This window comes from Gallinula chloropus, assembly GCF_964237585.1.
Source record: "Gallinula chloropus genome assembly, chromosome: 13".
Lineage (NCBI taxonomy): Eukaryota > Metazoa > Chordata > Aves > Gruiformes > Rallidae > Gallinula > Gallinula chloropus.
Window position 1 is genome coordinate 8,647,454 of NC_140098.1, and position 253,072 is coordinate 8,900,525.

Here is a 253,072-nt window from a genome sequence, read left to right on the forward strand (position 1 = left end):
AGCTGTAGTTTACCAAGACCCAGAGAAACTCTTGAGTGTAGAGTCCTAATGGGGTCTACTGCAGATCTTGCTGCATGGCCAGGTGATAGGAGTGGTCCTAAAGGTGTGTGGGGTCAGGTTGAAAGTGTAAGGGCCAGATTAAGCAAATGAAAAAGAACTGCTTTTCTACTGAGAGGTTCTGGAATGACAACCTGGCAAAGTGAATGCAGTGTACTAGAGATGACCAAATAGAGAAAGCAGCAGAACCCTTCTCCCCCCTTCTCCCTCCTCTTCCTCCCACATTTGTACTCCACATGGGTTTACACCTCAGTAGCAATAACCTTGTTGGCAACTTTGTCATACAGCTGGATAATTTAATTACATGGCATTTTGTTACCTTTTCTAGAATCATTCCCCTGTCTGCTCAGCATGTTGTGCATCAGTCAGCCACTTTTTTTTATATCATAATAATATATGATTATTTACATCAGCAAAAGTTGTTTCTGCATCTGTGTGGTGAGTGGCTTGCATAATGTGAAGTATTCTAAAGGGCTTCTTTGCAGTGTTATCACTGTGTGTGAAATTTCAGGAATAAGAAGGCCACTTTTTAATAAAAATTGCTATTACAAAATTTATTTGGACCACCAAAGCTACCATCCGAAAGCAGATTTTTATGGGGATGATCTGTTTTTAATTCTCACCTTAGCAAAGTCTCAGGTGAACTACCAGTATAAGAAACTAGCTGCTTAGAAGATGTTTTGCTCCAGACATTTTGTGTTACAGGGAGATGAATGCAAGACTGCATCAAAGAGCTGCTTTTTTTTTCCGTGGTTCAGTGTTCAGGTGGAATATGAGTGCAACCAAAGCAAATGCTGTCAGCCTTACATTTATTTCAGGAACCTTTCCTACCTTTCCTTGAGAATAAGTGAGCTAAGAAAAAGGAATCTATAGATTTGCATCTAAAATTCCCCTAATTATATCAAGTGATATTTTTGGGGAGGAATTTAAAAGTGTAAGGTTAAAATGACACAGGGTTTTTGTTGTTGTTGTTCTCTTTATGTTGCCTATATATGACTCTGCCTGTCCTGCCAGCAGGACAATATGAACCTGTCATGTTGCAGTGACAAATTATTTCCACTTTAAGCTACAATAACACTTTCAATGGTCAATTTATTTCAAAGTTTGAATTACATTATGATACTGGAGATAATGGGTTTTAAATTTTTTTTTAATTGGGCAAATCAATTAGAAATGTGCACTAAGATCTCTTAGCAGGGTGGTTGATCACTGACCTGGTGAAAGCCTGCCCAGCTTTCTGCATGGACATTGCTATGTCTGATTTTACTGATAGGAAATTGCATGAGTTTAAGTTCGTCTAGTGCTCTCTGTAGTAATAACTTAACTTATTATTGTGTCAACATCGGTGAATAGAGAGATGGTTAACCCCCTCAAAAAACTACCCTGACTTCATCCTGGTAAGTACATAATCAGGTTATAACTGCACAGCTGTAGACAGTACAGGTGCTAATTGGAGAGATTTTGCAGGTGATTGGCATATGAAAGTGGCATATATTTTTGAGGCACTTCCGAAAAAGAAAATGTATAAAGATGGTGTTCTCCGTTAGTTGTTGCTCTTAAATCCTATCTTCCTGGAGATACATCACTAAATATTCTGCAGTGTGTTGTTGATCTAAAAAAATCTACCGACATTCATGTAAATTTAGAATGCTCATAAACTATTTTTCCAAAGCAGCCTGCTTAGGGAAAATTGTGATCCTATGGAAGGTTGTCTTGCAGGATGATCTCTTGTAACTGCTGGTTCCTGCTTTAACATTAGACACCCAGAAAATTTTCCAGTAAAAGAAGCTGTCTCTGGAATTTGATGTCCTTTGGGCTATATGGTAGCTAAGGAAGAGATTTTGTGATCAGAGTTTTGGTCATAGGATTTCATTTTTATTGTCTGTCCCAAATCAGACACACACTCTTTGCTGTTAGTTTCTTTGTTTAAATCTGGTCTTGTTTTATTAATTCTATCATCTGTTCTTAATCTTAAGTTCTTGAATAGTTCTGCCTGGAAAGACATGGTAGGATTGGGTTGATGGTCATTTTGGTTTGGGCAAATACAAACTTCTGTAGTTGAATGGTCTTTCTTGTCTATGATGTTTTCCCAATGACCCTTGAAGAGAAAATTGTACCTAGAATATCATTAATCACATTCACTTGGGTGTCAAAGGACTAGAAGGCTAAATCACAGTTCAAAGATTACAAGTCAAAATAATTTTTCTTTCTTGATAACTACATTCCCACTGTCATTTAGTTGTTATGAGATCAAGAATTGGAGAATTGGGATGCTTTTATGTATGGAGAGTTTCTGTTTTACAGCACGACTCGTAGTACATTAATATGCCCCTTTAGAAAGCTAGTTGCTCAATCAGAAAGGTCCATCAGTCCAAGCCATTTTATGTGGGAATTACATTTATAATTTCTTGTATTGATATATTTTTTTTTAAATAATTCTCCCTTATTGATGTCCTCAAATAAAGAACCCATTTAAAATGAGTTGTTGCCAGCCTAGGGTCTGGCCTTTATCCTCATTCCTTAACATTAGCCTGAAGGTTTAATTCAAGTTGTATTTAGTGGAATACTTTTGTAGTCCTTCATTTACATGTATGCCAACAAGCTTAAATGCACTGCAACCTTGGAAGACTTTCAAAGGAAGTAATAATTCCTCTGAAATAGGTCTTTTGAAAGCTTTATCTTGTTCTTTCTCTTTTTGTTAATCTTGGAGCCCCTTAGCATGTCAAAGCAATTTTTCTAATGTCAAATCTTCTAGACATTAGCATGAAAGAGCTTTAAAAGATGATTTGAGAAAGAATAAATGTTGAATGAGCATTTATTATAGAGCCGTTTATGCTACATTTGCATTTTGACTATATTTTTGACGTGAAATGTTTGAAAAGCAGGCTAATTTGAAAGTCAATAGTCTCTAAACAATGTATACTACAAGTCTGTTTACACTGAACTGTTTCCTTTGTGCATTAATTTACAAAAATAAGATTTCATTAGGCTTAAGCTGATTTGTTTATAGGGATGAGATTAAACTAGTCTCATTAGTCTTAACATTGAAATGGTATTCCCTTTAGAAATTTGGTAGTGATCAAATGTTCTTCTTTAAGTTACATTCAAGAGAATAGGGACAAACTCATCAGTCAGTTGATACTGATCGTTTTTTGAGTTAGATTACATTCAATTCAACTATTATGGAAATGAATTACTGAAGAATACCCAAGTCTGGAATATTTATTTATTTATTACAGGACTACAAAGAGATTGAAGCAATTTTAAAAAAATCGGGAAGAATGGCAGACTAAAGTTGTGTGTGTATGTAGTAGCTGACAGGCTGAAGTTGTGCAGAATTTGAATGGTTTTGTGCACAGAGACTGGCCAGGTAGCATTTGGGACATTGATAGCAGTAGTTGTGTGCTCCCAAGGTAACACATTATGTATCATCCATGCGGGTACGTCATCCAAGATAGTCTGGAGAAAGTACTTAAAAGAACTTTTCTCATGCATCACAGTATTCTGTATTTTAAATGTCTGTGCTGGTGTGAGGGTTCTGGAAATGCTGCTTTGCTGACAAGTTGCTGATTACACGAAATGTAAAGGAAAAATAAGGAAGAGTTTCCTTCAGTTTCTATGTTTCCAGGGAAATCTCAGCTTTAGTAAAAGAATCAAAATATTAACAAAGGGGAAAAGAATAGGCAAGATTGGTATGTGTAGTGGTTTAGGAAAAAAAAAAGGTAAAAGTGCTCATGGTGTGAGCACCCAGCAGGCAGCAAAAGAAAGCTAGATGAGCTATACCTTCAGATAGCCACCCTGCATAGTAAACAGGACTCATGTCATAGTCCTCCAGGCCTGTGATAGGATAGGAACTTTGAGAGCTGCTGATGTTTAACTCCAGGAAAGAAATTGTCTCCTCTCTATAGAGGTCTAGTAGTCACAATACTTGTCACAGATACTGTCTTTTAAAAACTATTATGCATAGTCATACATTACTTTGGAGAATTAATCATTTGTAAGGGTGGTTTTGTTGTTTGTTTTTGTTTTGTTTTGTTTTCAAATATAGCAGGTTTTACCATAATGATGGGATTACTATTATTTCATGGATGACATTTGTGTTGTAATTTCTGACATGTTCCTATCAGAGCCCTCAATAGGGGAAAGACTCAGAGTCTGTATTAGTGCAATAACAGCAGGTGTAGCATAGAGAAAGGAGGGAGCAACCATTTAACCATTTCATAAATCCCATAAGGAGCACTCTTGGATTTAAGGAATGTAGTAGTGAACTCACTTTTTCCTCATCTTCCCTATAGATTCAACTGTTGTTGCCATCCAGAGAGGAATTGCAATTTTTCCAGTCTAGAAACCTTAAAATACTGCTAATAACCCATCATTCTGATGTCAAAAAAAGCCATAATCATTCTAAGTATGGCTAATGTGCAATTACACAGAAGCTGCCCTCCTTAAACAATCCTTTTTAAGTTCTCTCAACATATAGAGGGCAAATCTTGTGGCGCCAAGTTGTAGAGATCAAAGCACCCTGGTAGTAGCAAGGATTTTAAAGTGCCAATAATATCAGAAAGAGGGGAATCCACAAAAATGAGCAACTTCTCCATGGGTGTTCTTGGAAGGTATATTTTTAATTCCTCTTGAGATATCTGGGTTACTTTAAAAAAAAAAAAATCTTTGTTGAATTACATGGTCTCAGAGCAGCAGCTTGCTGAAAGAGATTCAGGATACAAGTAAATGAAATACGGCCTAGTGTAGGCATGTGTACATCTTCAGGTATGGATGAGATGTCTGGACCATTTCATTAAGTGGTTGTACGTATTTATGTGGAGAGATACATGCACACACAAGTGTGTGTGTTTTGTATCGTGTTTAAACTTAGATACATAGCTGCCAGTGTGATCCGAGTATCTTATAACAATTATTCTAATACTTGAAGTGACAATCTAATTGAGAAGGGGACGTTGGGGAAGGGTTTATGTCTGGGAACATAAGAGAACATAAAAAGATACTTCCCTCCCCCCAACTCTTTAGATAGTATTTGCTGTAAGGGAGTACGTAAAGAACAGGTAAAAGATTTACACTCTTGCTGTCATTCTCACATGCATATATACAGGGAAAGAAAAAGAAACTCTGTATATTTGAACTTTCTGAATAAGACAAGAGTGTTCTCATAAGAGTCAGATTTTTAAAAGAGAATTGTTGAAAATGGCCTAAGAATAAAACTTTTGAACACTGTCTCCTTTTTTTTCCTTGGTATGAATAAAAGCTCTAAAAGCTGTAGCCTTTAACCTTTTTAGGTCTTTCTATTCATTTTCTGAGGAGATTTACATGAGATGTTCTTTTTTTGTTTGAGTTGTTTGATATAGGTGATGATCAGGTAAATGCAAGGGCCTATCTTAGGATCTTAGACCTCAGCACTGAGCTGAAAGCTTGCTCTCAGCAGCTGATAGCAGATGAAAATACCTGTCTTCCTTCAAATCTCATTTCTCATTTCAGGGCTAGTGCTTTGCTACTTGGGTGCCTCCAAACAAAACTGTAAGAGGTTCTGTAGTAACTTGGGCAATCTTCAGAGGACATTTACTAGTATGAAATAGTTGCCTGGGGGCTGAACTTCATTGGTCATGGTATCTGTAGTAGTCTGTGTCCCTTCTCTCTCTATATATGCAAGTAGGTTTGCCCTTGCATTTAGAGATGAGAACAGACACATTCTTTAAATGAGAGATTTCTTGGGAAAGCCAAATTCTGAAGTGAACAGTCCTATTGTCTGAGTAAATTCTTGCCCTGTGCATGCCTTTTAGAAACTTCCTCAATACTACAGCTTAGCAATTCTAGAAACAGAATGCTTGTAGTTGGAATTTAACATGAAGTCACAATTACTTCCATATATTACAGTCTTTCTGGGTTTTTAATGTGAATAAATAATAATAGACTTGCCAAATGCTGGCCTTCATGAAATATATTTATAAGCAAATAAATAAATAAATCCCATTCCATTTATTAGGTCTAGGATTTAATTTATTGACCCTAATGGATTTTTTCAAATTCCAGCTAAATTAGTTTTTCTGCTTGCAACATACTTATCTTGCAGTTTGTCCATCTCTATCTTTGTTGACATCAAGACTTGCTTTCCAAAATTTATTCCGTGTTATTTCCTCTTCAGCAGGAGGAATTATTGAACTGTTAGAAGGAGCATTTGAGCAATTCTACCATGTTTCACAGTGTGTTGCATAATGACTGCCTTATGCTATATGCTCCACTTCTCCCCCACCCAACTGACTTACATCAGTGAATGTCAGTTTGCAATTGCTCTCCTATCTGGGGTGGTGGCAGCGACTGCTGATCTGACAGCAGCTACTACTGTACTTTTGTCAAGTTGCTTTGAATACTGTAATAAGAACAAGTATAGGTTTGGTGGGTTTTTTTCCCTTTCAGTTATGGTCATCTGCTCTAATAAAAACCTTTCCTAAATAAATCCAGCTCCACTAGGAATGTGGAGACAGAGGCACTAGAAAGCCCACGGAACACAACTTTCAGAAAGACAGCAATGGAGGCTGCAGCAGCCACCACCCCTGACAACTGCCTTGTGCTCCTTTTTGAGCAAACCTTGGCCACGCAAACAGGGTGTAGCAGAACCTTGGATTGTGTTTCCATATTTAGATATGAGCCCCTATAGCCTGGTTTTTAAGATAGTGTCTGCAATTTCTGCATGTTTGGGTCACTTCCACCCTTCTTAAATTAACTCTTCTTACTTTCTTCTGAACGAGCCTTGGTGTTGCAGATGATTGAATCCAGTTCGTCTTCCTAATAGTTTTACTCTTTGGTGATGTCCTCTTTTGGTCTTTCTTGACCTACTCCGCATTTTTTTCTGATGTAATCCTGCTTTCCTGATTTTAACTTCATAAATTCATTCACTTCAGAAATATACATGTATATGTTCAATAGTCCAATTCTATACATAATTTAGTGTCTATCATGCTACTGGTTAGATGTGTTGTGGTGGTGGTGTATGACTTCTGATATATTTATGCAAAGCATAATACATACAATATGATTAAACAGCAATAAATGCTATATCTTAATTTCTTTTTTATGAGTGTAAAAATAAAATAAAACAGAAATTCTATTTTTCTGACATAGATACTTAATAGATCCTTGGAAAAATATGATAATGACCATGGTCAGGTGAAAATATTAATTCTACATTTTATATGCGATAATTTTAAAATGTTCACACTTACAGCTTTCTCACTGAAAAGAAATTCAGCTTTTGACTAATAAAACAACTAGGACAGGTATTTTGTATTAGAGTGCCCCCTTCTACTTAAATTTAGAAGAGTCAGAACAGTAGAAATAATCTGAAAGTGTATCAAGGTGATTATTTTAGAAGTTATCCCAGGTTGTCTGAGCTTTATCACTGTGCAAATTTCTAAGAGTTACCACTGCTGGTTAATTCTGCTGTGGGCGAAAGTTTATAGTCAAAGCTCTTGACTAGCTGTGGCTTTGGAGGGTGAATTAAACATAAAGTAGCAAAAGCTGACCCATGATAACTTTGTTCTTATCTAAACCACAAAAAGTCACCAAGGGTTGCTTGGTCCACTTCCCTGAAAATGGAAAAGAAGGAATGAAAGGGAGAAGTGTCCAAGAGATTTTGGACAGATTATTGATTACCTTTGGAGGTACAGACTAGGAGCTCAAGTAGGGCAGAAGTCAGACTTTGGAATCAGTGAATCCCCTCGCATGTTAAACAGTTCACTGGTTTCTTATTGCTTCTGACTCTCTGTAGGAGCCCAGTAACGATAGAACCAGAGCTGATCTACTTATGTTGGTCCTGTCTGCGTCCTTGAACATGTCAAGCTATTCAGAAGGAGAGCAATGTTCTGAGGTTTAGCTGCTGATCAGCAACTGCACAGAATATTTAACTTGAACAGGTGTAAATTAAAATGTTAATTTACAGCACAGTTTTAGAGCGATATTAAATGGGACGTGCTATGCAAAAATATATTCTAGTAATTCTCCCTGCTGATTGCAGATTTATAGTAACATCTTATCTTTTTTCATGACTTGGGGTCCTGGTTAGTTAACTGTGCTGGTATAAACATAACTTTCATGTTGAACGACAGTTTGTGTGCTTCTGTGGAGAGAATATACACAATGCTGAAGTATATCCAATCCCCATGGCTCCTGCATAGTCTCATAAATAGGCATTAAGCCCTATTTATGCTTATTGCCCCCCCATTCATTGACAGTAGAATATAAGAATGAGCCCATCCTGCTATTTTTCCGTGTTATAATTTCACTGAACAACACCATGAACTTGTACATGAAGTGGGGTTCTCAGGACGCTGTTTTGCTGACAATGTGACATTGGTATTTGGAGCACTGAGGTGGGATACAGATGGGTTTCTGTGGGACAAGGCTGGTTTACCCTAGGTTTACCCTATCTACCTGCTGTTTTTCTTTGGGTCCAGTTCAGCATTCACTGATCGAGTGAAACTCCAACAGACTTCAATTTAGAGGTTAGTCTGAGTGCACACTAGTGTAGTAAGGTGTTACCATCACAAGTTTTGTAGGCATGTGACGGTAAAAGCTATTTTCGTATAGGACACCGGAACTAACCTACGAACTGTTCCCAGGCTACTCAGGTCAAAGGTCCCCTATAGCTCCCTGCCACCCAAGATGAGTATTGTTTGGGTTGTGGAGAAGGAGAATTCTGCAAGTACCAATAACCAGGACTTGTCTGTCCAATTAATTATCAGGGGAAAATGCAAATATAAAAGGGAACTGGTTGTGATCCTACTGCTAAAGCATGAAATATTTTGTAGCAGAAGAGCACTAAGTCAGACTTCACTAAAGCATTTGAAATTAGGACCTCTTTAAAAAAAATACATCAGTTGGAAGGAAAAAAAAAAGCTTCAAAGCTGCTTTTTCTCCCCCTTGGAAACCTGCTGGTGTTAGGATAAAATGAATAGAGAAAAGAGAAAGGTTTGCCTTCTAATAAAGCATCTGTTGCCCACTTTGAACATTTCTTACTTCTTTGTGAGTGTGTCTCTTCAGTTATGGCGACTACTGACAATGAAGAACAGAGGCATAGAAAAAGACAATACCTGTTATATAGCCAATATTTCTGATTTCATGTCACTTTGAACAGAATCTTCATTTGACCACATGCTGTGTCCAAAAGGAATTTCTTTGTTGGCTGATCCAAAGATGCCGTAAGATGCTCAAAAAAGTAAACTGCAGGAATCTGTTCAATAAGAAAGATAAAAACAAATCTTACAATTCATTCAGTGCACTGCTATCACTTTTAACTTCAGCCTATTTTGGCATGCTGCATAAAAACTGAATTCAAATTACTTGTGCTTTTTTTCCTCTTTCTTTTAATGTTGTTAATTCTGGTCATGGAGTAGAGATTTCCTTCATCTTGAAATAAAAGGTAATAAAACAAACAACTTCACATTCAAAATGCGAGAAGGAACGAGAGGTGCACATACATCCCTGGATTGTTTATAAACCTGTGGACAGTTGTTATTGGCACTGAATTTTAGCAGGTTTTGTGAGGGTTACCTCCACAAAACACTTGCAGCCTTTCACAGCAAGAGGTTCTCAGATTTGTCTCTGGTACTCACCTGAGTGATTCAGCAAAATTTTGGCCAGACCTCAGACATATTATTCCTCTGTCTTCTGTGAATGCTTACAATTCAAAGCCAAAATAGTGTAGTACTATAGTGAGACCCTTTGGCACATGGATGTAATTATTACAGTTGATTGTTGTCACTTGCATTGTCTAGTACTACTAGTCATGTGAACCATCATACTGGGTTCATAAATGTTCAGACTAGTTTTGATTTCTCACTTGCAATGTCTTCATCATAAATGTAGCATGCTTTTTGGAAGGAGTTAAGGCATGGTGTTTGTGGGAAGCCTTGGGGTGATTAAAAACTGTACACACATGTATCTTGCAAATGCCTACAAACTATCACTGCCACAGACCAAAATGGAGGTCAATATCAACAGCCATGTGGTTCATACCAATGTACAATACAAACATCGACAACAGGCCCTCCATCAAATTTAGTGTCAGAGACAGCACAGGATTTGTGCCTTGATCCTACTCCTAGAACTCAAAGGGAAAGCTCATGGATGCTTTTGGAGCAGAGCTGAGTCCTTGCAGATTAACCCTTTCCTGTGCAGAAAGGTGTCACTAACCCTTTCTTCAGTAGTAGTCGGCCTATAAACAGGCTGGTGAGGACTTGGATCGCTTCTAATAGTAACATAACCTACTTATTATATAGTTATGTTCTTGTAAATATCTAATTCCTTTTTCAATTTCATTTATATCTTAAACCCAAATTTATAATTATACAGTGCCTTCCATTGGTTGAATAACTCTTAAAAATATTTCCTTTCATTGGTTTTATCTTTATGCTTTTAATTTTTAATTCACTTTACATTTTTGTGTATTTGAAAAGAGAAGAAACAAGAAATTTAAATGTGCTATACATATATCTTTTTACTGTCAAATGCCTTTTTTAGGTCACCTCTCATTTCCTCCACGCTAGAGGAAGATTTCCCTGGTTTCTTAACTAAGTTTACCTGGGAAAGAAAATATCAGCTTGCAAAAATTTAGGACAGATCAAAAGAATAGTCTGAAAATGGAGTTTCTTTAATATTTTTTGATCATTCTCTAATATTCTTAAATCCATTATTTTGTTTCTCTTTGAAAAGTTAAAATACAAATTATGGAAGCCCTGGAGTCATGAAGGAGCAATGCAACCGATGTAGGTCTTTGAGAAAAGCCTAGAAGATCCTGGCCTTTTGAGAAAAGATGACACAAGCTTTGGAAACAGAAGTTTGTTCGTGGTGTACAAGATTGTCAAATGAACTCTGCCCTTGTTTAAGGTTCCCTGGCCCCATAGTTCCTTGGTCTGGTAGGGAAGAAACATACAGGTTCCACTGTGAAGCAGATACTGCCATTTAATCATTAGCAACTTACGTCTAGGTTGACCACCCTCTATCACATTTGAATTCCTTGGTCCACAGCCACTGCCAGCTTTCCCAAAGGGTTTACTCTGAATTATGCATTCCTTCTCTCAAGCCATCAGTGATGTTACTCAGAGCAGATGTATGTTCTGTAATTGATTAGTTATCTCTTCATGGCAAATAGTAGTTTTTGATCGAGTAAGCAGGTTCATAGATTCTCTTGATCAAAGCATCAGAATCTGATTATGCCTCCTATAAAGAACACCCTTTGAAGTGGATCAGCACTCAGGTAATTCAATTATCGTCTTTCTGGAGAACTCATCTTGAAAGGAGGTCATTTGCTCAGGTACAAAGAGGTGGAAGATACTGTTTCCATTATGACCCATCTGGTGACTTTGTCAGCCTCAGAAAAAAAGGAGTATAGGAAGATTATTTACTGTATTTGAGAGGGAATGATGTGACTTTTTATATATATATCCTGTAGATTAAACAGCCATTATATTTATCTGCATCTGATCCTGACTACACTTCTAGAAAAGATGAACAGTTCCCAAGCTTAAACTGCCATAGGCCTCTTCAGAATGATATTCAAACTAAAATTTTTACCTTCAATTGCTTATCAGCCAATTTATTACCTCATAACCCCCTTCATAACTCCCACTCATAACTCTGGATGGAAGTCCATTTTTCAAACCAGGCATCACTCTTCTATTTTCTCTCTTTTTACACAAGGCTGAAATTTTCCAAGAGAGCTCCAGTGATCCAGGAATTATTTTTCCACACTTTTTCTGTCCTAAGAGTGTGTCAACATTTCTGATTTAATTATTAAAACAGATCTATAGCGCTCATTGGGTACCAAAGAACTTTAATACAAAGAAATAAAAGGTAATGCCAAATGCTACTTTAACACTGAGAACTCCCAAGAAGGGTAATGGAAAACGTGAAAGGCAATTTTAATTCATCCACTTTTAAAGATTAGAATTCTGTTATTCATTTCCTTCTTGAACATGGACTTCTTGGTGTCATTTATACTGTAGATATATATGAAGTTTGCAGCACAGTTCCCCAGTGCAATTGGAAAGGCGCTTCAGACAAGACCTGTACAAGATACTGTATTGAGTCTTTCTTCTGTTCTTGTTTAAGGAGATAGGAGATCAAAGTGGTGCATATTTGCTCTGTAGCATGATAGATTTAATCCTGACATCATCAGGAAGACTTCATATGGATGGAAGAAATTTTTCCTTAAATATGTCGTAGTATAAAAATGTGTATAAACAAAACAATTCATTTGGTTTTTTGTCTTCTACTTCACAGTATCCCCCTATAATCTTTCCTTTCTTCTCAGTGGGTAGATCAGATACCAGAAGGACTTTTTTTTTCTCACATGGGTCTGATGGCTGCAGAATCAGACAAACGTTTCAGGGTTAAAAGCTAACATGAAGGCTGAATGGGTGGAAAGAAGTCAGATTAAGAAAATGGATAAGTCAGTCTTTTCAAAGAACTATAAAAGTAACAGCCCCTTTCTGTGGCATGTGGGATATTTGAATAGAAGGGGAAAAAACCTAAAATATTTTATTCTTTCTTTTTTCTTTATGAGTTTGCTTGGATGAATTCCATGGCTGGAATGATGTCCCAGTTCCTACTATCTCCATCCCAAGCAAAGGGCTGCCCAAGCTGACAGGATCCAGAAGGGAGCTTCCAGTTAGGAGTCTCTACCTCAATGTTTTCTTTCCCATCTTTATTTTTTCTTTTTTTTTTTTTTCCCCTGTTTAGTATCCTGTCCCACTACAGCAGAAAATGAAAAGATGGGAATGTGTCATAACACTTATAAATAAGCTCTCTTCACATAGGTTCTCTAGTGGTTATCTCCAAACATCAGGGAATGTGTGACAACAATACTTCCTGATATACAAAGATATGTGGTATATCTTTGTAGTCAGCTTAAATTCTGTAAGATTTCACTTTAGGTCTCATATCATGCTATGCTAGTGGATATTCCATGGCCCTTGGTCAATCTGTCCATAGTAGAGCACAAGGTGGTCCGCAGATTCAAAGTCTGTAAAAACTGACAAATCCTGCCACATACATGTTTCTAGCCAGAAGGCAGAATGAGAAAAATAAAAATAGCTGAAGGTAAATGAAAAATAGCCAGTCTTTGAGAGTTTTAAAGGGAGCAGTCTCCTTAGGACCATGTAGAATTTCTGAAAGAATTCTTTAAACCTCTTGCTGTGAAAAAATGCCTTTTATGTGAAAAGCAAGGCAGGTCCACAAAAGTATATTGAGAATTCACTGTCTCTTCTTTCTTCTCTCTTCAGTGATGTCACTTTGTGTCTCCTCCTTGCTCTTTAGGCTCCTCCATGTTTGTCTACCTGTGGCCCCTTTGAGATACTTTCTGAAATGTTTCTCTGTACACTTCTGATGGGAATTTTCAAATAGAGACAAAGGCTTTAGGCTCCTTGCTCTGGCTGGTTTGTTGTATATTGGTTTTATCTCTTTTGGGTGACCTATGAAACTGCCCCAAGCTAATTAAGACTTCCCCAACCTCCCATAATTTCATAATCTTCCATGCACATATATATACACACACTTGTGGTGTTAAAAATGTTACTGAAATTGCAGAAGTCAGGAAATTAATGTGGAAACATATTTTGATTCTTCTGTACATTCCCTGACTGCTCTGTACCCATCTCAACCTGTTCTGTAGTTCTGATCCCTTGGGGTCATATTTCTAAGTGTCTCTATGTATGTATGTATGTGAACCATTTTATCTGCGTGGTGTGAGGATTCATTTTCCTAGAGGAGCCTGGTTACAGCACTGTTTCCATAGAATAAGGTTAATTTAGGTATATTTTCAGGACAGAAGGAAAAGCTTCCATAGTCTGTCTATATTTAAAAACTCATAATAGTATCTAAGATACAATTGCTCTTGATTCTGTTTTGCATATCCTTTTTTCTTGGCCACAACTGTTTACATAACAATTCAACTGTAATGCTTTGCACAGTACTCTGTTAAAGAAGTGCAGTGTCTTTCCTTGTTCTGACTCTTACAGACCAAAGCTGTGCTTTGTATGAAGCACAAGGAGTGGTCTGAAAGCAGATGTTTTACCAGATACAAATAGTCATAGTGGTCAGAAACATACTTTGGCCCAACAGAAATGTTCATGCATCCTTTATCAAAAGAAACACAACTTGAATCCACTTGTCCCTTTCCTACTGCAGGGAGTGCTGAAAGCTGTCTTTGCTCATAGCAAAGGGAGTACCTTTTGTGTTTAACTACTATAAAATCTGGGAGCAAGCAATTCATGCCATCATTAAAATCCTTGAAGTGACTTCTTCAGCTTGAGGTCTGAAGTTATGTTTATTTCCTAGAGTGGGTACAAGTATTCACAGGAAAGCTTTTGGTCCTGTTCCATTGTGGTGGTCCCTTTGCCTGCCTCAGCTGTGTGCTTCAACTGTCTGAGGGAACCTGGGCAAGAAGATCTAATTTAGTTTGCCTATGTCTGTCTAGTCTGTAAACTAAGTACGACAAGACAGGGCTGCATGTTCCAAGATGTCTCTAAAGCACCAGCTACAATAGGATCCTAATCTTGGTTAACTCTCCTAGATTATGCTAACATATACCATTATTAATTGGAATAATGAATAGAAGACATTAATTAGTGGTCTGCCTTTTACAAATGTAGTTGAATAGAGAACTATTCTCTAGGAAGTAGATAGTTTGGCACCAGCAGAACGAGTCTTCATTTCTTCAGGTCTATACAATGCAGGCTATATGTAGGTCAAGCTCTGTTAGGCCTGTTGAGTCAACACCCTGTCCTCCATTAAAAACAGCCCCTATGAAGTAATAATATATTGCTTTGGCACAGTTGACCTGATTTAATTATGACTATTCTACTCAACTGAATCTTGTGGTAGTAATTTTCTCAACATGCTCATACTGTGAGAGCTCCATACTTGCCGCTAAAGCAAAGCTATGCCTAACTTGGTGTTATTTTTAAGTTCGTGGCTATATGCCATATGAACCCATGTACAGTAAGTAACTTGAAGTGGAAAAGTATAATCAAAAAGAAAAGAAAAAAGAAATCAGCTAACTGCTTCTTTGCTGCTTCTGCTGCTGAAGGACTGAAGTCCATTTAGAATAATGAAGGTGGAAGTTGCATTACAATATGTGTGACCATGGAAGTATTTCATGGAAAGCCTGATAAACACTGACAACATGTAGACATGTGAGTGCTGGCACAGTAGCCAAGCAGTGAGGAAGTTATGCGGATGAGCCTGGTGGAATGAAAATGGAAATCATTAAATGGAGGTGTCAGGATTTTGACATGTGACTGTGACTTTAGGCAGTTTTGCAACTGATACTGAAAAGAAGAAAAAAAGAAGCACCCTATTAAAAGCAAAAAGTTTTCAAACTTTGCAGACCAAAAATATAAGCCATTCAAACAAATCACTGAAAACACTCCTACAGCTTCCATGTGTGGTACTTTTTGAATAGATGTGGTTTGTAGTTGCTTATCAGTGGAGTGGAAATGGAGCATCTGGACTGACGGACTGGGATACCTGGAGTCCAGCTGGAGTAATGCTGCTCCCTGTCATGTCAGCAGGGCTCATGCCTATGGGCTCAGGAGCCCTGAATAATGGGCAAGTGAAATGGATGGTTAATTCCCTCCTCTTCTATTGTCTCTCTCTCTGTCTCCTTCTGTGTATGCCTCTCTCTGTATCTTACACAAACTTTGAGTCATTAGTGGACTGCCTGCTGTAGAGATCTCTGGGCTTTACGCAATCTGGCAGTCTCTCTGTCACTGGAAAGGAGATCTAAATCAAATCACATCAGAGAAGAAGAAAAACTTCTTTTATGAGAGCTGTCACCTTGCTTTTAAAGATGGCTAGGATTTGAAGGAGAAAAAAGTATTCAGAAAGAATGTATTTCCATAATCCAGCAAACTTTTTCTAGCTTGAAATATTTTATCACTGTATAGGGAGTTTTCTTTTGTATCCTTGTTCTCTGTGACCTCATGTGTGACTTTGCACACAGTGATGTGAGGGACCACAGTAATTTTAATTCATCCCATCCATAGGAAAAAACAGCCCTTGACTGTGATAATTCTTATGAACAACTTCTAGAATTAAATAATCTTATGTTGATATCAATTATAAATATTATAAATGTACATTGGCTTCCAGTTAAATATGGAGTTTTGGGTTTTTCAGAATCAATGGAGCTGTGGATCTGACGGGAACAGAGCTGTGGTCTGTTTCTGTTCTGTATTCTGTTTTAAAATAATTGTAATAAAGAACTCCTAATTATCTTCAACTCATCACTGCAGCTGGACTACAGTAACGATCTGAGTTATCTTGCTCCTGTGGTGAAATGTGTTTAGTTCTGTGTAAGAAATGTTGCCAATATCATCTCTACACCTGTTCATTGTGAATGTACAAGTCTTCCTGTGACATTGTTTCATCACACTGAAATTGCTGTTAATTTCTTTTTCCTTTGTCTCTCTTCATGTGAAGAAAGAATAAAAAAAAAAAAAGGAGGACAAACCCTCCAGGCTCTGGTTCCAGGTTGTACTGTGAGAAGCCCCTCTGGCACCAGACAGGGTGAGCTCCTAACTCTAACTCAGTTTCTTGCACTTTTGGCAAATCAGATCAGTATTGTGTGCAGTATATTTTTCTTGATATGAAAAAGCTTTTAGCAGCTTGGTTAGGACTGTCTCTCAGTGCTGTGTTCACATCACTGTCAAGTGACATCTGAAATAAGTTCATGATCTTTTATTCCTTTCATGGATATTCTTTCTGTAATATGTGCTTCAACTTTTACAAACTTCAGTTGCTTTCTAGGATTACAAGCTACAGGACATTTCCATTTCAGAATTGAGTTGTCCACTAATTGAAAAAGGATCCCTTTTGTCCTTCTGAAAAAAGTTGGGCTCTAAAAGATGGAGGAAATGAAAGCTCCAGTATGACAGCTATTCCACCCAAGCTGAATGATTAACGTGCTGGGATGGATTCTCAGCTGTGCTGAGTTTGGCCTTCGTGAAGCTGAGCAGAGCCAGAGCGAGCAGTGGCACTGAGCCACCTTTCCAGTCCTTTGATCCTGGGCCAGCCAGGGACAGAACTGGCTGTCTGATACTTTAAAGCAACCTAAGAGGTGTTTTAAACTGTGCTGTTATAATGATGAGGTAGGGGCTGCTAACCCAGATTGCTACCCCAGCCCGCTTCAGTGCTGTCCTGGGCATTGCTCTCCTCTGCTCCCCAGCCTAGCCTGTGACCCTATCACTTGTCACCAGTAATCCTAACTGCATCTTTTGAAGTTACTGCTTCTACAAGTTAAAGAGCAGCCAAAGTTGGAGGCAAAAATATTGCTTGTTGCATGTATGTATAGAAGGAAATACTTCTTTTACCAGTACATTAATCCTATTTTGGAACAATCCCAATTTTAATTATTCATCTCAATTTCGATGTCAAAACCATTTAATTAAGTGCTACTACTAATCTTGAGTAAATACTTAATTTAAAAAAAAAAAAACTCTATTTGCCATTAAGTGTTTATCATTACAGGTCTGAGGAAATTATATTTGCATTTTTTGAAATCATTTGTATATTGGAAAAATATGTTTGCTGGATTAGGGTGAAACATATTTTGGAGTGAAAATACATCACTTGTTTCTTAAATCTATAAAATATTATTTCTTCTCCAGGATTTTATTTTGTGGTCATTTTGCAGTGATTTTAATTCTGAGAAAATATTCTTTCTTCATAACTGTGTTCATAGATTCCATACAGGAACCGTTTGAGATGAATATGTTTATGACAAAAATATCCCTTAGATCCTTGTACTGTTGTAAGGCAATTTTCTAGATTTGAAATTTTCAAACTACTCTATTAACATTTTTCTTTTCAAAGGTAAGAGCTGTTTAAAATTGAAGGTTTGCTACTTGCTGCTCCTGGACTGCTCTTTGAACTAGGTTGTCTAGATTTTTCCCTTTGGATGAGACCTTTAAAGAAGGAGGGACAGATGATCCTGTGTATCTGCCCAGTGTGTGGTTTCTGAAACATCTGGTGCTGGCTCTGTTGGAGTCAGAGGAATTGGGGGACAGGGAAAGGTTGAAAGCAGCATTCTGGAAAAACTTCTTTTTCTCTTTTGTTTATTTGAAAGTCTTATTCTGAATGTCTTCAGGTTGTTCCAGTTCTGAAATTTCTGGCTGTCTCTCCAGTTGATATTAGTGAGTTCTGCTCTCATAATGTGAGCATAAAAACAACACAGAGAACGAGAGCTCTGTGGTGTGCTGCTCCTGAAATAGTACCGTTCAGTGGTCTAGCTAGCAAACTCTGCATCTTAGTACCAATCTGTACTTAACTTGCACAGTTGTAAACTGTGGCTGCATTACCTTGCAGCTTTAATGTTCCGTTATCCTATTTATTTTTTTGACTTCACCGAAGGAAAAAAATAATAATCTAAGCTTTGAAATCAGAAATAATTTAGTGGGGTTTTAATATGGGCATTCGAGTAAAATTTTATCCTAAACATTTGTTCATTCTTATTCTGCTGATATTTCCAAGGTTTTTTGTTTTGTAAAATGCCTTTATTTCACTGGATGCCATCAAGTCCTCTTTAAAAGGCTGTGTAAAGTGCTGCTATCTATCTCTGCTGCAAGACCATTTCCACCCATCCACACTTGACGGAGCGTGAAGGCCTGTCTGTCGGTCTGCTCTGTCTGTGCGCGAGCGAGCGTACTGCACCGTGCGCTGCCGCCCCAAACAGCGGAGGAAGTACCACTGCACCACGTCATGCTTTAGATGGCATGATGGCACAGCCTTTCTCTGTCTTGTTTTACACCACTGGGAGACAGTGATCGTAATTCAGGTGTTTGAAACCTCTGTGTCTTTCTTCATCTGGAAAAAGTAATGGATTTCCCCAATTCTTTTTCAATCTCTAGGTCTGAATGGAAAAAAAATCCATGGAAAATAGGTTAGAAAAAGCACCTCCAAAAATATAAGCTCTTTGATGGAGAAGTGCTAGTGCTTTGTTCCTTTGGAGCAAGGACATCAAATTTGGCGGGAACAAAGATGCCTTCAGATAAACCTTTTTCTATTCCTATGAAAAACTTCAAGTTATTAAGTAAAAAAATGTTTGTAAATTAAATTCTCATCTGTTTTTTCCTAAATGGTCCCTTTTTAGGAAATGGAGTTTTGAAACCAGATTTGAAGGTTTGGAAAGGAAAGGCAGCACAGCTGTAGGGATGCATGGTTGAAAGCAGGAAGCTGACTGGGACGCAGAACTTCATAGCAGACTGGGAGCCAGAGAGAGCAGCGTTTTAGAGGAGATGGAGTTCAAAGGGAGGACATAGGCTGGAGACAGACAAGAAAGACTTTTAACTCAGCTTTAATTCTGCTAACCAGTGTTGCAGAAGCTTAGCATTGGCTGGTCCTCACCCAGGTTTAGCTTGAGCCCTGTCCTAGTCCCTCTCCCTTAGAGAAAATAGCTTTTGTTCATTGTCAACACAAATCATCACAGTGTGTTCAGAAGGGAGCAGCATCCATTGCCTGAGTGGAAGCCCTTTTATGCCTTTTCTCCACTTTCATTGCTATTCTAGGAATATCTTCTCCTTCATGACTCTACAATTCCTATTGCTGGCATTCAACCAAAATTTTTCCTCTGATTTTTTTTTTTTAAATTTAAATCAGCTGCCTGTGGGATTCTACTATCAGGGCTTGAGGATACTTGTACTTGAAAGAATAAAGACCTGAGAAAAATTACTTCTTGTAGTAGTGGTAAATCTGACCAATATTTCCAAAAGAAAGTCTTTTCTGTGTGATATTAAAAAGATCTGTTAAACTCATGTGTCACACTTTGAAAGCGTGAGAGTTTAGAAGTGGAAAGCTCTCTAAATTCACAAGAAAGATGAAAAAAGGTAAGAAACAGAGGAACAAGAGGGGAATGGCAGCATAAAGCAGTTTTTTCTAACCTTCTCGGACCAAGGTAGGCTCAGAACGTCACAGCCTGTCAGATTCACAGAAACAGTTGACAGTTGCTTTACTCAAGTGAGTAAGATTTTAAAAATAGGAAAAATAATGAAGAGCTGTACATCAAAGTTTTCAAAGCTTTCCAAGAGCTCCTCTTCTACCAGTTACCTATAAAATGGCCTATAGTCTCTTGCAAGATGTCTCTAACACATCTTTCTAGAAATCTTTAATTCCAAAGTGTAAATCTGTAAGTATCTCGACAATGTAAAATTGATTAATGAATAAATAGCTGTGTATTATGTGTAGCTTTTCATGTGTTATATAAAAGTAATTAATTTATTTTTGAGCATGTGAATTTTAGGCAGCAGAATGAATGTTGCTTGTGTAGTGCACCAGGTATCTTGGTTGGGTATTTATTTGTTATTGTTATGTATGTAATCTTCTGGGTGAGTGCTTTCCAGAATGGGAACAGTACGCATCCTGCAGTGGGAAATAGCTGTGTGGGGACTGTAAAGAAATATAAACTTTTCAAGTCGTACTTGCTTGTGTGTGACAGGGCACTGCTCTTTCCTGCTCCATCGTGGCACACTTTGGGCACAGTAGGCCAGCACACAGCCCTGTGGAGCAGGAGAGTGGCAGCAAAGACATGCTGTCATGGGCCATGTGCTTGTCAGCAGCGTCCGTGGTCCAAGCATCTTCCATCACCCAGGAAGTGCTCCTCCCATGACCAAACACCCCACTGCCTGTCCAGCGTGTGAGTCCATGCAGCAGGGCCGCAGAGATGAGAGGATCAGCCACACAGCATTGTCATCCCTAAGTACTGAAAATTAATGATATTTTAAATAAATAAAATAACTTTCTTCTGGTTTGTGGGCTTGTAGGATATATTTGAGCAACTTTTCTCAGAAACCACAAAGGCTAGATAGCTTCCTTCTTGTGTGATTCTTATGTTATCAACTGCCTCCAGATGTTGTAACTGGAAGAAAATATGTACTGGGAGAGTTGTAACTGTATTATTCATGTAGCAACATTGGGAAGAGCAATCTGGCCTGGTGCTTCCTTCTCCAAGAGGCATCACTGAAGGCAATTAGGTGTAGCTGAGAGAAGTAAAATGTGTCCGTTGAGGATAATGAATGACAGTTTGGGGTTTCAGTGAGACCACTAACCTGCAGAAGGGTAATCGGATTAAACAGGAGCAAAGGGGAAGTAGGTATCTCACTTATTTTCTGCTTCAACACCATGTGCAGAGGTGCTTTAAGAGACAATTTACAGAATGCATCTGAGAGGCTGAAGTGAAAGGGAGAAAATGGTCATAAGAATAATTTGCATGTACATAAAATAGATTAATACTTTGCATACTCTTTATGTGAGACCTGAGGTTTTACTCTATGAAACAGCATATTGGTAGTCATGTACTGATGAATATGGGCTCTAGTAATGCATGTGAATAGATGTGCTTGTAGTCAAATGTTTAAAGCATTAGACTTTAAAAAAGATGTCATTAGAGTGATGGATTCCACCAAAAAACATTCCCTTTAGGAAAATGTGTCATAGTATATATTCTTCTCTGTAAATTGTACTGGTTTGTGGTTTAGACTGCAGGGAAATTGGATATTAGAATTAGGTTTACTTCCTTGACTGAGAAATCCTGTCTTAGTAGCAAAATTCAAGACAGTATGTAAAAAGTGTGAGGAAATCAACGTATCCTGTCTCAGCAGACGCACTGTACTTATGCATTTAAATGCTTCCTTTTGGACTATCTTATAAATATAGCTGGGTTTTATCTGATTACCACACCAGTGTTGGAGAACATGCACAGACCGACATATATCAAACTCTTCTTTTGTTAAAGCCTTTTGAAAAATAGCAGGGTATCAATTAATTACATGCAAACTGCTGAAGTAAATTGCACTCCAAATGCAAAGCCCTCCCAGTGCTGAGGACAAGAGCTGCATTCTCTAACATGCATTTGTAAGTGTGCTTGAAGGCGTTATGATACAGGACCCTACAGAGCTGTAGTGAATTAAAGCAGTGGTGCCAGAGTGGGGTGGGGCCTATATTAATTTTTAATTTTTATTTGTGAGGAGAGCAAATTTATTCTCAGGCAGTTTAAAAATTGCCCCAAGAAGCCTGGCTCAGATTCCCAAGTGCTGTAATCTTTGCACGCAAAGAGCCTAGAAAGGGTGAGGCAGCACCGCAGGAGATGTGTGGGAAGTGCTGGGCAAGTGGCTGCGTGGAACAGCCGCAGAAGTACCTGTGCTCTCGTTGCCAGACCCTGCTTGTCATGCGTGCTGCCAGCTACACTGTGAGTTATATGCTGTTTATACGCTATGAAAATCAACTTCCAGTTCAGACTGTGCTTACACCACCTAACTCGTACTCCTGGAATCTGGGGCACATTATGCACAGGTCTCTGAGATGAAAGGCCAGCCAAGAACTAGCCATTCTGCCATCAAAACCTTTCAGTCAGTCAATCTCTAATGAGAAACACTAAGAAACATGTTTCCAGCTCTTCTCTCTGTTTGGGCAACTTCTAAAACAAGGCTAATTGTCTACATGTGTGTTTTTCGGTTGAAACTCTGTCAAGAAAACAGTCTGGCTGGGTTTAAAAGTTAGCCCTGATCCCACCAAGGATAAATTCCATTGATATGGTGCATGTATATTCTACTACAGCGTGCAAAGGACAATAGCAATCTTTCATTCAGTCTGAGACTTGCAAATATGTGGGCAGAATTGACAATTAATAGTTCTGTAGATATCTGTGTCTTTGTATGATTATAAAAAAGCTTTAATATGTTTATTAATACATTTGAAAGAGAAAATCTGTTACGTTAACAGCAATTTTTTTCCCATACCATTAGGAAAAAGGCTTATTTTTGATATGCATTATGTCATATTAAAAGTCAATTTTCTTTTAGCAACAAGAAGGAAGTTCTTAAAATTAATACAGGTTCACCATATTCATCATCACAAATTAAAATTAGTACTTGTTCTGCCTACATTAGCATCTGATTGTTAATGTATTTCTAACAATAAGCTTTAAATTAAAAATAAATTTTGGGAGCTTTTTACTTTTGATCATTTCTTTTACATTGTCCAAAGTGGATTTGCAATTTAAATTGGATGATAGCCAATCTGGTTTTGTTTGATAGCTTAAGTAACGTACTTTGTGCTTTCTTATAGCCTATATTTTTCACATGTGCTAAAGCTGGTTTTTGCCTATTGGGACCAAAGTTTTGGAGAAGAATGAAGCAGTCTTTTCCTTGCTATTTACTTTAAAGAAAGGCTACATGGAGGCTCTGATATTTTTGGTAGGCACATGTGGAACAAACATGTGTAATTGCATGTCTGATCCAGCAGCTTGTTTAGCTACAGCGAATGGTGGTACAGCATTTCAGGGAACAATCTGAAGTATGAAACAAACTCAAGTATGTGTGAAAGTCCTGTGAAGCAGAAGAAGCTTTACTGTTGAAAATGCCCTACTAACATACCCTTGTGTGATTATGCAGACTATTGCATGCATCTCTATAATGCACACATTTTACTTTGAATCTAGTCCAGTCTGCTATATCCATGAGAACATGCAGACAAGAAATATACTGGTCATTTGCCAGATGTCTTAAGATGATGAAGTGGCTAATATAGTATCCAAGTAAATGGAACTTCACAACTGGGCTGCACAGGGCTGAACCAATGTGATGTATTGTGTGTCTAGTGACCTTCAATTATTCTTGCGTTCACTATAAGCTGGAAATTCTTAGGATAAATTAAATACCCAATAGGTGTTTGGCATACAGTATTTATTTTAACTTTTTAATGTTTTGGTAAAAGATAAAAACTTCTTCAAACAGTCCCACACGGTAAAACTACTTGTTGAAGATGCTACTAGAAGGTTGTGTAACCAGTTCTGTTTGTTTATTTTTCAGATGGTGCATCAGAACTTAAAGCATCTTCTTCATGCCTCAAACCTCAGTGCACCTTAAAGCAGCCTTTATGCATGGTGACACACAGCTTCCTGGGGCACCTGGATACAGAATCATTACAAAGCTGCAGCCACCCTCTGTTATGTTTCTAACGTCAGTGAACTGCAACAGGAAAAGGTAAGAAGAAACTAAAGTGGGACAGAGAGCTTAAGCAGCAAGTTCCTTTACTTGTTTCTGTGCTGTGTATATAGACAGAAAGTGCAGTGGATGCACTCCATGTCTGCTGTGATACATTAGCATAAATATAAAGGAGGCATTAATGCTATGAAGTAATGCTGGTGAGTTAACCCTTAATGTGTTGTATCATTCAAATTATTATGTTTGCTATGGAGTGTAGACAGATATTATTGATCTATATAGATGGATATGTAGAACAATGTCTGCTTTCTGTAGAGTAGATACTGTAGCAACTTTTTTATTTGCATAATCCATGTGATGTGAGCCGCTGGTTACATACAAGTTCTCTGTTGACTCTCCTTTCTCCTGAAACATTCTGTAATAGTTCTGTGTGATACTGTGATGTCCATTAATACTAGAAAGTCTGTGGTCATCAACACTGGGAAAGACTTACTTCTGTCCTACAAAGGAGGCAACTGAAGCACAGGCCAAATCTTGTCTGAAGTCATTTAGTGGCAGTGCTAGAAAGAGGAATGATGAGTCTTGACTGTGTTCCTTTCAACAGACTTCACAAGTTGCTACTGTGTGTCCCTTTTCTTATATACTTGGCTGCAACATAGAGGTTGTGTAAAGACTTAACTAATCTATGGAGATTTAAGAGAAAAATTTGAGACTCCAATTAGTGAGTCAAGGAAATTAAATAACAATAGCTTCTTACAGTGATTTAAAGAGACAGAATACAGCAAAAAGTGGTTGCTCAGATTTTGAGGACTACCTATATAGTTCTCAATGTTATCTAATATAGAAGAGGACAAAGAAGAAGATCTATGTATTTATAGAATGTAATATATATAAATTTGCTATTCCTTTTATTTGTATGTTAACAGTTGCAACCCTCTCCCCCCAAAAATTCTGGAAAATAAAAATACCCAAACCCATTCAAGAAACTACTGCTTATTTGTTTAAGCCTTGAGAGCCTAGTTCTGGAATGTCCAGCCCTTCTCAAAAGTACCAAGGACTTATCTTTTCTATCTCTTAAGGAAGATGAATTTGCTCAGCAGCACTCCTGAATTGGAATTCAGGCCACCAAAAGTCATCTAATAGATTACAGGATCCAAAAAATTGAAATGAAAGAGCACATCTTAGATAAACTATGTGGATTGTTTGGGGAAATTCTGTTATAGTTTTTAATCTGATGATATGTTCAGTTTGGCTGTTGTTCCATTCTGACCATGTTGTAATGAAATGTTTGAGCTAGCATGGCAATTTTACTCCCTGGATAATGATTTAAATAAGTGTTCTGATTTGGCAGAAAAAAAAAAAAAAGCAGAAACACTTTAACACATTGTTTCAAGTGTTTGTGGATTGATAGAAATTTTGAAGGTAGGTCTTATCTGAAATACTGAGAATGTCTACAAATGTCCTAATTGTTTGTTCCTTCCATTGTGAGGGCCCAGGGGTGTGAAATAGTTAAGTGATAAGTATTTGAGTACTTATACATTGCTTTAAGAACAAAAAGATGGGTCAGATTCAATGTAAAGTGGTCCTTTTTGAGGTAAAAGCCTGCTTTTTTGTGGAAAAGGCTAATTTTCAAGAAATAACAGTTGAACTAAACTAAAATCATCTCCTAAAGGAATGCAGGAAATATTTGCACTTAAGTGTCCATTTACAAAATGTTGTGAACTCTTCCCTTTAAAAATGATTTCTCAAGTTCAAAGGAAGAGGTTTTTGACCATTTTGGGGGTGAGTGCATACTGCTGTCATTGGTATTGCTCTTAATCAGGAAGAATGGGAAGAACCATGAATACAAGTTTATTTGCATTATTAAATGTAAAGCATTCTGCTTTTTGCTGTTATTTGAGAGACGTGCAACTAGAGCAAATAGAGACACCACCATCACTGCCCTAACAAATGTCCATGATTTCCAGAGGGTATTGATTTCTTTTTAACACTTCAAAGAACCCAGACAGTCTTCTCCGTCCAACTTTAGGCTCGAGACTTCTGAGCTTTTCTTTTAAGGCCAAGTTATGAACTGCTGAAACGTAAGGGTTTATCATAGAACCCCCAGTGCAAGCTGAGCTCTGGCCATAGTACAATTTAAATTATTTATGCACAGCGCTGTGTTCAGACCATGTGCACATTTGTCCTTGTCAGTCAACAAGTGTTCTATTAATCAAACAGGAACCCTGGTGTGTTCATTACAAAAGTAAGAACATTGAATTTGGGATGGTATTTTTAGTGCTTTTGACAGACAGGGATTATTAAGCTGTCACTCCCTCTTTTCTGCCAACTCCCCTATCTTCCTCCCCTTCTTCTGCAATTCATTGTCATTTTATTATTAAGAGCACACTAATAGTTAAACGACAGGAACCCTAAACCCCTGACTAGTTCACTGACATGACAGGTTATTTTTTCCCTCTATTCCCTGTCCAAGAACCCCTGCTGATCTTCCCAGCATGCAGTGCTGTGTGACCCTTAACATCTGGCAGTGATTAATTGTCTTAGTGTCATAGCGATCGCCTTCCTCCCTCTGATCCTCACTTACTTTGTTCTCCCTTTTAAAGCCAGTGTGCTGGAACCTTTTCTTCCCACTTTTAAATCTGTCCAGTATCCAGGATACTGTGTGTGTCTACTGCGATACAACTTGAAAGAAACCGAAACAGTCAGTTATCTGGCCCTGAAAGTCTGGTCATGGATTCAGAGGGCTTTCTGTTCACTGAAGGGGTGCGCTTGAAAAACAGCACTAGCTAGAATGACACAGATCTTGTTGAACTTGATCCGGATCTCAGGTCCCTTCTAAGCAAACAATGCAATTATGGGAAGCACCATTTTTAGCAGACACATGTGGTATTGTGTAGAAGGCTGTTGGCTGAAGCTTACACAACGTTACATAGATTAAGGGCCTGACATCTCCTGACGGCAGTTGCCCCTTTGTGCTCAGCTCACCCTGCTGTACCATGCTGCAAAAAGGTCTGAGCCCTGTCTGGGCCTGAGCTCTTGTTGCTCAACTCCCACTGAGTTAGGCAGGGTTCTTCCACGTGTTCTGAGGACTGGGAGACAGGCTTCAGCACTGTGATCGTCTTGGGTGAGAGCGGAAACAGAGGTGATGTTTGCAAGTGAATTGTATCGGCTGAGAGATAGCAGAGGAATACTCATACCTGCTTTAGGTGCTTGGATAAGAAGAATTCTGGTGGAAGAGGAGAAGACTGTAGTACTAAGATAAATGTGAGATGTCCTCGTTCTGCTTTCAAACCTCAGTGGGCTTCCCAAGTGGTTTTTGAGAATCATTTTAATCCCTGCCTCAGTTTCTTACGTTGGAAAATAAAGTCAGTAACTGCTTTGAGGTATGAGAGACTTAAGAGTTTCCAGAGACCTTTATTTTTCCTGTGAGAATATGAAATATTGCCAGGCAATTATGTATATCTGCATATTAAAGACCAGCTGCCAGGCATGGGAGAAGCTGCATAAGAGGGAGGAAGGAGGCCATGTTGTGCAGAAGATTTTTAGATTGCTTGGATTCAAGATGTCTGTGATGTGTTCACAGTTTGGCAACTTGCATGGGTAAATTACCAAGTACTTTAAACTTCCATTTCCTTGCATGCAAACAGAGGACAAGCTAACAGTCAGCTTTGCAAAAAACCTAACCCTCTTAACATTTGAAGATGAAAGGTAAAAATAAACAATTGTTTTAAATCCTGGTTGAATAGCAGAATACATGCACTGAACTTAAAGTACCATTCCATTTACATTTTAAGGCAAAATATCTGAAAGGCAGTTTCTCCTTCACTTACCTATTGAATGTTGAGTTCAGAGTCTCTGTCTTTCCCATGACACACACGCCTCACAAATAGATTTCTCCAGAGCAGTGTTATATTCTAGCTCTCCATGTCTTTTAAATAACTATAAGGCCATTTATTTTCTATTTCAAACTAAAATAGTAAAATGGAGTTCATGGCCTCTTCTCGTTGCTAAGCAACACTTTGTAACGTGCATCCTGCATTTTGCTGTGCCATTTGGCAATTCACACAAGATCTTGTTTGTTCATTTCCAGTCTAGTAACATTGGTTGCTATATTTCAAGTGCCAGCGTAGATCAAAGTATTTCCTAGAAGGATAAACATGTTAACTGGCAGAGAGTGAATGATTAACATCAAGCACAAGCCTTTTAGTATAAAGGACTTGGCATGTCATCCATTGGCAAAGCTATTCAAATGAATGCCATCTATACCTAACAGATGTGCCACTAAGGAGTTATCCTCTTCTTTCCAAAGTACTGCTTGCTGTGCTGGTGTGACTGAATAAGGATGATAGCCACTGCTGAGCTTTGTAAGCAACCGAGCCAAATGCTGCTGTCAGCCATGGTAGTGTATCTGGAGATCTCTGCTTTGCTTGAGCTACTTCAAGTTTGCATCCGTATAACTAATGGTAACATTACAGTAAACTGCTATTTTCTCTTTTTCTGCCCTTTATGAACACTTATAAACAAATTAGAGACTAATGTTTGAGTATTTAATATTACTTGTCTATGATAAACTCCAAGTGTATGCCAAATGAAAGCTGGCTTTAAGTGGAGAACACTCATCCCTTGTAACAAGGCAGGACGTAGCTGGCTTTTGCTATGCTCTCTGCATTTCCAAGCTTCTGATTAAAAACTGCAGGTGATCTGAATTCCCTTTGTTATCATGAATTTTGGAGGGGAGGGTTGAAAGAGGGTTGTTTGGGCAATGGTTTTAAAAATCTGTAAGACAGTTTTTAAAAGGTGCACATCACGTGTATTTTTCCCCTTGTTTTGTCATTGTTTTCTCCTTGTGCATTTGTGTGTCATCTTTCATGTCCAGCACATGCTAGAGTCTCAGTGGTACTGTACACACTGGGCCAAATGTCAGATACTGACAAAAATATTAATTCAAATTATTGCTAAGTGAGGAATGCTGTGGTGCAGTGTTAAATTTGACATGTTGGGCAGCAGTTTGGACTTAGTTATAATATTCCAAATCCTATGGAAAAGCTGCAGGAAATAGTTCTATAGTTGTAGAATGTGGAGGGTAGTTCCAAGAAGTGAAGATTTCCCATTACAGCCACTAAAATTAGCAGACTATCTGAATAATTCTTGTAAAACTTCATTGGTTTAGGCAGTTGTGTGTCATTGTGAGCACATTTTATAAAGTTTCTCTAGATGAAAATTTCCCTGCCAGCAGTACTGGTGGAATTGTAAGTGCCAGGAGTCATTTATTAATTGAAGAAGCAGGCATGGGACAGTCCTGCTCATGCAGTCATATTATTAGCTGGATCTGATGGTAAGGCCAAGGTTGGCCAGGGAATAAATCCGTTTATACCTTCTTTTCCTTGTTCATATACCCTGTTTTAGACACGGTTGTGAAGAGGAGGATGGAGAGAGAGGTAGGCCAGATTAGCCTTGTGTGATCAGAGAGCAAAGGCAAGAGGCAGATTCTTTATGCTGCCAGGAGTGTGTACAGCAGGGGAGAATCAGTCCTCTCCTTTCATGGCAAATAATCAGTTTCCCGTTTTTTGTGGCAGCCATTAACATACACCAGCCTTACCTCTAGGCCTGTAGGTAAAGCTAGTGGCTGTGTCCCCAGAGAGACGAGAATTCTCCAGCAAGTCAATGGTAAGCAGGGTGATGTGCTGTCCCACCAGTGATACAGCAGCCAGTGCAGATTCAGGCTCATTATTCCGTAGGTGTATCGGTAGCTACTTCTAACTGATGGGGAAACACATTAAAGCAGCTCTTTCTTGCACATTCACAGCAGGAATGAACATAAGTCAAAAGATGGTATTTTAAAATCGACACATACCATCTCTAAATCATAGTCCCTGGTGTTCATTTTGGTTTTTCCTAATATTGGGATCATTATACTGATTTTACTGAACTGACTAGGTCCTTCAGCCAAGCCATGATGCTGAAGTAGTATGAAATGAGAACAGCCCCTCAATAATACCCCACATGCCATGTTTTTAAATAAGTTTTAATTTCTAAAATGCTTGCATTTTGAATCTGGAGGTCATAATTTGCTTCTCTGAGTGAAGTATAGTTTTTGTGGAGTATGGCTACAGTAAGTGTGGTTAAAAATGCAATTAAATGGAATGGCAACAATATTCTTAAAAGGATTAAAGTGGTTTTTATGATGCGAGGAAAACTAGTTTGTGTGCTGTTGGCCCAGACTTATACATCTATCTAATATTGATTATAAGCTTAAATGCTTTTCAGTCCAGCATTTGTTTTTGAGTGAATCTATCACTCCAGTATAAACACTGGTTGAACAGAATGGGGAACAGGGAGTCATGCTGCTCCTTTGTTATGTTACGCTGCTTCGGACCTCAAGTTTGTGCTCTGAATTGTCTTTCTGTGTATACCCCTATCTTCTCTAAGTCACGAGTTTATGCTCCTAATGTTTGCCACTATGACGTGCAACCTAGGCTATATGCCTAATCCAGCTTTAAGCAGATGATGTGACAACATCTTTTTAGTTTCAAATGATGGTTTCCCATGGCAGACACTCTCCCGTGAAGAAGCAGCAAGTTGTAGATAGGAGCGGTCACAGTAGCCCCTGCACTGCTAGTCTCAGGGGATGCGACCGGAGGGCTGGCAGGGTCCTTGCAGAACAGGTCCCCCACCACGATGTGTGTACACACAGTGCCCAGGAGCGGCCCCAAGGCAGTCAGCAGATGGAATTGGAGCAGCTCAGCATTTTCTGTGCATTGTGTGTGTGCGCCCCCGCAAAAGGCTTACGGAGGCAGCTGCTGCCCCGATGGCACCTGAGCAAAGCAAATCGGGGAGATTTTCCTACAGAGACCAAGGCCAAAAGAAAAAAAGTCAGAGACATGTATCTCTGCCTCACATATATCCCAGGCACTTGGCGGGCATGTTTGCCCTGTCGCCGGAGCGGTGCTGCCTGCTGTGGCCCAGCCATGTCTGTCCTGCCCTGCGTGGGTGTCACTTTGGCAGGCAGGAGGTAACATGCTTGGAGCAGCAGCTGCCCATGTCTGCAGCCGTGGGTGTGACTGCAAAGGCACTTGGGCATAGTTGGTCTTGGAGGGCAGGGCTCAGGACAGCATCAGCCGTAGGCCTGCAGGCAATAATACTAAGCTCTGGTTGTGGTTTTAACTGAGTATTATGTAAATCAAATAGAGTAGCTGTAAAATTAAAGCGTAAGAGGGTAATGCCTTCAGGTAATGCCTGCTGCGGCCAAGGCACTGGGTTTTAAAGAAATGTGGAATTTGTTATTCCCTTATTTCTTTCCACGGGAGATGGAAGTACAGGCTCAGAAAAACGCCTAGTCATTGACTTCCCCAGGGAAGCACACAGACAGCTCCCTACACACAGAATGTAAGCATCACGTCAGTGTGGCCACAGAGCTGAACAGCTTATTGCACAGATCCTGTCTGAGGAAAAACTAGATCCATTTTTACATCCCATATGAAATAGATGACCTTTACAACAGGCCTTGCAATAAGAAGAATTAATCAGAATGAAAAATTTAAAAAATCTTCTGCCTTCAGAAATGTCCATGTGAAATAACTGGGATATTCCATCAAATACCAATTCTGATAGTTCATAGTAAAGTCACATCCAGAATAAAGGATGTAAATTTAAAAATACTTCATCTTATTGATTTAGTGTCTATATTAAGCTTTGAACATTACTTAAGAAAATCTAATTAAAACACTTTGCTAAGGTTAATCTATTTGTTGCTTACTGTTAACTATTACAATTTAAAAAGTTTTTGAGGCATAAAATAATGAAAGCTCCAAATAATGACTACATCTTAATGATATTTTCAATTAAAATGTTTTAAATTAAGATGCAGGTTTAGGCTTGTAAAAAATTAAAAAAAAATTCTCACTTAAAAAGAAATCTTAATGTTTTCTTTTAAAAAGAAAATCTACCACTCTGCTAAAATGCTTCAACTATTGTTCAAGTACTGAGAAAAACTTCCGGCATGGGCTACTGTTGGTGCTGTAACGCAAGGTGACATGGATATTCTGAACAGTTAGATCAGCAGTATTGCTGAGCACACTGTGATCACCCTAACTCATGAGAATTTTTAAGATTTAATATTTTTCCTGAAGGTAGGATGAAAAGCCAAACTAAATATTATTCAAATGTAAAATCTCCTAGAAATTTGGACTGAGTCTATTGAGACTTTCCAGTTTTATTTGAAAACTTTCAATGTTATAAATTCAGTTTAATCTACTTTTTAAAAAAATCTGAAGGAAAAAGGGACCTGTCTCATTTCAAGGTATGTTCTTTTAATTTCAATAACCCTCTTCCATTTTCACCCAAGAAGGGAACAGATTTTTCTTTTTTTTAGCTTTTGGATTTTTAATGAATTGGCATTTTAAAATGAAAATGCATTGTGAGAATACTCCTGGCTCTGTCTGTTTGAACTCTGTGTGTAATTTAGAATGCAGTTACAAGTATCTTGGGTGCACTTGCAATTAGTTCTCAAACTCATGTAGAAATCAAACCAGATTTTATAAACAGCCTTTTGTCTGTCCCATTTTATCATAAATAGTTTACAATTCTTTTTAATAAAAGTATCAGACTGCAAAGATAAAAACACAGTGGAGGAAAAATAATTGAGACAAAGATCTGTGTCTTTCCTACAGATTTTTACCATTGGCTGCTTTATGTTGCCTTGCTATGTGTTTGCATTAATGCCTGGAAAGTAGCATATGACCAGGTAATTCACAGAGTAGACAGTCACTGACTGAAATAATTGCCCTTCTAGGAGATTTGATGCTTACTGAAAACTGTATTTAGTGTTTTACTTAGCTGCATTGCAAATTGTGAAGTAACTTCTTAAAGTGAGATTCTGATCACATTTACCCAGAAATAAATAGAATGTTTATAACTGCATTTGCTCCAGAGGAGCTACTCCGGATACATGTTGCTTAATTAATAACAGAATCTAATACTTTCTCATCTTCATTTTTGTATACCTGGTATATACTGACAGGAGAGCAACCAGTGGGGTCTGAGCTGAATTTGCATCAAGCTTTTCTAGTGCTTTGCATCTGATAAATACCTCTCCTACTTAACCAGGTGTGGGGGTTCTCTTGGGTGCTGGCAGCAGATTACCCACAGGATATACCATCCACTGCCACAGGGAAGCTGGGCCAAAACAGCACCTACAGATTAAATTAGTAGCGTGGACTTGGCAAATGATGTTAAAGTACAGCATATCCCTTAACTTCTTTTAGCTGCCTGGGCCATCTCAGCTCCCTGTGCCACACTGCCTAGGAAGCTGAACTGCACCCATGCAGTGGCTGGTATTTCAGCCTGTACCCAGCACATGAGCATCTACAGAGGTGAGCATGGTAAGGTTATGTGATCGTGGTAGCCTTACTGAGAAAAGCTGTGGTGGGGGGCCCCTTGATATTCTTAGGAATCATGATGATTCATGTACAAACACACAGTTTATATTCCCTCCATAACCTTACCAGCAAGGGAAGGAAAACTTCTATCCCTTGGCAAGAGTCCCCAGTGTACTCAGAGCTGTTGGCTGCATTTGTGTGTTTATGAATTCTAACAACTCCATCATGAATGTTGTCACCAGATACCTGGGCTCTAGCCACAATAACTACATTTCCAAATGTTTAAGCATGGTTTGCTCTTAGGAACGTTCTTTCAGCTGTATTATGTAGTTACTATAAACAGTAAGATACCATGTGATTTAAAAAAAATTTTTTTTATTTACTGCCTAACCTTTCTAGTCCTTTCTAGGATGAAATATGCATGGCATTACTTCCAGACTTCTTGTGTTTTCTGTGTTTCTGTGCTATAGAGCATTCTTTTCTTTCTTTTTTTTTCCCTCTTCCCTAAGATCTTATATCCTGAGATACTGAGAAGAGAGACACAGTTGAGAGACCACCACCACTGGAGTTAGTACAGAATGTGCATCTGGCATTTCAAAAACGTTGTTTGGCCTCCTAGAGAGAACCAGTATAATTTTTCATCTGGAAAGTATTCAAAGGGTATTTGCTGGGAAGGAAAGTTGTAGCTGTGTGATACAATTGTGCAGACAGAGGCTGCAGAGACACCAGCTGAACAAAGTGGGGTTACAATATTTGGAGGGAAAGCAGGGTGAGAAAAAATATTACCTGTTTTGTTGCAAAGGGAACAAAATGTTTCTTCATATTGTTTTGAATCAATAGCATCCTAAAAGATGTAACCCTGAGTGGAAAAACAACCATCTCCATAGAGAAAGGAAGAAATATACTATATTTTCATGTGCCTGGGAGGATCACGAAGTGCCCATCAGTAGAAGTCAATGAAAACTCTCCTTTTGACTTCCATGGATGTTGGCTTAACCCAAATCTGTATAAAGGCTTCTGAGATGGTGAAAGGGATGAATGCTGTCTTCTCCCCATCAAAGAAAAGTGGCAGAGTAGTAAGAGCTGTACATCCCAAAGTGACAACAGGGGAAAATGTGCTTTCACTAGATTACATGGAAGTTTCCAGTACAATGGAGTTAATTAGGATTTTTGGGATGAGACTGATTTTAGCCTAAGGGATTCTGCTAGAAGTATATCTAGGAAAACAAAAGCAATTTAGATTTCAAGTAGATGTAAAAAAAAAAAAAAGTTTTTAATAAGTGCTATGAAGCAGAAAAGAGCAAAAGAGCAGATGTTTAGGGTATTTTATGGTATTTTTCAAAACTCAGAGAACTATTTCACAAGTTGTGTCTTCTGTAAGTATGGAAGAAGCTCTGATTATTCACAAATCTCTGGGAGATAACATGTAGAAAGGAAGAGTCACCAAGAGCCAGCCTAAACTCACCCAGGGAACCAACCCATTGCAGAGTAATTATTCAGTCTGCTGAGTGATAGACTGTCCTGGCAACCACTAGACCTGAAACTTTCCCTATTCTGCAAACAGACCTAAGCTCTGTATCTCTGTGTTAGTTTTGCCTGTCCACTTTCAGGTAACTCACCTCTTTTGCATATTGCAGGGTGTTCCTTCCTTTTCCATAAAGAATCACTTCTAAGTTTGCTAAATGCAGGAAAGGGACCTCAATTCCCTACGCATAAGATCAGTTTTTGGCAGCCATACAGCTTTCAGGAGGAAAACGGGAGAAAAAAAGGAAAAGCTCATTAGGAATAAGAAGATGTCAGACTGTTTGAAGTGCAGGAGTTGTTCCAACAGCAGGTCCTTGTTAGATGTGTGTAATTTTTGGACATGTCCCTAGCCTAGACTAAGTGCAACACAGTAGCATTTCCAGAAATGACTAGTAGGAGAGGAGTTTTATCATTAAATTGTAAAACCTAAGCCAGAATTTGGTGGGATTGTTTTTTCCAACCCTCCAAATCTTTGAGTGCATAAAAGGCATTATTTCTGTGTGATTATTTTCTTCTTCTTCATTATAAACTTAAAAAAAACCCCAGCAGATTTTTATTCTGCCATTTTGGAGGGAAAGAATTGCTTCTAGTGTGAGATCTAGCATGCCAAGTCTCTGGCCAGAGCAAATTTTTAAAGCTGTATCATAAACCTCTGAAAATAGGAGTTCCTAATAGAAGTGTAGACACACAGTTAATTATATCGTCATGAACGGCGCCACCATAATTAGCTAACTTCTATATGATGCCAAGTTTTAAAGTATTTTACTTTTATGGTACTGGATGTCAAAAGCTATTTATGTTAGTTTCTTTCATTTTTTCTTTTATTGTCTTACTGACCTGGCTCACCAGGTTAGGAAAATGGCTTGCAGATTTTTCTTCGGCTGTGAAGAACCCTCGCAGCCTCGATGGGTAGCAGATTCCCAGGACCTGGGGTGTCAAAGGGAGCAGATTCCCTCCACAGGCAGGCAGGAGGATATCAGCAGATGCAGACTTCTCTGAATAACCTCGGACTTGTAGTTCCCATTGAAGGGCTTATTCCGAGATCACTGATGATCTCAGCTGGACAGAAATCTGCTAATATTTGGGTATTATATATACTTTTAAAGTGACAGTTTTAAAGAAAGATAAAATACAAGGAAGAAAAGGAACATAATCTTTTTTATAAATACAGTATTTCCTGCAGGTTCAAAACCAGAGAAAGGTGCTAACAACAGAGCCAAGGAGATTATGGGATGAGAAAAGCTCCTTCCTTAAGTTTCTGTTTCCAAGTAACTAGCACTTTTTGCTGCTCATTGCTTTTTTAGATGTTTTACAGTGCACACAGGGATCAGTGTTTCACCCATTGCTGAAATTCAGTTTCCTTTGGAGCTGAATACAAATACCATTAAAAAAAATGTTACCAGGCCTATCATTTAGGTTGCAAAGTAAAAATGAAGGTATCGTTTAGCTAAAGAACCATAAGATTCTACTAATTAGCCACATATGTTCAAGTATTATTTGATTGATAATGATAGCTTAAAAATCTTAAATGTAGAATACAGGCATTCTAATTTCAGTGTCCAGAAAAGGTCTCTGCCTGTTTTTTTAAGATAAATTGAATTTTCAGATGTTTTTCAAAGTGAGTTTAATTTTTTCTTTTATCAAAGAATATTAACGTGCATTTATTAGTATCCTTAAGCTACTCATTGTCAATTTTTAACATATGGATATTTATGTGTATATGAAAATATTATTAATAACCATGTTTGATATCAGTTTTGCAATTATAACTGATAAGGATCTGAAGGTGAAGCTTTAGTTCAAATGCATTGCACCCTGTAGACTGTTCTTCTTTTTGGTATGACACTATGTGAACTCGTACTGCTCTAGGAGTGTAGGGCAAATGGACATTAATAGTCTTTTACTGTCTGATTGTTCTGAGTTTTTAGTACAATCAACTGTTTTCTGCTGATCTGCTCCTCTTCCCATCTGTCATCTCATTCCATCTCTTCCAATAAAACTTCCAATGGTGATTTTGAAATATTTTGTTACATGGTGTCAACAACACAGTAGGAGTTAACATGGACTGTGCTGTACCTTTTGAGTGATCTCCTCCTTCTCCTGGCTGTGCTTGTCACCTTCCCATGATAGCTCCTCCTCATGACGATGTTGGTTATGTGCTATTTACTGGCTGCAGGGAATGCCACACGTGCTGTTACCTGGTACTGCGTGCAAGCTAAGATCATGAACTCAGTTATCATATGTTCCCTTATTTCACGCTGGCTTAGCAAAACATACTCAGGTGGATCCTTCTGGCTCCAGTGTGTATGATGAATCCTGCTGCTGCAGCAGAACTGCCCAAGTGAGTAAGGAATGAGGGACTGACCACTGAGTGAAGAACAGTCATTTCTGCTCAGACGGGGCATGTCAAATCAGTGGCCACCAGCCAGTGTGGTGGAATTAATGAGGGGAAACAGTAGCCAGCACTGACAAGTTGGGATAAACTCAGGGAGTTGCAGTGCCACATCCAATTACTATATTTCTTTGTTGTTCCCTGGAGACCGGGACCCTCTGACAACCTCCATGAAGGCTGAACTGGAAATCCTGGGAAGAGAAAAAACAACTGAGAATCTCATGCTGATCTCCTTAAAAAAAAAAAAAAAAAAAAAAAAGAAAAAAAGCCACAACACCCTAGACCTGAAAAAGCATTGCCTTTCTTTTCTGTCCCTCACTTTGCTACGAAGTCTGCACTTCGCTGCCTGGCAGGAAGTGTTAAAATAAATTGCTTTCAAATGAAAAGAGAAGTAAAAGTTAGGAAAACGGGGTGGGTATTTTGTCTGGGCTTAATTTTGTTGTTCTGTTGGAAGTGATGCTTTTATGTTTTGACACAAAGCATATTTTGATCTCAACTTCTTGAATAAACCAAATTGGACTATCAAGATTCAGGGGACCGCTTAAAAAAATAAAACCTAAGGCATCTTTTTCCATTCCAAACAAGGGCATTTACTAGGAAAGGAACCAGAGAATTAGTCCAAAGAGTGAAAAAACATGTTGATGCCAATGATATTTTACTCCACAGAGTACTTCATTCAACCATAGATTCCAACACATATGAGCAAAGTAACAGCCTGGAGGAATGATTCATGTGGAATTATTTAATTCTGCTCAGCAGAGTGCTACTTTTAGCTGGGAAAAATGTTCTCGTAGACTGGTAGGCAACAGAATATCCAGTACAAAGCCAAATGACATCACTGGCTTCTCTGTGTAACAAAAGGCCAATGGCATCCCCCCTTGCTGAGTGAAAATTAGCAGCAGGTCTTTGCACCGTGCACATACTTCGAGAGGAGGGAATTGTGTCATTGTTATTTGCTATTTCCGCAAGCTGACACTTATCTTGTAAGCACATCAACTGTTTGCTTTAGCTCCACAAGTCATTTCCTATACATTATATCAGTTAGTCATGCTGTTCTGCATTGTGTGCAGAAGAGCTTAAATTCCACATGTAGAGAAATCAGCGATGAACAAGAGCTATCTAAATAATTGTTTTAGAATGGGAACAACTATTCATTTCTTTTCAAAGTGACTGTCTGGGTAAACTGTTTCAGATTTTCTTCTACTACATTTGAAGCCAGATCAGCATATCAAACTCTCAAACTCACTGAAGTCAATTAGATCGACTCAAATTCTGCCAAATGACTCAATTAGAATCATAACTTTTTCTTATTTTTACATCCCCTGAAGCACACAGAGTTATCAGGAGGAAAACCAGAGTTGACTACAGTTGCAGAGAGAGGAAGATCCAAGGTTTTTAAAATTTATTTTTCCATATGTTAAAACATACATTTTTGTAATCATTGCATTTTTGCAGACATCGCCTACTTTTATTAGTAAATGTTTGTCTACTCTCTGGTTGTTGGGGAATTGTATCCTTGTAAGGGAATTGTATGTGATCTAGCAGGGTTTTTTCCAGCTCTAATATCAGCTTTGGATTTGGTTCTTTCTTTTTGCAGTAATGTTTGCTTACCATTTGTTTTTCTTTAATTAGAACTATACTGTCATGCGGTGCTGCACTGTACATCTGAGAATATACCAAATAGAACTGTGAGTCCTCAAGCACAAGGGGGGGAAGTAAGAGGAGAAAGAGAGGCAGGGACTATAGGAGAATACAGCATTCTTTGGCAAATAATAATGAATATTTCATTCAGCTTGGTTTGAAACATAGCATTGTAAGATTCTGTTAGGGAGTTAAAATATAGGCTTCTTTCAGGCTCTTGGCTGTGTAAGATCCTGAAAAATGAATTTCTTTAATCCATGGTTGAATACAAGCTGACCAGTCAAGATTTTCACAGTCTGTAGGTTCCTGCACTGGAGTTCACGTACTCAAGTGATACAGAGTTCACTTTTTTCTTATTCTCTCTATCTCATTTCTGTGTAACTGTATTAACATCACTGCTTTCTATCTCCTCTTTATTTTTAAATATCCCAGGACAATACTTTAAAATCCTTGTAGAGAGAAATGTAAAAAGTTATGGCTTTGATTCACCAAACACTTAAGCAAGTGCTTAATTTAAAGCATGTGGATAATCCAAATTTGCTTCAGTCATTGGCTTCTGGACCACAGCCAACACATTTGGAATGCATCCTGCATATTCATTCTGCTGTATACATGATTCTATCACACGTGTGCAAAGTTGTTTGTGATTAGATTTGTCAATTACAGTAACTGGATTGAAATTAAACCTGAGAAAAATTTAGTGAGCGATACTCTGGCAGTAAGGGTAACAACTGAAGACAGGGACATCTTTCATTTTGCATCTATCCTAGCATTTGAGGCAAAATATCTATGTACATTTTTTTCTCCTTTCTTGAAAAGTTGTTAAAAGATAAAAATTGGTTTGATTTTTAAAATAAGGAAAAATTATCAGCTCTGTCAAATATTATATTCTCCAGGTATTTCTTCTGATGCTCAAGTGTACTAGAAATATCTGGAGAAACTGCACTCAGTTTTCTTATCAGATTTCTCAATAACTTTCTCTTTGAGTCTTCAAATATTGCCCAGAATAAAATCTGTGGGAAAAACTTCTATTTTAGATATTAATTTGAAAAATATTTCTTCTTTTGAGATTTGATATTGATTGTTTGCAGTTTTAAAGTGCTGATGTTCCAGAGTCTGTCCTTTGCACCTGTTCTCCCTAGTGGATGTTCTCTGAAAAATTGAAGGGAAAGTCTGGTAGCTAAATGTCACCTAGAACACATATACATATATTCAGGCTCTGCATGTGTTTTTGTAAGCCTGTGTGTACATACATATATTTTCATTCCTACATATATATTACACACACACACACATATGCACACATATATGTGACCAGGAGAGAAAGATTATTCTTATTCCATTGGTAACAACTGGTTGGCAGTAAAGAGTAAGTAAAATGCTTTAAAAAGAAAGATATTGGTGTATCTAAGTGATCTGGCTGGACCTTCTATATTATGTACTTTTATTCTTAGGGAAGTTGTGATCTCTATTAGTTGCTGTTCTGCCACGTCACTGTATACTTTACTATATTATTGTATTTGTTCTGTATGACATTCTTTTGCAGAAAAGTTACATAGACCTAAGTGATAAAGTCCATCCTTTGCCATCAAGAGGAAGGACGGATGTATTTGTATTAGTATTCATATTATCCCTTTCAGAAATGTTGTTGAAGGTGAAGAGCTTCCAGGATGGCTAGAGTAACCCTACAAGATGTTTGATGTGATGCTCCAGGAAGCAGAAATTTCCTTTGGTTTCTTCGGATGGAAACTTAGCCTCTTTGTTCCTCAGTTCTCTGATTCCTGGACTACTCTCTTCAAAAGAGATTTCAGCTTTTTGTGTTATTTTTAAAGCAGGAAGAAACAGCTTTTCTTTGTTTTTAAGTTTATCACTGAAGGCAAAACTTGAAAGAACTTTTTAACATAAATATAAAAACACGAGCATCTGTTTTCCTATCAGTGGTGAATGGTTAAACGTCTCAAAGGAAGCTCCATTCCAGCATGACTTGCTTCCATCCACACCTAAGCTCCCAGCATGTGTTGTAGCCATCAGTGGCACTGGGGGAGTTGATATTGCTCGGGCACGCTAATGAGTGGAAACCTTCCTTGTGAAAACTTCTTCATGGAAATGGTGTGCAAATCTAGCTATTTATAAAGTGCTTTTAAATGAGATACTCAGATAAAAATCTTTGGTATTTGTACAAGGTCACAGATTATTAGAATCTTCCAGTTTACAAGGGCCAGATTCATGTCAACCAGAGATGTTTCCCTATGGTGCTCTGATCTTAATTTTATTTGCATGGGATCTGGCCCAAATTTGAAAATGAAGCTGAATGTTATGTCCTCACTATGGTTCCTCTGGGCATTTAATTCCTGAAAGTGAGACCCTGAGGCCTACTTGAAGAGGTTGTGCTTTGTTTTTGTTTTTTAAAGTTCAATATGCTGAACATTGTTGAAAATTAGGCTTGAATGCATGATCTATGTCACTACTGGAGGTCACAGGTCTTTATTGAGACTCCAGTCACTTTCCATCCACTAAATGAATTCCTAAATAGTAACATTAGTATTCTGCATTGACAACAAGCAACAAAAATATCAGACATGGTCTCAGGACCTTGGTGTCTGTTAGGGGTAGATGGCATATGTGTCAGAATTCAAAAGAAGCAAATAACAGACAGAAGTCTTAGCATGTTCAACATTATGCTTCCCTATAGCAATGTCACTATTTGGGATGACTTTAACATGATGTTCTATGTTTTTGACCAATGCTTTCTTCTATTCTCATTCAGAAGATCTCTAATGGATACAGTTTAGCTCTGCTTTCATCTTCAGGGGCATCTGGTTTCTTGAATCCAGATGTTTGTAGGTTTTTTTTTTTATTCAAGATGGTCATGCAATCATAGAATTGTTTAGGTTGGAAGAGACCTTTAAGATCCTCAAGTCCATTCACCTAACACTACCAAGTCCACCCCTAAACCATGTCTCTAACACCATATCTGTATGTCTTTTAAATACCTTCAGGGTTAGTGAGTTCCCTGGGCAGCCTGCTACAATGCCTGACAACCCTGTCAGTGAAGAAATTTTTCCTAATATCCAATCTAAACTTCCCCGGTGCCATTTCCTCTCATCCGATCGCTTGTTGTTTGGAAGAAGAAACCAATGCCTACCTGACTACAACCTCCTTTCAGTAGTTGTAGAGAGTGATAACATCTCCCTCCAGCATCCTTTTCTTCAGGCAAAACAACCCCAGTTCCCTCACCTGCTCCTCAGTAGACTGGCTCTCTAGACCTTTCACCAGCTCTTCTTTGGATGTGCTCCAGCACCTCAATGTCTGTCTTGTAGGGAGGGGCCCAAAACTGAACACAGTATTCAAGGTATGAATCTATTAATGGAAGAATCAAGGTTCCTGAACAGCTTACTGCTATTCTGTTTATTTTTAATTATCCAGCTTTCCTTTTCCTTTCTCCTGTCAATGTGAGTATTTCTGCAAAAGTTTTAAGGCCCATAGATGATCTCTTTATTTACTCACTAATCACTGAGTAAGAGTTAACTCAGATCCTGCTCAGTAAGTCAAAATCTGAAATCTCAGCACTAATTACGACTTTTCATTTGATGATTATGAACGCTTAACCTTGTCAGCTCAGATTTGAGTGCTTCATTCTGAAGTCTGCAAGTCAAGACTCCTGTATTCAAGGTCTTTTTTAAAGGAAGGACTGCTAATTTTCCCAACATAGTGACAGATAATCATTACATGGTGTTCCAACTGAACAATATCCTTTCTTGCATATCTGTGCAGCCAATGTAAAGTATAGAATGGAAGGATGTGAGATATAAGTCTTTTGTTAACTCAGAACTTACCTTTTTTATTCTTGTTAGACCCAAAAGTAGTGATGACTTCCAATTAGCATGAACCAGTATAATGTTGAATGAATGACTGGATAGCAGAGGAAGGGGGTAGTGAAACTAGCAACTAAAACCTTGAATGAAGATTTGGGTTTGTGAAATTTCACCTAACCAAGCTCATTTTTTATCTGTCTCACATTCCACTTATGTATTACAGCAGCCTTTGTTTCCTTAGCCTAATTTGCTATCTGGAAGTAAACACTAAATTACCACTGGTGTAAACTTTATACTCCTCCTGTTGCAAACTGCAGTGCTCCTGACTTCAGAGGTGCCATAAAGTATCCTCACTTGAAAGGATAGTATGCGGCTAATTTATTGACATGCATTCCTGATCTAACTGCTGAAGAATGATGATTCTCTAGGCATACAGTTTTGTGGGTGACTTTCAAATGGCTTTAGAACTGAGTTAAAGCATGCCTTTGGCTAGGAGAACATAGGGTGCTCTGAAGTAAACATGGTGGGTATAACGGCCACAAACTATTATTGTGTAACACCAGAGAATTTCCTTCTAAAGTGTGTCAGCAGAGGTGTGGGCAGAGGAAACTACCAACTTCGTGCTGACATACGAGACAACTCACAGAAACCCAGATGTTGACAGGCCGCAGCTGAAGGCGTAGAGGAGATCGGACAGGCAAAGCAAGTGGTTTATGAGGAGTGTTTCACACACAGAAATGTAAGACTCAACCTTTGTTCTTTTAGGAGACATTGTTTTACTAGAGATAAGATACTGAATTTCAAAGACTTCAAGTCCTTACAAACCAATGGTGTAACTAGTTTGGCTACTCACATGTGGTGGGAAAGCCTGACTGTGGTGGGGAATGCATGTTTTATTGGTCTGAGATTTGATATGAGTCTGCTAGTTGTGTCACTCTGAAACTTTAATGACTTGTCATTCAAATTCCTTTAAAACGTTTAAGAAATTACCTTCCTGCATGACCTATGAGTTATGTTTTGTAGAAGAAAATATATTACTTTTTTTTTTAATAGATTTTGAGAAGATTCTTCTCCCCTAGCTGTTTTCTCAGAGGTAAAAGTCTAACCCTCCAGGCCTAGAAAATAGAAAACACTACTGCTTGAAGTCACACTAAAATCACTTTACCTACCCATCTGTCCACAGTGGCTACCTGGCTCACATGCTTTAATAATTAGGCATTATAACATAACAATGTGTTTGGGTTGGGTTTTTTTTCAAAGTATTTAGAATTTTATAGGTTAGAACAAGTGCTGTGCTTATTTCTGGAAGCATCAGACCTATGTGACTGGCTGGCTGACTGTTGCAATCAGGGGTTTCTAATTTTCTTACACTTTACACAAAGAAGCAGAGATGAAGTCTGAGACAGTCAATACAATGAACAGAAAATTGCAGATATATTGTATAAAAATACATAATATTATATAACATATAATAACATATAATATATAACATAAGAAACAAACTTAGATTAAAGGCATTATATACACAGTACTTTGAATAGAAATATTTATAATTATTTGTGTACACACAGAGACACACACACCCCCACCAAGGTAGCCATACAAAGTTTGTATAACCTGCTTTTGTATTCTGGATGCTGTGGATCTCCCAGTTACTAGTTGGTGCCGAGGGAGGGGAAACAATGAGGGAGAGAGGGTCAAAGAAATACCTGAAAAAGTTTCATCAGTGCAACTAGGAGGTAAGAGCTTGCCATTGACCTTGCTGACTGACTACATTCTTATATCCTGCTTACTGGGCAGGAGCCTCCTAGAGCAGTGTCCCAGCCTGCTAACAAAACCATGGTAGAGCACAGAAGCACAATACCAGAATGTTGTCACAAAATTTCTAACAATGTTCTGGACCTAGCACCTTAAAACAATTTCAGTGTGTAAATTGAAAATTTGACTAAGTAGAAATTAGGGGATGGAGGGAAAGAATCATTCAAAGCTACCCAAGATGTTAATTAATATTAGGGAAAATGCAGTTAAACCTGGATTATTTTTAATAACAATTTTCAGGTTAACTGAATTAAATCAGCTATGCAGAGAGGGAACTACTTAAATATACTGGGCCACAGTCTGTTTTGGCTTACAGACTTGCTGTAGCTACTCCACTGAAGTCAGTATAAAGGATGGGAGTGTCCACGTTTTGGAGTTAGATGCTAACAGCTGGCCAGATCTGTGATCTTTTACCTCTTGATCTTTTCTTAATCCTCCAAGCGTATGCTTAGAAGCAGCAGCTTTCTGTGCCAAAGTGTAACTGCTGATGTTTTCCAAGCCCTATTTTCCAGCTCTAATAGTTCTGGTACAGTTAAGCTGTATGTTTGACAACATATGACTTTATCATCTGGGAAGGAGCATTAGACTTGGAATGAGGGAGGGGGAGCAAAGTAGTATTCAGTACTAACTCAGGAAAGTTGAGAGTTTGTTGTTTAGGACATGTATACCAATTTAAAGGAGAGATTTTTGTAATAAATTCCTTCAATGGTCTCGATCATTTTAATCTAATGTTATACTCTAACAAATTTACAAGCAACAATTGTGCAGCAACATCCTCTTGTCAGAGATGCGGTCTGTGCTTAGGAATCTCTTTAATTGTTATGGGTAGTTTCTGTTTCCTGGAGCATTTTGTTTGCACTGTTTACTTGTTAAGGTCTGTCATCAATTAAACAAATCATAGGGGATTTTTTTAAAATTTACTAGAATACAACCTCTCCATGCACCCTTGTTCTGTTTTTCTAAAACACCAAAGTTGGACCCAAAGTGTGTGTGTGGGAAGGACATATGGCTAGGTAGAAGACAACATATGTCTTTAGTATGCACTTTTCATGCAGCTAGCTTAGACAGCATCTGTTGTTTGTTTAAACAGCCTTTTTTTTTTTTTTGGGTAGGGGGAGGGGTGCAATCTGTTTAAAGAGGACCTGCAAAGAGAGGCAGGGGAAAGGTTTATGCCTTTTTTTTTTTTTAATCCCCCTCTTTCTGCTTAAGAAGAATTGTTTTGGCTTGCCTTTTGCCTTAGAAATATGAGGACACTGAAGCATTATCTTTCACGTTTTTGTTGCTGGCATTTTTGGATCATTAAGGCTCTGGGAGTTTTTGTCAGCTGCAAGTGGAAGGGGGAATAAGTGTGGATTCCTAACAAAGCATTTCTCCAAGCTGTACCAGTGAAATGCATTTATATTTTTGATACCATTGGTGCTCTCAGCCACCTCATGTATAGGTAGGGCCCTGCAATGCTGATTGGTGTCATGCACCTTATTTAACATCTGCTTTTGGCATATATTGTGGTGATCTGGTATTGCAGTTCAGGCTGCAAGTATTTATTTGGTGGGAGCAGATGTTCCCCCACTTGCCCCCCAGGAGTCCCTGTTCAGCAGGCAGCTGCTGCTGTACCCAGGTGCTGAAGAAGCAGGAGAGGCACAAGAAGAGAGGTCCATCATGGCCCCAGGTTTGTTTCAAATGCTGGACTGAGAGAGCTGCTCCAAGCTCTCCAGAGCTATGCCCTTCACTGAGCGAGCACCTACCTGTATCCACGAGCTTTAGCCGTCTTGAATTTCCCACTGAGACTTCCCACCCCAAACCCCTGACATACTCAGCAGGCTTTAAGTGGCTCCATGACCTCCCTCCCCTGCATCGTGTTTTAATAGTCATGAGCCTGCAACCAAAATTAGCTATTAAAGAATTTACATAAAACCTCACACGTGGAATAGGCCAGAACTTGGCAACTGCGGCAGTGTTTTGCTAAGCAAGTACAAATATAGAGGCAGACTCAGATTTGGCAGGAAAGAATTCCCAACTCAGTTAATGGGACATTCACATGTGCAATCTCTCAAATCAACTGGTTTGCCACTTGTCTTCTGATTTCAAGGAAAAGTGGAGCAGGCAGATCTGGATTTCTATGTGCTTATTGTTTGAAGAATTCCTGTACTAGAAAGAAAAAGAGGAGACAGAAGGAGAGGGAGAGTGTTATTTGTCATATAAGCATTGCAGTTGGTCAAATGAATACTTACATTATTTTAATTTGAATTCTCCTAGTTCCTCTTGGTCTTACGAAAAACAATGTGATCAGTAAGGACCTTCAGTTTTAAGTTCTCTCAAACCTCGCAGGCTGGATAAAACCCTACAAGTTTGAGTGCAACAGACTTAAGGAAGTCTGGCCTGTAAATACAATTCCAGATTCCACAGCCTTGAGTGCAAGGACCACACCAATCAATTAGCTGATGAAAACACGCTTTTAAGATGTTTTGTTATTGTCCCCATTCATTGTTAGCCCATTCTTATTGTTATGCTAAAGCCTCAGCCGAGCAGACGGAATCTGTTTCATAATTTAAAATGTGACGATAAATCACATCTTATTTTTAGTAGGAAAAAGTGCTGTTGATTGGAGTAACTAGTAAGGGGAAGCAGGGAGTTTACTCTAGGAAATGGGAAGCAGGGGATGGAAGCAATTTGAATAGGAAGAGACATTTGTTGCTCTTTTCAAAGCTGTGGAGAACTATCACACAGCTGTTTCAAAGATGTCTTCCTTCTCTACAAGTCACCTTTGCTGCAGAAGTTACATGAGGGAGCTCTAGGCTGAGTGCAACATCAGCTGGAAAATGGTACTTCAATAGTACTCACTGATAGTTTCAAAGTGGCCGTTGGGTTTCTGCAAACGTCTATTTTGGATCCAGGGTAGTTCAATAATGTTAGCAATGGGTATGGGTTAAAAACTAAGTGTATATTTCAGATATGCAGTGGTGAGAGGCTGCAAGGAGGTCAGAAGAGTGTCTCAGAATTCAAAATGAGTTTGCAGGATGGAAAAATGTCCATGTTTCCCTCTCTGAGAGGGATCTGAGTGAATCTGCACTTCTAGCAGATTCATGCGAAGTATTGTGCAAGTAATGGATGGAGGCAATCCACTGTGTAATACTGCAGACACAGCTGAGGGCTGTAGAAGTTCACAAGCTAAAAGTGAGACAGGAATGTGGTTATCCTACATAACAGTGTATTGCAAAAGGAATTACTTACTCTTTCTGCCCTAGTCACTGTGCATATAGCCTTGGCTGGAGAGTTGTATAGGTGTGAACAACTTGGAAAGAATCTAGAGGAAATCAAGGGGAGTGATCAGATGTGTTGCAAAAATGACAGGAGGGATGATTGAAAGAAATAGCATTCTCTATTTAAAGAAGACTAATAGAAGGCGTAATATGCAAGTGTGTAAAAGCTGAGAAAAGAAGAAAGGAGTAATCTGTCCTCCACATCTGTGAGGCACAGGAAGGGAAATAATGAGCTTAGCTTGTGTCAAATGACTTCTGGCTTAATGTTTTTTTTTAAATCTCTTGTAGTTAGGATTAAAAAAAAAAGAAAAAAGGCTAATGTGCAGGGAGGTGCTGAAGCTTCATTTTGTGGATGTCTTTAGATAAACATCTGCCAGAAATAACAAGAGGATAATTGACCCTGCTCTGGGAGTAAGGCTGCACTAAATACCTTTTTGAAGTCCCTTCTGGCCTTATTTACCATGATTCTCTACTTCTGAGTGCTTCAGGCTTAGCATATAGCTTGGCTAGGCCTGCTCCTCTTCCCTATGTCTTTCTGCAAATCTGTGAAAAGTCAGGGTACCCAGGCTGGGCCCAGTATACCCTAGTTCTCCTGTACTGATGGGCACAGGGAATTTGATTTGGTAAACACTGTGTTCCTTTTAGACCTACATAATATGAAATCAGTTTTCAGCCAGTTTTGTCCCAGTGAAGACATCTAAAATCTACTTTTGGACTCACTGTGCAGTAACTGCACTGCCAAACCTGCCTGAGCGCTGATTTGCATATTTGGTAATAAGAGTGGGACACCCCTTAATATCTGTATGTTTGAGCACTGTTTTGGCTGCATTGAAGGAAAAATGAAGGCACGGAAATATACTAAGCGATGTTAAATAGTTGCTAGACATGTAGTTGAGGTGCTGTGAGGAACACATGCAAAAATTTTTTTTACAACATTTAAGTGTTGCATCTTATTGTTTTCTTCAATTACCAATCCATATAACATGCCTCATATGTTAAGATTTTTTTTTTTTTTTGGCAGGAAGAATGCAGAAGTAATTTTAATTTAAGTGATTTTATTTATATGCACCCCAAACATATTTGTATACACAGGGAGCTCAAATTGCAGTGTAATTAGAGTAACACAAGAGCCTTAAGATCAGGAGTTCAAATTTATATTTGTAAATATTCCACTAACTTCTAAGACACTCTTCAAAGATGTTTATTATCTCCATTTTCTGATTGATGGGGTTGTCATGCTTTTAAATACAAGCCACACTGGTATGAACAGAGAGCTTCACCTAAATAAAAGACCTTTATTACTTGGATGTTTAAATGCTCGTAACCGCTAGATAATTGAAGTAAGTAACTTAAATATGCTGATGGGAGGAGGAAAAAGGTAAAGAGTCTGCACACGTATCTAGATGCAATGGAAAGATAATCTAGATGATGACTGTTATTACTGAACACTAATAGCTGTTCATTTAAAAAAGCAGAATGAGACCATGAGTAGTATGACAAACTGTTGGTTTTTTACAGGAAAGGTTTGGGGGTTTGGGAGATGATGCAGACTTTCAGATTCTTGCAAAAAAATTTTCATTTCTTTTATGGAGTGTATGATGACATTGATCCATCCAGTGCTGCCCAAAGAAAATTGTGTTCTCTGTGATCAAGTTACTTATTGGCATGCAGTCCTGGAAGTGGTGTGCATGCAGCAGACTCATCTGTTAGTTCACATATTACCAATAGGTTGTGGCACAGTGTAGTCTCTGGATATTGCCTGTTCTCTTCCTTTACAGAAAAAGTCTATTGGACTGGTTGTTATTTCTGGAAATAACCCATTTAGAAAAGCCTGGCAGCTATCTATTGACCTAAGACAAATGTAGAAACATGGGGCTTTTTTGGCAAAAGCAGATTAGAAGTAACATTTCTTAAATGACATGATTTAAAAAATCTGTTCTTAGAGTCCTTACTCAAGGAAGCTACCATCAGCCTTACTGGGATTTCTGTAATAATGTCTGTAAGGAAGGATTCTTATTTTCTCTTACTTTTTATTCTTCTGTTTTTCACTAGTTGATCCTGGGGAATATTTTATGATTAACTATTACTGAGAGTGTTTCAGCTTTATATCACATCAGCCCTGTAAGATTCCTCACTCAGGGAGAACTGGTTAGGATTAGGGCTTGGGAACTGAGGGCCTCAAGAGCTGGAAATCCACTGAAGCCTGCTTGACCAGAGAGCTCAACCCCCTGCATGCTCCTTTCTGCTCTGCTGGGAGCAGGGTCTGACCTGGGGGACTGGAGGCTCTCAGAGCTGCATCTCCCATGGAGGCATGGCCAGCCTGCAGACCTGGCGTGAGGGCTGCTTTAAAGATGGACCTGTAGCTCGATGCACATTTGGGCTCAGAGGGATTGCCAGCAACTAAAAGGAGAAGTTTCCATTTTTCATGAAAAAATACCTGATTTCCAGGTATTTTTAAGACATTCTTTCTACAATTAATACAGAAAGTCAATGTTGTGGTGCTGTTGAGGTGCCTTGTAGCAGAAAATATATAACATAGTTCTTCAGTGAGTTGTGGGCCACACCTGGTCTAGTCACGGCTGTCACCGCAAATGACCCTCAGCTGATCAAACTGAATCTTAATAGTGAGCAATGAGTGCAGTAGAGGTTAGAGAGCCATTTTTGCTTCGTTTGCAGATTTGTTTCTTCTGACATTTTAAGTAAAAATAAATATTTTTGTAAGCTGTTGAAGACAAGGAATTATTTTTCCCTTTGGGCGATAGTAGTTCCATCTGCTGATCTATTCTCTGGAGCGGCCATATTGTCAACTGGTAAACCCCTTCATTAGGGAAAGAAATGGGACAAAATAGTCTCTCTCTTGCTTCCTGGAGACTTCCTGCAGCTAATATGCTCCATTAGTTGAAAAGAGAAAGGCGGCAAAAGGTGTATGTTTCATAACACACACACGAGGGATGGATTCCTCACATAACATAAGAGCTGAAAGAAACATCCTTGGAAGAAATGGATTAGTGATAGCTCTGTTGATATGACTGAAAGGGACTGGGAGAGCGATTATATTGCTAACAGCTAGGATTACATTTGTGTTTTCTAGAAAAGATGAATTTCTTACAAGGTGCCTCCCTGTTGCAGGAGAAATGGAGTCAAATCTGGGCATGAAGACAGTGGCACAGGCTGCAGAGGCAGAGGACTCCGAGACATGCACATGTGGGAGGCTGGGCATGAATCCAGCCATGGGAAGGTGGAGGGGCACCACGTTCATTTCTGTCTACTTATATTTGGGTTGTTTGGGACCTCTGAGGAGAGAGAATGGCTTTGCTGCAATGATGTCTCAAGAGAGACAGGATGGAGCTGAAAAGATCTTAAGAACTGTGCCTTTATTTACTCTTTGGAGCTGTTTTATTTTTGTGTTGTGAGCAGCATTCTCAAAACCTCCAAGGAAAGAGGATTTTTTTCTCACCTTTGGGGGACTGATTTTGCCATTTCTAGCTATAAATGTAGGTTTAGAAATTACTGTGGTAGCCATTCGATCCATGGTCTGAGTGTTTTTCCTACTCTGAGCCACACATGTGAGGATAAATAGCTCTCTCTTCATTCTGAGATAGTAGTCCTTAATAGGAAATGCTTTTCTAGCAGCATTACATAAAACTGAATAAATGTTTAGCAAACCATGTTTCAAAGACATGGCTGGGACCATGGCTTCACCAGGAACTGGGGTGCATGGCTGTAGATCCTGTGCTATGGGATTAGCATCAAGAAATGAGACTGACTGAACGTGGAACAGCACAGGCCACACTTGCTGCAGCGTATCATCTAATGTGAAAATCCAAGCAACTGGGACTCCCCCAGCACGCAAAACACTTTAATGGGACTAGAGCGAACAGTGGACTTGCAACAGTGCTGGGTTTGCTGAAATTTGAGTTTCTACTGGGGGTGGGGGTCACTGGTGTACTATCACCACTAAATTGCTGTTTATTGCCCTATGGAATTCTCCACCATTCCTGCTTCTCTCCATGTTTTTTTAATCAAAGTGAGGAATTGTGCTGAAAGTCACAGGGTGTTCCTTCTGTGCTGTTTGCTTGAGTGGGAAGGAGGGATTCACTGTATCTTCCAGGGCACTGCCAGAATTTCTGTCCCTTCCCCATTCCCTCCCCCAGTTGCTATTTTATTGTGGGAAAACCTCTACTGGAACATACTGGTGGGTAGGTGGACTGGAAAGAGATTTAGTGGTTCAAATACTTGACTAGATGTGAGCTGCTCTTCCTGTCTGTCTGTCTTGCTACACAAATTCATCCTCCTTTGCAAAGGAGACTTTAATAAGAGGACATTATATCCTCATCTGAATCATTTGCCATGAAGGCCTATAAAGGAGCTTTCTGCAGTTCATTCTGCCTCAAATGGTGGCTTTTGAGAAACTGTTACCTAGTAAGAAATGCTTCTTAAATCATTCTCTTTTTTTCTCTTGTAAATGCAAATCTCCTACTGTGTTCTTAGCACTTTGCATTTATATGACACTTTTCATCCAAGGCTTTTAAACTGCAGCGTTTTATAATTGTGTTGAAAGTAAGAAAATTCCACCTAATATATGTGTTTTTAATTAGACTAAACAAACAGTAATGAAATCATGGCCCTGATTCTGCAGGCTGATCCCACTGATTGAACCCAGCTCTCTCATGAATTCTTTGTGAAACAGAGGCCTAACTTCAGATGCCTTTCTTCTGGAAAGGAAGGAGCTCAGCTGCACCACATGATTAGTTTTTTAAGCAAATAACTTTTTGGCTATCAATGGAGGGAGCCCAGGAGGAATGACCTGCAGGTGTGGAGGAAAATTTAACTTCCCAACCATGCAGTACTAATTCTTTGTTCTGTTGATGCAGGATTAGAGCTCAATGGGAAAGGAAAAGATCAATGACATTTAGGGCTTTGTCTGTATTGGGGTAGGATTTTTATGTTCTCAGCACCCATAACTGGGACCAGATTTTTCAGTACTACTCAACTCCCACTAGATGCTTAAGTATATACACAACATTAAAAAGAGCTCAACACTAAATGTAGTGAACTCCTGAAAATCCATCCACTTATTTGTATACCTAAGGTCTCCTTCCAAAAGTGTAACTCTGTATTATTTTTTTCATATTATTCATACCCCAGAATAGCACATAAAATGTGTAGCGTGGGTGATACTTCTGTCAAGGTAAGCTAGTTGCAATTAGTGGTGTTGGGTCACTGTTATGGAAATTCCATTAGCAGAAATCCCAAAGTAGACCCAACCTACAGGTAAGCAAGCTGTTGAGGTGAAAACCCAGACATTACTGAAGCCACTTCTCAAGATGCTATGAAAACCTAAACCACAGAACTCTTTGAAGTTTAGAACATTATTTTGTTAGGAATTCATATTTCTGATTTGTAGGATTTTGATAGATCCAAATAGAGGATTTTAAACATGAAGATTTTATCCCTTAGGGGGTTTTTGTTTGGGTTTTTTAATTTTATTTTTTTTTATTCTAGAAGCAGCAGAAGAGCTTACTAAAGAAAGGCTGGGAGGTTTTTTTTTTTCTTTGACCAGAAGTGAGAACTGTCTATGGCTGTCTTAGGAAAGGTCTGTGTTTGGCAAGTATATATATTTGAAGGAGATTAATTTAATAGATCATAACTTGTAAGACAGTGAGCACTCCAAGGTACCATTAATCTAATTTGTAGAGTAAAAACCTAATTATCCAGGCAAATTTGAACCAGTTGACAATAGTACAGTCATTTCTGGTCCCTGTGTTTTTGAATTCTGGAGCAGAGACAGTGCTGTAGAATTTTGCCCTCCAGCAGCCTCTCCTGGAGTGCTGAAGAGGTGGAACTCTCCTGAAGCGTTGCCGACATGACACGTAGGTCTGCTGGTGAGATGGCTTTACAAATATTACTTGTTTCAGCTGAGTGGGAGTGGCCACAGTGCTTTAGTTCTACAGTTTAGTTTTGCTAATGTAGCTGAGAGTCCATGAAGAATACTTTACCATGTTGATATACAAGCACAATGATCATAAACACTGTGGAAACAGCCTGGATGGAGGGTGCTACTCAATTGACAGGTTTCCACTGGTTATGTGATGCTTTATGTGTTGAAGGATAGTTTGAGTTTTGTATTCTGCTGAAAAAGTCTGTTAGTTAAGATTCCACTTGGAGGGGCTTGGAAGTTGTGGGGATTTTTGGTTTTTTGTTTTGTCTTGTTTTGAAGATATAATGAGGACTTTGCACTGGAAGCCTGCAGCAATCCTGTTATGCTGTGATTAATGTCACTGTATAATTCTGACAAGCTGAAGCCCTCCCAGGGTGTTCATTCATCATGGATCTCTCTATAGCTCTTATTTATTTATTGAACAACATGTAAGCACAGTTCCCTTTTTTGTTTAATGTATCAGCATTTCAGTGTATATGGACTTCAAGGTTTCAGTTTTGTTGACAATAATGAGATCATCCAGACAATTATCGTTTGATTTTCACTTCACTAGTGAGGAAGATTAAAGAAAAGTTAAGGAGCTTTGGCTGTTTCCTGTTACCCATTTACTGAGGGGGAAGAAAAACTAACTGTTTAAAATGTATAAATTATGAGACTTTAGATCATGCTCAAACAGTACGTGAGGAGACTGCATACCATTAGTTCTGAACGGGTCAAGCTGGCTTTCTGCTTAACTAAACCATGATTTGGATCCTCACTTAAACAGCGTGTATGAGTTAAGGGCCAATGTGTGTACCATATATGAGTGTTTGTCCAGCTCATACATCATCAAGGTCTTCACAGTGCAGAAACTCATTGCTTGCACAAGGAGCTGTACCTAGCATCAGCATCTTGTTAAGGCATCGCTGCACTGCTGTCTTTCATTTGGAGAATTAACATGGATGAGAAATTGAACATGAACTTGTAATAGGATGCTGCACAGGGTTATGAAATCAGGGACATGTGGTGTCATAGGCCAGGTTGGGAACAATGACACTGGTCACATTCTTTAACATGTTGGAAACTGCTCAAATGCTGCTGTGGTAAGTGATGCTAAGAGTCCATAGAGAAAGTGGTTCTCAATAGTAACACTACACCTACAAGAGAAAGCACTGGTATGGAGGCTTTAAGATCAGGCAAAAAAATCAAGAAGCTAGAGGGAATTCAAAGAAGAGCCACAAACATGATTAAAGAGAATGGAAAGATGATGGCAAGAAAAGATGAAAAGAACTAAATGTGCATAACTATATGATGATTAAGAAGGTGCATAATTGTCTTCAGCGAACTGAAGGGGATAAAGGTAAAGGAAGGGGCATAACTGTATGGGGTGTTATGAGGGCTTGTAAATGGGAGTAGTTGGATGAAATTAATCAACGAAAAATTTAGGTTGGGAAATTTCCAAACAGTGGACCATATGTTCCCTTCTGGCATAAAAATGTGTGAAGGGGAACAAAACACTCAGAAAGCCATGTGGCTTTTGAAGTGCAGCTGTTGTTCCACATTCTCTCCCCTGCTCTGTGAAACTAAGGGCCAGGGCCAGGTTTCTGAAGTGCGCATTCTATCAATGCAAGCGTTAGAAAACCCAGGAAATCACTAGTTAAGCTTATCCACCCCTTGAAGTCCCAGTTACAAGATGTACCTTTGCCTTTCAACCTTGCCCATTTTTACTTCCCACATGTCTCCTCCCTCTACCCAAACCTTGACTCCCACTGAGTCAGTGTTTAAAATTTTATGGCTTTGCTTTGTTGGGAAAGTTGATTGAGGCTTTGAAGTATATGAATAATGTGTGGACAGCCTTTCAGTTCAGGTTATGTTCAAGTGTGCAGTATTGAAGGATGGATAAAGAAGGGACTTGTATGGTGTTTAACAGTGTTGAATACCAGTCTTGATAAGCAAATTTAGTACCTCCTTCCCCTTCAACAGCTAGTGTGGCTGAAGTTACCACGCTGTACAGAGGACAGAGTTCTTCATGGCTTCTGGTTAGCAGGTAGGAGTGCTGTACAGAAAGAAATTTATTTTTATACCTTGTTAGGATGAGAAATAGGCACATCATTTCTGGGTCATTCTGTCTTTGTGTATAATACAAATATGTGGGTGACCTCTGATGGGTTGTGGGTGGCATTTTTTTGTGTGTGTGGTGTCAATTTGTTATTTGCTTTGTTGGGTTTGATTTTTGGTTTGGCTTTTTAGTTTTACAATTTTAGGAAGACCACAAGTAATTATTTTGGCAAACTTAAGAACAAGTCTTTCTTTTTGATGGGTTTCTCAACCGTATGTAGTCCTAAATGCCCTCCAAGTTGCTGCCCAAATACTACTTAACTTCCTCCTACTCCACACTTCCCACAGCTGCACTCCAGATTGTCCAGTGAAGAATTACTGTGTCATGTTTGGGAACTAAATCAAATCATTCATATGTTTCAGCAAGACTGAAATCTATTTGTTTAAATGCATGTATCAACATTAATTATGCAGGCATTGCTGATTTCTTCTCAATAAAAGACCACAAAGCAGAACATACCATACAGTGATGGTATTTAGACTTTTCTGTTTGCATTTTTCTAAGGGAAATAACTTGTCCAAAACAGTTTTCCTGTTTCTAGATTTTTAGAGAGACATCGGTCACTGGAAAGAAAGTAGGCCAAGGGAGGTTTAAAGGAGTTCAGAGTATTCAAAGCAAAGTCCTGGTCTAAAGCTTTCCAGGGTAGTCTTCATGTCTTTCTACTAAGCTGTAAAACCTATAGACCTTCTAAGCATTATTGTTGATAAATTCTGACAATAGTAATTGCTCTATTTTATAAGCATTTTAGAGACCGTCAGTTGCTTTGAGTTTTCTTTTATCAATACATGCAAATAAATAACAGCTTACTAATCAAAACCTAGCTACAGGTCTTCAACAAGTCTTTTTTTTTTATGTTCATTTTAATATACTCAAACAATAAAAGAAACAGACCTGCACCCAAACTGAATTAAAATTTCATCAAAAGCACAAAGGCAAGAGAATTCTGAATTAACTGAACCTTTGCCTCCTGCTGTGTATCTAGATGTTGCTGGAGTTCCCTAACCTTGATTAGTGTTGACACCAAAGGCTATATGTTATTGTAGATCAACTCACACAATTACTGCTGACATCTTTAATCTAGCTTTTAAAGCAGAAAAAGATATAACAGTCTGGTGTTTAGAAGCAGGAGCAAGACAAATTCAGAACTAAGGTAATGTGCCCATTTTTAACAGAAAGAGTAAATTAACCACTGGAACAATTTACCTAGGGACACATAGGTTTCTCTTTCACTTGAAGTCTTTGTATTAAGGGTGGGTATCTTTTTAAAAGAAGTGCTGTAGATCAAACAAAAATAATGTTTTTGATGCAGAAATTAATGGGTGAGGTTCTTTTGCCTATGGTACCCAGGAGATCAAATACAGTGGCCATAATAGCCCATTTTGGTTGCAACATTGAGTGATTCAGTAAGTGAATTATGTATTCAGCAGAAGAGCTATAGACAAATAAATACTGAGATATTTTGCTTTCATTTATGTGCTATTTATATGAGATATACTTATCTGTGGAGAAAAGCAGTGTCTAGATTTTAAGAAATAAGATTGACAATTTAACAGACATCCTACTTCACCTACTTTATTTCAGTAAATAGAAAGTTTTCAAGATTACGTTATGTGACTTTTTTATATAATAAAAGCTCATAATTGTGGCAATTTCTATTACTTTGTCAATATTTTCTAACTTCTAAAAGCTGCCTTTAAAAGTGTTCACGCACAGAGTGAGGTAGTTAATTTCCTTTTTCACCAGGACAGTTTACCAGAGAGGCTTGATTAATCTCTAGATGTATAATTTGGAAAAAGCACATATACTGAGTAGTATAAGCTTTTTGTTTTGCTTTGTTTTAGTTTGGTTTTAGTAATACAATACAATGACTCAGGTCAATTTGTTTAACAAAGCAGACTGGGATTTGGTGAATCACCTTAATAGGCTTCAGAGATGGCTTTTTAATTCATTGCAGTTCTTAAGCTATTAAAAGCAGAAAATGAATAAATTATGGCTTTTAAAAACAATAAAAGACTCGTGTCTAGTGACTTCATGGAATGATTTCAAAGAACTCTTTCCCTGTGGAAGAATGGGAGCTGCCTGCTCTCCACATGGGCTACACCTGTGCAGCTACACTGAGGTTAGAAACATATCAAAGAGTTTCAGCTGGGTAGGGCCTTCTCAGGCAAGCTAAAGGGATTCAGAGCCGGAGAAGGATCAGCGCTCCTGGCATCATGTGCTGTGTTACTGTTGGTCCTTGTTTCCTGTTAATTGTGATACTGCCAGAGAAAGGCGCTTTTTCCGGTCTCATATAAATAACATTTGAAAGAAGTCAGCCTGCAGGCATGGGCTCTGATGCCTTCTCTTGCTGCGGACATGCAGTCATCTGGTTTTAGAGCTCAACATCTAATAGCTGGCATATGGACAGAGCGCGGCGCACCGCGCGGCTCCCCTGGCTTCTCGTAATCAGCAATGGAGATCCATTATTCCAGCAGGTGTGCTAATATCTGTGGCGTGGCTGCTTCGCTCTGGGAGACTGAAGATGTGTGGCTGCAGCCTCTCCCATAAAAATGTTAATAAAATTGTTATTGCACAGAGCAGGTTACATTCTTGTTCTACAAAATGGCCAGTGTCCTTCAGGAAACACATGGGGTGAGACTCTCTGTTTTGTAGCACTGTGAAACTAGCTGAAGAATGATAAAATAAATTATAAACCTAAATTATTTAAGTATTAAACACGTATATGCTCTTGAGGACATAGTTCTCTTCAAGAACAGCTGCATGCTGAATACATGTGGCTTTTTCCTAGGTTTATACTTTCTATCATTATCCCATGTGCTCAAATGAACTAATGGGTGGAAACCAGATACTAGAAATGTTAGTATTGCCCAAGTTTGATTGGATTTCTCTTGCAAAATACATTCAGCGAAGGGAAGCTGGTGTACATCTCCCATCATGTTCCTGCTCTACCAGTAACAGCAAAGTCTGAATATGTCGTAACAGCCTGTTGGAACTGAAGCATGGTAACAACAGCAGGAGACTGGTTACATCCCATTATGCAGCTATTATGAAAGTGCACATATCTTTAAAGATATATTTAAATTTCAGAGTAGTTCCTTCCCCTACAAACAAGAAATCCCAGCAGCACAGTTAACACCGTTGCCCTCACCAGCTGCCATACTTTTAATAAGAAAGTCAAAAGAAGCAGCATTTATCTTTGTACGTGTTTCCATGTTCTAGAATTGCACATCACATGATACACAGGGAGGCTGAGTTAGTAGTGCCTGTAGAAACTTTAACATTGCACTTGTGTTTGTTTATTTTTAGACAGGCCTACTCTTGGTTCATTCTTTGTAATTTTTTTCAAGAGGCAGTCATTCAGTTGTCTACTCACAGGAGAATTACAAGTCTAATTTACAACGTTGGTGTATGGCACTCCAACCTAGGAGCACGGTCTTGAGACCATTCCTTCCCTGGAACATGAGAATGATGTATGTGACTAAGTCTCTGCAGGACAAGGCTACATTCTTGCAAGCTTAATGAGACTGTGGGGTTAGCTACCGCTTAGCCAAGGCTCCCTTTGAGTGAAGACATTTTTCTGCAGTGCTGCTTAACTATCTGAATTACGATGGTTATAATGCATGTCTCAGAAAGACAAGTAGCTAGGTCCCAGTGTAGCTAAGCCTGGAAAGCCCAACTGAAATCAAGGAACATTAAACATTTCATTCACTCTAAATGAATAATCTTGAGCTCAAGGTCAGCATTTTCTGTATGTAAATGAATACTGAGTGATTAGATGTAGCAACAAGGCAAGCAATCCTAACAGTTAAGAAATCTCAATTATCATCTTCATTGTTTCTAAGATTGGTGCTGACATGTTATGGTGTACCTTAGAGTACATCCATGACTTCTTCATGCCAGCTGCCAGCTACAACATGGAGAGCCTAGAGGCTACTGTGAGTGTTTCCCAGCTGCCTTATAGCAGGAGATCTGAAATCCCAAGCTCCAGGAAAAGCATGGGATAATTGTACAAATCATCAGATTTGACTATTACTTTTCCTCTGCCTTCTGAGTTTAACTATAAAGGAAATTACTAAATTAACTAAATAACCCCACCAGTATGCCTCTAGGGCAAAGTAGATGTTACTGTCTATAACTCTTCTGTCTTATGAAGCCTTTCACTACCTTAGATATCTTTCCTTGTTTTTTGCTTGCTCCTCTTTGATGGCTATGTTCTTCTGGCTAATTCTCTTCCCCTCTTCTCCTAAAAATTTCAGTGTGTGATAGGAGACAGTGCATTGTGTTGTAGTTTACAAAGTGGAAGCATGGAGCCATATGGAATGAAAGCAGCTGAGCTTCAAGCTGTGAAAGATATGGTGAATACTGTATCTTTATTTGAGGCAGAATATTTTTCATGTGCACGTGAAGACTATTTGTAACTGAGGGATTTTTGTCGCAAATCCATAAAGGAAAAAATGAGAGGTGACCATATCTTTAAGTGGAAAAGAAGTCACAATGCATTCAAATTTGTATCTGTATATATGATGACATTTTTAAGCATTGCTTTAGGTCATGAAACTGGCATTGAAATGGCAAAAGCTGTTTAAGCTTTTGCAGTTTCTTTCGGCCTTAGTGGATATGCACTGGTCATGCTCAGAAAGTATTTTCTTCTCTTTTATTATCTAATGAACTCTGCTCTCCCATAGGCTGTTACCTAGTTACAGAAAGGGAAGGAAAATCAGCTGTTTAAAATGTAGGAATGATAAGACTCTATGTTTTACCCAGACAATATGTGAGGAGTCTGTGTACCATGAAAAGTTCTGAATAAGCTAAAATGACACGTGCACTTAGTATGTCATGGAGTCAGCCCCCCGCTTAGAGCATGATTTGATGGTCAAGATGCATCCTAGTATGTGTTAGAGGTGCTTTTCCAGTCCACACACTGTAAAATTCGTTAAACTGTCAACTTTCTTTTCAAAAAGGATTTGTATTAAATTTGTATATAGTTTTAGTCTCTTGCTAAGGTCACCATTTAAGTTTCTGGAGTGGGGGGAGGTGTTTCAATTAAAAATCAAATGCTTGTGCAGGCAGAAAGATGTTTTTCTAACAGAGCAGTCTGCTTGCTAAAAAAGTCATATCAAGCAGAAAAATCTTTCATGTTTTGAGTGCGATTCAGATTTTGATGTTTGCCTAAACACAGCTCTAGACAACACCTGCTTTTCATTAGCTAGCACCTGGTCAGCAAGACTTTGAAAGCTGTTTCTACCTCTGCCTCCCTCTTTGTATTGCCATGAATGTATTTCAATACAGGCCTATAGACTAACCCATAGGCCTGTATTCTAAGTACAGGCCTATGGGTTAGCCCAACTTTGCTTCACGTTGGGCTGTCATGCTTTAATGTTCTACCTATACTATGTGAAGGTATATGATACAATGCCTTTGTGGAACTCACCCTGAGAAGGGAGATGTTCCTCATAGGATGGAATTTCAAATTTTTGGGATATTTCAAAACAACTGAGTTTGTATGGCCTGTAGTTTTCTCCTCTGTTGGACCAGTATCCTGTGTGAAGAATTCTGAGAAGGGGGATGTAGTATATATTCTGCAAAGGGATTTTTTTGCAGTTTCTTAATTGCTGCAGCTCAGACAGACACCCAGCATTGATCTGATCTGCAACATCAGGCACATTAAAAAAGTGCCACCAGCAATGGAGCAGGCAAGGTGACTGAGCTAGAAATCCAATTACTCCATTTTTAAGATTTATCTGTTTAATGTTTCTAATATGTTAAAAAAATTGCCTTATAAAGCAAGCTGGTACAGTGTAAACATAATCTGCTGAACAAATCTGCATTTGGTTATGTTTGTTAGCATTTACAAAGGGCTGTATAGTAAACACCTTCATCTCTTTCTGGCGTTTGTCTTTGGTTGTGAGGGGTCCCCCACAAAGCCAGGAAGGATAGAGAAGGGATTGTTGTTTGGAGAAATTTGGGCAAAAAGGCGATACAAAAGAGCTATAGGAAACACAGTTTTCCTTATTTTCATCGTGCTTCTTAACTAATATTGTAATACTACAGTCAGGTGCTATCTAGTCATTAATAGCTTGTGAAAAAACGTGCCTGGTGATGCTTCCTCTAGGCATTCATCTCACATTGACCTGCCTGCTTTTTATCCATTGTTCGTGCCTCTCGCAGTAAGCATGCCGCTGCACATGCTGAGATACGTAAAGAATATTTGCACTATATTTGAACTCTGACTTGGGTGTTTAGAGACTAACTTAAGCTTTGTTCTTCTCACTTCTTACAGAGTTTAACTACAGTGTGTGATGTTTTAAATATGGTCCCTGAGCCAAGTTGTTTCCTCCCTAGAACATGCATTAGGCATCAGCTCTCGCCCGTCGTTTTTTTTGGGGGGGATTGATAATGTGCCAAGTCTTGAAGTCTCGACTCAGTTCTTACTCTGACAAGACTCCCATGGAAATCAGTGGAAGTTTTGCCTGATTAAATACTTCTGGATTCCACTCCAAAATACTTGGCTTATTTGTATCAGGCACATTTGGAAAAATCCAACATTTTAGCCCCTGTAAAGTAGGATTATCAAAATCTTAACTGATAGAGGACATGCTGAAGGCAAAATACCCAGGGGCCTGCTTGCTGGCAGTGGGACAGTGCCTATGTTTGAAAACCAAATCAAAACAAACCCAAAGGCTGTGGGACAATACATCATCTAAAAAGCAGTTAAACTTATCTGGCAGCATCCACATATGGACAATATGAGATGACAGTGTCTTCTTCCACTGTGAGGTGATTGATCAATGACTCACGTTATGCAGAGTTGCTTTGAAACTAAACAAGAGGCTATGAGACATTATATATAAAATTGTACTCCTTTTTGTGAAAATTAGGAAAGCTAATTGCAGTAGATTCATAGAGATGTAGTGTAGTTTAGTAAACATTTCATTGCAATCAGTTTCAGTGAATACCACAAAAACACTTCAGGATTAACATAATCACCAGAAATAAACAGAAATTAAATTTAATGATCAGCTTTTAATGTATGAGTATCATCCAACTTATTTTATAAACATGCTTAAGTTTTCATGAAACTTGGCATGCTTTATGCCATATGATACGTGTTGCTTTGAAAACAATATGCACTTTGCATCTGGAAAAGAAGCTATTTGAGGCATATAGGAAAAAGTCTTTACCTTCTCCATCATTCTGCCAGGGAGTCAATCTAGTGATTTACATACATACAACTTTCATTTCTTGGTGAAAGCAAAGCAAGTGAAACACAGTTTTTTAGAGTAAGTAGTAACATCACCTGAAACAAAATAAGATGTAATTTTTTAGTAATTCTACTAAATCTGTGCCACACTGTGGAGCATGAGGCTCCATTCTGTCCTCCTCAGTCCTGGTGGTACAAGCATCCCAGTCATCAGGCCCTGTAGTTCCATAGGTGTGCATCTTTGTTGTGTCTTCATTTGGAGTCGGAGCACATCCCTGTACACTTGTTCTGCAGCGTAAATACAGTTTATTTACAACAGTTCTGACTATGCAAACCAAGATCAGGTTGTGATTCTTTCCTTTGCCTGGAGAGATGTGTCAAAGAAGTAGGGCCTTGGCTTTTGGAAATAAAGCATATCATATTTCTCTCTAAAATCTTTCTCCAGCTGTCCAGGAACTGCACAGTGAGATTGTGGGATTATGTCTACACTGTGACATGAGGAGTTGTTAAAGCCTACTGAACTCTATGACTCATGCTTTCTTTCCCAATGACTATTAGCCCAGCTGCAGTTTTGACTCAGAGCATTCACATGCTCAGGAAGAGTTGGCTTGTGTGATGTCTTGGCAGACTGTTTCGTAGCATGTATGGTTTGCAGAGTGTCTGGTCCATCCAGACTTATGAACAATAGCTTGAACCCATGCTGAAATACCAGGCATGCTTCAGCATCGTAAGGCACTGTTTCCTGCTCTAATACCTGCCTTGTATTTTCCTTTCTTTTGCTATCAAAGCCTATGATCTTAGCACTGGTTTACTACTGCTGTGTAACCTGTGCAGATACTACTTTTTCTTGTCCCCAAAAGAACAGGGTTTGGGTTGAGACAGGTTGTTAATGTGGGCATAAGGTTTTCACTATGAACTAGGGGCAGGCACAGCCCTGAGAACATGTTAGCAGAGCTGACACTGAGACCAGACGCTGTGACAGAGCATATGAAGGGCAAGGGCTCAGGCACGGGCACAAAAGCTATGGGGGAAGATTCTTTAGAATGGGAGCCACTGCATTCAAGGTGCAACAGGGTCAGGCAAGAGCCCGGCTTGCTGACTGCAAAGTGCTGATCCCTGTCCCTACAAGAGCAAGTTGGGAGGGAAACTGCCTCCAGTCACCTCGCAGCTGTGTTTGGAAACCAGATTGCCCTGCAAGTTTCAAATGCTTTTTGGTTTAGTTCCTATAGGGTTAATTAGCAAGGGGGAGATATATGTCTGAAGGACAGATGCAACAGTAATAACAACTAAAACTAGGGAATCATTATCTGGTCAATGGTTCTCCAGACTCTTAATTTTATGTACAGAGAGAGTAGTCCTGAGGTCTCAAAAAACATGAGCATGATTGCACCATGAAACATGAACTAAGCTACCTTCTTTGAAGTAGTGATGTATTTTAAAGCTTTAATTCTATTTTTTTTTTCACCAGTTCATTTGTCTTTATACTTTTCTATCTAATACGTCTGGAAATCCCTCTGCTTCCCCACGGTCTATGGATGCTCCTCACAGGCTAGCATCACTCCCTGCTAAACCAGCACAAGTTAAAAAGCTATATGCTACTTCCATTCTCTGAATCTCTTGGAGTGAGCCTGTTTTATCTTCTCTGACTTTCAGTTTGTATGCTCTTTTGGCAGGAACTGTTGGCCTGATTCTGATCTTATCTGAAGTGTGTAAATCAGAACAAAGCCCCATGCCTTTAAGTGAGATAGGGGAGCAAACCCCCTGGTATGGTGTATGGCATTATGTACTGCCAAGAATTCCATTTGGATTTGCAGCAAAAAGGAATTCTTAACCAGGTTCAGTTTATACAGAGGGCAGGTTGCTGCTACAGAGGGTATCAAATAAATAGAATGACTCAACACTGAAACAAAAGTGGAGGGAGCAATCACAGTAGTGAATTTTAAAGGCATTTATTGGAAAGTCTGTAGAAGGAGGAGAAAGTGGAAAAGAGGGTAAGAGCCAGTTCAGCACAGGCATGAACAGTGAAAATAAACAAATCTTTCTGGAGCATGCCAAGTTGGAAAGATACCTGTATGTTGACTAAAACCCAATAATTATTCTTTCACTGCCTATTACAACTACACTTAAACTCTGGGGATGGAAGGATGGTGGCCTCAGACCAAATAAAGAGCAGCCACAGTAGATAAAGCCAGCATAAGTACATGCAAAACTTTAAAAAGAATGATTTTTAATTTTAAGCTTCAGTTGTCTTTCCAGCAGTGATTTGGGCAGGAACACAGCAGAAAGCATACAGCGTCTTAAAGTGACTAGTGGTAACACCACAGCGTTTAATTTTTACTTTTAGATTGACAGAGCTCTGTTTCTCTTGATAACATCTTTGCAGTTTGCCTTTGATCTTAAAAGTGGGCAAGGAGTTGTCTTTTTTGTTATTTTTTCAGTCAATGCCTATGTGCATGTATAGATTCACCAGCCAATCTACAATACATTTTGATAGTTATATTGCTGTAAATGAGCAGGCCTGTTTTGGAGTGTCTTTCTGTGAGAAATTACACCACTACAAGGCTAGTGGAAAAAATTCACTGGGGTAGTTCTGATGGTAAACTTTATTATACAGAGAAACTCTCAAAGGATGCTAACATTTGCTATCTCAACAGTTTCCCTGCACTGGAAAGTTTGAAAACTTCCTCAAGATCTGCTGCCACTGAAGCTGCACAAATCATCTAACCAGGTCATGTGTCTTAGTTTTGCTTGCTTCTAATACAATATACTTGGTTTGTTTCACTTCAAGTGAAGGAAGCACTTTTTCACAATGTTTAACTCAACTACAGCACTTACTGTCACAGAATGTTGTGGAAACAAATTCAAGAAAGGATTAAACCTATATCTGTGCTGTGTTTCAGACTAACTCAAGGAGTTCCTAAATTCCCACTTCTTGGAATCAGGAAGGATGATGAAGACAGACGTGCATGCCTTTTTTCTTCCCTTAACAGCCTGCAGTGCTCAGAAACATGATACTGAATCATTAGCTTGACAGAGTGTTGCAGATCCTATGCTTTTAATGCTCATGAGGCTCTTCCCAGGGAGATGCACAGTGAAAGGTTGAGAAACAGTGGTCAGAGGTTGCACCGGGGAAACCTCTGAACAGGTATAAGGGTAAAAAATATACAGAGGTTTGGACTAGATGATCTCTGGAGTCCCTTCCAATCTAGGTTATTAAATAATTCTGTGATTATCAAATTGGAAGGAAGTTGGCAGTATGTCCAAACTGCAGGAAACACCCTCTTTCTGTCTCTTCAGTCTCTTTCAGAAGTTGCTCAAATTCCCTCTTGAAAAAAGTTGGTAGTCAGTGGAAAAAAATATCTAGGGAGGTTTCCAGCTACAGCTTCTGTGCACTGTTCTTTTCCTCTTTGGCTTTAGGTCCAGACTTTGGAATTTAAATTGCACTTACATCTCATTGTTTTCCTCCTCACATAGGACTAAGGCAGATACCATCAATCTAGAGCTAGTGTCCTTTGACCCACACAGCTGGGGTTCCCTGACTGAGGAGAACTCTCTCTTCCCTTCAGAAATGTAGGAGTAATAGCAGTTTATGACAGTGTGTCAACTGAGAGATTTCTAACTGCATATATTTGCCAAAATTAGACTTCAGTAAGCCTACCAGAAAGAGATTAGGACCTTTTCATTAGTTTCCCTGCTTTGTCTCTTCATAAATATTGAAACTAAATTCTGTTTCCATTCATTATGCCTTCTGTTCCCAGACTACCAAACTGAGGATCCTGTCCTGCCTGCAAATCCCCCATCACAGCACTCACTCTTACCTCATTAGACAGCTGGCTGAACTCTGCTCTGCTTTGCTGATAGAGAAGCCTTAAGCTACCCAAGGCACTGCAAAAGTGCAAACATCAAAATGTGTTTCTCCACAGGGAAGAAAACAGCAAGAAATCAGTAATATTTTTTTTTTGTTCTTAGTCTTAAACCTGCACTATGGTTTGCAGAACCCAAAATGTTTTACAAGTGTCATATATGTTTAATGCATTTTCAGTATTTCCTCACACTTTTCAAGAATAATTTACACTCATTAGTTTCTTTAGCTTTGTTCACCCCTGAAACGTTTTACTTAGGAATTTATTTTTTTTTAATTGTCATTATTCTGGTATGTGCAATGTAGGTGCATTATAAAGGTGTTCATGTGAAAGAAATGCTTAATTTAAATACAATCTAAATGTTAGCAATATTTTTCTTATACCTGTCTCATCACCTTATTGTAGTTCACAAAATATAGAAATCTGCCTGTAGTACTTCAGTTCATAAAGTTTTTATGTTGAAAGTCTTAGATCTTGTGATCTGAACTTTAAGCCACAGGAACAGTACCATCAGTCTAAACTTTTTTACATCTGTTCTATCCACCTCTTGCTGATTTCTGATTGATTTAATACTCTTCCAGATGAACTGATCCCTTTGGCTAGTCTCTCACTTCCCAAATGAAAAGTGACCCTGATAACATCCACCCTCACTACAGTCCAGCCACGACCGAGCTCTCTGCCCATCACAAGCAGCACTTCTCTCTCATAGGAATTTGTTTCATAACCAAGTTTGGCTGCAAGGGAACAGACTGTGGCTCTCCCCTGTGGGTATGGAGCCACTATTTTTATTTTGATTTGTTGTTTGGGGCTTTTTCTTGGTCAGTGTTCTACATATTTGGCCGTGTCAACTATGTTAACTCTAGAGTAGGAAAAGAGATGACACAGAGTTGAGCAGCTGCTGAACTGCTGCTTGTCTCATTCTTTAACTGGGTTATCAGTTCACATTCAGAGAGGTGAAACTTGATATTCTTGCATTAGAGGCCAAGGAGAGCTTTTGATTTGAAGTGTATGTTCTCCGTATCTATTTCTTTGTGATATTCATCTTGAGATTTCAAGAGGAAGGTTAAGTTGGAGACTTATTTTATAGATGGCTTTAGGCTTTATGCTTACTCTGCTCGCTCACCTTGTGATGGGCCTTTCCTGTACCAGTGAAGTTCTGAGCTCTTCCACAGCCCATGGTGCAGACTCCAGTTTTCCCTCTTCTGACCTCACTGTCACAGAGTACCAGCATTTCTGTGCCTTTGCCTCTTTGAAGTGAGGAAGTTGGTACCCCAGATTAGGCTGCTGGAGAGCCAGGGACATCAGAATGAAAAATGCTGCTCCGAAAATATCATCTTAATGTTGCGTCCTAGTGTTAAAATTCATGTAAGTAGCTGTCAGGATAGTATGCAGACCAGGAGCTAAAGCTGTTTGTGTGCTGTGTTACATAGCAGGGGAGCCTTTTGATTTACTGAGCGGCTTTGTCTAGATCCATAGCTGCTTCTTTGCATGCTTAATAATGTCTCTACAGTTCTAAGAACAGATAAGCTGTTCTGACCCTCAACAGGATCATCAGATAGATCTTCTTAACAGCTATTATACTGATTATTTTTTTAATAGAAAATGCACTCTCAGTTCTGCATTAACGTTGGGATTATTTTCAAGATATAAACACCCTCAGAAGAGCCTTCAGAGTGAATAGAGCTATTTTCCATTTTGTTATCTTTATATCATCAAATATAATCTGGCGATGAGTTTATCTGCTCTGATCATCCTCTCAACATCAGTTATTATCCCCCTGTAGTCATGGGCTGTCATTGGCTGGGTACACTAGAGACTCATCTTGAGTATTAATGCTTTGTGGGTATCAAGGTTTTGCATACTTACTGGATTGCTTTCAAGCTTGGTAAGTGTCTGGCAATGATAACTGGATAATTTGTGGTTGTATGAAAACAGCTGTATGGTTAATACTTCAGTTAAGTGTGACTAACTTATTTCCAAGCACTAATTTAGTGACCTACTTGAGGAATCAATCCTCTTACAAACTATAGATCTATTTCTGTTATGAGAAGCATCTGCTATCTGATCACTAGTGAGTATTTTCCATTTGTTCAATAGTCTTACTTTTAAATGTGACTCTGCTGAGAAATACCTGGATTCCAGTCAGCATTACTGCTGTGATGCTGCTAATGTGTTTCATCCCACGTGTGATACACTTGAATCCAGTATAGTATCTTCTCCCTATAATGCATTCTCTAGGCTCTTAACTAGCTTAGGCAACTTTACCAACCTCTTCCATATAACTTCAGCATTCATTTAGCTCTTCTTCCTGAATAAGACTGTAACACAGTCAATTGTGGTTATTTTACAACACAGTTCTTCAATACAGGTGACTTCCCTTACCATTTATCTCCAACTGGCTTTCCTTTGCATCATGCTCTGTGACAAGAGGAGCTCATGGTCCATATTTTATTATCTTTTTTCTTTTTGAAATATCTAGACTTTGTTAGGATTCCTAGATGTTAAAGCATTTGAGGAACATAGTAAATGTAGTCAGGGCAAGATGGCATTGTGGCAGGAAAATTAATTTGGCGTGGATATTGGGAGCTGTGTTAAAAGCTGTGTCAGGCCCTAATTATGCTTAACATGTGCCTGTTTTTCTCTTGGTTTTGTGATGAAAACAGGACCTATGGAATTGGATCTCTGAATCCCTAGTGCCATTTCATATGGTGAAAACTTTTGGGAAAGCTTTGAAAATAGGAAGGAAATGGAGGTGACTTGACTGTAAAGCAGATACTGGGAGGTGTTAGCCCATAGGTCCCTGGATAAAGGTCCTATTTTGTAGCAACATTTTGATGTCTCAGCTGTGTGAATGCATGTCTCAAAGACACAAAAGTGTTCAGGTATCCTAGAAATGTTTGTTCTAGATTTAGGACTATCAAATCAGGGGTGTTTCCACTTTACTCTGCTTTGGAAGTTCAGAATTGAAATCTGTTTTTCCTTCTCCATTGTGAAAGGAGACATAGAATGACAGAATTGTCTTGGTTGGAAGGGACCTTTCAGGTCATCAAGTCCAACCATCAACCTAACCTGCCAAAACCACCACTAAACTATGTCCCTAAGCACTGCATCTACCAACACAATACTTTAATACCTTATTTTTGCTGCAGGTCTATCTTTGCTTAGTAACCAAATAATAGGATGAGCAAACAGCTTCAAAAGATATAATGAAATATTAATTGCTGGTCATTTGTAAAAACTTATGATCAAGTTCTTTAGTAAGACTGAAGATTTCATCATCTAAACTAACACACAATGTAGAAGTTTGTCAGCTTGCCAGCTTTAGCAGACTCTTAATAGCAACAGCTTTAAACAGAGTATTTCAGTCTTCAGTAGTAACTCATTCATAGTTCCATATCCCACACCTTTAATTTGCTTTGAAATATCAGTATTTCTGCCAGCGATGGAAAAGCCTTAACCATCACTATCTGAAGATGAACTGCATAGTGAGGTGCTTTACTTACCAAATGATTTCACTGTGGCATACTGTTCTGATATGGTATCCCTCTTATGTGACTATCGTAGCACTCTGTAGGCTATTCTTGAAAGAACAAATCTGTTGTTCCAGTCAATGAAGAGGGAATATTTTCAGTTGTGTAAATTCTTGATGTACTCACACTTTCTCATGAGCCAGTTCTTTCAGGTATATTTACCCTAGTTATTAACAGGAGTTAATAGAGGCACAGAGCTATGTGGTTTTCATCTTAATGTAGTTTTGTTTAAATGGCTTTACCTGGCAATTGCTTGTGTTGGGATAGCCTTTGCTCTTAATTTTTCAACATAGTGATAATGGACAAAGTATAATTGTCATCCTCATATGTGAGTCTGTTTGTGGTTTAATTCTATAAAGCTATGACACCCACACATGGTTTGTCCAGATCATAAATTTGTTCTCCTGAAAATTCAAGTAGAAATGCTCCACTAGTCTAAAATCTGCTGCCAGAAGGTACATACTATGGAATATAAACATTACCTCTACTAAAGCGCCACTTGTATTTCTGTTGCATGCTTACCCTCCATCACTAGACTCTGGATTCAATCTGTAAAAACTTTGTCTCATGGGTAAGCTAGCAAAGGATCATTCTGTGTGCGCATTTGTATATGTGTGGAAGGGGTGAATGGACTCTTGAAACTGCCAGATCACAACTTGCTGATCAGGAAAAGGTTTTCTCTTTCTCACCTAACCTATGCTGAAGTTTTCATGTACTGGCAAACTGAAAAATAAACCTCCTGTAGCATTTGAACCTTTGCGTATCTGTGATCATCTGAGGACCTGGCCGGTTTTCTTTTGAGATATTTGCTACCAGATTTAATGACCTCATTTAATATTTCAATTGTTCCTCTTTTTTTGTCTACCAACTGAATTGATTGCTTTTGCTAATTGCACAAAAATATCTCTAAATACCTCAGACTTCCTCTTTCCCAAAATAAAGATCAAGCTCTGAGTTGTGCTGCCTCAGCTCACAGCAATCAGTCAGCTTCTTTCAGCTCCAGTTGCCTTCCTGTTCAGTGGCTGGCTGAAAGGGTAAGGTCCGAGTTCTATGGGCAAATCTACAGCCTCTTGGAATGACTTTTTCCTCCCCGATCTTGATGTCCAGATGGATAAACTGGTTCATTGCCTGCGTATCCTGGAAGACCATACAAGTACTTGCACGTGCCAAAAATACAAGTTTCCCCAAGTCCTTTGCCAGTTTAAGTGGGGTCTCTTCCTTCCCTCCTGATTTCTACCTCTTAGTCATGCTGTGGCCTGTGCTGGCTGGTTCAAGTGTATCAAGGCTTGTCCTGGATTGGAATGAGTATGGGGTTTGGAGGGGAAACTTTTTTCAACTTCGTTGATGCTAGATCAGAATAACTGACTGCTGAAAAAAATCCTGCCCTTTCTGACCATCTTGTGAGCCATTCATTTGAGTTTGACATTGAGCTGAAAAAATGCCAGAGCTTGCACTTTGGCTGAACAGGAATAGCAACTTGAGATTTCTGTGCTTATACTTCAGACCTCACTGCTAAGACCACTAATCCCTTTTTGACCTAAGGGGCTCTCCAATTTTAGCTTGTTTCTGTTGGGAGGAGAAGTTGACTATGGAGTGAAGTATTTCTTCTGGGATAAATATGTTTAGTTACAAAGAATATGCACTGGGGCCTATTTGCCTGAGCACAGCTGGGTTTAACAACAGGACTTGGAGATTGAGGCCTTCAGCCAGCCAGGCCTCTACTCTAAAAGTCTTTTTCTTAATTCTTCTCAGTTCATGTCACCTCTGTTTGCTTTGAATTTCTTTCGGCTGCTTTCATTGGTTTGTTCACTGCTTCTTTCATATGCTCAAAGATGCAGCACAAAAATTCAGTGCAAACCCCTCTGTCATTGCACTTTTTTCATTGGGCAGTTTCTGCCTGCAAGGATCAGCCCATTCCCAAGTTTTTCCAGGGCTTCTTTTTTTCTAGTTGTCACTTAACCAAATGAAAACTAATGGAAACTGTCTCACATACAGTATAATGACTTGTTTGTTGCCAAACAGAGTGTTTTGAAACAAGAATTCTCAGTTGATGTTCACTAGAGCAAGCAGCCAACAAATGGGAGTCACATTTCTGCAGGCATGTCCTGGAAGTTGGTGCATCTGCCATTTAGGAATTAACTTTCATTTTGATCTTATTGGGACAAAGGTGATAAATGAATTTATGGAGGTGAAAGTAGAATGAATGCATCACTTCATTTTAGTAGAAGGATGTGTCACTTTTATTCATTTACCCAAGAGAGTACTTGCGTTAGAAATGCATGTCTGTGAAATAGAGTTGGGGTGACTTGCTCTTGACTGTGTATTTCATTACTATCTCTTACTGTTTAGGGAAGAAGGTGGAGGAGGATTTTCTTAACAGATGATGTTGTGTCAAAGATTATGTCCTACTTTTTGCACCAGATGACTTGCAAGTACAAAGTGAAGATGGGCACTGGATTTTCAGGTATAATGAATAACCTCTAAAAAAGGGATGGAAAAGAAAGTTTGGTGGTTGTTCAGCCTACAGGTTCTGGTCATCACTAGCAAACTTACAAACTAATCAAGATATTTGTCTGTACTCAATCTGTCTTTAATAATTTAAAATAAATTGTGATGGTTTCATCCCAGAGAAAATATGAGATTACAGAGAAGTAGTGGTACCAAGAGCACATGGCAGTATATTAAGAGGTATTTTTAAATGTTCCCCTGGGAAGGAAAGAATCTGGAGAGATACAATCAGGAACATTTCTATAGCGCAATACCACTAATATTTTAGTTGTTATGGTCATGTTTTATTTGATCTCTCAGTGGGATCATTGCTTGTGTTTCCTTCAGTGTAATGCACTTGCTTATTTCCATGCTCTAGAGCTGGAGCTGGTACTGTCAGGTCACTTCCTTGTGAATGACCAAATATAAATTGTCTCATTTTCAAATATTAATTTTTTATTTCATCAACTCTAACTGGGAAGGCTAGAGCCCTACTCAATATGGAAATGTTGAGGCTCTTAGTAATTGTCAATTTTTTAAAAAGAATACTCTAAAAAGGAATGTGTTCAGTGAGCAAAAGAGACAATGAAGGTTTTAACTGTAGAGGTGATCAGGAGATATATTTTTGATCCTCAAATAAAATCAATAGAAGCTGAAAAGAGAAAGAATTGTCAGGCAAAATTCCATCTTTTTCAGTTCTGTGCTGACATTGTTTTCTAAGGTCTTGATCATTCTGTACTATGAAAAATAGATTTTCCATTAAAACTCTTGGGTTTTTTATCCAAACCAGGATTTTTTTCACTAAAAAGGTTAAATATCAAATTTCATGCAGCCCCAGTTAGTATTTTATATATGTAGCTGTGGCCTAGGATGGTCACGTGTTCAGAATATATGATGTTTCTCATGCAACAAAAGGATGGTAAATTACTCATTAAAAAAAAAAAGAATATTTTCTCTCATATTTTGTTGCTACTGAAAAACCAACCTGAGAAGCAGCAAGGAGGGACTTTCAAAAAGTTTGAGGTTTTGAATAGCTTCACCATGATATACCAAAAAGGTGCTATCTGAAAAGTGCTCTGACCAAAGGAACATTTTTTGATGGTCCCTGTGATTATTTTTTTCCCCCTGAGGTCTCAGCACCATTCTCAACCCTTCCCAGGTTCCCACACTCATGTTCTTGGTAAACATAAAACCAGTTCTATTTTGGATAGTGGTATGCCTCTGACAATCATTGTGTACTAAATGTGTCCAATAGGTTGGGAAAGACCTTAATTAAATTTAAAATTTGTGGGACACCTACTAAAAACTTGGGCTGGCCAATAAGACCAAGGTACCCAATTTAATCCAGTGCTAATGGGAAAGCTTTGGAATATGGAGATTCCAAATCATAATGGGGCTCATTGCCTTTCATCCTTCACCTTGTTGGTAAGGTGATTTGAAACTACATGATCAAATTAAAAAAAAAAAACACAAGGCAAATATGTTCAAGAACACCTTGTCATCTAGAATTTGTGTGGCATCCAAGCATCAGAAGTACCCATCCCTCCTCCTGAGAGACAATTCAGACTTCATCTCTGTTTCAGACCTTTGTGAAACAACCATAAATACATGCATTTGGGTGATAATCATAAATATGTGAATGTTATTGCATACTTTGAAGTCTGTAGAGGTCAGTCCCAGGAAAATAAAAAGTAACATATAAAAAGTTTATAGAAACATAGGACCAAGGGAAGGAATTTGTTGAAAACAAAATCCCTGACTCCATAAATGTCTGACCATTTAAAACTTGGGGAATCACTGCTTCATACTCCCCAGCACATCTATTCTCATATTAGATGATCTCTGTAGCCCTTTGTACCCATTGTGGCGAATTGCCAGAAAAAGCCATACTTTAGCTGCTCCTCATTAAGAAGAACATCTGAGGAAAATTTCTGAGAACTAGACTTTCAGCTGCATTTCTTCTACATTTTCATGTTCTTAAAAAAGAATTTTTATTGCCACCAAAGAATCTTCAGCACAAATATCTCCAGGCTTGAAAGCAAGAATGGAAAGCATTGTTTACTGTTAATTTGTAAAGTTTTGTGTTAATTTTAGAGCACATTTTATGTATAGAGAATGTGCACATCTGCCAGCAGAATAAGGGCTCGTGTCTGAACTGCCAACAGCAATAGACTGCGCATGTATCAGGAAGGGTTTGTCAACTGCTCCCTTCTTTTAATTTGCACGGTTAGTGCTGTGAGGTTTATGCAAGGCAGCTCTCAGGGGAGGGGACTGAAAGTTCTTTGAAGTCCTTTGTGGTGGCTGTCTAATCTGGAGAAGAGGATTACTTTCTTTCTGCCAGAAGCACATGACAGTTTGGTAATTAATGAGCATCATAAAGTTCTCTTTTTCTATTAGATACCCATTAGTAAACCTGGGATGGTTGTCATTTTGGACAAAACCATGCATATTCTCATTTTATCCCAACATCAAAGGGGATCTCCTACTGTCTGATGTTGAATGCTCTAATTGTGTTTGCGTTCGGTGGAGTTGGTGCAGAATGCATCTGAAACAAGACTTGGCATAAACTGTAGGTCCTGTGATTGGACACACAGCCTGAGCCTTCCCAGAGCTAACAGCTTAAATGAGTGGTGGGTTTCTCTATTATTTTAAACATACTGCTCTCTTCCTCTCCTGTCTGTCTGTTTATGCTATTTGTTTTCCTTTGAGAATACAGGAATTAACATACTTTCCACATCCATATCATGCTGAAAAAAGGAAAGCACTGTGTTGGGCTATTTCCCTTTCCCCTTTTGATATAGTATTACAAAAAGTCTTTCTTTAGGATTTAAGAGCATTTCAGGTATTAAAGCTCTCTTGGGTTGTCTTTTTCACATTATTCTGAAAGTACAGAATGGTTTCCTGCTCTTTATATTTGGCTCTTTTATACTGAAACAGTTGAAAAGTCCTAGTCTGTGGACTTTTTCTTTTTGAGAAAATGTCACCCTTTCTTCCAAAGGGTCCAGTTTCTGAATGCAGTGTAGTTTCTTCAACTGCATTTAATCTCCTTTAGAAATAAGAAGAATGGCTAAGCAGCCTGTTTTATACTATCTGAATTTAAGATTTTTTTGAAGGTCAGATGCTCATCCTATGCTCAAAATCTGTGCCGAATGCAGACAGTGAAGAACTCGGGGATATGCAAGCGCCTTTTCTGTGAGGCTGGACCAGAAAGATTCACTGTAATCATAATGCGATGGTTTCAGAGGGGCAGTGCAGCTGTGAAGCCAAAAGAGGAATACACATACCTAAGATTAGTTTTGTTTTGTTTTCTCTTATCTTTTTAATAGGATTTTGTCTGTATTATTTGTAGTGTCTGATGGGGACAGAATTTTTGCCCAGGGTTGGTCTCAATGATGAGTTAACATCGTGTCTGTTAACTCAGTATTAGCAAAGTACCACTAACTTTTGCATCTCGTGTGGGGGCACTAATGAAGCACGTGTAAACCTCTTCAGTACAAAAATATATCAAATAAAGCCAACTGGCTTTAGCTAGCCAAAATGTTTAGCATAATCAGAGGTACCCAGCATTATGGGTGGAAAGTAAACTGGCAAAAATAAGATGTTCTTCCTTTATAGTAAAACTGGAAGAGACCAAAATGCTTCTGAAATGAAAGTGTACCTTCCTCATTAAAATCACTGGGAAGATGAACTTAGGTAAACAGCGAGTTAGATGAATCAGAATTGGAAAGTATTTTTTTCAGCTAATAACATTAAATCCTTAAAACATGGCAAAATAATGTATATAGTTATTATATTTGTTATATCTAGGGCCTGGACTTTGAATCATGATTTCATGATTTTCTGAGTCATCTTTGCCCTCGGGAGATGAAAGGGATGAGTAATACCATTGAAGATACAAAACCACTTGTAAATATAATCCCTGTATTCTCTTGTGTTTCAAATTGGAACTGGTCAGAAAATTTATTGTGGAACAGCTTTTCATTGCAAAATGGCAATCCATATAAATGTTTCACTTCTGACAATTTTCTATGTATTAAAAAAATTGGAGCAGGATATTTGAATAGACTTGAAACAGAAGCTCTTTATATTTTTGGACTAGAATATTTTGACCTTGTGAAATAGCTGTTTAGCCCGTTGTTTAAAATTAAGAAGTCAAACTGTGCTTTGTGATAGAAAAAGCCTAAAAATCAGAATGATAAGATTCAATCTCAAAAGAACATGAAAAAAATTAAGAACATTTCAAGGTTTTTTCTTTCCTTTTTTCAGAATGATTAAATAATATTAATGGAATTTCCTGCAAAGCAGAATATTTACTTTCTGTACAGCTCTGATACCAGCTATAAGCTTGACAAAGATGTGGACCGTTGTAGCAGTTTTAAACTCTTATATTTGCTTGTAATATTTACTTTAAATGAATTCAGGGAATCACATCTGGATTCTTTTAGTTGCCCAAGTGAAAATCAGGAGGCTGGGATATATTGTGGTCCCTGCAAAATCAATTGCTCTTGCCAGTTTCTGCACAAAAGACCATTCCATGTTTAGGTCTGAGATTAGTACATTGCATTTGTAATTGGCTCTAGGCACAAACTCTGAGTGTGTTCCACAGGGTAGACTCTAGCAACCCCTATCAATGTGGGGATGGGCCTGGGAAAGCTAAAGCACACCTGGAGTTGAATCCGGCAAGGGATGTGAAGAGCAACGAGAAGGGTTTCTGCAAGTCTCTTAGCAGGGAAAATGTATGTCTGCTGCTGAATGAGGTGGTGGGCCTGGTATAGAGGACACAGAGAAGCCCAAGGGACTTGGTGTCCTCTTTGGTAAAACCAGCCTTCAGCAATCCCAGGTTCCTGAGTCCAGTGAGAAAGACTGAAGTGATGGGAGAATTACCCTCAGTGGAAGAGTGTCAGGTTAGGTAACATTTAAAGAAACAGGATGTACACAAATCCATGGGACCTGATGGGATGCACTCACAAGAGAGCTGGCTGATACCATTGTGAAGCCACTCTCAATTATCTTTGAAATGTCATGGCTATAGGGGGAGATTCCTGAGGACTGAAATAAAGCAAATGTGACTGTCAACTTCACAGAGGAGAAAAAGGAGGATCTAAGAAATTATAGGCCAGTCAGATTCATCTTGATCCCAGGGAAGGCAATGGAGCAAATAATCCTGGAAACCATTTCCAAGCATGTTAAGGACAGAAGGTGACTGGGAGTGGTCAACGTTGATTTATGAATGAGAGAAATAATCCCTGACAAACCTAGTAGTCTTCTATAATGAAAGGTGGATGTTGCAGCCAATATTGTTTATCTGGACTTTAGTTAAGACTTTTGACACAGTCTCGCATAACATCCTTACTGACAAACTGATGAAGTATGGTCTAGAAGAATGCATAGGGAGGTGGACTGAAAACTGGCTGAACTGCTGGTCTCAGAGTCTTGTGATCAGGAGTATGAAGTCCAACTGGAGAGCAGTGGTGTACCCAAGGAACCAATACAGGAGCCAAATAGTGCTTAACATCTTCATTAATGACCAGAATGAGGCTATGTTATCATTTAGGTTATTAATCCCATTTAACACTGAGATATTTAAACTCCTTAACTGTTTCCTTGGGTGCATAATTCTGAGTGCATGTTTCAATTGTGTGAATGATTAGCTATTAAAATATGAGATTTATTGTAAAGAGAATATAGAATTTATAAACAAAAGTTACATTATCCACCTCATTGGTTTGTGCTACAGAAGAGAATTTGTTGAGAACCATAGGGTATTCAACAATAATCCAACAGTGGGGAAGAGCTGAAGTATAGCCTTTTTCCATAGCAATTTATGGTGATTTGTAGAATTTTAAATCCAGTTATATTAATGCCTTCCCTCTCTCCATAGGAAATACTCAGAACAGATGAGGAAACTGTCTTATGAAACAAAATTTTATTTTAATAATAAGGATATTAATGTACTGCTACACAGGCATAAAGAGAATGAATTATACCTCACGAATCTCTTGAAATCAGTATGGACCAGCTCAGTGGCTTAGCTGAACTCAGTGCAGGATTTTTCTTCCTCTCCTCTGTGGGACAATACTAATTGAACTTCTTCAGTTGGTCTCAAATGTTTGTTATCCACTTCATTCTTTGTGGTAGGTAGTTTAAGGATTACTGTACAGGATGCTGGTCTCTAACAGGGACCAAGAGCAGATGTATGGAGTAAATATTATAATAATGTTAACATATCATGGTACTTCCACTCAATCATCTCTTGGTCCCTTACAAGTTGTTATTCAGGTAATTACAGAATCACAGTATTCTTGAGTTTGAGGTGGCTTCTATGTATTTAGAAATGGTCAGTGGATTTCCCTTATGATGGTTTGCCCAATCTTTTCTCGACTCTATGTAAGCAGGGGTGCTCCCCCTGTTTAGTTGGTTAGGACTATCAGAGGACTAGAGATGGCATAGCTATATTTCGTATTTTGTCTGCTGGAGGGTGATGGGAGCAGTTGGTCTGGCCTTGGGACAGCACCATTCCTGTCTGCACAAGAGGGCTGATTAGAGTAGACCCTAAGACCAGAGCAGTCAGAAAAGCTTTTATTGATAGTGAGTTTTATGTTATTGAAACTTTCTGCAGTGACATTATTACTCCCTTCAGAAACAGGAAATACATGGTAAAAAATTCTACAACAGCCACAAGTATGCATACAGGAATTGCCCTAACACATACATAACTTAGACATTGACTGTTGTCTGCATGATGACAAAGGTATGATCTCTCAGGCTTTTATATATGCTCACTTGAGCCTTGTTCAGCCTAAGAGCAATTTGTTCCCTTCAATCTCCCAGATGTTCTATGGGTTGTAGCATGTAGGAATATTATTTTCTTGTTTAAAAAAGAAACCTCAAGTCTTACACTATTTGCATGGAGTAGGACACATCTCACTCAACTTTAGCTGCCTAAAATATCTTCACTTGATCAAATCGCCCAGTCTTCCCTTACAGCCAAGGAAGGGGAATAGCCATTTCATCTAACCTATTTTAAATCTCTGTATTAAGATGAAACAAATCACATCCTAATTGGTACTTTTAGAAAGCGATTCATCTCAACTTTATATAGACATTTAAATAGGTCACATGAACTGTCTATTTCGCTTCATTGACTGTAGAGGGGATGAGTTCTACCTAGTATATTTCCAGGAATTTGACTGCATTTTAAAAATTTAAATAAAGAGACTGGGCCATTATTACATGGAGGCAGTCTTGTCCTCAGCGATCCAGCCCACAGTCCAGAACTGCTTCAAAATACCGAAGGAGCCCTATAGGGAAAGATTCTCTTAAGACATTGCAAGAAACTCCCACGAGAGAGGGCAGTAGGTAATGCTGTGAGGAAGTACAGCGTGTGTGGTTAATGTGCCAAAGGTCTTTCACTTGTCTGACCTTCTGCTGACAGAACAGAAGCAAAAGGGGAAGCCTACTATGATGCACCCTGCCTTTGCAGGATGCTGGCAGGAATACTGCCTTGGTTAGATGTGGTCTGGCACCAGTTCAAAACCACCACGGCAAAATTACTGAATGCCAGGAGAAGAATTGAGGGCTTGTTAGTTTTATGCAAATCCCAGAATTCCTGTAGCTTCTGTCATGTATTTGAAAATGCACAATGCAAAAGGCCACAGAGTGTGGAGCAGAGCAGCAAAGTGGATCTCCATGGGTTATCTTCTCTTCATTCAAACTAGCACAGCCTATGTGAATGCAATAATTATGTCATTAATGCTGTAAGAAAAGTTGCAGAAGTATAGTGAAGAGGCCACGTATACAGCACGCAAATTAGTTCAGTGTGCAGTGTGCTGGGTAGATGCAAAGTCTTGTAAAACTGACAGTTAATGGTAAAAGAAAATCAGAGATGTATACGTGAAATGTTCAAAGAGTTTACTATTCCATCTGTCCATCTGCCAGGACTTCAGAAGTTTCCTTGCAGGAGTGAAGAAAACTTTGGTTTTAAGCCCATTTGAGATAGTCTCTTATCTGTATAACCCAGTCCTGTGGTTCCTTTGGATGCATCTTGTATGAAAATACAAAGTGAATTTTGAAAAAAGAGCTGCTTTTCACAGCAAAGTAGAGAATATAGGTAGACAACAAGGGTCCTTTGGGTCAAGCTGTTGGTGCTACACCAGTATAGTTGAACTGTGTTAGTGATTTCTGTTTTCCTTGCAAGGAATTCAGTGCACACAGGGCTGGGGCTGTGTCTCATCATCTGCAGTGAGTATGCATGGTGCTGGGCAGTGCTAATATGCTCTTTACTTCTGCTGTGTGCCTCCACCTCCCTCAGTTGATGTCTGAAACAAGTCTAATGTGGACCCAACAACTTGGGTGAGCTGCATGTATGTTGATCACCGAGACAGGACCATGGTTTCTGTGCCTCTTGGATGGAGTTAACGAGAACCTTCACTTAACAGTTTGTATCTTTTCTAAGTTTCATGTAATTCATCACCAAGATTGCTTGTAGGCTACAGGCAGCCAGTGCCTGCTCTGTGTCCAGTGGAGCAGAAGCACACATACTAAAATGGAGAATAGCTGTTGCCTTTGCCATCGCTCGTCACCTTGATCGGTTACTGTATGCCTGCTGCAACCCAAGATTTGCATCAACACCATTCCCTAGTGTACACAGAGTGCCTGTGGGGAAAAACAGTAGTAACCAAAGATTCCACGTGTAAGCAACTTAAAAACAGACCCAAAGGTTTATTTTTCTGTATCTTAATGTTCAGAAGGCATTTTTTATAGCCAAGTTTATTTTAGAATGACAAAATACTTGTGGCAAGCTACTGGTGCCAAATTTGTACAGTAACATGGTGGCCCAGGCATGTTTTTAGAGCAAAGTTTTCTTTCCCAGTATGATAAGGTTATGAGTGAGTTTGCCAAAACACTTTGGAATTGTTATAATTGAGAGAGCTTCAAAGATAGTTTTACTTACATTTTTTATCCTTTTCAGATCTCTATTAAGTTAAACACTTCATACACTTATTTGTAAGCACAGCACCAACCCTCCTTACTATAGCAACAGAACTTCAATGAACTTTATGCTTCTTAAAGAAAAAGGCAAAACTAACATAGAAGTGCTGTGCTGAACGAACACACATTGGATTCAAGGCTTTCACATTGCATGAGCCTTTTGCAAAGGCTATCACACTGAAAATCAGGCCTGGGTGTCTGTCAGACTCTGTCATTTCAAATCCAGAGGTGGAACCTAAATGCAAAATATAGGTACAGATCCTGATTCTTATTAGTCTCTTTACAAAGTTCACAGCTCTGTCAACACGTGACAGTACAACTGTGTAAGGCTTTACCAGGCCATAGCTGTACCTAATAGGTGACCGATCAAGCAACTTTTTTTCTCCTTCTTCCATTCCTCACTGTGGGTTGCCTCTGTCAGAAATTTCTTTACACAAGCAGTGTGCTCTCTGTGTAAATTCTGACTGGTCTTATTCTGTTCTCATGCCAGTTATTTTTCCAGACCCTTTTTTTGGACAGAAAATCAACAGCAAGTTATAAAATTAATAATGAAACCAAAATCCAGCTTCTTGTAGTTTAAAAAAGCAGCAGCAGAGTGGAGGAGCTCAGCTGGCTTATCTGGCAGTAGCCATTTGCTTTAATGCAGGACACGTTTCTTTTGTCCACGTGCAATGAGTATCCTCTAGAATGGATATGAAAAGTAATAGGGAATTGTATGATTTAATGGTGACCCTCGGTGCCGTGCTTTGAACAGACCTATGTTGTCTGTGTTGTCAGCTGTCAGGAGTGGGTCTCTCTTCAGCCATCAAAGCATTTAGCAGAGTTTACAGTCTGCTGTTTACATTACTGGCCAGTACTTCACTCTCCTGAATGCTGTTTAACTATTCCACCACCCCTGTGATGAGTATTCTTTTCGGCAGCAGCAGTCCTCACAGCCCTGGAACATTGTTTTTGGACACAAACATACACAAGTTATTAGAACACAAGATCAAAGGAGGTGTCCCACTGTCTTCCTTTCAATGCTCCCATTGTGTTTGTATGCCGAAGCCTGCTTAGAGAGTTAGAACCAGAGAAGGGGGAGAAGGGGGGAGGAAACCTTTGTACAAAGGTACTTGTCACTGAGAGAAGCCCATAAAAGATGATGTGAGAAAAGACACCAGGTGGAGTATAAACCACCCTTATTGTTAAGAAATGCAAATAAAAATCCTCTCCTATATTAAAACTTTCTTACTTGTCATTTCTCAGATGCTAAAGGAAAGGTTCTGATTATTGAAGTCATGACACTACTTTTTACTCTGCTTCTTTTCTTTTTATGTGTAGCACACTGTACGTGATGTTGGCAGAAGTTATTTTTCCTCTTTCTCTGCATATTGCTATAGTTGTTAGCAAATTTCATCTCAGCAAAATATCCACTGAAAAAAGCTCTCCAAAAACCACACTTTGAACTGCAAGTTCATTTTGTTTGGGAAAGAATTGTGTTCTCCTTAAGGAAACTGACAGAAAAATTCCTGGTGATTATGATCTTTCAATTATTTCTGGTGGATCTGCAGTCGGATTCCAGCCAAACAGATTCTAGACCCAACACCCATTAAAATCTACTGGAAAAGCCAGTTTCTTCTAAGTTACTGGCAGAAGCCTGCTTCAGCTTCCTTGGCTATAGAGATGCACATGGCAGCAAGAATCTCTCACTTGTTTTTAGGCATCATCTCTTGGGTTCTACTTTTCTGATGACCTGAGGTCTGGATTATGGAATTGGCTACACAAAGTCCTTTGAGACAAAAGTTGCAGAAGAAAACAGGTAACAATTTGCAGTTCACAATGAGAGCCAAAGCTCAGACCATCACTCAGGGCAGTTGCTCATTTGACTTTCAGACTAATAGAGGGCGAGAGCAAAGATAAACCTGGCATGAGCATATATCCTCATCATTGTGAATTCTTCTTTTAAGACTTCCTAGATTCATTTCCCTGAATACAGTACAAAGAAGGTGTGATACTACATGAAAAGGAGTATTTCAATGGGGACAGTACAACGGGCACCTAGCTGTCTCCTGGTGGTCGTTGTGGGAAACAGCTCATTTGCTGACTCAGCACTTGTCACCCTGAACTACCAACTCTGCAAAGCTCTCTCTACACGATGGGTTTTCTTGGCTTTGAAGGGAAGTGAAAGAGAAAATACTTTGATGATTGAAACTATATCCACTGGTGTATGGAGACATAGTGTTTTAACAGTCTGGGACTATGAAGTTTGCCAGTTTTTTTTTCAGCTGACCATCTCAGGCTCTCAGCAGTTACAGGGATAATCTTGAAGAAGGCCTGGAAGAATTTCTCATGGTACCCAATCATGTGCAATATCTGCCACTCTTACACAGAAGGGCAAGTGATGTAGTGAATGTGCTCATTTGTGACAGACATCTTTCTGCTGCACAGACACTGTTTGAACTTGCTGATCAGTCTTTCTTCCCCCCTAGGGTCAGGGCAGTTGCTGACATCCTAAAAAAACAAAGAAAACCTGTGAAGCAAGTAGGTTTGGAGTTGAAAGGATGCCACAGTGCAGACTCATGCCAAAGCTTTGAGGCAATAAGCCAAGGCTGCAAAGTTGCTAAAGCTAGTAGGTGCTGACATGCCAGATTGCAAAAATGCCTGAGGCAAAAGTGCTGAAAAAGCTGCCAAGACCATAGGTACCAAAGACAAAGACCCAAAAGCTGAAACAGTGCCTTGTGACAGGCATCCCACTTGTGCGTGTTGGGAATGAGCAACGAAAGCACTCATATGGTCACCAAAACAAATGTAAATGTTATTAAAGGAACCAGTCATACTTGCAAAAGGGTTGTGACCCTAAATGCAACAGCAGGATAGTAATTAAAGCAATTGTTGAAGAAGATCCTTTGCTGTGGGCAAAGGGTACTCTGTTGATGGAGTAAAAGGGGATCGATTGGAAGGTGGTTGAAATGGAGGTTGAGCGTTGTTTGCGATGTTCTTTGTGATTTTGAGAGCAATGGAGTTCAAAATTCTCTGTCAGCTGGGTCCTGGAAATCTCAAGAGCTTAGATGTATTTCAGGTTGTCCCTGACAGTGGTGCTGAGAGCACTAGGAGCATCTTTAGAAACGTGATTATATATGTTTTTCCTTTCACAACTGAGCAGCCTTTTCTTGAAACCCTTCTATAAAATATAGGCATAGATTATTTAATGTGGATGAGGAGTGGTGCAGGTGGCACTTTACTGCCTCTGTATGCACAATTCTTTTGAGAATTACATGGTTTTTTCCATTTAAAAAAGCACAGTTCAAGCCTCACTTCTGCTGGAGGTGATCTAGCATGACCTGTATGCTGCTTCCAGGTGTGAGACAGAAGCACCCATTTGAGACCTTGGCAGACCAATGCCAGACTTCTTTCATCTTCAGCTGGATGAGAACATGGCAGGTGAAGGGAAGAAAAAGGAGATAAAGCTGAAGAACTGGAAATCAGTATCCTACCACTCATACCGACAGGGAAATCAGTGTGCTTTCATCTCTTGTGTATTTGCTCTGCTCTCTCTGCTCCTACATGTAGGAAGGAGCAGCCTGGTGGGGGGGTGCATCCCTGCCATCCCACCTTGGGCAGCAAGCAGAGCCCTACTCTGCCATGGGTGTCCATGGTTCTGGCTTGTGGCCTGCATGCTGTGCAGAGCTGGGCCTCCTCCACTGGCCATATGGATTTTCTGCACGATGGGGAGGTGAATCTATCAGCTATTTATGTTTGCTATGATAGGCTGTGTCTAAGTCTGTGTCTTATGTGATCTCTGACTAAATTCACCAGTCTAAAGCCAAGTACACCTTTAGTGTACATTTCTACCCTGGTCTCAAAACAACTGTTTCTTGGGTGCTTGCTTTCATGGAGCCTTATGCCATGTTTAGTTATGTTTAGGTACATGCTGAATCCAAACTTTTCAATACTGGTTTACTGTACAGAACATTAGGCCAGCATTTATTTTGCCCTCTGTTCTGTAGCTAATATGCAAATATAGAATCAAAGTAGACTTTTGGCTGGTATAATTGCATAGAAGTACTTCACTCTTTGTCAGGACATCAGGACACTATCAGTGGTACACATGGGGTTCTTCTCAATCTATCTGCTGATATAACTCTTGAAATTGCAAGTATTGACATTAATTTTACTGCTTTATTGAATATTGAAAATTAATTTCCAGAGGGTCTCATTCACTTGTTCCTTGGCTAAGTTACATTTATTTCCTGTCATCAACTAGTTTACGTTATATCAAGGTTCAAAAGAGTTTTCCGTCCTCTGAAAAAGCAGAGTGTAGTCAGCACTAATGAAAGGGCAATGAATAATACCCTACGTCATGGCTTTCAAACTTTAAGAATTCCACTGGGGTCACTGGGTTGAATTAGAGACCCTTTAATCATTAGTACAGTTTTATGAATGGTGTACTTTACTCTGATATTTTACTAGACGTCACTACTTAACACAGTTCTGGCTCCATGGAAGGAAAAACAAAAGGCGTTGTGTGCCTCGAGGTCCCTGTAGTTTTGAGGATTGTTGTAACTCTATTGAGTCAAATCCTGAGGTCCCCATCTAGTTGTTATATCATGCTAAATCCTGGAATAAACTGGAATTTACCTGAGCAAAATAACACAAAGAATCTCAAAATTTGGCCCTTTAAGAGTAGCTAAAACTTTCTTTCTCCCAGGTGGAGGAAGAAATAGCTGCAGTTGTGATTCCTCCTCACTATAGTGTAACCAGCTTGTATTTGTGTTTGTCCTGGGCCCAAGCACTGCAATCATGACCCCCATTGTGTGTGGAGTCAGCACTGCAGTCATGAACCCCATTGTATGCAGAGTCAGCTACTGACATTTGGGATTCTTTTGTCAGATTTGCTCTCCTGTGAAACCCTTGGGTTTAGAGGGCACATCACTGCCTGTAGTTAAGAGAGGGCTTGCTCTGAAGGCTAACAAATGTCGCATAGGTGAAAGCAGTACTGCACAACAGTGACTGTGTTACCACCGCAAGTCCCTTCGTCTCCCTAACCAGGGCACAAGTGGACCCCTGTAACTCGCTGTGAAACCAAGGGCATCTTCCCCCAGTTGCTTGTTCAGACCTGCTGAACTCATGACATTTCCAAGGCCTCGCTTTGTTCCCAAGAGCTGAATGACAGGGGCACCATTTCACAAAATTAATGAATTAATTCATACAATCTGGGGGGCTCTTCCACTGAGGTGTTCTCTGTTTCTCATCAACAGTGTAGCTAAGCGATATCCCACATAAAACATTTACTGATGAAGTTAAAAAAGGGCACTCAAGTATATACTGAGCTGAGGAGAAAATAAAATTGGCACTACAATTTCAAATTCCTTACTATGCATCAGAGAGTTTTTACAAGTTTTCACAGTCTAGGTGAGGCTCACGCCCCAAGGAGTCTGCTTCATCTAAATCACTTTCTTCCCCTCTTTCTCCTCCCAAAACAAGAGGCAATCTTCAAAGGAACAAATATGTCACTTTAAATACACAACATAAAAAATGGGCCAAATAAATTATTAAAATACATAAAAAAGAGATTCGCAAAAGATGCATGTTATTAGCTATTTGACAAGCAATTGATGCTGTTGCAATGGCTGCATTTCACAACCCAAGTGTTTTCCTTGCTAGACAGATAAATAGTTGAAATAATGTGAGAAATGACTTCGCAGTCATCCAAAGAACAATTTGGCTTTAAATGGTTCATTTACTGGCTTTCCACTAGCTGTGCTGCACAGTCGTTTCATACCAGACCTTCACCACATCCATGTCCTTTGGAATTCCTTCTAAAAATGAGCTCCAAGCCTGACCCTCCTCTCCTCATCCCAATTCCCTGCAGAAGTGTTACTACATATGCTTTGAATCTTTTTTTCAGATGAGTTCCCAAGTCTAACTCATTCCTCCCTGTGCTTGAAACGTATGGATTTGAAAGCACAGATGTGGCCTTGAAGTTTTTGGACCAGGCCCATCTGGGTCAGTCCCTACATAGTTTGACTAGTAGTTTCTTGAGTAAAATTCTCAGAAGCCTTCATTTTTTTCTTGTTCTGACTCTACTACGCGCTCCCTTTTATCTCTCCTAGTTGAACTACAAGGATCTCAAGGGAGATGTGATTTTCATAAACAGAAAAATAATGACCAGCCAGAGGAAGGAAACAAATTTTTAATGACTGTGAGAATTGTCTCTGTGAAACAGCAAGTTTCCTTTTAATTTATTCTAGAGGTAAAAAATATACCATTCAAAAACTGGAGAAGGGGAGATTATTTTTTAAACTCATCTACTCAATAGTAGAAGTAATAATAATAGTAATGACAATAATAGTGAAGCTGATTGAGACTGTGTTGTCCTGCTGGCAACATTTTGATTCACGGAGAAAGGGCTTGTCATCTGCCCCTGAAAGCTGCATTTTAGCATTAACAGCGACTTGAGTAGGATCACTTTGTGTGCACAGAGGTGCCCGTGAGAAACACTTTGCAGGACCAAGTCACTAGAACGACTGCTTTTTCAGACATGCTGGCTTCCTTCGCAGTCGAGATGCTGGGACACGAGGGGCTCATCGCCGCAGCCCAGTTCCAAGAGTGATGGGAGGCGGGTTGTGAACATCACAGGCGGCGTGCGGGGTGTCCAGCGTTAGATCCCTTCGGCATCCCTCCGGGGGCAGCCGAGCGGCAGATGCAGAGTCACTACGGGGAGGGAGACCCCTCGGCCCGTGCGGAAAAGCTGCTTTTCCGCGAATAAAGGGGGCAGGCCCCCGCGGGCGCGGAGAGCGGCGGCTAGCAGCGCCGGCTGCCCGCGGGCGTCCCCGCAGCCTGCGGAGGGCGGCGCTGCCCGGCGGGGCCGCCCCGGGAGCCCCCGGCCGGGCAGGACCGGGCAGGGCAGGGGCCGCCGCCGGCAACCCGCGCCAGCAGCCGCCGGCAGTGCGGTGCGAAGCGGACCGGCTCCGCGGGCGCGGCCGCCGCGGGCGGGCAAGGCGGGGGCCGAGGCCGGGGCAGCGGGGGGCAGCGCGGCGCATTGTCTGCCCGGGGCTGCGCGGGGAGCGGAGCGGGGCCGGCCCCGCCGCCCGTGCCTGGCTGGAAGTGAAACGCGCCCCGGCTGCTCCTTTTTCTTTTGGCTTTCTTTCCTTTTTTTTCTTCCCTTTTTTTTTTTTTTTTTTTTTTTTTTTTGGAGCCTCCAAAAGGCTCCCTCGCCCCTTTCATCTGCCGCCGTGGCCCAATGGGAAGGCGGAGGCTGCCTGCAAGTGGTCTAATCTCAATGAGGTGTCAATCATGTTCCCCGGTGGGTGAAGTAAGGTCTTTTGTAACCGCCTCTGTCTTTGGGAAAGAGAGGAGAGAGGAGGAAGACTGGAGCGGAGAGGGGGACGCCGGACCGTGCTGCAAGAGAGGAACTGAGATTTGATCTCATTTGTGCGTTAGCAGGCAGAAGCGGAGCACATGGATTTCTAAACACGCTGGGATTTTATATATCTACAAAAATAACATCGAGCGAACCTGACCCTACTGCAAACAGTCAAATGAATCGTAATTGCAGATCAATGCAGAGAGATGGGGAAACTTCACTCGAAACATGGTTAGTTCCTTTCCCTTGCTACTTCCTTAGTCCCTTCCCCTGGTTCGGATTTTACTTGGTTTGTTGCTGTGATTTTTGTACTGTGTCTAATGATCTTCCTTTATTATTTCCCCCACACACTTTCCTCCGGATCTGCCTAGCTGCCGTTTGTAAACCCAGAGAAAGTCCAGAAGGTAGGGATGGCTCCTTACCGCTAGTAACTTTGAACGCCTTCCCCCGTGCGGGTGGCTGCCCCGTACCCCTGCCCTCTCCCCTCAACTTTCCGCCGCGGTTTGCGCCCGCTCCGGCCCCGGCTGGCCGCGGGGATGGCTGCGGGGGCCGGGCGGGCTCTGCGGGCGGCTCAGCGGCGGCATTGTCTCCTCTTTTCTAGGTGATAGTTTTGCGGTGAACGCCTCTCTGGCTCGCAAAGGGCTGGAGGACTGGATGGTGAAGCAGAAATACTCCGGGGGCAGCAGCAGCGGAGGCAGCAGCTCGGGACTCCAGCAAGGCTGCCAGCACCGGGCTGTTTGCAGGCTCTCCAGCGCCAGGGTATGTCAGCTTCCTCGCTGTCCCCACCCCCCCGCCCCTTCTTTTGAAACAGGGAAAACCAAAAGCTCTTTCTACATCCCTCTCTCCCTCCCGAGGGGCGGTTGTGCAAAGGAAGGGTTTTCTTTGCCCTAATGCTGCTCCAGGGGGCTGCCCCGTGGGTGGCTTCCTTCAGCCCTTTGATGAAGTTAGGGGCTGCAGAGCAAACTTGGTGCTGGTACGAAAGTCAGAGGAGCAAGGGGACCTGTCTGCTGGTGTCTGGGCAGTACGATTAGAATAAAACCCTTCACAAACAGGAACAGATTCTTTGGGAAAAGCCCAGCACCCTGCCAGGGTGCGAAAGCTTATGATTCGCGATTGGTGTAGAAGTTTGTCTGTGACATTTTGGCAGAGGAATTCAGGAACGGAGAAGTCCCCGGAGAGTGCATTGTTATTCATTTGCTCTTTGCTAACTTTCTCCGTAAGAGTTACTGTACGTGTCACTTGTCCTGCTCTTGCCACACCGGTCCATTTCCACCCTTTCTCTTCCCTCCAGCCCTCCCCTGTAAAGCTGGGCTGGACGAAATTTTAAGTTGCCTTTTTTTTTTTTTAATGTTGTCTCTTTAAACAAAAAGGCATGATGGGAGGTAAACAAACCTAACAATTCTTAGAGATGGTCCTCCTAGGGTTTCAGGGTATGATCCAGAGCTTATTGATGTTTACTGAAAGACTACCATTGACTTCCGTGAGCTTTGGATCAAACCCTGAAAGCTCCATCAGTGGAAAAGTAACCTGAGAGATGGGGAGATTGGAATCTCTGCTTCCCAGCAAGGAATGTGGCTTTGAAAGCAGGGGCAGAGCAGGGCCACCAAACCTCCTGCAGGCTCTTCGCTTTGTCAGCCACCAGCCTTATTGTCAGAAGCCTGGACTTCTTGTGTCTCAGGAAAAATGAACTCAGAAGTGGAGAATACTTCCATGTTAGGTGGGGTGTTCAAGTGTGTGGAAGATATGTAGTATGGGACAAGCTAATGACAACTTTATTTTGATTCCACCAGTATTGTACTTAGAGAAGGATAAATTGTTTGGAAGTCACTAGAAGTAAGGTAAAGGGGTAAGATATTGATGTGTTTGTAATTGATGAGCATAATCACATTCAAGTTGCAGATATGGTTTGTTGAATACTTGGAGACAATGTATCCATAGAAAAGTTCTCATTAATGATAGTACATACATGTATGATACAGATGCAAAGAGTAAAAACATGTGCATTTAATAATTTTAATTATCCCTATTTTTGTGAGTCAAGTTTTTTTGGTTATGTTCTACCTTTCACATATATATTTTCTAGGAAAGAAGCTCAGGTCATAAAACTAAATCTAGGTTTGAAACATAAGAGGTAAAGGTCAAAAACTCTGACTTTAGCTTTGTGAAATGTGTTTGCTTTCTGAAAAGATTAAAAAGTCTTTTGTCAAAGATACTTTGCTATTCACAAAACTCTTCAGTTTTCAGTTCCATGAGGTCTGCTCAGCTGGAATGACAGTAGAACAGTATTTCTCTTATTCAAGGTGTCGTCCTCATGATGACTCAGTGAGCCACTAACTAAAACTTAGCCTACAGTTTTAGTACATTATAAAACTGTAAATAGGTTTGAGTATGTTTAAAAGCACTCTTCCCATGAGCCTTTTTACTGTCATCCTGTTGGAGCTGTTTCTGAATGTTTGAAATTATTTGCTATTTATTGCTTTGAGTATTTGGTAGTATCTGTGTGCATATATAGCCTGCTAATTGATTTAGTTTAATTGTCAACCTGTCACAGGCACACTGTGACAGCTATATTAAAGTTCTTTTAAAATATGTACTTTTGGTAATATGGAAGGATGCATTTCTAATCCTACATTGGAACCAGATGTGCCATATGTACGGTCTTTTTGACAAGGATTATGGAGTCACAGCTATGGACTCTGTAACTGAGATTGGATGACTGTTTCACTTCTGAGATCTCTTTGATCTCTTGTATAATTACAGATACAGAGCGAAAACCTCTCGGCTCTTCATTCACCTGAAGCTGTAGGAATACTGGTCTCTTCTACTGATGGGTAGCCACATGGAATTGTGTGGGACAGTTGCGTATTCCTCGGTAATGTAGTGCTGTGGCACCAGAACTGACCAAGGGCTCTTCTCCTTATTACTTCAGAATTCCTCCTAAAGCTTACAAGGCTTTGTGGAATGGTAGAGTTTTACAGTGTTATAGCTGAAACTTTGGCTTCTCAGTAAAACGTGTTTTTCCTGAAACAGGGAGAAGTGCCAGAGATAGATCAAACGCTGATGGAAATATCTGCATTCAGAGAAATGTCCAATTGGGTTTAAAAAAGAATATAATGGTCCTGGAAATAATTTTCCTCCTAGGAATCTCTAACTTGGACTTTTGGTGGCAGTAGTTTACATAGCATGTGGGGCCCAATTTGGTGAAATCCAGAGTGTTTCCAAAGGCTTGTTGATGGGAGAGGAGAGCATGAGGAGAGCATCTGTTGCTTCCAATTCTGAAACTTTAAAGATTTGAATCATTTGGTTAGACCTTGAATGCAGTAGTGAAATTTGACTTGCATTGCTCAGTGTAAGCCAAAAATTCTGTATTGGTTGTAATTAGAAGGCTGTTTTCCTCAATAACAGAGACATGTTAATCATCCAGGGGAGATGACACTGAAGTCCAGGGGGATTCATGTGGTGTTTTACAAGAGGAATGACTGACTAGTAGGGGAAAGCAATACAATTTCATTTGTACTCCTCTCTAGAATAATCAAATTTACAGTAGTTGTGGAGGTGAAGTCTTTACATCAGTTCACTCAAGGGGTATTTGGCACAAGGAGGGTTCTAGAACACGCCACCTTTTCTCTTCCTGAACTGAAGTTTTGAGAGTTTCTTGGTTTGAACAGACTTCCCCTGCTGACATGTCATCCATGTCATGTCCTGTCTATCTGTGTGTCCCCCCATCCAATTCACTGGAAGAACAGTAATTAGTGTCCAGCTATTGCCAAATGCCTCACCCAGCTGAGAAGGATCTCATAGTGAATTGTTAGATGAAGGCATGAGCCAGGGCAAGGGGAGTGTATCTGAAATCTCTGCTTCTGGTGTGTGCACAGCTTGCTGCTCTGGGCTGGGAGCTCTGATCTCACTAAACCATCGCAACCCAGCAGGGGCTGCTCTGCTCTAAATGTTTTAATTGCTGTGGAGGCCAAGGGCTGGGCTGCAGCCTTTCACATCATGTCAAATTAAGGAAAAAAGGAATTCTGTTGCATCCATGAAAAGTATGAGGTCCAGAGTCATCTTCCAGTTTCAAAGCTGATTGAAACCATTGGGGCTGTAAATCTGTTAGAGCAAGTGAATACACTTCTTTTGCTGCTTTATGAATGAGTTAACTTGTGCCCAGAAAGGTTTTCTGATGCTGGATTATCTGGTATAATCCTTAAATTTAACTTTATTTAGGGTGTTTACTTTTACAAAGTATTTTTGGAGATCAACATTGTTTGCAAATATTCATGTGTTTGTTTATTTAACTGAGAAGTAGCTCTATGCTAGAGGGAAAAATATTAAATATGACATTTGCTTAGTTCAATTTACTTTTATCTTCAAAGCTGTAAGAAATTTTACTAGTTTCTTGTGTGTCTTTTTGAGATCTGTGCTTGGGATTGGAAAAAATCTCGCATTTTTAATTAAATTTCAAACCAGCTCCCTGTGAGCAAGGTTTAAGCAATCATTTTAGGTAAAAGACTTTAGCTTGCCATTTCTGCTGGGCTCTTTGGTGCTGAGTTGAGTGTCTGGTCTGGGAATAATACAGCATGAAATGCTGAGGCACATCACTGCTTCAGAGGTGGGGCTTGTTCTCCATTTGTTCTGTGCCTGTAACTGCTGGTGACATTAATGGGCATTCCTTGCGTGGCTGAGAGGAGACTCCACCAGTGTCAACTTCAGGGCTCTTCTGTAGCACAATCTTTCTGAAATTTTAAAAGGAAAAAAAAAAGCCCTTCCCAGTGTCCCACTGTTAGATAGCATGTGTGTGTGTGTGTGTGCATGTAAAAATCCACAGCCTTGTGGAAGGCACAGCTGGGTAGGGCACTCATGCAAAATGAAAATAATAAACAGACTTTTTAGTGGTATGTATATACTGTGGCTTAAAGGCTGCAAAGTGGGAGATTCAATTGTAACACTACTGTGAGGTCATCTCGTGGGTAGAGTGACATTTGAAAGACTGCCTTCTTACTGATGCAGTGACAAGAGCAATTAAAACTTCCTGGGTGCTATCTTGTGTGACTCCCGAAGGGATCTTCCAAAGGGAAATATTTTCAAGTACGTTAGTGTCAGAATTGTATAGATAATGATATTGACTTTGTGGATAAAAGACATGATGGACTCAGCAGTGCTAGTTATTGGTATGACTAAAAAACTGGTTTGATACACAAAACACTGCATATGGCATTTAAAATGATATTGCCCAACTCTCTATTGGGAGGGAGAAGGAGAATGTTATTTAGTGTTGAGGTTTGGTGCCAACAAACCAAGATAATTTAATTAGTGGTGCACTTAGTATATCTTGACAGTTCTGGTTTGGGAAAATTATAATATGAATATTAACAATCAAAGAGTCTCTGCAAGTATTAGTGCCATAGTGATGAGATTAGTGAATTGGCCAATAGTCTAGCAGAAGGCTGGATTCCAAGGGAATTATCCTTGAATGATACCAGTTGGTGCAATTAAAAGCCACAATTCAGTTGCCATATGGAAAGTGTTAGGCATCCTTACATGGTTTCAAAGCTATGTGCCGGAGGTTAAATTGACATATGAAGAAAAGCATAAATTAAATATTTTGTGTTATGAAATTAAAAGTTGACTTTGCTTGAGACATATGGAGGAGGTGGATGGAGGGCGGTCTGTATTTCATCAGGGCTTGTTTTATAGGTGTTTCAGATTTAATGTGGTGCACTTTTAATTTGGCATGTTGATTGGAAAGCTGAATGGCCCGTGAAGTTTCTGCAAACAGTCTCATTAAGGCACCCTTTTTTGATCTCTGACAACTCTCTTTCTCCCACCCCCTCTAAAGTGGAGTTACTTAGGTTGATGTTGTAAGAAGGAAGTGTATTCTGTGTAGTAGCTGGGTGAAGACCTTGTCTAAGCAATACAGGCTATGTCTTGTGGGCTACTGATAAGTCCCTCTTGACTTAGTGAAACCTTAATTCTGAATTAGGCATCCTTGGTTATGGAGTATGTTTTGTTCTGTAAATTGGGATGAAAAGTAACAACAGTAAGCTATGTTCTTTAATGACTTAAATGTAAATAATGTAGTCCAGACTTTACACTAAAACTTTCGTTATAACAAAAATGGGAAATTTGTAGCACATGATTGCCCACATATGGGAATGTTCTTTACAGCAGCATTCATTAACAGAAGGGTTTTCTGTAGGTTTTGTGAGATCAGTAATAAGACCCAGGAGGAGCTCTGTAAGTGGCTGTTTGTAGGCACCCTTCAGAAGATGATCTTAGTTGACTTTTATGGTTTCTTTTGAATTGAGTTATGAACAGAGGAAAAAGAAGTCTTGTGAGTATTGAAACTTTGTAAGAGTTAGTTTTTCCAAAGTTGGGGAAATAATTGTTCGGTGATGATATTTAAATCAAAACGGAACACTGCTCCCTGCGCTGCAGATGTTGGCCTTTATAGAAATCCTTGTGGAAGGATTTTGCTTCGTGAATGTCAGCATCAAAACCTGATTGGAAAGTAAATGGTAGATGTTGAAATGTGCAGAATGCTTGGAAGTATTTTTTTTTTTTTTGTAGCTAAACCACTTTTCTAGTTAATACACTAGTTACTCTGAATATTTTAGAGTTTTCAGACTATGTGATATTTATAGATATATTTTCATGGAAAATGAGGTATAGTTTTAGTTCAAAAAGTTAGTGTGAAGAAATGATCAAATAGTCTTTCTCTGTGAATTTATTTAGTCATATCTGCCAACATTGGCAGCAAAACTAAGCTTGTATTTACTCCTACAGAGTAACTACAGCTATGGGAGACTGAGTTGGACTGTATTCCATTCAAGAATTATTAACCAAGTTCCAAATGCAAAATCTTCATTGTGTCTGATTTCTGAGCCAGCAAAGCATGTTTGTGTTGGAATATCTCATGACATTTGTCTTGCAGTGGTGGAACACCAGTGGTGTTAGCTGTGGTGAAAGGGCTGTGCTGGCACAGATACTTTAACTACTGCGTAATCTAAGAGAGAGGGGAAATGACTTGTGTAGGTTCAGTTGTGTTCCTGTCCTGGTCTCTCTGCAAGGGCTGCAGCTGTGCCTTTGCTTTTGGTGAACTTCTAGATTTGTTGTCATCAGAGCAATATGGCATATATTTCCTCTTGTCATTTGCAGAATAGAGGTGACAGTTGTGAATGTGTGAGAGAACCTTTTCTGAGTTTGTAAATCCTGTGTAGTGTCTTCCTTAATACCTACACATATAGGTCTTGCATGGCCTGTTAAGTGCCCATCACATGTGAGAAATACTTTAGGTTTAGTCATACACAGTCTAATCATTTAAGGAAGGGAACGATTCATTCTCTTGGTGTCAGGTTCGACAACAGATGTGAAATTGAGCATCACTGATTTTGTTTGGTGTGGCCAATTGTATGTTACAGACCAGTAAATGATCCTATTGTTTTAGTCTATAAAACTTTTGGTCCTCTGAAGACCAGACTGTGGCCACAGGAGACTTGAAATGCCTTCAGTGCCTGAGAGGCTTCTCAGTGGCCAAGAAAAGCCCTGTAAAAATACACCTAAAACATCCTGCCACACTGACCCCTTGGCAGGGATAATGGAAGACCCCATGGTTCTCTGGTTATAGTGAAGGTCCTGCCAAATATACATGAGAAGTTGATGTTCCTTAAATAAGGAGCTTCTAAGAAAATGGAATACTTATTCACAGGACTTACCAGGCAAGCAGTTTTACTGCTTTTTTTTGTCAAAAGCTCTGAGTTTAGTTTTCTCTGATAACCCTTCTCAATCTGTAAACTCAGTGGAACTCTGAAGATCATCAGGCTGACTGTGGAAAGGCTGTCTTGCTTATACCTTGACAAGTGCCATCTACCAGTCTTGCTTTTGGTTGTAATAACTTTGGATTGGAATGCAGGCTCCGTGGCACTGGTCCCTGATGTCATTTGCAATGAGAATCCCTTGAGAATGTAAGATCCTGCCTTAACGTGTGGGAGGGGATCAGTTATGTTTTGAGCAGAGTTTGCAGCCTGGACTTTTCAGCCACGTATCCTTGGGCCTCAAACTAACAAATGCAGGCAGCGTGTTGCTTTAGCTCAGAGATGGATTGGCATGTGGTCAGAATAGTCTACGCACTGTCCATCGAGAGAAATACTTTGTGTTTTGTGATTAGGGTGGAATTTAATGCATTTGGGGGCATTACAGTGGCAGCTTTAAAGGGATTAAGCATATTGAGGTTCCTATTAAAGTATAACATTGTGATTCAAGATCTGTGAAAGAAAATCATGCATGGGTGTTTGATCTTGGGGTGCAGCCACACATGCTGTGAGGCATAAAATAAGGGGATAGACTCAGTAGGGAAGTGACAGAACAAAGTACTGTCTTGCAGGAGAAATGGGATTTGGGAGCAGCCTCAGATCTTTTGATCCATACTCTGATGCAAATGATGAGTGGTACGGAGGTGACAGATTTGTCTTCGGGGAGGAAGGAGATTGGTGGGTAGTGCGTCTCATTGCCCTCGGAGATAGTTTGCTGCCTGGTTCCCCAAAGGTTTGGTAGTGGTAGGTAAGGACTAAGCTGCTTCCCGTTGTCCTATCTTAAAAATCTTTTATGATTTCAGGACGGTTAGTTTCAAGAGACTTGGGTAAAGAAGGTAGTAGCTGTAAAGCTAAGCCTTATGTGCTAAACGCATATAAAGAACAAATGTCTGTTTGGGGGTGGCGGGAATTTTCTCTGAGCATAGAGAGCCCCAGTCCTGAGCTCACAGAATAACAAGCAGTCTCTGTATTGCGTAAGATGCTGTGGTTAAGTCTCTATCAGTGTTTCTGTAATAAACTACTCTTTTTGAAACAATAAATAATAATTTTGCTTGTGAACTTTCCAAGTCTCTCTCCCTGTTCACATAGTGTACGTGTGTATAAACTACAGACACTCATTCCCCTATAAAGAGAGAACATCACAGTCTAGCAAACAGAGTATCTGTCATTCCAGCTGAGCAAAGGTCTAAGGCAATAACCCAAAATATCCTGGAAGAAATTCTAAAAAGCATTGAAGAAATCAATCGTCTGATCCTAGAGGAAGGTCTTTGATGTAATCCTGGTAAGTTTATACTGGGAGCCTGCCTATTTCTTTATGGTCAGCCCTAGACTATATGAAAAGTGGATCAAATAATTTCATATGCTTCTGCTTTAAAAAAAGATGGTTGATAGTTTTCTAAAGCAGACACGCTGTTTAAATGTAGATTGTGGCTTTTAGCTGAAGCCCAGGTGGGGAGGAAAGGCTTTTAAAAACAAGTACTTACAGAAAAATAAATAATACTTTGATATTTTTCCCGTGGAAAAACTGTGCCTCATTTAACCATCCCGAATATTTAATTTTATTTTGAGGATAAACTTCATAGGTTATCTCAGTTGAAGCCATTTTTATTTATGCAAAGTTTATGTGCAAGGTCTTGTTCCTGATGTGGATATGTATGTAAAAGGAGTTGTTCAGAATACCATAAATAAATTAGTTTTAAAGGTATATTTTGAACTAACTCGCTGCAGTTAGATAAGTCTGGTTTTATCATCTTCAAAAATTCAGCAATATTTCTCTGCTCTGCTTTGATGCAAAAGCCCTGCTGTAATAGAGGGGAAACTTCTCATTGCTTTCAGTGATTTTTGTATTGGGTTCTCTGCCACATCAGTGGGAGCCAAAGGAAGGTTCAAGTGGTGAGACTAATAGTCTTTTTATCTAGCAGCTACATTGCTGGTGCAAAGGCAGTGTGCTTTCTCTGGCAGATGCAGTTTATCTGATTTTATGACAGGTTCACAAAAGTTTTTCCCAGTTGTGCTGCCACTTAAATTGCTATTTGTAATTAGCAATGCAGTTTTGCAGATACGTTTTAAAAGTGTGTTTTGAGAGAGGCTATTCCCACAGCACTGCTTAATGCCTATTAAAATACCACATTTTTATTGTATGAAGGTGTTTTTTATCTAATTAGGCTGGTGTGTTAAAGTGTTGCACTACAGTTTCATTCTTTTTTTTTTCCCTCCTTCTACTCTAAGGCTGGTTTTGTTTATTTATGACCAATAAGAAGCACAGAAAACCTTTAACTCTTGACTGATGCAGAGCATAAAGACATAATGAGGTCTCTTCCTGCCTAAGCTTTGTACAGGTCTTTTCTTTGAGAGGCAGTCCACCTTGGATTAAAACATGGTGATGCATAACAGGAAGGAAAGGAAAGAACCCAGTGTTTGGGAGTATTGTATTCATTGATGCTACTGAGACCTCACTGGAATTTGGTCATCAACCTGACCATGGTACTCTTGAACAGATGTGCTGTTTGATTTCTTTTCCTTTTTTAAAATAAAGAAAAAGAAAATTAAATCAAGAACTGTGTGGTCAAAAGTAAGGCATGTTGAAGTAGCTCTGTGTCCTTGGACACTTGCTGTTATCCAGGAGACACTAGCTAGGCTGGAGGATGCAGGTGTTGCCTGGGCTTAGCTAGTGAATGTACAAACGCTGTTTAAACACAGAAAAGTCCCCTGCTAGAACACCTTAACCTTAATCTGTGGCCACCTCTGACATTCCCCATTTCAGAATGACAGAAACTGAAGATACTGTACTGGGAAGTCCCCTGGGTTTGTCAGTAAAGGAGTAATAGACAATGGGTAATGTCCTGTGGGAGTACCAAAAAGTCTGTGAGGGTCCCTTGTTAGCTCTGCAGCAGTAATCTGTCCATCCTGATGTGTGTGTTTGATGGTAACACCATCAGTCCTGGTCCTCTCAAATGAGGACGGCGTCACCACTGGGGAAGGTTGAAAAGCTTGTCCAATACAGAGCAACAGAATGGTTAGACAAGAAAAATGCTAATGCCATGTCTTTAGGGGTCTTTTAAGCAAGTAAGGAGTCCTGCCCTGCTGTACAGTCTGAGTGTCTCCTAATACCAGTAGGAACCCTATCCAAAGACAGGATGAGGCTTCCTCCTTCCACACCAAGTCTATTCAGAATTTGATGTTATTGTGTAGCAGTTCCAATATCCAGCAGTATCAGGGATGGATAACCATCCCAAGTTCTGCCTTCAGTTAGAAATATGTCCAGAGACTCTCTTTTTCTTAGAGGCGTGCCAGTCCAAGATACATGCCAGATCAGGGGCAGGATTTGGCTTTAAATTATGTTAGCACAGCCTGCTGATGCCAGCAGGCTGGATTGCTAATAGCTGAGGGCAGAACTGGGTGGAGGGAGGTAACTCAGCTGAAAAAATGGTCTTCTGGTGCTCAGTCTCATCTGTACACGGGGGTAAGTGTGTGTTACCTGGACTCACCATCCACAGCCAAGAATCTTTCCTGTCATGACGATGGTGACTAAGAGTAAGTATTTTGTGTCATACCCAGCTGCATGCCAGACTGGTTTGCAGTGGCCCTTCTTGCAGGCTGTGATGCCTTCCTTCTGCACCACTGCTGCTTTGTCCAGGTAGAGCACCCCCTTTCTTCTGTTGACCAAGTTCTGCTTACAGCAGGGTTTATCCAAATGTCACGTGTCTGTTGGAACTGCCTGTGTTGTGCGCAGGGTGAAGCGGTACAGGTTTCACCACGTAGTTTTTTGACTGCTTGCCATTGAGAGGACAGGTTTTAGAGTGAGTGATCTTGGTGGAATACAAAGGGTTACGTGTTGAAGTTACACAGGCGCCAATCCACTGGCACACCGCAGGTGATCTCGGAGTGAATGTTGTTTAAAGCGCCTGTCCCACGGTTTCACAAATGTGCTCTGACCAGAGGATGTTTTTCTAACTTCAAAGGGCTTCTCAGGCTGGCTCGGTGCCTCACAGACTGAGTCCACAATTCCTCTCTGCTCGTGATGTGTTCTAACCATGTGTGATTTTTTTGGTATGTGATGTTTTCTTAAAGCGGCATTGACCTGTGTTCAAGTGAAACTTGCTCTTAAGCTTGTAAACACAAACTTGTCGTGTGGGCAGTTTTCATCTTAACCTGATGTGTGTATTTTTTTAAGAGCAAGAATAGACATCAAAAGAAGCCGTAATTTATGGGGGGGGGGGGGCGGGGGGGAAACCCAGAATAAACTTTCAGCAGTCTTTTGAATTGCACCATCCAGAGGATTTTCCTTGAAGATGAAGGTGTGGGTCCTTTGCTGGCTGTAAGAAGAGCAGCATATTTCCACCGCGGTACAGCTAGTCTTACAGTGGGGTGGTTTGTCTGAAATGTGCCTCTGCACAAGGGCTGTGCAAAGGGAGGAAGGAGGCAAAAAGGAATAGAAAGTGTGAATGAGGTAGGATACTTAGCAGTGACCTGAGGCTTTTGGGTTTTTATGTTAAATTCACCCCCTCTTTAGTAACGTTATATTAAAATCAAGTTTTAGGAATATGTTTGTATGTCCCTAAGTATTAAAGGTTTCTTTTTCTTCTGTAGTACTTTGGAGTAGATTTCTGAAAGAAAGGGATTATTTTCAGGTTGATGTAAAATATACTTTCTTTTTAATGCTGAAAATGACAAATGACTGAGTCTTTGTAAGCCATTTTTTATTTTTTATTACCATTGAGGCCTGTTAATTTTTCTGAGAGCAGGATTAGGCCCTGAAATATCTCTCGAGGTGCCCTATGTTATGTGAGCTCTGGTTATGAATCTGGGAAGATCTCATGTTCCACTGGTGGCCACTGGTTTTTGCAATGTTTGTGCAGTCATTAAGGCTAGAAAAAGTGGGCTGCTTTGAGGCTTTAAAGTCATCATTTGTAGTATTTTTAGTTTAATGTTACTATTATGATGGAAGTTTTAGAGCATATTAAAAAGCCCAGAACCAACAACAAAACAAACCCTTTCTTCAAAGAAAACAATACCTTACAAGCCAGACTGTAATACTGTTTGCTGAGTGATTGAAAAGGATCATGTGCTGTGGGAATCCAACATCATCCTGTGAATGGCATGCCATGAACAATATATCTCAGCTGTGCAATGAAATTTTGCTCCTCATGAGTAACAGTACCTCAATCTTAGCACTTAATTAATCCAGCTTTCAAATGCAGCTTGATCCCAGGGTCCTCATCCAGACCAGGTCCTGGAGAAGTTAGTGATCTCGAGGACGTAAAGCTCTAACAGCAAACAACCTGTGCTGCCCTGCCATCCCATGGATATGAACAGGAACCATCTCACCACGTTTATTTTGGCTGGTTTTAAAGCAGGTGGCCAGGGTGAATTCCTGGTTTCAAAGTCACAGCTGCTGCTTTGAAATTGTGTAAGAAGGGCTTTGGTTTCTTAACACAAAATAACTGAGCTGCTGTTTGGTATTAGAGCATCATTATTCTGGGAAATGCACTCTTCATTTTAAAAATATCTTTGTATGGAAGTTGAAAGTTTATACCTCATGATCCTAAGAGCAAAGAGGTGAAAAGGTTCCTTATTTTACTGATGACTGTAAATACTTAAAAATTCCTCATTGACTCTGAAGGTAGTATTAAAATTAATAGCAATATTAGAAGCACTGATTCTAATAGGAATCTCTTGTTTGTTGGCATTTAATATTTTTTGGGAGATTTTTTTTGGTAACTATAACTGGAGAATTTTCCTTATTAACTGCATGTCTTGGTGGCAGTTTGCCCAAAAATGTTATGTCTTTACCATTAATTCAATTAAAAGTCCAAGTGGGCTTTATAGTGTCCCAGTAATGATGCTATAATTAAGTAGAAGGAAACATTCTGTTACAAATCCCCATTTCCTCTCCTTGTAAAATTTTATTTTAAAATGAGACTTCTTGGGTGACTTTTTCAGTAGCGTCAGCAACAGTGTCAGCAGAATGGTGAATTCGTGTCGCTGCAAGTATAAAGAGAATTCATGAAGGAGTTTGTGTTAAGCATAGTTTTCTTTTTTATAAAAAAGGATTTTATTCACTGTGGTGTTTTTTCTTCTTTTGTATTCCTTTCCACCTTATGATATTATAATGTTTTTTGCCTACTTTCAAAATTTCATAGATATATATTTATAAAAACTATATGTCATGTAAGCCTTTTTCTGGTGTAAGAGAAAGTACATTTAATGCAAGGTGCACAGCATGGGGTTTTCTGGGCCTCCAATCTCATATGATCCTGTCTCACAATAAATACATCAAACAGGAACGAGCAAAAAGCAATCCTCTCAGACTGGGTGAAAATGCGCTCTTAAGAAAGAAGATGAGGGAGGGCTGGTTAGAGGAAAGGCTAGACCTGAAAGGAGGCCTGGTGAAAGCGAGTAGCCAGAGGCTGGAGTGTCTTTTCAGGCTTGTTAAAGGATGCAAAGTGCAAAATTAGGGTTCATTTCATATTAGGGCACAGTCAAAGATACCATCGAGTGTGGGGATGCACGTGTGTAGGATGTAACAAAATCATTGACTTGGTTGTTAAGGGGATGAGGTGAGAAGAGAACCGTGAGAAACACGTGCAGTACAGATGGGGTAGCTGGGCTGTGCCCTTAGTCTTTTTTGCTTCACTCATAACATAGTTTTGGTTTGGCCTTTTCTCTTGTGCTAGTAATGACTAGGGGCTTTCTTGTCTGTTGGAAGCTGCATGTTCTAGTGCATCGTGTCTTAGATTTTATCCATTAACAACTGGTGCTGAACCATATTTTATATACAGGCATACATGGCAGAAAGAGCCCTACTAAGTTAAAGCTCTCAGGGTTCAGCCCGAGGCTTGCTGTGCAATCCTTGCATCTCTGATAACAGGGTGTGCCTTTGCTGACTGGGCTGACTGTTGTAGCCCCTTGGATCTCTGTTTAGTGGTTGGGATTTTCATGGGTAGGATATCAGTCCTGTAGTACTTAAGGAGATAGGGTAATGGGTTAAATACAGCTTTCTTAAGGACTCTAAATCACAAATTAGGTAGGCTTTGAAGTCATCTGAGATTAGGAGACTGGTCTGCGGGCTTGGATGTGAAGTTGGGAGGTGTTTGTGATGTGGGAGGTCAGATGGATAGCCTTTGCTGTGGTGCAACCTGGTCCCTGAAACTCTGAATTTACGGCTTAAGAATGAGATACGGGAGCCATGTCCAGACCCTAGCTTTAGCTGTGTATCCTTTCTCAAGCTGCTCAAACATCTTTGCAGAGACCCAAGATATCTAAGCACTTGCCACTCATTTAGGCTCGCTTCTCTTTGAAACTACCAATTTTATGCCCACTTCCCCATCAGGGAGGTGGAGATAATTTTTCTCCTTTTACCAGCCTAGGTGGTCGAGATTTACAGATAAATATTTAAAGTTCACGAAGACCTTCAATGCCAGCAGTACACTTAATTCATTGCTATGTCTTTATGAATAAGCCATGTATTTATTACTTACTTTCTCAAGCAAAGTAAGAAAATAAGAATGTAAAAGAATTTTTGAATTTCCCCTTGGAGTTTATATAATCCTCCTTTGCAAAAAAAACCCCTTACATTGTTTCTTCTTTTGATCTGTAGTAATCTTCCCTGAAATCCTTTTGGAAAGAGGCATTCCAAACTGTCCAGCTCTCATCACAATCCAGTAGTTTAAGACATCTAATTCCAAAAAGTTTGTATCAATCAAAAAAAACCTTAACATCTGGAGGAGAAAGACATTTTACTTGCCTGTCATCTGCCCAAGAGTTTAGGCACGGTTAGAAGGTGGTGGAAGGGACATATCTTTAATGTGTGAGCTGAATCTCCACTCCTTGTGAAGGTACAGCCTTCCTGCTGTACCTTGCTTTTCAGAATGCATATAACCTTGGTGCAGGATTAGCAGGAATGTAGGGGTAGAGCATATGGCTAGCATATGGATAATCACAATAGGTAAATAATACAGGATGAGGAGAATGCCTGACTTTTACCACTGTTACTAGATGGAGCAATCTACACAGATGTCACTACAGGGCAGAGGAAAACATTTGTTAAAAATTAGACTGAAGATGAGCTGTGATGGGCCAGCTAGACTTGAAGCTTTGCAGGGAGATGAGCTTTTTTCTGGTGTTTGCTTGCATAATGAAATTGCCCTCTCTCTAAGGTTATTCTTGGGAGCAGCAGAGTTTGTACATCAGTGAAATGCATGTCAAAATGTTTACAATGAACTGGAGTGGTGAATCAAAGCAGTAGGCTTTTGTTTGCGCTCTTTTTGTAATCGAGAGCCTTATAATGAGGGTGAACTATGCCTCCTGTTCTGGTGGGCCTTTGTACTATCTGGAGCACAAAGCTGGGCAGGTTTACAGGTTAATTAACACCTCTTCCCTCCTCCTTGTGGTGTTGGCAGGGACGTATCACCCAAGATCATGTTTAGAAATGATGACTGATGGTTAGTGGTGGATACTCCCAAGATTTTTAGTTGTTGCCACTGGATTCTCTGCTTCAAATGTCATTTGTTCTTTAAACAATAGAGAGCAGAGTTAAATGTATGGTGCTGAAGAGACACTTATTGTCCTGTGAGCCTGGCAGCAATGAGTGCACCCCTCCAGCTGTGTGTTTGCACCCAGGCACATCCCAGCCTCTCTCATAAATATAAGAGAACTGGGACAAATTCTGCCTGTCTAAAGAGCATTTAGTGGCATCTCACAACCCATTATTATGTATTTAAGGATGATTTTTCTGAGTATTCAGTTGTAAGTGTGGCTTTAATCTAGCAGCTCTGTACTTTTGGAGAGTTAGGGGAGTCTGGTTGGCATCGCTGTACTCATTGTACTTTGTGTGTTAGATATGGTCATTTTGTTGTTGTGCTGCTTGCTTTCCCTTCCAGTTCCTCAGGTCCCAACACTGTATGTGTTAGATGCTTCTATTGTAACAGCTATTGGCATTGCTTTAGCTTTATTTAAACACAACAGTGTTCAGAAACTAAAAGGTGGAGAAACAAAGCCACATGGTGGTCTATCAGGGTGCACGTTTGGGTTCAGAACATCAAGGATCCTTTTGCTGTTTTGCATTGGCTAACACACCATGCTGTCCCATTTGAGGTAGGTGTGTACCATACCACACTGCCTGGCAGTGCCATACCCGCTGTACAGACTGCTGACGAAAACCGGGCAGAGCACGTGTATTTTTGGAGCTGAAACATTTTCTCCTCACATCTCCTACTTCCTTACATGCTCATTTGTGAGTGGAAAGATGGTGGAGCATAGCCTGGCTCAGGAGCAGAACCATTTGGGAAAGAGGATAGTGCAGAGGCAGTATTTGTTGCCTTCCTTGAGGCAGTGGGGAAATTGGAAAGGAAACTGTGATTCAGTGAATCATAGCCATCGCTCAGACTGCTCCAGGGGTAGTGCAGCTCTCAGCTGCTGCCTTGCTTGCAGTGGATTATAGGGTCATAATGCAGCCCACTATTCTGAGGCAGAAAAGCAGTAAATTCATCCTCGGGAGCTGCTTTGTGTTGTCTAGAAATGAAGAATTCCTCTGTAAGAATGTCATGCTTTTTATCCAACTTCCCAATTCCCATGCTTCAGCACTATATTTATCTTCAGCATTTTCATGCTGTGAATAGAGGAAGGCCAAGAAACATGTATAAAGGACTTCCTTTACAGCCAATGATATGTGCAGTATAGCATCCTATAAAGTTAACAGGGATTAAGGTGAATGACCATGTGAGCAAGGGAGGCATTCCATCAGGAAATACGTCTGTTTCTGTGCAACAGCTAAAGCAATACTATCTACAGACTTTGAATCAAAGGCTTGGACAGCTAAACAAAGCTAATCCCCGAAGATGTACTATTAAAGTCATTTCCTGTGTATGGAATAAATATGGTAGGAGTTTTGAAAAGCATTTTCCAGCCATTGTTAAGAGAAGAGTTGGGGTGTAAACTATAAAGTTCTGATCTGGGTTCAGACTTTCTCCATATTTGTGGTTTTGATTTGAGCCTGTCTCTAGTTAGTAGGGATATAAATGTTAAAATTTACCCATGTGGCCTGAGAGCTGTGCTGTGTTAGTAGTGTAAGTCTCACTGTTTCAGCGTGTCTTTATTTTAGAATATATTTCTTTCTGCTGGTGTCGGAACCTTTTTTTTTACTGGGCAAACTCTGAATAGTCTGGCAAGGAAGGACAACTTGACCAGGCCTAGTAGAGCTGCAAGTGGAAAGTGTTAATCATCTATGAAAAATCATGTTTCTCTCTCATAAATTCTCTGGAAGTGAAAACTCAAGTTTCTATCCCATATAGAGGAGAAAATAAATGTCTGATATTATTTTTTATGAGAGCTTTTATTTCTTTGTTTAAGCTTTGATAGCTTGTTAAATTTCATTGCTCAAGCAATTGAGATTAATTGATAGCTGGGAAAAGGTTTAGGCTGAATAATGAATATTCTTGGTTTTGGAGAGCTGCACTTTAAGTAAGAAAGATGAGCACCAAGAATTAGGTCCTGATGTGAGCTGAACTGGGTTTTTTGTGCCTAAATGCAATTGAATGAAGAGCTCTCAGTTTGAGTGAAAGAGCTGTCTGCTCAGATCTGTTAGGCTGGGTCTGGCTGGGCAGCATGTTTATAGAGTGGGAGGTTTGGGCTCCAAATCTGAATTCTTGTCATAAGACATGGTAAGTTATGAATGGCAGAGAGAAATGATTACCAGAATGTGACCAGAACAAAGAAGCTAGTCATGGAACCTGCTTTCTCCTGGGCTGTCACCCATTGTATCTGAGCAGTTAATGTAATTTCAGACCAGCTTCGTTCTGAGCAAAGGCTGATAATGTGTGAACATGTGTGATGGTCCTGAGATGATGGCAAGCAAGCCCATCAGCCACTGTGTGGTGTCTGTTTTCAGAGGGGATTTTAGTGCTGATTTCTGTAGAGTTATGCTCTGGCAGTCATAACTGAGTAGCAGAGAATACTCCAGAAACGGGTATGCAGGCATTCTCCAGTGCTTGGCACTTTGTCATATATTTAATCTATTTACATATTTCCTGTACCACTGTACAAACAAACCAGTGGGCAGAGTCCTGAAACCATTTTCTCAGGCAAAGTTCCAGTTGATACCAAAGAGGTTGGGGTTGAAAATAATCGCTTGTTTAGAAACATTTGAATGTGACCTTTAGAGAAATCCTCTTTCCTTTTGCTGACTTTTTGAACTCCTTATTAGGGCGTTACTGAAGAATCCATAGGAATCTTAAGTGAGTTCACGCTGCAACCCCAGATGAGTTGTCACTTGCTTTTCCTTTTGGCGAGTTGCAGGGGACATCACTTCTTAGCAAAGTAGCATAGACCTATGGTATCATTACTTGTCCTTGCTTCTGTTCCTGGTTGAATTTGCAAGTACTCCTCTGTTGGGTTTATTGGATCTGTGGCTAAAGGGGTGTATGGGGAAGTTATCTGTGCTTCAGCATAGACCCTGAGGCCATCCCCAGTCTGGTAGTGTTTTGCATGCCTGTAGAGATCTGATTCTACAAGCAGCGTACAGTAAATGCTTCTCTGCCATCATTACAGCATCCTTTTGTTCCCCGAGAAACAGCCCGCCCCCCCCCCCCCCCCCCCCAAAGGTAACTGGGCAAGCTCAAAGAAATTCATAGAAGAACTAAGGAGGGTTGAACTACGATGACTGAAAGAGCAAATTATTTGCTTCTTGTGTAGGTAAGGAAACTGATGATAAGCGTTCTTGTTAAAGACACAGAGTGAAAGAATAACAGTGTTTCTATTTGTCGTTAATTTACGTGCTTTCTTTTACAGACCTCTGTTGTGATAGAGTATTAGTGCAGCAGCTGTTCTGCAGTACCTGTTGCAATCAGTTTCCATATGTAAACATGCCAGTAAATACTGCTTGAAGCAAAGATCAAATGATAATTTAGTCTATGTTGTTTGAAGCTTAAAACAGTTTATTAGGAGTAGCAATGGGAGGAATTTAAGAAAGACTGGGTGTAAAGACATGGTAATGAAGGTCTGGTTTAATGAGGAATTATTCTTGGAAGATGGTACCTGTTTTAATTTCTCAGAATTGGTAAACTGCACAGTTTACATCTCTAACTTTCTTCTGTTTGTAATGGAAAAGGTTCTTCAAATTTGAGTCCATTGAACTCAGTTCATTTCAATTTCTTCTACTGAAAACATCAAATAATCACATGCATCTGCATCAGCAAAATGGAGATTTAGGGGATTTTTCTTCCTTTCATTGAGCATCTTGTACTTGATACCATTCAACACAGAACTGTTGTTACTTTAGGCATGGCTTTAGCAGATTATACTGGCAGCAGTTAGTTGTAACTCAGAGCTCTGTCCTTTATAAAGATTAATCATCCTTGAAATAATAAATATATTGGAAATGCCAACCCTGGAAGTAATTTTCAATTCATAAATATAATTGTATGTGTACCAGCATACATCTTCCCACGCCATTTCCTGTAACAGAGCAGAAGTAAAATACTAGATCAGTAAGGTTTCGGTATCTCAAAGGTGCCATTGGAGAGAAAAGATCCCTTCATGAGCAATATATGTGCTGGGAAGGGCGGGAAGAGGGTGATGACAAGCCATTTTGCAATATCACATTTGCTTATGGCTTATGTGGAGTGCTGCAAAGCTTTTAACACATCTGAGCATTGTTGACTTTTATTCTGGTTGCCATCGTTCAGTAGGCAGAAAACAGCTCAGCAGGCACAGGGGCCAAAAGCTGGCCTCCTGTGGGTGGACATTGTTTTGGGGGAACCAGTAACTTATTTTAAAGTTTGTTACAGTATAGACCTCGCAGTAAATTAATCATGACATTAAGAGGGAATGTATGCATAGACATTACTTCACAGAGTTGCCATAAATTGTGCTTTTGCCATATTTTAATTTCCAAAGCTTTTGAATCTCAGACAAGGTGCTATAGATTAAATTCAGCAGAAATATTTTTACTGGGTAGGACATTGCTTGATGATGTAGCTGTGAAAGCCAAATTCAGAGACTAGCAAAAGGTTCTTTATCCATGCATTTAGGAGGGAAAATATCATGTTGTAACACTCGTGTATTATTGAAATACTTGTTTAAAATTTACCTTTTTTTTTCTTCCTTGAGGGTGTGTGTGTATCTACAGCGTCAGGATTGTGACAATATAGGGTTTACTCTGTTACCAGGTTATCAGTAGCATTGTCATTGATAACACAGGTGGAAATACAGCTCTGGAAACAGCAGAGGGTTCTAACTCTCAGGCACTTGTTGTAGCGTGACCTGAGGGCATATGGATCTTTTCCAGTTTTTCTGAATGCTCTTACGGGAAGACACTGGATAGGATATAAAGAAAAATGCTCTTAAAACATTTACACAGTGTACTGCTCTCAGTGCATAAATGAATTTATGTGGGGGCTGAGTTAGATTAAATTTTAGATTAATTAAATTGCTGAAAAAACAGTGCCTAGTTCCCAGCTTTTCCAAGATTTTGCCTTTGTGTGCATCAAAAGGGGGAAGCTCTGTCCTCTGCATCTTTCTGTACCAAACTACGTGTTGCCAATTATTTGGTTTCTCCTTGGGGGCTTTTCTTTTGGGTGATGGTTTGCTTTTCCCTTTAAGCATATGGGGACATCCAGTGTCAGAGGAAACTTAAACCAGGTTGCCTTGCTGTACTGGTAGCCAGGCAAAGCACAGACTGCCCGGGTGCTGGAAGAGTTAAACCCCACCTCATCCCACCTGATCTGTGTAGCAAATCTGTGCGCGGCTAGGCTGGAGGCATTTTGAGATTGGAGTACCCTGGTTGCAGTTTTGGGGCAGATGGTCTCTGGGTGAGTGAGGCTGTGGTCACACCAGTAACTGGCTGCTGCACAGAGTCCTGCCTATGTTTCCTTAGACTCCGTGGTAAACACAAGGTAATTTGAGGCATCTTATGCCTTTATTTACCCCAGTGGAAGTGTTGACACGAGCTATTACAGTGGAATGCCTGCCATGTAGCCATACTCTCAGATGTCCTGATGTTGAGAAACTACCCTGAAGCTATTTGCTGAGGTTCATCTTGTAAAACTTCCTAGCTCTTAGTCATTTGCTCCATCAGCCCTGATAGCAGAGCTGTTACCAGATGGCAAGGTCCTACAGCTCCTCGCTTATGGCTTGGAACAAAATTGAAGTTATGTATCGAGTTTAATTTGATGTAATAATTTATGTAGTGAAAACATGCTAGGTATATATTCTGTTACTGGAATTAATCTGGGGAAAGTCATGTATGTAGAATTCTCCTCTTTTTCTTTTACAAACACCCTTGCTTCTGGGTCATATGTGACAGCACTGGTAGATGGGGTTCTTCACTGCAAGACAGGGGTAAGGCACTGTCCTGCCCTGCCAGCACGCCTTGGTTGTGGTTTGGAGAGCCAGAGCTTGGCCTGTCCAGTGAAACTGCCGGTTGTGTTGCAGACACCTACTTAACAGAAATGAAGTGAAATCATGGTTTTGTTCAACATTGGCCACCAATCAGATAGTAACCTTCAGTCACTGTAAGACTGGGCTGGATTTGAAACAGCTGTGTGTTACTGAAAGACTTTGTTCCCCTTCCTGGTCTGCTGAGCCAGCTCGTCCTCCGGAAGCATTGGAAAAAATGTGAGTGGGGGGTAAGCATGTGAAATTCCCCTGCCTCTTCAGTCTCTCTGCCTGTGGCTTTTTCTCACATGCCCTGTTCAAGCCTTCAGTGCACTGCTCAGTCTTTGGTTCACAGATGCCATTTGGCTTCAATTGCCATGCAAAATTCTTGGAAACCAGCGATAATTCAGAAGGGGATGAAACCCTTGTTCTACAAGATTCTTCCTAAAGCAAGCAAACGGTTTCCTTTTGTGTAAGGAGTGAGTACTCTGAGCCCTTGAGAGCCAGCTTGGTTCCTCGCTCCTCACCCTTGATACATACAAGTCAGGGCACTTCTGCCAAGAGCTTTACTTGGACTCATTTTGGAGGAAATGTTCCTGATAAGAAGTAGTTATTGTTGAAGTCTTGTGGCTTCAACTGTGAAGGTTTGTAGGTTTTTTTGTATGAAGACTCTTGATCCATTTATATTTGTTGTTGCTTTGTAAAAATGTGAGTGGGGTTTTATCATTTCCTTTGAGATGTATGGCACTAGCTCTGGAACTGCTTCCAAGTTTACAAAATGAGTCTGTGGTTTAGGCCTCTCTGATAAACATTTTTGTGTTGTTGTTGCAAAGTTGGATCAGATTTTTGTTGTCATAATGGTTGGTGCACTTGGCAACTTGCATTTTAAGTAATTAGGAGATAAAATTGGACTATGTTTGAAATCCAGTATGTCTGGTATTTTCTTGCTATACTTAGTGATGCTTTTAATCCCCCTTTTGACTTTGAAGACTAATGTAAGGCTGTCAAGAACTGAGGGTTGATAATTTTTTTGTCATTTTTGAAACCTAGATCCAAGCCAGCTTCTCTTGCAGTATTTCAGCCTCAGCCTCCCAGGACGCTTTGAGATAAATCAGTGTCTTTATCAAAAGCTGTAGATCTTTTGTGGTGGTAGCATTGTAACGTTAAATATTCATTCTGATTTGCAGAGTTGAGACAATTATATTGAAGTTCCCAATAAACTTTACTTAGGATTTTGAACATTTAGAAGTATGCCACTTGCTTAATTTCATTCTACAGTAGCCAATAAGTAAGTTTACATCTCAGATGCATTGCCATGAGATTATTTTTTTTAATTGTCTTGATTTTACTAACTTCCTTAGCCCTGAATAAATCCTGAGAAGAAGGAGAACTAGAAGTCTGTGGTTCACAGTCAGCTATATAGCTACAAGTGCCACTTCCAAGGAAACATTCCTTTGTTAACAGTCTACCAAATATGCCACAGAAAGATAGTTGTGGCACCTGCTCTCACTTCACATTCTCGTAGGCATCTTCAAACAGAAAGCATAGAAATTCAGGGACTTTGAATCACCTTATTTCCTTTGTTCCGATGGTCCCTCAAGTGCAGAATTGAACGTGGCAGCATGGAAGAACATAACCTTGCTCTTGTCTGAGCTGAGTCTGTTCTGAGGATAAATTGACTACTCAATCTGCTGTCTTTCAAAGGGTCTAAATTCACTTTACTCTCTTTGCTCTCTTTTCTGTAGAGATTGGGACTCCCAGTTTTTTCCTCTGGGCAGCTTTTGGGAGGAGATCCAGATGCATAGGCAACTGGTAAAGCAATCTTGTTCTGTTGCTGGTGGCCTTAATTGTGTCTAAATTAATTAGCTGATCCAATTGTGGATGCAGTGTTAGGACAAGAAAATAACTGGGAGTGGTGTGAGCCAACAGTTGGGACTCTTGCCTAAATATGAATAAAAAAATATACGTTAGCTGATAATCCTAAAAGCGAGTGTGCTCTCTCTTCATATGTATTGTGTACACACACACACACACACACACAGACACACTGAGATTTACATGGTGAAAATAGAAGTTTAAAAAAAACCACTGAAGTTTGAACAGTACAAGTATATACATAAAATCAAGCTGTTTCCTTGTGGAATGTGACTTATAGAGAGGAACACCCAAGTTTTAAACTTCCTCCCTTCAAAATTTATGGAAGCCTCAGAAATGTTCTTTTTTTTTTTTTCAGGATTTGTTTCAGGATTTAACTTTTTTTTTTAAAAAAAAACAACATGTATAACCCTAGTATGTTTCACAAGTTGATTTAATGCAGCTTCCATGTGTCTTAAATACAATAGTAACTTCTGAAATCAATATTTCTTTAGAGAGCAGTAAAGTTGTTTCTTCATGACACCAGTAAGTAGTTTTCTTGCCAAGAAGTATATTGTAAGATTTATTAGACTCTCCATTGCCCTCCCCCAAGTAACCCAGATTTTAGCTTCAAGTAAAGCAAACATGTTCAAAAAGTGCTCTTTAACTTCAGGCTAGGCGGATACAAAATAAAATCCTCCAGGGGTACATTACAACTAAAAGATTCACAGGCCCTCCAGGGGGTTTAACTTTTTAAGTAGGCATTTCACAAGTATTTGTTGCATAAACCATTATATGCTCCAGGCTGGGGCTCTTGGAGATTTATGGGTTTTTTTAAATATAAGACATGCAGCAATAAATGTATTTTTGTGGAAGAAATAATATCCTAGCTTAAAAGTGATGTTGTGTGCTGTAGAGTATGTGTTTTCTTGGTTCCATATTTAATATCAAATTTATTGGGCTGTCATTTTAGTCCCTTCAGGACCTTGGGGTGCTGCTGTATGGGAATGGGGATCCTACATTCTAGTTACCTCCCTTGGCTTGTTTTTCTACATCGAGTGCTTTTGGTCTGCTGCAATTCCATCTTTGGCAGTGGGAAGGAGCCTGGAAAGGCCAAGGACAGCCATTCGCATGTTGTCCTCGCGTAATCGAATAGCCCAAATGCCCTGGGAGGAGATAGGAGCCTTTCCATTTTAGGCACTCCGGGCTCACTTGCTGTGTTTTTGAGAGGTTTCCTTGTAAGCTCGGACAAGTCTTGTTTCTGTTTTACATGTCGTTTCTCCCTCCCGCAAAGATAATGATTCTTTATTTGTTTCCTTCAATTTTGGACTCCTGGGGCAGAGTCCCTCTATTCCAGTGCTGTAACGTGCACGCCGTTGTCTCTGGTTTCATTGGGACCTCCAAGTGCTACTGAAATGCAAATGACAGATAAGAATATGAAGAATGCAAAACAAGTCATGTAAGACAAAAAAGGGTCCTTTTAAGATTGTAACAGGAAGCAATTCAAGAAGTTTAATCCAATCCTGAGCCTTCCAGAAGCAAATGAGGAGCTGTAACTCAAAGAGATTTTGGAAGAGAAGCCCTTGAGTATACAGGCTACCAAGTGACAAGAAAATGTAGGAGAGGAACTCTTGATTGTCTTTTTAGACAACTTGTTAGTCGAAATGTTGAATTTAAATAAGAATGAGGATCAGCTCTAAGTAGAAAGAGTAATGGAAACCCTTGTAAGAAGGGAAATGATGTGTCTGTCAGAACAGTGATACTCAAATCATTAGACATGAAGGATAAAGACAAAGTACCAAAAGTTCAGAAAAACAGGAAGGGAATATAAATCCTAGCAACCTCCTTTCTTTTGAAATCTGAGTCCCTTACACAAGAAAGAGGAGAGCCCTGATACGTGTAAGCCTACCTCTTCAGAGAGGGGTTGAAGTCAAAATAATTTGTACGTCAGAGCTGAGTCATATCATAGATAGTCTTACATATTTGATAGACTGATGGGGTTCTTGGTGGACAGAGACAACCATCTGGTATCCAGGGATATTTTGAGATCTGAAGGTACAAGGAAAGCTACTAGACATTACTGAAGTGACATAGTATTTGTCTTAAGACTTTAGTGTTGGAAAGGTACTTGGTAACATCAGCTCTAGAAGGGGGTCACTCCCTAAATCTCCATTTCTCAGAAGAGACTAGTTCTGCCTTTTCTGCAGGAGCATCCTGATTTCCAACAGGAGCTCATCAAGCTCTGACAGCAAGACAGCTAGAAGTTTGTTTCTACCAACTGCTGCTTTCGAAAGTATAATCCAAGAACTAAGCCTTGCTTTAAAACCCCAGTTTGAAGAAGATGAAGCTCTGCCTGCACTACAGTGTAAACACGTCTACCCCGGCTGCGAGAGGTTCAGTGGCACATTGTCTGGCTGCCACAGAGCGGGTCTATGCTTTGCCTCGCACGGCAATTTGAAAACTATTATTGAGAGAGCAGACTTGCTGGATTATTGGTTCATTCCACATACTGCATGCTTTGTAAGTTGTATTTTGCATAAAAGCACATGGCTGGAACAATCTATGGGGCATCACTAGTTAGTCTAAGTGGTTTGGTAACCTGCTGGAATTTTGCACAGCATAAATACGATTTGCTTTAGTGCCTGGAGAAGCATGAAACTTCCTGATATGGGCACCTGGCAGTAGAAGGTTACCATTAATTAGAATATGATTTGATGGTTTTTCTTTTTTCCTTCCTTTTTAAAATTTTTATTTTTAATTTTTAGAGCAGGAACACACTACTTGTGATAAATCTCTTTTTCACATCTCAGCTTCTGTACTGTGTCTTACCTTTCCTGCACTGGAAGAGTTACTTATATTAATGGGCTTATGCTCAATTATTTGTCTTCAAGGATGTTTCTCTGTAATTTCTGTAAATGTTTTGATGTCTATTGCAGATTCTCTTTGAGGTTTTAGTGTTCTGGCTCTGTTGTTTCCCTTCACGTTCTTGTATTCAGACCCGACAAGTTATATCCATTTCTGTTGTGGTTATAGCTGATGTTGCTTCTCCATTTTATGGGCCAAATCAAGTCCTTAAATGTGTATCTCTGGTTCCTATTGACTTCAGTCATCAATGTATTTTATTTATAACTCCCTCAGACACTCATCTTTTCAACATGACCATGCTGTCCAGATATTGCAACCTCCTGGTCTCATCTCCTATGGCTGAAATGAAGTGAAAATGAGCCACGTGATTTTTTCCAGCTATCACACGCAGACAGTGCCTCACTTCGGAAGTGAATGTGTGAAAAGGAGAGGTTTGTTTCAATACTCCTGAGGCTTTCATGTCTCATCCCCGTTCATACAACAGTTTTGCAAAGTGTAACTACATTAATGACACAGAGAATTTGATTATTAGGAGGCAGTGCTGGTAGCCACGTACTGTGCAGGAATGAGATAGTTGGCAATAATAACAGGGGGGGTTCAGTTCTGTCTTCTTGAACATTACTAAAGTGAAATGTAGACTACATAAATACAAGCGGGCCTTTGAGGGCATTATTGTTATAGAGTAGTTCATTCATTTTTCACCTTGTTTAGAAAGAATTTCTAACCAAGAAGTGAATTTGAGAGGACACGTTTACTCTACAATTCAAGCTGTCCTGCTTCACAGGCAGAAATACAGCATAGCCAGCTGAGGGCTGTTCTATTTGCTTAGATGGACTTCTCAGCTTCTCCTAGAGGTCTGCTAACCATGCAGGTGGGGAGTGCCCAAGAAGCTGGGAGGGGATGCAGCCAGGCCAGCTGACCCAAAATGCCCAAAGGGGTATTCTATATGATATGAAATCATGGTCAACATACATACTTGGTGGAAGATGGCTGGGGGATGGGGGGAGCTGCTTCTGCTTTGGGACTGGCTGGACATTGGTCGGTTGATGGTCAGGTTTGTTGGTTTTTCATTTGCATCACCTGTTTTTATTGGGTTTTATTTCTCTTTTTATTATCTTCTTTTTCATTGCTATTGTTACATTTTTATTTATTTCAGTTATTGAACTGTTCTTAATCTTAACCTGTGAGTTTTGTCACTTCTAGCCTTCTGATTCTCCTCCCTATCCCAGTGCAGGGGTGGCAAATGAGGAAGCAGCTGTGTGATGATTAGTTGCTGGCTGGGGTTAAACCATGACATGTTGGAAAATTAACATGGAAAGAGGGAAAAAACTTAAATGTCTTTGTGGTGCACTTACAGGTTTATGTGAATTATTTTCTGAAACAGAATGAAGCGAGGACACATTCTTAGCCGTGGAGGCTAGGATGCTGCCCCAGCTTTGGCTTCTGATAGCTTACCAGCTTCTCAGTAGAGCACCCTTTTGGTTGGACAGTCTTTCTAGAGTTGATAGAAAATCTAAACCAACTTTAGATTGAATTCTCTCTTTTTTGGGGCTAAAGAAGATATGGAAGGGAGCCAGGGTGATTAACCTCATGGGGTTTTTTTTTTGAGCTCTTCCTGCCAGCGTGATAGGAAGCATTTCCTTATGACTGCAGAGCAGCAGTCAGTCCTGCAGAGGCAATTGAAACTTGTTTTTGTGTTGCAGATCCAGCTAGTCTCTTTTACATTTACTTACAGGAGAAACAGGGCAGATTAACCTCATTTTGCTGCCCACATACTACCTTCAACAGGGTGGACTGAAATCTGAATAGTGTGTTGCAGAATTCTTGCTGGTTGGTTTCTGTGGAGAGTCTGCATGCCTTCTTTTAATTTTTCTTCAGTTTTTGATTTTTCTTTTCCCTTGATTCTTCTTCCTTTTTTCAGTCATTTGAAATAGGGAATGTAACTTGATACTGGGAGCAAAAAATTCACTTTCAGAGATCAAGAGTCTTTTAAGCGGCTTACTGGATCAGCAGTTGCAAAGTTATCATGAGGCCTGAACTCTTTCTTTGGGTTTAATGGAAGCAGCACAGTGCAGGAGCAAACATCACAACTCTGTATCCTCAAGGGAGGACTTAGTGCTTTACACATACAAGCAGAACTAAATACTGTACTTTGATGTACTCTTCTTTTTTTTCTTTTTTTTTTCTTTTTTTTTCTTTTTCTTTTTTTTAAGTTCCAACCTGTTGGGAGTAAGTTTCTCTGCACTCCTGGTTAAGACTCCCCTTGATGATTTTGTGAGTCTCGTGTACATTACATAAAACTGGAGAGAAGGACTTGTAGATGGTAACCATCCTTGTAGGTATAAGCTGTGGATTTGTGTCAGGGTGAGTTTTATACAATTTCATGTGTAAAATAGTACTTGAGATGATTATTGCAACGTGTAACAAACTGGATCTTTACCTGGTACTCTTAGCTGGTTTGGTGGAGGTGGAATGGATGCCCAATGTCTGTGTTGCAGGGTTGGGCTGAGCTGTTGTTCCAGGGGTTGGGCTAGACTCAATGGGTCACACATGCTGTACTTGCTTGTCATTGTGTTATTGGGGTGCTGGATACAGAGGGCTTCACTCCTGTGAAAGCCTGTTTTTAAAATTCAGGGTACTAAGCTGTTTGAACTACCATGAGGTAAGAGCTCAGTGAAGAGGAGGTGCTCCAGCTTTACCAAAGGGTCAGCTACACAAGGTCAGCAGTAGCCAGGGGGTGACTCTATCTAGCTTACCATGTGTTTAAAAACCTTGTATCTTTATCTAGGATGTCTCATGTCTGTTAGAAAAAATGAGGCAATGGGCTGGAATAATCCTCTGGGCTGTCAAGGTTATCCCCTGTGGTTACAGACAGCCATGCCATATAAGCACATTTATAAACTCGCCAAGATCCATTAAAATAAAATAATTTGACAATGCTCCAGGGTTTTTGGTCATCTTTGGGGGGGCAGGGGAAGAGGAGATTGTCCCATTTTTCCTGTTGAAAAGGTGTCCTGTTGCCTAACCTTTGGGTTGGAATTTATGTCTTAATTTCAGCCTATATTAGTTATCCTGAAATACAGAAACACGCCTCTTTAGCAGCAAAAACAAGGCCCTGGAGAAGGAAAACTAATGGCTGGTACATAAAAGCTTCAGGTTTCAACCACAGAAATGCCCTGGCATAACAGTACCAAATCCTGGTGATGCCTGTGTCTGTCCTTCAGAGGTAAATAAATTAAGCACCATGGATTTCACTGGCTGGAAATCTGTTATGGGAAGGTAAAATTTCTTTTTGTTCATCTTTTTTTTAAAGATGATAGGACAGTCTGCTTAATAAATACAAGTTGTCCTGGTGTCCCTGATTTTTTTTCTTTCCCATTCTCCACTGTACAATGCACTACAGCTCCCTAAATGCTGTATGTCAGATATAGGCGTGTTGAAAACTCCTGTCACCCGGCAGTGAATGGTGATGTGGAAATTCAAGTGCAAAATAATAATGATATTATAATAATAATGTATTGTGACAGCTGAAATATATGCATTTGCACTGACCTAATATAAAGGTATTTTGAACCTTTTTCATGGGTTTTGTGGAGGGGAAAGTTAGTGACATGTTTAATCCTTCCTTAGGATACCTAATTTTTCTGAAATTCTGAAAATTGTTGTTTAGTTCTCCAGGGATTTTGGCTCACTTTACTGTTCGTGCTTAAAGTCTGCTTTGATCTTTCCCTGTCTGTAGAACTTCATGCTATGAACATTTTATAGTTTGTTACCCAAAATAATTGGGACCTGCAATAATTGTACATGCAGCAGCATCGCACTGAAATCGTGCTGAACTTCCCATGTGCGGCACAAATGTTGCTTCAGATCCGAGGACTCACGTGACAGCTCTTCAAGAAGGTTTAGCTGTACTTGGCTTTAAAGGGTGTCTTAGCTAATTAGTGTATTAGAGCTCATGGGCCACGGCTTGTGAGTTCAGAGCTTCTGCTAATTAAGTTTTGAATGTAATTTTAGTTAAACTATTAAAGCTTTGTCCCAGGGCTGTTCTCATTAAGCAGAGCTCCAGCTCTCCTGGATTTTCTTTGTTCAGAGCTCTCTTGCAAGTGCATGGAGGCACATCTGGTATTGGCTATGGCATTCACATGGGTCTAAAACTGCAGCAAAAGAAACAATGCAATGAAATTTATCTGGGAAAACAGTGAGATCACAGCATACCATTTCTCTGGAGAAAAGCCTGAACCTTTTTTATGATCTGGCTTAGTACGGTACCCTTAACCATCAAACTTCAGGGCGCATGAACTCCCAGAGGATGGAAATGGAAATATTTTTTTGTTTAGTGAAGGCTAGAGTACACCAAGATAATGATTTCATCTCCTCCTCCAGGATCCAGTTAGGGGCCTAAGCCCCACTGAGCAACACATACCAAAAATGTACAGTAGGTAGGTACTGCAGTTGGGTAGGGGAACCACCTGTGAGTTGAGTTACATTGAAACCTCTCAAATCTGTTATATTTTTAGTGTCATGATATCAATTTGTTTACCAGCCTTGGGCTTTTAATTAAATTTTACAGGATACTTGCCCACAATATGGATTAGGCCCATTATGTTACTTGGGGGAAAAAAAAAATTAAACATGAGGCTTTAAAATTGGCAGTTGCTCAAACTTATTTTTTCTTAACACTTAATAGGCATGTCCAAATGAACATGGCAATTTCTTTAGAATAGAAATGAATACACTGTTTTGTTGTATCCAAGATCTGTGTAATAGACTGTGACATCTCCCGCTGTGATACCAGGTGAAAAATCCCTTTCAGAAGGGCCAAACCCCACCCGTCCCCGTTGGCCTCTAATGCATCACTCTCGCTGGCAGCCACAGCCTGCTTCCTGCAGCACTGCTCGTGGGGGGCGGGCTGCAGGTTGATAAACTTGTAAGTTGTCTGAACTGATGCTTGTGTTGCTGCATAGCATGTAGATATGGAAGGATAAGTGGAAAGATAAAGATAGAAACCTGGGAGCTGATCTTCTGTGGAGGTGAATGTATGTCCTCTTCCTGATTTTTTAAAATTTTTTTTTCTTCCCCTTTTCTCAGTACCCACCTTTCCCCAGATCTTTCTTCTTCCCTCTGTACTTCTCATTTCTCCTTTCTGTCATCTTTTCTTTTTTGCTTATGGAGCAAGAAGCTCCTGGAGTGACAGCATAGAGTTTGGAGTGCTCTGCCAGGGCTGCAGCTGCTGGTGACTGCGATGGTTCTCCCCTTGGAGGGAGCTGGAGGCAGGCTACCAGCCAGGAAGGCGAGAGGGAAGCCAAGAATGTGCGCTTGGTTTGCCACACACGAACACTTTGCAGCAAACAGTGCCCAGCACCTCTGCATGGAGATCCTGCCCTGTAGAGATGCTGACAGATCATTACCTTTTTCTGGGTATAGCTTTATTAGGGTGTTTAGCTGTTCTGTGTTTGATGAAAGTGAGTTTTTTCTCAACTGTTGAGTTTGGCTTGGAGTTCCTGGATTGGGCCAATCTGAAACTCCAAATGAACTTCAGAAGCTGCTCTCTCAGGAAACCATAGCCATGGTCTTGGTTTATCTAAACAGTGGGAACTCTTGAGTACTCAGCTTTCAGACAACCCTTCGGTCATGTTCAAGGACAGTATTTGCCCTTAGTGCTGACTCACAGACCTATCCTCTTAACATCTCTGTTATAGCCCTCCTGGTTCTTCCTGGGGCAGGAACTCAGCCTGAGCACCAGCATCGTTCCAGATTATAGCTCTCTGTGTTGTTTTTCTGACAGCACTTGTTGAGACTGTGGCATGTTTTACTCAAATTCTGGTTTTCTCTTTTACCAAGGAGAAACCACACCATTCCCTCAGTTGGCTTGGCAGACTACCACAGTGAGTTAGCAGTCTGAAGTTCTCTGAGGCTCCTGCTGCTGCTCCACTTTTTAACTCTTTTCTGAGGTGTCAGGGAAGAGTTGCTGCTTTTGAAACTGTAGCAAGATAGCTCAAGTCTCATCCTGCCAAGCTGATGAGCTTGTTTTGCATATCTTTGCTTCCTCTAAAATGACAGCATTTGAAACAATTTTGCAGATAAGGTTTATTTATTTCACCTTGTATTAATTTTTCTTTTCACATACCTCAGGTTAAATATCAAAAATATGAGATAATGGGTTTTTGGTTTAGTTTGTCCTGTAGTAAGCTTTTTCTTTACTTGTCTTTGCTATTAATAATCTTTGATTCCTTTTTTTTCTTTTTTTGCTATGGCTCTTGGAGGCAATAATTCAGCTGCCATTTCCTGTCAAAGACTAGCCCCATGTGACTGTTGGAAAAAGTTAATGCATCAGCAGATCAGTGTTTTACATAAAATCTAGCTCTTGTGTTCCTAACTTAACCTCATCGTTATTCCTCAGGAGAGTGAGGTCCACATTGTGGCATTAATTCGGTGGTGAGGTTATTAATAGTAATATTAATTGTGTCTAAATAGCATCCGGCACAATAGCCTGAAACTGAGTGGTGTGGATAATTAGAATGTTACTGTGTCTAGCAAAGGAAATATTCTTTGATTGGCTCTAATTGTGGTCAGAATGGGCCAGTGTTCACTTGTATGCCATCCTGACTTTTCTAAGGTAAACCACCACTCTTCACAGAGAGAGAATGAATTGGAGCCAGGCTGGTTTCACCAGGCTTTTAATCCTCTTACTCTTTCCCCCAGTACAGCAAAACACTGTGCACAGCAGTACAGCAGCAGGGCTCTCTGTCAGCTCAGTCCCCCAGAGATGCTCGCTCCTGACTATGCTCACTGAAGAGCTGTTTCCTACAGCAACCTGGTGGTATTGGCATAGCGCTGAAAATTGCACAACAGAAAAGCCTCACTGAAGTTGTCTTGTGAGCCTAAGTCTAGTGTAAAGAAGAATTGTTCTTCTACAGCCATGGGCTAACAATTTCTTTAACTACGTTAGGTCTTTGAACTGGTATTTCCATTTCCTGTCTCTCCCCACCTTTTCTAATTCTCTTCTCAAACTCATCCTCAAAGTCAACCTTAGACATTTCTTTTTCACTTCCTCTTCCATGTCTGCTTTTCTCTCCCTGTTCATCTTTGTCCACTTCTCTATTCCCTGAAAAATTCCTGCAGAATTATTTTGTGTCCTAGATGAAAGCTACACTGTAAGAGATTTCTGCCCTAGCACCACCAAAACTAGACCTGAGCCTGCCTTTTCTCCCTTCCTCATAGGCGTAAAATAGACAGTGTAGAGATGTGGGAAACAATGCAAGTTTAACTTTTCTTTGAATAATGCTAAAACTGCCTGACAGTGTCTGGTGATGTGTCCATGCCCATTCAAGAAGGGTTATATGGAACATTTTGTCATATTTCTGTAATTGTATACACCCTCAGGGTCATCATACAGGAGATGGGATGAAGGGGCTTCCACACTATTTTCAGTCTTCTATTGAACCTTTATGTAACTGGCAATAAGCTAGTTTCACTTCTTTTTGAACCTTTTTTCCCCACTGCTATGTTTAATTAGGTCCCACCTATTAAGACTGTGTTGGGCAGGTATATCTTCCACTTGGCTTTTAGACCCTTAATATTCTTTGGATTTTTAGATGCTTCCAAAAGGCAACTGGTGTTTTCAAAGTTTGCTTAGTTGTATAATGAACTGCAGCTCTATGATCATAAATTTCTTTTATATGAAAGATATTCTAGAATCTCTTGTAAGTTCTCTTCATTTTTGTGGAAATGGATTCCCTTTTGTGTATATCAGATTTGTTTAATGTAATTAACCGTCCTCCTTGCCAGAATTATTTTGATGATATAATCCCTATGGAATTTGATAGGAAATGTAATCTTGTTCTTGTATGTAGCACTTCAGTTATGATCTTCACAGCTGTGAGGTGGATTTCCCTTATGCCTGTCTTCCTTCCCCTGTCCATGTTAATACGAATTTGGCCAAGTGTGGTTTATAGTTAGATTTCACGCTCATTACAGTGTGACATGAACTAGTAGCCTGCTGAAACGGGCATTCAGAGGCTTAAGAGATGGAAAGGCAGCTAGTGTGTTCAAAAAATAAACACTGCAAGGAAGTTTCTTCATTAGATGGAGCTGGGGACTGTAAACCCTGGGAATTTGAGAATTATCTATGTACATATCTGAGCACTTAGAGCTGGGCTGGGGAAGGTGTGAGATTTCAGCTTTAAGTCATACCTGTCAAGGGTTAATGGGAGTTGAAGCTGGGCACTTCCTTTGTGGCAGTATCCTTTTACATACATGATCTTAAAAACCTGCTAACCAAATACTATCTGAGCCTCCCTTAAAAAACCATTCTCACTCACTTCAGGTTTAACTCAGGCTGTCTGTCCGAATCTGCTCACATATCATTTGATATCACATGGGAGAATCATAACTACCAGTGGAAAAGGCCACAGGTTTATCCTAAGAGCAACGTCTTCCAAGAATCCATATCCTATGTGACACCAGAGCTCACAGACCAGGATTATACCCACTCGGAGGCATTCCTTTGAAACTTTAGTTTCCCTGAACTTTGGTGTTTCTGCAGGAATGTGCCCAACGTTTCAGGGACATATTAAAAAAAATATTGTGTATTTTCCAGAATTTGCTTTTATTATATATGTTGCTCTGCTTATTAATTTTTAAAAAGGGTGTCTGATTGCTTGCATGATTGACACAATAAAAAGAAAACTCCAAACAGAAATGAAAAAGGGCAAAGAATTTGATTTTAAAAACAGAAGTAGATTATAAAATTAGTTAAGATTTGGGGGGGTGGGTGTGGTGTGTTAATGAATTTAGAAAGATATTTTGCTGAATGGGGCTGTAGCTGTCTGTTACAGCCTTCTCCTATAACTAATTTGTTAGAGGCAACTGTTCTTTTAAAAATCAGATCTGTGAATGAGTATCTGAGTGTGGGGAAGAGGAGCTGTTGGCCTGAAGAAAATTAGGTTGAAAGAGTTGTACAGGTTATCAGATGTGTGTAAGTTCACCCCATTTGAAAGTCTGCTGTTTGATAACCCTTGTGACAGGGATGTATGTAAAAATCAGGCTGGATGCTTGTTTCTACTTTTTCTAGTGAATGGTGGGCTTGCCTCCCAACCCTGTTATCTTACTGCAAGGCCAGGGTGTACCTCTGAGAGTTGGCTTTCCTTTTTTGCTTTAATTAAAGATATTTCTTCCTAAATTATGTAACAATTTTTCAGGCATCGTGTTAGTTCAAAAAAATTGCTCAATGTTTGTAACACAGCAAGAGTTAATTTGACTCCTGCCTTTAATTTAACCACAGCAGATGCTGCTAACTATACTCTGCTTCCCAATGAAGTAATTTACCTTGAAGATTAGAAGTGGAAACATATTGTTTAAATAGCTGACTTGATTGCTCAGAAATGAGGCTGACTGAAATGAGTTGATGACTTGTACCTTAGGACTAGGATATTAAACAAAACAAAATGTGCAACAATGTCAGCAAAAGCTGTCTGGGAGAGCCAGACCTCATCACAGGAGGGATGTTACGAGTATTTTTTTAAGCAAATAAGTGTGTTGAGGCAAGCAATAATGAAAGAAATGCTGTGATTTGCCTGCAAAACTACCATTAGAGGTCAGGAATGAAAGTAAGTGGGGGAAAAGTAGCAGAGTCCTAGAAAAGAAGGTACGGGAGGCATAAATGCTGTCTCTAGCAGCAAGGAATAAAACCAAATGTGCTGCATATGACACAATACAGAAAATACATAGAAAATTATTCTGCATTCGTTATGACTTGAGCTATCCAGAAATTTGTAAATTAGAACTAAGCTGGAAAAACTTCAAATGCTCAGATTGGTAAAGTTGGGGTGAAAACCTGCAGTGCCTCCTCAGATAAATTGCCATAGTTGTCTTTTATTCTAAGGCTTGTACATGTAGAGAGTTCTTTTCTAATTTGGTAATGGTTTTGTTATTTAAATACAATGGCATAGGAGAACTTCCAGGTTTTATTCTGTTTGCATACAGAATCTGGTTTTAATTTATGGTTGCCATTTGTCTTTCTAGCACCCTCGTCACAACTGCTGAGGCAGTGTGCGAGTGCTCTGTACTGCTTGTCATGTCTTCAGCTCAGTTCATCTTGGCTAACTTTAGACGTCTGCAAGGTAAATGTTGACATCTGAGCTAGTCATGTTGTCTCCTTTCATCAGTGGAAAGCAGCAGAAGCTTAAGTGAGGTCAGTTTTAACACTTTGGAATGTTTCTGGTAAGCCACGTAAGCAGGAACATCTATTTTGCTGTTTGTGTTACCCAGAGCAGAACGAGACCTTGTCTCTAGGGGGGCTTCTCTGGGTGGTGCTGTTATATATAGACCATGGGTGAGAATATAGCATTGGGAATGTTGTTATTTTTGAATATATAGCAGGAGGTAAGTGAGGTAGGATTAGCTGCTCAGTGTCTAGCTGCTTTGAAATTTTACAGTTAGTTGTGCTATTTTAACCAGAGGAGATATATCAGCTTTCCACGGATAGACTCATGTCCACTGTGTGTGCTGGAAGTCACTGCTGTGGCCAAAACTGTCACCTGCTCTCAGGGAAAATAAAAAACCCAACCATGTTGAGTGGCTGAGAAGGAAGAAGCTTACCTACAAAAATGCTGCAGTAAAAATCTGGGAGGGGATATGTCTGTGTATAAAAGGAGAAGAACAGATGACAGAAAAAGGAGAAAGGAAAGCCACTGACTGTCCCTTCTTTGTTCATTGCTGCTTTAAGAAAGGCAGAGCAAATTGGGATGTCAGCAACGACACACAAGCATTAATCTCATGTATCTGAACAGGGTTAGGTGTAGGAACTTTTGACTGCAAAGCTTGTCCTCTTGCACTTCAAGTGGGGGTGTTTAAGGGAGATTGTGTTTGTGTGTGCATGTGTCAGAGAGAGAAAACAGAGGCCCGAGGACTTACCTCTTCAGGACCAGAATATGACACCAAGTATCCACAGCGGGTGCATCTCCTCTGCAGGTAGGGGGGCTTTGTCCATTGAACATCCTGTTGTGTGCCTGCAGTGTTTGCCTGCGTGCCACAGAACTGGACAAGCCCTCCCAGTACTTCTCAGCCTTGAGCTAGGAGGATAGCATAGCCCTTATCTCTCCGTATCTGCTTTTGACATTGAACAGACTGGGAAAACCCTTGCTTTTTCCCCAGCAGCACGGGTCGGAGTCACGGCTCCGTTACGGGAGAGGTGAGATGTCTGCAGCAGGAAGGAGCGTGTGTGCGGAAATAACTCGGAACAACCTGAGCTGTACATTTTTCCCCAGTACGGTTCAAAATACTGGGTGTCATTTTCACATCCATGTAACTAGTCTAACGAACAAGTAATAATCCTGTCACTCTGTTCTGGAAGGATTATTGGCTGATGGTTTTAAAGTAGGTGAAGTTACAAGAAGTCTTGAGTTCTTTGATCGGTCTTCTCGAGCTCTGACTTCTGCGTGCCGTGCTTATCTGGCTTGAAAATACCTTTAAACTTTTTCAACCCTCGTTGCATTCCATACCAACCTGCCATTGCTGCTCACCACCACAGCTAGTTGTCACCCTTATTTTACAAGGTTCTGCTAAATCTGTAAAGCAGTTTGTTTGTACTTAGTCCTGGAGTTCAGTATTTTTTTACTGTTCTCCCAGTGGCATGGTATTTAGGGACGAGATTTTGTCTGCTGGATAACTTTTCACTTGAGAGTGAGTACAACAGTGCTTGAGACTTTCTTGAACAAAAGATGATGTCAGCCTCTCGCAGGAAGGAAGAAGCCTTGCCTGTACTTCAGTGGCATAGATAAGGGGACGGGGGAAAAAAATTCCTTCCCTGAATACTTGTGCTTGAAGTAGGAAGAGCTTCTATCACTCAGATCTTGAGCTGCTTTATTGTAGTCTGGTCTTCCTCTTTGATGCCTTTTCTTCCTTTAGAGCCCTGTAGTTAATTAACTCACTTGATTGAAAGCAGAATGTCCAAACTCATGGGTCACCACACTTGGGAAGTTTAGATGTCCTGTTTAAAAATAGGCATCAGCACCTGATATGCCTTTTGAAGACAGTGGGAGCAAGTCCTGCATGAGCTGGCTAAATATAGCGGCAGCCCCGCCACTTGCTGGAGAGATTAATGAAGGGAAGCGATTCCATTTGGGCAGGTAGGGTGAGGTGGGTCCAGATCTCCTAGCTGTGCTGTCTGGTGGCATGGGCTTTCAGTAAAATGAGAATTGCTGTGTTTTTTATTTTTGAATACTGCAGTATAGAGAAACTTGCTCTGTCAGATCTTGTCAAGTTGTGAACAAGCAGAATTTTATATACAATTTACTCAGTTACTACTTGAACAGAGAAGAAATACTTGGAAGCTGCTTTTACTTCACAGCTACTTGTGGTAGTGTATGTGTACAGCCTTCACTTAGTAAAATAATGAGGAAATGAAGTATTCCTAATTGCACACTGTACCTTGACTCCATCTTTCAGCTGTCCTTCACTTCAGTTTTATCTTTGCTACCGTTCCACACAGGCCTGTTATTTTGTCTCATTTGTTTTACTGTAAATTGCTGGTATCACCAGAAAGTGGGGATGAAGGTGAAGTTAAAGGAGCTGCTCTGGTGAATTATTTAAACTGAAGTTTAGTTCCACAGTTTTATTTCTTGTGTACCTCAGTTTAGGCATGTGCTTTAAGTCTGTGAGATTGGGCAGGTTGGAAAGTTTTGATGTATGTTGACTTCTGTATGTAAACACAAGCCAGTGATTGTCCAAAAAAGGAGAAGCTAATCCAGGGAAAAGGCCAAGATCTGAAGTGAGAAATAGGAGCGGTGGGTGAGAGGAGCAGGGACAGAGACTAGCCACATTGAAGATGCAGGATCAAATTCTGAAGGCAAAAGGTTCTGAAGGCTGACCACTAGCTTGTGTCTTCAGAAATAAAGCCGGAAAGTTCTGCTTGTGTCAGCCAAAAAAAGAGCTTTAACTGGAGGGGGAGAAGAGTACTATTGTGGTACTATTGTAGAATTTTTTTATTGTAGAGTATGATCAATATAAACTTCCTTTGCCTGAGAAGTTAATTTAGTCTTCCAGTTTTGGACAGAGTACTGTTAAGTGTAATGACTTAGTATCTGCTGTAGTCTGCAGGCTATACCAGAACTTCTGTTGCTGCCCCAGCATTCTTCACTTCAGAAGTGTGAGTAGCAGGTGTCCAGCACAGTTTGGAACTGCATTGAGCAGTCTGCTGCTGCCTGGGACAAATCTGTAAATCCTTCACATGTCACTAAAGGTATAAAGTAAACTTTGTGTTGACCAGCTTTTGATACACAATACAGTACAGCAGTACTCTGCTATCATAATTCAGGTTCATTGAAGATCCAGCAAATGGATCAAATAAATCAAATGCAGGAGGCCCTGGAAAAACTGCCAGAGACAGACCTCTGGGACTCGGGCATGTCCAGCAACTGAGAAAGAGAAGGTTGATTACTTACCATGATATTGTCTTGTGTGGATATAAAAATACGTTAATACAGTGTCATTTGACACTCTCATTGCATTCAGGATGTAGTGAACAGTGTATGGTTACCATGTACTCTTTCCCATTATACAGCAGGTTCCTTGGGAAAGAGTTGTGTCTGGAAAGGAATTTTTAACCCTGATTGGTAGGTTTAGTGTTTAAAGTACATGGTATGAATAAATTTTTCGCCTTTGTATTTGTAGATTATTTAATCTTTTCTCCAAAAATCTGGTGTTTAGGAACACACCTACTTACTGCATCCAGACCTTGTGATTGGAGGACAATCCTCAGGTAATGATTTGGCCTCTTTGAACATAAGAGGGTGGGTTTTTTTCTGACAGACCTCTTGAATCTCAAACAGATGCCTGCTCGACCAGGAGGGCATGCTGATGAGCACCAGGCTGACTGAGTACTAGCGAAAAAAAGAAAGAACAATAATATGAAAGGGTGGAGGAAAACATACTCTAAAAACCCTTTTATGGCCATAGTCAAAATACACTGACAATTACTGAAATAAAAATAACTCCTCAGTAAGCTCTGTCCTATATTTCCTCCCCATACATGTGTGGTGCAGGCAGGCATAGCCAACATTTCAGGTGGGGTTGAGCCAAAATTCCTTTGCATTAATTTCTGAGCTCAGATTAATGATCCGTAGTATAAATTGCTGATGGAAAGTGTTTACCAATGTCACCTTCTCCCTACCCACTGAAATATTGCCTTTGAAATAATGCCTCTCTAGGAATTAAAAAAAACCCCAAAACAAGACATGGACCTAATTTTGTTTTATCGATGTTCTTGCTAGCTAAAGATGGGTGGTTTCAGCACTTGCAGGAGAGGCTTAAGATCCAGATGAGTACTGCAACTTAGTGAAGAAGAAGCTGAAAGAAATACTTATTCCATAGGGATTCATCAAATAATTCTCACCCCTTTGGTAGGAAGGACTACAAAAGCATATTCCCCAGGCTCTGCTGCTGCTTTTTCCATTCCCTATTTATTAACTTAGTGTATGGAAAAGAGAGAAGTTTTTCCCAAAAACCTCTCTGCAATAGGGAAAAAAACCACAAACCCAAACTGTCTCTAGGAAACCTCATGTAGGGCTGCTCCCATCTGAGATGATCTGGTGCAGTTAAGGCAGGGCAGTGCTGATTCCTCAGGGAGCCCTGTTTGCGTGGGACGATGCGGAGCTGTGCACACAGGACAGCCAGGAGCCTGGTCCACACTCACAGGCTCCTGTAAGTGGTAGTTCAGTGTTTAGCATGAGAGGGTTCCAGCTCATCGCCAGGGCTTGTAGGCATGGCTGCAATGCAAATAATTACTGTTTCTAGCCTGTCACATTTCAAGAGTAAATAGACATAAATGCTGTGTTCAGTGGATTCTGAAACAGAAGCAACAAGGAAGAGCTGTACAGCCAGTACTGCATGGGGGAGCACATAAAGGCTGTCGATTTTCCATAGTTTCAGGGAATCTTCCTTTGTGCAATATGTTTATATAGAAGTTAATTCTATCTCAAAATCTACAAATTGGGAAGCTTGGAGAAAGCAATACTCCCTTTCATTTCAGGCTGTATGTTAGTAGCATCTTCTGTATACTCATTTTTCCTTTGTAGTTACATCCTTTCCCCTTTGTGGGAGAGGGTTAAATATTTTCAGTGTGCTATGGTAGTCTTTTTAAAGAAAGGAATGTGCCTTTGGAAGTTTGCAAATTTCAGGTTTGCTGGGATGGTGGTGGCTGTTCTCCCAAGATGTTGACTGTATTTTTAATGATGATTTCATTAGTCTAAAAAAACAACACCCCCCCACCCCAAACTTTTGACTTTCTTCAAAATCGTATTGCCCTTCTGCCCATAATTCCATTAGTCACCCAAATCTGAAGTCTCATGGAACTGTAGAAAGTAATTTTTTCAAACAACATCTGGTCTTAAGAAGATATTTCCTATTGTCTGTGCTTCTAAAAACAGTATTTCCCTTTCTGAACACTGGAGTTGCTTTTGTTTCTGCTGGAAAACTTGGCTGAATCAGATGTAAGAGAAAGATTAACAGAAGTAAGAGGATAGAAGGTGGAGAGAGGAGGAATGCATTTAATAGCATCACTAGTTTTAAGACTGCTGTACAAAGATAGTGCTGCATCAGTCTTTGTGTAGCCAGTGCTCCAGCGTAAGTTCTAAATGTGTGTATCTCATGAGTTTACAGTAAGGAAACTATTCAGTTACCTCCTTTAACTGAAGTTGTTTCTTTGGAGCTTTTCCCAACTTTTCTTTGAGTCCCAAAGAAGGTGGATAGCAGCTTTTGGAAATTTGCAGCATTCCCCTAATGCTGACTGTGGACAGCTAGGTAAATCCTGATAGATCAAGACAAATTACATGCACTCGCCTGTCTGTAAGAGACAGTAATATACTGGAAAAATATTTCTTTGCCAGCACCTTTCCCACATTGATTCATCTCATTCCAGCAGCTTAATCATGGCCATTTGAATGTGCCATTGCAGATATTAATTCAGTTTGACACATCCATTTTCCATACACTTGGGAAGGAAATCTCTTTCTACTGGTTCCCTACTTTAAGACACAAAGCACCACAGAAAACAAAGGGACGTTATGTGATTGGTACCAGCACCAGTTGCTCTATTTGTTTGTAAGTTCTTGTTCTTTTTGAAATAAGCTTTAGTGGCAAGAGAGGCCTTTAGACAATCTGGAGGGGATATAAAGAATGTGTTTTGTTTATAGTGAGCAAAGATAATTGAGCTTTTCTGTTGCTGCCTGAAAGCCATGTCTCCCGTTTCTGGGACCTGTTTACTGTGTACTGTACCGAGCCTGCAGCCTTTCTGCAGCAGATCGGGACTCCCCTAGCCTTTCTGCCGTTTCCTTTTTTATGCTTGGGCTTTTGAGCAGCACTGGTATGCCCCAAACACCTGCCAGATTTGCATATCATTCTTGCTTGGCTTGAGCATCCACTGCAAAGTTGGCACATGAACTGTGGAGAAGCAGGGCTAGTGTTTTGATTGTACGCCAGAGCCTGATACTGAAATAGGCAGTGGGAAGGAATCCAGTAATTGTTGGCCTCTGATCAATGAAAACTGTCGTTAGGCCAGTAAATCGTCGGTATGTGGGCTTAGTTCTATATATCATCTTTGGGCTGGTGTCACCCTGACTCCAGGACGAGAACATTATCAACATGTCATCAAGTCTGCCGGGAGCCTTTTATTACTTTTTCTCCCTTTGATTTATATCCATTCTCAAATTTCACACAGGTCAGGTTGGACAACACGCTGGAGGGATGTTCAGGGGATTGTTTCTTTGGTGCAGAAATAGATTTGCCAGCCCCGTCTAGCAGGGAGCCCCTCTCCCCTGTACGCTTCAAACTGGTGCCAGTAGAGCTCTGGGCTGGCAGAGCATCCCTCACACGTTGCTAACTCCTGTGGCAGGAAGCAGAGCCTGCCCTTATCTCCACTCGGACTGTTCACTGGGGCTGTGGTGAGACACCACCTGATTAGCTCTGGCCTTGTCCGCACATGAGTGGCACAACTTTGCTTTACAAACTGCTACTTTCATTTGAACCAAATGGTGAAGGCTCCATTGTGGCCATTAAGGACTTTGGCTTCTTTTTTGCTTGGCTTCAAATGGTTCTGGATCAATTAAGCCATGTAAAAATAAACCGCATGAACCGAACGTCCCCACGGCTTTTTGCGCTCTAACTCAGTGTGAAACCAAGCCTCCCACCTGAATCCAGCAGAGCCTGCTTTTGCAGACAGGCCTGTGCCACCTGTAGTGCTGCGGGAGTAGTGCTGGAGCAGCCCCTCTGAGCAGAGCAGATGTACCAGCTTTGGCAAAATCCTCCCAGTTGCCACTGGGAAATGTAGGTCTGTACTGGCTGCAAAGGCTGCAGCTTCTGTGGCTTTGCTCATGTTTCTCTAAACAGGTAAATGGGTGGCTATTGCTACCAAGGGATGTGGAGTAGTGGAATCTCTTCTTTCAGGTAATTTATTGCTGAATAAAGACTTTTTCTGCAAAAGTGCCTGCAGAAGGGAGATATGTTGTTAAAGCTGTGGCAGAATAATTTCAATTGTGACAAAGACCTAAACCTGCTTTAAAAGAAATCATGAATGTTTTCAGTGTAAAATACCAGCCTTTTCTGTGAGCTGGAGATGGGGAACTAGGTGGTATTTCTTCCGTCACTTTCTTCTTAATTCTTAACTATATCCTGTATTTTCAAAGCAATGTAGAGTTATTTCTCAGTTATGGCTCATGAGAATGAGGGTTTAAAAGTCTGCGGTGTAAGGAATTAAAGCCTATTGTAGCGTAGAAGGTTGAATTCAACTCCCTCTGCATGGAAGTAACAACTGAAATCTGGAAGAGATCATAGCTGGAAAGAATTTGGCCTGAGAATACGGATGTTGCCTGTTGGATTACAAAAGTAAGACAGCACGTTCAGAGTTAAGGCTGACTGCATGAGTGGCTGCGGTATACCAAGGGATTATGTGCCGCTGCCTTCTACATGTAGGCACAGTGAGTCCGGATATGGCTAAGAGTCCAGGCCCTGATTTTTCCCACATTTAGCTGAACTTGAAATGTTCTATTTAAAATAACTCTTTGTGGATTCCTTCCTTGTATGTAAGATAGCCTTATTTAAAGGCAAAGTTAGATAAAAAGTTGCTGGTTAAGGTTGAATGGTTAGCTTTGTATGCGTTGAGTGGCTTTTCTGGAGACCTTTTATTCTAAAGTGTAAATCCTCATTAGGGGGACACTGTTTAAATCTGATCATGGCCCCATTTCAGCAAAGCGCTTGGCGTGTGCTGAAGTATGCGGAAAGTCAGTGAGATTACTCGGATGCTTAAAGCTAAGCAAGTGCAGTACCGTATTGGGATGTGCATGAGCACGAGATTAGTTGCTACACAAGTACAGACCTTATTACTCAAAGTTAAATATTTTGAATTCTTTTTTAATCTTCTTAATGGGAAAGTGAGTAGGCTGCCTTGAAACTCCTTTCTTGCCAAATTCCATTTCTTAAATCAAAGCTCGCATTTGAGCTACATGACCACAAAAAGCATTATAAACTAATAAACCTCTGAATTTGTTTACAGTTGTACAAATGGGAGAACAGACGAACCAGTTTAAGATTTCTTTGTTCTTATTTTTCCTTTTCTTGTTCTTTTAGTATTTACTTTCAGGCTTGAGCCTTTGAACTGTGTTCTTTTCCTTGGCCACATTATGCTCTTCCCTAGCTTGAGCAGGCAAGAGAGGGTCTTGTGACAGCTGCCTGCGCCGAACTACACAGCTAGCCTTGTTACCTCTGTGTGCACAAACTCGCTTCAAAGGAGCTACTGTTTTCTCTCAGTACAGTTTAGTATGTCCAGAGTGACGTACCTACCTGACCCAGTCTGTCATCAGCAGCCTTAAATGCAGCCCTGATCATAGAGGGCTGCACGACTGCTTCTAAATGTCATGGTGTGGTGGTGACTGGTCCTGTGTACAATTAGGAAATTCGTGTTCTCCCCGGTTCCCCTGCCTCTTTGGTGAGGAGAGCACAGCGCGTGTTGGAAGTGAAGAGCTAAGGCTCTGTGTGCAAGGGCATAACAAAAATAAATACAGGGAAAAAAGAGCAGAGATCTCTAAACAAGCTTTTGTGTGTTATCTCCAGCTAGCTTATAAGAGAATTCGCAGCATGAATTTGTGTATTTGTGTGATTATTGGCTTGAGCACGTAGGCTTTAAAGCCTGGTACAAATCGTATTTGTTAGTATTGCCTCTTGTCCTAAATTCTGTCCAGAAAGTGAGATCTTGAAGAGATGATAGTTTCCTGTTCCATTTATTTATTTATTTGAAAATCTTTAAAGTTTGTTACTCTTAAATGGAAAAGACACCAAAGCGGAGGAGAAGGAGCTCTGCCCATCAAAACAGGCCTATGGAAATATCCCCAGCTAAAATAAACAGAGCTTTATTGGGCACATTTAGGATTCAGTCAGGATGCAAAGGAGTACCCAACCCATAGCAACCTCCACCGCTGCAAAGTTTGCTGTGCAGGCATTGTGTAGGAGAGTCACAAAGCAAAGCTGTTAACCCAGACTCTGCTGCCACATTACAATCGGTAAGTTTCAGGGGTGCATCGTTATTTGCTGTAACAGCAGAGAGACTTGAAATAAATAAAATGGTCTGTCAACAGTGCAGTGCAAGCAAATGAGGAATACCATAGAGTCTAGGGCAAAACCCACATGCTGCCAGCTTATGTGATTGAACTGGTGTGCTAAAACTGTCACCGCCACTGTGGTTTATGATTTCAGCCAGGTTATGTTCATGTTTCCTAAAGTCAGAAGTTTTTCACATGTTAACAAACACTCTTCTCCTAGGCTTCCTTCCAATATTGGAGTCTACAATGTTCACCAGTTCAAATGGATCAGAAGGTTGTGTAAAGTTCTGTTCCTGTGCCCTGTGAGCTCCTCTGTGACTCATCGGAGGAGCTTCTGTGTCTGCAGCAGATGGCTTTTTAGGGACACTGTCCTCTAGCTGAGGCTGATGGGACTTCTGCTTTCACCCTGGAGACCCTGGAAAAACTGCGAATAAGGTTTACCATGGACATCTGAACAGTGCATTTTTCCAGAAACTTGGTGTAACCTTCAGGGCCTTTGCTTCTATCACAATACCTATTTTCCTAGCCTACCTCTATGTATTTTTCCCACCTCTCAGGTTTTTCTTGTACTGATTTTTAGCATCACTGTTATGGATTATTGCCTTTGAACAGTGTCATTAGAGATGGTTGCTCCTTTCTGCCTCATAGGACACATCTGAGTGGGGTGTCTGTGCTAGAAATGGTGATGAAAGAGCAGCTCATGTAGAAACTTTGAGGACTGCTTTACAGTAGTTGCTCAGGTAGCACTGACAGCTTATGACAGCACGGGGGGAGCTTGGTGCCTGAGGTACTGTGCTGTCTGCTGGCCACACTGTTTCAGCAGGGTGATTTGTTCATTAAAATAGATGGAGGATTAATCATCTCTTTTTTCAATACTACAGAGCTGTTGAAGAGATTCACTGAAAGACACCATCCACAGAATTATCTTCATCATGCCTGGTTTTCTTTTGAATTCTTTATTTTAAAATTTTTTTCAAGGCAGCTCTATGTCTATGTCAGGTGTTGATACCTAACTTTATTTTGCTAGGGCATTGTTGTCATATTTTTCTGAAGCATGTCCTGGCTCTGGCCAGGCCAGAGCTGACCTCCCCAAGCAGCCAGCCCAGGTGAGCTGAGTTAGCCCAGGCTGTTTCCATACCACTTGACATCACTCCCCCATAAAGGGCTGATGGGGAGGGGTGTTCCTGGGTGCCTCCAGGGTAGTCTGAGTGTAGCTGGGGTGTTGGGTTGGTCCTTGTGTCCTGCAGCACTCTGTTTTCGTTGGGTCGGTAAGGTGTTCTGTGTTATCACTGACTGAGTGTAATTTTCCACAGGCTGTTATTGTTCCACTTTCACTGTGATTTTGTCAGCAAACTGTCCTTATCCCAACCCATGGAGGCTCTGTCTGTTTCTCCTCTGGGAGTGAGAGACTGGTGTGTGGTGCTCAGCCACTGCTTGGGGCTGAACCACCACAAGCATCAGCCCATCTCATTTCTGTCAGTTAAGTAGTGGTAGAATTTGTCCATAATTTTCCAGAAGTTCCAGTCTCTGCTGGATATCTGTCTCTGTATGGCAACCCATTTTGTCACACATCTACCTGTGTGACAAAATGGATTGCCATACAGACAAAGCTGGCGCTGTTGGAGCCATATTTTAAGAAAAATGCAACCCTGAAAGGGTTGTGAGCTAACCCTGCAGATGCACAGTGAGTACTCGTGTTTGCTCCTTCACAAGAGGAGACCCAGCAACTCCAAACCTGGTTCTGTGCTTGGGCTGAGACCCAGGTCACTGAAATTCATGGTAAGGGCCATGGCTTTAATCTTTTAATCAGGTGTTAAATGTTTGTGGCTGTGGCTCTGAATAGAGAGGGGATAAAGACCTGTGGACATGTTCTTTCTCTACACCCATCCCAGTTTCTTTCCTGCTGTAGCCATTGCTGCTTTGCCTTGTTCTTCTTTCAGTCTTTCCGATGACTCCCTCTTTACTGCATGTTCTAGTGCGTATCTTCTCCTTTCTGTCATCGCTTTTAAATCGTGCCTGTATCACATTCAGGTTTCTCATTTCATTTTGAAGTTTATTTTTAATGAGGGATAATTAACATTAGTGTGATACAATATTTCATGTGTTGTTGTTCCGTTACAGATACCTTGTATCTTCTTTCACTGTTTTTAAGCATTCATTTTAGATGCTTGATTCTACAAACTATGAAATTTTCCAGTTTAAGTAGTCACATAGCTTTCAAAAGAACTGTTTGTTTGAGCAAGCTTTAGTGTTTGTGCACTGGTTTCCATGACTTTAATTTCTTCTGTGCATCTGTTTTCCAGTCTACTTGTGTCACTGAGCCTTGTCTCTAACGTCTTCCTGCCTCAGTGTCTTTTGTGAGCTGTTTGTTTGTTTGTTTTCAACCATACAAACTTTCACTAGATTTCTTCTCTTCTTCCATTGTTATCACCATGGAGGTGTGTGTGGTGTGTGAAACTGCATTGCTTCTCCAAAAGAAGTCTGTTGGTAGTTCCCTGTAGTAACTGTAGGTAATTGTTAAAGCAAATGAGGGCAGATAGCAGCTTGTTTGGGATGAAAGACAGTTGTAGTCCAATGTGAGACCTGTGAGGGATGAGGAATGGTCTAGGATGTTAATCTGAAGATGGCCTGTGCTATGCAATGGAAATAAAGCCTCCTTCCATTAAAATCTGTGGCAAAACTCACACTCATATGGGAGAAGCAGTAAATCTGTAACATTCACATGAGAGTAGAGCAACTCAGACATTTAAACTTGTGTTTTAACCTCTTGAGGAAGGTATGTATTTTACAGTGCAGTGTATGGTAAGATTTTTGGTGGGAGAGCTGGGAGTGTGGAGCTGAGCAGTGAGGTACCAAGCTGTCCTCCTCCTTTTCCAAAGTCCCCAAATGTTTTCTTGCTCCAGTCATTCCTCTTTTCTCCTTTTTCTCTCTCATAAATTTCTTTTAGAACAGGAAGAGGAAGGCAGCTTTTATCCAAAGCAGGTAAACAGGGCAAAGTGGGCAAAACACTAATGCCATGGTGAAGACCAGTAGCTTTGACAGTTCAGGTATTGTTCTCCTCTGTTTTTTAGGGGCAATCAATTAGGAATAAGTGTTGATGAGAAGCTGTGTTGGGGATGTGCTTACCTTGCTTCAGTTACATGTCAGCTCCAGAATAATTCTTCCCACTTGTATAACCCTGTGCCTACAAACCAAGTTGCATAATATAATGCTTGACTGAAATCAATAATGAGATAAGAAGTATTTTGGGCAATCTATGCTTAATCAGTCTGTGTGGGGTGGATTGACCAGTATCTGTTCTGCTTTTCTCACACAGCACTGAAGGTTGTGCATTCGCAATATCGCATCTTCTATTCTGCGTCTCTCTAAATCAAACCTGTATTTAGTTTAAAATGCCAGTGTTTCTTTAATTGGAGAGTGATAACCTTTCAATAACCTTTGTTGGGCTTTATGAATGAATTTCCATCTTGCAATCTAGGCAATACTTAATTTAGCTACTGTACATGGCTACAGCCCTGGGCTTCATCCGCTGCTAACACCAGTGGCTGGGTCAGCTGTTCGTAGCATCAGTAGGACAGGCGCCTCAAAGTTTCAGGTCATTTGCAGCCTTGTGCTTCCTTCTTGTGTATCAGGAATTTCTTAGTCTCTGCAGCCTTTCTTTTTTGTTTGGAATGTGGGGGTTTTATGGTCAAAGAGGGACTGTAGCCTCCCAAGAGGTAAAGGAAAAATGAGGAAAGTCTTTAGTGACTAGCATGAGCAGACAACTGTTTAGATAATGAGGTTCATTAAATATGGTGCAAATACTGGTGCAAATGCCTTCGTCAGTCAAGTGGCCCTTTAGAAGACTTTGGAGCTAGGATATTTCCTTTCATCATCATCAGGGCTTTGTTGAGGTGCAGTGTTGATTAGGAACATGAATGTCAGGCTGTCAGTGTGCTGAGTTGGGAAAGCGTGTCTGAACAGACTCCCAGCAGGAAAATCACTGAGCTGCACTTAACAGGTGAAATAAGGTGGGAACTGAAATAGAGAACCACTGTTAATAGAAGGCAGCTGACTGGGAAAGAACAGTGGCAAAAATCCTCATTATTATTATTATTTGTTTCATGATAGATGTCATCTTTTCTCACTGCATAGTAAGCGTCTTCTGAGGAAAGACAGTGAACAGGATACAGAAAGCTCACTTTTTGCACCTTCCCTGAGACTCTGCACCAGTCACTCTTGCAGACGCTATGGATGCTCTAATGGCAAAACCAAGACATCTAGGAAAGCCTTTTTGCAAGGTGGTTTTGCCACTATGCATTTAGCAGGTGGAGTGACTGTCCTTGCGGACAGCTAGTGAGCACTATGGATACTTCTGCGCTGTCTGGCTACTCACTAAACTTGCATATTGGGATAAGTCCTGAACAATACAAGGTTGTAGCTCTTGAGAGTCTTTTGAGGTCAAGTCTGGTAATTTAAAAACAAAACCTCTGTTGTACATCTATGTGATTTTCACTGCGTGTCAAAAAAGAATGGCCCACTAGCTGTAATAATTTCTTAAAAGAAAAGCCATGTAGCATAATTTTTTCCAAGATAATCCTTTATTAGATTTTGAGATAACAGAGCCTCAAGTGCAGCAGCAGTTTGAGCCATTAGATGCTGTGTATGGCAAGGTAACAGCTGGGGCACACGTGAAGTGGGGGTGACTCTATAGGTTTTGTGAGATACTGACAACATGATGGCTGAAAAATCCACTGTCTGTGACAAATGTGGCAGCTGAGGGGCTTTGCCATGGCACCCTATGTCATCCCAGTAGGTGTTTCTGATGACACCAAGCTAGCAGAAGCATGTGTAGGCAGTGTAAAAGGCCTGGCCGCACCGGTGATGGCTGGGGCATGTCTGCTGCTGTGACCTGAGGTGGCTGTAGCACAGACATTTGTGGCAGTACTGGTAGGCTGGGGTGATCCAGAGGCTGAGGGTTTAGACAGCAGCTTGATTTTGAAGCAACATAATGGGGTTGGCTTTGTGCATGTTTAATGGAACAACTCCTTCAAATGGTTCCTAGCCCTTGTTTTAGGGATTTTTAAATAAAAACTTTCCTTTTAAGAAAGGATGTTACTGGTTCTTGTGAGTGCGCCTATTGGCAGAAATGATTCTCATCTGCTTCCTCCTACCCTTTTCTGTTGTGTGGTTTGTTTCTTTGGTGGGGTTTTTTTGTGTGTGTTTGTTTGTGCTGAGACCTTTTTTTCCCTTTGCAATTTGATTGATCCTCCTTCTTTCAATTCTGCATTGGCTGGCTGCATATGGAACCCCGCCTGGCTTTAGCTGAGACAAAATCGACTGCACACAATTTCCCTCTGACAGCTTGTACAAGAGCAAACATTTCCGAAGAGCTGAAAGTCTAGAAATTCAATCAGCGGAAAACCTACTGTGTGGAACAGCTTTGCTAGTGCTACAGCTCCCTGCTGGGTAGAAAAGCAATCCAGTTACAATAAATCCTTAAGAGTGGAGTCATTTGGGTAAAAGGAAAAACAAAAGCTGGTTTATACAAACTGATTGAAGTCAGACGTTTTGACTTCCCATTGAAAAAGGAGTCAAGGCCCAGGCTCGCTTGGTAATTTAAAGGGGAGATTGGCTCCTTTCATCTTTCTCCGGGGCAGGGTTCTTAATATTTTGCTTGTGGAAGAAATATAAAGAGTTTTCAATGTAAGTTAAAATATCTTCTTTGATATCGATATTGATGCTATAGCTGACTATGAAACAAGTTGGTCCCGAATGCTCCGGCAAGAGGTGAAGGCACAATTCTGTTTCCAGCCACTCTGATTTTGTTCCGCAGCAGTTACAGAAATGTGAAACTCGGGTAAAACTGGGATCAAAGTCAAGGCTTGCATGTCTTGCCAGGACAGCTTGGGCAACAGTTTGTGCTGTGTTCCTGGTGTGTCATGAGCTTATGAAGCTGTTGATGCAATCTGGGCTGTCCGACAGACTCTTCTGACTGAAGTTCAGAGCTGTGCTGAGCGACAGAGATTTGTTCCCGTTGTGTTAATTTCATTTCATTCTTTAAGCACAAGCAATTAAAAATTAGCAGCATTAAAAATCATTTGATGTTAATATAGCACAGTTAACTGAAATGCCAGTAATGACTGTGGTGAAATATTTCTCCTAGTTTATATTAAAAAAACTTCAAATGAGGGCAGCTTGGGGTAATAAAGTATTGTCATTTTCCTTTATTTTAATAATTATTTGCACCACTCCTCTTTGTGCGCCTTTCATACTGGAGCATACTGGAACATATTAATGGACCAACAGGCTTGAATAATTTGATTAAGGAAACTATCTTCTATAAAGTGAGCGAAGTAAACTGACTGGAAATGCTGCAGTTTCCTTCCTACATTGGTGTCTTTCAGGTGTTTACATAAGACCAGGTAAAACTTTTCTAGGCAAATGTGAATTTAGCATGCTGCTGTCCCTTTTAATAGCTCCATGAGGTCAGTCAAGCCTGCTGCTCTGCATATAATCTGCATTCGGCTGTCATCCCTCCTCCTTCCCCTCCCAACCGTGTCTGGTCCTCATGGAAAATATTAAAGAGTGCATAAACATTATAAAGGATTTCCACTGGCCTTTCTGTTTAAATAAGAGGTTATAAATCATAGCAAATGCATACAAAACCTCGCCACAAAGATGGAGTTAAGTTGGCTTAAAAAAGAAAATAAAGCAGGATGGTAACCTGGTAAGACACTTAAAGGACTAGTTTGTCTCTTGCTAGTCACTACCCCATGAGGAAGACTTTGTAGATGTGCGATGAAACAGAAATAAATCCCCACATACTTATTGGAGTGCATCCTCCCAGGGCAGGGTTTGCAGCTCTTCATGGTGCTGGAAGGCACAGACGCTGGGCTCTGCCCGTGTGTGCTGTGGAACAGTAATGGATGGCAGGAGTAAGGGACAAGGGAAGAAAGACATTGAAAGACGTCCTGCAAATATTATCTCCTGTAGTGCTTCAGAAACTGAGGCTCGGCTTTGTCATGGCAATATAAATTCCTTTGTTTCAGGCTAAGGAACTGCACACTTAGACTGGATTTTTTCTGTCTGTGTTTCTTGAGGGAAAACAATGTCTGGCAAAGCTAGTATTTTTTTTCCTTATAGTTTGTGTTTTGCTTGCAATGTAACAAACACACACAATCAGAAAACCAAACACTATCCCTGGAAGGGTGAAAAACAGCCATAAAAGCTCTTCCAAGGTTTTTGGATGTCTCTGGGCATCATTTTGCCCAATTCAAGAGACAAAACCATACCAGTGGCTCAGTGTTCAGAGTTTTGCATGTCCAGAATGTCAGAGTTGCATCAAAATGAGGATGTGCTCTATCATGGCAAACTGAGGTTGTTTGGGGTTTTTTTTTTCTCCTATCTGTAGCACAGTTGTGTGTGTATCAACAGAAGTCCTGCTTGAGGAACAGGCACACATCTGAAAGACTTACGGTAGACCTGTAGCATTCAGAGGGATACAGTTGAAAAAAATACTCCTAACTTTACAGTTTAAAAAAAAAACAGGAAAAATGTAAAGAATTGTAATTTATTTTAATTTGCTTGAGATTAGAAAGGAATTAAGAGTTTTTGAGAGCAACCAATACTACTACTGGGCCCCTAGTACTAAGACTATTTGAAGGAGATATGCTTCACAGGTTTTGTGCTCTGGCATGTCTATGGGCTGTTGTTTTTCTCTTTAAAAATAGGGAAAAAGTAATTTAAACTAGTGAATTTAGATTTTCTTTGCACAGAGACACCTGAGAGAGTCCAACAAGGTTACTGACAACCTGGATGTATCACCTCCATTGCAGTTAATGTTTGAGTATAGAAAGCAGAAACATGGTATCAAGTCAAGAGTTTTGCTATAGGTGCAGATTTCTAAGTCTTTATTCAGGCAAAGCATCACCAGCTTTGGAGGAACCTCAGACTGTAGTCCTGTTGATTTTAATGTAAAGCCTCAGTCGTGGTGGTGCTGCTGTTGTGCTTCGTCTTATGCTTGGGAAACTTGAGCTCTTGCTCTCAATAGCCAATAGAAGTTACAGAGTCTTTGTTGGTTTTCTTTTCTTCTAATTATTATTTACTATTTTTCATCATAAAGGATAAAGTATTTTGCTGTCAAAATAGAGCCCAGCTGAACCTAAAGCCCGGTCATAGTGTTTGTTTTATGTCGTGTATTTCAGGGATGCTGTTTGGCAGTTGTGAAAATCATGTGCAAAACAGATAGTGTCCTCTGAAGACAGCTCCTGGCCCAAGTGCTGCATCCCACTAGCTCAGAACCCACTGTTTGGTGGAGACTGGAGCGTTTGCTCCCAGTGCAGTCACCGCAGCTGTATGGCACACGTGGTTCTGGTAGGGCTTCACAGCCTTTCTGCACACTGGACAGTCCTCTGAGTTGGATGTGTTGAGATGTTTTGAGGGAAGTTAGAACCCAGATCTCACAGGTCTATTCTTTGTAGAGTTTAGTAAGGTTTTGAATTTATGGAATAGAATTTTAAATCGTCAGATTCCAGGCATTTAGCCCAAAGGGCTCAGTAATGCTTTCTACTTCTGTGTTGTCCCCTGTCTTCTCCTAACCTTTTCCATCTTGGCCCTGCTCTGCCACTGTGGAAATCTCCAAGTCTGCAGACCAGACTTGAGTCACCTGAGTTCTGCTGTCCTCCTGAAGACTCCTGCCACCCTGAAACATGGTGGATGACCTCAGCAATACGGCATTTTATTTACAAAGCCACAATGCTTGAGGACACCTTCCTTGTTGTTCTCTTGAGGAAATAGTCCATCAGCAAACAATGAGGTAGGAGAGATAATAAGGAATCATTTTATGAAGAACCACATTTTATCCTGAACAGATCTGACACAAGATTTTAGCTCTGTTTTTCCAAAGCTGTTTACCAATGTGTTTGGGGGATAATTATTCTGGAAAGGTGGTGTGCATGGGAGTAGCAACAGCTGAAGTAGGGGGACTATTGAGCTGCAACAGGGAAAAATTTTATGCAGATGAAAGTTGATGCAAAGTGTGGTGCTTGGAAATGGGCAGCAGTGAAAAACTCCTAATTCTGCATACTGTGCTACAGTACCGTAGGTTGTGTCTGAACCGTTCCGACAAACAGAGCATGTGTTGTTGCTGCTGCAGAAGTAGGGCTGACTTTCCCCCACCCCTTCCATCTAAACCACTGGAAAAAACCCAAGCAGAACACACCTGTTTGCCTAAAAACCTTAAAGCTCTTTACATTGTAATTATTAGATGAGAGATGCCTACAATAGTGTAGTGGGACAGACTTCTCCCCTCCCCAGTTCTCTTTCTGTTACATGCTTTGTGTGAAGTCTGTAGTTCAGTAACAGGACCTTTATAGGGACACTTATACAATAACTGCAGTGGTGAAATTTTAGGAGTTTGTGTATGAGGGAGAGAAAGAATTGAACTTGGTTGCTATATTTTTGTTCGGTTTGATTTGCTCCCCATCCCGATGGAGGGCAGAGCGCCACGGAGAGAGGTGCTGCCAGGTGTGGCTTCCTACCGCTTTCGAATTCTGTGATCACAGAATGCCCGATTCCGCAGTCCTTGCACAGACACGTCTCCCACTGGTTTCAATGGGAAATTTGCCTGCATCAGGGATAAAAGAGCGGGCCCCAAGTTGTGTACAATGATGCAATCTGATCCTCCTGCTGTGTAAATTGATGTAATCGCATTCTCACCCTCCCCCCTTTTCACAACCCTTCTCCCTACCAACCCCTGGTGACTCCTGGGGGGCTTCTCACCAAACGGAAAGGAGGATGCAGCTGTGTGCTGAGACAGCAAGGGAGGGGAGGAGACCTGCTAGAAAAATTTATGTAGGGTTGCATCCTAGATGTAACCCTAGAAAAATGGCTGAGAACACAGGTCCTGCCTGCCCTGAAAAATGCAGTCACCTGCTTTTGTTAAATGAGCAAATGTTTTTCCTCTGTAATTGGGACATTTATGACATGTCCTCCTGCATATGTTGTAAAGCTGGATTCAGGTGCTCTGTGAACTGAGCAGTCCCATCACTGCCTGCATTCACTACATGTGGAGGGACAGGGTTAGCTTTTTTTTTGGCTCTCTGTATTGTTATTGTTGACAGTCTTCTCTTTTCAGCGGTGCTTTTGTGCCCTGGCACAGCGCAGGTTGCTTGGGAATATTGAACCTCGAGAATGCTGCGCTTTGTTGCTGGTCGAGCTGGGCGACCTCTCTGATGCTTCCCTCTGCTTTGCCATTTATGTGGGGTTTGGTCTTATTTTTTTCCTTTGGGAATTCTAGGCTCAGCTGAATTTGTTCTGTGTTTTGCGGAAGAAAGAGCTTGTTAAAGAATTCCCTGATGACTTTGAAGTGAACTATTTATTTTCTCTCAAGGGTTATTCAGTGTAGCCATTTGCCCCCTCTCCTCTGTTTTCTCACCCCAGTGTTTCCTGAGCTACAAGCATTCTTGGAATATATTAGTTGTAATGAGTTATGTGGGCATCAAAAGTTTTCTTTGAAACTATATGGCATCAACATCTGTTAGCTCTTAGAGAACAGAGACGCAGACAAAGGGGCTGGGGGGGGAGGGAGGAAAAAGATATTAAATTCTGGAGTATGAAGTCTCCGTCTCAAAGACTCAGGGGGAGGGGGAAGGGGAAATCTGCTAAACTCCACGGCTTTGATGTGGTCCTCTGGCCCTGGATTCCTTTTATGGGAATGTGCGTGGCGGCCGGTCCCGCACGGCGCTGGCCCTGCTGCCTTGGCTGCCCAAGCGCTGCCTCCTGCAGCCTGCCCAGCCCGCAGCCTACATCCTGCCACAGCCCTTGTTGCTACAGTAACATTTTCAAGGAAAATGCTGCCTGCTCAGTTTTCAGCTATCAAGATGGGGAATCAAAATTCCTAATAATAGAGCTAACCCTTAAGTTTAAAATAAAAAAAAACAAACCCAAAACAATAAATGTTTAGAAGTGAACTTTTTATTTGCTTGTAATCCTCCTGACCTTGTGGGTCAGCATGCAACTGTTCATCTAAATCAAGTTTTTAAATGGTGTGTCTGTGGTTTTTTATTGCCTGTAATTAAAAAACACGTGTCTGTTTTTACGTACGCAGCATCAATCAACATTTGGGCACGATCACTGATGCTGTATGAGTTACAGGAATGTGTGGGGATGGGTTCTGCTTTCATCTTTTTCTGCAGAGCCTCACAGTGTTTGCCCTATGTGCCAGGGAGCAGAGAAGAGTAAAAGAAGCCTCTATGTCTGTCTTTTCCTCTCGTTGGCTCTGTTTTTAGCCATAATGCTGGTGGCATTGTGCTGCACTGTGACTTCCTGGCCCATTAAAACCTCGACCAGTTATAAAATGATTAGTTGACATACCTGGGCTTTGGGGACAAAGAGGTGGTTTAAAAAGGAATGTGAACCATCTGTTTTGCCAGCACCTCCTGTTGACAGATTTATGGATCAATGTTAGCATATGTGTCCAGGGTCACACACCTGTGCTTCCTAACAAGGTAATATTATTTAGCGGGGTATGTTTTCATCTTGAGGATTCAGGGCTCTTTGCAAAGGTGGGCACCAAGAATTCTGTTGTACAGTTGAAAAGCAAAGGCACAGTGAGATTTAACTGACTTACCCTGCACCACACAGTGAGTCTGTGGTGGAGCAGTTATTGAATCCAGGTTTCCTCCAGCTGCATAAATATACGTCATCCATTAGCAGGAAAAGACTTAGAGCTATAAACATAATAGAGGAGCATTGATTATCATTCTAGGGGAGCTTTAAGTCCCTGTGCTGTATGTAAACCTGTGCTGCGTAGGGAGACACAGGCTATTATCAGGAGAAAGCTTGAGAATGTAGTGTGTTGAAGTTGTACTAATCACTGGAGTACCCATGATTTCAGCGATAACGTCTGAGATGAACAAATGACTCTGTAGGTCAAGCTCTGGAGCCGTTTTCTGTGTGCGTGTTTCCCAGTGCATGCCTGGGTAAAATCACCTCAGTGCACTCAAGTCTGTTTGTTAAAGAGTTTCTTGGTAACCAAATCTATCATGAAAGGAAGTTGAACAGAAAATCAGATTTATTATGTAGCTACGCCCATCTGTCTGCTGTGGTGAAGAAAGCCAAAATAAGCAATTTGGAAGAGTTATTGAGCTTCTCCAGGCTGGTGGTTAGATGAAGATTTGTCCTTTCTCATTCATGTCCTTAGACTTATTCATCAGTATAATCTATGTTGAAGATAAGATCTTGGGGGACACAAGACAATTGATTTTGCAATCAGCGAAGAGGTTAGAAGAATAAAGTCAGGTAAACAGCTGAATCTGTAGAGTGAGTTCATTTATCCTTCTGAATTGGGATCAATGTGAATTTAAATATAGCTAAAAGCAGTCATTGCTTATTTCAGTCCTATTTAGCACAAAGACTGATGATCTTTCTTTCATTGGAGCTGGTTGGACCCTTCAGTTGGAGAAGTAACTGCTGACGCTGTAGGCCTATTCATACAGTTGCTTTAATTATATTGTCTTTTATCTGGTAGAAGTCCTTGAAAAACTGTTTCTCGCCCTATCACCTTAAAAAGTAAAAGTTCCATGATTCCAATAACAGTGTTAACAGAAAATGTCACTTTGCAACACCTAGCAAGAGCTTCTAAAGGTCAAGATACATGAGATCCAGGGAAAAACATCATACGAACAGTAATGTTCTGTCAGACTGGGATGATTTAAATAAAATTGTCCCTTAAATGGATCTTCTGACTCTCTACAGGTCTTGATGTTCATTGGATAATTGTATCTGTTAATGATTTTTTGCTAGCCTCTAGCTTATTTATGTGCTGCAGCAGATATAAAAAAGCTGGCTGCAAACAGCATGTTTCAGTATTGCCACTACTCGGTTTCCATAGGCTGGAGAAAACAAATATATCAAAAGAATGGAGGAAGGATTTGTGGTTTTTACTGTTGGAAAGCCTGGTCCAGGTGTTGGATTGGGGCAAAAGAGGTTCAGCTGCATGTTGCAGGCAACCCGGAGCAAAAAATGTCACCTTTCCTTTCTTACTTATTCAGGCATCCATCCTGAAGGCTTTTGTGTAAGTGTCCACCTGCATTGGACTTTCACTTTCTCAACAGCCTCATGTTTGTGTTCCTATAGATGGGATATCCTTAAAAGCATCTCATACAACAGAACCTTGTACCCATTTGAGCATCTCTAACAGGGATATAAAGATACTGGTGATATTTTTTGTCTCGGAAGCCTCTAATAGCCCCACACTCCATTGTGACTGGAGATAAGGGGGGTTGGGTTTGGGTTTTGTTTGTAATCCCATCTTTATTTTCTCGATATTTTACCAGCAGCTGGAATTGTTCTTCAGTCACCTTCTGTGAGATGAGACTGCAGGGGCTCCAATTCTGTGAAATTGGTGGATATAGATGCAGTGATCTCAAACCCTATTACCATATCCTTATGGCTGGGAGTTACTGCTCCTAGAGCAGAGGCAGCCAAACTGAATGCTTTCATGCCCTTCACCAAGATAGCTTTTGAACGGGTTTATTAATGTGAACTTTGTGCAAAGGTATCAAAGGATAATTTTCCATATTTGTTTTGCTACTGCCACTGAGTTCTGCTGTTAGGAGGATTGTAACTTTGGACGTAAAGACCATCATGGCAGACGAAGGCAGTAAATTCCTGAACTGCAGCAGCTAAACCCACCCAAGATCATCTATCAGAGATCTTAGAGGAGAAATCTGTTTTCTTAACAACTCTACCTGCTGTGATTATAGTATGAAGAAATTTTATCCAAGAGAAGCTTCCATGCATGATGGAGGAAGAAAAACCTGTCTGCAATGGGTCACAGAGCACCAGGTTCTTATTTCAGAGAAAGAAAACATAGAAGTTGAGTGCTGCCTCTGCTTAACAAACTGCATTATTGCAGTTGCAATGTATACTTTAACGTTGCTCTAAAATTTAAAGTCACCTTGGCTTCTGCAAGTGTGAGCTGCTTTGCACGTCCTTTACAGAAAGTCAGATCTTGGTGAGTTTAACTAAGGTGTCTGAAATGGCAAACTCGAAAAAGTAAAACCTCATGACTGCAGAAGGAAAAGTAAAGTATGCCACAGGAGAGACAATATGAGACTTAAACCAATGCATAAATGTGTATTGCTTTACAGTGGTTTTCTACATGGTATATGCTCTAATTCTTAATTTTGTTTGTCTGTGTTCGATTTGCAGTACAGTGAGGCTTGGGATATATACTTTATCTGTGTAAGACCCTTTGTATATAGGGGCAAAACCTAGCAAAATACCATCTCCAAGTATGTCTTGCTACATGCAGCTTAATTTTCTATATTTTATTTTTAAGTTTTAAGCCTGTCTGTGTATTTGTGAAGAATGATGACCATCTCAGATACCTGAATATCTACATTCACACTCGTTATTCTAAAACAAATGGAAGCATTTTTTGATGTGTGCTTCCTTTTCCTGGTATTGAAGGCTAGACTTGAGTTGATCAGAGTTAACATGGCTATGCTTCTAGTCCATGGGAAATTTCAGATACCCAAAGGGGAACTGTGTTCCTCCCATCAGTTTTTTTCTCTAAAAAGTCTTTATCTCTTTCTCTTCACGTCTGGACAGGATTAAAAATAAAGTAAAATAATAATAATTATGACTGATTTGGGGGTTGAGTGGGTTTCCTGAAGCATCTTCAGGAGACTAGATATTCAAACTCTGCTAAGGACTCGCTGTATGAAAATCAGACTTACTTGGAAACTTGGTTCCTGCAAGCGAGACTGAGGCATTCAGAATAGCCACTTAGGCATTGACAGAGCCCTCAGTTGTTTGGGAAAAGGCCAAAGGGCATCTTCATTCTCTTGAATGTCAGTTTCTTGGGGTCTATATCAAGATTAGAATTTTGTGCATAGGTGACACTGCGTTCTTGTTGGCAGCTACTCTAAAGCCCCTACAAAACATACTCCACAAGACATTCGAGTTACCACATATCCCTTGCAGTCCTGTTGTGAAACACTTTTCTTCAACTTTGCTCTTTCCAAAAGTGCTGGAGCTTTGTTGCATCAAAAAGTGAATAAAGACAGAAAAAAATACATTTCACTCAGAGGGTTTAAAAATAGGAAAGTTTTCTTTGTTGACAATTTATTACATTGCATGTGTTTTGCTTGGGGAAGGTGGTGGGTTGTGGATACGATACCTTGATAAGAACTTCATTAAAACAGGAAATATGTGCCTATATTCTGCCAAAAATATTGAAAGTTGAGTGTCTTAGGGCTGAATCAAAGGATTTTAATGAGATGTTTGAAGGAGGAGAGGTAAAGCAACTTGTTCGTACTTGAGAAGAACACCACCTTTTAGAAAAATGTTGATGAGTGCAATATGTGATATAATATGGGGAGTAGGGTGGCTCCAAATGCTAAAAATGTGCTTGTTGTCATGATAACCTACCTAAATCAAAGCTTATCTTTTGATATATAGAATAGGTCCATGGATGTATCTGTTTCTACTTACACCAAAGGCAAAACTGTATTTCACACCGCCAGTCCAAATGTGAGCTGCCAGAAGAGACGCTCTGCGTTCCGCTGCTTTGTGCTGGCTGCTGGGTGTCATGGAGAGCAGCATGAAAAGGCAGAGCCAGGACAGGTAGAAAGAGCCGTACCGGTGACCGAGATTAAAGGGATCCGTGGGTGTAGGGGCTAGGAGGTAGGGCTAGGAGACCTGAATGCAAATACGACTGTGTAGAGTCAGGAAGGTGGAGACGAAGAGCTTAACCTCAGTGTAGAAGCTGAAAGGGAGCTAGCAAAGACATTGGAGGAATAAAGCGATGCAGGCAGAGCGGCGGGTGAGGATTTGGATGGCAGTGTGTTCAGACAGCTGGTGAAAAGGAAGTCAACAGCTGGAAGCCCCAGAGTGAGTGCCTGGCCTTTAGTCTCCAGAGACTTGTGTCAATATGAAAACTGCGCAGGATGGTTGGGGCTGAGGTTGGGGTTAAAACAATAGAATTCCCAGTGAGTTAGAATTCATCAGCATCTGCTTGCACGGCAAAGGTGGAAAGCGAGTGACGATTGCCTGACTTGCAACCAGCTGAATAGAAGCCCTGGGGTGTGGGAGCTTTTAAAGATTGTTTTTCTTCCTCGTGCATGTGTATACTCAGCAGCATTTCTGAGGGAGTTGTGCTAATTAACTCTTCTTTCCACCCCCATCCTCTTAAATCTGAGCTGAGTACAGCAGCACCTATCAGAATAGGATATATGGGACACAAGGTCCTTTCTACCCAGGCCAGGCAGCCAGCTGTTCAGAGTTTTGAAGCAGATGTTTGAGCCTGAATTTTAGTTGTTTTGTGTGATTTGTGTTGGTAGCTAACGGAGGCCAACCTTTTTATCTGGGAAGCTCCTGGTGAGGTAGAGACACTTGCTCTAGATGGGTTCGTGTTTAGCAAGCTATAGAAATGGCATGCTGGAATAACCCTTCGACGTAAATATTTCTTTTCTTTATTCTTTCAAGTGCTGGCTGACCTCATTTATATAGTATTTCACAGGGTACATCTGGTTTTGGTTGTTTCATGACTCAGTGTTCCAGTTTGAAAACGTAGTGTTGCGATTTAAAACATCGTGTCAGGACAGTGATATACAACTACTTATGACCTCAATGTTGTCACTTTTGCTCTCAGGCACTGTTCGTGCGGCGGGCCAGGCTCCTGCAGCTGTGTGGGGAGGCTCATGCTGCAGAGTCTGGCCAAAAGGCACAGCCACTGCTGGGTATTCCATCCCCTCAAGCCTGTGTTTCTTTTGTGCTAAAGCATGCTTCTCCCTGGCATCCGATATTCCTATCTGGCTGTGGCGTTCCCTTCCCACTAGGATTCCTTCAGCTGCAAGTTGTGTCGTTGCATGTTTACCCTTTTCTTTTGCTCTAGTCTGCTTTCTGGCTTTGGGTGGCTGGGAGTGGATGCACCATCTTATTCTCACTGGGGCAATTGGTGCCTGTTACTGGGAGAAACCTCCATTATGCAGGACAAGCTGCAGTCAGAATTGTTTCCTCTTGCTCTGCTTTCATACTTTTCTGTTGAGTGTGTGAGTTGCCATACACTGTCCAGAACCCTTTTCAAAGCAGGTGTGTTGTGGTATTTATCCAGGTTGTGACATCTGTCTCAGTGGTCCTAAAAATATTAAGGTAACTCTCTTGCAGCTTTTTTGACAGAAGAGTTAATTATAATAAAATTAATGATATAGTTCCTTTTTTCAACTTCATTTTTCCTCTATAAAATCTTAGAGTTGCCCATACCTTGTACAGATACACATCTCTATATCAAAGGTAACACATGTCAGTCTTACACAGAGGGATACATTGGAACGGGACCCGAGGAGTTCTGCTTAAGTGTATTGCTAAAATGTTCAGGTGGTGCTTATATATTTCAGGATGGATTGACAATTTCTGTCACATTTAACAATGATGTTATGGTTGCACATCATGTAGACTTCTAGAGTTTGGTAATTTATAATAGTTCGGTTTAAGGCAGAAACACTTACTGGAAACATGCTTGCATTGAGTTACTACTTTAACTTAAATAACTAGGAGCTAGAGAAGGAGTGAAGCTAGACTAGAATATAAAACATATTTATTTAAGACCCATGTAATGATTAAAAGTGAGAAAATAAGGAAGCTAGCTTAATGAATATTAATGCCTCACTTTGCTGGTTTATATTTCTGTCTTCCACTTTTTTCCATTGAGTTACTTGATGGTGCCTTTTATATAATTTTTAAGTGATGCCTTTTGAAAAATCGTAAAAATTAATGATTTAGGATTTTGTAGAGTGTGAGATTAATGACATTTTAACAGGCAACATTTGATACTCAGATGTGCTGCTTGCTTTACTAAAATTTTAAGAGATGAAGTCTACCAGCTAGACAGTGTTCTCCTCAGAGGTGCATCACAAGTAAGCTCATACCTACTCATTGTGTGTTTGCCGATCAGGTTAACAGAGAATATTTTTTGCCCAGGAGAGCAGGAGGGAGCAGGAATTGTGAGTTTAGTTAAAAAAAACCCAACCCAATAAACCAAAAAAAACCCTGTGCAAAAACCCCAATCCCACAGACGATGATTAAATATTTAACACTGTGGGGTGGGGCTGGGGGGAGCAAAGGTGCCATATATGCCTATGCAGTCACTACTGTGTATCTCAGTATCTATGAGAGCAGGCAAGGTGTGCTGTCAGAGCTTCATGGAAAATGATGACATGGGGGAATTTGATCAGACAAAATTGCACTAACTTTTACAAGGCCCTGGAAAATACCATCTTCTTGTAGAAATAGAAGTCATGCCAACATTTAATGGCTTCTTTTCATTCATTGTCCATTTCTTCCATAATTTTTAAGGTAATGATTGGTATTAGTCAGCACATGCTGAAAAAAAAAAAGGAGCTTTTTTTTTCCTGGAAAAAATCCTCAAAGAAACAAAATAGTTTTTGTGATTTTGCTTCTTGGAAAGCTCAATCCACAGTGACAGCTTTTTTAGCAACACTGTGCTGTGCAGAATCTTAGCAGGCTGGGCCAAGTTGCCAGCACTTCTCAGACCCACTTGCCTTTGAGTTATAACTTCAGGGTAGCTGCTCACGAACAGAACAGTATTTTCAGGGTCCCTGGGCTAGCTATCCAGCAGTGTTAGTGAAATCTAATGTTTAAATGGCGTTGCAGAAATTGATACTGAAGAATTCCTAAGATCTGCTTTTGTGGCTCAGTTACTTTCTGATAACTGATCTCAACAAGTAACATGTGGGCTCGTGGAAGGCAGAAAAGAAACTTTGTCAGCTTTTCAAGAGAAAAGGTGAACTGCTGTTATTGTGATCAGATTGTTTAACAATAAAGCTAATGAATACAGCCAGACATTAATTTTCACAGATTATTCCATTTTTTTGTTGGCTTGTGCAGAAAGACTTCCAGTTCACAGGTTGATGCTGGGAATGCCAGCCCTGTGTTCCTGGTATGGTTTTTCAGATGAAGTTAAAATGGCCATGAGTGTAGCAAACCGGCTTTATAGGACCATATCCTTCTTTATCACCAAAGCACTTTATCAGTGGCAGAGACTGTTTGTGGATAATCTAGGGGGTCAGACTGTTCTGTAAAGGCAGTGGTGGTAGGGCGATGCTAGAGCCTTTGGAATGATTTGAAGAAGGCAAAACATAAGGATAGCTCTCACTGCTTATGGTTTTGGGGGGGGGGGGTTGGGCATGGGAGGTGGGGATTGGACCTGGAAGTGGCTGCTAATAAGAGAGTAAGAATGCTTTTCAGGGTTTTTGTAAGTGGGATTAACTCCGAATCCCACTGATGCCCTTTATTACTACTTCAGCACCATTAGAGAAATGGTTTTGGGGTCTGATATAAGATCATCTGCGTATCTATGACATCTGCTTCTGTATTGCTCTGGGGCTGACAAAATTTTAGGACTGAAGGATCAGGCAGCTCTTCAGAGTCTGGTATCTGCTTTTCTTGGGTGACCTCTGGCATATGAAAGTTTTCTGTTTGTTGGTGGAACCAAGTGATAACATTCCTCTGTGGGTAGTGAAGGGCTTATTTCTCCTTTATCGTTTCCATTTCGAGTTTTTTATCTGGCTTGACTGACAGAATGTTGAAATGCTAAACATTAATCTACTTTGTAAAAGGATTTGAATATGAACACTTCTTTTTTACTTTCCCCTGGTACAATGTATTCATCTAAATTTTGTTCCTAAAATATGTCCAGAGCATTGCAAAATAGCACCAAATTCACTGACTGCCACTAATATAGTGATTGACTTTTTTTTCCCGGAAAATAATGTCTGTGCTCTCTTTAGTGTTTTAAATTAATCCTGGTGATAAATATATTATTAACACCTCAAGACTTTGTATATAGTATATTTGTCACTAATTATTTTTTTTTTAAACAGGATTTATCTGGGGAAGGCTACAGAGACACTGTTGGTGATGAACACTTTCATCTAGAAGGTAAAGACAAAAATCTTCTTGGTTAATATTAAGGCATATTGGAGTAAATCAGTGAACATCTTAGTGTAAGAATGAAGAGAGTGCAGTTCTCTATATACTGATGTCCTGTTTGGCTGGACATTCCCATCTATTAAGGTGCGAATGGGATATTATCTCCTACTACTGTTCCAGTATTGAAAAAAGTCATCCAGTTGTATCCTAGGGATCAAGGGGTTTAATTCAAGGTCTCACACTTTTTTTCCCCAAGTGCTTTTCTTGGCATCAGTTGCAGTAGTGAATATTACTGTCCCCACAGAGATGTTAAATGTGATCCCTGAAAATGCTAACATTGAGTTTTGTGATATGCTGCACACCATTCTGTGATTCACAAACCAGACTTACAAACTCTGACATTACTTTCTAGTAAAGACCAGAGACTCTTACGCAACTTGTCTGCTGAATATGAGTGGGATCATTATTGTCTCAGATACCTTCTTCTTTCTAAGGCTCATCTCATCTCTTTGTCTGTGACCAGGCTTCTCCTTGCAGTGGAGATGGAATCATTGTTGTGGTGGGAAGGGCCCTCGGGAACTTTGAGTTTGAGCACTGTATTCCACATGTCAAAGAACATTTTTGTGGTACCTTGAACTTCAGTTGGGCAAGGGGAAGCTGATGAAAAAACGAGATTAGTTTGAGGATGTTGTTCCTCATTCTTTTTAAAAAACAAGAAAATGAGACTTCAGAAACTCTCTAGTCTAAAAAATAGTTGCATAGCTGTGTGCTAGACTTTGTATTATAGGGTAATGGAAACATACGCCCAACTTATTTAGAACAATGAACTATGTCAAGCTTAACTTGGATAGTTCTGTCCTTTTTTTATAATCCAGCTGTTGGTTTCTGGTAGCAGAGATTTCTGTCTAAACAGCTTGTGAAAGGTTCTCTATGTTAAGAATGTCTGGCTTCCAGTTCTGTGCCTGTGAAATGTGTTAATACACCGTGTTTCTTGGATCCCATTCTTCTATCATGTCTTCAGTTTACAAAGAATATTCTCTCATGTGTGCCTGTTATGCAGGAGCTCAATTTCAGGTGGTGCTTATAGTTTTAACACAAAAGCAAGATACGGTCACCATGCTGGAGTCAGTGTTTGTCAAAAGTGTTTCAACATTTAACTTCACCACTGTTTTCCTTTGTCCATAGTAGGACATAACTCTAATAAAGGGTAGCTTTTTGCAGGTTATTGAAGAATCTGCTTAACACAGGATATAAAATGACAGTGAGGTTAATTTCATTTTTCAATGTCTTATTCTACCTTTCCTTTCCTTTAATTATTTCTCACTTTGTTGTGTAGAAGTGTCCTATATACCAAACATAATATCCCATATACAATATTTCCAAACTAGTCAGCAGCAGGATTGTCCTTATTACAGTGTGGAACCTTTCAGGCCACTGTAATTTCAGTTTTTCAGCAGATTCACATTATTACTTCTGATGTGTCTCATTTCTTAATAAGTAGCTGAGTAGTGAAGACAAAGCTGTAGATGGCAGCAGGTGGTCCTTTCTTTGTGTGCTGTCACTGTTCTCTAGCATCTGCCCACTTAGGAGGCAGGTAACTTGTTTCTACCCGATGCTCAGGCAAACGCGTACAGGTTGATGGGGCTTGGTCCTCATCCCTTCTGCTTTCAGATCTCCAGGCTAGATTTCCATGCTCAGAATAGTGTTAGCCACTCCCTATTGAATAAGATATTTAAAATCTTCTTGTAATTAACAGGTGAAACTAGAAGCATTGTGTTAAAGTGGGATGCTTTCCCCTTTTTGTGTACTTTTTACATGCCTTTACTTGGCATGTTTTTGGATGATTGTGATAGTACTAGCATAAAATTATGTTGTTGGTATAAAGAGAAACTGAAACATGATTTAAGACGCTTGTTAGGGCACAGCTTGAATTTTGTGTGATGTAGGTAGAAGATGAGCACTGTCCTACACCTTTCCTGCATAGACATGCTTTGTGTGAAAATGTAATTCATATTCTAGAAAGTATATTAATCTTTCCATCTAAAACAGTTGTTCTGCTTTTATTTGGTACCTCACAATCTTTACAAATATACTGGTGTACCACATTGCATGGTTATATATTCCTGTGTCGCAAGATGACATCAACATCACAGGTAGCTAGTTGCAGATACAGGGAGCTGCAGCACACTGAAACAGGGTTGGCTGGGCACAAATGGCAAAACCGAGACTTGAATTCAACTCTAGTGAGTACTGAGCAAGTGTCTCATCAATGAATTGAATTCTATCTTTAGAAATTCATGGTAGGGGTGGAAAAAAAATGAAAAAGAAACATTTCTCATAAATTTGCAAAAAAGCACAGCAGGTGCCACAGTTGTGTGTTAGGGAAAGTTATCACTTCACAGTCCAAGACTTTATTGGGGAATAAATCTGAGTTCTTTAGAAGACTCTCACTGAAAAGACAAACTGGCAATAAGAGAAATAATTGAATTCCTTGTTTTGTTTTACATAGCCAAGTTCATTACCTTCTCCCCCCCCCTCTTTTTTCGCCGTTAGCCATCTGAACAGTACAGATAAAAAGAACTCTCTTTGCTGGATTTAACTTCTGTGTTGTTATGTAAAGCTTGATCAAATCCTTTCGTCTTAACAGACTTAACTGGCCAACAGCAAAAGGCTTGGGATTCTGGGATTAAGATTGTATTTGGTAAGAGGACTGGTGCATTAGTGCTTTCTTTTGAACTATAGAAAGAACAAAGTAAACATCAAAAGCATTAAGCCATGAGAGCGGATTGTTGACTCAATGTTGCCGCATGACAAGAGGTTAGAACTCAATAGTGGCGACTCTGTTTACTGAGTGCTGTGCAGAAAGAAACAGTTTGACCAGTATTGTCTATTATATCCAGCACCTGCCTTTGATTTTGCTGCTGGGCAAGTAACTAAATTGAAATTTTTGGATTTTCTCTTATGTGGTCAGTGATTTCCTTAGATAAGAGACACCGATGGAAACGTCAGTCACTTCTTGTATTACTTTTACTCTGTTTCCCTTCTTCCTGTTTCATTAATAACTCAACAATTGGGCATACTGAATATAGGTTCTGTAGTGGATCCTTTTGTGACTTTCATTCCAAGCTTAGCAGTGCTTTCCCACAGCATTTTGGAGACTTCCACTTGCCAAACTTGTGCAATCTACTGGGGCTGTCTATGAACTTCTCATGCTTGAACTGTCTTGTCCAGCAGTTTCTGCACAGGAGGCATATGCTTCATCCCTCTACATGTCTAAGATAAGAGCAAGAATTTTCTCATCCTTGTCCCCAGATACAATTGTAGGTCACCAGAACTGAATGAGTGGGGGCAGCTCTGGAACAAGTGACAAAAACTAGCACAGATATTGGGAGATATTATAATTTCATTTCAGTGAGGAAGCTAAAACAGCAGGTGGGAATTGAATGTAGCATCAAACAGCAAGTCACTTTTGCATCATGGAGAGTATCTGCTATTACAGTGTTCCATACTGACATCCAAGTTCTCTCTCTGCTCTTGTTTTCCAGAACTTTTTTCACCTCCTTTACTCAGACATTTGAGGAAATTTTCACAGTTAAAGACTGTAGGCTAGGAGAGCTTTCTTATCTTGGCCACTCCATGTCTTTATGAAGTGGCAAGATTCCTCCAGCTTATCACTCAAACATTTAGAAGCTTTTTGGAGCACCTTGTTTACTCCCTGCTTGTGGTAGCTGAACCAGAAGCAGGACAATTTCCCTCTGACACTGATTGTGGAAAAGAGGCGATTTTCTACTTGTCTCAGTACAAGCTCTTTAGGGCCCAGTGGGGTATATCTATCAGTCTACTCCAGCTGCCTTTTGGAGTTCAAGGTGAAGCTCTTAAGCTCAGGAGACACCTAACCTATCACCCCAGTTAGTTATGTGATAATGTGATTTCTTATGTTGCTGCTCTTCTGAAAAGCATGATTTAAGTGTTTCTGCTAACCAGAAATCTTGTCTGTTTGAGATCAGTCTAGTCCTGTACCTGTTGGAGAAGCTGCCTTGTATGCTGACAGCAATCTGTTCCCTGTTTCATTTGTCAGCCAAGGGTGATGTCTTTATTATTATCCTCTCAACAGAAGACTGGAGAAGATCCAAGCCTTCCTGGTGCCTTATCTGAACATGATATCCAAAGTCCTGCTTATAGTAGTGATGGAGCTTGACCTGAATCAACAAACCCATTTTTTGATGTTTTCCCAAGCCAGATGTATCCAAATCCCTAGATGTAAGATGTTCCCTCTTGTGGTACCAGAAAGGACAAAATTATTCAGAAAGGACAAAATTATTCAGGTCATCTTCTTGCCCATAAATATTAGAGAGCCCTCCAGCAGAGTTCAAAGCATATGTTGTTGCTGCAAGAAATATCAGTCATATCATAAAAGAGCTACTTGTAGCACTTTGCACACATTGATAAGACATTACGGAATCTCTAAACCTTCAAGTAAGACGTGCTGTTTTCAGCAAAGCAGAAAAATAATTCTTTGTATTCTTAATATTGTTACATGTTTTTCAAGATGCTACTGGTATGTCCAGCCAGTCCTTCATCTCTTCTTCCTCCACCCAGCATCCAGGGAATCTGTGGTGAAGTGGAAGCTGAGATGTGGTTAATGGTTCCACCATGAAGAACTGTGGTGCTGTTTTTTGTTTTAATAAGAACTGATAAGCAAACAAAGAACCAATAGTAAAGAACTAGTGGTTGCAAGATAATTCCCTCTTCTCTGTTTCTCCATTCAGGAAAAATTCAGTGAAGGCTGAAGTTCATGGAGTCGTTTCTGAAACTGGTAATTGGCAAGGGTGGCAGGGTATGGTATTTGAGGCCAAATCCTTTGTAAACTTGTCAGCAAAGGAAAACGTGAAAACATTTAAACTAGTTTTAAGTAACAGCTATTTGCACATGAGACACTTTTTACCATACTTTGATAATCTCTTAGCTGTAATAAATTCACGTATTGTGCTAGCCTGAGCTATGCATGGGTAATAAAAGGCAGTTATTTCAAACTGCATGCTCTTTTCTAGTTAGTGACTTCAGGTATGAAGGTTACTTAATTCATTTTCTAAAGCTTTAATAATTTTCTATGTATTATGTACATGAAATTCCAGTATATTTATAGAGGAGACAGAGATTGCCTCTTGCACGCAGGCAGAGTTGCTTTATCTCAGCCTGGTTGTTATTACCTACTGAGTACTCCTGAGGGAGGCTTGGTCCTTTGCAGAAAATGAAGGTCCCTCCTCTGTCACGTTCTTAAGCCAAGTATCTATTCATCACTGACACTGCAAACAGAGTGCTAATAATTCTATCTTAGAAATGCTCTTGTGGTCAGCCTTCTGGGATGTTGTATGGTAATTCTGCTTTTTAATGACTTGTTGCTAATCCTACACACTTACACAGATTTGCAATACATGAGTATGTGCTATGTGATCACCTCAGACTGGGGATCGCTTGCTCACTGGCTGTAATTATTTTTGGCTGTCAGGAGGTTTCTGCAGTACCCTTCCTTCTACTCAATGTGATATGAAACAACTCTGAAAAATATCTTCAGCTTCAGGGTGACCCACTGGCACCAGCCACCGCTATCTGACAAACAGCTAGTGGCTGCTTAGGCTGGACGCTGATAAGCTGGTTACTGTGAATTGGAAGGAGTACCAAAGAACATGAGGGGTGGGGTGGGGGGAAGGAGCAATGGAGAGTGCCAAGAGAAAACTGCTTAGTTTGGCAGTTAGAATAAAAGTCGCCAAAGAACATGAGACTGGTAGGATTAGCAGAAGTTTTCCTGTGGTCATACAGAGATCCAGGAAATTATAAGAAGCAGGTAGGCTGTTTGCCATGAGTGGGAGGAAAATCTTATGGCATAAGGCACTTAAAAAAATATTAAAAAAAAAAAAGGAGTTGTACAAGTGTTTCTTAACATTAGCTGTTCCAGTTGAGGGGGATTGGTATTTGGATCAGAAGCTTTTACTTCTAGAGCTGCTGTTTCAAGTGCAGCCAGGTCAGTAGTGATGAAAGACCGTTGCCATCCGATGGATGTCCGTGGCCTGTGTGTAAGTTAGTGGTGTCCAGGTGTTTCCAAATGGACCTTTACAGTGTCTAACAGCTCCCACCCATGTTGGCAAGCGAAGCACAGAAAGTCAGTGAAAAGTGGGCTGTTATGTCACCTCGGAGGGTGAGCTTTCCTCCTCACACTGAGCTGCTGCTCTGTGGAGTGTATGTGTTCTGCTGCTTGTGCCTTGCTTGTTCTAGTCATGTAGGGTATTGCTCTGTTGAGCTGACAACCCACCAGCTCCTACCGGTGCTGCCTAACAGGTTTTGATAGATGATGTGTTTTGTCTGTGGTTTAAGATTTTTGATCTGGGTTATTAATCGTCTGCATTAGGCTGGGAGGATCATATCTGCTGTTAAGTAGTAGATTCATATTAATCTCTGTATTCAGATCATTCTGTGCTGATTGAAAGTTGTTACTCTTGAATGCAAGTGGCTTGTTTGGTTGAGGGACATGGTAGCAAAGGTGAGAAGAGAGCCTGGGATTTCCTGCGTCTATGTTGGTACATAAGAAAATCTATCAAAGTGAACAAACACCTCAAAAAGGCAAAGAGTTGAAGACTTTAAACATGGAAAACTTTAAAATGGTATATTCATGCTTGGTATTTATTATTTATCCATGCTTTCCTTCTACCAAAGACTGGCAACTTTTCTTTCTTTCACAGAGAAGCTAATGTTCTTTCTGAGTTGTCATTAAAAAAAGAATCAATTAACAATAAGAATATTCATTTACTGTCAGCTCTGAGGATATAGCTCTTGAAAACCAATATCTACAAATCTCTCAAGCTGCTTCGCTAGCAGAGGCAGATGATCAGGGTGCATGTGGGAAGCAGGGCAATCAAAGGGCAAAAGCACTTAGTTTAGGGAGGTCTCACCAAAGGAGGAGGGCTCTTGCTTTGCTTTCCACATCCTGAAGGTGAGGGAAGCATCACAGCAGTCCTTAAGGAGTAGATCATGGTACCCAACTGGTTGCTCACACCAGCGAGTGAAGCCCGAGGGAAGCTACTGCTGTGTAGTGTGACTGAGATAGGGGTAAGAAATGTGTGACAGTGATATGAGGCTCATGCTGCATGCATGAGGTTTGGAAGGGCTGCATCTCAGTAACTAGGACTTGCAGATCAATCTTGGTCATTGGTGTTTCCCTTGGGCTGTCAGTGTTGTGATTCCGAGCAGGAAGAAACTGTAGCATGCGTAGGCAGCGGGCGAGGTGCAGGCTGGTGCAGAGCTCTGCACTAGCTGCCCACCTGGTGAGTATGCTGCCAAACCTTTAACACCACCCAAGTGAGACATCCGGGTGACAGCTAGCCACGTTCACCCATATGACCTGCTCTCCTGCCTGGACAGTGGTGACTCATTTGGAGGGTGGGTCTCCCATCAGCTCTGACTTGGCAAACTGAGGGACTTGGGTGTATCTCTGGGAGATAGCTGATGCTGTGTGTATGGTACAGAGATAAAGCTCTGTTACTGTACATGTGCAGCAGTATAAAAATGTACTTGAACTTTGCCCCAGGACATCCACCACCAAGAACAAAGAATGAAATATGGGAACAAGTCAGGAGTTTGAAAACAATCTTTCTGGAAACATGATGAATGCCAGTGGTTTCATTTTTTCTACTTGAAGAACAAAGGTCCTTTTCTACTTTTAATTTCCCAGCAACGATTATTACCAGTTATTTTTCTTGTAGCTTTGACCACAGTTCGTGGAGGTTTTATTAAACATGTTTTTGAAAAGTGAGTCAAAATGCCATTCTTCTCTGACTCTCTTGTGACTCTGTTTTTTACCCATGTGAAACTAGAGCATATTTCCAGGCAAAGATTTGGGGCCAGATAATACTCTCACACTGGAGTTCGTGGAATTATTCCAGTTTTGTTCTCTTGTCATTGAAAGAAGTTTTGGCCCTTGCTGTTTCAGAAGACGATGTGTGTGTTTCAGATCCCTTGCCTTTACATGACACTTCTTATTCATTTTTAGAAACCTTGAGTGCTGCATTTAATAGGCAGCATGTCCTGCTGCAACTCCCCAATATTCCTAAAGTTGGCGGCTCTCTTGTGTTTGACTTGACCTTGACACAGCCAGGCACCCGAGTTTGAGTGCCCCTCTGCTGGCTTTTGGGAGCTTTCTGCGACAAGCTTTTGTTTGGATGTCACGTGGGTGCTCCCATGAGGCCCTTCTCTTGCCCGTAGGGATGTCCTATCGCGGTGTCACAGGTGAGCATACGGTTCATGACGGGTTTAAACAGTTACTGCCTTCCTGGGATCGAATGTACGAGCCATCACTTTCTACAGACAGCTAATGAGAGGCCCAAACCTTCAGGCTGGATAGCTTAGACACAACATCCTGCCATCCTGCTGCACCTTACAAATACACCAGCGTGTACATGCAGACGTAGAGAGGCAATTTCAGAGCAAAGCATATTGCTTTTGCCAGTTGCTGTTCCAAATTCAAAGTGTGTATCAGTCAGGGTGCTTTTGTGTGCTTCGACTCCACTTCTGCTGCAGTAGCTACAGAAACCCAAAGTTTTACCTCACCAGGCAGAACAAGTGCCCTTTGTTACCTAGACAGATTACAGCTTTTTCTAAAGTCTGCTCTTCATAAAAGCCCAGCTTGAACAGTGGAAATTCTGACTTGCCTCAGATACTGAGGAGACTTTTATAGTTTCAAGTAGCTCCAGGGTTATATTTTAAAAGTTGAATTTCATCACATGTTTCAAGTTTGGTGGAAAAAAAAAAAAAGGGATGATATTTTTAGCTGAAAAAAGTGCCCCCCCCCCACACACACCTTTTTTCTTAACAGATGTTTCATCTCAATCATATCCAAACCTCAAAGCACAAGTAGCAGTCAACCTTATTCTCCTGTGGAGAAGAAGATAAAATGTCATTTGTTTGGAAGAGGGGGTTTGGGCTTTGGGTTTGGGTTTTGTGTTTTGGTTTTTTTGGTTTTTTTTTTTTTTTTTTTTAACCACAACTAGTTTGTGAGTAAAAGCAAATAATAAATGCAGCCCTATGGGGTTGTGGAAATGAACCTGAAGCAACATTTCTGCTCTTGAAAGAGCTCGGAGTCCAGCTGCTCTTGTTAGATGGAAAGTCCCAACCCCCAGCCTACCAAAATAATAAAAATACCAGTAATCAGGTTTTTCTTGCTTTATAAATCTCTTCCAGCGATCCAGGTCCTTTCACCAGTAAAGTGTGTCATAGGAGGTGCCCAACTTTGTACCAAAAAGGATTTAAACCTGTAAAGGTAACAAAAAGAAAGGAAAGGAACAGTAGTTGTAAAACAAAATGTCTAGAAGTAAAAGAGCTGCTACCTGAGGAATTTTCACAGGGCTCTGGAGGAGCGGGGAGTTTTGCTGTGCCTTGCAGCCAGGCTCTGCGCAGGGCTCTGCACTGCTTGGGGGAGGCTGGAGGGAGCCAAGGCAGCCCTGAACTGTGTGCAAAAGATTCGTTTAGGTGGGAATTATAGTCTCTCCTAAGGATTTGGAGGCATAAAGCTGAAGTGTGGTACTGCGGCCCCGTGGGGTTTTGTTTTTGTATTTTAATGAGCCTTTACAGAGAGTGGAGCCATCCAGGTGTGGAGGGATATCCGTGGTAGATCGGTGTTCAGATGGAGACTGCTCTCTCTGCCTGCTGCAGGACCTCCAGGAGCTGCAGTGAGCACCCAGCCACCCCTTCCCAGGGCACCTACTCCTCTGCACGGGTGGCTGCCCAGGCCCTGCTAGCCAGAAGTGCTTGCCACTCAGATTTCAAGATGTTACAATTGAATGCAAGTTCACAATGACACTGCCTGGGAGGATATCCCAGGGTTTTCCACCAAAGGGGCAGCTCCAAGTGGGAAGCTGGCTCTTGAGTTGTGAAACATGTGGGCTCTCTAGAGCAACAGGAAGGACTGGCTCTCCTGTAGGCATGCTCCGATCCATCTCCTCTTCTGCACTGTAGGCAGTACACAGCACAGTGGGCTTCCATCTCTGATTGCGGTCTTTAGGCTGTAATGTAATTATGAATAATGGTGAGCAGTTACCTGCATTTGCTCTGTAGGAATAGTTTCTTGTAATGAGATCCCATGTGCTCTCTAGACTTCAGGTAAGTCAGGTCAAGCTTTGATGAACTGTACTTCTCTACATGTTTTGCAGTGTATCCCCTCAGTGCCATTCCTCGCACACACACACACAAATGGAAAAGGAGAGAGACACCCTTGTGCATGCACATGTATATGCGTGGACTGTTGGTCACTGTGTTGCTTTTCAGTTGTGTTGTGGAGTAATTTCCATCCTCTGCCACCTCAGAGTGAGATGTTGACCTCTGAGGATGGGAACAATGAACCTGCTACTGAATATTAAGTATGAGAGAGCTGTCAGACATGCGACTGATTCATCACGGCGGAAATGGTGGCACAGTGCAGGTCCACACCATGGCTCTCTAAAAGGCAGGCTTTGTGAGGGTCACAGCGAGGTTCTTCCTCATGGGAAGCAATTCTGATTAAATGAATCCTACAGTTCAGAGGCCCCATTATCATAGCAAAGGTGGTGGAAACATGATTTACCCAGTGAACTTCTAAGTTAGATGGGAGCGAGTTGATATCAAAGCCTATGTTTTTAACAGCATTACCTACTCAGCCTCATTTGAATAAAGGCTTACGTAGTGGTGGGGTTTTTTCTTCTTTTTCTTCCCTTGTGAATCTGGGGGAAAAAATCCAAAGAGAGAAAGAAAATGTAGACACAAAATCCTATGTGAACATGTGTATCTGCAACTTACACTGAGAAGGGATTTTTAAAAAGCAAAACTGCTAGCAGCTGCTAACCAAAATCAGTGCATGGCTGTCTTAGAGAGGTCTTTTGCTTTAAGTTAGAAGCGATCAGTTGGTGTCCTCATCTGTCACTGCTCAGCAACAGAATTCAGCACTCTTCAGGCCCATTCAGAGCTCCAGGGACACCTAATGCTTTTAGAAAGTGGTAAGTGGTCCATATGATAGTGACAGTTTTCACTGAAGTGCTTACCTATGTTAAATGCTACAGATAGTTGCAGCAGATTGTGTTCTGTTAATGCGGCTTTTGATATGCCCACTGATCAAACACAATCTTCTGCTACAGGTATTATCCTGAACTGCTCTGACCAAAGCTTGTGGAGATTCACTCCCCTATCCCACATCCCCCTGCTTTTTTTTTTTTTTTTTTTTTTTTTAAGATGGAGGGAGAAATTATCTTCTTTGATCTCTGATGAGGGAGGGAAAAAAAGACTGTTCTGTTCGGGCTTTTGGCTAACACAACAAACAGTGTTTAAAATTTAACTTTGCTTAATTAATTAGTAATTCTGTTTAGTGCTGTCTGATCTTAATCCAAAAGGTATTTTGAAGCTTGAGAACTGAACATCAAAGTGTATTGGGTGAAGATGGTCAAGTAAGGCATTTAATCTGGCAGTCGCTGTTGATGAAATACAGCCAGTTAGGGAACTAATTGGAACAGGGAATCATAATCTGGCAAAATTCAACAAACTCCCTCCCTTCAGCGAACTAACTCCAGAGAGAGTGTGAGAAATCCAGGGTTAGCGTTTAAGCATGTATGAGTTACACCCTAGCTAGCAGAGAGAGACCATATTGTCCTTTGTATCCGCATCTCTAGTACAAACTCTTTTTTTGGTAAGGAGAGAGTAAAAAAATTATTCCCCCAAACCCAACTGCCAAAAAAAAAAAAAAAGAGAGACACCAGACCTAGACAGAAAGCTGTGATTCTGTATCAAGGCTTGGAAATATTTCTAGATATGTGTCAAATTATTGGGGTTGGCAAAAGGAATTGAAGCTTTAAAGGAAGCGGTGTGGTACAGACCTCTGGGCTTGTCTACGTTTTATTAAGGAGAGGAAGCGTTCTCTGAATGTTTAAGTGAATTTCAGTTTAGCAATTCCCCAGTGTCCCAGCAGTGACTTGTGAGTTAGAATCATTATCTGATGCCTGAATGATTAAAACATATTTTGCTTGTCTATTTTTGTTGGGTTCTTTTTTCAAGCCATCACATGGTCTGAGTCACTAGCCCTCTGTTCTGCGCTTAATTGTCTCCCCTTGGTCGGGTGCTGGCAGTAGGTCTTGTGACATCATGAGCATTGGGGTTTTTTCCACTCCATGGTGTGCAATTGGACATTAAATTTGAGTTGTGACCATCAACAGGAAACGGTGAAATAGAAGAGAATGACTTCTCTCCACGTTTTCAGGCCGCAATACCCATCCCGGACTAGTACAAAGCATTACTAGTACAGCTCTTGCTAAATTGCTTTTGACTTGTCCCACTGGACTTAAAATGGACAATTAATTTCCCTACAGCAAGTTTCAGAGAAGGCAGCTTGATCTTTGTTGTTTTGAAGGGTGTGTCTAATTCATCAGCTTCAGCTTTCAGCCAGAGAAAGTTGAATACACGCTTTTGGCACTGACCCAGGACAAGCCTGTTTTTTTCTCTGCACTTATTCTGGTGGCTGTGGAACAGGAATGTTGCTCCCTTGTTGGCCCTGTTCTGCCTATGTTCATTTGCGACTGGAGAAGAGGACCTTTTGCTGGAGCAAAATTATCTCCATCGGGGATGCATTTCAATCAACGCTGTGAAATAAAACCAAATTGTGTTCTTAATGGGGGTGATATTTCTTAATCCATGGCCTCCAGGAGAACTTAAAAGTGAAATTTGAATGTGAATACAATTGCTAATTAGAGGAAGATTTCTCAGTTTGGACTTTCAAACATAGTTATTATCATTTGGACTTTCAAACCTAGTTATTATTGCTCTTGTTGGCATGCAGTTAGTGAAGAATTTCAGTTATGTTTGTCAAACCTGATTTGCAATGAAAAAAATGTTGACAGAACCAGATAATTTAGACATCAGAGACTTCAGGAAAATCAACGCAATTAATTCTCTTTCTATCCTTTTGGTCTTCATAGTCTCTGACTTTAAATTCTGCTGCATCTGCTAGATCTGTAAATTGGAAGTGAAACCCTTACCCTATTGACGTCAGTAGAAATTTTACAACTGAGCTCGGCTGGACCAGCTCTTTGATGCTCAATTCCACCAGTCAAATATCACGACTGAAGTTCAATTTGAGCTGCTACAGAAGCACTTAGGAGTTCATCTCCTTGTCTTGATATGTCTATGCATTTTTTAATTTTCCTTTTATCCTACTCCCCCACAAGTCTCAGGTTCTTCTAGTGTGTGTTGGTTGTTTTGGGGGTTTTTTTTTCCCATGTACAGATAATTCTGTCCCTTTGTTTCTGGTGAAGATTATTCTAGAATAATATCTCACTTGAAATGGTTTGACTTCACGTATACCAGACGCTGACTTTCATAGGTGGCATTTCTTTGTCAGTTCTCCAATTTTACCCTTACTCTGCTTTTTCTCAACAGTTACACAATAATGACCCTGATGTTAAGATAAGTCACCTGTAATGTCCAGTCATAATTCATCACTGTGGAATTGCATAGCTTTCCCATAGCTCTGCTTTCTGAGTTAAGGCCCTGTGATCTGTCGTGTACTTTTTGTCAATCCTAAGAGGCAGTGAGGTAGTTCAACCTGAGCCTGAGTTTTCCTAACTCATCTGCAAATTGGGATGTGATAGCCATAACTTAGACTTGAATAATCATCAGAGTTGCATCCTTGTTTGTTTCTGGCCGCAAGATCCTCTTAATCCATCTGACTCAAGTGTTCAGTACAGTTGAAAACTAGGGAAACTGCCCTTACTCTGAGATCATTTGTTAAAGAGCACAGTGCTTTGCTGGAATGAGGCTTTGAGAAATCTGAAATGACAAGCAACTGGAGTGAGGGTGAAAGCTTACACAGTCATTTCGACCTGACTGCAGCTGTATTTTGGCTCTCTGTCCTGTTGTGTGTCGTCCCATCGTTTCCCCCCTCCCCGTTACTCTCAGATGCAGGATGGAGGTAAGCAAAGAATGGTTTGGCTGTCTGAAGCTTAGTCTTCTATGCTCATTCAATACACACAGCACAGCAATCAGTTTTACCTCACAACTGGTGATTCCTAAGGAACAGTTGGAATTATTACCTCCTTTTCTGAGGAATGAATAAACCCCTAAAAAAAGACTTTATTCTTCAATGACGAGTCTTAAGACCTTTAGACTGGTGTTCATTCTCTTCCTCTCTTCCTCCCCCACCTCAATTGCAAACAATTGGGTGGTAGTAATTAACAGTCTTAGAGAGAAACATCTGCTAGTACACTTAAGCCAGTCAGTTTGTTTTTCATGAAAGAATGGTATTTCACAATTTTTCCAAGTTAATATTTTTCCTTTATTGTCTTTCCAATTTCAAATATTGTCCAGACGCATTTTTATAGTGTCTTAAGGTTATAGAAGTAAATACAAGACCATTAATAATGAACAAGAAAGAGAACATCATAAAGAAAACATATGCAGTATTTCAATTCATGAAACATTCTGTTAGGGAACATTGTTTTTGAGAGTGTATGGTTATTCCCATGAGAAGCAATAAATATAGGGGTTTTTTTTCTGCAGTTGTAGATTCCCACAACAGGGGTAGGTTTCTCTGTCTATTTGTCTATATAGCACGTTCTTTGTCAGGACTTGTTATCTGAGTGGGGAGGTAAGTCTTTTTGTGCAGATGATATATTGTGCATGGACCTATTTCTGATGGCCTAGACTTTGGAAACACAAGTCTATTAATTCTCCACACTCCTTTGAGATAGCAATCTTGTCTGGTCTAGTTTAATATCATTGGCAGAGCTGAAAGGAAGTTCACATTGTGAATATATCTGAACCTTGGCATGCGGCTCACTGGTGTATCTCTGTTTACAGGCTGCCAGTTTTAACTGTCCCAAGCAGACATTCTCGTTTTATTTATAAGTAGGTTCAGCATGTGTTTGTATCCTTCATGAAACTGAGCGCATGTCAATAGTCAAAACTAAGTATAGAAACAAGATACCAAATACAAAACTCTTCTCAGACAAAACAGTCGTACTCCAGCATGTATTTTTAAATGTTCATTGGGTTTGAATAAGGCCTGTGAGGATATATGCACAGATGCATTATTTGATCACTCATAAATATTATTTTAATACCCCCATATTCCCCTTTAAAGTTTCTTCATTTAGATTTAATTTTATTTTGCCGTATGAAACTTGACATCAGGATGAGATCACCAGATTTCCCTATTTCATCTGAGCTCCAAAATGAGTAACTGATTTCAAAGGATAATTCCCCGGAGCAGCCAGGCCAATGAGTTCTTCAGATCAAAGGTCAGCAGAGCTCAAAGAGGATAATTTCTGGCATACAGTATTTAAACTCTCTCAAGGAGTGTACTGCAAAATGTATCTCCTCCTTCCCCAATAGTTCAACTCTTGTTTTTTAAAAAGACTAATTTGTCAGAGCACGTTTTTTCCCCTGTTACATAGATTATACATTAAAGTGCAAGCTTCCTGTCTGAACACACACACACACACACACACACACACACACACTCTGTATGTCCAGCAAGGTTATTAAACGTGACAGTGGAAGGGCTGTTCCTCACACCAGAAGGTAATTCTGCTGCTCCTCTCTGAAGCACCCTATGGACTGGGGAACGCCAGTGCTCTTTGTGTGTGATGGCAGCTTTCAGCCCAGTGCAAGACCAGGGTGGTGGAATGGAGAGAATGCTCTGTAAGACACTTCATTTTGACAGAAAAACACAGGGAAGAGCCCTGGGGCTGGGAATGATCATGTTGTGCAGGATCTGCTCAGCAGGCTCACAGCTGAATGTGTTTGCCCTGCCGTTGTCATTTGGGATGCGGTCCCTTAACAGATAAAAGACCACTGTAGACATTTTTTGGCCATTAGGTATCTTTATACATTTAAAGTATATGTGATAACGGTGGATTTTTACTTTTTTTCCAATGGGTTGCCCATTGTTCTGACGAAGCCAGTGGTCATACCTGCCCAGCTTTCTTTTATTTCACATTGCCTAGAGTGAGATTGTGAGGATTGCAGAATCCCCTCATGCGAACTCTTCTATCTGCTTCATGTGAGAAGCTGGTCACTGGTACAAATAAACCACAGAAAATCTGAGGGCATGTTTAATAGTTCTGAAGACCTGCTCTCAGTGTAACTGTCCTTGTTAAGAAGTTCCATGTTATCTTTTAATTTCTTGTTGATTTTAGAGTGAAATAGTAGGGCTGGACTAATGTAAACAGTCAGATGTCATCTTCTGTTTTATGGGGGTGGGGTTGAGGTGTGGTGTCTCTTTGTGGCCTTAGCTTTGAACTTCCAGGAATAGGGAGTTGTATTTCTGGACAACGTGAGTATACAGCAAATGGACCTTCTTCAGATACACTTCAAAGTTCTGTATTGTAAGTAATGTTTACTTCAGCATGTGCCTTCATTATGATAAACACTATACAAACCTCTCCTAATAAACAGTTCCTGGTCGTCCAATAACACCAGGTTGAAAGAACAAGGGAAAAATCTGCTGTGAAGTGAGCTTGCTCCTCTGTCAGCTGACCCTTCTGCTTAGCTAATGTTTATTGTAGGGAATTCTAACATGGCTTGGAGTAGAAATCAAAGTATATCAGTATGTGTATAATAAACTCAGTGTCTACTTCCATTTGTACAATGCAAATTGCATGTACATGTTGGGAAGCTGACGTTAGTGTAACATCAAAACTGCAAGTAAGTATTGAAGTCAGGAAATTTCCAAGGTTAGGGTTTCTACCTCATTCCCCCTTTATTGCATGTTCAGAATATTTTATAGTATACCACAGGGTTTGGGTTTTTTTTGGGGGGGGGGCGGGGGCGGAAATAGTAATAGTGATAAATTTAAACAAAGAAACGAGACTAGAAAATGTGACATGTTGCAGTGTGGCAGTGTTTTGGCAGAAATCTTAGCTTTTTGAATTTCTGAGAGTATAAAACTATAGTAAAGGTAGGGTTTTTATTTAATTTTTTGTCTGATTCTTCTTTTTTAAATGTGAAAGATGCTGTGAGATGGCTAATATAATATCTTAATTTCTAGCATGTTAGTGATTTGCTTTCCTGGGAGAAGGCTTGGGAGGCTCCTCAGTAGCGTCAAACACTGGGAGAGCCACAGGGCAAACCAAGTTTGAAATGGGTCATCCTGAACTGGAGGGGATCATGTTTTCTTTTTTGTAAAGAATCTGACTTCACTGAACTGGCACTTAGATGAGCTCTTGCTTAGAAAGGCATCCCCAAGAAACAGTTCCTACATAGTGTTAGGATAAAGGCTTTGGGTAAATGCAGAAGCTGCAGCACAGGTTTAAAAATGCTGACTTTAAGACCCATATTCTTGCAATATCTTCTATTTTTCAGGAGTAGGCAGGATTACTGCCTAAGAAAGTACAGGCATAACACTGGCAGGAGTATGGGCATGTATAAAAAAATTGTATCTAAAATATTTGAGGGTAGGGTTAACAAAATCTGTATATTTGCATAATGAATATAGAATTCCTTTTCTTCAGATACAGGGTTTCATCATGTGCAAGGCTGAGGGTCTCTGCAAGAGCCAAAGGCACAGCTATTAAGTTCTTGGCCATTTGTCTTTTAATCCACATGAGAAGTATACCTGTCTTTCAGTTATGTGTCTGATAACACGTAGGTTATATGTTATGATATATACCTGACATGTTGATGTTGATTTGCTTTCTCCATGCTATTGAATTATGCAAGTGTAAATGTTTTAGCTCAAAACTTAGGTGAAATCCTTTTGTGTACCTACTTGAAAAAATGCAGCTTAACCTTTCTAACAGGTAGTGTTACCTTGTTGTAAGGTAGTAAGGTTTGTGTGTATTTGAAGAGAGAAATTGAAACCGAGCGAGGACTTCATTTCAGCTTTGTTACTTCATTCACTGCTGATCAGTGCAGTGTGTTTTTGCAATATGTCACAAACTTTCAATATTTTGCAAAATTATTCAATTTAAAGCAAGAGTTCTGCTGATTTATATTCTCAAAATACTGTGTTTGAACTTCCCATGACTCTAGTGATGTTTGTAGGAGAGGCTGTGTACCAAAAGCTGTTGGTTGTCTGCAGAAATTATCCCAGATGTGTAGTGAACACAAAAGCAAATCAAGTATAATGATCCTTTCATACAAGTTTCCTGAAATCAATTTCACCCTAAATATAAAGACAGATTTGCAAATATGAGACTGCTCTGACATATCCTTATAAGCGTTTTTTCTTAAATATATTTTTCGCAGTGGCTTTGCCTCCGGAGAAGACAGATGGAGTCTGCAGCGGAGATGAAAAGAAAGCAGAAAAAGAAAGTGACACACGCACAGGTTCCAAGAAGCAACTGAAATTTGAAGTAAGTCCTCTATTTTTTAGAGTTTCACTGTACTGATATAATTATGGTAGCAAAATAACCTGTGGACCAAAGCATCCTCTGATGCATGTGTATAGCTCCCTACAATTGTAATGGGCACAGGACGAAGCAGAATTGGCACAAGTCAGTGTCTTACTATTGGTGCTCCTCACGAGGTGATTGGTGAGATTGGTTTATAGATTTAGAGAGGATCAAATGATGACATTCCTCTGTAGGATCTGAAATATACAGTAAGAAGATTCATTTTGTTTAACACTTTATGATCCTTTTGTTAGTAATTAATTATGCCAGATATGATGTTATCAAATCTTTAGATTGAGTTTGATGGACTGTTGTGCTTGGTTAAATCTGCCTGGTGTAAAAGATGTTTGTGAAATTTCCTTAAGCATTGGTCTCTTGTGCCTGGACCTCCAGAGTGAAATAACCCTGACCTGCTACATGGGAAATCCATGGGATCATGTGGTGAGAGGGAAGGGCAATGAGGCTGATGGTCTATTTCCTTGTAGACCTATAAACATCATAAAATTTCCAGACATTGTGTTAAGTTGGCAGGTCTTGTTTATATAGGGAGTGATTTAATAAATATCAGTGTTGAAACATGCTGTCATCCAGCTAGAGGGTTGTCTGTCTTGGTGAGGAGGAAGATACTATGGTATCTGCAAGAAACAGCACAGATTTTCATCTCTGCACTCCAACAGACGTGGCAAACTTCTACCTTTCAGTGCTGTCAGCCTGTCACAGTAATGAGCTTTGCGTTCTGCAATTGTTATTTAAAAGACCATGCAGCCACCTTGCAGCATGGCTCCAGTGCTCGGTTTCCTTGTCTACAGTAGATTTCGTTACTGTTTTAGGGCTGATTAAAAAGAGGCAGCTTTCCCATAGGGGTTCAGGTGTTGCTAGGTGCTTGTTGCCTTCTGGGGGGCAGTGTCTTTTCCTGCCTTTTGTTTTGTTGCCCAGCAATAACTCTTTTTTTTCTAGGCACCTTTATATTCTACCTTGGGTAACAGACATTTGCAGACAGGGAAGGCATGATAAATTGCAATTAGCAGAGCCTTGATAGTTGAATGTTGGAGGACACCTGTCAACATGGTTGGTGCCAGAGTAGCTGGAACTTTACCGTACCAGCAGAGCCTGTGTTTGTTCCCAAGTAGTTCTTGGCATGCCATAAAGGTTAGCACTTGGTACTAGGCTCCATGACTAATGCAGGGAAGGTTGCCATGGCTCTTAACTAAGCAGAGCACATCCTCACATAAAGATGTTATGTTAGGCAGTGTGGGACAGGGGAGTATTAACCTGTGGCAAGAAACCAAGTATTGATATTTTCTTCCTTGTTCTACAAATGAAAGTTTTCCAGCTATGTAAGCTAGGAGCTGAGAGATTGGTAGACGTTTCGAAGGTATAAAAGAGTCAGAAACTCAAGTGTTGAGACAAGAGGTCTAAATCTGAGGTGGATGTGATTTGGCTTTTAAAGGTGCCGGGAATGTTTATGTAACATGAAACTGTGTTTCCAAGGTAGAGTGTGGGGCACTTGGCAGCATTCAGCCGGGCTTGTTACAACCCGGAGGAGGCTGCCTTTGAACTCAGCAGGGGACAGGGGGTACCCGTAACTGCTCTAGGGAGTTGGTTTCAAGTCAGAAGATCAACCAGGTATTTTGAGCTCTATCATGCCGAAGCTATTTGGAGCTGTTTATTTTACTTGCATACAGTGGCTTTCACTGTAATTGCACTGTAACTTTTCTACTTTGCCTTGTTGTGGCTCTGGATAATTCTGATTGCACAGGTCTGGGGGGAAAGCAAACGATTTGCACCCGGGTGACTGGAGTCAGTCAAAGTGCATCCTTTGTTCTTGACTGAAGTCTTGGGTTTGGTTTAGGGAATTTTTTCCCCTTGAACAAATTCATTCTTTCAGGCTTTCCACAGATCACACAGAAGCACAGTTCAAATAAGGACCAGGCACTACTCCCAGGTCGTTCTTACCTGCCAGTTCCTAGGCAGGCTCCATTTCGGGAGTTTCAGCGGCAGGATGCTGTACTGCACTAACTCTGACAGCCTTTGGGTATCAAATATCTGTGTCAAGGACAGGGCTCACTCGTGGGGATTTGTGCCTCATGTCCCTTTTGTATTAATGACCCCTCTTGGCACTGTGGTGTACTGCCTCTGTTTCTGGGAGTCTGTTTCTGTTATCTTTCTCTTCCTGGCTTAAGTGAAGTTTTCTTTCTCACTTTTTTTAGTGGAAAATCTTATATTTCAAGAGCTTCAGGGAGTAGTTTTCTCATACCTTTTTGTGTTTTCTGCAATGAAGTAGAAAGTACCTTGCAGATTGCCTAAAGTCTAGCCCAAGGGAGTTAGGATTATCATGTGATTGTGATGAGACTCCTTCAGTGTGGTGGACAGAGGTATCCCCTGGGACATACCCTCAGTTTCCTGGACGGCAGTCTGGGAAATACCATGACTTTCCTCTCCTTGAGGGAGGGAGGAAGTAAGAAAGCAAGCAGCCTCCTTCTGTGGAGAGTCTCCTCTACAAAAAGGCCTTTTGCTTTAGGTAATCAGCTGCTCTTTGCATGTTTCTTAGGAATTGCAATGTGATGTGTCTGTAGAGGAAGATAACAGGCAAGAATGGACCTTCACACTGTATGACTTTGATAACAACGGAAGAGTCACACGTGAGGTAAGCAAAGTACAGCTGCCCCTTTGTGTGCAGCATTTGCTAACAAGAGAAGTGTTTTATAACAGGAACATTTTTTCTTCTATGAAATAGAGGTGTCCTGCCAATTTAAACAGCAGTTTCCATGGACCCTTCCCTCCTAGAAACAATCCCACCAGTAGTTTACTGTTTTCAGATGTACTGTACCACTTCTTAAGATAGTTGTTGTTTAATATCTGGGATTAGCCTTTAGAAAAATAGTACTGGCATTTCAGGAGAAGTATCTGAAACAACTGAAGAACTAAACACATTGTCAAAATAAACTCTTGCAAATGTATATTGTTCTGGCTTCTATCCTGCTTTTTGGAGTTAAGCTAACCAAATAGCAAGGTGCCTTTTGGACATTCTTTCCAGTAGGACTAACTATATTCTGTTGTTTTCCTGAATATTAGGCTGATGTCTGCCTTCTCCTTCCAAGTCTAAATAACACTGATGGTACTTGCTGTAGGACCATAGTAGATGGGTGGCACAGCATGCCCATGTGTATTTTGTACTATCAGGATGTCTTCAGGTCATATTGTCTATGCAAATAAGCAGCTAAATACAAGGATGTATAGATTAGAATACAGTCCTTTTTCAGAACTCTTTCTATCCAAATTGAATGAGTAAGGAGTTGGACTCTGATCCTTATGGGTCCCTTCCAATTCAATATGTTCCATGATTCTATACTTTTTCTGGAAGAATGTCTTTTACTGAGGCTGGCTGTGGTGTGTGGTCAGTGATATTTTGGAAGGTGTGTTTTTTGGCTCCCATGACTTCAGATAATCATCTGAAAATTGACAGGTGTTGTCTCTCTCAGTTCTTATGCTGATTCCTGTGAAAATTACTAAGAATTGATTGAAAGGAATAGGGTAAATACTGAAGGTATAGTGGCCTTGGACACCAAATGAGGGCAGAATTTTCTCCTACAAGACTGAAGCAAATATGTTTTGACATTTATGAGTGTATTTCCAAATATGGTGGTGGTTCAGCGTTTTTAATGTGTGTGTGGACATCATTACAAGGCTTTTTCTACTGTCTCTTCTTTGGCAGTGTTTTGAATAGTCAAATTAAATCTCTGCCCCTTATTCAAGAGAGTAAGCAGATGAAATGTTACAGGCCAAGTCCAGAGTTTCAGATGGGAAGAGGAGATACATAGAGATGGCAAGGAGAAGGGAAGGTTGGCAAGAAGTATTGTCTCACAAGAATCTAGTGGCAGATTGAGCCTGGATCTTTTGAGACCCAAGGCTAAGTCTTCATTACAAGATTATCGTGACTCTCAAAGAATAGGGCAAAACCACACAAAACCCAAACCCACACACATGGGTGTCCTTTACATTCAGGCATGGAATTTCCATTAATGTCAGTGGGAGTTCCATGTGCTGAACATAATGAGAATATGCTTTTAAGTATGTATACAATAATTATTTGTGATTATGTGGTACACCAAAGAGCTTAATTTGACTGTACTTAGAGAGTATGTTACAGCCAAATTCTACCTCTCCCTGCTACAAGAGCAGACTGCAGCTTAACTGAAACCAAATCTGTGCAGGGATTGAAAATTATACTACTCTGAGGTCTGGAGGTTGCTATATTCAGGCTTGAACTTGTGCCAAAAATAATTCTTTTAACCAAGGAACCGAATAGGTTGATAATTTTCAGCTCTTTAGATGTGAACAAAGATAGAAACAAATAGTATGCACCATTGCAGAGTTCCCAGTTATGTTACAGACTTACTCTGCAAGCTGTCCCAGCGCCGTTTGTCTAATGCATCTTGTTGGTTGTCTTCTCTTGAATCCAGATACAATGTAAGAGTTGTTTGTGCAAGAATGACTAACTGATAGCAGGTCCTAGATAATCTTGGCCACAAAAGAGGACTTTCATTCTCTTCATATGACATAGAATTTCTTGTTCTATCAGCCCCTGAGAGCCTGGCAGTCACATAGTGGGCTTGGTCTGTTGTTCTGTTTGTTAAGCAGCTCTGCTCCTGGTCCAGCAAAGGACTTAACGATGGTTAAACGTGTGAATAGTTTCAATTAAAATGAATGGAACACATGCTTTGAGTTAAAAGTATGTGAAGCACATTGCTGGATCAGGGACAGAACGGGCAGTCTGAGGAAGAGCACTGATCTGTACCAGTGCCATTTAGTGAACTGATGAAAATGCTTTCAGGACCAGACAGCTTTTCTTAAACTAAGGTCCAGTGTTCTGGTGAGGAAAGCTTAGTGTGGACCTTTTCTCCTCCTTTGAAAATTTCACTGTAACATCTCCTGGATTTATAGCCAGATTTAATAGAGAGATGAAATTTCTTAAGTAAGATTTCTATCTGTAGGTCTTGAGGTGATTTACAAAAAGCCTTGCCATTCTTGTTCCTCCTGTTGGAAAAGTGAGGCACCAGAAAAGAAAGTGACTTGCCCACCCACATCCATTTCATTTGATTCAAAGTCGTTGTGTTTTAAACATTGGACTTCATGTCTAGGGAGTTTCCAGAGGAATACAAGGTGTTAAATTAAGTACGTAAGAGGCATGTAGGTGGGGTGCAATTTTACAAGTGGACTTCAGGTCTTTTTCATTAAAATGTTTGAAAATTGTAAATAAAATATGGGCTTAGTTACTGGATAAAATTTCCCTCGGGTTTTACACAATGACAGATCACGGCAAGAGCATTCAAATTCCATCGTAGTGAAATTTCTTCTGGATCTTAACAATATCTTCGGAACTTAATACTGCTTTGATTTCCTCCTAGAGTCTGTATGACTTATTCCACAGTCCTTATAATTAGAAATTCAGATCTAGTCATGCTTCTTGAAGAGATACACCCATTATGAAAGCATAATTATTTGGATGGCAAATTATAAAATTAGCATTACTGTATGTTATTAAACTACTGCTTTTTCTGTCATAGAAGACCATTTTTCAGTCCTTTTGGTGCAGTGGGAGATAACTTTTCGAGCTTTAATATGTATATTACACAACTTGGCTAATAATGTTCCCCTTCATTCCATAAGCCATAAGAGGACAATTCATTATGTACTGCAGGCCTTTTTAGAACTGACAGCTGCACTGTAATTATCTTCACACAGATATTTGTAATCGGACTTGAAACTTGGATAATTGAACTAATGTGTTTTGATCCATGAGGTTTTATACTGAGCTTTCTGAATGTAATTATACTGCATAAACACTAGCTCTTTTTTTTTTTTTCCTCCTTCTCTTTGCAATCAGCTCTTCCTTTGGTGAGTGGCTGCACAGGAATAAGCACAGAAGGAAGTTGCTTCTCAGGACTAAAAAAAAGGAATTTCTTCTAGACTAGCTGTTGAACAGATAGCAAGTGAAGCTCCTTTTAGGTTCCAAATAAGAATGATTCAGAAACTTATGTGATCAAACAAAGCTGATGTTGCAATAAAAACATCCTGCTGTATGTAAAAATAAGGCTACAAACAAGTACAAATGAGATATTTGTACTTTTCTGTTTCTGAGGGAAAGGTAATGAACTGATAGTGATGTTTCTCTTCATGCATTTTTAATGCCAAAAGTGTTCTTTGTCTCTTACATTAAATACCCAGTTTTTCCTCTTATGTTTCCTTTTTTGTTTTCCTTTTTTAGTTATTTATGCTCATATCCTCTGTAGTGAGTGAAAAGGTTTGTGGTTATTTCTGTGTCCAGAACTCAGCACCAAATTTTTGACTTGGGGAAGGGCACTGGTTTTTCTGAGGCTACTGTTTATCAGCCTGACCCTGATCTTGAAATTTGCTGAGTTTAACTTTGCCAACGTTGTATCAACTCCTCATGTATAAGCAGCATTGGAACCTGCTGATAGAAGAGTAGTTAGTGCCTGTCTGTGTTGGAGGGGCCATCATTGCAGTCATTAGATTTGGTGCATTTGTGCCAGAGAGAAGTATGAAGAGAAAACATGATTTTCTCTTTTGGCTTTGAGGGGAGACAGAGACATTGCTCCTGGACAAGTTACAAAGAATCAAACTGAAGGTTTTCCTTCACTGTGATTAAACTCAGTGGGGTGTTTTTAGTTGTGTGTGTGTGTGTAGGGGTTGGTTGGTTTTTGAGGCTTTTTTTGTGCAAATAACATATTCTGTTAAATCAATTCTGCTGGAAAAGCCTCTTAGTTTCCTTTACAGAATCTCTAGTTTGCAAACTAGTCCTATGATGATAAACTATGCTAATAGTAGAAAAGTAGGGTTGTCCTTGGTCACTAATGTTCCTGAGAAGTAACAAATTAACACCTGGAATAGGGACTTTTTTAGTCACACACGTTCTGGAAGAAATGTAGAATCCTTTGATGAAATTTGCCCATGGTCTTTTTGGCAGACCCACTAGTTTATCTGAATATGCTACTTTTCTGCTAATGTCCTCCTGGAGATCTGCAGATACTTGTGTGAGTGCAGCATACATGTGTGGCCTTCACTGTTTGCTTTTTGGTATTTCTAATGTAACTATTTCTGGCAATCTATTAAAGTTAATCTTTTTAATATACTTTGTTGTATTAGCTGCTTGATAAAATAGAGTGTCAAAAACATACAGATAAACACTATTAAATCCTTCAGCCTTGGAAGAACCAATTGTAGTGTTCAATAAGCAAGACAGAAATAAATCTGGGTATGGCATGTGCTAGCTGTTTGGATATTACCCAGCAAGCATTTGTTTTCCTCTTTAAGGAAAAATTATCATAGTTCCAGTTTTCTTACTTGATTTAACTAGCCATCCCAGCAGAAATTCTGCACACTAGAAGCCCTGCAGAAGTTAGATTCACGCCGCCTATTTCCCCTCTAATAATCCCTTTGCTATAAAGGGGAGATTTTTTTCTTTTTAAAATGTTATTTCTCTTTACCCATTTAATATGCTAATTTAAAAATCCACAATGATTTTAAACTAGACATAGTTTAAAAGTACATTTCAGTTTAAACCCAAGCAATGATATTTTTGGAAAGATGGAAAACACTGAAATGCCTGCTCTTGTTTATTTGTCACGTAAGAAGGGAGGAAGTTTCAGAAATGTGGGATGAAACTTTCTGTGTGACAAGTGCCGAGCAGTCTCAAGCAAAGCAGCTGCTGAATCATGTGATTAGTAAAAATCATAATCCATGGAGCAGATCCTTTGGTAGGTCACCTCTGAGATGTGCTGGTCAGTGTGGCAGAAGAGAGGAAGATTTAACTGCTTTTTATTCTTGATCTTTAGATGCTGAACTACTTGGGGTCAGTGAAATGCACATGCTGGTGTGTAAAAGGTAAAGCTGTGTCAGTGGGTTTAGGGAGTTCTTTAAGAAATTTAAATTTCTTAAATTTCTTTGAATTTTTTTAAGAAATTTAAATGCAGATAACACGCAGTGGGACTGCTTTCAAGGGCAACTTAAGTTGCCTCAGATTCCTGGCAGGCTACTGGAAGATGAAAATTCTTTGGAGGGTAAATGCAGGCATAACTATAAAACAGGTTTTTTGGTGTTTGTTTTTTTGGGTTTTATTTTTTGGTAAAGTACCTAAATGTCTTTGTGCTGTTAGTTTTAGAAGAAGCCATTACTGTATTAGCTGCTAAAAAAGGGCTCCAAGAAGGTAGTTCTAGTCACCATTTAAAACTCTTCGATGAAGACTATTCCTGCCAGATCAGTGCCTCAGGAATTTGTATGTTATAACCCTTAGGCAATAGCTGGAAAGCAGCAGGAGGTTCAGGCTGCCTTGTAGCTGGTATCAACTTGTCCAGGACCTTGAGAGATGAGAGAGTAGCGAATGACCCAAGCAGACTTGTTTGACCAAATCAGAACTGTCAGTTTGCTAGAATTTCCAATCCCAAATAAGGACCACAAGTAAATGAATCCTATAATAAAAATGTTGTTGTCGGTATTTAAAAGATCAGCGTAAGCATTAAGTGGTTACTTATGGATATCCCTAACCTCGATCTTGGTATATATCCAGTCTGGCAACCACGTTCATTCAGTGCCAGAATGCAAAGCAGTTCAGATTGTCGTGGAGGGAGCTGGCTATTAAATGTGTAATGGGCTGCACAGGCAAAGCGTGTAAGGCCACAAGGCATGCACGTACCTCTGTGCAGCCTCCTGAACTGCTTGGAGCCTGGACATTAATTTGGGTTAATACAGGCCCATTTGGCTGAGAGAGATAAATTGTCCTGATGTGATATGTGTGCATGCATATTTCTGACTTGCCAAGTATGTGTCACACACACAAATGTTGCGTCTGGCCTCCCGTGACAGCATTTGAGAGGACTCGTAAAACTGCTGAGTCAAGCGGCTTGTTGAGAAAGACCCTCACGGAGCACAAGGGGCAGATTGTGTGTCACTTAGCAAGTTAGACCTTGTGACTGGGGAAAAAAGATTGTGCAAAAGGACAGTGGGAGCAAAGGCTTTTCGTGTTTGCCTATTGAAGTTAAAAAAGACGAGATGATCAGCTTGTACTAACATCTGGCGTAGCTGGAAAAAAAGGAAGGACAGATTATTGTGAATGAAAGAGTTGATAATAACCTCTTGATAGTAGCCTTGTGTGGAAGGATGCCATGTTGGCTAACCAATGCTTGTTAAGGAATGTATGGGAAAAGCTCCATTCACCAAAGTGCTGAGTGTATGAGGCCCTGTTAAGCTTTTAAGCATAAATATGATGCATAAGTGTTCTGCTGAAGGGGAAGGTTTGGCTTATTGAGTTGTAGGATTATAGAACTAGGGTCCTAAAACATCATTTGCAGAGGGCATATAAAGCAACAGGTACTTTTTGTATATCTTTCTGTTTATGTTCTTGTTTGGTTGGGTTTTTTCTCATAGATGAAATAAAAATCCAGCCATTCAAGCTGGCTGTCAGATATGGCTGTGTCTATTTAGGGGTCTGGCTCAGTTTCAGATTAGAGTGCAAGTGTGAGAAGTGAGATGTGTTAAAGAGCTGCGAGGTGTCCACCAGGCTGTCACTGAGCAGTCTTTTCCTCATTCGAGCTTTAGGCAGCAGTTCCTCTCAAAAGGATGGAAAGTAGCTACTGATGTGGTAGTAACAGCCCATATGGAAAGACTCTTATGGCAATAGTAAAAAAAGAGTTTTTCAGTGTGGAAGTAAAGGTGAGACTGCAAATTCTGCTGTCCTTTTAGAAATATGTTGTCTTGTACTCCTAAGTCTAGAGAATGTCCACCGAGTGCAGAAAAGTTAGAGAGAGTACATGTTAAGACAAAGGCTGGACCCTCTAGAATTTAGTTATTCATTATGCCTATTGAGCTGGACAGTCATTTACTGTAAAATCATTTGTCCTGGCCATAAGGCCAGTATTTCCCTAAATTCTCTGTGAGTAAGAATCAGTATTTCTGTGTCACCTTTAAAGCTGGTTAGATAATGAGGACTGTGTAGTATATTGACTACTGAAGGACTGGGACCCACTGATGCATACTACAGTTTGAGCTGCAGTTGTCATGGCCATGACCTGTGGGCAAAGGCAAAACTGTAGAGGGTTTTGAAGTTTTATAGACCTGACCCTTAATCCTCAGAACCACTTCTACTTAACAAAGGATGATATAGGTAATTCTATATAGATGTGCTTGCAGGCATCTGGAAAAAGCTTAGGTAGTAGGATAGATCAAGGAATAGGAAGATCAGCATGGAGAAATTCTCAGATATACGTTGAATGGTACCCTCATAACCTGAAGTGATCAGTATGCTTTGGCCTTAGGTTGGTGCCCAAGAACAATTTGGGTGAAATCCCTTTGGGGGAAAAGCTGTGAGCCAAGAGATCTCCTTTCCACCCTGACAATTTAAGGTAGCACCCTATTTGAGCTTGTTAAGATTAGATCAGCCTGAGAGACCTTTGAGCACCACCAGCTACTAAATGGTGTTTCTTCTGTGTGCAACAATTGGCTTCTTAAAATTGGCAAGTGTTCGTCCTGATCTAGCCAGACTTTTAAGCTTTTGTTCATGTCCCATTGCCTTCAGAGAGATGGGTGAAGAACTTTCTATAGTAGGCCCAACTGGATAATCTCTGTTCAAACATGTAAATTTAGCACTTGTTTGAATTTAGCAAAGTACACATACGTAGAGTGACATTCAGATGTCATTTATGGTCAAACCTGAGGTTTACAGTTCTGCCACTTCTCTTAACAGAAGTAATAAGACTATAAGGTCCAATATTCAATTGCTGTATTTGTTTTGGTTATGTGAACTCATTTTTAGTGCAGTATGAATGGTTATTCCTGGGTTCTGTGGAAACCAAAGGAAAGAAAAAGCAGAACACAATTTTGCTGATTTGCAGTTTGGGAAACCTGAATACCATGTGCTTTTATTGTTCTGATCTTGTTTGTCCCATTTCATAAATCTTATGCCATTTGATGAAGAAGAATATGGATCTACTTGAAACATTCCCATCTGTGACGTACATTACAGTCTACAGTAGAAAAAAAGAGGAGAGAGATGGTTCCTTCCTTGAAAGTTTCTGTGCAAATTCAGTTCTTTTAAATTCAGTAATCTCTGAGGATATCTCAGCATTTAATAGTCCCAAGTGTAAAGCAGTTTTTTAAGTATCAAAGCTATCGGTCTCATACCATTTTCACAACAGCGTGTCTTTTTGTGTTTCAATCCAACTATAGGATATTACCAGCTTGCTTCATACCATCTATGAGGTAGTTGATGCATCAGTAAACCATTCTCCTAGTTCCAGCAAAACTCTCCGAGTGAAACTTACTGTGGCACCAGATGGCAGCCAGAAGAAAAAGAGTATCTTGTTAAATCATACTGGTAAGGATGTGCAATCAGTCATTGGAAAAAATGTGAAAAACCTCAAGAATGCCTTAAAAATCCTTCTTTATATTTTGTTCATACAAAGAAATGTATACTCAAAGGCAATTAGTTAAATGGGTATTTTAAACTCTACGAACCAAGTGTAGGATCTCAAGTGCAAAATTGGCTACCATCCTTTCAGTGTCTCTTAAGCAAATTAGGGTTCCCTTTCCTGATTATTCCTCTTGGCAGCAGCAATAACCCGCACCTTGTGTAACTGTCTTTGTGTACTGCAAGGCAGATTGAAGGCCTTTTCAACCTGTACTGGTTTAACTCTGCTGATATTACAGTGCTCAGTTGGTGTGGGAACAGGTGTGGTATAAAATGGATTTTGCAGGTGCATAGCTACGTTTGCTGCTGGCTAAGAACCATCAAGCATAAGTAACCTTTCTGAATCTCTGCATAAAACCTGCATGATTTTCTGTGCTGGCAGAGTCCACCATTACAAAATGGCTTATATTCTGATGGCTTTTCACCTTGTATTCACTCCAACAGTTGTATCAGCATAATTACTTCAGAAGATAAAATAGTACTAAATTAAAATGCTTAAAAGTATTCAGAGTAATACTTCAGTAGAAAATGTGGGCACCTTATCTAAAAGGAGAGCCTTGCTACTTCAGTTTCAATATGTACACCTACTCGGTCAAGTGCAGACATAAAGGAATGCTGGGAAGCTATGGGATTCATTAGTACATCATCAAGCTCCAAACTGCCAAGCCCTCCTGAGGGACAAGTATATCAGTGGGAATGTGGCTGGGTTTAACCTGCCACATGACTTGCAGCCTAACCCCAACTAATGTCTGACAGTCAAGGTAATGTCTGCCTAAAATGTGTCCTGTAGACAGAAGTGCTTTTGAGAAGGTTACACGAAGTGATACATTACATCTTGATCTACCAAGCAGAAGAACTGTATTTGCAGTGCAGCACGTTAGTTATGCTGATCAGCACGGACAGTAATGCGAGAGTAATGTACCTTCTCTTGTTGGCAGATTTGCAGAGTGCCAGGCATAGAGCTGAAAGCAAAGCTAATGAAGAAGTGAGAAGCTCTGAGAAGAAACAGAGGGCTTCTCTCAGGTAAGGGGACAGAAACCTGCCTCCTGACAGGCACCATGTACCTCTGGGGAAACCTCAGCCACTGATTTCTTGCTTGCTTTATTTTTAAAGGATATGTTAAAATAGAGGAATTACAGGATTTTTCACTTTGGAACTGTCAGCAGATTCCATGGGGTGATGTTTTGTATATTAAAACAAAACCCAAAAATGCAAATCTAGAATGCACATTACTCAAATGTTGTTCTTCTGTTGGCTCTTTGGAGGTTATGCAGTGTCTTTTAGATGCCATCTGCAAATAGTGTAACTACTTGTGAAGTTTACAGCACAACCTTTGGGCTAAAAGTGTTCTAAAACCTTCTCCTCCATAAAGCTCCTGCCTTTCTCTGTCCACCTTCCAGCCCATATTTTTCACTGGTCAGCTTAGTTAGCTCCAGGCTTTATTAACTCTCCCTTGTTTACCAGGTCATAGCCAGACCACCTTCTCCTTGCTGCCTTTCCTCCTAAATGAGCAGCTTTGGGCTGGCACTGGGCACAGTACCTAGCAGAATATATTTAATGTAACCTTGCAAGAAAATAGGGGCAATTTAATTTTTCTTTGTCTCCCCATAAGTTTCAGAATACATTTCACCACTTGAAAAAAATACCTACCTATTGTGTTTCAGTGGAATCCAGCCTGGGGCATGCAGAATGCATCCATTTCTGCTGCACAAGCACAGGGGGTGCTTTTATGAACAGCTGCAGGTACACTTGCAGCCATCTACAGATCAAATAAAGAAAGGGGTTTAGTTCTTCCCTAGCAGAATGTACAGTCTCCACAACAGGCATTTTTGCTCTGAAAATGTGTAATTGTGTAGCTACCCTGTATCACAAGTTCTGCACACCTGGTAGGTATTACCTGTGCTCAACTTTGGACTATGGCATAAAATTCCCAGTGGATTTTTCAAGTATTCAATTGTAACCTTTTGGTGGCATGTAGGTGAGCTATTCCTTTTCTGAGTCTCCTATCTTAATGGATAGAGACAAAACAAAAGCAGGTAATCTTGATGCATTTAGTGTAGATTAGTTGCTCCAGGCTTGGAGTGTAGGTATACTTGGCATATAGGTTTGATTTGGTTTAGGATTTTGTTTCGTGCTAAGGCAGAGGGAGTGTTTGCTGAAATGCTGCAGTAATGACTCTGAATTGTGAGTTGCATTTGTTTCTTCAGCTGCAAATTTAAAAAAAAATAAACCCAGGTTTGGCTTTCCTTGAATTTAGAGATATTTGTCCAAATACATGTATTTAGTTTAATAAATTTGTAAGGAGAAGGAACATTCAGTTTTATTAAAACTGACAACACAACTGTGCCTCCCTTTTCTGGGTAGAGTAAAAAAAACTAGTGAGTTATCCCAATGAGTAAATCCCAGTACAAGCAAATTTCAGATTGAGAAAAGACTAAAATGACTTCTAATCTTCTGTTAGCAACCCTGTACAAAATCTTTTGTGAACTAAGTAACAATCCACATGAACCAAAGAACACTATGTGGTTTTGCTTGCTGGCCTGGATGTGGTGGACAGATTCCCTCTACCCAAGAGCAAAGGTTTGCCCTATGTGAATTTAGTGGACTGTTTTTTGTTTGCTAATCTATTGCAGAAATTCCCTTTTGTTTGAAGTCCCCTTCCCAACCACCTCAAAGCCCTGGCTTTGCAGATGTAGTGGCTTTATGAACAGCAGCCATTTCCCATTAAATCCACAGTCACAAAGGTGTCAAATATTGGGGTAGAATCTTGGCTCTGCTGCTTTTGTCCTTTTCATCCCTTAGGTTAGAGGCTTTCTCAACAGGACAAACTTGTGTCTTATGCTGAGCAGCATCTGGCAGATTTTTGTTGCATCTTATTAAATGTGGACAGGAGAAAGAACGTCCTGTTCACACTGTGCATCCTGCAGGGGTGTTTATCCACTCTGGCCAAATTGCTGACCCTCAGGAAAGCTCCCTGAGGCTTATATCAGAATCTCACAATATTAACGCAGAATTTTCCCTTTTGGAAGCAGCAATGAGGACTTGCGAGAAGCACACACAATTCACAAATCCAGTCACTTAGGAATTCTAGGCAAGATGTGATTAATATTCTAGATAAAAATGGATAGAAGCTTTTTTATCCTGAAGGTGGAAGATAGGTGGGTTAGATATTTCATCTGCTAGAAGCTACAGGCAGGAGTTTTCACCTGTAGGGCTAATATAAGTATCAAGACCAAGTAACTAGGTTCATAGCAAGCTTGCCTGGCGTGTGTGGTATAAAATTAGTGGTGAAAGAGCACTGTCAGGCAACTTTGTGTGCTGGGCATCTTCATGCCATTCTAGCTTTCAGGAAATGTCCTTGTATTTTTCTACCCTGCGCTCTGTCACTGCTCTGTTCCCCTTACAGACTATATTGTTGCATGCTTGTTACCATCAGAATGGGACTCCAGCATGGGAATTTTAGAAAGGGCTTTCATACACTCCACAAACACTTAAGCAGATGCCTTTTTATTAAAAACAAAACAAAAAACCAAACATCTCCCCCCCCCAAAAAAAAAAATCCAACACCCAAAAATGTAACAGCACTGTGTATTTTTACACTCTGTGCTTGATGCATGGCTGATGCACGCCTGTGCCTTCCCATGTGTGTTAGGAGAGCGTTGTGGGGCTGGGTGCCAGGCGCTTCAGTTCTCAGAAGTACTTAAAGTTCTCTTTGACAGTGGAGCACATCTCTCATCAGTATATAATTGTTTCACTGTGTATATTTGCATGAATGTTGCTGAACAGCATCTTGCATGTAAGAAAGCTATTAGAATGCAGTCCTATGGCAGCACTGGTGTAGTTTTTCTTCACTGTCTTGAGAGAAATGGAATTTATTACAGTAACAAAAATACTGGTTCCCTGTTAACTGCTGTATACAGTGTTGCCTAATTGTGTTGAATCAAACTCAGTGATGTTTTTCTGCAGGTGTGTGCAAGTCCCAATGGTTTCCATTGGCAGTTCATGCCTGGCAACTTCAGTTAGCCATGTTCAAGCCCCAGAGATCTTTTATGTTGACCTGACAAAGTGTAACAAGCTGTAAAGGTGTGTCTGAGGCAGGAAAGGCACCAAGTTAGCTTTGTATCAGGGGAAAAAAAAAAGAATATCTGGACATGCTCACTTTTTTGACAGTTCCCCATGTCACTTCTAGAGTTGAAAGCTGACTCAGTCTTTAAAGCTTGCCTGCTTTCCAGGCAGGCTCTTCTCCATTCTGGAGACTTTTGCTCTACTTTGATGTAGAATGATCTTCCAGGTAGGTCAAGTCTTGTGCCTTTTATCAAAGAAACTTTAGCCCTATGTGTGACACAAACACGAGGGACTCAGTTCTGTAACGTCCCTGAGCAGTACTGTGCTAGATGAGGAAAGCCATTTCAGCCAACACTCAATGGGATCAGCACCCTCTGGAGACTTAGAAATGTGTTAATAGACTAAAAACAGAGTGCTGGGCACCATGCAGTACAGGGCCCATATTTAGCAACTGCTGTGGGATACAGGGCCAAATTCTGATTTGAGGTTGACATCTGAGCAATTGCATAGAAAAAGAGCAAAACCTGTGGTCTTGGAGACTGAACTATCTGAATGATGGGCAGTAACTTGATCAAGAATTTTCTGCTTATCCTGATTGTTACATTGAAAATATTGTTCATATTTGCAGACATCTATTTAAATTGCTGAGTTAAATTGTTCAGCATTATGGGCTACTGTAAACCTCTGCCTGATTTTTTTTCTGCCTCATAAATGAATGGTATTTCAGATATTCATTCTCAGGAAATAGTTCTGCTATAAATAAAATTGCAAAGTTGAGCAGGAAAAGAAGTTGAGATTCTAAACCCAACGGCTGATCTGACCTTATTAATTGTATTTTGGAAAGCAGTGGTTACCTCTGTGTGTGCTACCAACACCTTCTCTTTCTCAGGTGCTCTCTAGTTACTACACCTGTGCTGTTGCCTGTCGTACTGAAGCAGGTCCACTTGAATGTTTAGCTGACACAAGGCTTACCCCAGCGCTTCCTGAGAGCGGTGGGAACAGTCGTGAATCAAACAGCAGATTTGCTTTGGCATGTCCAAATTAGAGAATCAGTTGAATGGTTTGGCCCGAAGACAGAGTGTAATAAACCCTAGGAGAGTTTTTATTTGTTTTTGTATGCCTGATGCAATTTGAAAGCCTCCTTTGCTTTGCAACATCGGGGTCGATTTATACGAGGGGAAAGAACAGTCAGTTCAGGCCTATCGACTTGGCGAATCCGGTCATCCAGAATTTCAAGCGTTTGTTGTTTCTGTGTGAGCAACTCCTGTCACTTCAAAGAGGCCATTAGTTGTTGGTTTGCAGATGGTGATAACAACTTTAAAGAAGTTCTGCTGAACTGTATTTTTGCTTCCTGCTGACAGATATCACCAGAGTGAGAACAATCCAGAGCAAAGTGGGTGCTATCGTCATTGTGTTGATGAGAACATTGAAAGGAGAAACCACTATTTGGATCTTGCAGGAATAGAAAACTACACGTCAAAGTTTGGACCAGGTAATTCGGAAATTTATATTGCAACCTTTCCATCTTTTCTTTCTTCAGTTCCTTATCAAGGGCAGTGAATTGTGAACCTGTGTCATTTGTCTGTTGTGACTTATTGAAAGGAGTAGGATTGTGTGAACACTGCAAGGTAATTACCAGTGAAGGTGGTATCACAATGGAGTGCCTATTGTGCCATAAGCCTGCTTGGAAATATTTGCTTGTGTAGCTAAACTTGGAGGTGAGCCTAGGAGAACAATCTTTACATCTAAATTACTATGTTTAGTATATGGGCGAGGCAAGGACTGATTTTTGGATGCTGGAGCTCGTTCCCAAGATGATATCCAGCTCATATTTTGTACTTGCTACTGACCCAAAAATCAAAGAATATGGGTTCATACCTGAAACTTTGGCTTTTGTTCTCAGCTTAAAGGGATTTGGATTTCCTCCCTTTCCCTGTCCTCTGCCAAGATTTTACTATTCTGCTCAGTTTCTTTGGTAAATTTGGATAGATGATGACCAAGAGAAGGTAATGTAAAGATTTATACACACGTACATACATGGTCTCTTATACAGACATGTATGTATATTTGTGTGTGTACTATTTACTAGTCAGAATTATTAAATGTAATTAAACTAGACAGCTATAATTGCATTCATTTCCTTAGGAAAAATTCGCTCTGCCGATTAATGCTATCCCTGCCAACAGCATGCTACTAATTAAAACTTGAAATACTAGATGACTAACTCAGCTTGTTATTTCCTAGGATCTCCTCCAGCAGCTCAAAAACATGACCCACCAAGCAGAGTTGTGAATCAGACTAGATCCCGTTCTCATGAACCTGAAACCTTCCATGCTCACCATAGGAAATCTCAAGTGGTGGATCCAAGCCACACCAATCTGGCTGAGAGTTCATATGCCAAGATTGCAGAAATCCAACAGAGGCTCCGGAACCAGGACTCAAACAAGCACTTTGTGAGGTCTCCCAAGGCCCAGGGGAAAAACATCGCCCCTGTGCATCCTGGAAGGGCTGTAAGAAATAAACCTTTTCAAGGGGCACCCATGCCAATGGCTTCCCCAAGTGCGCGGGTGGGCCAGAATCTTCCTTACCTCCCCTTGCAATCTCAACAGGTTCACAAGAAGCATAAGCAGAGGGCAAAGGAGAATCACCAAATGTGCAAAACCTTCCAGTCTCCAGGGACAGTTGTGGAAAAGGAACATGTGAGAGACCTGCCCACAGTCATTTTATATGAAGGCCAAGTTGGACAAATGATACAAAGACATGAACACCACCACCACCACGAGCACCACCACCACTACCATCACTTCTACCAGACATAAACCCGATCCCACCAACATCCTCCAAGAATCATCCCGTATGAAGGAAATGCATTCTTGTGATACCAGAACTAAGGCATTACTTTGATTAATATTATTGTTACTCCATTAATATTCAGCTAGCATATATTTTAGAGGTTATATGGAACTCTTCAAACTTACCTTATTTATATGTTGTGGAACTGCATAGCTTACTTAAACACCTTGTGGATTTTTTTTTTTAAAGTGGCTTGTAAAACAGCAACCAGCCATAGCTTTTTGAGCTGTGATTTAACACAGGTCGTCAACGCACTTCTTTACAAGTACTACTTCCATTGTAGTAGGAAAGATACTTCAAACGCTATTGCAGACATCTAGCTTACCAGTCTGCTGTATGTCGGCTGATCGCACACAAGCCTTTTATCAGGGGAGCAATGTTCGAAGGGTTGGACTCCAGAGATACTCAGAATAACAGAAAATACAAACAGCTGCTACCTCTAGTATTATTCAGATTTTATTTTCTTTTTATTGATTGTAATGTGCTACAGGGGAGATTTTATATACTGCATTCGTGTAGCCTGTTCACATCCTTTCAAATTACCTTAGCAATTACAAGGAACTATTAGTTACACTTGTCAACAGAGCTACATTTGTACAACTTACACTTTATTTTCTTGGAGATTCTTCACTGACACAAGTACAGTCTGTTATATACTGGGTAATATTTAAATATACTTCTTTTATTTTTGTTTTTTCTCTTGCTTACTCTCCGTTCTGTTTGGGGTAACCAGTTGAAAAGAGGAGGATGTGAAATAGGGTTTTCAAAAGCATCACTAGACTTTAGTGCTTGCGCCATAAGTGTTGTTCATAGGGGCTTGGGAAGGAGAGGGGTTGTTTGGGGGGTTTTTGTTTTGTTTAAATCCACAGTTCTTTGTTTTGAGAAAGAATTGAGGAAAATATACTTTCTCACTTTAAATGTTGGCAAATATATATAAAATATAAATATAAATATATATATATATAAATATGCACACTCTCAGGTACATTTTGTTGTGTTTTGGAAATCTGTGGTTTGAATATTAACATTATAATTTTTTTCCACAACAGTGACTTTTTAGAAATATATGCGATGGCATTTTCTTAGGTGCCTCCAATTTAAATTTCCCCAGCACCTACCGATTTGTGTTTCTCACATTTTAGAGACAATTCAACATGTAAAAAATATAATTCACAATCATTCTGGCCTCTTCTACTTTCTCTGTATCAAAGGGCTTCCATTCCATGAAGGAGAATGAGACCGTACTCACAAGACCTTACTGGCTGCTGAGAAATTTGAAGGTCAAAAGCAAATTGGAAAAGTGAGAGAAAGGGTCAGTACAACACAAGTTTTATTTTCTGTGGGGCCCAGATTTAGAATACGTTCAGTTGGGTTTTGTACAGATCACCGTTTTGCAAGTAGAAAGTGACTGAAAAACACCTACGTTGCTGTTGGAACTGTAAAGTAGACAACTCCTCACAGAAAAACAGCATTGTTCTATAAACACATTTGCTTTTGGTTTTAATTACTTTGAATGTTGTGGTATTTTGTCTATAGTATCTATTGTAAAATGTAACTATCCCACATTGTTGTAAGCCCTTTATGATTAGGGTATTTTTTTTTTCTGACTAGAGTTTTGATCAGTCCAAAATGGGGTGTTACCTTACTGCTGATCAGTTTTAGAGGGATGCTGTCTTTTCTAAGAACATGGGGGCATCAACTTTTACAGAAAAGTAGAAAGCCGTGCCTTCTTGTGGAATTGGAATAGAATCACTGCTTCGTGGTAATTGGGTCCATCTCTTGTCTCCCTGGATCAGCAGTTGTTTAGACTTATTGTCCTCTTTAAAAAAATCTGGTTTATTTTATTTTTTTTTTAGCTGTCAACAGTGTGTTCTGTTAAATCTAACAAAATGTTTTTAAAATGTGTTTGATCTGTGTGACAACTATACTGTTCTGTTTATTTTTAAAATTCCTAAAGTCCAAAAATATTTATATGCAGAATTTTCTGTATTGAAAATATGAAAAGGCCACAAATTTGGTTAGTTACCACTGAGTTGTTCTAGTCAAGCCTTTTTTTGCTGCTTGTGTATCATTCTTTTCCAATGTATATATAATTATGGACTGCAAAAAAAAAAAAAGGCATTTATATGTCTAGTAGAAGGAATAAGCTTATTTATATTATAGTGTTAACAAAGTCTGATGTATTCAAGTGACTTACGTTATACCGCATGCAAACACACAAGTGTACATTCCATCTAAGAAGGGATGCCATGCTATTTGTAATGAAGATGTGATTAAAGCTGCTCTCTTTTCAGTAGAGCAGAAAGACTGGGAAGTGGGAATTGTTTCTTAGTCAATTTTTTTAATGCAGATTGTTGCTGAAAACCAGAAAATGTTCTGGAAAACTAGAGCACTTTCAGAACTGTGGGATTTTCTAAGAAAGGGCAGCAAAGGGGAATAAATGCTCTTTCACCCAAAGATATTTTGCTGGAGAAGATAACAGCACCAATGACAAAATCCCATCTGACAGAAAATTGTGCAGTACTAGTTGTGCCAAGTGAACTCTGAAATGTAACACAGCTGACCATTGGTTACAACTTTTCATTGATTTGGTTTGGTTCATTATATTTGGAGATTCAAAGACAAATTCAACCGTTCTGAGATTCTGTGAAATTCAAATGCATTTTAATAACGTGGCATCCCCATATTAAAGCTTTACACCAGCCATGTATGAATATGCAGTATCTAAATACTGTCTTGCAGTTGAGTTATGTGTATTAAGTGTGAATAACATGTAGCACAGTTTCTTTTCACAGAACCTTAAATTTCCGTATCTTTTAAAAATGTTTGCTTTTCAGTATTTTGTATAGTAAATATAGATGGTTTTGACTAAATGCTTTATTTATTTAACAGCAAAAACTGTGCCAAGAGAACCCCCTGTTAATTAAAGTTTTACTAGTTCAGAAAGTATATTTCCTTCTTCTTGTTGTGGATTTCAGGGGCTTATTGCAATTGCTGTCAGTGCTTGCAGATCCCACTGATGAAAGAGCTTGCATTAAAAATTTTGGGAGCAGGGTCAGGCCATAAGGTATGGACTGGGTGTCTTTTGGTTTTATACTTAAACTACCAAGTTTCACAGTTATATTTCTTGTCCCCTACTATTACACCTGTGTGGAGTAACTGGTTTTTCAGCTTGATGTTGTGAAAACATTTTTTAAAAATTATTTTAAGTTGTGCAAAACTGTGGCTGATTCAAAATTTAAAATAGTTTCTGGTTAAACAAAACATTTAATTTCAAAGAAAAAAACCAAAACCAACCAGAGTTGAGTGTATTATTACTGCTTCAAAGTAATAATTACATGAAGTAATTTCAAGTGAAAACTCCAGCCTTTTCCATTTACTAGTTCTGTTTTTACACAAAGCGATTCAGATAAATAAAGATAATCCCAAAATTTGCAGTACTGGCTGAAAAGAATTCAACTGAAAAATTTTGCTCAACTCTACCAGCTGACATTTTTGGGAACTGAGGTTTTTTGAAAAGAAAGATTGCTAAACTCTTCTCACAACTTCGTGATCACCCCGTATGAAGTAAACTAAGGTGACGATAGTGAAGTAAAATCTCTGTCCCAGTGAAATCTCTGGCAGGAGTGCTGCTGGGCTCCCACTGGCTTCTGGGTGCCTATAATTTCATTCCAGGAATGTGGGCTTGAAGTCTATATGATGTGCAGACAGGGATTTCAGTATTTATTTTTTTATGCATCTTACTGTTGGTGTTTTTGTAGTAGCTGATATTAAGTGGAAGTTTTACTGTAAGAGATCAAGCTGGTAAGTTAAGAGTAGCAGCAAATACTGTGCTTTATACTCATGCCATTGGAGGACCTCAAGGCACTTCCAAATGTCTTTGAAACATCCGAACGTCATTAAGTCACTGCTAGAAATTAAGACCCAGTCCTGCCCTTGGATGCTGAAGTACAGGTTCTCCTGGTTGTATTGGTGGAGCAGCTCCCGAAGGCCATACCAAACTAAAAAGCCACATACATGACCTCTATAACTGCTTCCTACTAGTCATCATGAGCACAGGACAGAAAAGTATGGCTGGAGAAGTACCTTAAAGGTGTGTGTGCTATATATGTGTGTGTGTGTGTGTCCTCTGGCAGAAGTTAGTGAATGGCACAAGATGGGTTCTGACAGAGATGGTCTTTTATAAGGGAAAAAGGACTGTGTGTGCTCAACAGTCTACAAGTTGCCACATTAAGTATATAGATATGATGAATGCTTACTGTTCTCCATATGTCATTGTGGACCTCAATTATTGAATGACAGACTTCATTTGTATTCCAATTAACAGGAAAGTTAGGCCCCTTGGGGCCTTAACTATACTTGAGAAAAATTCATCTTGCTAGAAAATTTGCAAAAACATTCACTGTAATTTTTGCCTGGAGTGTAGGCAAGAATGTTCATGTTTGGAAATGTGTCAGCTAATCAAGTCTCACCTTTAATTACCTTGATGCAATTAATCAAGATCTGAAAATATGTTTTCAAACATGACTTATTCATAGTTTTGCTGGGAATGAAGTCATATTCAGCATCCTGTTAGTTGTTAGACCTCTTTTTTTATTAAATGTACCAAGCAGAAACATGTTTGAAAATCCATGAAATAAAAACTGAACTTAATGTGTTTTATAAATAGCTGTTGGATGAAGATTTCTCTTTTAATGCACTTACCAGCAAAACCAGCCTCAATTTATCACATTTATTTATTTTCTTTGCATGTTTGACAGCTGTTCAGTTGATTTGACTTGGAAGAAACTGTTTCGGGATTTTTTTGGCTTGTGAGCATTTAAAATGGGCTCAAAATTGTCTAAAAGGAACAGATGTAGAAAAGCAAATAACTTTATATTGAAATTATTCAGTAGACATTGAACCGCATCTTATTTGGAGTTTGGATTATAGTTATTAAATAATGAGGTTTTCAATGATGCTTTAATTTACTTTTGTATTTCTATATAATTCTAGATAATTCGATCCTACTGAGCTAAAGTGAAATCATATGGATGAGGTCTTCTAATTTCTTTTTTTTTAAATAGCAGGATTTAAGGACTATTCAGATGGATTATTGTGAGGGTCAGAGCTGTGAAGAAAGACTGGCAAGGGAAGGATGGAACGATTTGAGCAGTGTAGGGATAGCTCAGAACTGTCCAATGGATGGGCAGGGGGAGACAGACAAGAGGTAGGAAAATTTTGTATGAAGAAACCATATTCATATTACTTTTTTGAATCTCTTACGGTACTTCTATTGCTCAGAAATCAGCAACAGTAGGTCATCTCTAGTGTGCAGCGACAGGCACAAGGAGGGAGGAAAGCTGTAGATATGCACCACCAGGGCTGTGGCAGAGTAAGAAATGATGCCCCAGTTTCCTGAGTCCCTGTCCAAGCTGAGGGAATTTTTTTTCAGAAATGGAGGTATTTCTACAGGTATTTTCAATATTCCTTAGAATATGCTTTTAATAGTAGCATCAGTTACTTTTCTGTTTGAATACAAACCCACAAAAGTTAGTCAGATTTGCCCAAAGTTTCAATATCTGTTCTGATTCTTCTAAACACTAAGCACTAATTATGCCTTGGAAATCTACTGACATAAAGTATAATCTTCACATCACAGGAAATGGTAGGCTATCAGTTATCTCACCAGCCTAGTATTTTGGGGTCAGAGAGTAGGAAGTTCCCAAAGTTTCATTCCAGAAGACATAATGTTAAGTGGCTTCATAAATGTGGCAATGGGAAACATTAACAGTACCAGGCAATTACTGGTAATTATGTGCATTGTGTTTTCTGGTTTTTATGTCTTGCTTATGAAGTGGGGTTTGTGTCTTCCTTTGAGTGCCTAATCCATATAGACAAAGCAGCCTGTAATTGCTACCAGCTAAGAGATGTACTCTTTTGTTGAGCCTGTGCTTTGTGGATGAAGATACGGGGTTCAGATCCTTCTGGTGCTGGGTGCTTATTCTTGCACTTCATCCATCCCATTCTGTTCTATTCACGAAGTATAGTGTGTTGAGGCTTTGTGAACTTTCTGGTAAAACACCTTACAAACTGGGCCAAATTTGTCTTCAGCTTCACAAACGGAAGCCAGAAGAGCCCCATTTGTGTCTTGGAATTTGGACCTTCAAATGCATTTTGCTATATGAGTCATCATTTTTCTTGTACTAATTGCAGATATTTGATAAGCTCTTTTTATGGTTTACAAGTTTAAAAAGGCAAATAAAACTTTGTAGATTAAAACATTCATTTGGAGATTGTATTTTGTCTGCTCTCAGTAGAGTTTTGTGAATGGTCTTTTTCTGTGGGCTTCAGCATAAACCTACAAAGTGACTTTGGAGTGGGTGTTTATAGTTCTTCGCGTACTTGTTCACAGGATAAGACTGTTGATAGATGAATAAAGTGCCACTTGAAGTTGTTAACAACCAGGGCTGGTAACACTAGTTCGACTAAGATAAATAGTGAAATGCTATGGCAATTAGCATTAAGGTCTCACTTGGCCAGTGGTGATTTTTGAAGTTGTAGATATGGTGCTTTACAGAGACCCATGGCCATGGGGTCTGGAGATATTTATTCCATTCCTGCTCCAAGCGCTGTATGGACTCCTGTGCAGTGTGTGCTCAGAGCATCCTTGAATGCTCAACGTGCTGTTAGGAAGCAGGAGTACGAAAATCGTAATGTTTCAGTCTGAAGCAATTAACCCTCTCACCCTGCAAGGAGAGGAGGGGAGGAAAAGCTCAATTAAAGAGGCTTGGAGTGAGTTTCCAGTAAGTGCAAAAGTATGAAGGGAAGCAAAAAGCAGCACTGTGGGCCTCACATTCCTCCTGTCTCTTTACAGCCTTCTCAGGGAATATTTTTTACGTTTGATGTCTATAATCACAACTTCTTGCTGTTTGAGTATACCATCTGTTAAGGCCATAGCCCTCAATGACTCTGCTCATGTGACTTTCATGGCTTTCAATGGAAACTTTGTGCAGCTTAACTGGATCAGCAGATGTAAACAGAGGTACTTCAATTTACACTCGTGTGGAATCGGGAGCCTGGGGCACTCATAGCTTGCACTGATCAGGGACAGGTTTTAATAAGAATTTTCCTGGTCTAATAAATGGAGGCTAAAATCAATTAATTTAAAGATTACAATCTTGACAGTTTAGGACTCTGAAATACTGAGTGATTTTAAGCTAGTGACTGTGAATTAAGGGTATCAGTCATAGTGTTTTCAGGAGTGAGGCAAAACTTTCATACCTTACTCTGCTGAAAACATTGTCACAGTAACCCTTTACCTTATAAGTGTATTATAAATTCAGCATTCACAGGATGCTATGTGTCTGCTGATCGTTCTAGCAATACTTAATGAAGTTTATTTTACTTAGAGCCTTTGTTCCTGTAGATACTGCTTTTATTGCCCGCAAATGTAAAGGAGATCCTCTGAACAGCAGACCTCACCATGAGCATCCTGTTACCCACTTCCCCAAAGATATGCAGAATGGAGTCTCTCCAGAGAAATTTCTGCTTCCAACCACACAAGAGGAGCACTCACAGCGTCCCTAACCCTGACAGAGAACAGCGAGGAGCCAAGGTGATACTGAGGCGAGTAACTGTTCCTTTTCCTCAAGAGTGTCAGCAATGTCTCGTACTGCCTAATCACTCCCCTCAACACCAATGTGCTGGGATACTGCAGATACTCTGGGTCATGGGACAAGGGGATGCTTGTACACAGTAAGGCCCTTAGGTTCTGAAATGCTTTAGTTAGTGATAGGAAATGCTTGGAAAGATGGCACTGGGAAAAAAATTTGAACAAGACAATTTTTTTTGCTGTTGACTCTCTGCTGTGCCCTTTCATGGGTTTAAAATCCACTTATCTGAAAGTGTGCAGTTACAGTTTGTCCTTTTTCATCATTTAAATGCATCTTCTTGATCTGAAGAAATAAAAGCAATTTAAAAAATTAGAGATTTTGTTTTCATATGTGCTGCCAAGTCTGATACTGCAAAGTAACTGCTGAATTGGCACAAGCAGTTTGAGAGAGACAGCAGATTTAGGAAGGGAGAAGATAAACCTTATTATGTTTCTTTGCCAAAGGAGAAAAGAAACGATATTGACTTAAATGTGGGAAATTTAAAAGGGGCCATATGTTCTCACTTTGTGCTTTGTTTCTAATAGATAGACAGAAATCTTTGAAGTGTGGATTGGCACAGTAGGGTGCATGCTTCTGTAGAGAAAAGATGCTAAATGGGGAGGATGTGAGGGGGCACATGAAACTCTATTAGCCATGCAACAGCAAAGAGAGAAAGGCAAATCCAATGATAATGTACATCTGTTTCAGGGAATTTATAAGCTTTGAACATTTTTTATGTGCAGATAAGTGGATCCTTTTCTTACCATAACTTAGAACTTCAAAGCAGATTGTGTGGATAATGCAAATTGCTGAAATATGAGATTTTCCTACAAAGAGGTTTCCAAAAAAGAAAAAAAAAAAAAGAATTAAGGCTAATTGATGCCACAGTCTTTTATGTACAGTGTAAAAACTCTACAAAAATTGATTTTTATGAACTAAGAAATTGATGAAAAAATATTGAAGTCTGCTGTTTGCATTCAGGGACTGTAGTTTGAAACTGAGGTTATGTGAATTAAACATTTGTCTCCTCTATCACTACAGCAATATTGTAACATAAATTAAGATATGTAGCCAAGCTGTAATTGTATCAAAGTCTGTCATGTCATAGGAATGTTAAAGTCATGAGTGTGGCGTGACATGCAGCACCTGACATTAACATCACTGTCAAGGTAGCGAAGCAGGAATTTCTAGAATATGAGAAAAAATGATTACAACAGACAAAAATTAGTGAGGGGGGAAGCAGGGAGTGGAGGACACTGATACAGTAAATCTTGGGAGTAGATGAATGGGTGACTTCTTAACCGCTCGGAAAAATTAATTGCTCTCTGAACTGGGGGGTTATGGCTGGGCTTGGGGATGCCGGCTGCGTTCCAGCTGGGAGATATGAATATCCCCGTTGAAAGAGCAAGGCTATGATACGATACGCAAGAAATGACATAAGCAGAGGGATTTTGAAGATTCATTTATTACATGTACTGCAGAGGTGCAATTCCCTTCCTCTCTTGCCAGAGTCAAGACTATAAAGCCAGCTTTGTGTCAGTCCCTGCATTGTAACTGCTGGGCATAGGGGTGCTAAGGCTCTTCTTGATGTAAACATGACGTGGGAGTTCACGTCTCATTGCTGAGTCTTTGCTTGTTTGGCTTCAACTGCCAACTTGGCACCTTCAGTAGATGTTTCTTTCCTGTGCTTCAATCTCAACGGACCATCGTGATCTCTGTCCTAGATTTATTTATGGGTATTGGGGTTTTTTTTTACCAAATCGTTGCACAATCTTGGTCACCATCTGTGTTGGTGGGAGACCTTCCGAGGAAGGTTCCAGGCCTCAATACCCAGAAAAAAGCTGATCCTTTCATAATTTTCAGATGTATTTTCACTTCCAGGGCTTGGCATTGTTTAATTCCCCAAACCTGCCCCAGCTGAGGTGGCCAAAGCAGAACCTGCCTGCAGGTGCCTTTCCGGAAGTTTCTGCCATGGCCACCTCAGGTGAGGCCGGAAGCGGCAGTTGCTGCACCACAGCACCAGCCCTGTTCCCTCACCTCACGATGGCAGTGACCCGAAGTGCTTCCCCCTCACCCTGTGACAGGCACAGTTGCTCTCAAAAGGGTGGATTTTTTTGTTACTTTTTTTTTGTTTGAAGGGCAGCTTTGTGACAGGGATGAGTGCCGTGAGGCTGTAGGATTTGTCCCTGTGTCCTGGTGTCTTCCTAACCACAATTAAACCAAACTCCTGTGAGGTAATGAAACAATTTACCTCACGATTTGGGCCCAAATTTACTAGTTTAGGCAACCAGCAAGGGCTTGTGTCTTGTAGGCACCTGGTAAGGTGCTGTTTGAGTTAATTAATCAGGCAAGAGGCTGGCTTCCTGCAACAATGGCCCTTTCCTGCCATTCTCTCCAGGGCCCATGGAGGCCTCCCAGCACAGCTCCATCTCTCTGGGCTTGCAATTCACCAGTGAGCTGAGGCTACACTAGCAGAGAGCTAAATTTGAGGCAGTCTTGCCTTGTCTATTTACAATTGTACCCCAGCAGCAGGGAAAGGGCAGTAGGCAGCGATGCTGAAAAGAACAGCTGTATGCCATCAGACTAAAGATAGAAACATGAAGCATGTGGGCTAATTAAGTTCCCAAGTGGCAGTGTACAAAGTGTACAGACCAAACAGAACAGTGCCTTCTGCTTGTTTTGATCAACTCTGTTTCTATCACTTTGATGAAAATAACCACTTGATTTGTCGCTCCCTGTGGCTGCCAGGGGATCCCTCACACCCTGTGCTCTCAGATGGTATCTCCTGTCGATGCTGCCTCATGGCGAGCGGCGCAGCCCAGACGCGGATCCAATTCATAATCAGGGAGTGACTGTGGCTTCGGTTGTCAGCAAGTGGAGCCACTGATGGCACTGATTAACAACAAAAAAAGTGTGAAAAAATGTTCAGAACTTCTGAATTTATTTTCCTGCAGGTTTTTTTCCAACCAGATTAGACACTTTCACCTAGGTAAAATGAAGTGGGCATGCTCTGACCAGCTCACCACAAAACTATCGACTTCAGTTCTTTATTTTTCCTTCTCTGATGTCTTTCAGTCATTTCTTTTGTCCCTCAGGGGCACCAGCTGACTTTTTGTTAGGTCAGTCAACTTGCTTCCTAACTGTTTTGTAGGTCTGGTAACTACTTTTGATGTAGATGACATATGAGCCAGAAATGCCTTTTTAATTTTTTTTCAGAGTTCTGAGTAGAAAATTACCTTAAGGATAAACATGAAGAAAAAAAATTAATCTTCATAATCATCTTCCACATGGAAAATGAATTTGTGATGTTTCAAAGTCTCTGGTGCTTCAGTAGGAGGCAGAAGGGACACTGTGGGGCAGTAATCCCAGGAACTGCTTTAGGAAGTTCAAGAGAGAAAGGCTTGGCTCAACTGTAGTTCTGCACCAGGTTAGAAATTGTAAAGCTGCAGGACTGTGACAGGTTTGAATTCTTTGTTGTAATGATGCTCAGATAGAGGCTGAAAGATGAAAATGCTCAGTGTGAAGAGATGCTTCCTTTCTTCCAGGTGTAATAGTTAGCTCTAAGTTTGCATTGCTAAGCTGCTTCAATTAGAAGCATGGGGTGACTTCAAATTTTCTTTTATTCCAGCACAGCTTCCAGTGAACTCTGAAATTTAAATTTCAGTCTATTTTAATTCCAGACTTAATCTCTCTGCTGAAACCTTGGGTTTTCAGGGGGTAGAATCATTGATGCCTATTTCATGCCCAATCACTAGTAATTAAGTTATGACGAGATATACCCACACACACATTTTCTTTTGGTGACCTTTCTTTCTAAAGTGTTTCTGATTTAATGTTTTTACAGAACCATTTTTCATTTTTTGAGATCTAAGTGCTTGACCCACGCTTCTGTAAATGCAGTTCACAATAATGGACACCTTGAGGGAATTGTAAATCAACAAAGCTACGTCTTCATGCTCAGGAGACCTGTCCTGTAAGGTGTGAAGCCTCACTGTAACATACAGAACATGTCTCAGCTGTTGCAATGTTGATGAATCAGATAAAATGATGCTGTTCTTTACAGTAAGAGACTAAATTACTCATTTATTTTATCATGATTGAATTTCATATTTCTACTAATAGAAGGTTAGACCCAGTTAAGTCCTTAATCATTTTGTTTGATATAGTAGTACTTCAATTAGTAGTAAGAGTGTCAGTTCTAATTTAGTGTATTGGCCACTTGAGTCGATTGATTTTTAAATTTTTTTCCCTTTTTCCTTTTTCACTTTACTGCTGAAGGTGTTTACACATCTAATTCCTGCTTCTGAGCTCCTAAGGTACAGAGATTAGTGTGTAGATAATTTTTTTAGATGAGAGGCGTAATAATTGAAACTGTGATGGCACTTCTTAGGTCTTTAAAAATATATGAACTGGTTTTCTCCCTTAGCTGCAACAATAAGTGCAGTTGGGGAAAAATGAGAGTCTGATGTTACAGTGGTACTACATGCTATAGCTGTAGTGCCAAGCAAAACCACAGTGTAGTCCTTGTTTTCTAGAAGGTTTCAGAGACATCGGAAAGATTTGACAGAAGTAATGTCTGGGTAATACTTGTTATCTGCCACTGTGGAGGAAAAGCATTGGTTTTCTTAACCAGGGTTTACAGCTACATGAGATCAGTTAATCAGGCTAGTAACAAACTGGGTTATTTATGAAATTTCCAGAGATCATGATGCTTCACAAAGGTCCCAAATCAGCACTGAGTAAATATTACCAAAATAGGCAATGCTAGCAGGTACTTTAGTTTAGGATTGTGTTTTGACAGCAGCCAGTGCTGCATGTGTTTAAGGGATGGGATAAAAAACTGCACGTTCAGAAGTTCCTTCCCAAGGCTTCTCAGCAGTCAGAGCTTGTACTGAGGCCTGCAGCAAACAGGAGATCCTGTTCTTTCCAAAACCCCCAGTCCCTTGTGCTGGGTGATGGTATGGTGATAGCTATCACTGTTATAATTCTGTTGATTGTTTTGGCTCCTACTAACTGCACAGTTTTTAATCTTCTACTTTTGTTCATAGTGGCATGCTTGTCTTCTAGGAGGAGGTGGGATTTCGGGGAACAAGGAGGGATTGAGCTTTCTCTCAGGCAGGGTGGGCGCAGCAGAAGTTGCGGCCTAGTCTCAGGAGGCTGCAGACCCTGTTGGCTGCAGCTGAGAAGGTCTTGTAGCTGGCTGAAACCATGTCTGGAAACAAGGCCCATTCAGACTGGGAAAGTTCCCCAGCTTGAACATGTTGATGCTGTAGACACCTGTACTGCTGCTGCTACAAACAAAGGCATAGTTTGTGTCAGGATGTAAGGCATCTTAAACTGGCATAACTCCTGCTTGAGAATTTAATCGGCTTCCTTTACCTTTCTGTATCTGGTCTGCTGCTACACAGGTTTTACAAAACAAAAAAGGGCTTCTTTCAGCTGAGTTGGTACTGACAACTATTTCTTTAAGAATAGGCTAATGCTTAATGAGAATAGTTATGGTGATTTGTGACTCGAACAGGCCTTATTTTGGGCTGAAGAAAAAAGGGAGGATAAATACGGCTTATAGACGGTGTGCTTTTCAGCATTTGGCCTGGGTAACAAAGGGAGCACACAGGATTTCACCTGGCTAATCCTTATGCTTCCAAACAATTCTTTTCAACAACATCTGATAGGTAGCCTGTAAAAGGTGCTGTAATACTGTACTTGGGCACTAGCAGCAAGGGAGGGGGGAAGGCAACTGAATGCGATGCTGCTAAACATTCCTCAATATTGTACGAGCTTCGGGCACAGCAGAGCACTCAATTGTTACATTTCTATTATGACAAGCGATATAAATAGCATTGTTAACATTTTTTCTGTTAAACATTTTAATCCTGGCACTCTTGGCCAGCTAATAACAGTAGCGAAACTAGAAAGAGTGTCTTAGAGATCAACAGACAGTCCTCTAAGGTAGACTGAGTCAGTGCTTTGACAAGGAGGGAATCTCACTGGAATAATGTTGAAAGCAGAGAGCAGAATAACAATGAGTGTCAGGAGCACTGAGTCTACAGAGGAATTGAATGCAGAGGGCAACAGTGATAGAGACTGAACTCCAAAAGGCAGGAATAAAAAGGTTAAGTTACACACATAACTTCATATAGTCAGAAGGTTCTGCAGAAATCTGCCAAATCTGTCAAAACCCCCGTGTACTAACAATGGTATTTTTAGGCAATATCATTCTCCTCAAAATCTGCATTAATTCATGAGGGTTTTTTTTTCCCCTGACACTCAAAATATCTGCTGGAAAACCTCTTCCATTCTTCAGCAAGTGCTTGTCAGCCAAGGGGAAAGGACTGATGCTCTGAGGCTTCTATTTTCAAACTTGGCATATTTCAAGAGCCACCTCTGAAAACTCAGTGCTCTTTGATCAGAGGCATCCATTTTATTTGGTTGGCTCAGGCAGCCCAAATAATTGTTCAGATAACTTTTCCTATTTAATTGTTATAAGGTCTAGACTACACTACAAAAAGGAGCATTTTTAAGTACAGTGTCATTTTTTTGTTGTTTTTACCAATGGTTGTTTTGTTTGTATGGGCAGAAAGACCACAATATAACCATATACTGAACCATATTTTAGTCTTTGTACCTATAAACTTTCTTGTTCTGCTGCTCAGTAGTAGTAGCAAATCAGAAACCATAGTGTAAAAGGTGCTCAGGTGTTTGTTTTGTCTTAACCACTCGAGAGACATAAACTGCCTTTCAGATTTCTTCAGTGTTGTAAGCTCCACCGACAGTCTACAGGTTTGGACTTCTGCAAGAAAACACAAGGGGTTATTTGGATTGACCCGTGTGAGTAATTTGCTCTTTCATCTCGGTCCATTTTTAGCTTGGTTTCTGCATCTTTCAAAGTAAGCTGTAAACCATATCCATTAGTGGAGAAGGGCTTTCTCAAAAGCTGGGCTTAATAAAAGGTTTGTTTGGTGCAAGCTTAACTGGATAATGGTTGTTTGCTGTTTAATGAAGATAGGCTAACAAGGATTTTCTCTTGGCTCCCTGCAAACTCCGTGAACCACATGAGATGGTACATTGTGAGCTAAGCTACTTGTGTTTCATCTACATGCAATCACATCAGTGATTTTTTTCAGAGCCATCTTAAAACCCCACTCATGTAATTCTTTCAGAGACAGGAATCAACACGGTTTATGCCAAAGATAATTTTCTGGGTCAGTCCGAACTTCACAAGTTTAAATAAATAAAAGCAAGGTAGACAAGGTTTAGCTATTAAACCTCTCTGTACAGCACTTAGTTGTCTGACAGAATTAGGATCACCTGGGCCCTGCTGGGTAACAAGAGCAGGCCAGGAGCTGTATAGGTGACACCTGGGCAGCAGAGTTCTCAAGGGCCCTGGATAAGCTTCTGTGGTTGTGGAGGGCACTTCCAGGTCTTGACAGACAAACCCCATCCAAACTTCCAGTAAAATCAAGTGCCATCGCTCCTTTGACTCTGTCAGAATCTGGATCAGGGCTCCCATGAATTATAATGAATAGCTATATTAATCCACTGCTATGTAGCTGTGAAAATCCTGCATCCCCTTCGCTGGGATGACGGTGCAAGGCTAAATCACCATGGATATTCGATTGCATTCTGGCTCATGTAGCAGTAAGAGCATTACCAGGCAGCATTTTATCTAAGACGAGTGCTCTCTACAGTACTCACAACAAATCTCAACTTATTGAAACTCCAGTGATTAAATGTTTTACAGACCCCTGCAACATCAGAAGACTCTGTGAAATAGGCATGGCGGCTTTCAATATGGTCTCATAGGGATCTGATTACCATTTTGACTCTCTTCTCACAGTCATTCAAGCAGACCTTCAAGGAAATGTAACCCTTTCACTTTCAGACTTTCTTGGTATGCAAAACACTTGCTCAAGGATAAAAGGCTCAAGTATAAAAGCTGTAACACTGGAGCCAAATAGTCAAACTCATCGTATCTGTGCTGGTCTTTAAGCACAATACAGCAAGAAATGAGGTAAAGTGACTGTATATGTTGTTTTGGTCATTTTATTTGGTTGCATTTATATTTTGAAAATAAAAGGTTTCTACAGTAGGAAGTCTGGGCTAAACACATTCCTGCTGAATCAATTATGGTAAATGTTTGACGTGTGTTCTTGTGTTGGCACCAATTATTGATAAAATTCTGTTTGAAAGGAGTAGCTGACACTGTGGTATGTGCAGAGTCTACTCACATCCAGTTGCTTAAAAAGTAGTTCCATCAGATTAACAATGTGACCAAAGTTTTTTATTCCCCTCCTTTTGGAGCAAGCACATTACAAATGCACATCAAAGAAAATGAGCTCTATTCTGACTTACAGTCTAGGCATGTTCCTGACAAACCGCATCTGATGAAGAGTCTTAAAGAAATAGCACAAGCAACACTGCCGGCAGCGAAACAACAAAAGGGCTGGCCCCTTCCACCAATGAAGGGAGTCTGGTTAATCAAAGGATTCTGTACCACGGAGAGGAACTCTGCGCTTTACATTGAAGCAATGCAGTCAAATAATACATATGCAATGACCCAGCTAGGCAGCGTTCTAACAAATCACATTTAATTACATATCTTTTCCTCTCATGATATTCTTCTCAGTTCCACCGCAGTCTGGGAAATCAATAACAAATGTTCATTTTGAATGTCTCTATTCTTTAGCCTTGGACTAATTATGCACATTCCTACTGTCCTTATAAGGACAGGGTAGCTCTTCATTTAGAACAATGAAAGAAAACACGCAGCGAAAACCTCCCTCGATAGTGCTCAAAACAATAGGAATGTATTTTACGAACCAAATCAAGTCTTTCTGATAGTGGTGTGCAGCACCTTCTGATAAAGTACAGTTGGCCTCCTCCCAGGGTTATTGGCACTTTTTGTGTCTGTTCTGGTGCTGAGCACCATCGCCTTTGATTTCATGGCCAAAGTGAGCTGCCAAGTCGAGCATCCACATAGGAATCAGGACTGTTCTCTCACTGCTGGCTCGTTGCTCTCATGGCCAAACGAAATAACATCTCTTACTGCACAACTTCTTCATCTGCAGCACAGGAATGGCGGTGCTTTCTAAATCCCTCTCAACGACCTGTGAATGAAAAGCACAGCACATGCACTATTATTGTCAGTATTAGTGAGGTGACACTGGGGGTCATGACACCTGGAGTGAGTAAAAGTCACAGGTGTGAAATAAATAAGCTCTTTAAATAGCGTGTGTGTTCCTTCAAGCCACTGTAGTTTAGGCACTGGGGCCCATATTTAACAGACTGTAGTGAGATGTGGCTTGTTTTTTTACCGGGCACAAAATGTTTATTCAAGTTTGGTGAAAATGGCAAAGATTTTCACATATTCATAGGGAAAGCAGTAGTATTACTTTAAGGGGAAAAAAGAGCAAACTACAAGTTCCCCTGGTCTTGGCAAATCATGAGGCGTTTTTCATTTTGTAACATCAAAGTCGGCTCCTCTTCTTTGATGTCTTCTCATGCTGTTTAAGGTAAAGCATGAATGAAGAAATGTCAATCTGCAAGGTGTCCATGTAGTTTATGCTGAACACTGAAGAGGACTTGTAGATAAAAGGCAAACACAAGGTTTGATAATGAATGTCCAACAAGGAGGTGTGCATATCTAAAAGGAAACACTCAGCTGGAGAACAGCTCTGCAAACCTTAAAACTCTGCTTAGCCCAAGTTTAAGAGATTAAGAAAAAGTGGATGATTTTTTTTTTTGTAAGGTGTGGAACCAAAACTGTTTCTGTAAAAATCTTTGCTGTTTTATAAGAAATGAGTGCTCTGTCAATGGTTTTACTTACCAATCATAAATGCGCCACCCACTGTGTTTAATTTGACAACGTGTAATTTTGAGAAGATAAAGCGTGAATACTTGGAAAAGCATCAGAGAGGAAAGTATAAACCAGCACGGTGTGTTTTGGAAACCTATAGTGGTTGCTTTGTGGTGTCCAGTGCCTCAACACTGGCCAAAGTTGTATACTGAGTTATACAACGAAAAGTGTCAAATACCAACTCAGTTGGCTCCTGTGATATGCAGACTGTAATGGAGCAATAGTCCCGGGGAGATTAAGCAAAGATTTGGGATGAAGGGGAAGATACTTTCTGGACCGAAACCCCATGTTTTTCAGTCACAGAGCACCTAGTGATGTCACTAGAAACTTAGCTGTAGAAGAGGATGTTACTGCTGTATTGTCTTGCTGCTTGCACCAAGTTTGTTTCCTCCTCATTATTCCTGAAGCTGGTGAAAAGGTTGGTTTGATGAACCATGTGTGCTTTACTTGGTTTACTTGCAGAGCAAGTGCACTGGGTGTGCTGTCCTGGAAAAGGGAGCACCCATGGGGGCTGCGGCTGGAGCTTGGACTCTGTGTCAGTCAGTCTTTTTCTTTGCTGAGACGGCTCTGCAGGGTTTGAGTCTGAAATATATCAATGTCTTAATACTACCACCTGTCTGCTAGAAACAGGACTGAGACTGCAATATACCTTGGGTAATTTAACAGGGCACAAACTGCCTGCAATAGGTACCAAATATGGTGGGGGTGTAGCAGAATAAGTAACACATAAAGGCAGATTTCCAGAGGTAGCCAGGTTCTTTTGTTTGTGTGAACCTGTGTGACACTAAAGTGAGCTTTGCCCATTAGGATCAGAAATATTTGTCACAAAACAGAGGTATCTCGATGCTTGGTGTGTGATAGTTGAGGAATGGATATCCACAGGAATCCAGGGAAACAGGAGATAAGACTCCATAACTTTGGTCAATGCACTTAAATTCTTATTGGTATTTTCTTCTGTTAGTTGGGAAGAATTATAAAGAAATAATATTTATTATCTTTGAAGATGGGGAAGATACAAGCATAAAAATGTAGTGACTTTTTCAGTTTAAGAAAACATACCATTCAGAGCTGCCCAAAACTCCCTGAAAACTTTGCAGCCTGGAGGTGCTAAGTCATAAAAAAAAATGCAAGTTACAATGCACTGGAACGTTGGTACCTTATCTGTTCTCAGTGAGAAGCTAACTCTGGTAGTAGAGAGGATGCCTACATTTTCTCTGGAAAGTTATCTATGACTCCTAAGAATCATCTCTTGAATTTCTTGGACTTTGTCCCTCTCTATTCTACTTTAACAAAATAACATGCAGAGACAAAAAATAAAATCTGGATAAAATAGGACCTTTTCTTTCATGCAGATCTCCCTGCCAGATTCAGATTTTTTTGGCTGAAAAGGATTAGGTGTGGAAGAGGCTCAGGGAAAGCCCAAAGTCAACAGCCAGAAATATTTTTTCTCAGTTAACATGGGATGAAAGTCAACAGAGATTATTTGATTGTGAGTAATGTGAGCTGGTTTTAATACATGCTAATTTACAGATTTATGGATATATGAAAGTGAGATCTGGCACCATTTTAAGAATCAGCTGTTAAGTACTTTCTCTAGACTTGGATTTTTTTTGTTTTTTTCATGAAACTGTGGATTTCATGTCTGTTAAAGAAATACCTTGGAAAGTTCAAAAATGGGAAGGCTTCCACTGGGAGGATGTGCAAGTGCACTATCCTTTGGAGAGCTCTTGGAAAAATTCCTAGTGAATGCCATTGCACACAGGTAGAGCTTCACTGAGCTCTCCCTTTCCAAAGCTCCAGGACCATGTTTGGGGGTTTGAACAGATCACGGGAGCGAGAAAGGACATCCTTGTGCAACAGAATGTTTACAGGAGCAGAACAAAACTTGATCATTGTATAGGATCAGAAAGATAGGGGGTGACTTCTTTATTCTTGCATCAAGCTCTCCCACAGTCCAGTAGTCACATCTTTTGCTTTCAGGTTTACTTGAAGCTGCACAATGGAAGAAATGCTTTTGTAATAATCTGACTCATTAGGCCAAACAGACTACCCTGTCTGTAGTCAGCAGGAGCAGCTGAAATAATGTGTCTTGAGCTAAGCTGGTGTGCAACATCTGAGAACTTTCTCCTTAAGATCTAAAATAAATGGCTGAGGTGTCTTGTTACCATTAAAAAATTAGGCTTAATTTGAAGCGCAATTGGACTGGACAGTTCTGAAAAAGAGCAATGATATATTAGAAAAGAGATGACAAAAACATTCTGAAGATGTTGTCAAGGACCTTAGGCCTATTTCTAGTGCAGTGAAAGGATCCCACACACGTACATAAAGTTCACTTTAGCTACCTCTGGCGCAGGTGGCAGGGAAGCTGCAGCAGAGTGGAATTTAGCCCAGGCTGTAAAAGGCCACTGAGCATATTCCAGTCTATGCTGCCATGAAAGCACTCAGCCACAGCCAGGCTGGATTAAGGACAATCTGGTAGACTGAATGCAGCCATCACAACTCTCATGGCATTGAAGGTATTTTCTTCACTGTGAGCCATTCTAAATTACTGATGAATTTGACCAGCTCTTCATAGAAACTCCAGTTCCAGCAAAAAGCAGCTTCAACCATAATACTTCATTTACAGAAGTGATTTTTAAATTCAGATTTGTTTTCTAAAGGATTGCAGGCACGTATAACTCTGGGCTGAAACTGACACTATTTTGTCTCAAGTATCTTTATAGCCGATATAGACCGGATCTCGTACAGCCTTTACTTATGTGGTCGAACTGTTACAAGAGACAACCACATTTGCCTTATTTGTCTGGTAGGTATCCAAATATTTTCTGGGAAATTTTACTTTTGAGAAGAGAGATTAGCTTTCAAGCTCTGAGTCTTTTAAATGTCATCTCTGTGAAAACTACTGACAGTCAGTAGGTTGAGAGTTGGTATTGTCTGACAAGGATATTCATGGAGAGCAACTTCAAAATGCAACACAGAAGAAAAGAATTCCAGGATTCTCAAAAGAGTTTGGAAGCAAGAAAGTTTTACCCCTCAGCACTTGTGCACAAGGAACTGTGGTGGTTCTAGGAGGCTTAATCACTTTGTTTTGTTATGATCCTCTCTCATTTCGATTTCTCCAGATGCGGAATTGAAAGAGGACTTGCAGGTAAGGGGTGATCTTTGTTTTTGAATCTTGAAAAGATAGAAGCAGCAGTGGATTAATTGTTCAAAGTATATTCTCTCTCTCAGGCTGTTGGACTGCAGTGTTCATCAATGCAGTGCCACCTTGTTCTCACATTGCTTCAGCTTACGACAGTGATGATGATTTTTTGTATCGTATGTACTATATAGTTGGGCCTAAAAGCCCTATTCAGCTTCACTTGTGTGAAGCACTTCATACAAATCTTATGCAAAGATAATCCCTGCTTAGTAGAACAGATCTGTTACAGAATCACTATTCTGTCATATTCTAACTCTGAAATTCAGGGCCATTGTCACAGAAAGCCAGATGTGTCTGCAATAGAGAGAAAGGTGGGGTCTCAAATGAATCTTTCTTACATTTTCTGACATATATTAGGTGCTGAACAGTAGGAGGTATATGGCAAAGTCTCTCCTCTCCCTTTTTTTAAACTTTCCATCCATTTAATCTCTCTTATATACAATGTAGGGGTTTTTTTTAACCTTAAGAGCTTTGATCTTTGTCCCTCTTGCCCAGAGAACAGTTACGGTTTTGTTCTGTCCACCCTCTAGTTCCTTTCTCCCAATTCACACCCTTCTGTCTTTGTATCTCCTTCCCTGTTCAGCAACAATGTCATGTGTTGTCCTTCCTGAACCTGCAACATCCCTTCATGCTCAAAAGCATGCCCCTTAACTGAGGGTACAAACACTGTCCCCTTTGCCAGTTCCCTGGAAACATGCTGCAACTGCAATGCAGTCAGCTCCTGGGGAGCATTTTGAATGGGAGCCAGCTTCTGGCTCATCCACTGCATGTTGCCTCCAAATGGTTAGCTTGGATGGTAAGGTTCCTTGCATCCACCTCTCATATGCTGCAGAAAACTCTGACAGTACTTAACAAGCAATGGCCGGTAACAATAAGAATTCTTCAAAGAGTTTTATTTACGTGTAAAAAAGACATGGAGGCATTTATGTATACCAGATGGCCCAAAGCAGGTGGATATTATAATGTAGCTATGGCTTACTGCAGTGCCAGAAGAGGGGAGTGCATGTTGTTACTAAAGCAGCACCTCAGGGTCCTAACCTGGGCTGTGCTACGATTCCTGTTTTACTGGCACTGTACAAATGTTACATGTCAATCACTGACATGAAGAGATCATGATCTAAACAGACAAGATAATTACAGAGTGCAGAGGATATAGAAAGACTTTCAAGGGCCCTGCAGCCTCCCAGAGGCAGAGCTGGGACTCCAGTTCAAGGCATCTTAGTATAAAATGAACCTCTTAGACATTTGACCTTGCTGCTGTTGACTGAATTGGCTGTTTTGTTTATTTGCCCTGGATCCCCTAGCCTGCAAGCCCCAGCCTCTTCTATTATCACCTGAATCTTTGAAAGGCTCAGTGTATTAGTACTGAAGATCCTTGTCATGAAAAAAACCAACCAAAAAAGCCTTCAAAAGGGACTGATTTGGGGCAGCAGTGACTGTACAAGACTTTGGTTTGGTATCATACAGTCAGGTGACGCTGCAAGGTTTTTGTCACTCTTTTCACCCCTAACAGTCTGAGGCCATTGGGTGCTGTGGATTCTACTAATGCACATAGACCATTCAAACTATAGGTGTGCTGTTCAGTGAGTATACCAAGCCTGAAGCACAGGAGAGCTTTCAGACTGTCTGAGTGCCTCTCTCTGAGTTTACTCAATTTGTGTGATATGAGGTACTTAGGGATATGGTTTAGCATAGGACGGGAATGGTTGGACTTGATCTTGAAGGTCTTTTCCAACCTTGTGATTCTGTGTGTAAATGAAATACAAAATGAGCTCTAGAGGAGAACCTGAGAAAAACAGGACAAAGAAGACAGTCTGTCATATAGAAAAACTGCAGTGAATTCATGAAGAAATGTGATGCATTGGGCAATAGCTTCTGGAAAAAGAACTGTCCCTAGCCTGCTGCAATTCAATGAGGTGTCAGTAAGCATGTGCATATCAATACTTCCATTTTCAAAAAACCAGTTTCAAGGTTCCATGTAAAAGGTTATAAAAAAAAACCCCCTACATGACCGGGAGGTTACTGGACAGGCTATTTTATTGAAAACTGGTTAAACACAGGAAATAAAAGAGTTGGGATTAAAGGTTACTTCTCCATTGCTGGACACAGAATGTCTGTCTAGATGCACCACTTGCCTAATCCAGTATTTCTTAAACTCTTTAATCCAGTGCAGTCTCTTTTCCAGGATAAGTTTGTGAAGTGGCTGTATGAATGTCTTCTGTGTTACCTAGAAGCAAATGGGGGTACTCTGCCCTCTGCGTTTAGTCAGGAGTGATTTGCAAAGGAGAAGTGCATACATTATGCAGAACCAGAAGAGTCAATTTTGGGACATCCTTGTTAGCCTAACTTAGAAACTTGTGAGGTAAACCCTAAATTCTAGCCTGGTTGGATCTGCATGTTGTTGTCTTGATCTTGTAGCACCTGGCAGCTAATTTACTTGTGGAGAGACGGTTCATTCTCACTGTTTCTGAATTTTGGTTTAAAACTGCATTAGACTGTGTAGCTTTTCACCACTGCATTCATTGTATGCCTTACTGACGAAATAATGGGCAAATGAGCTGCTGGAGACCCAAAAGGGATGATTGTAATTTTCAGTTTATTATGAGGAGAAAATACATCTGGAGTGATCAAAGGCAAAAGCTGTGCCCTCCGGAGCAAAAGCAGCCCCAGTGACGAGCAGGCATATTGTAGCACACCTGGAGGTGAGCCACGGGTCGGATGCCTGAGCCTTATTTTTGAAAATTTCCATTTAGAGGAGAGGAGTAAAAATGAGAGCAGAGGCAAAGGAAGGGCAGGAGCTGAAAGGAAACAGAGTAGTGATTAAAAGAGACCAAAGGATTCTACCCCTAACCGGCTCAGCTTTGCTGCTGTATCTCACACTCTGCCACAAGTTCTCAAAACCAACAACAACCTTGTCTCACTACAGAAGGAATAAAATAAACTTTAGCTCCTGCTCTGTCTCTCGCATGGAACAAGAATTTTTAGTGTCAGTCAAGCTGGGTTTTTCTGACAGAAGCAAGATTTTTCCAACATGTGACGGAAGAGAGGGGGAGTAACATAGAATCAGCTTCCTTGTAATCTGAGGCACCAGGAGTTGTATTTTTAAGTATGTTAGCTTCCCAAAATGGGAGCCTGGGAGACAAGCAGAGTAGGAGCACATGGTTCTGTGATATCAAAGCAGCTGGAACTATAAATCAAAAGCTTTGCTTTATGGAACCTGGAACCCAAAATGGTCATGTGATATTGAATGGTATAATGAATAAAGAATGACCAAAAAGAAGAATGGGACATCCAGAGCTGAGACCAGGGTTCTCTGAAATCATAGGAGACAATTGAATTGAAGAATTGAAGTTACAGGAAATATTTGCTATCACAGGATGCCAGTGAAAACAAAGACAGCTTTATTTTTGAGAATTAGAGGTCTTTGTGCTCTTGATGTATTTAACAGTTCTTAGGTAAATGCAAGCAGAGGAAGGATTCTTAATACAAAACCAGGCTAATGCTACATTCCTTGTAAAAGATGCATGTGGATGTCATTTAAGCCCCCTCAGGTCCAGCAGAGAAAATGCTGCAATAGTGGAGAATTGTGATGGAATTAGAAAATACCTGCACAGGAGGATTAACCTGTAAAGAAATTGTCTTTTCCAATGGCTTTGTTCCTTAAGGTGTATACAAACCATGCACTTGAGGTATGTTCTGGGCTTTGATGGGGTAAGAGTCCAAAAGATGGACAGCTTTCTCGGGGCCTCTACTCTAATCAAAATGTTGCTGCCAAGGAAGTTTGGGTTTAGAGTGATGGATTTCAGTGCTGCATAACTCCAATTTACCATGCTGTGTTGTTGTGTGGAGGGTCAATGTCTCTGGATGGAGAGAGCCTTAGAGCAATCTGGGTTTAAGGGTTTATGTACTTCTTGACAAGAGCAAAACCAGTGGCCTCTTTTCCGCCTGACCACCCATGCCAGGTATTTCTGGAAGAAGGTGGAGTGCTGAGAACTAAATATCTGACAATATTATCTGGGTTACTGCATACTGGACATACCAAATCCCACAAAGCTGATACTTGTGTCTCATCAGTGCTAACAGCAGTTCTGGCTCCCTGCATTCTTTCTGACTTCTGGTGTCTGAAAGCAGGCCAATGAGAATGAGCAGGTCTGTTCTGGTGCTTCTAACCCCCTGAATCTTTCTCTTTTCATTCTGCAAATGTCCTATAAAGAATAGGAAACATCAATCTGCCTTCAGGCTTGAAACTGGAGGAAGGATTCAATGTAGGTGTCATAATTTAAGTTCCTGCTTAAGTCACAGAATAAACCTAAAATGAGGCCAGAGTGTTGAGAAAAATACTTTGGAGATCTTCTTGTCTTTAGATGTGCTGTAACTTGATGTTAAAGATGCTCCTAATTCTTCAAGTGCAGTGGCTGCAGAGTTCCAAATCATTTGGCTCTATTCATGCTGCCACATGGAGTGTGAGCCAGAGAATAACTGTCCTACCTTACTCTCTTGTTAAGCTCACCCCCTCCCCCTTCCCCCTTGGTATAAGGAATACAAATACAGCACTAAAATTTCATCATGTCTAATGAAGTCTTACCCTTTACAGACCCAAAGGCACCTCTTTTTTCCCCTTTCTCTCTGAAGCACTTCTTGGTAAAACAACTAAGCTGAATTAGGTTCTATTTTAAAATGGTCTGCTGCTGACAGCTTCAGTTCTACAAGCAGTTGAAAATGGCTGGCAAACCTTTATACAAACAGCATGCAAAACATCACACAAAGCCTAGGGAAGAAATGGCTTTAGATGTAGGGATTATAAAAGAGTGAATACAATTTTAAGATAAAATACAAGTGATTAAGTTAATGATGGATAATTTCACCAGTTTGAAAACCATAATTAATAGGAATTAATTGTATATTTAGAAGTTTAGCATAGCTCCACTAAAAAAGCTACATCAAACATAATGATATTGGAAGCCTATATAATGAAGAAATGATCCAGATGTTCATAAAAGCTTATAAAGCTTTAGAAAAAAAAGGGTCTGCATGAAGAAGCTCTAATGATAAAAAGATGCCACTTGCTGTTCTGCTCTTCTTTTAAATACATCCTTTCTGAAATAATGATTATCATTTGCACTTTCATCTTAAGTTAAATAGCATATGGCTTTGGCTGATTAAAGCCCCCTCCTGGTATTAATCAGCATCTTAGTATCATGTTTCTAATGGAGGCAGCAGTTGCCCTGCTGATATTGTAAGCTTTTTAACAACATCTAAGTCTGTGGATCACTGCTGCTGGCAAGAAATAGCTTTGAGCCTCCTATGTACAAGAGTATTGCAAAAATGTCACTTACAGGTGCAGTTTATATGAGCTTCTACAACATACTGTATTTTAAAGGTTTGCTAAAACTTAAAGTTTAATAATAACCTTTAATAAGTAGTTACCTGCTTTTAAAAGAAAATCAGAGAACTTTCGAGCATGGTAACATTTGATACACAGAAGCATCATGGAACCAGAGATTACATGCTGCAGGAAAGTGTTTATGTGCCTTTGAATGCCTGTAAATCATGAAGCCTGTCTGCATGGTCACTGTTCTAGGCTGAGTGCAGGCCAGCAGTGATGCTCACAAGCTGTCCTTATAGATGTCACATGGCTTCATGCAGAAATGGCTTCTTACAATGGCTAATCTCAGTTTAGGAGCATTGTAGATTTCTCACATCATCACTAAAATAAAAGGGAGAACTGCAGGCAGTGCTGTGGTGACAGATTAGCTGCTCACAGAAACACCCAGGGTGTGGTTGCTCCATGTGGAAGCGCCCTGTTCATACACCACCAGGCTGGATGGAGTGCAGGGAAACTAGGCTGCATGATTTTATGGAGATTGTACTGTTCTCTGTCACAGAAATGTATAGAAATGTGAGGGGTGGGGAGCTGCTCAGATTTGGCATTTCCCACAGTGACTCTGCCCATCCCAGCTGGGCTGTAAGGCAGAAGTGGAGCCCTGGGGCAAACCACCGCTTTCAGAAGCTCTCCCACCCTTCCTAGGTCTGGGTTTGTTTTTTTCTCTCCCTTGAGACCTGCTCTCATTTCCCAGTGAGATTTAATAATAGCCCCCAACATAGTTAGCAAGCTTGTTTTGTTTGTGCTGAATGGTAAAACAGACAAACAAGCATGAAACAGCAAGAAAAATGATGTTAATGGGAAAAAAATATAAAAAATCTTATTGTTTCAGAGGTGTTTGAAAGGAGGAATATCCCAATAAGGCTGACTGGCCAGGCAGATCTTCAGCACCTTCTTTCCTATGCATGAAGTGGTTCTGCTGACTTGTTACCTTGTTTGCTGTAGTGGTGATAGGGCTTACCTGTATGGATACTGCCCCAGATCTGGTATTTCTGCCTGAGCACCTGGGTATCCTCTTGGAGGCTGCTTCCATTTGCTGTGGGATGTAGCTACCCTAAGGCATTATGGATGCACAAAATCCTACAACCCTCTACTCCTCTTCAGTCTGGGTTGCTCTATTAAAAATGTGTAGAATGCAATGCTTAATTCTGTCTCATAAATAAATTTTAGCAAAGTAATACTATCATAACCCTGTTATTGCCACCCTCTCCTTCATTAATTCCTCTCTTTCTTTTCTCACTTGTTAGAGTAAGGTGTTCATCAAACAACTTCCTAAATGCCAACTGGACAATTAGTCTCTCCCTGTTTGTTAGTGGCTGTTACTAACAGTTTGTCTCTGTTGCTTGGGACTTCTGGTCTCACTGGGTATCAACCATTAATATCACCATCCACCACATCCTTGCTAATTATATAACACAGTTTACCAGAGACTTGGGTATTTTAGCTGTTTTGTTACAATACAGGAAAAATGTGTAAGATAAATGTATCCCAGTGGCCACGCTTGTCTAATGCTTCTGTCTCTCAGGTTAATTTAAATTTTGAATCTTCAACAGGTGTGTTTGAACTTGATTTTTTCTATTCTAGAAGATGTACAGTTGTTATACATGCATTCTTGATTTTTAAAGTAATCAAAGACTATTTTTTAATCTACTGTTTTCCCACTCTCCATTCTGTTCTAGATTCAACTTATAGTAGAAGCTTGTCCCTAGGATCCATTTCTTTTTCTGTCTCCCTGTGTTTTTTGAATGAAAATATCTTCACATCTTTATTAATAATATTTGCCTTATTGATAACTATTGATCATCTAAATACTTTATTTCTCTTTTCAATGCATATGAATCCCAGTCATGCACTGGATAAATTACACAAACAATTTAATTTATATTTGTTAGCTGGAATTGGTGGTATTAGGGCCATTTTACTCCCCAGAAGAGCTCCTTTTGTCAGTGTAATGGCTTTTATTTAGTTATTTGCCATCTGTAACTTGTTCTATTCTATTTCTTTATTGGCTATTGATGAGGTAAAGATGGTGATTTGGCAATTGCTGCCAGCCACCTGTTTTTCAGCTCATCAGCCCATATGGTTGCCACAACATCCCATAGATAGTACAGAACCTGCCTCTGTCCAGGGGTTTTCTTGTAATTGATTTCCTTACAAGCCACAAGGAAGCCCCTTCTGCCACTGCTTCGTCCCACTGCCGGCAGTGAGATCCCTCAAAGAGGATGTTCCAAAACAACTGTTCTCAAAGGCTTTGCAAATTTCTCTCAGTCTTTGCATAAGTAACAGGAGAACCTCCTTCCTGTTTAAGAAGAACCACTGACAGTGTGTTTCAGTAAGCAACCAACCACACATGACTTTTTGCAAAAATTCCTCTTTGATCACCAGAGTGCCTTCATTTTTCTTTTCTGCTAATTTGCCATTACACAGTTAAAAGAGGAGAACACAGAGTTACCACTGGCCACATACCTTGGGAAGTGAGTGGTAGCTCTTGCACCATGGACTGGGATCTGTGTTTGGGAAATGGAAAATTGGGCCCATGTTTCTCCCAGTCTTCTAGAAGACATTTTAGCAGTGGTATCACCAGGGTTTTCTAGTACCTCTATGCATTTTCTGTAGTGACAATTATAGTTTGGGGACAGAAAACATAACTGCCTTGCCATTTCTTTTCCCTCGCCCCTTCTTAATGATTTTGAAATTATTCTTAATGATTTTATAGTGACATCTACAAAGTTAGTCATGAAGCACCACCACACTCTGCTAAGTACTGTAAAATGACCAAGGTGTGTTTCTTTCACGGTTGTATTATTTGCTTACAAGGCTGCTATTCAGCTGCTGAATACAACAACATAGAGCTGCTGCTACAGAAGAAACAAAGCTGGAACTCAAGCAGCACACAGGTTGTTGTCCAGATACTTAGTAGCTCCTTCCGAATCCAGTCTTTGTATTTTTGTCTGGTATCAGGAATAGATGTGAGGAAGTAAATGTGCCTCATAGAGAAGAATACATTCTTGCTGTGTTTCAACTTTCAGTGGTCTTTTTTTACTCTGGGGCTGTTTACTGTCTGAACCTCTGCTCATGTCAGCAGAAGCCTTCCTCTGAACACAAATGGCCCAAACACTGCAAGTTTCCAGTAGTGCAATGGAACGAGTTTCCTTTAAACTGCATTGCGTGCATGGTAGTAAGAATCTGCTCCCCAGATTTCTTTTGGATTCCTTGTAATTTCTTCAGATTCACAAATGTTTCACTAATAATATACACAATGGTACTGTCAGTCTTAATGCAGAGTCTGCATAGCTATAAATTGTATGACATGACAATTATGCAATTTGGGGGTTGTGGGAGCTATAAACATTATAATAATCTGATTTAAATACTTGGTGCTCTAACAAATTAGGCATGATTATAGTGAGTTGAGTTCTGCCTTGAATGCAAATGCAATTTCATCCAAAACCATAGCAATTCCATAAAAGTACACAAAGAGAGCATGTGGCTCATGAACTATTTTTAAAAAAGAAAATGTTGTATGTATTAATGAACACAAAATAAAACCTAGGGAGAAGTATAAATATACTTTGTGATGCTTATCTCAGGGATAATTGTTTAGATTTTTTACGTCTGGAACAGCTAGCATTTCAAGACCTAAATATTTGATTTGTACAGTTTATTTTATTTATATTAGACATTCTCCACGTGTCTGAAATGTATCCCTTTGCTCTGGACCTGCATCATGTTCACCCTTATCTTGTATGATGAAGCTGCAGAGCTATACAGGCCTTGTATGGGCCCTCTGCATGACGGCAGGGGCTACGTGCTAGCAATAGGGAGGTGTTAGGTGTGTGTACCTGTCTGCGCTTCTCTGGGCTGCTGCTTGTCACCTGGAGCGTGGTAGTGTGCAGGATCTCTAATTGTGGGCTGGTAACCCCAGATCTATTTCAAAGAAAGAACAAAAATTTGGTCCATTTGCCGAAAGCTGCCATTTCTATGACAAGAAAAAAGAGATGGATGTGGATAAGCAGGGAATCAAGAGAAGCAATGACAGTATTGATCTGTATGACTCTGCACTCTGCTGTACATTGTGTTTAGCTGTCTCCTTTGCAGTAAAGTGAGGTCTATGAAGAGGGTATCTTTATGCAGACTGGCTTAGTTTTGCACTAGCTGGGATAGCTGGCTCAAAGAAGAGAGCATATGAAGGATAAAATTCCCACCTGGGTTGAAGTGATAAAAGTGCGTGTGTGTAGCTAGCAGTGTCTATCTAGAGAGGAGGGAGAAGCACAGAGGAGGTGTTTTTAACATCCACATTCTACCTACTCAGCTTTCTTAATTGTGTGTTGAAATCCACAGATAAGTACAGCCCTCATCCTGAAGCAGAGTGATGCACCACGGTCTGTTTGTGGAACACCAGGAAGAGCTCTGTTCCGTTCCTGATAGTTGAACCCCCGGAGCACAACACACAGTGCGTCTTGTTGTCCTGATGGAGAAGGGACATCACACTGTGAAGGTAGAACTGAAACAGGGGAAAGCTTGACTCGTTACTGTAGGCAGAACAGAACTGTCAATAGAAATCAGAGCTAAGATACCCAGTTCCTTCCCTCACTGTGTGCATACACACTGTTGCAACTTTCCATCCCTTTCTCCACCTGGTTTAAAATATGCTAGCTATGATGGACAAGCCTAAAGTGTGGCTATGTATTTCCCCTTACCATCTGCAACTGTAACAGCTGGATGAGTGGATCACCATGCACTTTGGAGGTAATACAATGGCATGTGTCCCACAGGCCATGTTTCAGAACAGCACAGGCACCACTCCATGTTAGAGATATGCTGCATCGCTTATGCTGAGGCCTGAGCTGGGGCATTGTACCCCATTTTAGCACTCATGCTGTAAGACTGGCAGCAACAGAAGCCAAAATGAATTGAGTATCAGCCCATTGCGTATCTGTCATAAGCAGAAACATTTGCAGTGATCAGTCAGCAGTTTATTGGCTAAGATCAACAACTGAGATAACTACAAATAAGTGGCTTTGCAGCCTTTTCTTCTAGCATGTCTTTTGTAATCAGTATGAATTATTACAGTGGGTTTCAAGAGGTACAAAGAAAGTTCAGCTAACAAGCAAATAGATAGAGAAGAAAAGGATAAAGGGAAAGCCAATGTTAATGGCTTTTCCTTACCAAAGACAGCTGGAGTTCATAACTGTATCACTATTAGTCTGCACAGTGTCATTGTCAGTCTGAAGACAAAAAAATCAATGGGCTGTTTTCTTTTTTTCTTTGAGAACAGAAGAATGCAAGAACTAGATTAGGATAGATTAGTTCAAATATCTGGTCTGATAGCAAATAACATTGGGATCAGAGAATGTTATGTGAACTCTGGCCAAGAATTCCACATTTACTAGAAATCCAGTAGTCATCTTGTTCTCCACTGGGATGCTGTGATCCTCAGTGCTGTCCTGACTGTTCACTTCTCTTGGGACATGAAAGAAGTTTCAAAAGTGAAGCCTTCCAGAGAGATGGCTCCCATTTTAGCCAGAATATTGTGTGCTGAAACTGCTTTCATTATTTAGAGTCAGTGCTCAAACAGTCTTTAAGAATGAACCTAATTCTAAGCTAGTGCTTGCTCACAGCTGACATCCCATTATGAGCTGAGGAAGAACTCAGCTGGTGACAGTGCAGTGTGCTTTTGAATATGATGAAAAAACAAATTCCCAGTGACTTCTTATAAAAATCTTTTAGTGTTTTTCTGAAACTGGGGACTTCCTGACTGGATTTCAACATGGACAATGTCACTGTTAAATCCCCTTTGCTGACCTAGCCATGACTTGCTTCTCTTGCTGCCCAAAAGGTTTATAGAGTATTGCTATCCTACTGAACAACTGATGCACATGGTCTCAGAAAGCACCACTTCAGTTCCAGAGATGCAGCACTGCCAACTCTTGCAAGCTAAATGCAAACCTCATATTTTTAAAGCTTCAATTCCTTGACTCAATGGTTAGGTGAAAATCTTAGTTTTCATAAAAAGTAAGCACCTCATTTTATGAAGATAGCTATAGAGAACTTGATTATATGTTTTTATAGGATCAGAAAATATCAGGCTCAAAAGAAACTGAAATGTGTTATATTTTTAGAACACTTCTGAGTTTTTAGACCTGGTTTGTGTGGTTTTAATTGTTGGTTTTGCATACTGAAAGTGTAGAAATTTAAAATGATTTCTTATTTATTATTATTAAAATAATATAATTAAAAATATTATTTATTTTGAATTCACTTAATTTAATATTTAAATAATTTGGTGGACTGTAATTCCATAAAGATACATTTTTATTTTACTACTTTTTAGATAAATGATGTGATAGGAATACATCATATTCCTTTTTTGATAGTTAATTAAGAAAGATCTGATTGCATGCAATGTAGAAAGTGGACCTTTCAATTCAGTGTTAATACACATACCTCTTCCATTTCTAAGATAACTTCTCTCCAAAGGAGTAAAGTAAAAAAAAACTTTCTGTGTTTTTCCCACACGTGAGAAAAGAGCCCACGATCTGTTGATAACGTAGTAACTGGCCCTAGAAGGGAAAGAATTGACATACGTAGTTCTGGGAATGCCTTAGAAGAAACATTCTAATGACAGGCTGTATGACTCCTTAGCAGTATTCTGTTGTCTGTCCCAGACATTTCTTGACAAGATCTTGGGACTGGCTGTCTCTTTTTTTGGATGCATCTTTGTCATGGTTCTCAAGTTGTATGTTGCTGTCTGTTACTAAGTCTCTGCACATATTCCCACCTTGCCAACTGGCAGTGGAATCAGCACTGATTTTATTATGTGCGCTTTCTCACTTGTATTTAGTAAAAGGGGAAGGGGAAAGGAAGGGGAAGGGAATAAGAGGGGAGGAGAGGAGAAGGAGAGGAGGAGGAGATGAGGAGAAATCTAGCATCTAAACCAACTACTGCCACCTAGTGTCATACTAAACTCAGAAAATCCCACACAGGCAGTTTAAGCTCTTCCCACTGGAAAAATCTTCGGCAGTAAATCCAATTTCCACTGATTTCGGTTGGCACCGGCTTCCTCAGACATTAATGCTACAGCTTGTATAGAAAACCCTATATATTTTCCATCACTATATCCAGGGAAATAGTTTTATGTAGGATATCTGAGAATCTGTGTGTGTGCATTGATGTGATGGCAAAGATTCTGACTCCATTCTGCAGGTTTACACTAATGCAGAGGTGGACATTACTTGGCAGCCTGTGGCAGTGGTGCTGTAGGTGAAGCTATGTGTCTACCTGCTCATTTACCAGGTTCAGAAAGCTGTCTCTCAGCAACATAAAAACTTTTTAAAGATATTTGCTATACTGGGGAAAATAACACCAATCATTTTAGTGTCTTTTAAAACACTGTAAGAAGCAATTTATATGTGATTTTTTTTTGTAAAATGATGGAAATTCCTTAAACTAGAAATTAGCACAAGGAATATTTCATTGTATCATTCAGAATGATACAACTAATGACCCCTCATGTTGAATAACAGCTATTATGAGGCAAGGCACACCAGAAGATATTAATTACACTTTTTAGTGCTCGTGGCAATAATTTTGATTGAAATGAATTGCATCAGCTATTAATATGAGGCTTGATACACTGTGTGCTGTTAAACATCCTTTCTACAAGACAGAAGCTCAGTCAATCAGAACAGTGTTACTACAATTCACCTCTAATGGCTGTATGCTGAAAGCCAACTAAGACTCTCTCTGCCTGGTCTGAGGCTTTACCACAATAGAACCCGCAGAGATTCCTGCAAACACTTCAGGCTCATCCAGCACTTGTTTTCTGAGGTCCTCAATTGTCTTAGAAATTAAGTAATCTGCCAAATATTTCTGCATTAATTTGGTGCATATTATTGCATATGTTTTGTAGACTGTTAAAGGAAGGTAGAAAAACTGACACTAACAGCACTTACATCTACGCTCCTGTGAACAGTACTTTGAAGTACATACTATGTTTCATTGCTGGCTATAGAGTTAGGCCAAGTCCAAAAATTTTGCTTGTGTTTCCTGTTCTTGGATCAGCACATTTCTCAGATTACACCAGCAGGATTTAGAAGATGAAAGGAAGTGGGGCACTGATAGTCTAGACTGTGAAAAAGAGTAGGAATTGTCAAGAACCCTGAGTGAATGCTCCATCTGCTCCTCAGAGAACTGCAAAATAATAACCAAGTGACACAGACACACTCTAGAGCAGGTCATGACTTCTTGGTTTATGAAAAGCCAAAGAAACTAAAGTAACTGAAGTTACAAAGGAGTGTTTGAGTATCATCTTTTGACATGTCTTAGTAATAATCAGCAGATCTGGGAAAGTTTAGAACCACAACCTTAGACTGGTCTATGAACTGCAAAGGGCATGAAAGCTGGCAGAGCTCCTTAATTCAGGAAAATGCTCAGCAGCTCCTTAGTTTTCAGTGCATGAATATTCCCTCAAATTTAGTGTGTGCTCAGTCTTTGCTGGATTGGCACATTAGCACTGAGAGGTTAAAGGACTATTTCCCACAAACAATTCGTTCCCAGTGCTTGGAGAAAGTGAATTACATTTCCTCTTACACAGCATCTTAGTCCATGCTACACATAATGTCCTGTTATTTTGGTGATATTGCTCACAAGAAGGTCATAATCTGACCTAGGTCTTAGTCTATTACAGACTGATACAGACAAAGATTTTGCTATTGAGACAAGTGGAGCTGAGGTTAATGCTGAATTTATTGCCTTGTCGTCTTTCCAAGCCTACTAGGAAAGGAAGAAGAGTGAAGATGTATCTATTCTGTTTTTCTTAAGTAAAAATAACTCTTACCTTTTAACTTTTTTTTTTCATCCTGAGAGTAGAGTGTGAGACAGTCTTGAAACATTTCAGAACTTACTGAACAAATCTTCTTACTCTGTCATTCATCCCATCTACAAATTTTTTAAGCACATACTATTTTACCTTGATGTGTCTTGGCCTAGTCGCCAAGAAACAGGAGACTTAACAGACTATCTCCTGTTTTCCATGAAATGCATTATAAATAATGTAATTAGAATGTTGGTCATTCAGATTATACTGATTTATGGATACATCCCAGCACCATATTAGATTTGAAAGGAGAATGCCTTGGAGCATTTTGGACAAATGTCTGTAAATCTGTATGGATAGTTTAAGTATTTCAGCTGCAGGTGTTTCTAAACTTAAAAAAAAATAAACAAATAAATCTGCATACATTGGTGGAACTAATAATAATAATATCTGTAAGGTATTGCCTGGCAAACTGCTGAGCAAAAATACAATTACAACATGAGTGTTCTCTGCTCAGATGCAGAACTTACAACCAGCCTGAAAGCTGGTTTATAGCATTGTTTGAATGTTTGTTTTGCCTGTTGTATCAGAAAAAGTACATTAATATAATTTTTACTTTGTATCAATATTTGTACACTACACATGATGCTTGAACAGCTGTCACATAGTCAGCTGTCAGCCAGAAGACCTAATTGCATGGATTACTTAAAGTCTGCAGTAATCCTGAGCAATTGAAAATGGGTAGGCCACAAAAATCATGAGGTTTTGAATCAGTAGATCTAGAAGAGTTGTGTTGGGTTCCCCAATACCTTCTTCTAGAGTTTATGTTCTGCCTTGCAAGCAGGATATAAATGAACCCTTTCACTTTTCTTCTTTTTTTTTTTTCATTGGAAGCTAAGACAGGTAAGCAAGGAATTGAAACTTGGAATAAATAAAATATTATGGAACGAGTAATTAACTATATGGAGATGTAACACTAAGTCAAAGAACCTTGCTACTGCTCTGTACAGACAACTCTCTCTTTTTTGGAATTTCTTTAAAAGTCAGAGGCAGATTGTGTTTTACACATCCAAAACAGTGTTGAATAGTGGGGAAAGATCCATTAAATCCTTTCCATTCTTTTCTGTGGTCAGTGATACACAGGGAGACCAAACATTATTATGTGAGTGTCTAGTTTTCACTTGTTCTGCACTGTTTTGGTCATTGACAGTCCACTGTTGAAGAGTGGCACAGTGAAGCCCTTTGGGTACAGGTTGTGGTTCAGTCTCCCTGCTTTCAGAATGAGAAAATTTAAAAGCCTCAAAACAGATGAGAGGGGTTTTTTGAGAGCCATCCTAAGTGTCTAACTTCTAGACTGGATGGTACTGTATTCAGAGCAGGCTGTGCCGTGGTGAACATGTGCTTTGGGAGGAAGAAAGAATCATGCAAGCACTTAGGAGAACCCTACTTTGACAAGGCTTGTGGGTAGCAATTTCCCATTATAATTTTTCTACAGTACTGAGTTTTGAATGAAGTTACTGCATCAGCATTTCTGATGGTTTGGACAATTCAACTCTACACAGGAGCATGCTTCAAAACCCATCCTCTTTTTAGTGTGTGTGTCCTTGTACTTCGACCTGGCAAAAAGAAAAGGCAAAATAAGCCATGTTTCTACTTATTTTAACAGGTGCCCACAGATTTTTGGCTGAAATCATACTTGCAACATTCAGCTGAAGTTCACCTGTTTGATTTGTAGCAGCAAAAGTCTCAAAGTTCTTAGAGCTATGGTATTAAGCGCTCTGGACAGACTGTTAAACAGTGCCTCCTTGAGAGAACTTTTAATTTATATAGACTAACATGGAGCAGAGGAAGAATGTCTTACAAATAGCTGTTGTGACCTTTACTTTGTGATTTTAAGCATAAGCTTTATGATAAATACAGAGGTGAGAACAGAAGTTGTAAATGGTAACATCTTGCTTACCAAGTAGTGTGGCAGTGGAGAAAACTGATGTTCCTGGCTGGGTGGTTCGAACAAGATGCCTTAGAGACACATTTCTCAAAAGGCCTATGAAAGAAATGTGCATCTCCATGGCCATGGATTGTTGTATACAAAGGAACTGGGCCCTTCACAGTCTGTGACACCAGTTGTAATCTTGAGTTGGACATGTAGGCGATTATTGAAACTTGGTAGGGGGTCTTCCGATACGGTCCCTCTCTGAGTGGTTTCCCATGTTTATTCTGCCTCCCTGTCCCTTGTGTCTGCCTTTGTGCTGGTTTATTTTTTTCAAGTGCTTGTTCAGGCCTATTCAAATTTTTTTTTTTTACTTCCTGTAGTGTGTGAATGATAAATTATCACACAAAGGTTACTTCTCTCATTATTTTTTATTGATTTCTATTAATTTATAGTAGTTATTCGTGGCAACAGTGTTGCAGATTGATTTAGCAGAAAGCTATCAAATACACTCTAATGAAAAAGCAATATAGAAAGCATGAATCTGACATTTCATCACTTAAATTTCCATTTAACTTTTCAACATGAGCAGTCTCACAGGATATCCATTGGAAGTGCTTGTTTTACCTGAGCTGAGTGTACTGGAGGTTACAATAACTTAATATATTAAGGACAGAATTAGGGACAGAAAGCTACAGGACCCTTGCTGAAGAGATGTTTATAATTATCATACATTTGCAAATTAGCAGAGAACTATGATGTTTCCAGCATTTTTAGCCTGGAATGAAATGAAGGGACTTGAATCAAACATTCATATTGAGAAATCCAGGCCCTGTTGAAGTCAATGGGAATCTTGTTATTGATTAAGATTTCACACATAATCTAAATACAGATGTCTGGAAGAAGATGGGAAGCAGACATAAGTTCAGCAATAACAGACACAATGATCTCCATAACGTCACTTTGCAGCAAGATGCCTACCAGCAGTGAAACCCTAATGAAAAATGGCTTTCAAAAAGTGATTTCTGCAGCAATTTTCTGTACTAGTTCATAAGTCAATATACTGCTAAGAAAGGGAAGTTACAGAAATGTGCCTTGGTCTTGCTATTGCAGTAATACTGATCGATGGCAATGTAGTAGAGTTTAAAACAGAAATCATTTAGTTTAGCTGGAAAACAATGGGCACTGTGGACGCTCTTGTGCATGTCATAATCTATGCTGACTGACTATGGAAAAAGACATTTTGGCTAAGTCATCATTCGTAATAAAACTGTGCACCATGATTAGTTAATTCTGCTTTTCTAGATTAGATGAAGTAAGGATGGGAGACTGATGTAATTAGCAAAGCGGAGAAAAAATGGGTTCATATTATCTTGGAAATCTTCTCGAAGTCATTTGGGTGAAAATTGCTGTCTCTGAAGGCAAATTTTTCAGAGCTCAAAATCTCACATCACTTCTCTCTTCATAGACAAAATGTGATAAAAAAACATAAAAACCCCACAAAGATTAGAAATATATCTTCTATGATCGTGGTATGCACAAATATCTTCTAATGTCTCAAAATTGTTCTCAAGCATTTTGAAAGGGATGAATAATAATACTTGTGAAAGTAAATGTCAGATTCTATAGGATTAAGAAAAATTTTATTCTTGAAGGTTTAAAATTTTATAGGCTTGTATTGCTCTTGCCCCCTCTCAGTTGATAAAAAAAAGGCTTTTAAAATTAAAGTAATAGCTGATGGCTTTGGCTACTGGCTGCTGTGCTAGTGTCTCACCTGAATCTGATTCAGTATTTCTTTTATTCAAAGAGAGAAGAGTTGCAAGTTATTTAATCAGTGACTTTGTCAATGGGCAGCAGCTGAGAATCTGGCCTGAAAATAGGTTAACATTCTTCTTTTCCCATTTGCTGTATTTCTAGTGGGGGATGTCTACACCTTGGGAAGTCTCTGGCCTAAAGAGGCTTTGTCAGCAAGGAAAACTGGTGAGTGATCTTTCTAATTTAAAGATTGTTCTGTTTTTATGGCATAAAGCATCTTACTTTGTTGTACCACCTATGTATATGTATTTATTTGGGACCCAGGTAAAGAACAAGTCACTGAAGAAATGTGAGTGCATTTCAGATATTCTGGCTGTCTGCTTTTCAAAGATAAGATTTTTGTATAAGTTTTCAGTATCAGCCTTCTTCTTTCTCTTTTTGATACCTTACAAGCATATGTAAGTTGCTCAACTGCTTTTCCATACTGCTGTGAGGTACCGAGTGATGCTGGCTTTGGGAATTGCCATGCATGTCTTCTGTTACACTGCTATGACAACAATCAGAGACTAGTTTGGGTTGGAAGGGATGTTAAAGCTCATCTCTTTCCAATCTCCACCAGACCAGGGTGCCAAAAGTTGCATCCAACCTGGCCTTGAACACTGCCAGGGATCCAGGGGCAGCCCCAGCTTCCCTGGGCAGCCTGTGCCAGGACCTCACCATGCTCACAGGGAAGAATTTCTTCCTTTAATCTAAATCTCCCGTCTTTTACTTTAAACCCATTTCTCCTTGTTCTGTCCCTATGCTCCCTGATAGAGAGTCCCTTTCCACCCTACTTGTAGGACCCTCCAGGTACTGGAAATCTGCTGTAAGGTCTCTCTGGAGTCTTCTCTAGGCTGAACACCCCCAACTCTCTCAGCCTGCTCCAGCCCTCTGATCATCTTTGTGGTCTCCTCTAGCCTTGGTCTGGGTGCTCCATTTATGTCTTTTACTGAGGTCTCCAGAACTGGACACAGTACTCCCTTTGGGGTCTCGCCAGAGAGGGAGAATTGCCTCCCTTGACCTGCTTGTCTTAGGTTTACCAGGTCAGCTCTGACCTCTAATGCTACTGGAAATGTGAGAGTCCTGCTTCTCTGTGGAATGCAGTAGGCTCACTTACAAGAGCACAATTTTAAGCCCACAAGTCTGAGTGGGTTTGAAATGTGTGCAGCCAAGCTCTCTTTGTCCTAATGAAAACATGCATCTGGCAGCACTGAAATTCTTGCCTTAAAATAATCCCACTGTTTGGGGGATTGTTGATTTAATAACTCTGTGACACTTTTTTCCTCTCCTCGAGTGCCTATTACTGAGGGTGGGGGTGTTTGGTTTTTTTTTTATTTTGTTTTGTCACTATAACAAACAGTAACCCATGTTGTATTCCACTTCTGGTTTATTTCTCGTTTCCTTTTTAAACCATTTTGAATGCTTAAGTGTGAGGCATTTTGTAGAGCTCAACAATTAATGTAATTGTAATGAATCTTTTTAGTTCTAGCACCCTCCTCCTTACTAACAGACAATCCAATCTCTCAGTGTTGCTTATATGGTAATCTGTGTCTCCTAGAGCTGCTTATTTAGTGCAAAGTCAGTGCAAACTGCTGTACAAAATTTCATATCGGTGAAGATGTCCTTCCATGTAGAAAAAGTACTCAGCTTCACCTGTAACTTATTAGCTTCTGATGTGTTCATTTTTCATGGTTTAAAGGGCCTGTGATTCTGCCTGCAAACTTGAAGCATTATCCCATTATCACTAGGGATCAATATGTAATTTTACCTCCAAAAATACTTCTCAAAGGTCTGTTTTTCCCATGGCTACTCCTCTGTATGCTCTTAATTATAGTCATGACTGATTTTTAACAAGTTGGACAATATTAATTCCGTATTGCTATGAAATGTCTTTCCCAGCTGATGTAGAAAAATGGGGCATTTTAACTATAGCTGTTTAGGTGAATTGTTTAAAGAGCTGGCATACAGCCACAGTTGTATGAAATTATGGTCTCAAGTTTAAACTGTTAGTAGACATTGCTGGAGACAGCTTTGAATAGCCATGTAAAAAACCTGTAGGTTCTCTAATTTATCTTTAAAATATCAGGTTTGTATGAACCAATTCCTTTTCCCAGCAGTCTTTTTTTTTTTTTTTTTTACTTAAATTTCTAGCAAAAGTTGAAAAATACTCTTTTGAATCTGCCTGCTGTGTGGCAAGCATGAAGCTGGAGCTCTGGACTAGGCCAAACTTTTGGTTTTTTAACCTGTAAATGCTTAGGCTGGATGTATGTCTTAAATATATAAAAATCTTTGTGGTGTTAGAGTTGAACCTTCAATTTCTCCTTAGAGTCATCCTTAGAGACATCAAATGTCCCTCATATTTCTGGTGGCTTTTCATGTGGGAAGCAAATAATTCCTTTTTCTACTCTGCAGGTTAAAGTAAAAACAATCCTTAGTGTTTTTGCAGTTAGGAAGAAAGAGATAGCTGTCACTGGGACACACAAAACTGCCATTTCGTTGCCTTTCTTGATGAGCTCTTCCTTATAATTGAGGCTACTGAAAGGCGTGCCACCCTTCTAAGCATCTCTTCCCAACGTAGGCTTAAGTCAAGGGGTGGCATCTCACTGATCTCTTCCATCACTGTAATAATGTAATTATCTTGACTGTACAGTTAGCCTGTGTTGCCTAACAGTCTGCCTAAGGGTACTGCAGCCACAGATCCCACAACAGTACTTGCTTTCCCAAGAGTTGGTGAGAGACTGCTTCATCTCCTGAAAATATGCTTTGACTGAATTTCCAAGCACCTTACAAGTCATAGCTATAAGCATCCCAAATACCAGGAGCAGGCAAACATTTTACAATCCTGGAGACTGAATTAACTTTTTTTTAAAGAAGAAAAATGTGGTTACTCAGCGTTTTATCTCTGTGTGTATTTTTTATTATTTGATTTACTCTGTTCCCCTTCTGCTTATATTGTATGTGGCATAACAAAGCCAGCTTTTTCTATCTTTAAAACCTTTAGGAAGGAAGTGTGAAGATATGATTGTTATAATAGATGTTTCAGGTTTCTTTTTTATGTGTGTATGAGGAGAATTCTCTGTGATGGCAGATCTAGGGAAATGGAAAGTGGCAGGAAAAGGTAAAGTACTGAAGAGGTTGATACCTAGTAGCTGAAAAATAAAAAACTGGGCTTGGAAATGGGAGAGAGAACCCGTGTTCCGGGTGAACCTCTAATATTGTTCTGTAAAGCAGAAAACCTAAATTTGTTCTTGGTTTGGTTTTAGGTTCATGGCTTATAAAGACTAAATGCACTATTTTATGTTTTCTCCTTTCCATATGTGACAAACTGAAGCTGAAGTATTCCCTCTTGTGCCTTTAATTCAGCTGTGCCTCTGAGGGGAATATAGCAAATGTTCAAACAGTCCCTCTGCTTGCCATAGAAATGTTCTGCAGAGCATTGTGAGGTGACATGGCTGCAGTGCATAGGACTCAGAATTTAAAGCAGGTTTCTGTTGTGGCTCTAGCTCTGCTCCTGTACTGACAACATGGGAGACCCCTGCCCTCCCTCGAGTGGCCACAAAATAGGACACCCAGTCAGCTATTTCATGCGCAGCTGCGATGGACACAGGTACATCAGAGCCTCTGTGTGTGATCGCACCTTTCTTCACCAGGCGGTATTGAATACCTTTCATCACTGACATCCACTGTGCTCAGAGATTTTTATGGCATTTTCATGTCTGCCTTTTCTTCTGCCCTCTTTGCTCCATGTCCCATTTTTCACGAGAACAAATTCTTCCCCTCCCTCTCCTGATCCTTTTTTTCCATTTCATTTTTATATCATTTGCTTCTTATATTTTCTTTACAGTACCTGTGGCAGCTGCTTTGCAGGTCCCCTGCTGTGCAAATCGCCCTTCACAGAGGAAGATCTTCCTGTCAGTGACTGACAAGAGGTGCCAGGAGCAGGCTAGGAGACTTTTAAAACCTGTGAGTTGGCAAATCAGCAGGTACTGGATACGCCCCTAGCATTAGTTTCTATCTTTTATCAAAGGGGTTTTAGCATGATATGGCCCACAGGCAGAGTTTCAGGTTAAAAGGAACACACTCATAGTATTTGACTGCATCTATCATCTAGATGTTTGGGGTTTGGGGGTTTTTTTGTTTGTTTTAAATGTAATGACACCAGCAGTTTGTTCTTGGGGAGGTTTTTGGTTTTGGTTTGTGTTCTGTTTTTTGTTGGTTGGTTTGTTTTGTTTCCCTTTTTTTTTTTTTTATTTCCTTAAACAAGGACTGTGTTTACAACATCCTAAACAAGGAGAAAATGTTTTTAGTACATCAAAGACTGAAGGGAAAGAGGAAAGGGACCTCCTCTAGCTACCATTTTGTTTTAGGGAAAGATAGGAGATTTGAAGTGAGACTGGGAGTGTCCTGGACAGTCCTCTCCTTGATATACAGGAGAAGGCAAAAGGTCTGGAGGAGCTTGGAAACTTGGTTTAGTTCCTGAGCTGTCTTAAGGAGGTTTTAAAATCAGTCCAAAGTGAAAGAGCTTTGCACAAGGTGAAGTTTTCAGGCAAAATGCCGCTTGAATCAAACAGAATAAATAGCCTGAATAATGGGCACGGAATTTGGTGATCATTTGATCTGAGTGGCTTAAGGCTTTGCATGCTTCATACTTGCAAACCAGCTGTAAAATGCAGGAAATACAAGTAGCCACAGTCTGACACTTCCCCATCTGTTCTCAATGTTTAATAATTTGCTCTCTTCTCTGAACCCATGACGTTTATTTATAATTTAAAAAATATGCTTTATTTTATATAATGAGCTTAAAGCTATAATGGCCTTTTTGCTCCAAGTTGCTCAAAGCAACGTCCTTTGCCAGATAGAGGGTGTTATTGTTTCTGGAGGAATGTGTGTGTAAGGTACAGATGGATAAGACGCGCTTCTTAGCACACCAGGCTTTGCCTTGCTGTTCTGTGCATGTTTCTGTTCTCTGGAGCTTCTGTGTAGTAAGTGTCTTGAAAGGCCTAAATTCTTTTTCGTATTGCTCTAAGGACGATGGAAAGTGAGAAGTAAATCCTGGTTCTCACAGCTGAAACAAGTGCTTTACTAACTGGAGGAAAACCCCTTCCCTTTTACATCTTTGCTAAGAATCATCCTTAACACGCTGGAATCAGTGAAGGTTTTGCTGGTGAGCTGAACAGCATTATACGCAACTAAATAGTACTTTAGTTAAGAAGAGCTTTTAAAATGTTTCAGGGAAGGTTTGTTTTCATATATGAGATTAGAAATGCTGCGGATAGACAAAACATACTGAATCTGATCATCAATGTATAATGTGTCAGAGCACAATGCTGTGTCCACACTCATAGAAATGCTGATCTAAATACGTTTCTGGCCACTGTGCTTCCAAACTTGGGTTTATACAGCAGTCTCACATCTTTTTACTCTGTAGTGATTATCATGTTGAGGATGTTTCCAACTGAAATTTTGATATCTGAAATAGAAATATACTGCAGGCTGCACCTGCTTAGATTTATGTAGCGGTCCAGTGGAGTGAATGGAAATATGCCTTTCTACATAAACATTGAATATGTCGTCCAAAATGAGTTGTTTTTCACATAAGGATTTGATTCAGTAATGGCAAGTGGGTTTTTAATTTAATAATACTTTCTGTAGTCACTTCATTATAATGCAAGGATCAATTCAGCATACTTTTGTCTCCCAACAAACAGAAGATAGAAATGGGAGCTGGTTAGATGAGTTAGACTGTATAGGTAAGAAATTCCCTTCTAGGTTTTGTTTCAGATTCACTTGCTCTCTGTCAAGATAATTTTGTTCATAAATCAGTAAGAACTTCTGGTGGTAATAAATTAACCTCACCTGTACCAAGATTTGTAACCTTTCTACAAATTGACCGGGTTCCCACCTGAATTGAAAATTTATAATTAAGTTTCTAATGTTCTTGGTGATTGTGGTAAGCTGCTGAAATTGATATTGTAGCATTTCTTTAACAAAGTAATTGTAATGGTGAGAATAAACTCAATTGTAATGGTGAGAATAAACTCAATTGCAATCAGCATGAAATATAGAACTTCATTCTCAAGTCTTCACAAAAAGATTTAAAACCAAGCACGCTTCAATGAAACTGATGTACTCAAGATACTAAAAGCAGTAGGAGTCTTCCATTTTGAACTATGATGTTAAAAGAATAATTACAGCAGAAGTTGTGGTGTCTCCCAGCTATATCCTGAACATCCCCAAACCGTGCTGCTCTGTGGCCAGTTAAACCCTTAAGTGCCTGTCTTTGTAAAGGCACTTGGGAATATTAATTCACAGCTACAGTTAATTCGAATGAATTTTCCTGAGGTTTCCTGTTTAGGAAAGCCTAAATTTATTACAAGAGAGGTCTGGCTAACAGCCCTGAAGTGGGACTTATCACAGAATAAGCATTTCTATGACATTCCTGTTACAAGCCCTCACCACTTTATATGTCTCCTTGAACTCCCTATCTCTCCTGAAAACTACACAGGTAAATCCCTAGTCTTTTACCACACCAGAAAGCCTCCTAAGTGAAAGAAATACCTTAATAAATGATCAAGTATAAAAAGGTGCTTTGGCTTAGATGTTTCCCAGAGGTGACAGAACAAAATTAAAATCGACTCCCCTTGAACACTAGTAGATGTCACTGCAGCAACAAAATGTGTTTCTCTAAGTTTAGCACTGTTTCTGGATTAGCTTTTTAGAATGGTTTTCACAGATGTTACTGAAGGGAGGAGACGTTACCTGAATGAATAATAACAAAAATGTGCTAGGCAGATGGTACAGAGATCTAGGATCCAATTTCTGCCAGACTTCAAATGTGACCATTCAGCTGCCTTTGCGTTTTATATGTGAGGATAACAAAACCAGCTTTGGAAAACTCACATCTCCCCTTATAAACTTTAAGCAATTTCAAGGCAAACCTCTAAAGTTGGTCTTAGAGCTGTCTAAAATATTTTTACATGGAGCTGCAGTACAATTTTCACTTGCATTTTTAAACTTCTCTAGAATTGACTACTTTTCTCTTTTTTCCTTGTCTTTGTTGCTTCATTTGTTTGTTTGGGTTTTTTTCATTTTTATAAGCCCCCTTTTAACAATTCTTCACTTTCTTGTATCCTTTTCTATCCAAGAGGAAGACCAATAGTCAAGGCAGCCAGGAGCCTGCTACTCTCTTGGTAGTTGCACAGGCAAACTGTTCACATAGGAAAGAGGATGCTGATAGATGGGAACTTGTTTTGGTATATTTGGAAGTAGCAAAATGCAAGCTGCTATTTAGCCTGTACAGGGCAAAGCAGCATCTCAGCTAGCAGATGTTAAAGGTTCTGTTCTTTCTTTTGGTAGAAGTGAATTTATTTTAATTGTGTATTTCAAAGAACAGCAGCCTGTATCTTGCAGAACTGGAAAAATGTGGAGGGGATGGAAGTCAGGACAAAACCAATACATGGGCATCAAAAAATTCAACTTAATTATCTGACTTCTGGATGCAGTTAACATGCGTAGCAAGGTATTTTAGTAGCTCCCCCCAACTTCATTCTCCAAAGAAACTATTCTTATTGCCTTTTCCTTTCTTGAGTTTTTATTTCCTCCCTGATGCACCTCTGACAGTCAGTTTTGCTGTGTATGTATGGAAATTGCCCATACATTTTTATCACACAGTGTCAGGGTCTCTTGATATTCCCTGAAAAGTTTTGACAAATAAAATCGAGCTAAACAGCAAGTGAAAACTTGGGTTTTCCTGAGATGGCCCTAATACAGGATTGGTATTTTTTTCACAGTCATAAAGACTGAAGAGAAACCTTTTTTTTTTTTTTTTTTTTTCCCAAACAGTTTAGAGCTTCCAGTTTCAATCTTACAGCTACAAACCTTCAAGTCATCACTAACTCCTATACCAGTAGTCCCCTGTGGAGTTTCTGAGAAATTACTCTCTCTTGGAGCTGGACTGGATGCTATAATCACATTGTGTTGCTGAAACGCTTTTCTAAGTTTCAAGTTCTACCTGCAAGTTGCTCCTAAATTCCCTTTCAATATTTACCTTCCAGATTTGTAAGAATAGGCCAAAAATTTGTCCTGCTATTCTGGAGACCATAATGTTTGAAATGCATGAAATAGTTCATGTGAGGGAAAAAGAAAAAAGCAACAAAAACCCCAACTTAAATGATCTACAGTTTTGAATACAAGAGATACTTTATCTCTGTAGGTGTTTTGCATGAGGGCCAGCTGCACAGATAGCATTGATGAGCTTTAAATAATGACCTCAGAGCGGTGTATCTCCCCCAACCAATGATTTTTCCAGTGAATATGATGGCAAAGGAAACTGAATTCAAACATAAGTTTATTCCCATGTTAATCAGTGCACTGACTTTCTCACAAAATAACAGTAATTGAGACAGAAGCAAAATTGAAAGCAACTTCTGTTGTTTTGTGGGTGGTTAACCTTGTAGTTGGACTTTGGTTATGGCAAATAGAGCGCCACTATAGAAGAACAACACTGCCCTAAGAGTATGTGTGACCATGACTTCGGAGGTATGGACCAAATTCAGGGCTGGTGTTAATTGGTGGTTCAGCCCAGTGAAGCTTTAATGACCATAGAAGATGCCTCAGGGTGTCTGGCTGTTTATGCAGCTCCACTCTCCCCTAGGCCACTTCACTGGTTTAATCCCTCCCCTATGCAGCCTAGAAACACATTTCATTTTCTTATTTAAGATTCCTTAGACCCTTCATATTTAATATTAGTATAAAGGGGAAGCAGAGCCCCAGGAGAAAGATCAGAGTTTCTGTTCTGTTGAGGCATCAGAGTCATTCTTCCCTTAATGAAGAAGAACAGCAGGATGGATAAAAATCAATGACTTAAAAAATAAATTGGATTTTTAATTTAAGATTTAAAAAACTTTCTTGAGTAAAACTATTTAAAATTATTTAAACTTACATTAAGTCAAGTTTATTCTGATGTATTAAATTATTTGAAGTTTAAAGAAAAAATAAATCCAAAAATATGCATGGCTGGCAAGGTTTTCATATCAGGCCAGTGAGTCACTACTTGTTAGCAGTGAAGAGAAAGGAGTTCTTTAGGTTCCATTTATTTACTTAATTTTATTCAGTGATCAAAGTCAAGACAGAGAAAATAGAAATACTTGTTTACACTGTGTACTCTTTGGTTGCTTTTTATCTAAAAAGATAGCAATATTAAAATTTTGCTTATTAAATACATCCTTTTTACTGTAGCTGGTACTCAGCACCGAGACACTGAAAAAGCAGGTTGCCTGTTTTCCTCTAAGAACTATGGTTAAGAAAGAAGTATAAAATGAGACCCACTAGTTTAAAAATCTTAACTTACATGCTAATCAGAAACAAGCATTGCAGGTCACTTTGAAAAGCCTTCCTTCACTGATTGAAATAATTAGTTTGAAAAACTAATTTTTTTTTAATGTTTCCATTTCCCCCTTGAGAATGCTTACATTAATTTGTATTTAGACTATAAATACTGATTTTTATTCTGCATTTTTGCACATTATTACCATCTATGGTTGCTTTGCAGACATAATAAAATGGCTATACTTAGTCATAAATTAACATGTTTTAAAAGTTACCAGCCTGAGATAATCAGTCTCTCTTCAGGAAAATAACTGAGAAGTATCAATGCAAAACAAGACAGAAATAAATGGAAGTTCTCTGCTTGTTGACTCAAAGGTCATGATTGTCTATCAGGCTCTTCTGTTCTAAGCCTTCAAATGACTTGCCAAAAAGCCCACAGGTCTTGTTCATCAGGGTTTCATACGCAGTCGGCCAAGTACATGTGACAGCGGAGGTTATTTGCAGGAAAAATCACAGTGCTATCACCTTTGGCATGTCTGTGTCACGCTTCAAAAACGGGAGCAGCTCTCTAGACACCAGCCAGGAAGAAGGCGTTGAAGGGGGTGGCATGCTATTGTTAGGAGGAGGCTGTGTAGGAAATGAGCGTGCTGTGTTTGATTTACATGCATCTTCAGTTTTGCTGTTTAGTTCAAAAACCTGTGACAGTCAGACCTACCTTAGCAAAATACCTATCTCTTTGCATTTGACCATTATCTGGGTTAGAGAAAGTGTGCAAGCAGCCTCTGAGGATGAGAAATCTGCAGAAGCAAATTAGAAACAAGAATTGGAAGAGTAATTTGCTCAGAAGACTGAGCAGTTCTTCACAGCACAAATTAAAATCTTGCCACTTGTTTGGGATGGGTCTCAAAGCACTTTTCGCTTGGTCCATGGGGTTTATTCTGGTTGTTTTCAGTGTGTGTAAATGGAAACATGTCCATGATCTTAGGGCCTGAGGATGTGCTAACTTCCTCACTGGAATGAGGGCCTTTGCACTAGGGAACAATTCACTTTGAGGCTGAAAAGGGTATTGCTCTGGCAGATCCTGAAAAAAAGTAATGTAAACTGTCATTCAGCACTGAAGGGTAAAGGACTAATCTGGATTTGGATTCTGATTAATGGTACAATGTTGTGGGCTGGGGGGAAGCTATACAGTACCTTTTGAGTGTGTGCAATCTGTGAGGGAGGGAAAATGCAAATACTCTTACATGAAGAAATGAAGCTCCACATTTGCATATGCAGTTGTTTCAGGACTTATTCCAATAAAAGTTATTGATGGAAGCACTGTTTCTACTTACTCATCAATATCCTGTTTTGTTTCTTTTGTAAAAGCTTTTTCTCCCCCATCCTTCTCCACTCCCACCCCCCTGTTGTCTTTGTGCCTAGTGTTTTTCCACACTTTATTTCCTGAAAGACTAGCAGGTTTGATGATGCATTGTGATTTCTTTTCTACAGGGCTTTATGAAGGAAGCTGGAGGCAGTTCTCATTAGTCTCACTGACATCTTTTATCACTTATCAGAGGAACAAGCAAACGGAGAGCAATTCCTTTGATCATGGCAAAAGTAGAAAGAGTATTAAAAACCCTATGAAGATTCACTAAGTAGAGAGTGGAAAAGACAGTCTGTGGCATGTTTCAAAGAAGTAACATGATTTCAAGTTGCCAGATTTGCTTGTATATATTAAAGAATTGTTAATGATGCTACATTTTACATGCATCCTTAGGTTTTTTGGTGGGGGTTTTGTGTTTGGTTTTTGTTTTGTGATTTTTATTTTTAGAAAAAAAGAAAACAGACAAAGGAGTTCTTAGGTAGAATAGATTAATGGATTAGATAAATTGGAAAACATCTTTAAAAGGCGAGATGTTTCAGAGAGGAATTCTATGATTCAATGAAAATTCTTGAACATAAAATTAAGCTTGTAACTGTGGTATAATGGATTGAAAATGACATCTATTCTCATGTGACAATGTTAAGAAATCTTAAGAATTCCTTTTCTTTTGGAGGCATTCTATGGTGAATCAATGTATGTTGTGAAGACATACATATAGGAACTGCAGTACTTGCGATCATCCATGTATACCTGACTGCCTAACCCTGGCCTCAGAATGCCTTTGCTTCTTCATTCTATGGAGAAATAAGAATATTCTTAGTGGTTCTGCGTATTGGTTCACCTAGCATGGTGCCCTCGTCATGTGTCTTGCATTATTACCAACAGGGCAGGGAAATACAGAAGTGAACATACCCTCTTACCCACAGCTATTGTGTTATATAGTCTAGATCCATTAATGCTTTTCCATACAGATGCAGCTTAGTTATCCACTGCTTATAAATCACCTCTCAATTTTTGCATGTGATCAGCTTATATCTTAAAGTAAATTGGCCTTGAAGGTCCTTGTCCTAACCTGTGAAAACACAAAGACCACAATTATTTAGGCATTTTCTTTCAGCATAGACTCTGTGCCAGCCTTTTCCCCACAGCATTTTTTACTACCATAGCTAATTCTTAACTATGTTGAATTTGATTTGGAGACGATGTGATGTAGTACATTTCTATAGCACCTTTTATGCAAGCATCCCCAGAGCACTTTCTGATCAAGCTAAAATTAGCTCTGAACTACTTACAAATTCCTAAAAGATTAATTTGAAAAAAAATAGTAAAGAGAAGGTAGAAATGTATGCACTCAGTTCAAAGTTAAAACGGGCAGAGGGCCAAGTTCTTCTCTGTTACACCAGAGTAACAGAAGGGAAACTAATTCCACGTGCTGCTTTATAACAGACTTGGAGTGGGATTCTCCAAGTTGTGTAATGCACTGCTTTAGCAATTCTGACCAGAATGAATTGCATGAATGCTGTAAATGACCTGGAGGGTGGCAGGTGAAGCAATGCATAGACGGGTTATCGGATCTCCCTTTACCTTCACATTGTTCTAACCTTTGCTGCTTCTGATAAGAAATAGGAAAGCCCGAAAATTTTATTTGTGATACACAGCATCAATCACCCATGAGGAATAAACAACTAGCATTAAGGAACCTGAATTGTGGATCCAAAGGTATACAAATCTTTCTGCCAGAGGAAGGGGTTGTGGAGATAAAGGAAACTCCAGTTGGTTTCTCAGGATTAAATAAGATTGTTGCCAGAAGCTTTCAGGAGGGACAGGCTGGCACGAGGTGACATGCTGAGGAAGGAGCTTAAGAGTTAGCTCTTTTCCTAGAGCTGGAGATCTTAATGAAAATCAGACCCATGTATGATCTCTTTCGTTACTCTAAGACTTTCTTTTGATACTTTTCTTTTAAAGAAATAAAATTTGTTTGAAGGCAGTAATTTGAACACCACTCTTCTTCATGGAAGAGAACTGTAGGAACTGAAGACACATCAAATCTGATGAGAAAATCAGAGAGAGATTGCTGCCTGAGACAGGGGATGATGGTCTGACCGAGCAAGAAGGGGACAGAACACTGTTAGTTCAGTGCTCTTACCAATAACGGTCGTGCGTATTTAACAGCTCTGCCTGTATCAAAGGTCATAGTCAGACTGGTAGAAGTCCACCTCCATGGCTTGTCCCTGCTGTTTCCAGAGCAGTGAGACAAAGGGCAAGAGTGGCAACCACAAATCATGGCAACTGTGTGACCAGTGCAGATGCTTGAGGATCACCTGCAATGGGCAAGAAAGCCTTAAATGGCAATGAACAAAAGGAACAGAAATTTTATAGCCACATGGTGAGGGAAAGACAGTACTTGAAGTCTGGTATTTGTTACAAAGAACAATGGGAAAAATCATGAGAGAAAAGTCAGATTTTTAAATACGACTATACAAGGAGACCAAGGTCTTGTGACCATAGCTAACAGAATCACCCAATGTTAGGGGTTGGAAGGGACTTCAAAAGATCATCTAGTCTAACCCCCCTGACAAAGCAGGATTACCAGAGTAGGTCACACAGTAATCTATCCAGGTGGGTTTTGAATGTCCCCAGAGATGGAGACTTCACAACCTTTCTGGGCAGTCAGGCCGAGCAAGTAACTTTTATCTTCTGTGGAGATGTGCCTTCTAATGTTTAAAGGCCCCAGAGTGCAGCTGAAAATTTGCTACAGGGTGCAGCTGAGGCATGAAGGGCAAGCATCCATGCCTGAAAACTTTCTTAGGCTGAGTTTTTTAGATCCCTAAGGCTATATGTGCTTTTCTGAAATTGCACTCTTTATCAAAACGTATGGATACAGTGTATATTCAGGCTAGAGTGTCCAGTGAGTAAATCCCAAATGGACCTGAGGAAAGATCAACAGTAGACGGCAGTTAAGGAGCTAAGGCCATCTCTGGAGCCTGTCTTGCTGCAGCCGGTCCTTTATACTGTGGGGAATCAGTGAGGTGAGAGAGGGTCTCTCAATTATGTTGTTTCTGATTTAGAGACCTTTCCATAGCTAGCAAATTGATCTTTTTTGCCCCAAATGTAATTGCAGTGTCTGAGGCAGAAGTCTGTGGAGCCACATGGTGATGTCATGAAACAGATGCAAGAGTAGCTATAAATACATTCAGTGGAAACACTGAACCTCTGGATTGACACACAAATAATCTGCCCGACTCTGCCATGTGCTTCCTCTGCCTCTGGTTAACTGCATAATTGTTCTTTGTCCCTGTGTTCCACTTGATGTTTGTTTATTGTGTTTACTGCTCACTCATCCTCTCTATTGTGAGCACCAGTGGCGTGCTACAGTGTGGCAGAAATTGGGAAAACATGCTGAGCTCAGATAGAGCATCTCCCTCCTCCGCCTCTTAACTTAGGTATTGAAGGGTTTTGGGGTGGCAGCAAGCAGCAAAGGCTGTTGCAGAGTGCTCTGCCTTCCCAAAGGGATATTAATTCCTTTCCTATACAAGAGATTTATATGGCAAATTAGGTCAGTTATCATTAAGCTACCACACAGCAGGACAAATCATAATTTTAAATACATTTAAAATGTATGTATGTTTAAAATACATTCTGAGCAGCACAAATCAAGCCTCTTACAGTTGCTATGCAGACCAGTTAGATGAACATGGAGCATAATAATCAAGGAACAAGTTAGTTGGCTTTACTGCTGTTTGTGAAGACTATATAATTTATACTACTGTTTATGTTCACATACAATCAAGTACCCTCATTGCTGTCTCTTCAGAAAAATATAAGTGCATAAACCAAACCCAGTTCTTCCTGTAAGTCTTAGCTACTGTTTTTACCTTGAAAATCTGCATGATTCTTTGTTCTCCAGAGGAGATGAAATGAATGGAAACTTACGCCCTTCCTTTCCAAAGCTTCCCAACATCAGCCTTAAAAATGCAACCGTATGTCATACAACTGACCAACCATTTGTTTGCTTTTCCTCAGATTTCTTTTCATTATTCCCAGATAAAAAACTTCTTTCTGGCTGTGCTTCTTCCGAGTCTCCTTTTCTGACCATCACAATTTAGTTTCATGGCAGACTCCATAATCTCTTGGGCACCAGAGCCCTCTGCCAAGGTTTATGCAGATTTAAAGCCTGGATTAATCTGGCCCGGTATTTATAAAATGCTCTGAACATGTGAAGCATTATAAAAGCACTGTATATTATTATTGAGTCTATGGAAGTTCCCCCTCTCTTGGCTAACTCAGCACATGTTTAAACTGCTGTGCCTGGTGCAGTGGGAGAAATGAACAAATCTACATCCTAGCTTCTGAGGTTCCTCCCTTTCCTTCCTCCTTTTTTCTTTTTTTTTTCTTTTTTTTTTCCCCCCTTTTCCTTCCAGGATCTCTAGAAGAAACTGAATAAGCAGGAGGAATACCCCCTTCAAAGATTTCACCTCCTGAGAGTATTCTTTCAAAGACTATGGCATAGTCTTCCTGCTTTTTGCTGCCCCTGGACTGCCCAGTTCCCTCATGCTGCTTCCTAAGCACTTTAAAAAGCTAGCAATCTCTGCAGAAACCTTTTGGAGAAAATGTCTTGATGCAGGGGGAGGCTGCTTCCAAACTCTGGTCTGCAGCTGGTACTCAGTGGGGGGAGAAGCCAGTCTCAGAATCCAGGCCATCCCAGTAACGTGATAAAAATCACTAACACAACCCAGGGAACTGTAGGCCTCTGCTAGCCCATCTGCTGTGTTATTCAGGGCTGCTTCCAAAAACACGGCTGTGTTTTCTTACTTAAAGCACAGATGAAGAACATGACTGGCAACTACAGTCCAGGTTTAGTTATCATGTCTTCCCCTTCTGTGTTATCGATAAGGGGGCAAAACTCAAAATGAAACGTGTATGTATATTGTTTGCAGTATATTTATACCTTTATATAATTAAATTGATAGAGCTTTAAAATATTTTATAGTAGTTTTCACACTTAGAAGCGTGGCTGGCTAAAATGGAGTCAAGGAACTTTCCCTAGCACTCTTCAGAAGGCATTATGGGTCCATTTATTTTTACTTCCCTCCCCCCATTATTTGATAGTTCTTTTAAGACTTGTGAGTTTTACTTGGTTCCTTTTGATCAGGAGGAAAAGGTACTGTAGGAACTGAGACGCTGCAGTGACTCTGGCTTTGAACTCACCAGGTCTAAAAGCCTGCAAGAACATTTCCTCTTTCAGCTTTCTAGCCAGCTCACAGAGCTGGCTGATAAAGGGGTATGTTAAATTGTCCTGAAGGACAGCTGGAAAGCCAGGCGCTAGAGTCTGCGCTCACAATGGAATTGACAGCTATAGATTTAGTTTAATCATAGGAAAATGTAAATGTTAGACTTTAGAGTAGTGGTTGGGGTTTATATATATATATGTATATATGTAAATAATAATATATATAAAAATCAAGTCGTTAAATCTTTTTTGTTAAAAAAGTAAGTGTATTTTCCATGCGTTTCAGCCGGCGGGTCCCGCGCTCCTGCAGATGCTGGAGCCCCACCTAGCGGCGCTGCAGCCAGTGCTCAGGGCGGCGGCAGCCCAGCCTCGCACCAGTGCTCTGACGGAGAAAAAGGTTGGGATTTAAATTCTGTCTGTTCAGTGAAATTCTTTAAGAGTTCCTTTCGGTTATCACAGTTAGAGTTTACTCTAGAGCTGTCTGTAATGAAACAATATTTAAATGACACTTCTTTAAAGAGATTAGTATATAAAGGTACCTCCATTCAGATAGATGAATCTTCAGTGACAGACTTACAGACAAATTCCTGTATCTAATAAAAGAAGATAGTATTTTTAAAACTATGGATGTATACAACCATGTGGTACTTGTAAAAGTAGCTTTCACCCAAATTTCTTAAAACACTTGGCAACCATTTATTAAGCATCAAAACATTAATATCTGCTCTATCCACTCATCAATCCCTCCGTCCGTCCACCCATCAGTCATGTATAGAGACTGTGCAGATGTCTATATCGACAGTAGACCTTATTCTCAGTGGGGTTACTCTCAACTTGCACTGGTCTGACGTGAAAATTAGTGTCTTGTGTATCTGTATAGAGAGCAAATACATACTCACAAACTGTGATGAACATATGTTGTAATGAGATCCTAATATAAATAGGTTGGTTCTTTGGGGTTCTCACCTCATCCAGATGGGAACTGACATTCAGTATTTTACACCATTACAACTGTGTTTAGTTTTTCAACACATCTTGCTCCTGCCTTTGATCTAATCAGAAAATAAACATTCTTGGTTTGATTTGCTCAGCTGCTGTCTAAGCCACAAAACCTAGATTTCATCTTGTGTCCTGAACTCGACTCCCATGTTGCTTGTACAAATCTGTTGAATTCAATAAATGTATTTAGCCTTATTAAGATTCAGGAAAGCAAATATTATCCTCCAGTGATGCAGCAGATAACAGGAGTTAATAACAAGTATGTGATAAAGATCACAGGATTCCCTGTAAACAAGATGCTGCATTGCACAGAGAGTATCTTGTCTGCATATGTTTCATAAGTAACTAGGCATCCTCATGGGCTTCTTTAGTTATTTCAGAAAGTTGTGTAAACAGTATTATCTACTTAGTGCCCCAAATGATATAATAATTGATATGGAAATGGGGCAAAGCTCAATAGATTGTAATGCAGCTCTCCATGGACTCTCGGAGATGATCTGCCCAGATTTTATTTACATTTTCTTCTAGCTTGTATGTATGCAGCCTGTGGTTTGTGAGACGTGCAGCAGATGTTGGTTGGACAATATTTTCTTTTTTTGACCTTTTTTCTGGGAAAAAATAATACGTGAATTTATACTTAGATTTTTATTTGTTGTAGATGCACTTCAGAGGTGTCAATGATAATGTGAAGAGTAAGGTCATACTGGAAAGTTTTGATGCATTATGTGCGGTTGGTAAGAAGAGTGGATCACAGATTGGTAGCCTATATGGTACTCTCTAGTGGTTGTGTGATTCTTCTTGTTTACACTAGAAAAGCAGTGGAAAGAAATACCAAGGTTCTAGGAAAGGCTTAAGACTGGAAAAATGTCTTTGAAAATATTTTTGTGTTCCTTCTTGTGAAAAATTATATTGATGCCTGGAGATTTTTAAATGTATTCTAAAAATCTCTTATGCAAGACTTTCTGCTTTGTTATTTTTACAAAGTAGTGGTTAAAATATTTTCCTTACTCAACCACTTGTAAGTTTTTCAAATATATCAGTCAGACTTACTTAACTGTTTTCTCTTCCATAGATGTCACTTGCAATTGTCTCTGGTGTATGACATCAGGAAAAAATTAGGTGGTGCCCATGCACATGAACTTAAGAACGTGCAGCCATGACATATCTGTGTGTTTGTAAAGCTGTGATGGCTGTTATGCGTAACTATTTCTCCAGACAGTAGGGTCTCCAGATCCTTTTTTTTTTTTTTTTGGAAAAAACACTTCTCTTTATTTGTAGTGCAATTCCCCCAGCTGTAAAATTGGGAAAATGATACTTGGAACATACTGATAAAATATAAGTAAAACATAGCTTTACAGAAGAGTGCAGAGCAGTATTGGTATTCAAAAGAAATCTGAGATTCTAATCAAGGTCACACGGTGGACTTCTGGTGTTGCCAAGAGTAGAGCTTGGGTCTCCAGATACTGTCTGTTGACTCCAGCTGCCTTCCAGGTACAGACAATGGCTGATGAATGTTAATAAAGCAAACAGGAGAAATGCCAGCAAATGCTCATTTCCATTTATTTTATTAAACCAAAGAATTTTTTTGTAAGAAGCACACATTGTTTTGGGAGACGGGAAGTGGATGAAATGGATTTATTTATAGAACAGGCTTTTATCACTCAGATATTGTACAGCAATGAAGAGTAGAAGTAAAATGGCTGGCTGGAAGCAGGAATCACCTGCTCACATTCTTGCATATGTGGTAGTGCAAGAGTTCTTCTTCCAAAATAGTTTCACTGATGTAGCGTTATTCACTTTTGCTGGCCTGGCACCTGGGGATTGGGATGTGCAGCCTGGGGACAGCACGCCAACCCCACGGACAGCACACAAGTATTCTAGCTGTTGTTTCTCCAATAGCTTAACAGGAGTTAAGGAAGGGCAATAGATAAGCAAGAGAAGGAGATGTGGATGAATATATTAGCTATTTCCTGTTTGAGCTGTTCAATAAAGAATACACAGAAGTTGATTTTTGAAATGAGAGTAAATGCAAGCAGAATTCTTCCAACAGCCAGTCTCTGAGAATACACAGCTAAAAAATCCTAACTGGCTGATTGCCTATGGAGCTGATGAGCCAGCGTGGTCTCACTGCCCACCAGTGCAAGAAATAAGATACTTTTGTAACTTCTCTAGTTTATAAGGAAAGTAATGCCTGATTCTAAAATAAGAGCACATTAGTAAGGACCTATGCAATCAACAATAAGCACACAGGTTTGGCAGCTTACTGCCTCTAAGTTCTCTTCCATTTCAAGGTATCTTCAAGAAATTAAATAGGCTTGTACAAATCGTAATTGCCTCCAGTGCAATGCACATTTCTAAGTTGGAGTTAACTTATTTGGTCAAGTTTCAGAGTTTTCTGTTTAGTGAGTACTTTATCAGGGAAGTACTGGCTGAGGAAATAGGGGCAGAGAATTTAAGTTATTTGTGCAAAGTACAGCCTGAGTCTGTGGCAGAGGTCCAGATGAAATCCAGGCCCCATGGGTCCCCATTCATTGCCATCACTGTACTAGCTTTCTCTTTCCAAGGATTTTTCCATGTCATCTCTGTAGAGATAAATACATCTGAAGGTCACAGGCTCTGCATTTGTAGAAATGGAATACACAGATGATTTGCTTGGGGGAGGTTTTAATTTTTTGGGGAGAATTTAATTTTACTGTATTCTAGTAGTAAAGAAATCACAAGCTTGTTTTATGAACACTGCACTTGACCCTTTGATAACACATGCTGTAGGCCCTGGGGGTTCATGCATGAAGTGGCTCAACTGGAAGCCTCAATGCAGCAGAAATTGCAATCAACCCTTTGAGTAAGGCAGATGATACGTTCTTCCTGGGTAGAGGCTGACTGGTTGCCACAGATGTGCCCCTGAAAAAGCTGTCCAGCAAAGAAGTTCAGTGTGGGGAAATTACGCAACAGACACATTGTTCATTTTTACACCATTCTTGTGTTTCTTTAGTTCACTTTCCCCCATAACATGAGGAAGCTGAGCTCTGTCTGCTGGTGGATAAGGACAAAGTATGGAAAGCATTCTCAGAAGAAATGTGGCTTACCTCGATGAAACAGTGGGGGTTTTGGTGCTGGTTATTTTAGTGCCTTTTGAATTATGTAAATCTTTCCCTTAGCCAAACAGCACCTCCTCACATTCCTAATGTGCACTGCTATGCCAACAAAACATGGTTAGCTTTGGATCAGTTAATCCTTCAGAGATGGAAAGTTATAGCATTACTATAGGTAAAGGTTAAGTAAGATCTCTGTGATGTGTTGCTTTCTTGGTACTTATCCTTGCTAGACAGCATATGCTTATGGACCCTCTAATCTTGTCATCAGCTGTAGAGTGAGGGTCTGTGGACACAACTAGCTACTCATATACTGTCCCACAGGAAACTGAGGAGAATCCAAGGCAGCTGTGGCCTGTGACTGCACACAAGGAGGGGAGGGAGCAAAAGGAGGGCAATTACTTTTCTCTACTGGTCTTTCACCATAAACTGCTGTGAAGATAAAACAGCATCACAGACATGCTTCCTTTCTGCCTTAACTCTGAGTTGCCCAAGTGTGATGCAAAACCCAAGCATGTTTTCTTCACCACTTTGTGATTCAGACATGACCCTCTAAGGTGGTGTTATTTTTGATCCATTTTAACTGTCCTGCAGTATAATATGTTGTAGTAAGACTAGACCTTAAGCCTCTTAATTACTCTAAATTATCTTATTTCTGGTATAACTAGAAAAAATAATAATTGTCAAATAACAAACCACATATTAATTTAATTCCTAGCTGCTAATAGCTACTTAAAATATTAACTTTCCACTCTAGACACTCCTATTATTCTGTATTTTTTTTCCAAGCCAACCTTCAGGTTCTGTGCACTTTCAATTAGCTGATTCGTTTATGTGTCTGGGAGGTAAATTAGTACAGTTGTTTTTAATTTATAGACAGCGTCATTGTGGTGCACATAGTATCTGGACCTAGAGTGCAGGGCTGAAAATACTTAGTGGATGAGGCTCAACAGAGAATAATGATCCATGCTAGCATGACATATTAAGTATGATATTTATAAGAATTAATTTATCAGATTATTAAAATATGTGTATGGGAGAGTTAATAATGTTGAGGGAAATTACAGAAGTATGTAAATAGAGACTTTTTTTAGCTCCTGGAAGCTTTCACAGCCAAGAGAAGATAAGTATTTGTGTATGTGTGTTGGATCCCTGAAAGAATTATCTGTGATATTGCAGTGCCACCAAGATGATATTTGCATGGTGTACCAGGCTGTAAAACTAAGGCAATGCCCAATTTACATAAACCTCTGAAAGGCAACAGGGAAACACGTGCTTACACAGACTGTCTGTTAACCATGTGTCTCACAGCTTGATAATCATAATTAAATACTAGCCTTATATTAGCCAGATGTTCTCCCAAACAACACCCTTCTGTAGTTCTTTCCATTAAGTATATAGCACATGTGGTATGAATTTTCTACCCTGGTCAGAGCTGCACTTAAAGATCACCCCAAAGAAGAATATGCCTTCAATATAAGTCATAAAACTGTATCAGCTACAAAAGGGAAATGAAGCATATTCCCTTATCTCTGATACAATGATAATCACTGGCATTTTTTGCTTCAACCAAAGTCAATTGTAAATCTTCCCCTCATGTCCTTCTGCCCACAGCAGTTGACTTCAGTGGGTACACGACCAGTCCCATCATTCTCACAAATGGTAAATTGCTGTTTGACTTGGCTTCAGCTGGAGGAGTGAAAAATACATTCAGTGTCTGAAGATACATCCTTTAGATTACATTGACTGAGAAGATATTTTTCTTCTTGCAAGGAAGCAGTTTCCACATAAGCAAGCAATGCCTCTAATTCTGCAGATTCCTAAATGCTTCATTCATTGTATTTTCCTAATCTGACTTTTCACACAAAACAGTGTGC

General features: G+C 40.0%; 1 protein-coding gene across 1 annotated transcript; it reads left to right on the forward strand.

The window, feature by feature from the left end:
• Nucleotides 1-89,548: 89,548 nt before the first annotated feature.
• NKD1 (NKD inhibitor of WNT signaling pathway 1) lies at nt 89,549-192,527 on the forward strand (the record flags this gene model as incomplete). The annotated part of the gene is made up of 10 exons (XM_084270349.1): nt 89,549-89,573; nt 89,714-89,746; nt 89,944-90,101; nt 155,715-155,772; nt 174,016-174,122; nt 176,713-176,808; nt 185,403-185,550; nt 186,582-186,666; nt 191,070-191,200; nt 191,953-192,527. The coding sequence occupies 10 exons, from the start codon at nt 89,549-89,551 to the stop codon at nt 192,525-192,527; spliced, it is 1,416 nt and encodes a 471-aa protein (XP_084126475.1).
• Between the last annotated feature and the right edge of the window lie 60,545 nt (nt 192,528-253,072).